Genomic DNA, 288,358 nt, shown 5'->3' with positions numbered 1-288,358 from the left:
TTTTGGCGCGGCTTAAACTTTTTAACTCACCCCAAATCAAGTCCCATTCTACAACTACGTCAATTTGCACGTTAGAAACCTATCCTTTGGTCCCATGACAGCTTACCCATGTGTCCCCATGGACACCAAGTTTCAAGGCAATCCCATCATCCCCTGATGTTAGGGGAACTTTTGAAATTTGAACACTCCAGTATGTCAGGGATTTAAAGTTGCAATTGCAGACAGCTCAATGGGGCCAGTTCCAAGGCAATCCCAACATGCCACGAGATAACCCTAAATCTTCTGGCACATTTGAAAAAGGGATTATTGAATTTGATAAAGTCTAAGTGAGCGCAGGAAGGACTTCTCCCCTGAGTCAAAGCAAGACACATACACCATCGCTGCAAGGCGGGAAGGGGAGAATTATTATTATTATTATTATTTATTTATATAGCACCATCAATGGAAAGCAGGCAGGCAGCATGCATTGTAGTGCCGCAAGGATGGCTTGAGCACTAACGCATAGCAAACCAACCCATAAGTGGGCGCAAAGTGAGGCAAAGATGGCTGGTTGTTTCTTTCTAAGCCAGCAGTTACGCCTTGAGGGGCACAGAGGAGGACGATTGGGAGCAAACCAGGCACCAGGCGGGCAGAGAGGCAGGCAGAGTAGGCGAGGAGTCAGTCCTGGCAGATGCCCCACCACAGCAGCACCCCGGGGGAGGCGGGCAGGCAGGCAGGCAGGCTGCGGGCATTTCTGGGGGCACAAGGAAGTGATGGCTGGTTTCTAAGCCAGCATTGCAGTTAGTCACGCATTGCAAACGCAAACCATCCCAGCGAGTCGGTCACCGAGGAGGACAGGCTAGCAGAGGGGCAGGCAGAGTGACATGTCATAGATCTAGTATTGGGGAGGAGTCAGTCCCGGCAGATGCCCCAACACAGTAGCACCCTGGGTGGGCATTGGAAAACGCCATCTTGTGGGTCAATACTTCCCCCACCCCATGTCCTGCAGGGTTGCCTGCCTAACCCTTGTGGGGATGGGAGATGGAGAGCTTAGAGTGGCAGTGCCAGCAGCAGCCTTCGGCTTTCCCCTGGAACCAGTCGCCTTGCCCGCCTCTTTCCCCAGCAAGATCGCCTGGTGCTGCCTATGAAGATGCATCTTCATGCTGCTGGTTCCATAATGCCCTGTCGATGAACCCCTGCTTAGGCTGAGTTTGCAGTGGCGACAGACAGCAAAGCGGGGATCCGCTCCCAACTCAAAGTGGTCCCACACGATGCTTGTCTTTCGTTTCTGTGGTGACACCACCAATTGCCCGCCTGAGCTCTCTGGTGTTGCCACAGAAACAGGGGTGTGGGATGAGACTGGGGAGAGAGCCTCGGCCTGCTGCTGCTCCTCCTCAGCCCCCACATCCTGGAGGCCCACCGCCTCCTCCTCCTCCCCCCCCTCCACTGTGCTGAGGACCTCGTCTAGGTCCATCAGCGGGCTCGTGGGCTGAAAGGAGAATGAAGGAGTTGGGGATACTCCTCCTCCTCTAATGGCACTGCTGCCACGTGCCTCTTGCAAACGGGCACTTTTCCCATTCCCACCCTCAAAAAGAGAACGCCGGGCACAAGTTGCAGAAGAGAGTGGCTCTGCCTGCTGCTTGTCCTGCTTCTGTTTTGGAGCAGTCAGCCAAGGAGTTGCCCGTTTGAGTTTCACAGGAGGAGAGGAAGCCCTGCTGGCAGACTGAGCCTTGCTGCTTTCAGCACGCCTGCTTTCTCTTTTCATGATGACTAACAAAATATTAATACTACTAATACTATGTATAAGGTACTACTAAGAATATGTATAAGAAGAATATAATATGTTTAAATGTAGGGAAATGGGACAAGAACAATAAAATATACTACTACTAATATGTATGAGAATATACTACTAAGAATATCTACAAGAATATAATAATATGTTTTAGAATATTACTAATAAATGTAGGGAAATGGGACAAGAAATGGGACAACCACTACTATAAGAAGAACAAAATATGAATACTACTACTAATATGTATGAGAATGTATACTAATAGACTACTAAGACTATGTCAAAGAATATAATAATAATATGTTTAAGAATAGGGAAATGGTGTGCGTATGCTTTCCCCAAAATGCTCAATCTGTGGCTGCCTGTTGAACTTGACAAAAGCAGCCCACTCCGTCGAAGTTACACAGAGAAGAAAAAGAGAATCCAATTTTTTTGGTATATTTGGTATATAGAAGATAGAAGGAAACACAATCAGGATTTAAGAGAGGGGAGGGGGAAAAAGAACCAACCACTACTATAAGAAGAACAAAATATGAATACTAATATAATATGTATGAGAATATATACTAATGGACTATGTGAAAGAATATAATAAAATATGTTTAAGAATATAAATGTAGGGAAATGGGACAAAAAGTGTGTGTATGCTTTCAAAAGAAAGCTTTCACAAAAGCAGAACAGTCAGGCTTTAATACAGGGAAGGGGGGGGCAACCAACCCAACCACACACTCCAAAATTCAAAAATAAAGTTTATATTAAATCAAAGTAAGGGGAAAACACAGGGCAAACTAAGCTACAAGTCAGAAAGAAGCAAACAAACACACACACGCGCCAAACTAAACCTATATTAAATTAATCTATCTCCAAAGCAGGAGCACTAGCTAAGTAAGTGTTCCCTCCACGAACGCCAACCCACAAAGAGACACAAAACAGAAAGTTCTCAGGGTGGGTCTGCCTTAGTCCCCCCTCCAACGCTGGGATTGGAGGAGGATGCTTTCTGAGGAGATGAATTCTCATCAGGATTGGGAGTTGAATGTGCCTGTCATCGCTTCCAAAATAATAATAATAATAAAAAAAAAAAACCCAAACCCCGATTTTTAAAAAAATATTGCACGTGAACCACAGCACGCAGAAAGTTGAGAGTGGTCTCAAAATGACCCCCATCCACGACTCTCTGTGCACAAGAATTTTCAGAACGATAGCTTAAACCCCCCCCCAGTTATCCCCGATTCTTTCCCTCAATGCAATCCTATGGGCGAAAAGCCGAAACGCCGTTTGAGCCCTGCGGTTGACCCGATTTTTAAAAAAATATTGCACGTGAACCACAGCACGCAGAAAGTTGAGAGTGGTCTCAAAATGACCCCCATCCACGACTCTCTGTGCACAAGAATTTTCAGAACGATAGCTTAAACCCCCCCCAGTTATCCCCGATTCTTTCCCTCAATGCAATCCTATGGGCGAAAAGCCGAAACGCAGTTTGAGCCCCGCGGTTGACCCGATTTTTAAAAAAATATTGCACGTGAACCACAGCACGCAGAGAGGTGAGAGTGGTCTCAAAATGACCCCCATCCACGACTCTCTGTGCACAAGAATTTCCAGAACGATAGCTTCAAAAACAACGTAGTTATGCGCGATTATTTGCCGCAATGCAATCCTATGGCGAAATGTTTTCAAGATGGCGACCGGAGCGCTCCGACTGAACTCGGAGCTCCGAAAAATGGTCGCTTCTCTTCGCCTTGCTTCTAGGGGGTCCGCGGTCCGCTCCTACTCCGCCTCTGGGTAAGGCGGAGCAGGCCAATCCGCTACTGCTTCTACGCTCCTAATCGGAGCGGAGCACATCCCTAGTTTAAATTGTTTTAAATTTTTTACATTAATTTTTTTTAGACTGCTTTATCATAATGTTGTCATTATATAATGTTGTATAATGTTGTTTGTGAATCGCTCAAAGAGCTTTGGTTATTGGGCGGTATGGAAAAGAAAGGAAAGGAAATAAATAATAAGCAGGGAAACATCACAGACAAGAAGCAGAGTTGTTGTAAGAGTAAGCACTTAGCTCCACCGGCTGCAAGGGAAACAGATGAATCTGCTTTATCCTGAATCATCCCATTGGTCCATCTAACCCAGTAGTGTTGACGCTAACAGTGGCTTTCCAGCATTTCAAGCTGGATTCCTTTCTGGACCTACCTGGAGATGCAGGGGATTGAACCTGGGAACTTCTCATGCAAAACAAGTGCTCTACCACTAAGCTCTGCCCACACCCATTTCCCTCCAATGTGAGCAAGCATCTTAGAACCAGAAAGTGGAGTCCCATTACTAACAGAAGAGGTCAGCATAACTACTTGTACCTGCACTGAAACTTAGCTCCCCCACAAAGGCAGGTCCAAGAGTGTCCATCAGCATTAGTGTGGCACTGCAGCCTAATAGAAATATAGACAAATCTGGAGATGATTTTTTTCCCCACTGTCAATAGAGCTGCAAGCAATTTGTCCGGGCAGGGATGCAGGAATTTAAATCAATGGTAAAGGATATACTGTAACACCTTGCACCCCAATTCCCCAAGCAGTGAGAACTCCACTGTGCAAACATTTGGTTTCCCAAGGGTTCAGTTTCCTTTGAATGGGACCATCGGAGACTTAGGCCATTTTGAACTGTTTGCATTTCTTTACAAATATGCATGTTCGCATCTGTGGAGGCTCATGGCATTAGCACTCCGACAAATACTGCTGCCCCATCAAGCTTCATGGGGAAGGTTTTGCACCCTAAAGATACTTCCAGCCTGATCTGGTATGGGTCTTCCCCTTGCTGCAACTTTACCCACCTCAAAAACCAAACTTACCACCTCATCACAAAAGTCTTGATGACATCATCTCGCAAAGAGATAGTGCGGGGAGCTGATTCCCAAGACTCCCTCCTTTCAGAAGAGTCCAGCTATATAAAGAAATCTGCTTAACGAAAAGAAAGGTTCTTGATCATTATTTTACCTGACAAGATTGACATGTTTTGTAGGTTGGACCACTTAAGGAGTCCATCTATTGTCCAGACTCCAACCATTCAACCATAGACTCATGAGTTGGAAAGGACCTTGAGGTCATCCATCCAGCTCAACCCACCACCACCCTTGGCCTGCATTTCATTACAATAATTTGCATGTGGCTTTCATTGAGCAATCAGCCTGGCCCAACCATGGGGTTTTACAGGGGAAGGCCAGACAACGTCTTCTACTTGTAGCTCTTCCATTTTTTTCCACCACTCCTCCCATCTCTTTTTCTTACCAGAAAAAAATATCCATTAAGGAGGAAATGATGTAATATGTATGGCTGCACAATGTCTTTTGATTAGTAGTGCTTTGTCCTCCATCTGGAAGCACCAAGGTTGCAGATTCAACCCTGGCAACTCCAACTGAAGGACATATATGGTTCTCAGTAGGAAAGACCAGTGCCATGGATCCTTGGAGAGCCAAGAACCAGGTGAGACACATTAAAGGTGTGGCTCATTATAATTAACTCCATTATGGGGAGGAGGGTCAAGGACTCTTGTACAAAATCCTAAGCAGGGCCAGCATCAAGAACATAAGAAGGGCCCTGCTGGATCAGACCAAGGGTCCATTTAGTCCAGCACTCTGTTCGCACAGTGGCCAACCAGCCATCGGCCAGGGATGAACAAGCAGGACATGGTGCAACAGCACCCTCCCGCCCATATTCCCCAGCAACAGAATCAGCATGGTTGGACACCTGCCAAGAGCCCCACACCCCAGCAGAGGGCCACTTACAGGAACCCCCAGGCCTGCTCTTCCTCATCACCATTGCAACCTGCTTGTTCACCTGCCTCTTGTTCTAGCCCAGAAAACAGTGGTGGTGTGAAGGAAAAGCAGTAGATGCCACTGCCAACTTTCTCATTGGCTCTCTGACTAGCAAGCAAGCAGGTGGTAGCAATGAGGAGGAGGAGGAGGAGGAGAAGCTGACAATGCTGGTGGGAAGGCAGACTCATGGAGGGAGAGGGCCCAGGGTGTCCTACCCATGTGCCCATCAAACCTGGAGCCAGCACTGATTCATAGGGCCAAACATCCTCCCCACCCCACAGAGTGGCAGTGCTGCTACTCTGAGAATTTATGAGAGGAAGAACAAGTCAGCTTCCATAGCCGTTTTCAATAGCAAACAGGGCAGAACTGAATGGCGCTGCTCCATTTTCTTCTTGCTGGGGATGCTGCTTTAGCTGCCCTGATGCTCCACGAGTCTAAATTTGTCCGATGTAAACTTCTCAATGAATACTTAGTTCAGTTCTATCCAACACACATCAGTCCAGAGTGACAATTCTCCCATTATTTCAGAGCTGGATTTCTGTCAGCTGCGGACTTCCTACAAACTGTTCTGCCTAGAGAGCGTCCTAAAGCAAACTCCTCCGCTCCAAGATCTCCCGTGTGCGATGAAAGAATTGTGCTGTGCTTTTGTGATACATAGCCAAATCTAGGCATTCGTGTTTCTTTCAGAACATCAAATATTACTCTAGACGAGGCCGGGAACAGAAGGGTGTGACTTTGGCAAGCACAGGAACCAGTCCTTCTTCACCAGCCATTGGGGGTGTATCCAATGTTAGTCTAACTTCAGTCCCATTCATTTCAGTGGGCCTGTTCTAAGTAGAACCGACATTGAATGCATATGCCCCTTTAAAATATTGTACAGTTCTGTTCTCCTAAGTGGCATAAGCAAACCATATTTGCAATGACTTGGGTGTCAGAGCTCTTCAGCAACAAGAAGCTACCAGAGGAGGCATCCACTCCAGCACTGAAGAGAGGGAGAACACAGCCTCCAGTGTGTGTGTGTGTGTGTGTGTGTGTGTGTGTGTGTGTGTGTGTGTGTGTGTGTGCTTAAGTGAAAAGGAAAAAGAATAGAAAAAGGATAACAGAGAACAGGAGCTGTTTGAGTGCTTGCCATTTGAAGGCTTAGCCCAGGTGTGCGGAATCTCTTTCAGCCCAAAAGCCCAACTCCATTTGGCTCTCAGGGGCTGCATTCTGGTGGTGGGTGGGCCAAAACCCAAAACTAAAAAAAAAAAAAAAACACCATCATACTTTAGCTTAAAGCTAAAGCTAATACTTAAGGTTACAATCCTACATACACACTTACCTCGGTACAAGTCCCGTGGAACTCGATGAAGCTTACTTCTGAGTAGACATGTATAGATTTCCACTGTAATGGTCACGAAATGGCATTGAGGGCCTTGTGGCCTTCATCACTGTGATGTCACAGGCATTGTATCCAATGGGTGCCTGTGATGCATACCAGACTGCAGGCCAGACACAATATTTACTTTCATTCAATTGCTGGAAGAGGGAAAGGTAAATGTTGGTCAAATGCGCTGAAGCACTAACTTGCCAAAAGGTGTTTGGATTTCCAAAAGATGAATGCTGGAAGGGGTGACCCAAGTGTTGCCCACAGGATGCAAACTGATGTGGCATTGAATTTCACGCTTATCGTCTGTGTTTGTTTTTGTTTCGGTTGGATGTGCATTGGGTACCCAAGTCATTAGAGGACATTCCCCCTATTCCACGTAGCCTTTAGTTCCAGAAAACAGTCCGGATGGCTCTCTTTATCCTGTGATGACGGAGGAGGAAAAACACCCTAGCTAGGGCAAAGGTACTCTGGGACACTTGTGACTCACCATGCTGAGAAAGGGAACCTCGGTGCAGCTGGCATGCCACCGCACACTTCTCCTGACCTTTCCACTACAACTGCTCATGAGAGCGATGACATAACTGTCAACAGAAATAGCAACTTTTATTGGGGTGATGCAATGGATTGTGCTATTTGTCTAGTGTGTTTGCGAGCTGCTGGGATTCCCCACACCCCCTGCCCCCACCCTGCTTCTCATACGTGCTGCCAACTCATTCTAAATTGCAGTGGGAGGAGTCCTCTAACCCTAGCAGGGCTGACTTTATCGCTATAGGTTGTTTTGTAATCCCAACCCAGTTGGGAGTACAAAGCCAGGTCGGCCCTACATGAAGACTTCAGGGGAGCTTGCGTTTGCCCCACTAAGCCTGCAATTTATATAGCACAGGCAGTGAGCAACACATCACGAGGGGTGCGGTCATCTTCCCCAGCTCAAATGGACCTTGTCATCAAGCTCCAGAAAAGCCTCTTCCGTTCTGTACTGAAATCATTTGTTATTTACCACTGGAAACTGAAACCCTGTCTAAAAAATATCCATTTTCACAGGCTCTGCATAGCTGTTCTCCTTGTGGGAGAGCACAAAGGTCACAGAGAAAGGCACACATGTTTCATCTTTGCACTAGTTCAGGAAAAGCTAACCACAGCTATTAAATACAATGTAGACAGCTTTCTCCAATCAGCTTACCTGTGACAGGCAAATCATATTTTTCTTAGCAGGCTTGCTGAATGACTGGCTTAGTAGGAAAATGTCAACTCTTCTCTTCTGTGCTTACAGGTAGGTTTTGATAGTGGTTGGGCTGGTAGGCACCTCTTGGATGTGGCCTATGACATAACTGGGCCCTCACGTTGCTGAGAAATGTTAATTCTTACCTACTGCCCTACAACAGTGGTATTGTTTGGATAGCAGTTATGTGACTGTCACATTGCCTGTGGCATTATTACAATGGGGGACCCAAGCCTCTCCCTTCTGTCCTTAGGATGGCCACTTACACATCACCCAAAAAAATGGAGGGTGTCACCAAAAGAGAGAACAACAGAAGCAGAGCTGGCCCTCCCATTAAGCAAAGTGAAGCAACCACCTCAGGCAGCTAATGCTGTGTGGTGTGGAGGGGGCAGAGCTTTATGTTCCAGGCTGCCTGCCTTGCATCCCTTAAGCTAGCCTACTGCTCTCAGGTGAAGTGGAGGATGCTGAGTGATGGGACAGCAAGATTCACCTGTCATTGCAGTTAGCTTCTCTGGGGGGAATGGGGGTGGCACCATTTTGTCCTTCACCTCAGGCAGCAAAGTCTTTTCAGCAGCCCTGAGCTGACAACATAGATTTGCATAGTTTGAATGTGTTCTATACATATAAAAGAAAAATTAGAAATAAGGACTGGAATGGTGGGCTGGGATAATGCTCCAGACTTGCACACTGAAGCTGGAGAATGTCCTTAGAAACGGCAGGTGCTGTTTTCCCTTCTTGGATGGACACACAAACAAGAGCAAGAAGCTACTTTCACACTTACAGCCCACAGCTGTCATGTTGAGCTGTGTAGACCAATACCAGGGCCAGTTTAAGATGAAGGACAAGGCCGTCCCATGAAGTTTTGCTGCCTGAGTCAAAGGACAAGATCCCACATAAAGAAATGAAATGGACTTGCAGTTGAATTTTACTTCAATACTGGTGATGGGATTGTGTCCTCCACCACACCTGAAGGTAGCAGGTTCAGGGGTTGTAGGACAGGCCTTGTGGCACACACACAACTTGGTCCTCCTACAGAGGAGAATGATCAGGGGGCTCAAGAGGAATGACCAAGGGGTTACCTCTGCTGCCCAACAGCATCTGCTACCTGAAGCAGTCATCTCACTCTGCCTAATGGTAGGCCCAAGCCTCTAAGCCACGTTGAACATATTGTATATGGAAAGTCGGTATCTAAATTCATTGTCTGTGCTCGATGGGGTGGGCTATAGGCATGCATGGGATGCTGGTCTGCAGCATAACCAGTCCCTCTGGGCTCCAGGACACATTTGTTTGTCCTGCAGAGCTATTGCTGTCATCTGGACTGTGTCCTGAGGACTCACAGTGATTAGAGTGTTGTGAAAGGTCTCCTGCCAGGAAAAGGCACTTCAAGGAAACTGGGTGTGCCTTGTATTGTCACAACTAGGTGTGGGACATCAGGTGGCTTTCTCACCTCTAGGCACTGTGGGAGAGTGAAGTGTGTCTTCAGAGTTTATGAAGTCAGGAGACGGAGAGAATGAGGAAAAGGGGCATCATGAATTCCAGTCTTAAGGCAAGCTTGGGAGAAATAAAGTCTTGGAAGCGATGGAAGCCTGAAAGTCAATGCTCATCCAGAAAAGCCAGTACACTTTATACTTTAACTTTATGCTTGCTAAAGGTCCAATTGACCTGGATTGCACTATCAACACAGCTTTAAAAAGCCGCAATGGTTTGATTAAGCCATAGCACATGCCTAATTATCTGCCCAGGCATAGCTCATTGTGTCATCCAAATGTGGGCGCTAACAGCCCTCAAATAACCATGGGCTGCTGTTGGGTTATTAAAGGGTTGTTTCATTTTTGGGCAACATGACAAGCTGCACCCAAGTGGTTAATTAGACAAAAGGCACCTGGCACATGTTGGCATGCACCGCAGCTTAAACAAGCCACTGTTTAAGCCACAGTGATGGTGCAAACCAGGCCATTGTCTTCAGCATGATACTGAAGGGGAAAGAAGATGGATTCCGTGTCTACAACATTTTATTTCATATAATGCCAACTGATTGGAGGGGTGAGGGAACCCACCTGGTCTGCTGCTGTGCTTCTAATCACTTTTCACAGCATGAAGATAAAACCTTATAATCCACTAATGACTGCAATCAAATCACTATTAGAGGCAGCACTAGAAAGGCCACTACAATGTCAGCAACTACGTATTCTTTGAGGGGTTTTCAGTTTTATGTCTTTCTTCAAAAGTAAAAAAAAAAGCTGGTCAGACAGTAAAGATTAATGATCCTGGGTGATGACCAGTAGAGCCTGGTGGCTCCGATGTCAGTGGGGTGTTGAATCCACTCCTGGTTTCAGTCGGAACCAGTCAGATAGCTCCTTTAGAGTTATGACTGGTTCTGACTGAAACCTAGAGAGGCTTCACCACCCTACTGAGATCAGAGCCACTCACCTCCACTGCGTGTGACCTCTCTAGTTGCTCTTCCCCCATATCAAACATATTAAACTGGTAAATCCCTTAGCCTTATTTCCATTTTTGTTTCTTTCTTCCCTTGAGTATAGAGCTATTTACTTCCATCTTTGTTGATCTTTCTCCTCTTCCTCCTCCATCCTTTTAGAATTGCTTTCTTTCAGAGAAAGGGTTTGTAAAAATATGAAGACATGTGAAAAGTTGGGATGGCCAGGTGTTTATACCGGCCCTGCACCTGCAACTTCAGCAGTAGCCTAACATGCAAGCATGAATTGGAAGTTTTTCCTTCTGATAGGAAGCTTCCCTCCCCTGCTTAATTTCTGCATGTTCGCACTGCTATTCAAAGTCGAGCAGGTTATGAAGTTGGCAACCCTAGATGTAGTTCAGCTGCTGCCGATGAGTGGATCTCAGTCCTGTGAGTGCCTGGATTAGAGGCCACCTGGGAACCATATGAAGCCCATTCTCAACTCTTTTCCAGAAGAGTTGGATACAAGAGTAACAAACAAACAAGACAAAACAGAAATTATACACTGTGAAGTTAGGAGGGTGGAATTGTGAGGTTGGGAAAACAGAATGGGAAATTGCCAAGGCAGGAGCGGGAAGTCTTAACGGTTTGGAAATCAGAGTCTAGCAGCAATACACATCCTATAATGGAAGCATCTTAAGATGCATGTCTGTAGAGAGCTTGAGTTATTAGGCTGATCCGGCATGGCCAGGGTACCAGAGAGCACGGGTGAGATGCCCAGTTCAGAGCGGAATAGGACCAGCCATCTCGGAAAAGAAAAGCATTGATTATAAATGAAAGCCTGACTCATTTGCTCATCTTCAATTAAAGTCCATGATGCAATTTTTTTAAAAAAAACTTCTTAAATTAGGAGGCTGTTTCAACCCTTTGGGGGAGACAAAAGCTGACGTGCCCAAGGGAGTCAGGATGCTGGCAACGCCTTGCGGGGGCGAGGGGGTGTTGGTGAGGCCCTGCCAATGCAAATTACTACAAGCAGCTGGGGAAGCCAGGAGCGTTTCCATTGGGTTCCCACAAGAGCCATGCCTGGAATCACGTCTGCCCACACACGACAATGTTTGTATAAGGCTAGAATAATGGATACTCAGTCACAGCGGAAGATGCCAACTCCTGGATCTTCTGTCTACGTGCTTGCGTACAGGGTGCATCGTTATGCAGCTGTAGGTTCAGTAGGAAACAGGCAGACTAGAAGTGATTCACATTAGGAGAGCTATAGTTACGCACTAAAAATTTGAGCATTTTGGACTCTTGTTCAGCTGGTTTGTGTTGTCCTATGAATGGGCAGTGGTGGTGCTTGTCCTTGTTGCTTTAAAAATTAAAAAAAGCTTGAAGATCCATCTGTGTCTTCTGATCTGGGAACCTTTTCATTTAATTTCTCCTGGATGTACAAGGACCTGTGATTACTTGGAAGTGAGAAGAAAACACTCTGCACATGCCCAGGTGCTCCCTTCAGCTCTGTTGGTGACACCAAGGTAGGTAGTGCTTGCATCCTGAGGGATATCTAGGTAGAGTTTCTAAGTCCTTGGCTGGCAATGGTAGGGGCTTCCAGACAAGGCTTTTATCGTGCCATTGCCCTGCCTCATCCCTGGAATCTTACCGGTGGGGTCCATGTGGCATCCAGCCATGTTTCTCCACTGATCTCCTCACCCACCATCCCCCACTCTGCCTGATATAGCAAGCAGGACCAGGGCCGGCCCTACCAATAGGCAGAATGAGGGGGAAGTCTGAGCAGCTTCAGGACCAAGCAGGGTGGGGAGGGGAAGTTTAACTCGTTCTCTCTCCCTCCCAACAGATGTCCTCTCTGAAGCTGCTTCAGCAGAACCTCCCCTTAGCACCAATGGAGGCTTCCCTTGAAAAGCAAATAGCAGCTGTGGAGATTTGCGTACATTCACAAGCATATTGGGATGAGATCAGGGCTGGCCCTACCTTAAGGCTTAGTGAGGCAGCTGCCTCAAGTGGCAGATGTTGAGGAGTGAGGAGCAGTGGCAAAGTGTGGGGGGAACAGAGTTTTGTGTGACATTGCATCTAGTTTGTCCCTCTGCAAGCTCATTCCTCACATGTGAAGAACCTGGAACCCTCCAGTGATTGTTGGACTACAGTTCCCATCCTCCCCAGCATTGCCTGTGCTGGCTGGGCCTGTTGGGAGTTGAAGTCTAAACTATCCTGTGCTGGGGAAGGCTGTATTGTACCTTTTAGATTTATCCAGATGTTGCATTACTATGACTGCAATGCAGCAGTTTTTCCTCCACCCCCACCCCCACCATAAAGTTCTTCCCTGCAGATGTAATGTGCAATCTGGACCAATTAGTGTTCTGCTATGAAGCCTTAGACCCTCCATCTACACCAGAAACATAAAGGAATCCAGCAACATCTGGAAGTCCACAGGTGTCCTACCCCTGTCTTGAGCGCAGTGTATCCTTTGTGGTGAGGAATTAACTGTTCTAATAACCAGAACGTCTGTGTTTGAAGGGAATCTACTTCTCCACTCCAGATGTCCTCAAAAGTCCAGGCGGGGGCTCTTTCTCACGCAACATAATGTCAAAGTCTACTTCTTATATTTGTCCAAAGTCCCGATTTGAACACTATGCTTTTGAGGCAATGTGCATATTGGGCTCATGATCCAGACCAGCCCTAAGCACACCTCACAGCCACCTCAGGCAACTAATGCTGAGGTGTGGAGAGCAGTGCCAAGGTGTGTTGGAGGATATAGTTTTGTGTTGCCTCCATTGGCCATTGGCCCATCTCCAATATTCAAGTAAGATGCAACTGCCACTCCAGTCATAGGTGCCATCTTGGCCTATGCCTCAGGCAAAATGTCTTGGGCCAGCTCTGCTTGTGATGACGACAAAAAGGGGACCTGCTAGCTAATGCAATAGTCAAATGCCTCCTCCAGATAATAGCAGTCAAAACCTGACCCACTTTCCCTTGCCAGGCCCAGCAGGGTGGGGTCTTCAGCTGGGGCTTATTAAGGAGCAGCCAGCCAGCCTACCACAAGGCGGGAGGAGGCATTTTCTCCCACACTGATCATAACACGTGTGCCCTGAAGTCAAGGAACCAGGTTGAAATGTTTTGTTTACTCCCTTCTGTGAGAACATAGAGATTTCACAGGGCTATTTTCCCTGCCATGGAAGAGCCGGCCTGGTGAGCATATCTTGGCAAAGTGGCTCTTGTTTATTTATCCCTCTGAGGCAAGGAAAACATCTGATTACCTCCCTGAGACTTTGGTTTGCCTGGTCTGATGAAGACAAAGGGGGACCCTTAGCTTAGACTGTTCCCAATGATCCCTGGAGATTAGTGGGAATTGTTGCTTGTAAATCCTGGAGCGCACGGAAGGGGGGGAGGCACATGACTGGGTTTCTTCAAGTGTGCTCCCCCCTCTCCAGCAACCTTACTTTCCACCCAGTACAGACTGGTGTTCCTCAATGTATACAAACAAACTTTGAGGCACAATATAAGTAATATCCTGCTGCAACCGTAGGATGGCCACTTATGCATCACCAAATAATAATTTAAAAAAGACATGCAAGAGGGCGTAGATTGGCTTAACGTTTGCATATGCACATATAGAAATAATGTCTGTGATTTCAGTAGCAAGACAATGCATGTCACCATAGTGGGGGAGATGGGGACCCATGTGGTTCTCATTGTGCTGTCCAGGTGTTCACTGTTGATGGGCAATTTCTTTATTTTACTCTTTATTTTATTTTATTACATTTCTATACCACCCAAAAGCTGAAGCTCTCTGGGCAGTTCAACAGCAATTAAAACCACAAAATGCAATGTAAGATTGGGGTTTTTGTAAAATCTGTTCCATCGGCATTTTGTGGGTGTTCAGGTGCCTTTAGTTCCATCGTCCACTCATTAATGGAATGGAATTGTTTCTAATTTCCTGTGCAAATTCACACTTGCAAAAATACACAAATCCCCCCAAAATGTGCATTTCCATGCTTTAGCCTAGAGGGGAAATGTGCATTTTCAGCTGTGTGTTGTTGTTGTATTTTTTAATTTTACGCATTTTTCTATGCCTAAATTTTCGTAAAATTTTGGAAAGTAAAAAACTGGTTGGCAAGTCTGCAGAATATGTGCTACTCAGAAAAAGCTGGTCTGCTGTGGGATCCTGAGGGTCAGATTCATGGAAATCCAAACTGATTTGATTTTCTTGCAGATTTCTCCAACATCTCTACATAAGATGCAATATAAATGTTTAGACGTTTAAAACTACAGTATAAAATAAAAAATAACGCCTGCTTATGGTTCTTTTTTTTAAAAAAAAAACAAATTTGGAATGGACAGTCCTTCAAATAGTAGACACCTTAAACAGCCCTTTAAACAGTGGATAGTCAGTCCTCTGTAAAGTAGGACACGTGGCCACTCTAAGGCAGAAACAGCCACAGGGTGGTGAATTTCTGCCTGCTGTTGTGTAGCTGTTAAATCTGTGCAGTCTCTAAGCTCCATCACACCTTGGAAGAAACGCTGGCTAACGCTGGCTACCGTTGTTTCTCCGTGGACACTCAGTGACGTCAGTCCCTTGTTGTGAAAACACTGCTTCTCCCACACACAGCAGGAGAGAGCAGCAACTTCGGTTTAAAAAATGTTTCTGAGCTTTTCTGGTTTTTCTTGCAGCGCAAGGAAGACCAGAAGGGGCGGAAGGCGTGCGAGAGGCAAACGGCGTCATGTGAGCTGCCTCAAGGAATCCATGAGTGCCCAGTAATGAGCGTGCAATAAAATGCTCGTCAGATGGAGCTTTCTGTCTATGAGACAGAATGCTCCCGGTTTCAGTCAGAGCCCGTCAGAATTCTAAAGAAGCAATCCAAGGCCATAGCTAGACCTAAGGTTTATCCCTGGATCGTCCAGGGGTCAAACCTGTTCATCTAGGTGACACACAGGGGATCCAGTGCTCAGGCAGGGGTGAACCCTGGATGATTCCAGGGTAAACCTTAGGTCTAGCTGTGGCCCAAGTTGCTCCACACCTTTAGAGTTCTGACTGGCTCTGACTGAGAGCTTCATCCCACGTGCCTGCTTCCCTCGGATAATCCCCGTAGTGCTACTCTTTCGCAATTGTTGTTGTTTTTGCTACCAGGCGACAGTGATCCTTTGCATACCAGGAAGTGAGTTTAAGGGGGGAAATGTAAAAAATCATTAAAAAATCAACGGATGACCCAATTCAATTCAAATTTGGTAAAGCTCTCCCTAATATGTATTACTGTGCCAGTTTTGGTGTCTTTATCTTTAAAGTTTACGCAGATGTAATCATTTGTTTAAAATCCTGCTCCTGCACCACAGCAGTGTCTCAGAAGATATGCTAAAAAAGTAGGGGCTAAATATGGCGAATCTTTTTGCATTATTACACAATTAAGGCAGGATGCATGGGAGTACTTCACAATCAAAGCAGATTATAAGGTGGAAAACTTCTGAGTCCTTTGCATGCAATTCACAGTGATTGCACAGTATAACGCTGGTGTGATAAAGATTTGAAAACCAGCGCAGATTCACCACCCCACTGACATCGGAGCCACCAGCCTCCAATGAGAATGCACACATCTCTGACCTGAAAAACATCTACATTGGAGTGATGTTATTGTCTGCCAGAGATCTGTGGGTCTCATCCCTCCTTTTCCCTCTGCTAATTCCAGTCTCTGGCAATAATTCTAAAATCTGCCAGAGCAAAACTTCAAAACCAAACTAAAACTTTCCAAATCACAAAATGAAGATCTGGCCCCATATGACAGAATATATTCCCACCACAGAAGTTGGGTTTTCTGATTGCATCAGTAGGAGGGGGAAGAGGAAGGGTTAGTTCAGAATTCGAGACCTCTGTCTACTCTTTTCTGCTTACAGTGCTGGGTCAGATAAATCATACGGTGTATTTCCTGTCCTCCTTAGATTGGTGACTTGATGTCATTCTTCCCATTCGGTAGACCTCATTCTTAATCACCATATCTTATAACCACATTATTTGACGTCTACCAGCAATTGAACAAGATAAATCACTGTAGAAAAGGCACTAGTTAGTACTTAGAGAACAGCTGATGCACAAAAGCCATGCTCATTCTTGGCTAGGTCATTTAGGATGCAATCCTGTGCATGTTTAGACAGAAATATCCTACAATTTCCAGCACACACTAGCCAGCATAGCTGGCTGGAAGATGCTGAAAATTGTAGGATGCTTTTCTTTTTAAACATGCATAAGATTGCACTCTTAGGGCTCATCTACACCAAGCAGGGTATTGCACTATGAAAATGGTATGAAAGCGGTATATAAAAGGCAAGAGCCACACTACAGCTTTATAGTGGTATTGAAGTGCACTGCAGGATCTACACTACTGCTTTATAGTGGTAATGAAGTGCACTGCAGAATCTACACTACTGTGTTATAGTGGTAATGAAGTGCACTGATGACTGGTGGGGCCCTTGAGACATCTACACCAAGCAGGACATAACACTATGAAAGTGATATGAAAGCAGTATATGGTATGTGTCATGGGTCCTAACAGTTGTCAGTGCACTTCAATACCACTATAAAGCAGTAGTGTGGCTCCTGCATTTTATATACCACTTTCATACCACTTTCATAGTGGAATATCTGCTTGGTGTAGATGAGCCCTTAGTTGCTACCTGGGTTATACACATTTCTGTTCAATGCACACAGGATTGCAAAGGTATTTACGCATTTGCCCCTTCCCTTCTCTGATTTCTAATGTATTCTTTGCCTTGCATTTAATCACCTCAGTTTTTCAGCCTCCCCTTAAGATATATCTGCATGTTGCTTATCTTTCACCCTTCTAGCCTGACTTTCTTATTTATGTTAAACCAGCAGAACACCCATCATTATGGGACACAGTGTTTGGATACGTGAAGGGCCTAGCCCTGGACGGCACCTGGAGTGGGTTTAGTTTGGTGCCTCATCACTCAGATGGGGCCCTCTATACACAAACCCTCCAGATTGACCTATATCATCTAGCAAGATAGAATGGCAGTGGTTGTAGGACAAAGAATCAGTTTACAAAAACAAACCTACATGGCTGAAGCAAATGAGCCATGCCACATATTTCAAGAGAAGGGTTTTTTCTTTTTCTTTTGGTGTGGGTGTGTGCGCGCGCGTGTGTGCATGTGCGTGTGTGTTTAAGGAGAGGTCACCAAACGGGGTCACAAGGCTTTTGACCTGGGATAAAATCCAACCATAAATATCAGCATGAGAAGAAAACATGTTTGTTGAGCTTCCCCAAGTGAAAATGTCCTTAGGGATTTCGAATGGGACAACATCTAGAACAATAACATGGAAGGTGGATCAGAGATGTGGCCTGAAGGACAAGGGAGTGGTTGTGTCTGTCTTCCGAGATGCACTGTTTGGGTTTTGAAACATGGTGGGAGTCTGGCTTCTATATAAAACCGTGGTATGTAGTGAAATATTGGCCATATGGTATTTAATGGAATATTTGTGTCTGGCTCAGAATGCCATAGTTTAAGAAAGATATTGACAAACAGGGCAATGTCCAGAGCAGGATGTCAAAGATGGGGGCTGGAGACCCACAAGGAAAGGTAGAAGGAACTGGGTATGTTTATCTTGGAGAACAGATGGCGAAGAGGTGATATGATAGCTTCTTCAAATATATGAATGAAGTAAATTCATCATATAGATGATGAAGTAAATTTGCTCCAGAGGGAAGGACCTGAACAAAGGGATTCAAATTACAAGAAAAGGGATTTCGACTAAATGTTAGGAAGAAATTCCTGATGTTATGAGCTGTGGATAACAGTTGAACAGACTGCTTCAGAAGCTGGTGGACTCTCCTTCATTTGAGGTTTTTCAGCAGAGGCTGCATGGCCACCAATTAGAGAGGAAGTAATAGTGGATTTCCTGCATTGGCAGAGGGCTAGACTAGATGATCCTTGAGGTCCTTCCAAGTAGATTCTATGATTCTATTTCATTCAAATACTTTTATCTATTCAGAAAACATAAAAGATTCAGAAATTACACTTACAAAGATTTCAGATGAAGAACTTGGGAAGTGGGGGAGTAACGAAGAGAAGCCCAAAGAAATCAAGAGTCCATAGTGGCCTTCCCAGCCCTTTGTTCTTCTAAAGCTACATGTGCACAAACCCAAAGACACCATAACTAAGAAGGACTAGTGGGTTTTTTACCCGCCTCTAATCATGTATACACTTTCAGATGAGTAAGCAGAGGACTCTGAACTCCACCAGTTGCACTGGAGTAAACTGTCCACTAGTGACACTTGTGGACTCTCCCCAATACCAGCTGTGCTGATGGTATTGTTCGCTTGGTTGTGTGTTATTCCCATATATTATCGTAGTTGTATTTACAAACATTTCCCCATATATTACTGCAGTTGTATTTACTGTTACTATCTACCATCATGCTTGGTTTTATGTACACTCCTAGTGAGAATTTGATGGTACTAATGAAATATCATGTTCCATAGCTCAACAGCAGAGCACATACTTTGCATGACTACACTCCCATGCTCCATCTCTTGTTAAAAGAGTCTAAGGGGAAAAGGGAAGACTGAGAGTCACTGCCTGTCTGCTTCAGTGGAAGTGGCCAATGTACCACTTGTCTAATGTGGTCTCACTTTTCAGCAGCCACAGAGCTTGTAGCACTCAACAGGTGAGTCAGAGATGTGTCACCTTGCCCCACTTTCCGTTTCACTTCTCCATTACAGGAGACAACAGAACAGGACTGAACCAAAGCTGACTTGTAAGGGAGGGGCAAGCTGGGAGGAGTGAAAGATACCTTCCTGCCCCTCCCCTCAAGTGAACTTTGTGCTGTTGTCCCCTGTAATTAGGGGACAACAGTTGAATAGAAAAGGGAATTTCAGCAGGTAATATTTGTATGCATACAGCACCTGGTGAAATTCCCTCTTCATCATGACAGTTAAACCTGCAGGAGCCCTGCCCTCTTTTGTATCTGGTCAAGAGGGCAGGTCTCCTCCACTTTTAACTGAGGAAGAGGGAATTGCACCAGGTGCTGCATGCATACAAATGACACCTTCTGAAATTCCCTTTTCATACAACTGTTAAAGATATAGGAGCTCTGTCCTCCTTTCCATGTGGTTACCGTAATTACAGGGGACAGCAGCACAAGAATCAACCAAAGTTCACTTGAGGGAGGGGCAAGCAGGCATCTTTCACTGTCCTCCTTTCCATATGGTCACCCTACTTGTAATGAAGAAGTGAAATGGTGAGTGGGGCAAGGTGACACATCTCTGACCCACCTGCTGAGTACCATATGTTTGTTCTGTGGAAGGCTATCTTAATTTCCCACAATGCCCCAAAGGCATTGTGGGAAATCACAATGGTCACCCACTGCCACCAGGTAAACCCACAGCTGAGGGCCCATCAACATTGGGGGCCGATCAACACTTTGCCTCAGGCCCCCTCCAGTCTGTAGCTGGTCCTGAAGACATGGACCACTCAAACAGAGCACTGCAGAGTTGTCTGCCTAGATAACTCATATAAGCCACACCCAAATACATTTGTTAAGTTACCTTCCAACTGTGTTACCTTCACAGTTAAGTTACCTTCACAGTGCTCCCCACAAGGCTGGCCCAAAACATTTTGCTGCCTGAGGCAAAGGACAAGATGGCACACACACCCATTCCAGAGACAGAAGCAAAACGAACTGTCAACTAAATGTTACTTTAACACTGTCAATGGGACAACCACACCTGAGGGCAGTAGGCTAGTTTAGGGAGCGCAAGATAGGCCGTATGGCGCACGCAGATCTGTCTCCAACAGAGGAGGCTCAGGAGAAATAGCCACAGGGCTGCCACCTCTGCCTTTCAGCATTTGCTGCCTCTCTCTGTTTCATGGCTCTTCAGGAATAGGACTGTGCCAGCGCTGTTGTGCCAGGGCCTGAGTTGGGGTTCGTTCACACATTGTCCCTGAACAAATGTCCCAACTTGTGCCTTTTGCCTGATCTCAGTGCTACCTCACCACTGAGATACAGTGACTTGGCCTGCAAGTAGACTAGGAGTCTGGATTCTGTTTTCAATCACGCCATGGTCACACAGGTTCATAAGGATCGCTTACTGGGGCCCGTTTTGGCTCATTCACTTCATCTGTGGTTGCCTGACTAAGAGCTTCCCAAATTGCTCTTCCTGCAGCGATATTTCCCCCAAAGAGCCTGGAAAATATCTCCACAGCTAATTTGGCCCTTGGGTGTTGTTCCAATATGCAACACAGACTTTTAATCCAGGGTGGGTGTGGAGAGAGGCAGTGAAAATGTGATACTTTTGCTAGGAGCTTCTATTGATTACCATGTGGTCTATATACATACCAGTGACCTTCACTAACCATAGGAGGGTGGCCAGCAAGAGAGGATTTACAGTTGCTTCAGCTGAACGCAAAAGTAAAGAGAGTCTTGCAAGCAGGCACTCTTGCCAGCTGCACAATGAAGCACTTTACTGGGACATTCCTGAAATCCAAACAGATGAATATGGATGCCATAGCAGAGGGCAGAGAGCCCATCTGAATAACCAAAGTGGCTGAAGGCTCAGGATACAGTATTTTAGCAGCGAACCCGCTGAGGAAGCACACCCATGGCATTTTGGTCAGATGTACAATCTTCTCCCCTGGATTGAGTTCAAGAGAAACCTGTTCTTGCTGTCTGCAGATGAGGAGGCTGATTGCCTTGCCCTGGTTGGCTGGCCGTGCTCCACCACCGTCACCACAATCACTTCCTCTGCCCAGTTTTTCAAGGTATTAAAAAAAGCACACATGATTGGCACCTCCACATGAATACCGCTCAGCCACAACCACTGTGGCAGTCTTGAGGCACTCACTGGGGACCACCATCATGAGTGAATTCACCCATACTTACTTACCAATGGCTCGCCAAAACCTTCAAGTCCTAGAATGGCACCATGACACCAGGCTAGCTTTTTTTTACAATGCTCAAAGAGCAAGGTGAAAATTAAACCGGATGTTGGGCAGTGAATGGAAGAGGAAAAAGAGCAAGGAGCTGATATAGTTTGCATCCTTGTGAACAGGTTGGGCTCTTCTGTGTCATGCCATCTTTGTACCTTATGTGAGTTCTTTGTTTTCTTGTCATCCTCCCCTTCTCTCTCTCTCTCTCTCTCTCTCTCTGTTTTAAGGAGAGGCCGTGGCTCAACAAAGTACACATATCACAACCACAGTCTTGGCTGGCAGCAATAACCCACTAGAGCATGGGTTATTGCAGTTTGAGGAAGGCAGCAGGTATTCTGAAAGTCGCTATAACAGACTCACGTTCCCTTAGGTTAGTCACAGGAAGAGGCATGTGAATCATAGAATAGCAGAGTTGGAAGGGTCCTACAAGGCCATCTAGTCCAACCCCCTGCTCAATGCAGGAATCCACCCTAAAGCATCCCTGACAGAATAGAATCATTGAATAGCAGAGTTGGAAGGGTTGGAAAGTTTCCAGAGTTGGAAACTGACACAGGGTCTACACAAACCAGACCAATATTCAAACTTTTGACTTGCTAATAGAGCAGAAATAAATGTTATATGTGCTCTCCTATCCATATCCTATTGATTCTACAGAATGGCCATTTTCTCCTTTGGTTACACCTGAGCCATTTCTTTGTCCCCGATAGCATCGCCCCTGAATTATACCAGGCATGTTAAACCAAACTAAAAGGGAAGGAGCATGAGAGTGGGTGTGTTTGCATTAAGGGGAAATCACATTGCATACCCGGGGCGTTTGTGCTTCCAGCTTTGGGGCATGATTTTTATCTGCTTAATTACATGGATAGAAAAGGGCGACCACGTGGTTTGAATTGAATACTTCCCTTCCATTCAGTTCTAGTCAGTTCCATTGAGACAGCGCCATCTAGTGGTGGACAATCCTGCTTTTTTCAGATGTTACTACTTTAAAAGTGGTTCTTTTCATGGCGGAATTTCCAACAGAACCTGCAGGAAACATCCTGGTCATTCATGACAGCATTTAAAAGACCAACAAACTTTCATGAGTGGCCAATCACGAGCGTGCAATAAATAGCTTGTTCAGGGATGCCTAGTATCTACACCATCCTAATTCTCATTGCCTTAATTCTCTCAGTTTCACTTCTTTTTTGGCCACATTAACTTGTCTTCATCATGAATGCTGCACCATGTATAAATGCAGCTCTATGAACATGGCTTCCTATCCTGCAACAAGTGTGTAACCCATGACCATTTGGTGGCATCTTTGTTTCTGCCGGAATGGCAAATGATGTTACAGACTTCATACAAATACAACCATGTGCAAATACAAAAATGCATACTTTGTGCCTGCCTGTCCCTTCCAGATGTTTTTGCACTAAGGTGTCAGTCACACATCTCCTTACCACATGTGCATTTCCTCCAAGATCCAATACCTCCTGGCTCTCAGGCTGGAGTTTTCGTGCTAGCTGTTACCCTCACAGAGCATTACGAGATTATTTTTTCATAAGCCTTGCGTTGTGACAAGTGGCCAATTCACACTTTACTTGTGTTCTAGCATGGATACCCAAGCACATTCATCTCGAGCTGCCAGAACATGAACTTGCCATAGGATGGCTAATTCAATTGTTTGGTGCATTATTCAGGGCTGCAACATGCAATGCAATTTGCATCTAAAATGTTTGCAGCTTTGTTTCCCTTTAGATGATGACTGGGAGTTGCAAAGAACTAGACCTTGGTTCAGGGAAATTGACAATGGTCTTGTTGTTTTTTGCTGAAAGGGCTACAAAAATCCTGCTCCTCCACCACATCAAATATAAGCTACTCAACTTAATTTGCAAGGGGTTTGACCAGTGATCCCTTCCCCTATCTGATGAAACCACCCACCAATATCGGGTATGACAAATCTTCAAAAGAACCATAATGGTTTCTTCAGATCTGTTCAGTTCCTGGCAGTAGCCACAAACTCCATATATTATTCTGTTTTAGAAAACAACACAAATACACACACACAAAACCCCACTCTTCCAGATACTTAGGATGTGTCATGAGGGGAAGTGGGCAGTGAGCTGTAAAATATAACCTTAAATTTCCCTGTCATTCAACAAAGGAAAGTTGGAGATATCAGTTCCTGGCTGATTTATTGCTTTTTTGTTTTATGACAGCTAAACAGCGGGAGGAATTAAGGAAACAGCCATTTTGCTGGATACAAGCCTGCTTTGCTGAATACTTCCTTTCTGTGGGATTGTGCTCTCGTCTTCCACTTTGTATAGATAAAAAGTAGCGTACTCATCAAGCAATCCCAAGACGGCAGCCTACGGCTATTCCCACAGTTAAAGGAATGTAGAATCACTCCATAGGTATGATTGTAACTTTCAGACCTGTGTAATCACGCATAGGATGACTGAGTTGGCTGACACCTATATAGTGTCAGGGGTGGTATGATGCAACGTCACCTGACACCATACTACTCTTGGTTAAAGTTCAGTGGTTCTTGTTTGTCTATAACTGGCACGAAATTATAGTTCTTCATTTTGAGGGGAGAAAATGCTTTTCTCCCGTCCTCACATTTTAGAACATTGTTGCTTCTGAAAAGATTTTCAGCAAAATATCGCATCAGGTTGTTTTTGGTTTTTTTGTCTTTTATGTTTTGTTTTTGTTTGTTTGTTGTTTGTTTTCATCACAGAAAATCAATCCGATATAATAATTTATTATTTTCTGGAAAGGAGGATCTGTCCTCCAGTTTTAGAATGCTAGTTGCTTTTTGATGGATTTTCACCCAAATATGCATGAAGAGTCCTTCACCAAAAACAAGGGTCTCTCCTTCCCTTGCTCGGCTTCATCCATTTTCTTCGGCTGCCCCTTACGCCTGGAACGCTCTTCCAGAACATTTGAGAACTACAAGTTCAATCGCACCTTTTAAAGCTCAGCTAAAAACTTTTCTTTTTCCTAAAGCTTTTAAAACTTGATTTTGCTCTGACTTTTATACTGCCTGTTTGGTGCATTCTCTTCCCCTCCTTATTGTTTTATTATGATTTTATTAGAATGTAAGCCTATGCGGCAGGGTCTTGCTATTTATTGTTTTACTCTGTACAGCACCATGTACATTGATGGTGCTATATAAATAATAATAATAATAATAATAATAATAATAATAATAATAATAATAATATATGCCAGAATGGCAAAGCTGAGTTTTATGTTGAAAAACCTCAACTGGAATTGTTAAGAAACTTCACTCAGGATCTCAGGAGAGTTCTCAGGATCTCTCTCCTAAAGCTCCATAAAAATCATTTCCTCATCTATCTGATATGAAGGAAACCTTTCTTTTGGGGGGATATGAGAACAATATGATTAATGAGGCTATTTCATGAAATAAAAAAAAACCCAGTGATCTCTGACAGGAAGAAGAATTGGAGTCAGAGGATGACTTTGACCAGAAGAATTCTATCATGCGTATGACAGTAATAGGCTGTAATAACTGTTTTAATATGCTATGGTTAGTTTTATATTTGGATAATGGTTTTATATAGTTTCTGAAGAATCGTTTCATGTTTTATTTATTTTCTGTGAGCTGCATTTTGGGAGGGTTTGCCCTGAATGTTGACATACTTACAAATATTGGAATGAGTGAATCAATGAATAATCTCTAGACATTTTTTTTTTACTTTCACCATAATTCAAAACTGGGAGACGGAATCAAGGGGAAATAAATGCAATGGGAATACTTTCTGCCTCAAATATCCCAAACATAAAAGAGACTCAGAAGACCGACCCTGGCAATGGACACAACCCAAAGCCCTCTTACTACACCAGCTTGGATGCTTGAATGCTGCTGACAACATTTTAACTACCACACCCTGGTCCCTGCTTTTTTTTTTCCACAGCAGGTGTGGAAAATGCCCTGGCCCCACCCCCTTTCCCGTGACTATTTGTTGTTTTGCCAGTGTTGGGGCAGCTGTACCCTCTGCTTTAAGGTTGAAATGCCTCTCCTAAAGCTCACGTATTGGCAATAAGAGCTTTAAGCTGAAATATGCTGGTATTTCGGGTATTTCGGCCCTGCCCCATCTGCCTTCAGCTCTGCCTCTTTCGTCTTTGGGATGTGGCCCCCAAGAATTTCTCCAAAATGAAATCACCACCACCACCGCACTCTTGGACAGAAAGATGAGCAACCATCTTGCACTATAGCGTAGTTCTTCAGCAACTGCATTGAGAGATGTGGGAGCCATTGTGTGCTCTTGCCTATGGCTCAAAAACATCAGAACCTGCACAAACCTGGCCAAATAAAATAAATGTGAATAACAATCAGATTAAGCATTATAATAATGTTATATATAATAATACATGTAATAATAATTCCCTTTACTTTGTCTCTCCTATCTATTCTTGAAATCTTCTCATTCTTTATAAAGTGCATGAATATAGATGGTGCATTATTATTATTATTATTATTATTATTATTATTATTATTATTATTATTATTATTATTACACCATCTATATGCAATAATAAGATATATGTGATGCTAAGGGCACCCCAAGAGCTAGCAGATACACACAGGTCAGGAACAACACACAAAAAGCAGGGCCAGCCCTATCACAAGGCAGAGTGAGTTAGCCACCTCAGGCAGCTGATTTTGGATGTCATAAGAGAGCAGTAAAACGTTAGTTATTTCATTTTTATTATGTTTTACTGCCAGGGATTTGTCAGATTTTTCTAAGGCAGAAAATCCCACAAATGCTTCTCTCCTCTCCGTCATAGCAAAAACATAATAGTAACCAAATGGTGCTCCCTGCCCTCCCTCCCCACTATTTGCTGCTCTGCCTCAGGCAGCAGAATGCCTTTGGCTGGCCTGTCAAGTACAATGTTCATTTATTCAGTGAAGGCTAGTGGCTCCGATGTCCGTGGGGCAGAGAATCCTCTCCAGGTTTGTCAGAAGCAGTCAGAACTCTAAAGGAGCTATCCAAGGTGCTGAACCCAGTCCTCAACATACATTCAGTTCCTTGGATAGCTCCTTTCCAGTTCTGACTGGCTCTGGCTGAAAACCGGAATGGATTCACTGCCCCATTGACATCAAAACCACTAGCCTCCACAGCTTCCTTCATTCTTCTCACAGTCCTGCAGTTCAACCTGCACATACAATAAAGAAGAGTGAAACTGGAATGTGATGAGGTGCTAGTGATTCTTCTTGCTGATATTGCCTGCCCACTCCATACCTCTTGGCTCCAAGCTGGGTATGTGTCTCAGCTTGCTGCATGTACATGAAAAACACAGTATAATGTCAGTTTTAGCACCCCTGGTTGTTGCCAGTTAACATGCTGTTGCAATTTCAGCCTCCCTGATGTGATTGTGGAGAACGCAGACAGCAAATATTAATAGGGGCAACGTCTTCTTGCAATGTTCCTCCAGAGGACATCCCTCCCACTGGACCGCTTTCCCCTCCTGTCAGATGAGCAGGGATGCAAGTGAACACAATACATTCCCAGACAGAGATCCATCAGACAAGTGTTTTATTGCACACTTGTTACTGGGCATTCATGGATTTCCGCGAGTCCCTCTAATGATGTCTGCCTCCTGCCCCTTCTAGTCTTCATTGCACGACAAAAAAACACCCCAGTAAGTCCGACTTATTTTTAAAGACAGAAGTTGCTGCTATCTCCTGCTGTGTGCAGGAGAAACAGCGCAATCAAAACGCCCCCATGAATGAGCCATGTGCACGTTGTTTTCTTCCTCTTTCAAAAGAGGAAGTTATGAAGGACAAACATGTGGGCAGAGAAATTACGGTAAGCAAATGCGATTTTCCTCCATGTGATGGTGCTCATACTTTCCTTCCCGGGGGCCGTTGGGGGCAGAAGACGGAAGGAGGTACTGTGTGTATGCCCTGCACAATTAACTGGAATTCAGTTCTGCAAGATGTTAGAGTTGCCTCTTAGAGCCCAATGCAGGCATGTAGACCTATAGTGTGTAAGGGGATGTGGCCACACACATAAGCCCCGCCTCCAGCCTCCCCATGCATCCAGGATCCCATTAGTCCTGAGCACATTCAGCTGAATGCATTATCAAGGTTTCCATTTGCAAGAACTCTGTAAGCTCGTCACACCTTCACACTGAACAGGTGAGGGTCTAACCAGAAGCCAGGTATGTGGGGATGAGCTTGTGTGTGCAGACACATTCCCCAACACACTTTAGCCAAACATGTGAGCAGCCAAACACTTGCATAGGATTGCGATTACAGGTCTTTTTTAAAAGTTAGCATATAAAGCTAATTTATATAGCAGGGGTGGGCAACCAGTGGCCTTCCAGATGTTTGGGCCTATAACTCCCATCATCCCTCATCACTGACTATATTGGCTAGGGCTGATGGGAATTGTAGGCCAACACATATGAAAGGCTGCAAGTTGCCCATCCCTGTTATATAGCAATGGCAAGTCAGACAATTGATCACCTGGCCTAGTACTACTCACTCCAGTCCTCCCTAACAATTCCCATTGTTCCCAGGCAGCTGGGAATGATGGGAGTTGAAATCCAACACATCTGGAGGACACCTGGTTGGGGAAAGCTGCACTATTCCAACTGGCAGGAGCTCTCCAAGGGTTCTGCTAGCGGAGAACCTTCCCAGGGATGGAACTTGGGGTTTTCAGCCTGCAAACCCTACAAAGCTTTCTCACTGTGCTGCAGCCTTTCCCTTATATATCTGGTGCCCTCCAGATGCTTTATGCTTCAACTCCCATCAGCCCCAGCTAACATGGCCAATGGTCAGAGATGCTGGGGGTTGTAGGTCAAAACATCTGGAAGGCACCAGATTGGTGGAAACTGCTACATACAAATAGTGAACTTGTTTTCTGAATGCTGATCCTTAAGTAGCCAGCACAATCCACACATCAGAGGAGAGAGATAACACTCCACATTACAACATTTTGTTGCAGGTCCCACCTGTGACATCTAGGAACAAACAGGGCAGAGTTATCCTCATAGTGTCCGGCTGGGGAGTTTCCGAGGCTTATTTGTCTGGCCATTGATGGAGACGGAGTGCTGGATTCAATGGAACTTCAGTCTGATCCAGTAAGGCAGTTCCTAAGTTGACATTGTGGAAAGAGTGCTTGCCTTTCACCAACTGATCAGTGGTCACATATCTGTGTCAGATACAGGATTTGGAAAGCCTCCAGACAAAGCACTTCAGTGAATCCCTTGAACATGCAAGAGGCAAGGCATGCAAACAGAGAACTCACTCAAATTGTCTCCAGTGCCCCCATGCAATGGAATTGGGAGTGAGCCTTTTGCCCATCTTGGGACCCCTGCAACATGCCCGACCCTGATTCTCATCCAGTAGGCAAGTTATGACTGTCTGAACACTCCATATACAGCTTTCATGACACAGGTGCTCCAACACTAGTTAATCGCAGACAGGGGTGTGAAAGGTGTTGAGCACAGCGGGGAATGAGCTATTAGTAACATCCAAGGAGAAGCGAGGACTCCATCTCTGCTTCCTTGGCATCGGCTGGTTCAACTTTTCAAAATCTTCCTGTGACTCTGATCGGCACATTATTGCTTGAAGCTATCAAGATCCTGACACGTCAGCTCATTCTCAGGGTCAAAAAACTATTTAATGTGTGTTGTGGGGCAGGAAGGAGAGATAACTTAAATCAGCCACTTATGGGATATTATGTAGGCTAGTTCTCTGCACATTAGCAGCACCTCCCACAGGCAGCCTAACAGCGTGTGTGGGGCTGCCAGAATAGGGCCAGGGCTTGAGGGCACTCCTCCTCCTTCTCATGGCTTTGTGTGTGATCACTCCACATTTCTCTGGTACGTCATTGGCCACTGGGAGCTGATACCATTGCAGTGTCATTCAGATCTGTTCACTTGCAGGTTGCTAGAGTATAATGTGTAATGCTGTGCCTGAGCGTCTGGGCTGCTCATAAAATGTGCTGCTTCCCCCACACACACACCCCATCCCCACCCCTTTTCCTTTTCATCCGTTGTCCAAGCTTGCCAGAAGATCTTGGATCACAGAGCCAAGTAAGCTGTTTCACAGAGGATTCTGAAGAATTTAAACCAGCGAATAAAAGCAAAGTATATTTCTCTGTGGCATTCTTGGTTTATGCGCGCGAACACAGAGATAAAATTTTAGACATGATACAGAATTCAAAGATAGTAACAATCAAGAGGAGAGATTACTGAGTGCAAATAATACATCTCGTGTATCACTTTCAAGTCTTGTCTAAAAATGTGGATTTTTGGTGCCAGTAGAGAGGCTTGCCTGGCACCTATGCTGTGCCCTTTCCAGCACCACGTGAAGACTTTATTTTCCCAATCAATTTTAGCATTTTAGCATTCCAGTTTTTAGATCTGCTGTTTTAAATCTGCTGTTGCATTTTAAATCTCTGTACTGCTGCTAGGTTTTACTCTGGATGCACATTATATTTGATATATCGGGGGCCACATACAAGCAGTGGCCCAAGCCAGAAACAAAAATGAGTGGAGCAATCCCTTCTCTCTCTCATCACCTAGCAGGCTGCCAGGAGAGAGAAAGAGATTACTCTTGCCAGAAGTCCGAAGTGATCACTTGCAGAGGGCTTTTGAAATTAGGCAGAAGATCACATGCAACTCTAGGGCTGCAGGTTACACACACACCCCGTGAAGTGACTCATCATCAGTGATATCAACGACATTGGTTAGAGCCCCTAAGACTTATGGAAACAAATTCCACACAGAACCACGCAGAATAAATGCAGTAACCAATGGAAGGAAAACAAAAGAAAATAGTGACAAAATATGCCTTCGATAGTGGGAAAATACAATCTTCCCACAACAGATGCCCTTGGGAAGAGAGAAAGGTTCAGAACCCTGGAAAATTGTACAATAAAAATGAAAGTTGTATCATAACCACAGAGTTGGCGGTTAAGAGTGTGAGCTGTGAGCCAGGAAGTCCATAGTTCAAACTCAGCCATATGGCTGGCTAGAGAATGCTGGGAGATTTAGGACTTTAGGACAATTCTCTCTCTGCTTCAACTTCTCAACTGCAATATGAATATAATACTGCCCTTATTGTAGGTACCTGTGAGATAATGTATGTGCAGTGCTTTAAACACTATCTGAAGTGTGCTGTATAAACAACACTAAGTGCTAACTAGTAGTGATCATTTGTAAAGGCCATTGATATTGGGCTTTTCTACATGAGGCATTAATCATACTCTTGTCATTCTCTCCTCAAGGTTATTTATGGGGGTTTTAGATGTCATGACCCTCCACTTTCATTTCTATGTCCAACCAGCACATTCAGCAAGTTTTTTTTAGAGAAGGGAAAATGTAGCACTTAATTATGAAAGCAAAAGAAAGCACAATTTCCTCATGTGTATTTGCACTGTTCTGCTATGCCACAGTGCCACCTACAGGTTATGCAATGGGAAAGCAGGAAAGGAAATGCTCCTTGTATAGTGCTCAGATCTCAATTCTGCAACAAAATCAAAAATAGATACAGCCGATAAACAGCCTCATGCGGAACAGCTCTAAAAGACTTCTAAACACATTTACTTGGAATACACATTCCATACAGACTTCAAATACACATTCTATATAAATTAGTGGGACTTACTTCCAAGTAAACCTGTTTAGGATTAGGGCTGTAAGTCACAAACCACTTATGAACTACCTAAACAATTGGTTCACTTTTGCAAACCCACAGTAACACAACATTTGACACACTTGCTAATTTCTCATGATAGTTGGGATCCATTTGCCTACGTGGGAAATGCGTATGTACAAACATGTTTTACAAAGAGTGAAAGCAGCAATACAAAGCAGTAAAACAGGTACAGCAGTCCTGCTATCCCATCACCACAAAGTCCACAAATGTTTGTATCAGTGTGTAAACTAAATCTTGTCGTAGAACATCTGACCATAATGATGTACTGCCAGGTTTCCAAAATTGCATGTTTCTGATTAACAATATAAGACATGCGGTTAAATATACTACAGATACAGCCCAGGATCAAAACATGTTGTTGGTGTCACGGGTTACATTCCATTGTCTTGCAGAATGGGGACATTGAGGTTTACCTCTTGACTCCAAAGGAGTTCCCCGTGCCTTGCTTTTCCTGGCTATTATAAAAACTGTCTTGCTGGAAGAAGAAATTCGTGAGCTCATAAAGATTTTTCAGAGCGGAAACATTTCCCTTTTGGAGCAGATCGGATCACACCAGATATCAAGTGTTTCAAAGAGAGAAACCCCAGGAGTTGCCTAGAAAGATCCTACATCCCCCATCTCAAATGGCAATGGGTCACGCCAGCAATTTCCTCCAGTTCAGCAGCTAACTCAAATGTCGTTTAAAGCAATTTATTAATTTGCAGCATGACTCTTTAGCTTCAGGGATGGTTTTCTTTTTCCTCCACTGGAAAAATGTATTCAGCTCAATTCTTTAGTCTATCCCGTCACGCTACTGTTTAGATTGTCTCTAAGAAAACAGTCGGAAGGACAAAATCATATCATAACCATCTAACTATTATTCCATTTTCAGTCCTACAAATCGAGTTTTATGTTCATTCAAAGGGGCGGGTCTACAAAAAATGATCACATTTATATTCTACACCAGAGGTGAGCACCTGTTTCGAGGAGGAGCGGTGCAACTAGTTGGCAGGTTTAGAGTCTAGGTTCATGTAATTAATATAATTTGCATGACATATTGAACTTAGCCAGTGGACCTATGACACTGGCTAAGTTCATAGTGGACCTATTCCTAAAGTATTTGTCTGAGATTTATATGAAGATTACAGAACAGTGCTTGGAAGAGGGGATGTACATATAGCCATGGGGTGCGTCCCAGAACCACTAAAATCGTTGAAGATGTGCAGTTGACTTCAATAAAATGTAGCTCATACCTTCAGCAGGACTGTGATATTTGGGGTCAGTGACTGGCACACTGGGCCAAATCCAACCATCTCAGGGGTGTCACCTGATCCTCCAGGTCCCAACCCAGAGATGAAAGAGGGGCACGGAAGGAGAAAGTAGCAGTATGACAACAGTTTTGTTCGGAGCCAAATGACACTGCCATAGTACTTTTGATGCATCACCATTTCTACCGTTACTTCCTCAAACATCACTCCACTTATGATATGATTTTAAACCAAAGTTGCTATCATTAGGAGGCTCTGCACACTTCACAGAAAATGATCACAGAGTCCCTCCTCACCCCCTTTGTTCTACACAGATATATGTGGTATAGTAGTTACAATACCAGACTAGGAACAGGGAAACCCAGGTCCAAATCCCAGTTCAGAAGTTCTCTGGGTGACCTTGGGCCAGTCACTAGCTGTTAGCCTAACCTACCCCATAAGGTTGTTGTAAGAATAAAAAGGATGGGGGAGAACCTATGGATTTTACTGTCGCCCTGAGAGCACTTTTGCTGATGGGCAGGATAAAAATAGCTTTAATAAATAAGCAGCTTGCCATAACCATTTTTAAGCTCAAAAGAATCAAGGTATTTCCCCCAATTTTTTATTTTACTTTTTATTTTTTTGTTCTTTGAAGTAGCCCTAAAGCTGTCTAGTACCAGATTTTTTTTTTAAGTGTCCCTCCAGTTGCCAGATCATAAATCTCAAAAATGTGCCATTTTGGAGCTGCAGTCTGAGTATATTGTATGAAATTCTATGCTGATGTCATATCCTGAAATAACATTTTAAAATCAGAGCCATCTGGTAACTCTGGTAAGAAGACTTTCCAGTTCCCGCAAATTGAATGCCATGCTATACCCAGAATCATTCCCTACAGTATATTTATTTAGTGTCATTGTTAAAACATTTCCAGCAGATGTGATCGTTGCCGCTTTAGCCTCTTTAAGTGCCCCATGTACATTGAAAAATGCTACAGAAATGATGTTACACATCTGATGAGGTGGACTCTAGTACATAACATATTAGCCTTTAAGGTGCCACAATGGGGTTCAGAGAAATGATGGGCCCGTTCAGAAGACACCTTAAACCATGGCTTTAACCATGGTAAATAAGGCTTTTTGTTTTATTCACCGTGTTTAAAGCCATGGTTTAACACATCTTCTGAACACATCCTGGCTTTCTGGCTTAACCACCATGGTTAAAGCCATGGTTTAAGGTGCCTTCTGAACGGGGCCAGTATGTCTCTGAATATCAGCTGCTGAGGGGCAATAGTAGTAGCGGGGCTATTGCTTTCATGGCTCACTTGTTGGTTTCCCATAAACATTGAGGATAGGCATGCTTGGGCATTTGCCAAGGGCCCCCACCCCAAGAACAGCCCATTGACAAGAACTTCCTGGAGTTGCAACCTGCTTGTTCACCTGCCTCTTGCTCTGGCCCAGACAAGGGTAGTGGTGAGATGGGGAAGTAGATGCCACTGTCTACTTGCTCACTGACTCTCTGCCTGTTAAGAAAGCAAATGGCAACAATGATGAGAAAGAGGATGAGGAGCAATAGCAGAAGGTGACAATGGCAGTGAGAAGGTAAGACTCACTGAAGGGGGGGCATTGAGGGTATCTTGCTCAAGGTCCCTCCAAAATTTAGAACCAGCCCTGCATCTGGGCTTACCACTGTGGGAAACCGGAGACTGGAATTGATGGGTCATTGGTTTAATTAGCAAGGTTCTCCTGATATAGATACAGGGAGGGAAGAGAGGGAAGCCACACTCTTGCCTTCCTGACTGCAAGATATCAGCACAATTTTAGGCATGTCCCAGGGCCGACCCTACCGTTAGGCAGTCTGGGGTGGCCAGCTCAGGCAGCTGTTTTGGAGTGTCATGGAAAGGATACTGGAAGTTGTAAGGGGGGGTTCTATCTAAACATGCATAGGATTGCACCCTTAATTCCATTTTTAATTGCCAGGGAAAGTAAGACATGTTTGTGGGATTTTCTGCCTCAGATTGCCAAAATAATTTGACTGGCCTTGGATACTATGAACACCTTGGCTTGGGATGAAGGGATGGTGGGAGCCCTGGCACATCTATTCAGAAGTAAACCCCACTGAGTTTAATGGAATTTACTTCCAAGTATGGATTGCAGCCTAAACGGCATTATTAAGGAAAGACTAACAATCCACTCAGCAGCAGGGGTGGGGAGAAAGTAGATCTCCAGATGTTTCTAGACTTTAACTCCCAGCATTCCTGACCACTGGCCATACTGGCAGGGGCTTCTGGGAGTTGAAGTCCCAGACATCTGGAGATCTACCTTCTGTCCATCTCTGCTCTAGAGATGGACAGACAGACCGTTTCTTAAGAAATAAAGCGATAAGAGTGCAAGCCTAGACAGAGGGGGGGAAAGTCCGACAACTCCTGGCTGGGGCATGCTGGGAGATGTGGGACTTTTTTTCTGTCTAAACATGCATACACATAAGCCAGCCTTCTCCAACCAGGCGCCCTCCAGATGTGCTGCCCTCGACTCCCCAACACATCTGGAGGCCGCCGGGTTGGAGAAGAAGGCTGCACTGCGCCAAGGCTCCTTTGTGTCGCTCCGTCTCGCCCCACCTGCGACGCCTCTTCGTTCTTGCACCGCGAGAAGGAAAGGAGAGAAAAGGCGAATGACCGCCAAAGTCTGGAGGTCACCTCCCCCGTCAATGGTCGCCTGATGAAGCCGCTCAATGCACCGCCGAGGAACAGAGAGACCAAGGGCAGATACCGGGGGGCGGGGAGGAGCCGCGGCTGCTTGGAGCGTCACGCAGCCCTTGACGGCGCGTCGGCAGTTGAGAAAGGGGAGAGGGGGGGAAACCCACCACCACACGCGGCGCAGTAGTTTCCATGCGCGGCTGAGAGGAGGAGGAGGAAGAGGAGGGGGAGAGGACCGCCTCCATTCGCTACGTGCAGAGTGGAGAGTCCGCACTAAGCAGCCGGCGGAGTCGAGGAGAGAGGGAGTCTGTCTGTCTCCCAAGTGGGCGGGAGGAGGAGGGAGGGGCAACTCGGGCGGAAAGCAGCTGCTGCGGCTGCGGGAAGGTGCCGCCGCCGCTCCACCACACAAGCCGGGCTCGGAGGGATGGGAAGGCAGGTGGCGAGCGCGACTCGCAGCCTCTGGCCGGAACCAGAACGCCGCTCAGGGCTGCCAAACCTCCTGCGTTTTCACAGAGGCGCGACACGCGGGGCGGGTGGGGGGGGGGCGCGTTTCTTGGCCCTGACTGCCGCATACAATATTATATACGTTAAGCATTGGGGGGGGGGGAAGGATGAAGCAGGGCTTTCTTGGCTTATTATTATCTCTCCCTCCCCGAACCCGTCTCCGGTACTTGTGGCAGTTCCTCCAGAGGAATCACACATGTCTCATTCAGCTCCAGCAACAGAAAGAGGATTTCTGGTCTTAAGTTCCCCCTGACACACCCGCACGCAAGTGGGGGCTGGTGGGTGGCTCTGGTTTCGGTGGGGCTGTGAATCCATTCTGGGTGTCAGTCAGAACCAGACAGAAGTCCAAAAGAGCTATCCAAGGTGCTGAACCACATCTCTAAAATAGGTTCAGCGCCTTGGATAGCTCCTTTAAGGTTCTGGCTGGTTCTGACTGAAACCCAGAATGGATTCACAACCCCACCGAAATCGGAGCCCCCAGCCGCCACTGCACTCACACAAGCCCATATTATCCCTTGATCGGAAAGCCGCGTCCACAGAGCAGCTTGAGGGAGGGGGAGATTTTATCAATCAAAACAGTTGCTTCAAAATTCAACACACACACCGATCCTATCGCGGGTCTCACCACTGCATCTCACCTGTTTCGGGCCCCAGGAGAGGAAACTGCAGTGCTGCACAGTGAACATGCCAGACAAATTTTGAACATGCATCTTTTATTGCAGACTTCCCCTGGTGCTCTTCAGATACGTTGGGCTACAGCTCCCATTATCCTGGCTGGGGATGATGGGAGTTGAAGTCTTAACACACCTGGAAGGCACGCTGAGGAAGGTTGCACCAAAGTATCTTGGCCTGTGTGGTCATTTTAAGAAATGCTGATGACGGAAGGAGGAGGCACTGTCTAGATTGCAACCATAGCACTGGGCAAGGCCAGTTAAGTCTTTTCTCCTATGCTTTTCCTGGTTAAAACAGTACTCCTCTAACCCCCACCCTGCCAAATTCTTACTTGTCCAGAGGAGCAAAACCTACAGGTGCCATACAGATAGAAAGGGTTAAGATTGTAAGCCTATGCGGCAGGGTCTTGCTATTTACTGTGTATAATCTGTACAGCACCATGTACATTGATGGTGCTATATAAATAAATAATAATAATAATAAATCCCTCCCTTCTGCCCCATCCCCCACCCATGATTGCTCTGCAGTCTGGGAGATCTTTCCTACATCATTTCTTTTTTGGCCCTGCGGCAGTGCAGAATGATTCTTTGGCCCTTTTCACATAAGGCTTTTATCGTGTACATTCACAGATGTTTGCGGGTCCTTTTCATGGCAACGTCAACCTCTGGTACTTCTGTTGTTTTTAACCTTTATTCTGACCTTTTTTAAAAAAAAGTCTCCAAAAATGCAGTAATAAATCTAAACTGCCGTCAAAGAGGTGGTGTATTTCTGGAATTGTGCAATATTGCAGCGCCATCTACTGGCTGTATAAATGAAACATATGAAACTTGCTAAAGGAAACAGCCACAAAAAAAAGGGGGGGAGAGCACATTTATTGTACTGATTGTAATCCCACAAAGACTCCAGAAGAAGAAACCCCAGTAAGGATGTGGGAATTTCACTTCAATGCTGAGAAGACCTTAGTTCTGACCATTTATCAGATGGCTCTGATTTTAAAATATGCTGAAATCCTTCCTTACATCAGGTTATGACAATACATTCAAAATATATACACCAAATTTCAAGTCTTGTCTCAGCCATTTCACAGAACAGTTTGCTATGCTGGTCTTTCCTGCAGTAAACACCTATAAGGTATGAAGAGGAGGTACTTGCTCCTAAAACTCAGGAACAGTCACTAGAGCTTCAGCTATTGGGCGGTATAAAAATGCAATAAATAATAGATTCTCTGGAGTGCCTCTGGATAGTGGGCTCCTATGGTAATGTGCAGCTTTTCCATCTTCTCCCTAACAGATTCTTTTCTCATTAGAAAAAGATGGAAGAAGTGGTGGGAAAATACAGGAGGGTTACAAATTGAAGACGACATCCTGACCTCCAGTAAATGTTCCATGAATGAGGCAGGATGATTGTACAATAAAAGTATCAGCTGGAAGCCCCCCTGATTGGATTCAGCTCCCCAATGCTTGTTCACAGTGACTTTAGGAATGTGTGTTTTTCCATTTGCATTTTATGTGTTTATTCCAGGTCAGTAGCAGTGTAGTTGTAGCAAACAAAATTGCCATAGAAAGTGCAGCATTTCTGAGCTGTTAGGGCTGGGCGTAGAAACCCTTCCATAAGGGAAACAGAATTAGACAAATGAGTTGTTTGTCATGTGTGACTATCATATATGCATCTCTCCGTGGATGTATGTAAAGTATGCAAAATGTATTCAGTCATGGCTTCCCAACACATAGGCCCTGTTCAGACGACACCATTAACCATGCTGGTTAAGTGTTTTTGGTTAAGCAGCAGGGTTAATGGTGTCGTCTGGCATGCATTTTCCTTAACCAGCTGCTTCCGCTAACCACATTGTGTGGCATCACCTGTTCTGCAGCAGGTTAGTGGCACTAACTTTGGCTTAAGGTGTTGTCTGACCCGCACCTGTGGTTAAGGGACCAAAATCATAGAGCTAGCAGTACAGAGCAGTCTAAATAGCCTGAATCGCACAACTGCCGGCTCTCTTAGCACAAGGGCTGATGGGATATGGAGCGGACATTTGGAGGACTCATGCGTTTATCTAACTACTTTGTGGTTAGCATGTGATTAAGGAAACTGGGAACTGAACAGGGTTAACGGTGTCATGTGCAAGCGTACCGCTTGTGGTTAGTGCTAACCACAGAGAAGCATAGTTAAGCTAACCATAGAACCTTCAGTATCATCTGAACGGGCCCAATAATTCACAGTGGAATACACAAGTGCAATCATGTACACATTGGTAAAAGTGCTTTCATTACAGAGATTGCATAAAATCACTTTCACTGCACCTTTTATAAATGCCATAACCTTGCACTAAATGTGTGGGTGTGGGTGTGGGTGTGTACGCTTTCCCTAAACCATCTCAAAAACATTTTTAAAGAGGAGCATCCTACCCAGGGCCAGCCCAAGACATTTTGCTGCCTGAGGAGAAGCAGTACATTATTATTATTATTATTATTATTTATTATTATTTATTTATATAGCACCATCAATGTACATGGTGCTGTACAGAGTAAAACAGTAAATAGCAAGACCCTGCCGCATAGGCTTACATTCTAATAAAATCATAGTAAAACAATAAGGAGGGGAAGAGAATGCAAACAGGCACAGGGTAGGGTAAAACTAACAGTATAGAGTCCAAACAACATCAGGTTTTAAAAGCTTTAGGAAAAAGAAAAGTTTTTAGCTGAGCTTTAAAAGCTGCGATTTTTACATGGTGCCCTTCCCCTGCCTCCATGCAATGTATTTTGGCACCAGAGGCAGAAAATCCCATAAGCTGTTCTTTCCATCCCTGGTGGTAAAAATACAAAGGGTTGGATCCAGTCTCAGTCGTACTTAGAGTAGACCCATGGGATTTAAGTTAGGAATGGATCCAACCCAGCAATAATTAACTAACAATTTGCTACCTTTTCATGACACCAAAATCTGCTTTCTGAGGCTGCTACTTCACTCCCCCTAATGAGAGGGCCAGCCCTAATCTTTCTTGATTAGAATGTCAGCATCTGGTGTGCCTAACACAGGACTGCCATATTAGATGGAATTTTAATCAGGAAAGATTTCTCTTTTTAAAATGATTTTGGGAGTACGTAGGGAAAGCACAGGTGCTTAGCAGAAGCTTAGTGCAGCTCTGGAACAGACAGTGAAAGTTATAAATTTCATTAATTTGGTGGGACAACTATGAGATCAAGCCATTGGAAGGACAGCCTTTTTATTGTGTCCAAAGTGTATCCTGGCTTGAAAAAGGGGAATAAATGCTATCTTCATTTTGAGGGAGCTAGTATGTGTGCATTTCCTCAAGAGGTTGATGCTGTAAAATGTCCAGGAACTAAAATCTCCTCTTTAGTCCTAAATGCTTCTCCAGCTGTGATGAGGACAAGAAGGAAGGCTAGGAAAATGTCTTTAGAAGTACATAGCTTTTGTCTGGCTTGCAAAACTTACAAGAATCTTCAGGGCCATATGGGGACCATTAAAGAGCAGAATGTCGTATTATTACAATATAATAATATGTATAACATGTTCCATTTGGATCTTCTGCCTCTGGTGGTAAAATGCTTTGGGCCTGTCCTTTGAATCTGGTGGTCCTCTGCTCTAAACTGCTAAAATACAACACCAGACTCCTATAGCCCCTTTCCCACGATATTTATATGCAGCTCACAGCTGTTAAGCTACTGATCTCTATACCGGCCAGTCCCTGTCCTGATACGACCCTGATTTTGAAACAAAATCCTGGGGGGGATCTACACTACTGCTTTTAAAGCGCTTTAAAGCACTTTGAAAACGTTTTGAAACCTGTATATGCAGTGTGTCCTGGGCCCCAACAGTTGTCAAAACTGTTATAAAGCGCTTTAAAGTGCTTTAAAGCAGTAGTGTAGATCCCCCCCGATTTCGTTTGCACTACTTTGATTTTTCTTGACATCGCCAGAGTTGGTGTTACTTGCAAAATCAAAATCAGACTCTTGGATCATAATATTAGCTTAGAATTAATAAACGTGTGTGCATGTATCCTTTCTTGACTCCCATGATATATTCATTCTTAATAGTTCGTTAAGAGAGGCAGAAAGTACCTTCTAGAAATCAGCTCATGGTTAGACCTTTTGAAATATTGTTGAAAGAGCAAGCAAAGCCATCTCTTATGACTTGTAAATATTCTGTCAAGATTATTTTATTTGGTCTGTGCTGAATTTCCCCTGCTGCATTGATTGTGGTTTTAATGAGCTGTTTTTAATGGCTCTGTTTTTGTGTGCTCAGACTTTCATTGTATTATTTCTCAAATGATTAATTATTACTTGAAGGGCTATCTACTGCACTCATATGAACTTTCCTAAGCATTAAAGAACTGCCTCAAAAGCCCACCTGTAAAATCTGCTAGGTTGGCGGACCTGAGGGACAGGACGTTTTCAGTGGTGTCACCAGATTGTGGAATTTCTTCTCCACTGAGATACATACAGCTTCAATGAAACCAGGGTTGAAAACCTACTTTAAAAAAACATTTATTCCAGGTTGCTTTCTTGTATTCAATTAATGAGCTGCTTAAAGGACTGGGCATTCTCATTCGTTTAAGAATGCTGTTGTTGTTTTTAACTGACCTACATTTTATCATTGGATTTTGTGCTTCTATATGGTTTGGTTGAATTTTGTTTTATTGCGTTGTACATTTCTATTTATTGTTGTGAGCCTATGAATACTCTTAAAAATAGAGAAGATAAAAAATGTAAGCCACCTTTGGTGGTCAAAAAGTGGTATATAAATGGTTTTATTTTATTTATTTATTTATTTATTTCTCCTCCAAGGATCCCAAGGCGGCATACATAATCCTCCTCTCTGTTTTATCCTCACATCAACAACCCTGTGAGGGAGTCTGTCACTGGCCCAAAGTCACCCAGTGGGTTTCCATGGCCGAGTGGGGACTAGAACCTGGATCTCCCAGTCCAACACTCTTGCCACTACACCACACTAGCTATATTATTATTAATAATAATATTAATTTATATAGCACCAACAATGTGCTGTATAATTGATTGATTAAAGGAGAATATTGGGTGAGACCAGTAGTCCATCTAGTTCTGTAATGTGCCTTCCAACAGTGGCCATAACCAAGACTCCAGTCAATTTTAAGACTTCCAGATAACTCTGTCTTGAGAGGAGGACTCAGTTCCCTGCCATTCACATCCTTTGGATGACTAAGGTATTAGTGATAATTGCATAAGCATTAGGAAGGATGCTCTGAATATCTTACCACATAGTTGTTAATTAATTTTTTTTTTAATGTTCTGGTCTCCTCTTGAGAGCAGTTCCTTAGGCATGTGTGGGCTGTTAGAAGATGAGGAGATTTGATGGCAGTATTGAAAGAGGCCAAGTTCAAATTGTGCTGCCAGCACACAGACCAGTGATACCTTTAGCCGGAATAATGGTTTATGTCCTTTTTCCTTCTCTCTCATGTGCATACAATATAGGCAAGGCCATGTCTTTTCATGGATCAAATTCTGCTATGATTGGAATACTCATACAATACCCATTGCCATGCAGAATGAAAAGAACGCTATGAATTCAGACCATTATTTTCATGGTGGATCCTTTATATGAATTGTTCTCCAAATCTCAGGTAAATGTAGATTAGTTACATACTCCCATGGTAGCAAATACAAACAGAAAACAGATTTAATATATTTGGGGGGGAATCAATCAAACATTAACAAATCAGCAGCACCTTCAGAATAAAAACAACAGTGCCAGGGAGCCAACTAAAACAACTCAAACCAGTGTTTTTAATGGCCTGGGGAAAGAATTTTAAAAAGTCTTCATCTGGCATGAAAAAAAGGATGAGCTTCTTTGGAAAGAGTGTCAGTGGATTGCACTGCTGAAAAGGCCCTTTCCACAGCTGGCACCCACTTAAATGCAGAAGGCAGGGACACTTGAAGAAGGACCTCCAACAAAGTTCTTAGTTCACAGGCAGGTTGATGTGAGGAAAGATAGTTCTTGAGGTTCCTGAGTCCTAAACTGTAAAGGGCCTTAAATGGTGTCACCAGCACTTTGAACAGTGTGTAGGGAAACAGACCAGCAGCCAGTGGCATCTGTTTCAGAACTGGCATAATAGGACACCACCACCCCCAGGGCTGGTCCCAGTTGGAAACCTAGCAGCGGTTTCTTTCCATTAGTCCAGTTATTTAAATAACATATTTAGCTTCCTTTCCATTCTGCCTAAGTAATGATTTGATATATTTGATATTATCTCAGATCCTAGTGATATAGGGCGGGATACTAGTAATAATAATACTAATACTACTAATAATAATAATAATAATAATAATAATCCAGTATGATTTCTCTCTATGTCCCTTGCACAAACACAGACTGCTGTACAACAAACACAATGGCAGAGTTGTATAGAGTAATGGTTATGATACAGTCCATTGCGAGGGGCCTGCCATTCTCTTTTACACTTATCAGGTGAGAACTGAACTTACCTCTTCCAATTGCCTTCAGCTGCCTCTGACCTTTCTTCAAGTCATTGCTTCATGGTGTTAAACGTTCTTACACAAAGACAGAGAAACACTAGATGAACAGGAGGGTATGTAAAGCCTAAATAGTCAAATGTTGGTTCCTATTAGTCACCTGAATTAGTTATTGCCAACCAGCAGTATCCATTCCACAAACAAGAAGTTGCAAAATGGAAGGGAATATATTGTGTCCTTAACAATAGCAGTGGCAGCTGACTCGGAAGCTAATAGAGAATGTCTTATCAGCTCCTACGTCCCTTTTTAACTTGCACCTCAACTGTTCGCTTTGGTCCAGTCTTTGTTTTGCTTCCATCTGCCCTCTTCTCATTGAAACTTCCACCGGTTCCTTCTGAGGTCATTCTAAATCTCTGTGAAGCATTAAGATCTAATATTCATACCTCCCCTGACTGTGCAAGAAACTCCGTATTTCCTATAGCAGCTGATTCATAAGGACCTCATACTCCATTCGGCGTCTCTGTTGAAAATCGTTTCTTGACGCATCCAATCTCTCAGTGTGTGAGCAAAAACGACCCAGGGACTTGATGAAATATCTGCCATATTCCGAAGACCAGTGGTCCAACATTTTGATAAGGAAACAGTGCTGCAAAGTTCTTCTGGACAACTGCCTAATGTCTGGATGAGCCAAGAATCGTTGTTGGAGTGAAGGAAGATTAGCAACAGAGTCAGTGGTCCTCAGCTAGTAAGTGGCAAATACAACAGGAAGAAGATGACATAACAATATACTTACAAGAGGAAAATGACAGCGCTTAAGATATAGAATGCTCCTCCCACTAAGCAGCACTCCTCCCTTACAGGCCTTTGTATCTTCCCTCCCTTACCCCTTCCACCAAGAACAAGCGTCTAATGCAAGAAGAGGAAAGGAAGTTAAGCACAGCTGCAAATCCAATCAACACTACCCTGGCAGGCCGGCCTGCACAGCTGGGAGCTGGAAATGCTCTTTTCCAGGCACAAATTGATACCAAATGGAGCAGATGGAATAAGGCCAGTTATGGCTCATGATTCATGTAGCCAGATTGCAACGAGGAGCTTAAGAGCTAGAAGCTTTACCAGATGACCGAGCATTGCTGGGCAGTTTCAGATTGTGTGTGTGCGGGCTAATTCACATGAGATGCTTTCTAACTTGTTTTTAAACTGGGCTAAAGGAAGCAGTGGACCCACTTTGCATTGAGAAAGGGGGATCTGGTTATCTTAGAACTGACAGTAAGCCCACAAGGAGCTACATGGACCCAGAAGGCCAGTTCACCTGTTGTGAATTCAAATAGTTGACTTGTCTCATCGATCCTAAAGACAAGATAAATCATTTGCCCAAATTGTAGTCTAAGGACCAATACACATGGCCCTTTGGATATATGGATAATTATTTTCAGTCTAGGCTGATGTCTCTTACATGCTTGAATTCTGGTCTATTCATGGCAAAGCTGTCTGAATGGTCAGGCAGAAGCCACAGTTTGTTGAGCTGCCATTCAGCCCACAGTAGGGTTTTTGTAGTGGTGAGCTGAATAGTCATCTTTGTGCCCATGCATTGGCAGCCACATCCCATAGAAAACATCAGCCTGAAGATAAAATATGTGGCCAGCCATACGCCCACGTAGACACCTGTACAATTTAGGGATATCCATGTATGCCTTTTTTTTTCAGTTTCCATGCCAGTAGAATGATGATGCTATATGTGTCAGACACTTTGTGTGTTTTGAATAGCATTTTAAAATGGAAAACTTTATAAAATGCAGTATGACCCTTCTGAGAGCCTTCTTGGGATACGAAAGGGCCATGTATATTGTCTTACACCAATTTACAGAGTAACCAGAGGTGTTTAACTTTCCACATTTATCTACATGATTTTTTTTTCATTAGCAAATTGGGAACCCGGGGGAAATAGATACATAACAGTGTGTTCAAAGTCACATAAAACGTCTGGGGCAAAACCTGAATCTTGAATCACCAGTGTAAGACAGGCTGCTGCTAAACACATACCATAAACCACTTTCATTCTACTTTCATAGTGCTATATCCTGCTTGGTGTAGGTTAGACCATAGTTTCCTTTTCCTCCATTGAATTCATCATGGAGGTATCAGATGTTTTAAATTCTTGTGAGGTACTACTGAGTTCCCCAATATGCTCCCCAGTATGACTAGATACAAATTCCCTCTGTGAAAAATACAGAAAGACACGCATTGGTTTTTTGTGTTGTGGCCAATAACTAAAAGCTGTTTTTAAAAATGGCACCAAACTCTGGAACTAGCTACCCACCCTAGTCTCCAGTTGCTTGAGATCTGAGGAAGGAGGCAAAGAGAGGAAATGTCACAAAGACCCTCTCTTCTTTCTTTAGTCTTTGGGTTGGAGTGGAGAGACATGGAATCATGCTTTTGGCACACAAAGTTAGCAGAACAGGGGGGAAACTAATAATAATAAACCCTAACACATCAAAATGCCCAAATAATAGTGTAATGCATTGAGCAATGAGCTGCCTATGATGTACGAGCTTCAGACTCATTGACTTTCAGCACAACCCAGATCAGTTTTATGTTGAGGGGGGGGGGTTGCGGAATTACCCTAGATGGCTACAGATTAAGGGCCAGATACTTAGCTGATGCAAATAAGCACTGCTCTATTGACTTCAAAGAGAGCAACATTCCATATTCTGAATACCCAACAAACCACTTGTTAAGAGATCAAACAGTCAATGAAAATGTGGTGAAGTTTGAAGAAATTGCCTGTCTGGTGCAATTTTAAAAAAAAAATTCTTGGATGAGTTCTGAGATTTAAAATTAGCTATGGCAAATTGTGGATAGAGAGCAGATTCTTAATCTCCAAGATGCAACTTATTTATTCCTGTAAGTAGCACTGAAATAACACTGGCCATGAATCCTCCAATTTATTGTGTAGATCAAGGCACTACAGATGGCTTGGACAATGTCCAGGTAAATCTCTTCCACTGCGGATATGCTACATTCGTTGTAAAGCCCAGCTCAAAGGCCCTTGCCAAGGAGATTAGGTAGTCTTTCTTTTTTAATAATAATTCAGAACAAGGCCCAAGACAACTTTGGGGGGGGGGGAGGAATCAAGTGTGAAAAATCTTCCAACAATATAACCACCAAGCATCCTTTTGATGACGTTGGCATCAGCCAGGATGTCTCCTGCAGTCCCCCCGCCCTTATTCCATTAGAAAATAGATCAAAGAAAAGATGGGAAATACCCCAATGTTGCAAAATTGGCAGTGTGTAAGGCTGGAATTGCACTATGAATTTGCCAAGGAAGGACTTTCCCGTGAGGAGAAGAAAGTAAAATGCCTCCCTGCAACAAAGGGAGACATATCTGATTCCCCAACCCAGTAAGAGCACCCCTTCAAGTTCAATGGGGCTTTCTCCCAAGTAAGTGTGCAGAGAGTCTTATGTCTACCCAGAAGTAAGTCCTGGCTTTTCTGGAGCTGTGAGAAAACAGTACAGCAGGCTTCCCCTCCCCTCCTTTGCACACATGCCAGGGAGGGAGGAGGTCCCTCAATTCAAACCTTTAAAGGAGCCCCAGGAAACAGCAGGATTTTTCACCTTGTCAACCCTCTCCTCTGGTGTAATCAGCTCATATCAATCGTGCCAAGCACAACAGCCCCAGGTAAACAATGCAATTTCCCTTAGCATAGAGATGCTCTAGGCAATTTATGCAATCCATTGCTATAACTTGGGTGAGGTATTACAGAGAGAGAGAAAGCTTTTAAATTTAAGGAAGGCACTTAAACCCAGGGCAGGCACTAAATGACACCAGAGCACTGTGAAAATTGAAAAAGGTTAAGTGATAACCACTGTGATTTTTAAACATAGCAATTACTATTTTGGCACTGTGTGCTTGAAGAGCCATTTCTCATGGGCAATCACAGTTTCGCCTGCAATTGGATGCCCAGAACTGAACAGATGTGACACTGCAATGACAGCACTCTGGAATTGTGGCTTTCTATATGATTATTGGCATCCTGTGCTCTATTGGTATGGGATCCCATCGCATGGTGCCCTGTCAGTCCCAATCTGGGGCATAGAAGAGTGGTTTTCTGATGCCTATTTTCCTGTCCGTGTAAGAATCACTGTGCAGTGCAAACAATTCTGCAGCACTTGGCAGTTCACATGGCGTGCAAAAAGCTAGACCTACTTGAGCTTTCAGCTTTGTCCTGGGAGTTGAGACACCATCTTACCTGGACCGTGCCCAATGCTCTCTTGTTACTGCATATCATCATCATATATTTATCACTTTTAACCATAGGCCATTGCAGAACAACAAAACTCAACCTCAGTAATTTGACTGTCAACAATTTTAGTAAGATTCAAGGCATCCCCAAAATGCAAAGGTTTCAAAGTGTATTTTTAAATCTGAATGTTTTTAAATGAAATGTGTAAATTTTCCTCCTTCTGTTCTTATTTGGCTTTACCCTGATGAATGTCTTTGCGTTATTGCATATTGCAGAGGGAGACCAGTAATGAGAACATTACCCAAGCGGTCTTTCAGGGAAACTTGCCTGCTTGTATCAGTCTCTTGAAGAAAGAATCTCTTAAGAAGGTAAGGATGTTGGAGAAATCTGCCATGGATTTAAAGGAGTTGGAATTTCAATTAATCCAACCTGCGAATTCCACAGCAGACTGGCTTTTTTCGTGTCATGCAGATTCTGCAGACTGGTAGAGGGATTTGTACAATTAACGCATTTTTGTTGTTAATGTGAAGACAGCAGGAATATTTGTATTTACCTGTGTTCACCACACACTCACACACGCATGCAAAGAGGGGGAGGAAAACACACTTCTCCTAAAATAGGAGGACAAGAAAACAGCTAAGCCATGGGGCTTCTGGGACAAATGCTTTGCACTGATGAAGGTGGAGGCATCATGTCATAAACACCCAATTGGCAAGGAAGAACTCCACGGGAGAAATCAGCAGCAACACAATAATATTAATGCAACATCTGGATAAATTGGAAGGTGTAATCTGCATCCCCTAACATGGTGTTTTGAACTTGAACTCCAATCAGCCCTTGCCAGCACACACAATTGTCAGGAACGATGGAAATAGTAGTCCAACAACATTAGGAGGGGCCCAAGTTCCCTGTCCCTGCTTTAAGAGTTGCACAGCTATGGGACAAACTAGAAGTGATGTTAATTGTGTGGATGCCGCCTTCCCCCCGCCCTGAAAAACCCACAGCCCTCTGAAGCTGCTACTTGAATTTGATTTGTAGTATTTAATGTTTCTTTTATCTGTAGAACACTCTCCAGACAGCATACAAAGAGTAACCTTTGCTGAGTAAGTCACGATACATACTAACTGCCCTCCAATACCAGGTGAATACCTTTATACAAATCATTGTAACACTCAATCAAATTAATTGATACAATTAACACACAATCATTACATCTTCCCTTTTTTCAATTTTTTCAATTTTCATACCCAAATCTTAGAGGTTTTCTCACTATTCTTTCTCTAGAAGTGATTACTGGTTTCTCCTCCAGCTCCACCATTTTTTCTTCATTCTGTTCCATATTTATACTTCCACCACCTTCTTTCTCAGTCTCCCTATCATGACTTTCCTCACACATCCTTTCCTCAAAGCTTTGTAAGTCCTTTCTACTTCTCCTAAACTGCATCCTGATTTTCCACCACATATGATCTAGGATTTTGATGAAGCACAATTACTTTTGCTGGTTGCCATATTCCTTCTTTTTTTATAGTAACTCTTTCTCCCACATTCAGTGGTGGCAATAGCTTAGCCCCGCGATTTTTCTGTCCTTTTTTAAAAAAAACTGTTCTTGCACACTACTATGTGAAACACCTTCTAGTTGCAGCAGTGCTTTTGCTATAGGTAACCTTGTTCTCAACCTTTTTCCCATTAGTAACTGTGCTGGAGACTGCTTATCTAACTTAAGTGTATTTCTAAGATCTAACAGGCAACGATATATATCTGTATTATCCAAGCTACTCTTCTTTAAGATCTTCTTAACTGTTTGAATAGTTCTTTCAGCCATTTTGTTTGATCTTGCACAATATGAAGTGATATGCACAAGATTCCATTCTTTTGCAAACATTCTAAATTCTAGGGGTGTGCACGGACCCCTCGCTCCGCTTCTCTTCCAGATCTGCGATTTGCTGATCGGGCCGCTCCGCCTCACCCCCGCTCCACCTATGTCCGCTCCGCTCCACTGCGGAGCTCCGGATCCGGATCGGAGCTCCGTTTCCCCCCCCCCCCCATAGGCTTGCATTAAGCTAAAAAAGTATACATCTTTTTTTTGGTTAAAGTTAGAAACCTCAAGTTTGGCACCATGACACCTCATGGATGTATACACACGCACACCAAGACTCAAGGCAATTCCATCATCCCCTGATTTTTGGGGAATTTATGAAAATCGGGCACCCCATTCACACTCCTTTCGATAGTTCCGTCAATTTGCATGTTAAAAACCTCAAACTCACCACCATGATAGCTTAACCAGGGATACACACGCACGCCAAGACTCAAGGCAGTCCCATCATCCCCTGATTTTGGGGGAATGTATGAAAATCGGGCACCCCATTCACACCCCTTTCGATAGCTCCTTCAATTTGCACGTTAGAAACCTCAAACTCAGCACCATGATAGCTTATCCAGGGATACACATGCACGCCAAAGTACAAGCCGACGGCGACGGTGGCAGAGCCCGGTAAGGGACCAAGGGGGAGGGGGGCCTTACCTGCGTCCGTCCGCGGTCCGTCGGCTTCTTCAATTGAGCCCACGGTTCAACCAGGAAGTCTGGGCCGCTAGTTGAACTGCAGGCTCAATTGAAGAAGCCGACGGACCGTGGACGGAGGCAGGTAAGGGAGAGGAGAGCGGTGGGGGTACAGGGCCCTGCCGCCGTCCCTGCATGGGCGACAGTGACAGCAGCAGGGCCTGGTAAACCCCACTTACCTTTCCAGCGGAGCTCCAGATCGTGGCGAAGGATCCGCCTTCACCTCGATCCTCTTCGCCACGCTCCGCTGGCCCCCCAATCCTCTTCGCCTCCACCTTAAGGGCAGGCGAAGCCCCCCGCTCTGCTTCTAATTCGCCGGTCCGATTAGAAGCGGAGCACATCCCTACTAAATTCCTTAGAGTTAAATTGAGGACCATTATCAGTTATATAGTTTCAGGTATACCATGTCTAGCAAATACAGATTTACAATGCATAGCCACACATTTACTAGTTAACATTTCCAATACACAAACTTTGAAAAATTTTGAATAATAATCTACTATTAAAAGATATTCTTTCCCATGAAACTCAAATAAATCTACTCCCAGTTTCTGCCAGGGTCTTTCTGGTACTTCATGAGGCAACATTGATTCCTTTCGATTATTGTTTCTGAAAGTTTGACATATCTTACAACATTGTATTAATTCTTTTATTTGCATGCACATTCCCAGCCAAAACATCACGTCTCGAGCTCTTCTCTTACATAACTCAATTCCCAAATGACTTTCATGAATTAATTGCAACATTTCTTTCCTTAACTTTTGAGGCACAATCAGCCTATCATTTTTAAATAATAACCCCATCACACATACTTAATTCCTCTCTATAATTCCAATATGGTTTAAGACCTTCAGATACTTGTGCTTTCTTTTCTGGATATCCTGACAAAATAACTGCTTTTAACTTGCAGGATGTTATCTTCTGTTATTAATTTAAATTCCTTATATTTTGAATCAGAAATAGGTAAACAAGACATTAGCAAATTCACAGCAACCTCAACTTCTTTAGAATTAAAATTTTCTCCTGACATATAAGCTCTTGATAATGCATTAGCTATTCTCAACTCTTTACCAGGTTTATATTTTACATTTAAATGATATTTCTGTAATATTAACAACCATCTCTGAATTCTTAGAGGAGGAGTATAGAATTTTTTTTAAAAAAAATAACTTCCAATGGTTCATGGTTTAATTTGTTTTTAACTGTGCATATTTATTGTTTTATACTGTATGCTTTTATCTGTACACCACCCTGAGATCTTAATGAGATAGGGCAGGATACAAATGTTTAAAATAAAATAAATAAATGTTCAGTTTCAACAGTAATTTCTCTACTATAGTACACCCAAATACAATAGCTAACATTTCTTTTTCAATTTGTGCATGATTGCTGACATTCATTCACTGCCTTAGAAGCATATGCCACTGGTAAACCTCTTTGCAACAAAACTGCACCACTAGCATCTATTGATACAACCACAGGTTCATTAACACTATAATATCTTAACATAGGAGCTTTTGCTAATATCTGTTTTAATTCATTATATGTTTCATGACTCTTGGTCCACTCAGACTCTACCTCTGGAGTTATAAATTCTCTCAAATTAGTTTTCAATGTAGCAAGATTTGGAATAAATTTAGCCAAATAATTGACCATACCTAAAAAATCTCTGTGACTCCCCTTTATTTTGAGGACTTGGCATTTCAACTATCACTTCAATTTTACCTCTATCAGGGTTTTTTCCTTCTATAGTCAAAATGTGTCCCAAATATTTTGTTTCATACATAGAACATTTACATTTATCTTTATTCAATTTCAAATTCCTTAATCTACATCTTTCCAGAACTTGCCTAACTCTTTCATCATATTCTTGTTGTGTCTTTCCCCATATCTATATATCATCAATATAGCACAAAACTCCTTCTAACACTTCAAGCACTTGTTGTATGGCTCTTTGGTATATTTCAGGAACAGATGAAATACCAAAAGGCATTCTAGTAAATCTATATCGGCCAAAAGGTGTATTAAAAGTACATAATCTGGAGCGCCTTTCATCCAGTTTGATCTGCCAGAATCCATTACTAGCATCCAACACAGAAAACAAATTTGCACCTGACAACTCACTCATAATTTCATCTATTGTTGGAAACTGGAAGTATTCTCTCCAGATAGCTTTATTCATATCCCTTGAATCCAAACAAATTCTTATTTGATCTTTACCAGGTTTATCCACAATTGCTATTGAATTTACCCATTCAGTAGGTTCTTCTCTTTAACAATTACATCCATTTGCTCCATTCTTCTTCTTTAGCCACCTTCTCCCTGAACTTAACTGGAATTTTACAAGAAGAATGCACCACTGGTGTTATCTGTGGATCCATTTTATTTGCATATTGACCTGGCAAGCATCCTAAACCCTGAAACACATCTTCATATTGTTTATATATTTCTTTTCCTTCCTTACCTTCTAACAAATTTACTCTTTTCCCTAGGTCTAATTCAATAACTGCTTTTAGACCCAAAATTGATTGTGCTTCAAAAATCTATTACTTGAAACTAACTCAAATTCTTTCCCTTTATATGTAAACTTCATTACACACTTCCCAAAAACTTCCAACCTTGTACCTGAATAGGTAACTAATCTTATGTTTGGTTTCTGTAAACATTCATTCTGAAATTTCTTATAAGTTTTTAAGGATATAACATTAGCCTGTGCCCCAGTATTAATCTTAAACTTTACAATTTATTCTTTATTTTAAGATCCATAGTACACTCTTCTTCCCATTTATTAAATGTTAAATTTCCAATAAACTTATCTTGCAAATCTTCCTCCAACAAATGCATATTCTTGTTAACAAACTTGACATCCTTGGTTTTACACATTTTCTCAAAATGGTTAAATTTTCCGCATCTCCTGAAATCTTTTCCAAATGCAGATGTCTTATCTTATTATTGTTTCCACATCAAGAACAAAACTTTAAATTGAACCAAAACTTGAAATAGGTTTCACGGTCGGCTCTTCATGCAGCTTAATGTTCCTTTTAACACTGCCTTTGTTTTTCAAAATATCCATTTCTTTCTCTGCTAATCCCAATCCTTTTAATTGCTTCATAATCACTTCCTCTGCTCTGCAAATATCTACAGTGTTTTCCAAAATCAAAGTCGACTTCTCTCAGTAGCCTTGATCTGCAATTATCTGATCTTATTCCGCAAACAATTCTGTCAACGACTGCGCCAATAGCTTCAATTCAGTCACATAGGAATCAATAGGTTCTTCCTCATTTTGAACTCTTGGGAAAAATGTGTCTCTCATACGTAACATTTATTTTAGGAGCACAGTATAATTCAAACTTACGTAGCAAAATTTGTAATTTGTGCCTATCTGCTTCATCATCAAAATGGAAGGTATTGTATACTTCTCTTGCTTCTTCTCCTGTAACATGCAAAAGTAAAGCAGCTTGAAGCATCTTGCTTTTCTTATCAGCTCCACTTGCAATACAATACAGTTCAAATCCTTGCTTCCACTTCCTCCACTTTTCAGCCACATTGCCTTCAAATAAAAGTTTTTCTGGAGGCTTCAGCTGATCCATTTGATCCCCTCTAACACCATATAGTATGTAATGTTTCTTTTATCTGTAGAACACTCTCCAGACAGCATACAAAGAGCAACCTTTACTGAGTAAATCACAATACATACTAACTGCCCTCCCATAACAGGTGAATGCCTTTATACAAATCACTGTAACACTCAGTTAAGTTAATTGATCGGCCAATTCAAAGTGCTGGTATTAACATTTAAAGCCCTAAACGGCTTGAGGCCAGGCTATCTGAAAGAATGCCTCCTCCCATATGTACCTGCTCGGACCCTAAGGTCATCTTCAGGAGTTCTTTGGCAGGAGCCCCTGCCAAAGGAAGTGAGGCAGGTGGCTACCAGGAGGAGGGCCTTCTCTGCTGTGGCACCCAGGCTGTGGAATGAGCTCCCTAGTTTGCTTGGCACCTACATTATATTCTTTTAGACACCAGGTGAAGACCTTTTTATTCTCCCAGGATTTTAACAGTCTATAGATTAATTTTAACTTTGCTGTTTTACATTTGTATTATAAATTTGTATTTTTGCATTGCTGCTGTTTTTATCTTGGTTGTGTTTTTATACTGTATTTTTTTATATATTATGGTTTTATACTGTTGTTTTATACTTTAAATTGTCTTAATTTTGTAAACCGCCCAGAGAGCTTCAGCTATTGGGCGATATAGGAATGCAATAAATAAATAAATAAAATACAATCATTACAAAAGGAAGCCTCCATTGGTGCCACTTTCAACTTCCCTTGAAATGCAAGTAGCAGCTTCAGAAGGGACATTGAGCTGGGTCAGTGGCAGGGAGAGAAAGAATTAAACTCCCCCTACCCACCTTGCCTGGTCTCAAGGCTGCTCAGGGGGGAAATGCAAGACAGTAACACTAATGCAACATCTGGATAAACCTGAAAGGTATGCTCTAGCCTCCCCCAGCATAGCACCTTCGAGAAGGTTTGGATTTTAACTCCCATCAGCCTCAGCCAGTTTGGCTAATGGTCAGGAATGCTGGGTGTTGTAATCTAAAACATGAGGAGGAGGATATCCACGTGGGGAAGGCTGGCATTATCTAAGCAAAGGTAAGTATAGTACGTGAGAAGAAGTTCTTTTCTTCAGCGCTACGCTTAGTCAAATGATAACTTTAATTCCCATCCATACCAAGATTGCCTGAGGTTCATTTCAGCAGTTCCAGATATAATTCTTTCCAGTTGGGTGCTCATAACTCTAGACCATTAAGCACAGTGACGCTGCCAGATTTTGTTATGATTAAATGCACATACTTAAGCAATATAGTATAATTAACCAGGTTAAGGTGACACTGGAGGCCTAGAGCTGAATCATTTCCCAGGGAATCCCTCTATGTTTGTGTCCATTCCGTGAACAAGGAGGCACCTGTAGTTATATCAGGTGGAAATTCAGGCCAAGTATCCATCAAGAACCTAGAGCACAAACAAAGGATGCACACTCTCCTGGTAAAGGAAAGAAGCTAGAGAAGCCTGGTGTCCTCCAGCTGTGTTGGAATAGAGCTCCTATCATCTGTGGCCATACTGGCTGGAGTGATGATTGTTATAGGCCAACATATCTGGAGGGCTCACATTTTCCCTTTGGATATCATTTTAATCTTGCTTGCTATTCTATGCTGCTTTTGTGACCTTGCGGGCTTTAGATTTTCTTAGGTTATGTTTGCATTTATACTTTGATTGTTTTATGCTTCCTTGCAAACAGCCCTGGGGATATGGTTGAAGTGCTATCTAAAATTAATTAATAATAGCAAAATAAGTAGCTGTTTGTGACCTTATTTCCATGGGAACTGGCTGTGATGTCACAAACCAGGTATTGGAAGAAAGAACAAGTAAAATAAGTTGATCTGTCTGGAATGGGAGATCAAGAAAAAGCTACTTGTGTATAATCTTGGGTTTCGTGGATAAAAAAATATATATGTGGTTTTGCCTGGCATTGATAGGGACAAGAAAATTGGTTTAAGACAACTCTTCCCTTCTTTGGAAAGAATGCAAATTTACATTGGGGGTGGAGGGAATCGTATTTGTTTTTCAAGAAGCCTGTTTAATATTTCTTCAGTTCTTGTTAATTCATACAATTTTCCAGGAACTTTCACCTGAACTGAGTATTAGACTACTGTGGGAAAGAAACAGGACTTTGTAACAAAGCATTTTTTGATTTGCAATGTAAGGTGAAACAGTGCCAAGAGCTATGACTTACAATCTTGGCAAGCTACAGTTTGAATGTCAGTTGGAGTGATCAGTTTTATGCTTTATTTTCCGTAGTCTGATTGTATAGTTTCTTTCCTGGGCTGACCCTACCATCAGGCAGCGGAAGCTGGGGACTGGGGCAGTGGCAGTATATAAATCCCTCCCCTCACCATTTCCCCCAGAGCCACCTAAGCCTGACTGCTGCCCTCAAGTGTAGTAGGGTCATAGAATAGTAGAGTTGGAAGGGGCCTATAAGGCCATTGAGTCCAATCCCTGCTCAATGCAGAAATCCACCTTAAAGCATACCTGACAGATGTGCTCTGACTGATGCTGTCCTGTTACCAGTGTTGATGTAAGATTTAACTGCCAATCTGGTCAGATTGTTTATGGAAAATGGAACATTTTGCCCTTCACCTCAGTCTGCAAAATGTCATGGACATGCTTTTGTTTTAAGTTAATAGGCTTTGCCTGGGGATTCATCTGACAACACCTTCTTCACAACGGAGATCACAAGAACATGTTCGGTTTCATACTTAAGTAGGCACAATCCTGGATGGGAGATGATGGGAGTTGTAGGACTTCTTCTGTCCAAACCTGCATACGATTGTGCCCTAATACATTGAAACATTGGTCTCCCCTAAAATGCCACCATTCCATTCACTTCTTTCTTTCTTTCAGAGGGGGACAAAGCTGTGATGACAGTGGCAATACAAAAGAAGGGGCATTTAAACAGATAGACTATTCTGAAAAATGCACATCCAGCCCGACACATTCTTATGCATAGGTAGGATGATGCCACAGTAATCAAGAAGAACACATTTTGAGCAACCCACAAATGCCTGCAACGAATCAGCCTGTGCTTTCGCTGTTGTATTAGATTCTTTTCACCAGCAGTCAGGGAAGGCTTAGCATGGAAATGTGGAAATGTCAATGATGTCAGTCCCAGGGCCGTCAATGCCTGATTCTCTGCATGCAGCTCAAACAGAGGGGGGGATCGGCTGAATGAAGCCATGTATAAGTTCATATGCAATGTAAAAAGACTTCTTGTTCTGGGCACACACTGCCTGCTCAATCTACTTCTGTTTAAATGCCCATTCTTTTGCATTGGCATCCCCTCCCCTCCTCTTTTCTCTGAATGAAAGGGGGATGCAATAAGGGCATAATTATTAAAACAAAAACAAAAAAACAGAGAGAGAGAGAGAGAGAGAGAGAACCTTCAGACCCAGCTGCAGCACAGAAATGACTGAAGGGAAATGCAGGCGCACATGGCTCTTTGTTAAGGTTGCCTTGGCTATAGAATATGGCAGATAAAACATTTTGCTTTGTGGGTGTCTCCTGGTCATATGGATGGAAGCTCTTTTAAGGTGGTTCCCGTCCCTATAGTCTTCTGGCTCTTCGACTGAGCAGTGATTCCAATTGGTGGGACCTTCTCCTTACTTGCCCCCCTGGGTTCTCTAATCCCTCCTCACGCTAGGCTAGGGCGCTCAGTCAGAGCACATGAGCTGTGCAAGGCTTTTGGAAGAACGACATGCAATCTTCCCTTTTGAGTTAATGGAGACTTTAATTTTAGCACACCTCTTTGAACAGCAATTCAAATTTGCATCAGTTTTTAGGAAACAGATACGCTTTCATTTTCATAGGACCTGCCTCTTTCCTTTTCCTGCCTTCAACTCTTCACTGGGTATATTCCACACAAGAGGCTATTGTTCCTCCTCACAGCGCAAAGGACACACATATATCATATGGATATTCATCCGTATACACATGCGCCTCATATATTGTATCACACTTGTGGCAGTAAAGCCTAGCTGCGGGGTGTATCAGGGAGGTGGGAGAACAGAGGTACTGAAATCTGGGCCTAGTTCTGAGGTGCTCAACCTATGTCCGGTTTGTGTCACTTCAGACTGTGGAGGAAGGGGGGTGATTGAACATGTCTCCATATTAAAAAGAAAGAAAAGAAAAAGAAAGACAAACCTGGTCTCCATGCCAGACCAATTAGAAAACTGAGGGCAAAACTACAAGTGACAGGGCTGGCCCAAGACGTTTTGCTGCCTGAGGCCAAGGGGAAGATGGCGCCCCTTCCCATTCCAAGTACAAAAGCTGGCTGGACAGGAAGTTGAATCTTTCTTCGACACAGGCACTGGAAAGTATTCTTCACTGCACCGGAACACAGCAGGATAGTGTAGGGGGTGCAGGACAGGCCATGTGTCCCACACCTCTTTCCACCAGCACCTTGCTACCACCTCCCAGCATCTGCTGCCTGAGATGACTCCCTTACTCTGCCTCACGGGAGGGCCAGTCCTGACAGGTGACACTAAACATGTCCCTCTAAGTTCCTTGAACACTTTTTAACTCTCATGAGGCACAGTGTGGGAAGTGGGGCTGATCAGGACCAAAGGGGAGAGGTTAATCCTCTTCTCCCCCACTGTGAGATGAAGCCAGATTCTATTAGTTTTGGGATAGAGTCATAGAATAGTAGAGTTGGAAGGGGCCTACAAGGCCATTGAGTCCAACCCCTGCTCATTTGACGGAATCTACCTTAAAGCATACCTGACAGATGACTCTAGTGTGGGAGAGGTAATTGGTTCCATTGTGTCTACTGGAACATTTGAAGTTTCTATTGGCACCAACAACAGCTTGAAAGGGAAACTCATGGGGACCACAATAGAGAGGGAAATGTTAACCTGTCCTTCCCCTCACACCACTGTCCTGATTCTAGGCACATGATGTACTCAGAGGGGGTCACATCCGAGTAAACATGCCTAGGATGGGGTTGGGAGCAAGGCCTACAGTGTTCTGTGGGGCAAACTTCCAGGTAAGTGTGCCTGGGATTGCAACCTAAATCTCTCTTGGGGCACACTCATACAAAAGGCATGAGGAGAGAAGGGAGGGGGAGAAAAAAGAGCAAGCAACAAAAGGAGCAGAGAAAAAGAGCAGATAGTCAGGACAGGATACCTTGGGGGGCAAACGATTGTGTGTGCATTGGAATTTACTAAAACATTAGCAGCAGGCCTCAAATATTGTGTACATTCTCTCACAGAAACAGTGGCTGAAGCAGCTCTCCCCATCCTGGTGCCTTCCACATGTATTGGATTACAACTCCCAGGCCCCCATTGCCACTGGCAGGCATTAGGTTGTGGGTGGCTGGACCAGAGTGATGGGTTTGGAAGTGAGAGCTCCGAAGTCCATGTTTATCTATGGCACTGCTCACACAGAAACCATGGACAAATCTTTCTCTCTCCCTCAACCTAACCTATTTCACATTGCAAAGGTGAATACAATAATGTCATGACATGCTTCATGGAAAGAATTCTGTGTTTAGAAAATCAGGCAGGAGTCTCTCTACATATTTACAGCTCTAATGTCGTGAGTCATTATAGCTGCTATTTCCTAATTCAAGCTCTGAGGAGGACATGCCCCAAAGTTATCCCTTCCAGTTCCCCATTAAGGTTATTATTCCTTCCAGTTACAAAGCACAAGTGCATTCAAGGGATGATCATTGGTTCGTTGAGTGTCATTTTCTTGCTAGAAAGGTGGGGTACAAATCAAGTAAATAAATAAGACTATATAGCAAGGGTGTGGTACCTCAGGCCCGAAATCCAAATCTCACCCTCCTGGGGTTCCAATCCAGCCCTTCAAGTTTCCCCAGATAGCCCCACCCCCTTTAGCCAAATGGTTGGGTGGTTTCCTGGCTCTCCAAAAGCTTGCTTACTTGCAGTAAGAGCTTTAAGTGCTCTTAAATGTGCTGGCATATTGGCCCCACCCCTTTTGCATTTGGCCACACCCCTTTTGCCTTCCATCCCTGTCCACCACTGGAACATGGCCCCTGGGAGCTTCTCCAAAATGGAATGCAGCCCTCACACTGAAAGCAGTTCTGTACCCCTACTATTTAGGCACACTGGTTAAGAGCGAGAACTGTGCAGGTAGCTGGCTTGATTCTCAAAAGCTGCCATTAAGGCTAGATCTACACTACTGCTTTACAGCAGAACTGAAGTGTACTGATAACTGTTGGGACACCTTACACATTCCATATACTGCTTTCAAGGTGATATTTCCTGCTTTTTATTCCACATTACCCAAAATACCGCAACAAATGTCATTGTGTGTCCTATGAGGTACAAATGCGCAAGAGGGATATAGCATCGCCATGATGGGATCATAATATCTGGTCTAAGTCCCAGGATTGTTACATTATTTGTTTTTCAAGGCCAGATAAAGCGGGGGGGGGAGGGGAGCTGCTGATCTTTGAGTGAAAGGACAATGACCATTTAGGGCACTGCAGTTTTTCCCTTAGGTCAGGACCAGCCCAAGACATTTTGGACAAAATGGCACCCACTCCCATTCCATATATGAAAACTAACCAGACTGGCAGCTGAATCTTATTTCAACACTGGCAACGGAGACAGTATCCTCCACCGCACCAGAGGGCAGCAGGCTAGGTTAGGGGGTACAGGGCAGGTTGCATGGCACGCACCGCTCTATCGCCCAACAACTCACCACTGCGGCCTACCTCCCTGCATCTACCACCTCAAGCAGCTGCATCACTCTGCCTAATGGTAGGGCTGGCACTGCTTAGGCTAAAGGTAGACATTCTTAAGTCTGATGGACATTGTTTGAAGATAGGTTACCTCACCTACCCTGAGGTCAATTGCCTCAGAATGCAGCAAGTGTGTATTCAAACACTTGTCCCTCTTCACCCACAGGAAGGCTGTTTCTAAACCAGCCCAAAAATCCAGGTTTGTCACGGCCAAGTCCCTGTGCATCCAAATAACACACAGGGACTCCCAGGGGCAGGGGGGGACAAGCCTGCGTTTTCCCAGGGACAGATAATCCCTGAGAAAACCCGATTCCTCCCACAGTCTCAGGATCATCCCAAGTCCACAGGAGGTGTGTGGCCGCCCGTCCTGGCTTCTTTACTCCTCCCTGCGAGTCACGGGATCAGTAGAAGGAAGGAGCTGGGCCAAGAGGAATTGGTGATGAGTGGCAGAGCAGGAGCAGGTTTGGTTTTGGTTTTGTACGTACCTTTTGCTGTAACTTTTTTTAAAAATGGCCGCCTCAACTCGTGCGACATCCCTCCTCCCATCCCGGACGTCGCGCTGGCCATTTGGACATGTGGGATGATCCCGGAAGGAGGTAAGTCCATGATTGCCCTCCCTCCCTCCCTCCACACCTCTATGGGTTGGAAAGGGCCTCCAGCTGTGGCACTGAATCAGAAGTACCATATATAGCCAGAGTTTTCTTCTGCTATAATCACAGCACAGGTTGGATAGTCTGGTTGCTGTACACTAACTGGAAACTGTTCCACAGAGAAATGTGCTGCTCCTGCTCAGTCAGGGGAACTCTGTTCTCTGAGGAATCCTCCAGCCTATGGACCACCCATTAGACAAGGAAAACCAAACATCCAATTCAAAACTGCCAAGTCAGCCAGATGTCTTCTGTGCACGTTTTATTATTCCTGCATGGCCTGGAGAATTGAATTAGAGGAAACCCAGCGACCGGAGATTTACAGCTTGTTGGGAGAGGTGATAACTGACCATTTAAGTACTAAAGGCCCAGCAAAGGCAACTGAACAGAGCCTGAAAATCAGTTTTCCAGAGCCAGCAGAAATAGGAAAGTTTGGTTCACCTTCCCACTCTGTACCATGAAGTCATTCTGTGGCAGCGGGCAAACCTCTCAGCTTTAGTTCCCCATTGGAATAAAGGAACAATAACAATCAGCATGAATACATTGAAAATGATGTGAAGCATTTTAACACCTTTTTTAAATTATTTGCAGTAATATGCAAAGTCCTTCCCAAAACTCTGTGAACCAATGTCTTCATCCTGTTGCCCTCAGATGTTGGACTACAACTCCCATACCCCCTGGGGGTGATGAAGGTTGTAGTCCAACAAACCTGGAGGGCATCAGGTTTGGGGAGCCTGTCTAAATCAATCCCAAGTCACACCTGGTCTGATTCTATGATGAGGGGAACTTGTTAAAACTGACCCAGAATGCTGACATCTCCTGCAGACCATAAGAGAACTCAGGTGATGTGACACGTTCCCCTCTTTTTAAACTCCAGGGAGAAACCTTCCAGTCTTTTATGATCAAAGACCTCTGAGGTTAGGACATGAAGGCTTCTAAAAATCTAAAGGAAATATGTGCATTCTGGTACAAGGGATCTTACAGTTGTCTCCCAACAAACACACCAAAAGGTGCACGGACCATTAATGTACAAACAGTGCTAACGTGGAAAGTCTGCAAGGCAAGACAAAACCAATAAAATCTATTTTACTAGATGTTAGTCAGTGCCCACATATGAACTAAACATTTGGGCGCCTGAGGCAGAAGAGCCAAATGGTGCCCACATCTGCTAGAATCAATGAAACTTTGGATGGCACCCTGGATAGTGTTGCAACTAGGTCATTTTAGATCCCGGATTTAATGGGACTTTAGATAATCATGTGTATTACTTCAGCTGTGAGGCGCACAACTAACATTTCACTTCTCCCGACGAGCACAATTCCATGCTCTACAATTGGTTCTACATCCACAGTATGTTAAAACAAAAATGAAAAACAACTAAAAAAACTGTTTGCAAACTATTTTTAGTTTTGGGTGTTGTTGTTTTTAATAAAGGCAATACTTTTGAGCATGTGCAACTTCACATTTTATTTGCCTACGGCACAATCTTATGCATGTTTAGACAAAAAAAAAAAGTCCTACAACTCTCAGCCTTCCCAGCCAGCTGCAAAATGCTGGGAGTTGTTGGACTTTTTCCCCCTATATAAGCCTGCATAGGATTGCACCCTAAATAACTAATAATTATTAGTTCATCTTCAGTAGCCTTGTTCTGCACCCCTCTGCCTTCAGAGGTTCAACCTGCTGGGAAACGTAACAGGGCCTTCTTGGTAGCCCTCCTTTGGTTGGCTTGTTCGTTCTGGGCCATCAGGCAAGTAGTGAAGGCATTCCTGTTTTGCCAGGCATTGGGTTGGTTTTAAATTACTCTCTGACAGGTGGGTGTTGCTTTATGGTTGTTCCTGGGTTGTTGGGTGTGTGTGGGTGTTTAGTTCTTCATTATTAATGATATTTTATTTTAAATAAATAAAATCTACCAGATGGTTCCTGTCTTGCAACCATCCATAAATGTGTAATAAAAGAGGCCAACTATCCTTCAATTGCCCTTCAATCCATGCACAAAACAACAGCTAGCATATGTAAAAGGGCAACGTAATCACTATGAAGTGCTCCTAAAGGTGTGCGTATGAGAGATAGAGGGGGCTGTACACACAGAAGGAAGGAAGGAACAGATGTGGCTGCAAAAAAGCAGATGCAATTTTAGGTCTCATCCACAGAAGTATTGTTTCAAAATCATGACAAGTCAGAATTCCACTCTATTCTGCGCTGCACCTGACCTCACCTTGAATACGGTGTCCAGTTTCAGACACATTTTAAGAAGGATTCAGATAAATTGGAACAAGTGCCGAGAAGGGCAACAAAGATAATCAGGAGGCTAGAAACTAAGTCCTACAAGCAAAGACTGAATGAACTGGGTACGTTTAAAAGAGAAGACTGAGAGGCGATATGCTAGCACTTTTCAAGTACCTAAAGGGTTGTCACATGGAAGAAGGCCACAATCTGTTCTCTCTCATCCAGGACTGTAGGACATTAAATGACAGGCTTCGGTTTCAGGAAGGCAGATTTCAGCTGAACATCAGGAAAGACTTCCTAATGGTCAGAGCAGTCAGACAGGGGAGCCCACTGCTTAGGGAGGTGGTGGACACTGCGTCGCTGATGCTGGAAGTATTCAAGCAAAGACTGGGCAGCCATCTGTCAGGGATGCTTTAAACTGGACTCATCCTGAAAAGCCACAAAGGAGAACCAGGGGTCAGGTCCCTAATGTCTTCACTGTTATGATCAATATACATAATTTTTTAACAAGCCAATGGTATAATTATAATAAAAATAATACCAGGGTTACACATTCTGCACACCTGCTGTATTGGCGGGGGCATTTTAATGGAACCACTCCTTTACCTTGAATAGTTATGGAACAGATAGAGGTTTAACACATGTAGCTTTCTTAAACTCAAATTTCAGCAGGAAAAACGTAACCTGATGAAATTTTACCTGTTACTGTGCTGTTAAAAGATATTGATGGAGCCTATTGGGGGTACTTGCTTATCAGCCAAGGCTTCGCGAGGCAGATTTGCTACATTTCTTGAGAATATGCAGTCACAGTTGGTGTATATATAAATAGTTGCTTTAAAACACACACACACACACACACACACACACACGGTCCCAAAAAAGCAGGATTTCACAGCAGAAGAAAATGGTATCCCACCGGGCTATGAAGAAACGAGAAATGAGAGGGCAGCGAGAAGAGCGCGGGGGTGGGGGTGGAGGGGGGGTTGTAATTTGGCAACCTGAAGTGCAAAATCAAAACTATCCGTTTCAGGCAGCGACTTCGGCTCTAACCACTGGGCCACTATGCCTCTCCTGTCCCACGATGTCAGAACTGGCCGTTGCGCCACCTACAGCTCCTGCTCAGGGACGCCGGCCGAGCGGCAGGGACACCTTAAAACCGGCGGCTCCGGCTCCACTCCGCGTCTCAGCCCGGCCTCCTTCGCCGCTCGGAAGCAGCTGACTCGCTGGCCGCCTGCCAAGGCTCACTGCGAAAGGCAACGTGCAGAATGACATGTAAACCTCCTCCGCCCTTATGCTAATGTCAGGGGGAGGGGCCGCCTCGCCCCCCACCCGACGGAGCAGGGACGCGGGTTGGGGAGAAAAGCTCACGCGCAAAGCTCCTCCCACCGCCGCCGCCGCCGCCGTTTCATTCATAAAAATTGGGTAGCCACTGCCACCTAGTTTAGAGAAGGCGAAGCTGCCTCCCGAGGCTTTCGCTCTCTGGGATGCAGCCTGAGCTTCTGGACGGAGCAGGGAGAGGCCCAGAAGAGCTCCTGCAAAACAGGAAGGGAAGTTATGGGGAGCAGAGAGGGGAGGGGGCGTGGCTCAGGGCTAGGCGGCCTGCTTTGCATGTCGACGGTCCCGGGTTTCGCCCGCCACAGCTCCAGGGAGGGCTAGAGAGCCTCTGACACTCCGTGTTGACAATACTAGGACCCATGGCCAGACTCTGAAAAAGCCAGCTTCCTATGCGCCATTGGGCATCTCTTCTTCTCTAGGCTAGACTTCCACCAACCTGACTGCTCTAGATGGCGCGGTAGGGTGTGGAAAGGAGGGCTACACCTGCTGAACTATGGCAGGGTTTGCTCAATCACTGCAGCTTAAAAAGTCATGGTGGCTTATAAAACAAGTCACAGTGGTGTGCGCCAGTGCCAATTGGCCAATTATCACTTAGTGCACAGTTCCCGTGCCATCCGAACCCAGGTGGCACAACTTCTTGGCTTGTCGGAGGGCAAAACAACCCTCAAATAACCCATGGGTTGTTTGGGGGTTATTTGAGGGTTGTTTCACCCCACCCCAACAAGCCATGCTGCCCTGCAATGAGGAAAATCTGCTGCAGCTTAAACAAGACTTAAGCCACAGTGATCACCCCAACCAGGTCATTGTGTCTCACCCACCCACCCATTCTCAGGGCTTGAGTCTGGAATCCATTTTTCACTGCCTCAGAACACTTAGAACAACCATCCAAGTATAACACTCTTAAAGGCCATTTTAAACCTGCTCCCCTTTTTTGTCACACTTTGCCCCATCTAAAAACGTGGAGGAGTATCGCGTCTTTGGGCTTAACTTTGCTGCATATCTAACTTTGCTGAACACCCAAGCAATCCCCTTGAGGGCTGATTACTTTGTGGGCAGTCCCTTGGCAGCTTTGGGTCACATCTATGCTTGACTTAACCACCGGCAGACACATGTGCAGGCACAGCATTAAGTACAGATGCTTAAAAATCAGTGGCATCTGGCAACCCCAGCTGGAGGCAATAATATCCCAAAGCCAAGGGAAAGCATCACTCATGCAGCTCCCCCTTCCCATTTCCTTTCCCCCAGACCCACCTTCCTCCTACACCCTCCCTTCTCTCTTTACACCCTTGCCCTAAAGATGCCCCTTTATGGCCCATGGGCAAATCTTTTTCTACCCTCTCTGATATTCTCTATACACAAACCATTTTCCTTTGCAGTCTTCTCAAACATCCCTCTCTTCCCTTGACTGGCCTTCCTTCCCTTTCCCCTGTCTTTGTGACTCCATTACTCTGAGGAAATGTTGGCTCCCACACACTGCCAACAGATAGAGCCAGCCCTACCATTAGGTAGAGTGAGGCAGTCACCTTCGGCAGCTGAGGCTAGAAGGTGGCAGCATGGTATTGCAGGAGAGGTATGAGAGCTACGTGGACGGCTTTGCAGCCCCTAAGCTAGCCTGCTGCCTTCTGGTGTAGTGGAGGATGCTATCCCATTGCCAGCAATAAAGAAAGATTCAATGGTCAGTCCAGTTAGTTTTTGTACATGGAATGGGAGGGGGCGCCCTCTTGTCTCAGGCAGCAAAATGTCTTGGGCTGGCCCTGCCAACGGAGCCTGAGGCTAGGCAGAGCTGGGCATGCCTAAGAAGTCCATTAGGCTAAGATGTGGGCAACTGTAGAAAGGATCAAGATGCTAGATAGACACTAAAAGTAGTAACCAGTGTTAGTCTATGTAGAGTAGACCCATTGAAATGAATGTGACTTAAGTTAGTTGTGACTTATTATCATTCATTTCAGTGGGTCTCCTTAATTTAAGACTAACATTGGATAAGAACCTCAGAAGAGCCCTTCTGGATCCGACCAAGGGTCCATCTAGTCCACCACTAGTGGTGGCTCTTGACCAGGAACCCACAAGCAGAGCATGGGTGCAACAGCACCTTCCCGCCCATGTTCCCCAGCAACTAGTGCATATAGGCTTATTGCCTTCATACTATCCAATGATAAGTATGTATGACCACGAATATTTCAACCCTAGGCTCACTTTTCACTGACGCATTTCCCCCACTCCATTATGACTAGCCACGGCCATCACCTCATTTGAAAAAGAACAGCACATCTGGCAGATGTAAACTTTTCTCTTGATTTATATAGCCCACTTTATCCCTGGAGTTCAAGGTGATCCATACCGTTTCCTTATCTCATTCGTCACCGCATCTAGGTCACTGCTGTTTCCGTGTTCCGAATGGAGTCGAGGGAGGGTGGCGGTTCCAAGGCCACCCTGTGAGGTAAGCCATGAGCTATTACCAAAACTGAGCCAATGTTGGCAGGTCAGTATGTGGAGGGGAGACCATGTGGGAACCTCGAGAGCTCCATGCAAGAAGCACACAGCTAGGGAGGGAGTGGAAGAGCACCTGCTTTGCATGCAGAAGGCCCCAGGTTCAATCCCCGGCATCTCCAGGTAGGGAAAGGCTCAGCTCCAGGTTTTTGAGGGCCATTAGGAAAGACACCCTCAAAGGCCCCTTCTCACCACTGTGGTCCCCAGCTGCTATTGCTCTTCCTCCTCGCCATTGCTGCCACTTGCTTGCTTGACCGGCAGAGAGCCAGTGAGCAAGCAGGCTGCGGCATCTCCTGCTCCTCCTTCCCACCTCCTCCATTGTCTGGGCCAGAGTGAGAGGCAGGTGAATTAGCAGGTCGCAAGGAGTGCGACCCTGTTGATTTTCTTGGACCTCTCAGTGGCTTTTGATACCATCAACCATGGTATCCTAGGGAGGTTGTGGGCTCTCCCACACTAGAGGCCTTCAAGAGGCAGCTGGACAAGCATCTGTCGGGGATGCTTTAGGGTGGATTCCTGCATGGAGCAGGGGGACGGACTTGATGGCCTTATAGGCCCCTTCCAACTCTGCTATTCTATGAATCTATCTGGGCTGGGAGTTGGGCACTGTGTTGCAGTGGTTCCGCTCCTACTTGGATGGCCCATTCCAGAAGGTGGTGCTGGGGGGATATTGCTCTTTGCCATGGCATCTAGGCCAAGGGGTTCTCACAGGGCTCTATTTTATCCCCTATGCTGTTCAACATCTACATGAAACTGCTGGGAGAGGTTATTCGGAGATGTGAACGTAAGTGACATCCATATGCAGTTGACACCTAGCTTTACCACTCCTTTTCATCAAACCTAGATGAGGCAGTAGCTGTTCTGAATCAGTGCCTGGGCATGGTAATAGACTGGATGAGGGCCAACAAACTGAGACTTTTCCCATATGTACCTGCCCAGACCCTAAGATCATCTTCAGGGGTCCTCCGCAAGCCCATGCCAGTGAGGCAGGTGGCTACCAGGAGGAGGGCCTTCTCAGCTGTGGCACTCCAGCTGTGGAATGAGCTCCCTAGAGAGATTTGCCTGTCATCTACGTTATACTCTTTTTTGATGCCAGGTGAAGACCTTTTTATTTCCCCAGTATTTTAACAGTTTATCTTCTTAGTCTTTTAACCCAGGTTGTGCTTTTATAGTGTGCTTTTTATATTGTGCTTTGTTTTATACTGTGAATTGTATTTGTGGTTTTAATTTTCATAGAATCATAGAATAGTAGAGTTGGAGGGAGTCCTATAAGGCTATCAAGTCCAACCCCTTGCTCAATGGCTGATCAGCTGGCTCTTGAATGCCTGTAGTGTAGGAGAGCCCACAACCTCCCTTTTTGTGAAATGCCCAGAGAGCTTCAGCTATTGGGTGGTATAGAAATGCAGTAAATAAATAAATGAAGGGAAGAGCAGGGCCGTGTCTTTCATTGGTCCTTTAGCCATTGCCCAACCCTTGACGCCAGCCCTAGTTGCCAGTCAGTACTGAGCTAGAGAGTTTGTCTCAGCCTCCTTTGATCCTAACCGCTTCTTGGCCTCCTAAGCAACACACACAAAAAACAAAACATGTTGGATTTGGCCTCATGCTCTTGTACCCTTTCTTTTCCCACAGGGGTTGTGCCAGTTCCTGCCTGAAGACAAGGAGCTATAAATTCAGGTGCTATCTTTTTATCCTGACAGGTGAATAATCCACAAAGCCTCCGGGTGTCATCACTGTAATCCACCTCAGCCCTCTCCTGGAGAACACTCCAAAGTCCCCGTTCCTCCCCTTCCTTCAGATTTCCAAATATTCACACAGACACTGAAACTGCAAGGGAAGGGGTGGGTGGCAGCCAGGGCCGCTGAGCTTTCCCCGGTCAGAGCACAGGTTTACATATTGTGCTCGGTGACAGAATCACCTCAGGCCGGCCACTGGCCTCCAGGCCTCAGTTTCTCCCTCTCTGCAAAACAAGCCCTCCTGCACAGCCATGACAATGCTGCACCTGCACAGAAGCGGTTGGCACGCCTACAAAAGGCACACAAGCAGGTGCCAGTGTGTTAATAAGACCGGAACTTGCTGTCTGCCTCCGCATCTCTGCCAGGGGGGAAGAAAGAAACAAGCCCCTCTGTGAATGGACTGGCAGGGAGCAGAATAGCTGGAGGATAGACCGCATCCCTGTACGTGAGGCAGAGCACGCAGCCCTGCACCTGAGCTCAGCATCACAGGACGAGGCATCATTGGCTGAGCCGTCGGCCTACCAGAGCAGGAGAGACACTAATGCTAAAATAGAGTTTCCTCCCCCTGCACACACACACACACACACACACACACACACACACACACACACACACACACACGTACGCACACACACACACACACACACACCCCTAGGGCTGGAGACAAAGAGATGACGGAGGGCGTGTGGCAGAATTTGCTTCAAAGTCTGGTTTAGGCAGAACAGTTGAAGGCTGGCAATTTTACCCTAAGGCACCTATACCTCCAGTCCATACACCTGACTTGCTTTCATCCTGGATTTCCCACATATTTCTGTGCAGAGCCTGGCCTGTTTGGGGCTTGCCTGTTGCACCATCACCCTCTTCCTAATGTGAAAGAGACTTGAGAGACACTCCTGATGATCTCTAAGTGACTACAGAGTATTTCCTCCTTCCCAGCAGAGACTAAGGCTAAAGGATTGCACTAGCAGCTACCAGATTGCTGGCTTCATGGTGGCCCCATTGCAGAACAATGGACAAATGTCCACTCCGCCCAATGGGTGAGCCTGCTTTGAATTGTTGCCTTTCCAGGACCACTTCATAGGAGTAATACCCTGCAATTGCAAGTCGCTGTGTTAAAGCCCCTGTATTTGCACAGCATAATAGAACATTATTATGCATGGTATGGAGAATGTGGATAGGGAAACATCCCCCGCCCCCCGCGCTCTCAAAACACTAGAACTCAGTGGGGTCATCCCATGAAGTTGATTGGTGGGAGACTCAGGACAGATAAAAGGATGTACCTCTTCTATGGAATTCAATACCACCAGATGTGGTGATGGCCACCCATTTGGATAGCTTTAGAAGGGAACTGAATAAATTCCTGGGGAAGACTATCAATGCCTACTAGTCATAATGGCTATGTGCTACGTTCAATATCAGAAGCACTAAGTACACCAGTTGCTGGGGAACATGGGTGGGAGGGTGTTGTTGCACTGTGTCCTGCTTGTGGGTTTGCCATGGGTAGCTGATTGGCCAATGTGTGAACAGAGTGCTGGACTAGATGGACCTTTGGTGTGATCATGCATGGCTATTCTGATTTAACAGCAACACTGTCTTGTAACCTGGAGAACTGTTGGGGCCTTTCACAATTCATGCCATCCTGGGATAGATCCACCAATCATTGCAGAACCAAAAAACTTCTGTTTATTTATTTTAAAATCTCTTCACTAGCTGCCGATTAGTTTCTGGGCGAAGTATAAAGTGTTTGTTATCACCTTTAAAGCCCTGTATGGTTTGGGTCTAGGCTACTTGCGGGATCACCTTCTCCCATACAATCCACCCTGCACACTCAGGTCCTCTGGGAAGAACTTCCTTCAGCCAGCCAAAACTAGGCTGACAGGTATTACCCAGAGGACCTTTTCCTCTGCTGCTCCCAGACTGTGGAATGGGCTGCCGGAGGAGATTCATCAACTTAACAGTCTTTTAGCATTTAAGAAAGCTATAAACACTGATCTCTTCTGGCAGGCCTATCCAGTGGAATTTTAAGATGCTTTTAGTATGTTTTTAGGAAGTTTTAACAATGTATATTGTGTTTTGATTAATATTTTATGTATTTTATACTTGTTGTTGTTCCCCGCCTTGATCTGGATGGAGAGGTGGGTTAGAAATTATTATTATTATTATTATTATTATTATTATTATTATTATTATTATTATTATCCAATGTGACATTTCTCCCACTTGCTCCAAATTCCCGGGGAATCCTGAGGGGGGAAATGCTGTTTCCTTCTACTTACTCTCAAATCCAGCACTCCCCTCCCAACAGTTTATCAACCCAATCCTTCACTGAGGGTGGCTGATTCCAGGTGGAGTGCTCCTAGCATTACCAAGCGACAGGCATTGCACAGCTATTCCATCTTGTCTTCTTTAATAGAGGGGTGGGGAGGGTAAGAAAGAAAACAGGTCATGAGAAAACATGAAAGGGCTGCAAGTGGAAGACATCAGTTTCTGGACCCCCTGTAAAATTCAGTGAATGAGACAGGGCAACGACATGATAAAAGCCTCATCCAGAAGCATTCTTTGATGCACCTGAGCCCAATTGTCTTGATGGTTTAGGCCAAGGATGTTGAGCCTCTTTCAGCTCAAAGGCTGGATTCCATTTTGGAGAAGCTCTTGGGTGCTACATTCTCCTCAGGCAAAAGGGGTGGAGCCCCAAATACCAAAAGTATTGGTATATTGCAGATTAAAGCTCTTACTCCCAGTACTGAAGCTGTAGGGGAGGCATTTCAACCTTTCAAAATGGATTTTGTGAACCACTAAAAGATTAGTAGATGGGCAAAAAGGAGGAGTGCCTGGGGAAGGGCGTGTGGCCTTCTGGAGACTCCCAAAGGGTCAGATTAGGACCCCAGGTGGAGTTGGTCCCCAGCCCTGAGATTCTGCACCCCTGGGTTGGGCATGTCTAACTGCATCAGACCGAGCTGTAACTGTTATGGTAAAAGCCTGCTCTAGAAAGTACTGCGTAGAGCTCTGTGCCTCCATTCTTTCAGGAGCCCCTTTATGTTTCGTGCTCTCTTGCCCTCTGGGACTTGTGGTTTTCCAACATCTTCACCCTCAGTTTTGGACCAGAAAGGCCTAGTGCCGGGGAACTGGTGTATACTGAGAATTCTGCAAAGTACATTATCCAAGAATGACTTGTGCCAGCCCATCAACAATTGCCTTGTTCAAAAGAAAACGAGAAGGGGGCGGCGTGGGGGGACGTGCCACAGCTGCCCACAGAGAACTGTGTCGAGGAGAGCTCACTGCTCAGCAGTTGCCCTGCAGGTGTAATATGTATTATAGCGCCGGGGGGGGGGGGGGGGAAGGTGGCTTGCCGGTGGCAACATATTAAATGCAACAGGTAGAGTGAGCCGGGAATTTGAAACATGAGTGCTGCAAGAGGAAAGACTTCACAAAGATGCTTTTGCAAAGTGGGAAATGGCCAAGTAACTTCTTTTAACCCTCTGTTCATGTCTGTCTCATACTTCTTTCAGATTTTCTCTTTCCATTTACTTTTATTATCTTTCTTCTCCAGCCCATCTTTTTTGACCAGCGATTGAGTAAACCTCCGGCAGAAACGCATCCCTGCAGCGACACCTAGTGGCTCTTTTGTGTTCTGACGTCATTTCTCCTGATCCCGATGGACCATTGCTATTTTCTGATGTCTTACAAGATTCTCTTTGTGCGTTTCATCTGGTGGTATTTATTAGAAAACTGCTAAATATTTGTTTGAAAAGCCCTCAAGTGTAATAACATGTATTACTAATAGAAATTACATGGATGGACTAACACACACACCAAATATTGGAAGAAAATTATTTTGTACAAACATACAAGCCATTTCACATGCAGCCTTGGCAATAGGCAGATGCTAATAGGCAGATGCCAGCACACTTTGTTAGGTGTGTTTGGGTTGGGAGACAAAGCAACATCCTTCTCAAATTAGTCCATCCAGACATGTTAGAATGCAGTTATTTGCTCTGGCAAGCAAATAACTGCATTATGGATACTGATGCCTGGAGAGACGGAGCCACGTTTATGTGGTTCAAGTGTTTGGTTCCTCCTTGCCTCTCAACAGTAGCCATCAACACGCAACAACTTGTTCCCAGAAAACAGAAGACTCCAATGCTGCATCCACCATTTGCCCTGGAGGGTGTTCTCTACAACTGGGCACAGGTGTGTTCCAGGCCAAGCAGGTTCCTTCCCAGGGGTGCACAACCTCTTTCAGCCCAAGGGAAGAACTCCATTTCAGAGAAGCTCTTGGCAGCTACATTCCAGTAGTGGGCAGGAATGAAAGGATGGGGCCAAAATACCAGCCTATTTGAGCTTAAAGCTCTGACTGCAAGCAACTCAGCCATCAGGGAGGCATTTCGACCTTTGGGGAAAGAACTGCACAGAAGCTGGGAACCCACCAAGGGATGGCTGGCTGGAGGAAAAGTGGGTGGGGGCAGGGGATGTGGCTCTCTGGGAACCCCCAGAGGATTGGATTTGGCCTGAGATTCTGCCCCTGAGTTTGATCCCCTACAAGCTTCCCCTGGGGTTGTTTTCTCCAATCCTCCAACTTTCCTTGCTCTTTCATTGCCTGAGTTTGGGTTCCGTCATTTCATTTCTTCCTACCAGCTGTTTAGCAGAGGACAACCTTGTCCACCGTTCCCTGCCCCAGGGAGATTTTATCCTGGTTGGGCTTTTATATTGTATTTTATATCATGTTTTTATACTTTGGATGGTTTTAATTTTTGTGAACCGCCCGGGGAGCTTCAGCTATTGGGTGGTATAAAAATGCAATAAATAAATAAATAAATAAATAAAGCAGCATGCATCTGTCCAGGCCATTGCTGGAGGGGCCTTTGGGGTGCAGCTCAGCAAATCCAGAAAGGGTGGAATTTTACTTAACTGAGGCCGGATTGTCTTATGGGCACCACAGCAGGTGCGGAGCATGCAGGCGCGCAAGGACCACCATGAGTAAACGCATCCTGTGAAAGGTCACCACAAGATGAAGGAATGGCTCCGAGGCAGGCACACGCAAGGCAGTCTTGCTTTGAGCCTGTAAAGGTGAACTAGGCAAAAAGAACAGCCCAAAAGGGAACTGGATAATAACAGAAGAAGAGCTGTGCCATATCACACGAAAGGCCTGTTTAGTCCAGCGTTCTGTTCCCAGGAGCCCAAGTGGCAAGCAGGCAGGAGGCACTGAGATAAGGACCAAATTACACCTTGCAAGAAACGCAGAGCTGCTGCTGAAAAAAGCAGGCCTGTTTCAACTTCTTCCTCCTCCTTTGTAATATGAAATATTCCCAGGGGCAGATCAAGACATTTTGCCACCTGAGATGAAGGCAAACAGGGTACCCCCAACCCACCCACCCACCAATTCCGTGTCCAGAAGCTAGACTGTCAATGGAATCTTACTTCAACATTGGTGATGGGATACTGACCTCCAACCCACCAGAGGCAGCAGGTTACTCTAAGAGGGCCGGAATAGGTTATGAGGGATACACAGTTCTGTCATCCAGCAAAGCACATCAGCCAGAGAGTCCAGGGGGAAAGAGCTAAGAGGCTGATATTGCTGCCCTCCAGCATCTGGTGCCTGTAGCAATTGCCCCCATCGACCTACAGTCATGTGAAAAAGAAAATACACCCTCTCGGAATTGTATGATTTTACATATCAGGACATAATAACAATCATCTGTTCCTTAGCAGGTCTAAAAATTAGGTAAATACAACCTCAAATGAACAACAACACATGACATATTACACCGTGTCATGATTTATTTAACAGAAATAAAGCCAAAATGGAGAAGCCATGTGTGAAAAAGTAAGTACACCTTATGATTCAATAGCTTGTAGAACCACCTTTAAAAGCAATAACTTGAAGTAATCGTTTTCTATATGACTTTATCAGTCTCTCACATTGTTCGGGAGGAATTTTGGCCAACTCTTCTTTACAACGTTGCTTCAGTTCATTGAGGCTTGAGGGCATTTGTTTATGCACAGCTCTCTTAAGGTCCCGCCACAGCATTTCAATTGGGTTGAGGTCTGGACTTTGACTGGGCCATTGCAACACTTTGATTCCTTTCTTTTTCAGCCATTCTGTTGTAGATCTGCTGGTGTGCTTGGGATCATTGTCCTGTTGCATGACCCAATTTCGTCCAAGCTTTAGCTGTTGGACAGATGGCCTCACATTTGACTCTAGAATACTTTGGTATACAGAGGGGTTCATGGTTGACTCAATGACTGCAGGGTTCCCAGGTCCTGTGGCTGCAAAAAAAGCCCAAATCATCATCTCTCCACCACCGTGCTTGACAGTTGGTGTGAGGTGTTTGTGCTGATATACTGTGTTTGGTTTTCGCCAAACGTGGCGCTGTGCATTATGGCCAAACATCTCCACTTTGGTCTCATCTGTCCAAAGGACATTGTTCCAGAAGTCTTGTGGTTTGTTCAGATGCAACTTTGCAAACCTAAGCCATGCTGCCATGTTCTTTTTAGAGAGAAGAGGCTTTCTCCTGGCAACCCTTCCAAACAAACCATACTTGTTCAGTCTTTTTCTAATTGTACTGTCATGAACTTTAACATTTAACATGCTCACTGAGGCCTGTAGAGTCTGAGATGTAACTCTTGGGTGTTTTGCAATTTCTCTGAGCATTGCACGGTCTGACCTTGGGGTGATTTTGCTGGGACGGCCTCTCCTGGGAAGATTGGCAACAGTCTTGAATGTTTTCCACTTTTGAATCATCTTTCTCACTGTAGAATGATGGATTAGATTGTTTGGAAATGGCCTTATAACCCTTCCCAGATTGATGGGCAGCAGCAATTGCTTCTCTAAGATCATTGCTGATGTCTTTCCTCCTTGGCATTGTGTTAACACACACCTGAATGCTCCAGACCAGCAAACTGAAAAAAACTTCGACTTTTATAGAGGTGGTGGTCATACTTGCTGATGATCAATTAATCACAGGCATTTGATTAGCAGCACCTGTCTGCTACTTAGCATCTTAATTCCTATGGAAGCAGTAAGGGTGTACTTACTTTTTCACACATGGCTTCTCCATTTTGGCTTTATTTCTGTTAAATAAATCATGACACGGTGTGATATGTCATGTGTTGTTGTTCAACTGAGGTTGTATTTACCTAATTTTTAGACCTGCTAGGGAACAGCTGATTGTTATTATGTCCTGATATGTAAAATCATACAATTCCGAGAGGGTGTACTTTCTTTTTCACAGGACTGTAATGGTACGGCCATTCCTGGCCATTACACTGCACATCTCCCCAGCAAGGGCAGCCAAGGCCGGGGCAACAACCGGCGTCATGGCATCAGGACACAGGGTAGTTTGTACCACATGTTACAGAGGGAACGAAGAAACTCTGCACAGGGCGGCATTTTGAGTCATAGACCTCTGCATCTTGCAACATTTCCTTCATTCTGACTTAAGGGTTCTGGCTGTGCCAGGCCTGAAGTGATTTCGTACCAAAAGTGATGTTTGTTTTGTTCTTGGTTTGTTCTCACACCCATCCTCCTTCCTCCCCAGATATATGCACCGCAGGGTCAGCTGGATGAGAATCAAACAGGTGTTGCAGAGGCGAACAGCCTTTGTTTTGCATCCCATTCCCATGTTCAATCACAATTTATTTCCACGTCCAATCAACGCGTATTGCTCGAGCAGTGTGGGTAGCATTCTCTCAAGCCACCTGTGGAATCTTGGCAGCCAGCCATGACCGAGATGCACAGCCAATCACAGTAAAGGAGGCAGGAAGGGGCGAGGGGAAGCATTATCTACAGAGAAGCAGCCTGGTGCTTTCCAGTTGGCTTGGACTACAACTCCCACAATCCCACAGCCAGTGTATACCATGGCATCTCTTCAGATGATTTTAAGGATCCCAGGCCAAAAGGCCTAAGTTTAGGTTTCCATCTGTTATTCCTGATAATGACACAGTGCTTTGAATAGCATGAAGTTGGCAAGGGGGTTGCATCTCTAAAGTGGGGTAGGGAAGCTACACCAATGGAATTCCTGCCTGTCGTGCAGCTATTTGTTTGATTGATTACATTTATATACCACCCCATAGCCGAAGCTCTCTGGATGGTTTACAAAAGTTAAAAACAGTGAACATTAAAAAGTGAGGACAAATGATGGTGAGTCTAGCAAGGTCTGATCACAGACTTCAAGTAGTGGAGGCTGGTGGTTCTGGTGTCAGTGGGTCAGTGAAAGTTGGCGAGCTCCTTTAGGGTTCAGACTGGTTCAGACTGAAACCCGGAGCAGATTCACCACTCCACCCCACCAGCCTCCACTGGCTTCAAGGACATAGCTGTACTAGAGGATGATTTGTTTTCCCTCCAGTGTTTTCTGCATTACTGGATAAACAGGCAAAAAATAAAATAAAAAATAGACTAGATCTCCACAATCAGAGATAGTAGTAGCATTTCCCCAGCTGGGCCCCTCCAGATTAATAATAATAATAATAATAATAATAATAATAATAATAATAATAATAATATATTTCTTACCCGCCTCTCCACTTGGATCGAGGCAGGGAACAACAGTGAATATAAAACACATAAAAACTTATTTAAAACATAGCATACATGATTAAAACTTCCTTAAAACATCCTAAAAACATATTGTGGATGACAATTCCCATAGGCCACAGCCAGCATGGCCAATGGCCAGGGATTATGGGAATTTTAGTCCCAAACAGTTGGAGGGATCTAGCTTGGCCCAGAGAAGATATTAAAAAATGCGTAGAGTTGGGGAAAGTGCAGAAAAGGGTGACGAAAATTATCAAGGGACTGGAGCAACTCCCCAATGAGGGAAGGTTACAACAGCTGGGATTGTTTAGCTTGGAAAAAAAGAGGCTAAAGGGAGACACGATAGAGGTGTACAAAATTAGGCATGGGGTAGAGAATGTGGATAGAGAGACATTTTTCTCCTTCTCTCATGATACCAGAACCCAATGGCCTCATCCCATGAAGCTGATTAGTGAGTGACTCAGGACAGATAAAAGGAAGTACTTCTTCCCACAGTGCATAGTTAAACTATGGAATTCGCTACCACAAGATGATTTTTTGGCATACAAAGAGAGGCAAATTTAGGCATTATTCTTACAATTTAAATAGAAATACAGTGCATTTTGCCATAGTCTGGAAGACTATGACCAGGAGTTCTGTGTGTCTTACTTCTGAGTAAACGTATCTGCCTAGGATTACATTGTTACAGATCGTTTCTCCCCTCCAGTTTATCTCTAGGATGAAGTTACTACAGTTCAGCCTTCCACCAAGCTGGTGCCCTCTGGACCAATTGAACTACAACTCCCAGCATCCCACAGTGGAAAGCTGCTGAAGCTTTTCTCCTAGCAATAAGAAACCCAAGCTGGAAGCACTGGACCTAGTTTAGTGAAATGAAGTTCTTCCATAATCTTGAAAGGACTTGATCACTTTTAAAACTGTTCTGTTTGTTTGTTTTTTGCTTTAGCGTGCTAATTTAGTAGGCAATCTTCTCCTGTTCTTAGTAAGGAAACCTCCCCCCCATTCTTATGTACTCAAAATAATGGGAAAGAAAATATTAAACTTGACAGGAATTAGATGTTATCTCACATGTGATAGAAATTCTGCATGTCCTTATATCCTTAAGTTATAGCTATATGCAAACTGTGAAGGTTTGAGACCTACAGAGTCAAGATAACAGAGTCAGGCTTAGAGACCTGGAGTTTTTCTGTTGAGAGGAGTAGTCTTATTTCTCAGGTTAAGATTTATTCCCTGGTTAAGTTTCATTACTTCAGGCTTGAAATGGTACTTTTGGTTTTGGAGGGAAGAGGGGATAAAAGGAAAGAGTCAACCAAAGAGGCAGAGCCAGAAAAGACCCGAGTATGAGGAAGAAGCAGCCTAAAGAAGTCTAGGTGCAGCTTAGGGTAAAAGAACTTGCATTTTTGCAACTTTTATTTTCTTTTAATACCTTTTATATTACTCAACTCTATTGAATAAATCCCTTTAATTGTATTTTGCTTGTTTTAATATAAACTTTTGTGTTAAACCTCAAGTGTCAGGTGTGTCAATCACCCCATGTCTACAGCCTAAACCCCATATTACCGGGAAGAGGAAGGTAAAAAGAAGAAAGATAGGACTCTTAAGGTGACAGAGATCCTTAAGAAGTTGATCAGGGGTCCAGGATATAGAAGGAACCCTGACACAAACATACTTGGATTTAATTACATTAAAGGTAGAGTCATCAGATAACCACAGGAATGGGTGAGGGGAAGCCCATCCCTCTTGTGGGTCTAACAACACCTTGCTCTACAGAAATGGGCAGACAAGGCTTTCAGTACACAATACTGAGATAGGGAGCGAAATCCTATAATCACTGGGAGAACATCCCAGGGACCATTGGATTCTTCGGAGTCCCCCTTCCGAGGCCATAGACACTGCTATGACCTCAGAAGGGGGACTCTGGATCCGATCTTTCCCCCGGTACCTCATAGCTGCCTCAGAAAGAACTTTGGAGGACCTTGGAGAGGTCTATAAGGGGGTGTTCTGGTGGCGGGGAGAGGATATGATGTTTCCTGTGGCATTTCCACTAGGGCTGTGCACCACCACCCCGAACCACTTTGAGACCCGATCCAACCCTCCCCCGATCCACTCCGGAACTGGATACGGAGTGAGATCCGGAGGACCGGATCAAGATTCGGCCCCCATTTTGCCCCCTCCTTCCCCACTTACTTGCCTCCGCGGCAGAGGCAGGTAAGTGGGGAAGAGGGGACAAAATGGGGGGCAAATAGGTCCCCCTCCCCCCTTACCTGGCTTCACCATCTGCCACCACATGGACCGTGGCAGCGGCAGGCAGGCTGCGGAGCCAGGTAAGCCTCCCCTCCCCCACTTACCTGGCAGCACCGTCGCTGCATGGACAGTGGCGGCGGCGGAGCCAAGTAAGCCCCCTTCCCCCCCCACTTACCTGCATCCATCATGGTCCGGGCAGCGGCTTCAACTGCGGCCCAGGCCTCCGGCTTGAGGCCTGGGCCGCAGTTGAAGCCGCCGCCCAGACCGCAATGGACGCAGGTAAGCCCCCCTGCCCCCTTAACTGGCTCCAACGCCGACACCGCACAGACTGCAGCGGCGGCACCAGGTAAGCTCCCCTCCCCCCCCCACTTATATGCGTCCAGAGCTTTGGAACGGTCCAAATCGCTTCGGACCGTTCCGAACCGCTCCATGCCAATCTGGATCTCCCCCAATCTGCTTCGGAACCGAGCTTCAGAGGTCTGGATTGGCCCGCTCTGGTTTGGATTCGGGGATCCGAAAGGGAGCAGAGCACAGCCCTAATTTCCACTCTGCACCAGTGTGTCCACTACAGACAAGCACAGAGGCCTGCCTACATCAAAAACAAAACAACGGAAGCACAGACAGGCAAAAATCACCTCTGCCATACCTCCCACCCCACCAGCAGCACTGGTTACACTGAAGCAACCATCTAATGAGGACACAACCCATAGGATTGGCCCATTCATTGGTTGCTCATGTCTGCACCTCAAGCCACTGTCAAACATACAGCTACAGAAGTTGGCAACTCACATCAAAAGCTAGAATTAACTTTTTTCCCCATGGAAGAGAAATGCTGGGCTAATTATTAATCAGCTAACAAGTCCACATTTATAAAAGGCCTAATTTTCCTAGCACTGAAGACTTTGCTCCAAGCTCTTCAGTGGTCACTTGGGCTCTAAAGGTAACCAATCAGGCTACAGCCATGGCAACCAAGCCAAACTGGGACATGGCTGCCTCAGCCTCACCACTTGCCAGCTGCTGGGCTTGAGGCGAGGAAGTTCTCTCTTTGCAAAGTTTCGGCACACCTGTTTATATAGAAAACCTCCAGGCAAGGGCCAGGATCCTAACATTGTGCCCCCACTACCTCTCCCCCCCCCCAACAACAAAACCCCTAAGAGTAGCAGCCAGGAAAAGGGTGGAAAGGAGCTACGTGAGCTTTTTCAATCTTATTAATAAAAGCTGCTGCTTCCCAAGGCCTTGATAATTCTCCTGCTACAGATTATTTACAGCTGTGGAATTTAATACCCCAACGAACAAAGCTTCCCAAAGGCATGCTGGTGAAAGAGAGTGAGAACGTGAGAGGTCTGGAGGGGAGTTAACCCTTCTAAACACTTTAGGCCGAATCTCAACAGCCTTTTAGCTCAGTTCACACCATGTTGGGTAGGGTTGCCGGATCTCATGATGCAATGTAGAGCCCCTAGGCCTGTAAATGTGTCCATATGAATAACTTTGTAGGGAAAGGAGCACCTCCTCAGATCCTTCCTTCCAGCCACATACTCTCCATCCTATATGGATTCTGGCATAATAACATTGAGTTCTGAGTCCATGAGAACAAGATGTAGGAGAGGAAACCATCTCATACATTCTAAACGAGAGCTAAAACATTATTGTTTTCAAAGGCCTTTGTCCAATGCTGCCTACACACATACACACACACACATTTATTTTGTAGCTCTTCACAAGTGTGCTTAACCCTCAGTCTTTTATACCAAGAAGGTGATGGTTGTCATATTTTCTGACTGGGTCCCATGCCTTCAAAAGCTGCATGACCTCGCCTGTTGAGTTCAGGAGATCAATTCATGTTGATTTCTTGTTTAGGCCTTTAACCCATGGATGGTGTGCAACAGTGGTAGTTTTCTTGGGGCGGAGGGAAGGGCTGGTAGGGTGGCCACTTAGTCATGTCTAAAAAAGAGGCCATGCATCACCCCAAAAATGCATAACATATGCAGATGCTAATTTGGCCAGGATTTGAAATGTAGGAAGCTTTGGCAATGGCTATATTACTACTCCTTAATGGTTAAACCCACAGGCAGAGTGGTTGGAAGTACCAGATCTCTGAGCAAATGTGGCCACTAACCCTTCCTGTCTCCCACACTGTAGCTAGTACCAGATTATTTTGACAGCCATCCAATAAACAAGAACCAGGTAGAGATACTATGGTCACGTTATCAGCAGATTTAATTTTTCTTCAGCCTGCTTACCCGTCTCCCACGTAAAACAATGAACATCTTCCCCCTGGACTCAGGAGGCCTCCCAATCTAAGACTTCCCCACATAGGCTTTGGCTGTTTTTGTCCTCTCATAGTTGCCTGTGGCTTGGGAACGCGCTGACAGAGGTAGATTTGGGCTATTTAATGTCAATCAGGCTTAGTACAATCTCTTAGAAGCCTCTTTGCCGCTCTCCTGCAGAGCTGTTATTCCTACACCAAAGCTGCCCCCTAGTGGTCCTAGGGTGCCTTTATTACACTATTTCGATGCAGAAGCGATGCTTTGCTTTCATGTGGGAAAGGGGCACTGATTTTTTTGTTTTTTGTGTTTTTTTTAATAAGTGACACTAAAGCTGTAAATGCATTTTTAATATTTATCTGGAATGACTTTCCTACTGTGACATTAGCCCCAGCTCAAGGCTAACAGGAGTGAAGAGCTAGAAAACTCCCTAAACCAAAATCTGTTTTTGCTCAATTGTTCAGACTCCTAATGTCAGCTGCCCTCCCCCACTCCAGTTTCATAAAACCTAAAGGAGATGCAGGCATGATTGGAGCCTTCGTTGTTGTTTTTAAGCCATTGATGTCTGTGTTCTCCTTTGCTGTGTAAAACTGGCAAGGTTGAATTTCTCTCACATGCCCTGCCCCAGCACTTTATGACATGGATGCATGCCGAGACCTGGGAAGGGGGTTTCCAAGCCAAGAAGAGCATCCTTCATGCATCAAGCAGGACATCCAGGAAAGGTGGAAGTAAGCAACACCTTCTCAAGCTGCCTTTCACCATACCAGAGGAGAGGCAGGGCAGGCCCTGCCATTAGGCAGAATGATGTGGCCACCTCAGGCAGCAGATGTTGGGGAAGAAAGAGCAGCAGCAATGGGTTGGAGGTCAGAGCTGTATGTGCTACAGATCCTGGTCTGCATCTCTCAGCTAGCCCATTGCCTTCAGGTGCAATGAAGGATGCCATCTTGTCACTAGTGTTTAAATAAAATTCAACTGCCAATCCAGTCAGCTTTCATACTTGGAATGGGTGGTGGGGTCACCATCTTGTCCTTCATCTCAGGTAGTAAAATATCCTGGGCAGGCCCTGTAACCAGCATCCTGTGCAAAGTGAAAGATCTTACTCACCCACAGACCTCTTTAACTGATGGAGGACCCTGAGGCAATACAAAGATGGAGGACAGGGGAAGAATAGGGATGGTCTAACCATTAGGCGGAGCAACCCACCTTGAACAGTAAATGGGCGGGTACTTCTAGGGAAGCAAATTGAGGGTTTCTTTTTTATTACTAGGGTGAAGCAGGGAGTGTCTGGATTTTTTCTGTCTCAGGCTCCAAAATATCTCTTGGGGAGTAACAGAGGGTGGGTTTCTCCTGAAGTGAAAGCCCACCACACAAAATCTTGGGGCACTGTCTCAGTTCATATGCCCATCCCAATCAATCTGTCACTGTTTAAGGAGGCCCGTATAGAGGAACCCCACATCCCACAACCAGCCCTATTAAAACAAAAAAACAAATTTCAAACAGCAGCATAGTCCCTACACACACATTACAGTTAAATCCAGCCACCTATAAACCTTTAGAGGAGGACAAAATATCACATGAATGGCTCTGCAGGAATCAAATTATGTATAAAGTCATTCCAAGGCAGATGGTTTTGAGAAATCAGATAATACCATGGGAATAGTCTTCACTTGACACATCAACCAGAAACAAGTGGGTTGTATCCGATGTTAATCCTACTTAGAGTAGACCCATTGAAATGACTGGGACTTAAATTAGACTCACATTGGATACAACCCAGCAAGTCTTGGCTATAGAAAAACCATCTCCTGTACTCTACCAACACACTGCCATTGCAATGATGGAAACTTTCAATTTTCTGTTCTTCTTAGGAGGTTATTTATTTATTTTTAAACATTCCCAACCATCATACCCCTTTCCGAAGCAATACTGCTGAAAACTGTAGGTGGCCCCCCTAACAGGAAAATATTTGCTGAGCTGTCTGAGCTGTCTGCTTATATTAAGCTCCAAAGGATTTGTTCAAAACTTTACAAATAAAATATTTTTCTGTGCTAGGATTAAAGTATGCTCCATTGTCTTGTCTGATTTCCCTGCTCACCAGCCCTATAGGAGAGATATAAGTTTTCATTTCAACATTTAATATGTCAACAGCAGGAGCTATTCAGCGCCAAAGAAATTCATAACCCAAATGTTTAATGATGAAGTAGGCAACTTAAACAGACCTCTTCTAATCCCCAATGGTGGGCCAACCTGAGTTTTCCTGGGTTAGAAACAGAAATGGAAGTCTTCAAAGGGTTATTTTCTTTTTTAAAAAAAGCATGTCAAGATTTTTAGTAGCCCAAACAGTATATTTTTATAGTACCAAAAACCAATTGCTCCAGAAATCAAGGGAATTTTGAAATGTTATTTTCATTGCTGTATTTGGCAGTTGGTTTTAAGAAAATGGAGCTTCAGAAGTTAGAGAAGCAAAAAGACAGGAAAAGAGGTGGATGAAGTCACCTTTCACATTAAAAAAATCTGATCCTAAATACAAAATCTCACAAGAGTCAAAGTCACTTCCAGGTACTGAATTCCAAACTGCCGCATCATCCTGAAAGACGATTTCTGCCTAGAGTACTACGGTGTTGTTTACATTTACAAAGAAGTGATGCTGCAATCATCAAGGTGTGCTACTGTGAATTACCTTAAGAGGAACCAAACCTTCAAAGAGAAACTGTGTGAAGAAACAAGCGGGGACAATGCCAGGATTGAAGGGTCCCTGGGTGAGCTGCATTCCCAGTGCTGCTCCAGCCACCTGGTTCTCCTACACCCCAGCACTGTGAAGAGAAGCACAGGGCCAGGCAAACACAGCTACTGCCATCTTCATTACTTCCAAAGCCTCTAGGCCCACCCCAGTGCAGGCTGATGGCTCCGATGTCAAGTGGAGCAGTGAATCCGCTCAGTGTTTCAGCCAGAACTCTAAAAGAGCTATCCAAGGTGTGAAGCAATTAATGCTTTAATATGGTTTGTACATTGTATAGCTCCTTTAGAGTTCTGACCGGCTGTGACTGAAATCCCCCTGACACTGCAGCCAGCCGCCTCCACTGGCCCAGCCCTTGACATCCTGCCTGTCGTGAACAGGGCCCAGAGGCATCAGGGATAATAAAGATGGTGATGGTGATAGCAATAAACACATGGCCCATTCATTCATTAAAACATTTGTATCCTGCCCTATGATCACTGGTTTCTCCAGGCGGCGCACAGACAAAATCAAAACAATATAAACATAAACAATTTACACGGCTAAAAATGTATAAAATCGTTAATTAATTCCCTTCACCGCACTGAGCCATAACTGTTCTTTTTTTAGAAGGGAGGCTATTCCTACCCATAATGCATGTGGGTCACTAAAAGGAGCATTGGACCTCCAATTAATATGGGGTGGGGGTTAATATACATCCAAGCTAGCCTTCCCCAAAGAGGTGCTCTCCAGATGTGTTGGACTGGTGTGTTAAATTCCCAGCACAGCTGGAGATTCCTAACAATGCATTCCTCAAAACGAAGTCACCCTGACCCAATTGGGACTTATTCTATAGCAGGGGTGGGTGGTTTGTGGCCCTCCAGATGCTTTGGCCTACAATTCCCAGAAGCCCTTGCCAGCATAGCCAATGGTGAGGGATGATAACATCAGAAGAGCCATGCTGCATCAGACCAAGGGTCCATCTATCCCAGCATCCTGTTCACACAGTGCCCAACCAGCTGCCCAGCAGGACACAGATGCAACAGCCCCTTCCCACCCATGTTGTGAACTGCCCAGAGAGCTTCAGCTATTGGGCGGCATAAAATGCAATAAATAAATAAATGTTCCCCAGCAACTAGTGTATGTAGGCATACTGCTTTTGAAACTGATGGGGGCTGTGGCCCTCCAGATGTTTTGACCAACAAGTTGCACACCTCTGCTCTATAGAAACCATGCATTGTAAATCCTACAATGACCCAACATGTTGAAATTTCACATTAACAACGAAATCCCATACACATCTACTCAGATGTAAGTCCCATAGTCTCACTGAGTTCCATGGGACACACCCATGAAAATGTGTATAGGACTGCAGCTTTAACAACAGTATTTTATGTTGAATTATTTATTCATATCTCCAGGTGGTTTTGAGATGAAGGGAGGGGGAAGGATGCAAAGCCCATGATGAATAAACACTGAGGATGTTTAGAGCATGTAACATCCCTCTATAATTGTATCCCTGGTCTATAAACAATATAATTTCATATTCTTACATGGAATTGGAGGCAATGTTAATAAAATCTTATGCATGTCTAATGCAGCAGCAAGTCCAGTGGAGGCTGGTGGCTTCAATGCCAGGGCAGCAGTGATTCCGCTCTGGGTTTCGGTCAGAACCAATCAGAACTCTATAGGAGCTATCTGAGGTGCTTTGACATCAGAGTCATCAGCCTCCACTGAGTAAATCCCACCAAATGCAATGGGATTGCAGGCTCAGCTGGGGGTTATCAGATTTATAAGTGCTTTTCTTTTTTTAGTAAGTGCAGCAGAGTTCAGACTTTTGGCACAATCGAAAGAGCTTTCAGCTCTTAATGCACAGTTGATCAAAAAGATTTATCTTAAAAGAGATCATGCCTTCCGTGAATAAGCAAAAATGAGAGAGAGAGAGAGAGAGAGAGAGAGAGAGAGAGAGAGAGAGAGAGAGAGAGAGAGATATTTAAAGACAGAGAATCTGTCTTTAAGATGGAGCCTACCTTAGCTTAAAGGCAGGCTTCACCAGCTTAGTGCCCTCCAGGTGTGTTCGATATAACACCCATCATCCCCAGCCAGCATCACTGGCTGGGAATGATGGGAGTTGTTGTCCAACACATCTGGATGATCCCAATTTGGGGAAGGCTGTCTTAAAGCAAATAACGATGATAGAGCTGCGTTCCTCATTTTCCAAGGGTAGAAAAATCGAGGCCCAGTAGCCACCGGCATCTTAAAAAGTTGGCCGGTCAACAGGTACTGGCTTGCTGAGGAAAGCAGAATTCTCCTTCTCCTCCTCTCCGCCCCCACCCATGGATGCTGCTGTTTGTAGGACATGATCCAGATACCTTCTGTCCATCCCCTTTTGCCAGTGCTTCTCAGGAGCCAGGCCCAAAATAGTCCAACTGAGTTTTAGCTCCAGCACATCTCAATTAAGCATTGCCTTAAACAAATGGAGCATGGGCAGGGAAAAGAGGCCCAAATGCAAAGTGAGAATAAGACTCCTCTTCTTATTCTCAGGATCATGTCTCCACCTGCCTTTCCCATCAATCTGGCGCCTAATGTTTCACAGAAAATAGCAAACATTTCTGCTCAGTACTAGGGGATACTGTGAAGGTCAAGTATTGGGGCTGGGCTTAACTTGGGAAATAGGTAAATGGGTGTCAGGACAGCATTACCATGCAGTGGTACAGCTGGTGAAGGGCTGTATTCTAATATTCAGGCTGGCGGAAATGGATCATAAAGAACCAAGGGCTAAATGTATTCTATCAGTCTTGATCTGCTATCATATCTTCGCTCTAAACCAGGGGTGCCCTCAGCCTAATTTCAAAAGCCCTTTGCAAGTGATCAGTTCAGAACTCTGGCAAGAGGAACCGCCCCTCCTCTGGCAGCCTGCTGAGCAGGGAGGAAATGGGGGGGGGAGAAGGGGAAGAGAGGGAGCGGGTTCCTCACACCTCCTCTAAAACATTGGCTATAGATCTCAGATACAGGTTCCATAACTAGATGGCCTGTTAGTCCAACCCATCAATCCAGTTATTTATTTTCACAATTAGAGCAAACCAAATTTCAGCAGAAGTGAGTGACCAATGCCTTTATAAGCTGCACAAGGCTCTATAGTAAACCACACAGCATCAAAGCTCTGATTTCACAGCAAGAGAAGTCAGTTTAACCCAGCCTACCTCATAGGCTCTTTTATCATTTAGTAACAATAAACCATCTGGCTTTAAGATATGCTGTAATTCCAAGGAGCTATGTCAGCCTTTGCAATTGGCTTGAAATGGGAACAATAACGTTGGTTACAAGAAAAAAAAAGAAACACCTGAAAGGAGCATACAATAGTGCTTTTACGTAGAACTAAGCAAAAGGGAAATGTTGCCATTGTTTCATTAGGGGCGTTCACATGTTACATTCCACATATGCGATCTATGTACAGTGTGCACAGATTTCTGGTCTGTACACTCGAACAGCTAAGCCCTCTTCCAGTGTTCACAAAAGGGGCGTTGACGTGTTAACACTGAATGCATGCTCAGACTCTGTATACTTTTGCTCAGATGATTGTGAGAATCTGTCTGTTAAGATAATCCTTTGCCTCCGTGTTCACAGTGAGTGAAGAATGGGGGGAAGCATAGGCACATATATAATATGGAGGTGTTGCTCTCAACAGACAGATGCCGACATCTCACTATGGTTTTACATAGGCAGCATGCAGAACACAAACTAGCAACATGAATTTGTTTATATCCCAAAGGTCACCACCAGAGGGCACAATGAGGGAGGAAATCCCTAGGAACCACAGGACTTGTGGATTTTTCATCTTCCCTCAACAGCATCACTTCTAGAAGACGACTATCCCTCTTACTACCAATTTGTCTAATACTACGCACATTTTAATTCTCACATTCATGGTCTGAAGGCACATGAGGCAGCCAACTGGCTGAAGCTCATCTGGTCAGTGCTTGGAGAGGAGACACCTAGAAATCCCATGTGGTCACCTTGAGTTCCATGATGGAAGAAAGGTGGAATAAAAATGTAAAAATAAATAGTGTCTAGTACACAACCCAGAACACCAGTACTGCTAGGGAACACAGAATATAAGTACTGCAAGGTTTTAAATGTTATTTATCCATACAGGAACTTTGTTAATAGGTAGGGATAGACAGCCTCACCTGGGTCTGGAGCAGTGGGCACTCGTGGCCTCGCCACTGCCGTTCACCTGCCCGAATCCCTGGAGTGCTCAGCAGGTGGTCCATGAGCACCTGCAGCCGTCCACTTCCCCTGTGAGTTGGCTGTGACCTGGCATTTTCCGTAAAAGCTGGGCTTCCAAAAGTGCGCAGATCTGATCTTGCGCACAATGGTTGCTGTAAATGGCATTTCCACAAGATTAGTGGCATAAAGGCCCATTTTTATGTCTCTAATTTAACAGAAATGGCTATTTACAGCAACCATTGTGCGCAAGATCAGATCAGCGCACTTTCAGGAACTCAGCTTTTATGGGAAATGCTAGCTGCCAGCCGGCTCGCAGGGGGAAGGAAGCAGCTGTGGGCACTCGCAGATCGCACGACACTCAACAAGCGCGAATTCCCCATGGCTCGGTAAATGGGGTCCAAGGATCCAGATGGGGGCTGCCCACCAGATTCCCAGACCCAATTGGACACCCATGACATCCCTATTAATAGGGTGCACTAAATATACACTATATTGTCACAAGACACGATGCTGAAAACACTAAACACGTTTATATGGTACTGAGATCCATAGGACTTGTATTCTTAACTTTCTTTGGACTGGATCCATCAATGCACAGCATACAAAGCCAACTGCCAAGGTTTCATACATCTGCATATCCCCAAAGTTCCCAATTCTTCACGGAAGAGGCCCACTTTTTGCGCTCAGAAGTGAGCACACTGTATTTTCCAGCATTAGTTATTCCTAATTTATTCTGCTTTCTGTATTAAATATAGAACTATTTGGCAAGGACTGAAGATGGTAAAGGCATAAAAACATAAGAAGAGCTGTGCTGGATCAGACAAAAGCCCTACCTAGAAATGCATTCCATTCTCACAGGGGCCAACCAGATGCCCCAAAAGGAAGCTCTCAAGCAAAATAGGAATGTGCAGCTCTCTCCTGGTTGTGCTCCCCAGCAACTGCTATTGGGAAGTATAAAGACTTATTCTCCATGAATTTGAAGACAAACTACAAAACGGGGGAAATTATTAACACAATGGGGAAACTCATAGTTACTGAAGAGGTACCGGGTTTTTTGTGGCAAAGCCTGAAAGGGGAAACTGTTTGTGTTTTTGTTTTCTCTCCATTTAGGGGTTTATTGCCAGTCAAGAGTCTTGTAAACAATGTAAAAGGTTTTGACAAAAGTTTAAGAAAACAGAAAAATACAGAAGCAACTAATTGGAGATTAAAACAATACATCAGCATTCAAGCCCTTACATGATTGTCCTTGCTTACACCTTAGGTTGGATCATATCATATACTCTGCCCTTCTCTTTCTCCCTTTAACCTCACCCCACACTCCAAAAGCCATGAATCACACAAAACAAAACAGCAGATTAACACTCTGAGCTTTAATTATACAGTCAGAATAACTTGTCACAAAAAGAGCAACTTGTCCTTGGAAAAGAAGTTATAGTAAGAGGCATCCAATTATACGCAGATACAAAGATTTCCCCTTTTTATTTTTCATTCTTCTTCCTCAGTTCTTGGTAGAATAAACAGCACTACACGACAGGATGCTGCACGACGTTCCATTGCTTGTCAGACGAAGTTCTGGGCAATAGCCAACACTTTTGAGAATTCTTGCCGCTTCCTCAACATAGAAGGTATTGGCGTTTTAATTCTTGTCCCTACGGGGTTCCCATTATCTTCAATGAGCACCACATTGTTTGAATCAAACCTGGGCGTCATGCGAGAGCCGGGCATTTTGTGGCCAACGATGAAGGCCTTTTTCTTTTCCCCTTTGATAGCCAGGAGGATTTTGTCGCCTACTTTGCCCATACCGTTTTTGTTGTACACGTGGATGCATTTGGGGGGCCGATGATACGGTGTGTTTCCCAAGGCGCTGTTATCTACCACACGCACACGAGTCAGCTTCTGTATCGCATGGCACACTCCAGTGATACTGCCAAAAAGATAAGCAAGAAGCTAGACAGACCTCCAAGAGACACTCAAGGGCGACAGGCCCAGTTAAGAAACATATGGCACTACACAGACCTCCCTTGCCTCCACAACGTAATTGAAAGCTAAAAAGCAATGCTCTGCCACAAAGGAATTTCAGAGAATGCACATCAACAAGAGTGAAGGTGTCAAAGTGCAGTTTTTATCAAAGTGGCCAAATACAGCGCAATGACTTTCGAACTATTGCCCTTCAGGGACCTTTCCACATCAGTTTATCTGCTGAGGAACCCCAATTCACTGCAGGGGATTCTGGGATGTATTCTAGGATGACAGAAGGAGACCAGGTCACAAACAGGAAAAAAGGTATATAGTTAGCCATTTCTACTTTGAAGGATAATTCCTCACAGAAGGCTGATGCTGATTACATGCTACTCAGACAGGTTTTTCTGGCTCTTTTTCCCTCTTCCCCTAGAGTGAAAGAGTTATATAAAAGTAAACTGGCCAATGCGTATCAGATGCACATTTATGTAGAAATAAGTCTCACTGAATTCAGTGGGGCTTAGTTCTGAGTAGACATGTATAGGATTGCGCTGCTATCACCAAAAGATTTATGAGTTGTTACCAGGTGATTTTCACCATGGCTTACAACTAGTACATTAAATGTGAGCAAAGCTATATGATTGCTTGTTGTTTTTTTACATGGAGATAAAAGGCACCCTGGGAGATTTGTTAGTGACTTTCCTCATGTGCCCTCTTTCTCAGTCAGCCCCACGGGGGGGGGGGATTTGGAGAGGGGCGGTGGCAGCATCACAGAGCTAATGTGCATTTGTAGCAGGCTTCACAGGCAGCCTCTGAGGGCCAAAGACAGCCTGTGGAATAACTCACCCCAGTTTTAGTCAAACATTTTCTGAAATGCTATTTTTACATTAAATGACAGAGCCTTGTTGAAGTTGAACAAGATACTTAAACGACAATACTTGATACCTAGTGAAATTAATGAGGTTTTGGAACTGGCTTCTCTGCTAAAAGGTTAATAACTCCCCCAAAATGGCTGCTAATTAAATACTAGGCTGACAGGTTTTTCTGAGGGTGGGTTTTTTTGGTTCTTCCACTGAAGAGGTAATGATTGTTGAGGGGAAATCTGGCCACAAAGAATCTACAAGTAACTTGTAGCACTGATGGTACTGTGGCTATCAGCTCAGAAAGAAGAGGCAATAATTTGGAGTGAAAAATAGGGATTATATCAGCAAGATTAAATGGAACATATCTAGGTGAGATGTCAGGTTTCTCAAACGGACAACTCAATACTTTATATATTAAATAGAAGGTACACCTATTTTTGATTCCCACAAGTAAATATCATTGTTATGGTTTTTAGTAAATTCCTTCATTTTTCAATCTCTTAAAAGCAATTCATTTCGGACCCACTTTTTAAAGTGGCCATTCTTTACTTTCTTAAGGAAAGGAATAGTTCAAAATTCCTGTAGCTATAATGCAGGGCTGTTCAACCTTTTTCAGCTCAAGGGCTGAATTCCACTTCTGAGAATCTCTGGGAAGCCATATTCCAGTGGTAGGCGGGGCAAAAGGGGCGGGCCCAAAAAATACCAGCATCTTTAAATCAACATTCAGTGCTGGGCAAGACGGGCCCATGGTCTGACTTAGTATAGGACAGCTGGGAATTATGGGAGTTGCAGTCCAACACATCTGGAGGGCACCAGGCTAGGGAAGGCTGGTTTAGAGAATACTGTGCTAGATGGACCAATCAGTACGGCAGCTTTCTATGTCCTGAGATCTGGCTCTAAATAAAATAGAGAACAAATAGGCAAAGTGGCTATATAAAGATACACAGAGCATATGTGCGTGTGCATGTATAAATATAAAATACATATAAAATACCTGTGGAGGCTGGTGGCTTTGATGTCAGTGAGGCAGTAAATCCACTCTGGGTTTCAGTCAGAACTCACAAGGAGCTATCCAAGGTATTATGCACCTTGGATAGCTGCTGTAGGATTCTGACTGAAACCCAAAGCAAATTCACTGCCCCCTCCGGACTCTGGAGCCACCAGCTCCTACAGTATAATACACACAATTGTAACACATTAGCGAAGAGTAACATTTCTGAAGAAGATGCCAAGCAATATATATTTGCCCTGGAAAATACACTTGCTTTGTATGGAAGCTTGGGAAATGTCCACCTGTGCAAGCCAAGATGTGCAAAAGCGGCTTCCTGGACCTGAGCCCCCTCCGCTCCATTTGCCAAAGTGGGGCCTCAAGGCCGTTCTCCTTTCTGTTTACCAAGACCACTTAAGACATTCGTGAAGTGCCAGCTTTCCTCTCAGCACTGCTCTCGTTCCACAGAGCATTCGTTACACAATGGAGGAACCACAAATGTCAAGGGTCTTTGTTCCCTCTTGAACATGAAGCATTCGGCACGAATATTCTCCACACACTTGTAGAGCAGCATACTAGATGCCAAAAGCGGGAAGGGCACATTTATGAGCACATGAAGCTGACGTAGCAGCCCTGTTCAGGCGTTCAAGAGAACATGGCAGGCCTTAAAGTGCATACTGGGCTGGGGCCAGGCACACTGGCCCTGCCCCCTACATCTTCAGGAGTGCCAGCTCCACCCCCTGTATTGAACTGGAAAAGTCTAAACAGGCGCTCTACTTGTGCATGCTTGAATGTGGGTAGAATTCGTCGTGTGATCGCAGACCACGATAAGGCTGCTAAGACATGCTCGCACAGTCCAGTCCGTGCGTCCTGTTGAAAGCCTGAAGAGGGTTACAGAGTCAGACTATTGATCCAAGTAACCCAGAATGATCTCTTCCAAACAGCAGTAGCTCTACAAGTTCACAGGTAGAGGTGTTTCCTTGCTCTGCAACCCAATAGCCTATTAGCTGGAAATGCCAAGAATTGAACCTACCTGTTCTTTTTTCTGTTCTTTTTTAAAGAGCAGAATACGGAGAAGAAGGAAAAGAAACAGATTCAAGCCTTGGTCTTGCAGGGCTTAACGCCATGGGACAGATCTTCATATCTATCCCAAGCACTTCTGCATACATTGCAAGATTGCAATCCTGCGCAATGTAGTTATATGCTTACAAATCCCATTGATGTCAACGGACGTACAGGTATACCTGTGCTCAGTCACATGCCCTCAACAAAAAAGACATATGTATTTAGAAGATTCCTAGTTTTTAACCCTACCACTCCTAAAAGAGCCTTAAAACAACTTTCAGGAAAAGAGACACCGCACCACATGTTTGATTCCTGTTTCTCCTGTTAGCAATCATGGCCGTCATTTTGTCTCACACCTAGCTCAAATCTTGCCGGATGCTTTTGCTTTCTTTCCCCTTGGTCTGCACTTCAGTGGGAGAATGTGGCACCGCTCCAGGTTTACTACACAGAAACTAAGAGAATGTTTTGGTCTTTTGCAACACAGCAAAAAAGCATTAGACAACCTGCCCAGGGGAATGATTCGCTATGCTTCAATAAGTAAAAAGATGAAACCACAGAGTTCAGTCCTCCAGTTATATATGGACTGTGGGAGGAATTAAAATACATGCCTACAATATTCTCTAGCCTCTTTTCCTCACAAAGATATCTTTACTACAGAAGCAGACACCACATGAGCAGCCAGAAATATATACATATAAGGTTGCCAATGCTTTTGTTTTTTAGTGTTCCCGCTTCAATGCCTTTAACAGCAGCCTGAAGGTCAACTTGTACATTACATTAATTGGGAAGCATGTAACTGAGGCTTATCTCTCTTTTTTTTCTTTTTCTTTTACTCCAGAGTAAGCGTGCAATCTGTCTGCCCCTTCCTCTTTTCAGCATGGCTAAAGTAATCTGCAGCGGGATGGACTCAGTAAGGATGCCCTGCTGCAGGTTGCTGTAGCCACGCTGAAAGGAAGGCAAGATGTTTCTCCCAGCTTGACGATAAATGTCATACTGCAGGAAATATCTTTCCCCCACCCCACCCCGCCCTCCCTGTGCCATGATCTATTTGGAGATTGGGTCGAGGGGATGGATGCTCTCCTTCCATCCCCTCTAACTGATCTCCAAATAGATTGCTGAAGACTGTCTCCTGCAGCTTGACGTTTATCGTCATGCCAGGAGAAACAGCCTGCCTTCCTTTGTGGATCTTGGGATGAGGAAGGAGATGCCCTTCTCCTCCTGTCACATACAGGAAAATGAGCATATTCATCCGCCATGCCCCGAGATCCACAAGTAGAGGAAGGATATCTCTCATGGTTTGACAATATACTTCGGGCCTTGGGAGACAGTCTTCACCCTGCCCTGCAAAACATTTGGAGATTGGCACGAGGGGATGGAAGGAGCTCGGGGTCTCACCTGACAGCATCAAGTAAGCTCTTTCTATCCCCTCAAGCTCTTTCGATCCCCACATGGATCGAGGGGCAGGTGTGTGCGTGAAGGGACGTGGATGTCCCTGGGAACATGTGAGGAGCCCCCAATTGCTTCACCCCACCAAGGGCCAGGACTATCAGCACTTCTCGGGAGGGGATTATTTCCTATGCCAATAGAGGCGCACTGGGCAAGAGCAGCTGGGGTTTCTGCCACTCTTGCCTGGCAACTCTGTAGACATGGGGAAAACTCTACGGAGCCTGCCACATGACACACAACACAACGGTTCTGCAGGAACTCTCCTCTGCACAGCATTGATATTCTGCATGGAGTGTCTTCCAAAAACACTCTGCCATTGCGTGGAGTTTTCCCGCCAGACAACGCAGTTCTCACCGATGGTGTAAAAACTCCACTGTGGAGTCCTAAAACCACCATTGAGAAATGCGTTGTCTGAACTGAGCCATTTTCTTTGAGTGACTTGGAAAACCCATATCAAAAAGGCATTTAGACTGCAGCCCCTTACTTGGGAGTAAGACCCAGTGATCATAATGGGACATACTTCTGAGTGGACAAACATAGGATTGCGCTGTCACAGTGCATTGAGCTTACTCCCAATCTGCGAGTATAGGATTGCAGCCATAATGGCACTTATAAAACATCAAGGCCTTAATAATAATCAACTACCTGCTAATCTTAACGAACTGGGATTTATCAATGTGAATAGTTGAAGGCAAGTCTGAAATCAGCTGTAGATCTATTAGTTGCCATTTCAACAGAATTAAGCTCTAAGTCGGAATTAGTTTAGTGGTGCATGACTGGATTACTCAAGACTGCCATTACATGGGAATGGTTAAATCACATTAGGGCAAGAGAAGACAGACAGATACAGACCTCCTGATTTTCAGTTATTATTTTTCATATTCTTTTGGAATAATTATATTAATCAATAAGATGAACCTGGAGTATCCTCATGAATACTATACATTCATAAAATATGGTTCTAAAACATAACCATGTGATGTGGAATCTTATAATTTTGCTTATATAGAAAATGAGAGGAGAAATCTATATAAGAAGACTGTTTGCTTCACCCCATTGATTTATGTTCCTTTAAAAAATATACTAATGGGTAGAGCCAGCTTCTGCACTATACTGTGTTAGTCACGCTGGAATAAATACCTGAAATTTCGTTGTTTTGATGCTCTGCTTATTTGGGGTAGGAATAACCCCAGGGACTTTTTCAAGAGAGCCATCAGGATTCTCGTAATAAGCCCTGGACAAGAAACAAGAGATAATTATTGATGGCTACAGCTTTTATAAAGATAGTGCCAATTCAATTCCTACAGACACTCATGAGGTAGGGGATTCTGTGATATTGCCCCCATAAAGCCCTCAAAAGTAGGCATTGTATTGTCAGCAAAGTGCAGTAACATTCCTTCTGTGAACAGAGTCAACACAAATCAGTCACACATAACACAATGGTACTGTATTTAAAAAAGAAAACACTGCAGTGCAGCTTTCTTCTTCAAGGGCATAGATCTTCTCTGTATAAGCAGCCTCCTACACTAACAACTTTTAGTTGTGAACTATTCATATTTTTGAGAATACCTGTGCACGGAGAGAACGCAGCCCCCTAGCTATTAGTATGCTGTGCCGAACCATTTAGCAGCTATAAACTAGTTTCTGAAATATCCAATGGGCCAAAAAGAGATGTTATTTTCATTCAGTTATTTATATTTGCTGCTAGCTTTTGAGGGAGGATAGCCCAAATATCTTAAAAGATCTTGACTTACAGGATTTATTTTTAAAAAAACTACTGTTCGGTATTAAAATTGAGATCTAATGGCTTTTTATGTTTTATTTATAGATTGTTTGGGGTATATAAAAAAATCAGAAAGCAGTAAAAAAAATTAGAAGCAAGGGAGCTCAAATTTAAGATACTATCCAGTGATATTTCCAGATTAAGAATCACAAGAGTTCTCAGATTATATAGGTTAAAAATTATCTCTTTTAACGTATATAAGTTCTTATGACTACAGTACATGAAGCTTGCAGCGTCTTCCCTTTGCTTTAACCAGACAATCAAACCCTTCATTTTCCTTAAACAAGACACTGTTGTGCCATAAAAGCCCTCCCCAATCTGGTGCCCTCCAAACGTGTTGGACTACAACTCTCATAATCCCCAGACAGATGCTGGTTGGGGATGAGAGGAGTTGTAATCTAACATCCAAGGGACACCGAGTTGGGGAAGGCTTCCTTAGAAAGCCTTGCTTTGGATATTTTTTTTCCTAGTTACAAAAAAATACAACTTAAAGAAGTTACTGTAAACAAGATTCCCTGCTACTTAGTTTTCCAAACTTTTATTTTAAGGGCTAGAACAGTGGTCTTTAACTGGTCCAGACCTGAGACCCACCTTGGACTCCCATGGTGCAACATGGGACCCACTTTCACAATTTTCTCCATGCCTAACATGGTGACAACAGCTTTGCTGCAACCCTTCTGGACTGACCTGGTGACCCACTTTTGGGTCACAACCCACCAGATGAAAACAACAGGTTTTACATTGTGAATAAATTATGAAAGGTCATATTTTCATGCATCCACCTTTACTTGGGCTTTATATATGCATATATATATATAGCTGCACAGTTTAGGGGTTGGATAATAAAAGCTCAAGATACCACAGACCTCCGAACACCTCTCAGTTTCACGCAGCAAGATCTTCAGGTTCAAAGTGACCCACACAGGAGAAAAAAAGAGCTCTTGGCACAATCAGAACAGTAACCACAAAGTAACCACACTGCTAGAGCACCGACCGCTAAAAAGGACGTGAAGAAATTAAATGTTCCTTCTTAACTTTAAGTACAATTATCTGCATTCCAATGATGTGCAGGGGACAAATACTCTACTCTCTTGGCCAGGGTTATCCAGTAATTATGGATGATATTCTGGAGGTGACAGACTTGACCTTGGGGGAGCTGGGGGTGGCAACGGCCGACAGAAAGCTCTGGTGTGGGCTGGTCCATGAAGTCACGAAGAGTCGGAAACGACTGAACGAATAAACAACAACAATCCAGTAATTACTTGCAAGAGTTAGACTATAGATGCTTTAAAACCATCTTTTCCAATGAGCATCTAAGTGGTGGCTTTGGCCTGGGGGAAGGTCTTAGGCGGCAATCTATATAGCACCTCTGCAGTATTAACAGTAGACTGCATTGCATGGCTTCTGTAATCTATTCTTTCTCTCTCAGAACAGCCCTTCAACCTACACTACAGGGCCATTGTATACTACTGTCCAACAAGCAAACAATGGACAAAAAAGCAGGGTTGGTGTAAGCTACTCTCTATGTTTCAGCCCAACCCCAAATCTGAAATAGGGTCTCATAGCTTTGGACAACTTTGCAGGGTTGTTGTAAACTACTCAGAGCCTAACCTGCAGTATGCAGTGTGAACTGCAGTCACTCTCTCAACCACAGCTCCTTCCAACTTACAATATTGGTATATAAAGCCCTACCAATACATTGGTAGGGCTTTATATACCCAGTTAAAAAAAGCAGGATTTTTATTTTTATTTTTGCTGCTACCTCTTGGAACTTTATTTAGAAGGGAGTCACACTGGTGCCCAATCCCAGCTAGATTAAAATCTTTGGTTCTCCATTGATTTATATGGGCAGCTCTCACTATCCAGTGAAATTTTAGAATGTTTTTAGGTTGTTTTAATCATGCGTGCTATGTTTTTCATCAGTTTTTAATGTGTTTTATATTACTGTTGTTTCCTGCCTCGATCCAAGTGGAGAGGCGGATAAGAAATAAATTATGATGATGATGATGATGATGATGATGATGATGATGTCCCTGGGGATATTTAAAAATAGCTTGTTGGTGTGAACCAGGAAATGACCTAGCCAAACAATGAGATGTTTTTTGCTACTTTTTATATCTGTGTCTCTTTCCTCCATCCTCTTTTTGCAGCCCCAACAGTCAATTAGCATTCCTTGCCTACTGAGCATGGTCAGCCTTCATTGGGTTGTTCGCAGGAGGTGGGGAGGGAGCTCACATCTTATTGTTGTTGTTTTCTTAAAGATTTTTGTACTTCTGCAAACCTTGGAGCTCCCTGAATCTGCCAACATAATGCCTGCTTCAAAGGGGCTTAGAACATGAGCTCTGTAAAGTGGGAGGGGCATGGAATGGAGGCAGGAAACCTGAGAAGGAAAATCAGAGAAACCAGCAGTGGTCAAGAGGAGAAAGAAACAGATAAAGCAGACTCCAGCTAGAAGAAGAGTGAATTTCCACTACAGAGACTGGCAACAAAATACTAAAGGAACTGGGACAAGCAACTGTTGTTGGTCTAGCAACAGTAACTCTGCACTTTATAATAAACTCTGGCCTAATGCTAGAGTTGATCATATTTGGTTGATTGTTCTATTAATATTTTCTTAATATTGTTATTTGCCAAACTTTTTTAATAATGACATTTATTTTATTTCAAAATAAAGTTAACAAATTAAAGGCAAGAAAAAGAAGAACATACATAAGTCACTAAAGCAAAGCAATTCACTAATTGTAAATCTTAGTCTATAACTAATTATAAATCCGATATCTACAGCAAAACGGCCAAAATAGTTCAATACCTAATGAAAGTAAACATTCTAAAGTTAAGTAAATACTATTAAAGATCTCTATTATTTGTCTCTAGAATGATTGCAATCTGTTCCCACCCTCCCATCTAAGTTATAGAAACCTGAAACATTGCACCAACACCTCCCTCTTGTGTGTAGCAGTTGCAGGGACATTCTCCTCTGAAGATTAGAAATAGAATATAAGAGATGGAATACTCAAGATAGGCAAAGAAACTGGCATTCTTGTTTGAACTATGAGAATAATAGAAATAACAATCATCCACGATACACCATTTTCAGGCAGATGCTGGCATCTCACTCTTTTCCCTCAACCCTGCTAACTCAAGAAGTAATTCAGTTTTGGTGTGTACAGCTGGTGTGCTGAACAGTAGTTCCTGACACAGGCTTATTCATACAGAGCTGTAGTTGTAAACACACTTCCCCATAAGCAAGATCCTTTTAGTTGAAGGGGACGTACAGCCTAATCGTATAATTCCAGAAACAAGACCCAGAGTTCGATGGGACATTCTCCTAAGCAAACTGTACATAACACTACAGATTTAGGCCCCGTTGACATGGCCATGAAGCGAGGAAGGGCAAATTATCCATGGAGCTGGGGAGGGGTTGGAAAACCATGATACATGCACCCGACACCCGACCATTACCCACGGAGCACCATGGTTTACTTACCCCTCGCCATTCCATGGATAAATTTGCGGCCTCCCACTGCAGCACCTGTGTGTCCCTGCAGGTGCTGCAGCATGACTGAGGCCTCAGCAGCCTTCCCAGCTGTCAAAAGGGCCGCAGGACCAAAGAAAATGTCTGCGGTGGCAAGACTGTCTTGCCACCGTGGACTCTATGGTCACCACCATTCTTTTTGCTAGATAACACGGAAACCACCATGGATGCTAACCATCTTGAAGACAGGTAGCAGGCATGGACACTTGATCTACCGTGGAGGAGGGAAATCTCCCGCCACAAGATACACTAACCAACCATGCATCATGATTTTGACCAATCCAGTGGGGTAGCATATCATTTGAACAGGGCCTTAATTGTGAATAAAGCTGCAATCCTTACTAAAAAGTAAATCCACCTGAACTTAGAATAAACATGGACAGAACTGGATTGTAATCCATTTAAATTGGGGATATTGCTATGAGTCTACTTGGCCAACAACTGTCCTCTCAATGACAAATAAGTTGCCAGATCACATTTTCAATAAAGTCACTACAAATTGTTTGCCTATCGGAAGGGAGAATCTCACATTTTTCTAACCAAGCACTTTCTTCAGATTTTTTTTTTTTTTTTTTTTAAAGACCTTTAACCAGAAAAACACTAATCCTGGTGCTTTTCATTCTGTCTGGTGACAAAATGAACCCTGCTGTTCATTTTGTCCACCTGAGAATGTACTATGTTTTCTTGTCCCCGCTTGCTCCATCCTTATCTTTTCAGCCTCTTAAGCAGCATTTGCAGGACATCTAGGCAGATACAGGAAAAGCTATCAATGGCTACTGGGTATGATGACTGTATATTATCTGCAGTATCGGAGGCAGTGTGCCTCTCAATACCAGTTGCTGGAGAACACAGCATTATTGTGCTCATGTTTCTGGAATGTATTTCAGATGCTCCGAAATAAAGGATTTCAGGAAGTGGAGCTGTAATGGCACCGTACAATAAGGGAGATAACCTAGCAAGAACTATGAGGTCATTTCACGTACACCTGAATCATATGTACACTAACTTGGGAACAAAAAAGGAGAGGAGGAGAAACATGTAAGCCTCCTTGGGTCCCTTGCAAGAGGGTAAAAAGGCAGGATGTAAATGTAACAATAAAAAAATTAAATAAGCCCCATTGAACTTAGTATGGCTTACTTTTGAGTAAATAAAGGGGGACTTGCTCCCAAGGATTGTTGAAGCCCTGAGCACCACTGGTTTGACTTTAAGACTAAGCACATTTAGGGAGCAATCCTATGCCCCCCCCCCCGACAGCATTTGTTTGGTTTATGGGCTCAGAGGTTGAAAACAGGGCTCTGACCTCGGAGCCAAGAAACCGTACTCTCCTCCTCCCCCGACCCCTGGAGCTGGCATGGTCCTCTCTCAGAAATGGAACACAGAGGTGGGAAAAAGAGGCATTTCCAGGGTTGGAGAGGGGAAGAGACTAGGGCATTGGCCATACAACAAATCCTATGTCTGCCCCAGTCTCCTTCCCTAACTGTTCCCGAAGCCTCCGATTGCCAGGTGAAATCACCCATCTAGCTTAAATGCAGAGGATACTCATAAGCCTATCATATAAGACTGTGCCCATAATCAAAAGCAAGTCCTACTGAATTCAATGGGTTTATACAAGCCTGCATATAGGACTGCAGCCTTACTTTGAAATTGTGCAGAACTTAACTGCTGAGTAAATATCCACAGAACTGCACTGTTAATCGCCTTAGAACAGCCTTCTCCAACCTTGTGACCTCCAGATATTATAGACTACAACTCCCAGCATCCCTGACCACTGACCATGCTAGCCAGGGCTAAGGGAAGATGAAGTCCAAAGCATGTATTTATTTATTTAAAACATTTGTATCCCACCCTATATCATTAAGATCTCAGGGTGGCGTACAGATAAAAGCATACAGTATAAAACAATAAATATACACAGCTAAAAACAAACCATGAACTATGTTAAAACAATATATAATTTAAAAGCAGTAAAAATAATCAAAACAGTTAAAACAATGTGCCATCTTAGTGAATTTAACCACTAAAGGCTTTGTTAAGAAGCCATGTTTTCACTTGGCACCGGAATAAAATCAGCGTTGGCGCCAGGTTGGTGAAGGCTGCCTTAAAACGATTATGGGTGCAGTCCTACGCATGTTTAGACAGAAAAAAACCTCCTACAATTCCCAGCATTCCCCAGCCAGCCATGCTGAGGGGAGGGGGGTTGTAGGACTTTCCCCCCTTAAGGCCGCAATTCTAAACACACTTACATGGGAGGAAGTCCTATACAAATCAGGTAGCCTTGATTGTGAGTAAATCTGTTTAGGATTGTGCTGAAAGGCTTGCACAATCTTACGCACATTTAGTAAGGAATCAGTCGCGTGGAAAGCAGGAGAGCATTTCTGAGTAAACATAACGAAGACTGCGGGAAAGGCACAATCATCTCGGGATGAAGGCTGCAATCCCAAACACACGTACATGCGAGAAAAGCCCCACTGAACTCAGTGGGGCTTTTCCTTCCTTCCGATTCAGCTTGCGCAGCACGGCAACCACGCATGCGGCGGAGAGTCTCGCCGATGCCACCGGGGCTTCCTTCCGAGTCAACCTGCACAGAATCGGGCGGCACGTTGGCTTTAAGCTCGCCCGGCCTGGCCACCTTCTTGCAATTAGAGGATTTCCCTTCCCAATATTGGCTTTTCTCCCCCCCCCCCACGTGGTGGGCCGCAGCAGAACGTCACGCAGCGAGCTCGCCGCCCCCCGCCGCCGCCGCCCCCCCCCCCCCAGGAAAGCGAACCTCACCGAAAAAGAGACCCCCCCTCCTCGAGCTAGGCGCTTCCTCAAGTACGCAGGCGCACAACGCAGAGGCTTTGCATGGAAGGGCAAGGAAACCACCTCGGAGTGCGCGCATGCGTAGAGCGCGACAGAAAGAACCTCAGCTGTCTTTCTCCTTTTTCCCCCCCGGGCTCCTGCCTGCGCTGGGCAAGAGGCCACGCCTCTGCTCTCGCTCCTTATCCCTTCAGCTTAGAAGCCGGAGCTGGGAGGCGGCGGCGCGAGCTAAGCAGAAGAAGAAGAAGGGGAAATTCGGGTGCCTTCATTTTGGAAAAGGGGCGTCAGCGCGCGTCAAGAGAGAAGGGGGGAAAGAGAGTGAGCGAGGCTAGGAGCCTCTCTGCCTTTGACACCGAGGTAAGTCGCTGGATTGTTGCTATGAGTCCTATTGCAAAGCCTCGTTCGTTCCTCCTTTCTCCGCCCTCCCTCTTCCTTTTCCCTCCCACACCCCTCCTGCAGCAATAACAACAACTCCAGCGACCTGTTTCCAAGGGAGCCCCAGTGGATCCCTCAGGAAATGGCTCTCGGTGGCTCCTTTCTTCCCCTCCCTTCTTTCCCACCCACCTTCCTTCTTTCCTTCCTTCCTTCCTTGCGCGGTGTCTTTTACTCGCCCGCGACCTTAGGGCGCGCTTGTCGCTCGCTCCCTTCGCCTCGACCTGGAACGATGGCACGGGCGTCGCTCCTTGGCGCGCCGGCAGCCGCGGCCAGCGAAGGGAGCTAGGGCGCGTGAGCCCGGGACTTGCACTGCCCCTCTCGCTCCGTGCGTGCGCCCGTCCCTTTGCGGAGCCCTGCGGCAGGCGCAGGGGGGCTCGCGCGGCGTCTCGACCCGTCCCCGAAGGCTGCTTCTCTGGCTGGAGGCGGCCCTCTTTCCCCCCCACCCACCCTGGCTGAGCCGGGCATCCTGGCGTTCATTCCACCCCCACCCCAGTGGGCCCCGTGGCTGCGTTTCATTGCGGTCCTCTGAATTCTCCCGCACAATGTCAAAGGGGGGGAGGAGGAGGAGGGCGAAGATGCTTTCATTCACCATAGAGGCAGTCGCCGCGCTGGGTTTCCCGAATCCGATCGGGGCTGTGTGTGTGTGTATGTATAGTGTATGTACAGTATGTGTGTGTGCACATAGATATGCATCAAGATGACAAAGGGAGGCGGCGGCTGGGTGTTTCTTTGTTGCTGTCTCCCCTCTTGGTGATGTGATCGCGATGATCGTGATGATGTTGGTCCGCGATGCTGCAGTCACTCCCCCTCTATACCGTGTGCACAAGGTGCAGTAAGGAAGGAAAAGAGAGAGAGCGCGCGAGAGAGAGAGCCATTTCTGGGACCAAGTTTTCTCTTTCATGCGGCTTTTGTTTGGAAGATTCTACTGCAGCCTTTGTAGAAAATGCACCAAATGCTTCTGGGAAACGGGCCCGAAAGAGGTAGGCACAGAAGGAATCAAATCCATGTCGTCTACTCTCTCTCCCCCTCCTTCCCCCCGCCCGCCCCTAAGCCTCTGCCTTCTCCAGGAATCTTCCTTTGATCTTGTTCAGAAGATAATTGACAGCAATCGGTCCATCTAGAGAGCTTTCCCTAATTGCATTGAGACCAGCAGAGTAGTAGACCAGACGCCTTCTCCTAAAGGTTCCCCCTGTGTTGTGCCATTATAATACTTTGTCAATTGCCTTCCTTGCAACAACTAGAATCTACAGACCATTCTAAGCCTAAACCACAAGTGTATGCAAGGGTGACTTAAACTAGATTAGATCTGCTAAACTTTTCTTTTAATCTGCTTCTGTGCTGACTTGGTTCTCCTGATTCTCCATTCTCCCTTCCCCCCATCTTATTTATTCCCTCCTCCTTTCACAAATGTGTCATCCTCCACCTCCTTCCAGCATTCCCTCCAGGGTGCACCTCTTCCTGCTCTGATTATAAATAAAGAGTTGGCTTGAATGCAAAGGAAGGCGTGTTGGAAAAGGTGGAGGAAGGCTGGGGAGTGAATTTCCTAATGTTCTGTTCATTATGATTCTGCTGAATACTGGCCCATTCCCATAGGCTCCCAAGTACGACTCTGCTACTGTGGGTGTGACTGGATCTCAGTGTGTCAACATCTAATGATAACCACTGGAGGTCACTTGCTTAGCGTTGGTGCGGCAGACTGAACATTTGGAATGCTGAATGGATGCGGAATCATTTTTGTTGCTATCTCCAGCTGTGTTTGAATCTGGCACTCAAATCGGAAGGTACAGTTGTTTTACCTGTACAGATGCTGAAAGCCTGGATGCACAGCAAGCAGTAACTATTGTTGATACTGGCAAAGACCTAGGCCCTGTTATGCCTCCTCCAACTGCACCATAGTTTAAGTTCCGTTAGATGACATTTTAATCAATGATGGACCTGTTATATGTACAAATGTTTTATGGGCACATTTGGAAACAGAGAAAAATGTAAACAATGGGTATCCATACGTTAGTTGTCATTAATTACTGTGCTCCTTGTCATTTATATCATACATTTAATTAGCAAAATAATTTACACTTTTGCAGTGCTGACCTTCCCAAAAGCCTAGAAGGAAAGTCACTGTTGTTCCCATGTTACAGAAATGGAGTTCAGTGAGGGATACTGATCTGTCCAAGGTCACACAGTGAGTCCAAGCTGTTCATGGGATTTGAATGCAGATCTCCCAGATATGCATCCAAATCTCAATCCCTGAACCACACTGGGTCTTGGTTAGTCTTTCCAGATGGCAATTTCGCATGTGGAAGATGTACCACTGCAGTGCTAGACTCGAATTGTGTGGAGGGTTGGGCGATGGTCATGCACTGGTCACTGGTTTTGAATCATCCTAGTCATTGGTCTGTAATTTGAACTTGTGCTGATCTGGCTTGAAAATCAGCACAGTCCCTGTGTTGCTTGTGGTTTTTGGTCCATTACAAGTTGGGTGAACGCCAGTTTATACAGATGTTTGTCTGATGGGAAAGCAACAACAGTTTTGCTACACTTACATATATTGAATCCATTTTCCTAACTAATAGTAAGTGCTAAGGAGGACTGGATTGTTAACTATGTAAGCATTTTAGAAATGCACAAGCCCAAATCCACTTCATCAGGTGGTTCATAGCCAAAGATGGCAACACCGGAAGTACAAGCTGGAGACACCCCATCATTTTAACTAACATGGTTTCAAATAATTGACATGGAAGATACAAAGATCTAACTGATGGGTGATCTGTACCTCTTTTGTGTAATGCTATTTTATTTCTGCTGTAAAATGAGAAGTGTATTTCATTTTGTTTTCCCCTGGGAGGGTCTGGGGAAAGTCACTAATGTTTGACTTTGTACATTAGAATAAAACCATGCACATTTAAGTTGAATACTTCCATCAGATTTATTTCACATATATTTCCAAAGCCTGTCAGTATTCCAGGCATGAATACTCCCATCATGAAACACTGCAGCAATAAATTAAAAAAAAAACCATGTCACTCAGTAATACGAAGCTAAAATGGCAAACAATGAAAGATCTTAACAATAGTCCAAAATTTCATCTAATGTGAAGCATCTGTATCAATCAGATGTGCTATTATAATAACTCTATGACATCACTTCCTGCAAACAGTTTGTTCCTAATCTTAGGAATTGCTATGGCAAATGCAAGTACTCTATTACCTGAAGGTCATGGCAGGCAACCCCAAGCGTGTTTATTCAGGCATAAGTGTCAGTGAGTTCAGGCTAGGACTGTAGTCATAGTCTCCCAACACATAGGAGATGATTAAAGGAATGGGCAAAAAGATAAAGCCAGTCAAAATTGGGTCCAAAGGTGACTCTTCTTCTAGGTCAGTGGAACAATAAAGTAAATACTTTGTTTCTATTCATTACGCATGGATCCAAAAGTGTACTTTGTAGCTGGTTTTAAGGTAACAATCTCAAGAGAATTTTTTTTTCAAAACATCAATTTGAAACCTTCAGGTAGAGAAAATCTGTCTAAGAGCAGCATAAATCATATTTGATACTGTCATTCTAATGAGCATTGTAAAATATTTTGGGTTGTGGAGCATGTCTAAAAGAATTTACAGTGTACGTATCTTAAATCTCAATATCTTAATTAGTTAATTAGCCTGAAGAATTTCTGAAAATGTCAGATGCAGTAAACTAGGTGGTTAAACCTGTATTTCCCAAGAACTTTTCTAGGAAAAGGTATGTTGTTCTGTTCTTGTAAGGTGGAGAACAGATAATTTGCTGGTATTAAAAACACTGACCTTGTAAACTTTAAGTCAAAATGATCTTCTTTAACATTATGAAATGGGTTTAGCAATTATTGTAATTTTAAAATGTGGTGTATTGAGGAGGGGGGTGGTCTTTTAATTTCCTGTTTGTTTCTTTGCAATTTGAACCAACTGCTATGTGTTTTACTGTTTGGCCATGTGTCACATATGTAATAAGATGATGACCATGTGGGGAGACATGCTGTCTGCATTTGTGTTAGAACTTTGGGATACAGGTCCTATAAGATATTATAATAATAATAATAATAATAATAATAATAATAATAATAATAATTTCTATTTCTTACCCACCTCTCCATTTTGATCGAGGCAGGGAACAACAGTAAATGGTAAAATACATAAAACTGAATTAAAACATAATATACATTGTTAAAACATCCTAAAAAAAATTCTAAAAACATCTTAAAATTCCACTGGATAGGAATACAAATTCCACCTGTAGACCTAGAAAAGCTAGTAGTAGAGGATTCTGGTATGATATTTCCCTACTCTTTGGGGGAATCCACTTGGAGAACTATCACTGATCTGGAGATACGGTCTTCTTGTCTCAAGTGGTTGACTGTTATAGGATATGAGTGTGTTATAGGATATGAGGCAGCAGGTTGGCTCTTAGAGGGTTGGAGTTATTGGAGTTATTCTCCTGCCAGCATTTATACGTTGTGTGCATAACTGAGATGGGCCTGTCCCAATTCATATTTAGTCCCACACATTTGGCTGGTCTGGACAGGAAGGCAATGACTGTGGGTGGAGGTTTTCCATGTGGTCTCTGACAAATCATTCCCCAATGCTATTTAGGCTTAAAGCAGAAGTCCCCAACTGTTTTGGATCAGTGTATACATTTGGAATTTTGAAAATAGTTTCCATGGGGGGGTTCCCATAGATAAAATGGCTATCATGATGGGCATGGCAGTCACAAAATACTCATTTCCCAGAAGCCAAACTGGGGAAGCTAAAAAAAAAAAAAAGAAGTAACTTGTCCAGGAACCTTTGAACAAGGCAGCAGTGGGATCTGAGTTCCAGAATATTGAACCAGTCTTTTCAACCCAAATAAAAGATGATTCTAGAGGGTGGTACTTCACTTTGCAGCATGATACCCTCCCAGTTGAAAATGAAATAAAATTAATCTTAAATAAAATAAAAATCAGGGTGGGGGGGCAGGAAGCCTAGAAGGAGGTGTCCGTTGAAAGTACATGGAGATGTTAAGGTGTCCCTGGAACTCTTCAGGGAGAGGGATCCTTTTAGATGGGCCTTCCCCCAAAGCTGATGGATTGACTTGTTCTTTCAGTGTCTTTGAGGAATTTTCCTGCTGATAGAACTGGCTCCTTTTGATTCGCTGGCTGTTCTCTAGAATCATGAGATGACTCTGGTCTTATTGACACAGTTGTGCCTAGGCTCCCTCTCCTAAGACTCTTGGTTTACTGAGGACTGAAGGCTATGAAATGTTTGGGGTAACTTTGGATGGAAACAAGTGACAAATTTGACAAACATGAACTAGACTTCATTTAAGAGGCTCTTCTATAGTGGTAATAATGGCATACTTCTCAAGCACCATTACATCTGCACAGTGTCATCTGGGAGAGCTATTCTGAGTGGTTGGGAATTACTGCATTCTGGCCTGTTTGGGGAGGATGTGAAACTGTACTAGATCAGCAGTTTGAATTCAAAGACACTGTTGATGTATCACTGTAAATAAGTTAAAAGGGGAAAACATCTTCTCTTACCATCCTGATTAATCTTATCAGTAGCAATGTAAAATACCTAGCACAGTCTCTCATCTGCCAACAGTTAAATCTTCCCTGTGATGCAATCTCCAACTTTGATTAAACAATAGATGTTGACAGAAAATTCCATTAAGCCTTTTAGCAAGCAAAACCAGATACTTTTGGCTTAGGTCAAGGGATTCACAAATATTTTATAGCACTACCATCGGCATTGTTAGGAAAGCCCACCTGAGCATGGGCCCTAGAACTTCCAAGGTGTGCCTCAGATTTTCTGAGCAGCCCCAATTACCATCATCTCTATTAATATAAGTCCACTTCTTCCTACTAAGCTCAGTAGCCTTGCATTTACAAAGGAATCCTTAGGACTCACTCCCTTAACAAATCAGTAGGGAATGTAGTGTAAATCTATTATTATTTATTTATTTATTTATTTATATAGCACCATCAATGTACATGGTGCTTTTAAACCAAAGGGGATATTGCCGTCTTTCCTTCCATAATCTGCTCATTGTTTTTTCTCTCTCCCTCTACTTTTTTGCTCTTACCTGCCCGTTGCTGGGAGCTTGTTTGCAGTGACATTTTGAAGAGGGAGAGGGAAGAGCAGGAAGAGCTCCATGTGAAATTCTGGTATTTCACACAGTATTTGATTTTACTGCCCCAAACATGAACCTTTGGCTTCTGCAGAAATTTAGTAGCTTCAGCACAGAAGAAAATTCAATCAATCTTCACAAACATGTTTCTCTCCCATAACTTTAAGTTCTAAATAGCTGTTAGCCTCAAGATAATTCCAAAAGGGTGATTAGGAGTATGTAACATTATAATCAAGGAAGTGCTAGGGCTTTTAAATAGGTTATTACAGTTTTTTAAAAAGCGGGGGGGGGGGAGCTTGCAGCCACCTCACCTCATATAGTTGGATCATACCAAAGACCTATCTAGTCCAAACATTCTGTTTCCACCATATCCAACAAGGTGCCAGCTGGAAACCCACAAGTAGGACATGAACATAATTATAGCAAGCTCTCACTTGTGTTCCGCAGCAACTGGTATACTGGAAGCAATGTATAGCCATCATAACTAGTAACCATTGATAATCCTATTCTCCATGAATTTGTCTAATCCCCTTTTATACCCATCTAAATTGGTAGCTATCACCACATCTTGTAATATATGTGGTGTGGATAATTTTTTCCTTTTGTCTGTCCTGAATCTCCCACCGTTTAACTTCAGTGGGTGTCTTCAGGCTCTAATATTATGAGAAAAGGAGAAAAAATTCTCCATATTCACTTTCTGCACACCTAGATCTATAGATTTTTTTATTGAATATAGGAATTCTCATTTTCTAAACAGCTTGGTCCCTAATTATATCTAAGTAATCTACTAAACATGTAAATTTGGGGAAATGGAAAAAAATCCAATTCATCAACAAGTGGACAATAGAACGAAAGGAACCTGACAATCTGTGAAATGCAGACGGGATGGGTCTTATGAAATCCATACACCCCTAGCATTTAGTGGCATACCAATAGCATTATAGGCACTAGCAAGGAACGTGGGCATGGCTAAGTTTCATAAAGTGTTACAGAGACCCTGTGTGATCATCAATCACAAGCCTATGACATAACTTGCATGACACAACAGCCTGCCATGGTTTAATTTACTGGGTGCCATTTTTCATGTGGCTTTCAAGCAGCCGGCTGCTACAGCTTGCCATGTTGTGCAAACCCAGGCGGTACAGGTTAGACAGGCCTCCATTAAGCCAAAGGCAAGCCATGGGTTATTTGAGGGTTGTGTAACCTTCGAAAGACCCGGTGGTTGAGTTTGCATGACACAGTGAGACAAGTGCCTTGCTGACACCCATTGGCACCTGGCACAACACGTCAGTAAATTAAAACGTAGTGGGCTGTCATGTTATGCGAACCAGGTGATTGTGTGTATGTTTCTTGGGCTTGATGATCCACACCTAACTTGTGGATGTGGGGAGCAAGGCTGGAGAAAGCCAAGCTCGGGCTCTGGTTATTCCCTTCTTGTCTTTGATATTAAAGCCAGTCTTCTTTGGCATAATCAGTTCATATTTCAATGAGTGCATGTCACAGTCTGGTTTTGCCTACAAAGCCTAAGCATTCCAGCGTGCAATATGCCACATCAGCATCTTTCATCAAGTGGAAGCACTGCTTGCTGTAACACGCTGCCTTTACAGGTACATTGCCAACTCAAGATTTAAACCCACGCAGCTTGCTTAGTATTAATATTTCAGCTACCAATGGATCTGCTCTTGCATAACTAAATGTAGAAAACAGAAAAAATTCTCTTTTTATTGACACCACCAACAGCCAGAAGTGTAAGAAACTTCCCCAGCTTTGTTCACTCAAAAGGCTTCAGCAGGTAAAAAATTAAATACTTGTGTTATGGATTTGGTGATGTTCTATCTAAAAGCATTAGTAGTTTTATAGAAAATTTATACCAATAGCAGCAGCCTGAATTTCAGTCCCAATGAGAACAATATAGTGTTTGTATATAGAGCCAGTGTGGTGTAGTGGCTAAGGTGTTGGGCTGGCAGTCGGGAGATCCGGGTTCTAGTCCCCACTCAGCCATGGAAACCCACTGGGTGACTTTGGGCCAGTCACAGACTCTCAGCCCAACCTACCTCACAGGGTTGTTGTTGTGAGGATAACAGGGAGAGGAGGAGGAAAAAAGGCGGGATATAAATGTAATAAATAAAAAATAAATAGACACACACACCACTGGTCCTAGGCCCTGCAATGGAATTTGACTCTTCTTTCCTCCTCCCCCTCCACACCCAACCTTCATCTCAAATGAACCTAATACTTGCCGGCTGGACTTACTTTAACACAGTGTGTTTATGTTCTGAGAAACAATCCCTAATTTTAGGAAGCATTTGTCACTGTTTAGTGCTTGTGTTACACTAATCGTTGGATGGTCCATCCATTCATCTCATATGAAGAACTCTGGGAAGACATGCAGATATCAGGATTATGTTTGTTAAAGAGGAATTGGAAACTGGTTGGAAGAAAGGGGATGTAGGAAAATCTTTGGCCAGTTTCCCACCTTCCCTCCTGTGAGGCTGTAGGGAGGAAACTGTTTGTGCAGATGTGCTTCGAGCTCTTAGGAAACTTCATCAGAGGCAGGAAGCTGGTGCGTTCCTCACAGGTGTCCTGCAGACAGGATAGCTGCATTCAGCATAGCTTTCTGGCTTAGTGGCAAACACACCAACAAGTGGTGTGAAGGTACAAGTTTGTGTTAACACTATTCTCTCTATTTTTATGATTTTTTGTTTAGATTTCTAAGGGCTGGTGATCCTTAGTAAGTATCCTGGCCAGATAATTGAAGAAAAATGTTCAGCATCTTCCATTTATTTAGTTATTCAGTTAGTTATTTTATTTGTATCCCACCTTTCTATCAAGAACAATGGTACTCAAGGCAGCTTACAATTGTTCAGGTAACAGACTAAGCCAGAGTGCTGAAGTATTATGAGCTAAACGTTATGGTTTGCTGTGCCATGTGAACCATAACTTAGCATGTCATCTGAACCGTTCCTAACCATGGTGGCTACATAACCATGTTTTAAATACACTCTCTAACCATTTGCTGCAAAAGGGTTAGTGGTTTAACCATGGCTTAGCGTGTTGTCTGAACAGTCCCAATGTCATGGTTTATAACTGCACAATGGATGGGGTTGAACCTTGATGTAATGCAAGAGTGGGTAATATGTGGCCCTCCAGATGTTTTGGACTGCAGCTTCCATCAGCCCTAGCCAGCATAATCAGTGGTGAGAGATTATGAGAGTTGTAGGCCAAAAAATCTGGAGGGCTACGTGTTACCCACGTCTAATGTAATAGGATAGCTTTGGTGCAGGAAAAATATCTATACTTTGGATGGCCACTTCTTTAAGAGGAGGAGGGAGAATCATCAGGAAAATGAGCACTTTAGTTTTGGAGAATGTGGGAGCACACAGCCTTCAAAGAATTTTTAAAATGTGGGGTGGGGGAGAGAAAGAGAGAGAGATTGGAAAAGAAACAAATGATTCACCCAAACTGCAAGATATTTTTTTATAGGAAGGGTAGAAGCCTTGTATGTTATTAACCATTTTTTTGGAAAGGACCCTATGACTGTTCTCATGTTTGAGTACATTAAAGCAAAAGGAACTCTATTTGGCAATATATGTTGCAGGTGCAGGAGGTCCTGAATCTGGATTGGAACTGCAGTGTGGAGGAAAGGGTTAAAGTCTCTGCTAGAGTCCAAATCTGAATGAGAACACCTGTGCTTACTCCAGAGTAAAAAAGAAGACATAGCTGCTAGATATGACTCTAAAGAAATGTGTGCGTTGGTCCTGAGCATAAGGTTCTCCAAGGATCATGAGCATGCTGGTTGTGGCGGCCAGTCTTGGCTCTGTTGGGGGAGACAGGGAAAATCAACAATTCAAAAGAGAAGGGAGAGAATGAATCCCTCAGAAACTAAAAAAGAGATTATGAGCATAGATTGCAAGCAAACCTCCACTGGAAAATAGTTCCACTTCCCAGTCAATAAATATAGGCAGGAGGATACACTGAGCATGTTCACCTGACACCACGGCTTACCGTGGCTTAATTTATCTGTGCAGGTTGTTGTGTCATGCAAAACCAGGCAGCAGAGGTTGTTTGAGGGTTAGGCAGCCCTCAAACCATCCAGGACTAACCCTCAAACAACCCCTGCCACCTGTGTTTGCACTACATGGCAAACCACAGCAAGCTGGGCACCCAGGGGTGCCATATATAAATGGCGTCCACGAGTGCCCAGCACCATGCAACAGACCCATGGGTAAATTAAGCCATGGTGGACCCTCATAATGTGTGAACAGGCTCACTGTCGACGCAGCTGCCAATCTACAATACAATTAAAGGGAGTGCGTGGGGGAACCACTTCACATCTGGGACCAATCATGGTACCTAACGATTGGGAGCTGTAAAGGAAGAGCCCCCAGCAACCTGCTGGCTTCTTGACTGGATTTAGCACGGATCCCCAGGCACAGACACTCATGGCTCACAAAATGAGGTTTAAGACCATTTATTAGGAAAAGGGTAGGAATACATGGGATTTAGCAGAATAAAACCATAAAAGCATGCATAAATATGTAAGAACCCAGAGCAAGCAAGCTAAAAACTATAACTACAATTCATACGTCACCCCAGACCGATCCCAGCCGACGACCCCCTGTTCCTTTCACAGGGATGTCTTTATACTATTCCTTTCACTCCTTCCCCCCTCCCTTCAGCTTTGATGCGTGGAGTGTCTTCACACCTCTGCCCGGGATGGTTAATCACTCAAGGACAAGCGGACAGTTACAATCGACTTGGCTCCAGTCTTCTCCCCCATACAGCTGCCTGGTTCTTATCTCCCTTCCTATGGAACCATAAAATTCACAATTAAAAGACATGCCAGTCCCAAGGTTCAATTTAACCCTCACCTTACCCTTACAGGAGCAACATGCAAGGAGGAAGTTTGCAACTCTCAATGGCCTGATTCAGACAACACGCTAAACCATGCTGTTTAACCACAAAATGGTTAAGGGAACCATTTTGTGGTTAAGCAGCCTGGTTTAGCATGTTGTCTGAACCAGGCCAATGTTTCTTTAGGGAGGCCCTCCTTATGCAAGGAGGAGGGTTTCTGAGGCTATTTTAGCAAGCAGTCTTTGACTGAAGTGTACAAATATTGATTTCATGCCCCTGAAAATAGCCTTGAATCTGGGACTGATGTGGATCGGTATGGCAGTGAGATCGTGCCTGGGATGAGGTTGCAGACTTTCCCCCCTTGGATTTCCTGGACCCGTCCCGTCCACCCAGCGGCAAGCCTGGCATGGCTTCAAGAGGAAGTGTCACTTAAGCGGCAGTCAGCCAAATAAAACAGCACGCAACAAAAGCAAGGGAAAGATTTACACAAACCCACCATACTAATTAGGTATGGAGATCAGGGTGTGAAATGGTGATTCTCTCTGCTGTTAGCCATATGCATATAAGAAGAGCCTTTGCTGGATCAGAATAAAGGCCTAGCTAATCCACAGTTCTGTTCCCACAGTGGCCAACCAGATGTTTATGGGAAGCCCACAAGCAGGACATGAGTACAATAGGACCCTCCCAGTCATGTACCCTTGCAATTGGTATTGAGAGGCATACTGCTTCCGATACTGGAGGTGGTAGATAGCCATCATGATTATTAGCCATTGATAGCTTCCTTTTGCCTTTTTCTCTCCCTATGCTAGGCTAGAGCATCACAAGCAATAATTAGCTCATTTTTTTCAAGGAGTTAGAGGCGATCAGAAAGCAGAATCATATGTTCAATTTCTCTCACTGATATTTTATCCCCTCCTGGATTTTGCATGCTTCCAAAAGCCCACAAAACCTGTTTGACCAGAGGTGGCATTGGGAGGAAAGAAATGTTATGTACAATACACTCTCAAGCCAAGTTCAGCTTCCTTTTTTAAAAAAATATTTCCCAAATTAAGGCTGCTTATGCTCCAGGAATTGAAAATTCAGTCATGGGGTGGCAAAATGTCAATTGATTTGCCATCTTGGGAGCTGTGAAAGAACTTGTGACTGCCCATTAAATATGAAGAATAGCTTACCTTGGAAAGAAAAAACAGTGTTTAATGCAGAATAACTTCTGCTAAGCCTTAACAGTTAAGGGTACAGCAAGGTAAACATAATCCCTTACACTGGTCTCAACTTACACTCTTCTCAATAATTGTCCAAGCATCCTGTTGCGGAGGTTTAGTATAAATTGATACTGCAACTCGTGTCACTCGGAAGTCAGCCCTGCTGTCTGTTCCGGGGCTCTTGCTGTGCTCTTTTTCTCTTTCTTTCCCTGTGACCTTTCTATGACCCATTCTGACTGTTCCAGGGCTCCAAGTGAAACAAAATTCCTTTTGAATTTCCATTTGTTTAGAAGTGAACGCACACCCCTAATTTTTAAATGGGATACGTATTCCAGTCAGTGGAGTTTTTACTCCCAGATGCAGTAAATACAAACCACTTTTTAACCAATGCTTGTGAAAAAATGGTCTCCTTAAATTGAGAGTCTTTGAACAGAATGAGAATGCTTGCAATCGATATCCTGGAAGCATAGATTCAGAGTCAGTGCTGAGCCATGAATGAGGAGGATCTTGTCCTCGCTAGGCATGAGGCTCAGGAGAAGCGGACCGCACAATGGCACTCACTCTCTGTTCTGGGTCATGTTAAGCCAAGCAGTGGCCTGGTTCAGACAACACGCTAAACCATGCTGCTTAACCACAAAATGGTTAACGGAATGCCTTTAACCATTTTGTGATTAAGCTGCATGGTTTAGCATGTTGTCTGAACCAGGCCATTGTCTTCTTCCATACGGAGCTGTTGTCCCAGCAAAGGACTGCAGTCAACCGAGGCCTTAAGGAAGGCTGGTAAAGATTGCTTTTTCTGTGGCTCCTCCCCTCCTGGATGCTGACTGTGGTTCTTAAAGGGCCAGTGCTTGTTTCAACAGTCTCTTGCATGGCTGAGGGACAGGAGACAGGCTTGTCCCCCTAAATTTTCTTTGCCTCCCTTAAAAAAAAAGCGCATTTAAAAATTGCCTTTAAAATGCCTGAAAGCCAGATGAGCTGCGCCCTACTTTTTTCGAGCCCCCAAACTTTTAGGCTGGCTGCAGGACTGACAGGAGGAGCTGCAGGGGAGTCATTCTCAGAGACAGATGATGGGAGAGCTATGTCCTCTGGCTGGAAAGGTACTTAAGGGGATGCTGAGGTGGGATGTGGTTATTGTAGGAGTCCATAGTACTCTGACAGCTGCTAAACTGTTGCAGAAGATTCTGCCACTGCAAAATGGTGTGTTTCTTTGGACATCAAAGGCAAGGGAAGGTTCAGTATGTTTCATTTGTTGCGCTTCTCCAGCTTTGAGGAACTGCTAATTGAGTTTGTGCTGGATATCCATTTAAGCAGAAGGATGAGTCATGTGGCATTCCACCCTAGATTTGCTTGTTAATGACTGTCAATGATCACCATTTATCTCTTGAATCTCCCCAGTGACCTGTTTAAATATGTGCTTGATGAAAAGTCTCCAGAGTGTGTGCGTGCGTGCGTGCGTGCGTGTGTGTGTGTGTTTTGATTTGTTTATTTTCAAATGTGATCTTAAATAGGGAAGCTTAAAAGACCCAACTAAAATATTGTGCTGCAAATCAATAACAGTACAAACTGTTTTTTGCAAGCAAAGTGCAAATGAAAATGAGGAAATATTCCTGCATCTGGAGTCTGTTCTTGTTTTAGTGGTATGGTAGTTAAACAAAGAGGATCTTGAAAAAAGTTTCGCTGACACAAGAAAACCTAAGCTAAGTCTGTTTTCTTACATCTGTCTGTAGCATCTGAACCAAGGAAACATGGAGTATTCCCCATAGCTGTGTTGTTCCTTGACATAGAATTTGGAATTATTTATGTTTTTATTGTTTTACTGTATATTGTATTACGATTTTTAATTACATTTTGTATACTGCCCTGGTACAATAAGGTGAAAGCAGTATAAAAATATTTCTGATGAATGATTGTTAAGAGCTGCTAATATGTGAAATGCCTCTGTTTCACTGATCCCATTTTAAATAATTATCTGTAGCTGAGAGTTGGTGATTTGTCTAAACCTATCCAATGAATCCATGGCTGTTGGACAGAGGGATTGTTCACACTAATATGTTGCTCCATTTTTACTTCCCCCCCCCCTTCCTTTGCCATTTCTTTGTTACTTGTGTAAAGAGTTTAATGTTATTGGACACTTTATGCTAAGGGAAGACCTGATAGAGGTGTACAGACTTATGCATGGTGTGGAGAATGTGGACAGGGAGACTTCCCCCCCTCTCCCATAATACTGGAACCCAATGGGGTCATCCCATGAAGCTGATTGGTTGGCGATTCAGGACAGATGAAAAAAACTACTTCTTTACACAGCACATAGTCAAACTGTGGAATTCACTACCACAAGATGTGGTGATGGCCACCAGTTTGGATGGTTTTTAAAAGAAGGTTGGATAAATTGCTGAGGAGAAGGTTATCAATGGCTACTAGTCCTGATAGCCATGTGCTACCTCCAGTATCAGCGGCAGTAAACTCATGTATAACAGTTGCTGGGAAACATGGGTGGGAGGGTGCTGTTGCACCATGTCCTTCTTGTGAGCCCCTGGTCAACACCTGGTTGGCCACTGTGTGAATGGACTGCTGGACTAGATAGACCCAGTCTGATCCAATATGGCTCGTCTTATATTCTTATCTCTTCCAAAAAATGTAATGTAGGTGCTCTTCAATGCCCACTTACTGATATGTGGCCTCCATGAGGTCTTACCTTGTCAAGGGTACTGCCACAAATTCTACATGAATGGATCTTGACACTGCATTTTCTGCCACAATTCATGACACGAAAAACTGGATAATTTTGGATATCACTGCTACAAATAATTCTGTAATTACCTAACAATTCATACTACTGGTATAAGTGCAGTGACATATGGTACTCAAGTCAGTGGTAGGTGCCTACCCTATGGATGGATGAGAAATTAGTTTGCACATCAATGTGAACTTACTAGATTCCTACTTCCTGGACCTAAAGATAAACACAGTTTGCCATCAAAATCCATATATTCTGAAAGTTTGTGAAACTGTTCACAAAAAGAAGTACACAAAAAATGCATATATTTCCAAAAATGTGCACAGAAGTGCTTTACCTAATGAGGAAATCACTTGACAAAATGTTTACCGTTGAAAAAGTGCACACTTAAATTCATTTTTTAAAAAAGTGCATACAAATAATATGCACAAAAGTATGGACACATTTACATATGGATGTTAAAAAATCACACTCCAATGCAGAATCAGGACAGAATGAACTTATCTGGGAGGGGGGTTCTATGCAGCACAAAAATTAGACCGTTTCAGGTACTTTCATAGCATCATTACTTTTTGCTGTCATTAAGCAGCATTCTCCCATTAGTTCATTCCTTTATCTCATTTTCTCACTTTGTCTTTGCTCCCCTCTATGACTTTGTAACTACCAGTGTACAGAATATTCCTTTCAACATATCCATCAACTGGATGTATGGCTGGAAGGTGTAGGGAAAAGATGTTCTGCTTGCAAAAGAAGGCCCAGTATTGGGCAAAAGGCGGGATACAAATAAATATAATAATAATAATAATAATAATAATAATAATAATAATAATAATACAGCTTTCCCGTGTTCACCCCATCACATCAGCAGTTGTACCAACCCTGTATGGTGTTTTTCTGCAGTATGCCCAAACATGCACATCCATGCCTTGAATGACTCATAAGGATCACAGACTCCAGTCAGTGACTGAATACTGAGTCCCATCAGCAATTTTGAATAACCACACTTAAACAGAATTGTCTCTAGTAGTTAAAAAGACTGATGACCTTCTCCCAGTATTTTTTTTCCTGTTTGTGCAACAGCACATTTGAATCCAAGCTATAGTGTACATTTAAACATTTTTTTAAAGTTATGGTACATTGAAAAGATGAAGTGTGCCTCACAAATTCAAATATTTTGTCATTGCAAAACTTAGTAAAATCTAAAAGAATTTTTCTCCAAAGCGTTTGTTTTCTGTCCTTTGTGCAAAATATTGGAGAGCTGTGTAAACATCAAGTATAAAAGAGCAAGTTTGCAACATAGGCTAAATTGATTAGAGAGGGTTGAGAGAGTAAAGGGGAGGCAGAAGATGCACTACAGTGGGTCGTGCTGCCTGCAGGTTATACATTGCCCTCCTAGGATTCTCAGGTGCAATATCCAACAGAATTCAAAGGGACTTAACAGTTGCTTAGAAAGGATAATTTTGGCACATTCGGCTTCTATTGCGGCACAAAGACAGATAAATCTGCAGCTGCTGAAATTCTCCCTTCCATGTAGAGCCATTAAAGACATGAGAGTCAATCTGGTGAGTTTGTAATTGTCTCCCTCCTAGCCTCGGATCTCAAAGTATTCTTTAACGTTCACTGACTGTGGGTTGGAAAATGCCTCCTAGTGGGCCATGAGCAGTGAGCCCAGAGGCCTTTAGTAATTGTGCTGATGGAGAACTGCACTTTTCACTTGAGTATCTGCTCTTCTTAGGCATCCATTTAGCTGGTTTGCACCCAGGTAGTTCTCAGCATGGATCTCAGTCCATCTGGCAACTATTGACAATTTAGCCCCAGATAGGCAAAGAGTGTGTGTGTGCACGCACACACACACACACACACACCCCTAAGATCAACAACTCTTTGGGAAGAGTTGCAGGAGAGCCGGGGAGGGAGATGAGAATTACACCACACACTGCTTACTCTCCATGCTCCCAGGGCCATCTCACACCAACTGCCTTGTGGGAAGAAGCTGCTGCTGCTGCTTCTATATAAATAAATGGAAGTATTTATTTGTATGTTCTCAATGGACTTGAAAACCATACATCCGATTGTTATGAAACTTTTAAAGATTTGTTCTACCTCTATCTGGGATGGTTTTAGGCACAGCGAAAATTTCAAACACCATCTGGAACCAAAAAAGTTGGCAAATCAAAAAAATTTAAAGATGCAGTCCTTTGATACTATTTCAGTAATTTCAACCAACTTTGTATCATGATTCAGCATTGCAGCAAGCAGATTTTAACCACAAATATTCATGTTTTTATGTTGTTGTTGTTGGTTACTTAAAAAAAGAGAGCCGCAAATATTGGGGAAAAAATTAAACATGAAAAAAAGAATAAGCACAGTTTGAAGCCAGAAAAGATTAGTAGGCCAAGTTATAGGCCTTGCCCCTCTCCTATGCTGTGGGTCAGCTCCATCTAAGGGGGATGGAGTGGACAGACCCCTCCCTCAGGGGGTATAGGGGTGAACCATGGCAGGGGCCATGCCTACGGGTGCCAGCAGGCATGCCTTCATTCAGGTGGGGTGGGAACAAATTGTCAACTGTGAGAGCAGTGTAAGATTGTTCAAAGGCTTCTCTGTATCAACCTAATGACAATTCCTACTCATGTGAGAACAGGTCTGTTCGCTAGTTTGTTGATATTGTTTGGAAGTATTTGTATCCTGAAAGGTGGCATATAAATAGTTGTAATAAATAATAAATAGATACATTTATGTCCATAGAAGAGTTGTTGATCAGTAAATAGCCTGCCTTTGTGACTAATCTGAATGATGTGTCAGCTACAGCAAGTTGTGATTGTTTCATCTTAATTATATGTCACATGCACACAGTTAGTCTATAGCGAAACAAAGGCAACCCATTCTATTGCCCATTTGACCTTGTGGTTAGGAAGTTTTGGAAACCGTTTCATTGAACTCTTATCTTCCTGTGACTTCTTGATTGCACCTTAGCTGTATCAGCAGTGAATCACAGTTTGAGTCTGCCTTATGTTATGTCAGACTACTACATAGAATCCCAATACTGAAAGGAAGCCAATGCTTAGCCTAAACCGGTCTCCTTGTGTTTTTAAAGCAGCACTTCACTCTTATTCTCAGGCTGAGCAACAGTTTCCTCTTTATTCCTCCAACTGTCTTTATCTTGGATATTTCTAACCAGTTCATTTCCTCTGAGGTCTTTGTCACACAGAAGCCCCCAGGGGCACCAGAATCTAAGTTTAAAATTCATTGTAATGCTTTTAGCTCCGACCAGAAGTATCTGTTGAAGCACTAATGGACAATCCTTACTGCAAGGAACAATGTGTTATGTTGCTAATAGTGTATCTTGAGATTATCTAAAGTGGGGGCAGAATTCCAGGCCCAGAGTCCCAGTCCAGACTCAGGAGTCCCCCTTGCCCTTGATTGCCAATTGTTTGGTGGTTTCCCAGATTTATGCAGTCCGCCCCCCTATTCTATAAGGTTGAAATGTCTCTTCTAAAGCTTCGTTATTGGACATAAGAGCTTTAAGCTAAAAGAGGCTAGTATTTTGGCCCCACCCCTTTTGCCTATACTCTTCCCCCTTTCGTCTCACCCACCACTGGCATCTAGATGCCAAGAACACTTCTGAAATGGAAGTCGCTCATGGGCTGAAAATGGCTCTGATCTAAAGATCATCCCAAGTTCTTCGTTTTTCCACCCTATTTCTAGAGATGGAAAGATGGGCTTTCCATCTGAATTGTGGGAGATTCCAGACAGATAAAAGGAAGTATTTCTTCACGCAACACATAGTTAAACTACGAAATTTGCTACCACAAGATGCAGTGATGGCCACCTACTTGGATGAGCTTTAAAAGCTGATTAGTCAAATTCAACTATGGAGGATAAGGCTTCCAATGGCTGTTAGTCATGATAGCTGTATATTATCTCCAATATTGGAGGCACTATGTATACCAGTTGCTGGGGAACATGACCAGGAGGGAGTTATTGCACTTGTGCCCTACTTGCTTGTGGGCTGCCCACAGGAATCTCGTTGGGCACTGTGTAAACAGAATGAAGGTAGATAAGCCTTTGGTTTGACCCAGCAAGGTTCTTCTGCCAAAGGAGGTGAGGCAGGTGGCTACCAGGAGGAGGGCCTTCACTGCTGTGGCACCCCGGCTGTGGAATGAGCTCCCTAAGGAGGTTCGCTTGGCACCTACATTATACGCTTTTAGACGCCAGGTGAAGACCTTTTTATTCTCCCAGCATTTTAACAGTCTATAAATAAATGTTAACTTGGTGTTTTAAATTTGTAATTTTGCATTGCTGCTGTTTTTATCTGGTTGAGCTTTTATATTGTATTTTATATTATGGTTTTATACTGTTGTTTTATACTTTGAATGTTTTTAATTTTTGTGAACCGCCCAGAGAGCTTCGGCTATTGGGCGGTATAGAAATGTAATAAATAAATAAATAAATTCTTATATTCCAGCCCCTCAATCCTTTTTGTTGCCCTGTTCCCCATCTCCTCCAGCTCTGCAGTACCCATTTTGAGGTGCAGGGACCAGAGCGGTGCACAGTATTCCAAATGTGAATCTATATTGACTCATTATGATACTGGCAGTTTTATTTTTGATGCCCTTCCTGATGATCCCCAACATGGAATTTGCCTTTTTCAAAGAACATTTCATTGATCTATCCACCAAAAACCTAAGATCTTCTTCCTGGCCTCTCACCTCATCAATCTACTACTTTCCTGTTTATGTGGTATCTGTGGTAGGTTTTCGATGTTGTGAAGGCCATACCATGCACATGTTTTTCTGCTTCTTCACTGAGCAAATAAATTAAGCTATCTGTATCTATTTCATAAATCAGAGCAGGGTCTCTTTCCCACATAGCGGTGGTTATGATGGTTTGGCTCTGGGCAAGACTGTGTGGGATCCTCACCAACCAGGGAAGATCCCAGCCATAATTTTTCATTCTAACTTGTTAATTTCTGGTTAGCATTTTCTAAATGTGTCTTTATCCATTTTGTTGTGTTCTCTGAATCCTCTTTAGTAAAACATGGGATAAGTGAAATTCCAAAATTCATTTTAAGGCAATACCTTTCAAGTTCAAAAGCTTGCTCACTGTTTTGTGATCTTTAAGGTGACCTAATAAAACCATTGCCGTAATATGGATTTCGGGATTTTTTTCTTTTTTGGAATTAATGAGGTTGTTACCATGAATAACTGCTTTCTGCATCTTGGAAACATTGTTTTTCCTTATTGAATACAAAAGTGGCATTTGTTGTTGCAACAGTTTTGTGCTGCTGAGTTCAATCAATTTGTTCACTTTATCTTTCAGATCTGACTCAATTCGACCCTGTTCAGAATGTGGGTTTTGATAGATTATGGGGTCGGGGGGAGGAATCAGTTGCATGTCACAACAATACTTCTTCACTTTGCCTGTGACAATAAGATACGGAACTGTGCAATAGGAGTCTTAATAAAGTTCTAAAAAGCAACCAACCTGATAAAGAAACTAGGTTCATTCAGCAGGATCTGTGCTGGCTATCATACTTATATATAGAAGATCCCAGATTCAGCCCCTGATATTACCAGTTTTAAAAGACCAGGCAGCAGGTGATAAAAAGCTCTATCTGAGAACTGGAGAATCAGACATTCTGAACTAAATGGACAAATATCTGACCTGTTATAAGGCAGCTTCTGATGTAAAAATTATGTAAATTGTATCATCTCTTCCAAAATCACCCCAGTTAGGGCATTGTGCTTAAATAGGAATCTAAAGTCGTTCACACAACAGGATAATCAAGAGTATGAATTGTTGTTGAATCGTGGGTTATTATGATGTGTGAATCCAGCTGTGATAAGCAACCATTGTTTGTTAACCATGAACAGCCCAGAGTTCACAACCCAATAACAGACCATGAATTCACTTTGTGGGTTGTTCGTGATTAATAAACCATGGTTTGTTAGCACAACTGAGTTCAGTATTGGGCCACATTACAGGAGGGTTGTGGATTTTGAATATTCTGAAACACTATATTGGGTGCTTCTTTTCTTTTTTCTTTTTTACTCCCTGTTGTTTTAAATGCAGCACACACACACACCGGGGCAGTTTACAAACCACTAAAACTCTAATTCATGGCCGTGAAGCCAGTACAAGTAATGTAAATCAAAGCCTGAAGTTTTTATGTCTTTGGACATTCTGCACTGCAAGGTAAATGTGTTTTCTTTTTGGAGCATTGTTAACTTGTGGCTAAAAATACTCACTTGGACTTGGGTCACTTGTGGGTCACTTGTGGCCTTGAATTAGAAGTGCATCCCGTATCTATGTGTAGCTGATCTAATTCCAGGACAAGTAGACTTGCTCTCTCCTGTTTTCTGGGGATTCTTTGGTGTTTAATCTCTGGCAATTTTTTATGTAATTGCACATTCCTGTTTAGCAATCATGACTTGCCTTAGGCATTTTAGTAACCTGAATAGTAACTTGCAGTAGAAGAAATTGAGCAAAGAATTGCTGACACATATTTGCATGGAGGACACCAAATAAATAACAGCCTATTTGTATTATTATGTGGGTGGATTTGTGTGTGTGTTTATGTTTATGTCCTAGATCCAGAAGCCGATGTGCAATAGACACAGCTGCACTGCATCTAAATAATTGTATGCAGAGTGCCTACTTCTGAACATTTTCTAGCTTAATGCAGTGTACATGTGAACTACTTCCCCCCCCCCTGCAGAACTTTTGTGAGAAAATGTCTCTTCCTTGTTGGACATTTGATGAGTATCATAAGAAGACACCTTAAATTCATGTAATGGTTGTTTATATCAGATGAGCTGTCCTAAGTACTATCAGTTTCAGACTTTCGTGAGAATTATACAAAATGGTGCCATGGAAGAAAACTGAACCTTCCATCTCCCATATTAATTCAAATGGTTATGCATCATATAATCTTAACAAGCGTCTGACTAGATAGCTAACTCAGCTGGCATCCCTTCTTTCACATGACCCCAGCCTGGGTGGTTCTTCACCTAATGATTTCTGTGCCAAGCAGCCCTACCCTACTAAGGCAGAGTGATGGCATCCCGTATGTGAGAACATGGGCAGGGAACAGAAGAGAACCACATCTAAAAACGTCTTGGGCTATGAACACCTGTTTGAACAGCAGAGTAAGTGTGTAGCATAAATCAAGTGGACCATTTTCACTCTTGTATCCAGACAAATGGCACTTCCTCCCCAGGCTCTCCTCCTTCATTTAAAACAGGAGCAAGGGAATCTTTCAGCCCCCATTCCAGTGGCAGACAGGGCCAAAGGAAAAAGAGGTGAGGCTAGAATATCAAATTTAGTGTAAAACTAAGTCTTGGGAGAGGCATTTCCACCTTTTAGAATGGAGGAAAATTTACAAATGTTGGAAAACCACCAAATGATCTGGGAAAAGGGAATGTGGCCCAGAGGGCAAGATTTGGGCCCCAGAAGGGCCCTGAAATTCCCCACCCTGATTAAAACATTCTGCATTTGGTGCAACAATCTGGTGCAATTTACATTTTCCAGGTATCCCTTCATGCTGATTGAGGTTTTTGCTCTTGTTGCTATTGGCTGGGTTCAGATGACACAATGACCAACAGTGAGTTAAATAGTCAACAGTTGGTTATTGTGTTGTCTGTCAGGACTTTTTCACACCACAGTTGGTTATTTGGCTGAAACAACCAACACAAATAACCAACGCTGTGCAGAGTTGACTATTTGAACAATCGTTGGTTATCGTGTTGTGTGTTGGGCACCATTAAATATTTTGTTGCACACAGTTGGTAATTTTATGTGACTACAGAGCCCCTTGGCAAGAGCAACCAAAGTGGCGGCTGCCACTCTAGTCCAGCCAACAGAATTTGCAATGGCTGATGGGATACCAGCAGGAGGACTGAAGGGGAGAGAGGATGGGGGATGTGTCAAACACACAGTTGACTAATAGTCAACTCAACACTGGCCTTAATCCACACCACAGTTGGTTATAATCATGTCATGTAGGGAGTCCCCCCTCGATAATCAACTGTGGAGTTGACTATTAACCCACCATTGACTATTGTGTTGTCCGAACACAGTCATTCAGTCTATAAAATTGAATCTTAACTCTCTGGGAAGTTGATGAGGTGTGGAACCAGGTGGAGCAGATTTGGGGGGCAAGTCAATATTTTGATTTATGTTTTATAGGTGGAATAGTAGAGGTTCATTGTTCCACAAGGAACTAATTCCAGAAAACAGGGGAAGTTCTCTCATCCTATCCTTCTACTTTGCTGGTTTCTCAATTCAAATGATTGAAGACCTGTGCAAAATATATTCTGGAACACTTTCGTGACAACAGGACACTGTAATCATGAGTGCTACATATTTAAATGTGTAGGAGAATGCTATTCAAAGCAGGGAAATGAAATCCTGTGCAGGGTAGTGGCTTGTGAGCAAATCATCCTTCCTGTCCTTTTATCCAACATGGGATTTTAGGGCTTTGGTGTGGCAGACAGGGGAACATGTAAATGAGAGGTGAGGGAGTGAATCAGCAACAGATGGCTCAGTGGAAGAGTTCCATGAATCAACTCTTAGTCAGGATGAAAACATCTATGGTATGTAACAGACCTCAAGAGAACCCAAGGCCCTTGAAAGGTACATAGGAAGATAGGGCAATAGGACACTGCCTTCTACTGAGCCAAACCATTGCTCCATATAACCCAGTGTTGTGAACACTGGCTGGCAGCAGCTCACCATAGTCAGGACTTTTCCTTCTGTACTTAGAGATGCCAGCTATTGAACCTGGGACCTTCTGCATCAAAGCATGTGCTCTACCACTGTGCCACAAACCCTCTTGATAATGAAGGACATTGTGAGACTTTTGATTGATTGGTTTGATTTTGACTGATTGGTTGATGTGAATGTAATTTAATTTTTATCATGCACCACCACAAAGCAGGTTACAGGTATGAGACTGGTCCTATTTCTAGGGTTAAAGAGTACGCATTGAACTCAAGGGTTACATTTGCAGAGTCCAGTTCTGGTATAGCAGCAGTGTCTTCTCACAATTTTCCTTTCTCTGTTTCCAAACTGTGTCTAACCTCCTCTGCATGTTGTTGGCACAGAGAATGGAATTACAGCTCATGGTTAGTGTAACAAACTCAGATGTCTTCTATACGGTCTTTATCGCCACAGTCTTTGTGTCCTGTCTCTTTCTCGGCTGCCTTTTGCACATCAGTCATCCTAACTACACTTGAGTCCTTTCTTACATGGCTGCATTACAAAAAAAAAAAAAACCACATTTACTTATGATTAATCCTTTCCTACACCACCCAGAAGGTTTTCTGCTGCAGTTCATTGCGGTTTGTTTTTAACAGAGACGCAGAAAGCACAGGAGTTGATCTTGCCTGTTCATACTAGGCACATTCTCAAATATTCAAAGCTGAGCATTCAACTAACATGAGAAAAGTGATCCCAGCAAGCATGGGAAAGAAATTGAGCCAAAAGATACGTTATGAATGAATAAAAGACAGTCACTTTCCAGCTGTTTTGACACTGAGAAAGCAGTGGTGCTCTCGCTCGCTCGCTCTCTAACAAGGAGGGGATGTTACAGTTGTGAACCCATAGGGGAAGGCTGATTGGATTTTAGTATTTTTAAAAAGGTCACATTTAGTCTGATTGTAGCATAGTAAAAACTCTGAGTTGACTCCAACTTTCTTACTTAAAAATTTGAGTAGTTCTACATATCAGACTAATGTTTCATCTAGTGTATTGTTTATTATTTATTAATTTATTATTTTTAAATACAAAATTTACCAAGATGTATTCATAAGTCCAGTAACCTTTTCCAAGATTGATTAATGTTTTAATATATCCAAACAAGTAAAGTAATTAGTGCTTCCATATATCAATCCATGTATCGAACCCTTTTTTTAAAAAAAATGCAATAAATACTTTATAATTACTTTTAATACATACATTTAGTCCTGTTTTCACCATACATCTAATATTTAAATCTCACCATTCCTTAATTAATCTTATGTTTACCAATATCCAAATTGTATTTCTTATTTATATACTTAAAAAGGTTTTCCAGTTATTTTTAATTAGACTTTCTTCTTCCCTTTTGGCACATATTCTGTTAACGTTATCATTTTCACCATTTCCCATACTTTTAATAATAAGCTTTTAACAGTGGGTACCTCATTATTTTTCCATGTGGTGGCTATTAGTATTTTGACAGCTGTAAATAAATTCCCATCTGACTCCCAGTGTTTACTTAACACTCCCTCTTTTGCATATAATAATATATATGCAATAATAATAATATAACAACTGGATCTAATCTCATGACCTAACATAAATTTAATTATGCTTACTATTACCCACCCAAATTGTACCACTTTAGGACAACTCCACTGTGTATGGAAACAAATTACATTTCCTAATTGACAATACCAATATTGATCTGTTCCTTGCCCATAAATAGTCATGTAGGAGTAAGATATTGTGTACATATAATCTTATAGTGGTTCTCTAATGTTTGAGTATTGTGATAAAACTTGTAATTTAAAAGATACTTCATTTTCTGTCATCCCCCCCAAGTATTCATAAATTTGTTGCCCTTTAGGGATGCAATACTATGCATTTTTAGACAGAAAAATCTCCTAAAATCCCAGCATTCCCCAGCCAGCCATGCTGTCTAAACATGCATAGGATTGCATCCTGAATCATATATAGGCAGTAATGCTTTATAAACTCCAGGTAACAAGCCTTTTTTAATTGGATTCCATCACAATTCATTCTTCATAACAACTTAATGGCCTGGTTCAGACAACACGCTAAACCATGCTGCTTAACCACAAAATGGTTAGGGGAATTTTGGGGTTAAGCAGCATGGTTTTTAGTGTGTTGTCTGAACCAGGCCAGTGTGTTTCTCAGAAGCCCTGGATGCTTTTTCCTTTCTATGTAACTACAAAGTTGCAAATACTGAAACGAGTCTGGTGGTAGTTCATCCACTTTTAATCCTAATTCAAAGATACTTAAAGTCCAGTAGCCATCTCAACATGTTATATATTATATAAAAAATTACACTTTCCCACAGGATGCCACTCCTTTTGAATTCATCTTTATACATAAATGTCAATTGATGTGTTCATACTAATGTATGTGTTTTTATTATTATCCCATACATCAACTAGTGTTATAATACATGGATTGATTATTTTAATTAGCTTGATCATCCCATCCTGTATATGTTTAAGGCACTTTTCTCAATGGAATTGTTACATAACTTTGCTCAATTCTTTTTCATGGCTAATTACTAAGTTTAGCATACCATTTAGTAATTATCTCCAAATGTACTGCAAATAGTAATATATTTGCCAATTTAAGGCCTACTTTTCCATATGGTTTTTATATTTTTGCTAAATCAACTCTTGCGTTCCTCATACACACAACCATGTAAAATCTACCATCACTTCCCCCATCTTTAATGTCTATCCATTGAGATTCCAATTATTAACTTCTTATAACAAATAGTAATCTAGGCAGTGTATTCATTTTTAAAATTGCCACTCTACCCAGTTATGATATTGGTAAGTGCATCCAAGATTTAAAGTCTTTTTTTCATTCCCCACCCCCCTCATACCACTCTGGTATACCATAGAATAGTATGCTTTACACAGATCCTCCATGATTTTAGTTTTTTTAAAAAAGAAATCCTAGGTGTTTAATTGCCTATCCAGCCCAATTTATATACCCTTGTTGCTGCCTCTGATTCTTAGTTTCATTATATCCAAATTAATGGCTATAAACCCTGGGTTGTTAACATTTATTTTATAGCCTCCTCTTCAAAATCATTCAGTAAGACGATCTTTCCATTTCCCTGGGCATTTTGCTCCATGGCTCAGCCATTATTTTATGATAGGAGGAATTTCCTGGCATCTAATCTGGATCAGCCTCGCTTGCAATTGAAACTCATGACTGCCTTTCTCCCCTGCTCCAGAGGCCCTGATAAGCCACTGTGTTTCAGGGCAATTTTTACATAATGGAAAGCAAGAACCCGGTCCTCTGACCTCTAGTAACAGGAGCCTGGATTCCCTCCTTCTGCTTGCTCATTGGTGGAGCTGGAATCCCTAGAAATTTGGTGGAGCGTTTACATGCTCTTGTATATGCAGAGCACTGGTGTAAAAGAGGGCAGCCTGCCAGGTGTGAAATTCCACCCCTTCGGCTTGTCTGTAGGGCTGTGGCAAGATTAAAGTGACAGGAATAGACGGTAAACAAACTAGACCAGTTGGCAGTATCGAACTGAGAGGCCGCAGGGAGGGGAAGGCCAGATGAAGCTCCTCCCTTTGACTTGGATCCATGTATTTTTCCATCTCCCAAGTGCAGTCAGTCTTAATATAGCCGTGGTCTGTGTAGGTCTGGATTTTCTCTTCAGAGCCATGCCCCTCGTTACTCTCATGTTTCTCGCACAAGCTGGCCACTATCCCTACCGACTGTGCCAGTTAGCTCTGCTTGCTGCTTCCTTCTTCTCCTACAGAAGAAAACTAGGGAAGCTGTAGTGTCATTGTGGTGGCTGTCCAAGTTACAGCTTTACAGAATGTACCATTTCTAGTCACAGCACAGCTTCGCATTTAAGCAGTGGTGGAATCAGTAAACCACTGAACAGGTGAAGTTTATCTGTAAACAAGACAGCTTTGGAGATCTTATACACCTGGGATTCGCAACTCATATGACCCCCACACACACACACACACACCATTTCCTGCCCTTTTTTGCCATTGTGCATGCTGCTTCTGCCACTTCAAAACCATCCCTCCATCCCCAGGCGATTTCCACATACACCTTTTATCTAATTGTGGCTAATGGTTTCTGCAAAGATGATGAAGATGACAGCATGACTTGGCAAAGCCCATCATGTCCATCTAAAAAAACCACCATGACTGATAAAAGAGAGATAATAATGGTGTTCGCTAATAATCCGGGAAATACAAAATCACTTTGATTATACTTGTATCCTCCCCTTTCTCCCAAGGAGCTCAGGGTGAGTGGCGCCTATCACGGAGCTATTCCATTTTGTCATTATGACAGTCCTGTAATATAGGCTAGGGCTAGGCTGAGAGACTGTCACTTGCCCAAGGCTATCCAGTGAGCTGCTTGACTGGTTTGGGTTTGAACTCGGATCTTGCCAATTCATGTACTACACCACTAGTCTGCAACAGGTGAGTTCCAGCCCTGCTGCTGCATTGCAGCCTGACCAAGGATGGATCTCTTAAGAAGTGGTTCCCCAAATGCATGTTTGGATCCTAGGAATGAAGAGGTTGAAGATTATTGTGCTACATCACTCTCTCTCTCTCTCTCTCTCTCTCTCTCTCTCTCTCTCTCTCTCTCTCTAAGACTGGGAACAACAAGCACTTAGGAGTACACCTAACCTGCTGTCCCGCTTTTGCTTTTGTTTTTGTTTTTTAATTGCTAGCTCTGGCAATCCGCTGTGCAGTACAGGACCAGCCATTTCCTTTGTACTTCAAACTGCTCCATCTGCAAAATCAGGATACTCCTATGTCAGTAGGCAACGAGTTAGAAAATAATTGCCAGGCCAGTGAAGTGTGGATCCTTTTTACTAAGGCTGTATGATGGCTAAATCCTTTTAAAATCATTTCCTCATTATTGTAAATAAAGGTGATCATATCTCAGTTCAGGGGATGTTTAGATACCATGTTGCCTGAATAGTTGGCTGCAGGGCTATAAGCCTTGAAGAACATTTCATAGGAGGACAAGGGCCATATAAAAAAAAAAAAAATCCAAGCCAATTTTTTTCAGGGAACCTACATTACCACATGCTGCTAGTGCAGTCTTGTAGCACATAAGAAGGCACCAGAGAAGAGGGGATATTCTCCCCTGAAAAATACCGGCATGCTTTAATCAAAAGGTTGAAATGCCAGGAACTGAGCCTTGGGAGAAGCATTTCAACCTTTTAGAATGGGGAAGGGGGTCACAAAAGTTGGGAAAATACCAAGCAATTAGTGGTTTGGGGATAGGAGGTGGGGCCAAGGGAAGAGGGACCTGGGTGAAGTAGATTTGGCCTGGTATTCTGCACCCCTGCCTCAGAATGTGCTCATTGATATTGAATGTTTGTGGGATAAAGAACTACTGTGCAATTATTCTCTTGCAGAGAAAGGCTCTTAACTTCTGTGAACCACCCAGGGAACTTTGGCTATTGGGTGGTATAAAAATGAAATAAATAAATAAATAAGAATAAGTGGTCAGATAGTGCCAATTTTCTTGGCAAATCAATAGAAATAAAGAACAGAAGAAGTGCCCTGATGCTGGATCAGACCAAAGGTCCATCTAATCCAGCACTCTGTTCACACAGTGGCCAACCAGCTGTTCACCCAGAATCCACAAGCAGGACACCAGTGCAACAGAACCCTCCCACCCATGTTACCCAGCAACTGGTGTACGTAGACATACTGGAATTTATCCAAGCCATCCAAATTGGTGGCCATCACTACAACTTGTGGTAGTGAATTCCATAGTTTAGCTATGCGCCGTGTGAAGACATCCTTCCTTTTATTTGTCCTGAACCTCCCACCAAATAGCTTCATGGGATGACCCAGGGCTCTAGTATTATGAGAAAGGGAGAAAAATGTCTTTATCTATTCACTTTTTCCATACTATGTAAATTTTGTACACCTCCCCTTACTCACCCTTTTTCCAAGCTAAACAATCCCAACTGTTGTAACCTTCCCTTATAGTGGAGATGCTCCAGCGCCTTGATCGGTTTCCCTTTTCTGTACTTTTTCCAGTTCTACAATATCATTTTTTAGGTGCGGTGACCAGAATTGAATACAGTATTCTAAGTGTAGTTGTGCCATAGATTTGCATAAAGTCAGTATGATACTGGCAGTTGTATTCTCGATTCCTTTTCTAATAATGCCTAACATGGAGTTTGCCCTCTTTACAGAGGCTGCACATTGGGTTGACATTTTCATCAAGCTGTCCACCACAACCCCAAGATCTTTCTCACTGGTCAGAGCTAGTTCAGATCCCTCACTCCAAATAATGGAATGAACTCCCCAGCGAGGCCCAGCTGGCACCAATGTTGTTATCTTGTCAGTGCCTGCTTAAGACCTTCCTCTACTCCCAGGCATTTGACAGCATATGATAGGTTATGGGATATTATGTAGATGTGTGTCTGCTGTCTTTTATATGTTTGTAGCTAAACTGTTTTATATTATGCATAATATTGTATTTTTATATTATGCACAATACCAGTGTTTTTTAAAGGTTTTTAAACTGCCCAGAGAGCTTCGACTATTGGATGGTATAGAAATGTAATAATGTAATAAATACATTTGCAACTTGTTCCTCCCTAGACCTCTATCAAAGACTACAACATACTAAAATATTAATTTAATAAACTACATTCATCGAAAGTAGAATTTCTATTGATTTGTTTGCATCAGAGGTACTGGAATCAATTTATTTGATGCCTCTGGCTGGATGGATTGCACTAGGATCTAGATATTCTAAAAAGAAAGGAATAGTTCCGCTTGCAATTTTAGCAGCTAGAGAGACTTGGCATACAGCGTCTCATTAGCTGCAGTTTGATCCATATTCTCATTGGGAGAATGCAGTCTTGAGAGGTGGCCTTTTATGGGCTGATAGTGGAATTTATACTTTAGATCAGTTAGGCTTTGATATCACTTTCCATCTAGTCACCAGCGATGAGTGCTTTAGCACTTCCTATATTAGTGGAGGAATTAATTGGTTCTTCACAGAAAGCTAAGCTTACGATAACTGCTTATAAAAGTCTTTTGGAATGTAGTAAAGTAGATGTTCAGAATGCCCGAGAGGAATGGAATGGGAAATTTGAATGCTCAATACTGTCAAATCTATGGAAAGTTTCCCTAACTTTCATCTATACTATTTCTGTAGGTTTAAAATTGAGGTTGATTCAACAAAAATTGATGTTTCACATATATGGGACACAACAGAGGCTTGTTAAAAAGAAGCTGGCTATCTCTGCTAGATGCTGGTGATGTCATGTGGACAATGGCTCATTGAGGAATCTGATACGGGCCTGTCCTGTAATATATTCTTTGGGGTTGGAAGCCACGGCTTGTATAAATTCTGTTTTTGAAAAATCTGTGATAATGGCAAATATTTATATGCTTTAAAATTATGTTCCTATGATATGGAGATTAACTGTTGGACATCAAAAGTGGGCATTGAGAGCTCTTACAGTTGCAAAGAGATTTGTACTTCAAGTTGGGAGGATAAACACCTATCATTCAATGGTCTGGAGATCTTACTGCTCTTGCTACTTTTGGGTGTATCTTCTACAGTCGTCAATTTTATATGACTGCTTTATTTAAATATAAGGACAGTTTATATTAATATAATCGCCCCCAGATTGTGGAATGGCCTGCCGGAGGAGATTTGTAAAATTAACACTATGTGTGATTTTAAGGCAGCTTTAAAGACTAGCCTTTTCCGGCAGCCCTATCCAGATCAATGTAAAATCATGATTTTTTAACATGTATTGATTCCTGTTCTAATGTTGTTCCCCGCCTCGATCCAAAGGGAGAGGCGGGTAAGAAATATTATTATTATTATTATTATTATTATTATTATTATTATTATTATTATTATATTTGAAACAGATGTGTTAAATCCTTCCCCCACCCCTCTTTTTTCATTCTGGCTTTATTAATGGTGTTATAAATTATTGTTGTATATGGATATGTTTTATGTCATGTTCTTCTCTTTTTTCATAGCTTCCCATCTACTTTCTTTTGCTGCTGCTGCTGCTGCTGTTGTTGTTGTTGCTGCTGCTGTATTTGCAAATATCTAGAGAGAGAGAGAGAGAGCGGAAACTGACAAATCAATTCATATTAATCAGAATGGTGCACTTACTGGGGCAAGTCTTTCTTGATTTACCTGATGGAGGAAGCAGTCCTATGTCCCTACACAGCATTTGGGGGGATACTGTATATTTCAGTTTCTTGGCTGGGAGCCAGGAAACCATGCTCCCCCTTATAGCCCACATGGAGAGAACTGCACTTGCTGCTTCTCTGCACTTGTAAAACAGAGCATGGAGACGGGGGCATTTCAGGGGAGGAAGGGAGGTGACCAATCTTTGCTCTGGTCACCTCAGCCTCTTTCCCTCCCCCTCCCTGAAACCTCTGCTAGATGGGCAAAATTGTCCATCTAGCCAAAATGCAAAGAAGCAGGTAGTATCGTCTCTGCATAGGATACTTGTAAGTCTTCAAGTTCGGGGGTGTATGAATTACCCAGGGCACAACCCTATGCCTATTTCGACAGAAAAAGTCCCTACAACTCCCAAGTATTCCTGTCTACACATCCATAGGATTGTGCCCTAAGAGGATCAGCTAATGACTATTTCTGCTAATGACTATTGGGACTTGAGGGTGGTAGCTCATTTTTAGAGTAGTGTTGCAGTGAATTAGACACTTCTGCTTCTGGAAGAGGCAACTGCTGCAGCCAATCATCAAGTCGTCAAGCTTGTCTTCACACAGTGGAACTTAATATTAAGAGCAATTTTTTCCATATGGACTTTTGGGGGGGAAAAAACCCGCCCCAGATTTTACTGGCATTCTCTGCTTTGTCTACTTTACACGAAATTGCACTGTGCTTTTCTTGTTGTTTGCCAGTGCCAATAGTCTATGCCTCCTTGTCACTGCTGCAGCTTGAAAGACATGCTCTGTGCCCTCCATCATGTTCGTTATTGCCTGTTGATGTAGGACACCTCTCTTTTGACCTTCCAAGATTGGCTTGTTTGCTGCAATACTGGCCTTTTGACTTGACAGGTTTCTTCCCTGGTAACTTATCAGCATTTATTCCCTATCTTTCGTCTTCTGGCTAGTAGATCTTCTCTCCTAGAAATAATGGTGCTGAGTGTGTTTGATTCTTTTAAGTACAGTAAATGACTGCACTTAAATGATGTTTTCTTTGGACCATAATGCAGCTGGAGCTTGGGAGTGGGGGGGTGAAACTACGCCCAATGCATAAAGTCCAGCTGTACCCATTGGTCAGCAGACCTGCCTATTAGTAATATTCAGTATTACCATAAATCAGTATTCCATAAACAGAGGGATAGTTCCGCACCCTCAGTTATGTCACAATCTAAGATACCTGTATCTCCTGATCACTGATGTGATTTCCTATTCCTTATGAATATGAGCCTCTTTGGGAAGCACCATGAAGCCCTCCTTCCTGTTTGCACACAGTCCATAGTGAAAGTTTTCATTAGCGTACCAGATTTTAGATCAGCCACGAGTCCTTCTCCCTTGGGGTTAGGTGTTCCTCTAAGTGGCTTCACCTCCAACTGTTATAGGTTGGTCTGCGTGTTTATTGCTTTTGATATGCATCACAGTTGAAACAGGCTGCCTTTGGGTTGCTTCTTCTTTTTAATCCAGTTCCAGGCTTATCTGTATAGGTGTATACATTCTGATTACTAAATTCAGAGTCACATTATGGTGGTGGTGGTAGTGATGATGATGATAATGATGATACATCTCCTACTCTCCAGTTCCCTTGACCATTAACAGTATGCCTATGTATACCAATTGCTGGGAACATGGGCGGTAGAGTTGTGGAACATGGGCTGTTCCATTGTGTCCTGCTTGTAGGTCCCTAGTCAACAGCTGGTTGGCCACTGTGTGAACAGAGTGCTGGACTAGATGGACCCTTGGTCTGATTCAGCATGGTTCTTCTTATTAATGTTATTATCCATCAGTAAGCGTGTAATTATACCATGGTGTATATAAGAACACTATCACTGTATTTATTTATTTATTTATTTATTTATTACATTTCTATACTGCCCAATAGCCGAAGCTCTCTGGGCGGTTCACAAAAATTAAAATCATAGTAAAACAATCAACAGGTTAAAAGCACAAATACACAATACAATATAAAATTGTACAATACAACATAAAGCACTCTGTAACTCTTTATGATATTTTTGTACTATGTTGTTATATCTCAAACGGTTTTTAATGCTTTATGTGTGGATGTTCTGTGTTTTAGAATTTTAAATTTTGTATACTCGTTTTTATCTTAATTTTAGAATTTCTGTAAACCGCCCAGAGAGCCCTGGCTATGGGAGAGGTATATAAGTGTAATAAATAAATAAATAAATAAATAAATAAATAAATAAATAAATGCTCTGCCAGGTCTAGGAGCTTATATTGCACCTGACTCTTTCCCCTGCACACCGATAACGTCTTTATGTGATGTAAATCATTTGATGTTCCCACACAGCTTTCCTCAAAACACAAACCAAATGTTACAACTCACTTCAGGCTTATAGGGCCAATCTGCCACTTCATGTGTTTTATGCATTTACAGCCACACTTGTGTGTGTGTGTGTGTGGCGTGTGTTCTGCTGTACTGGTGTTGTTTTTGTCCAAGGTGCATATTGTGAACCATAATTGTTTCCAAATCTGTGTATTTAAAATAAACACAGATATAGCCATTCCTGCCTTATAGTAATGCCACAGAAGTGTGGAGCCTGCATGCAAAGAAACATAAATGTGTGAATTGGCCTTTGGGAAGGTCATGTGCAGTTCAGTGACCTTTCAAGAAATCAGTCACTTCTGCTTGTGTATGCCCACATCGGAGTGACTTATGCCTGAAATACATAGCCATGAAAATTGACCCTCAAAAGGGCTCTTGGTCGGGTGATTATTGCAGAGTACTACAAAGAATGTGCAATTAAGGTTTTATTCTACGCGAGACTGCAATTCTGATTTGCGTATTAACATAGCTCCATTTTCAGTAGCATCTATTGTGGAAGCTTCTACCTCTGCAGATACTCTGGTAGCTGAAATTCTGGGACAGCCATAAGCTAACATAGGTTAGCTAGGATCCTTGAGCTAAAGGAGGCACAGCGTGGAAGCAGTTACATGTTAACCCTTGAGAAACTAGCTAAAATTAAGATATCCTGTGCAAAAAAGTGCTAGTCAGGGAATGCAACTAGAGCTTTATATGGATGCAGAGGTACATAAAAAAATAGACTGTCAAAATGGGTTTATGGGCTCTAATAAATTGCAGACAGTTTACATAGGATGACTTTGAACAAGAATGGAAAGAAGCAAGTTAAAAGGAAGTAGAGAGAAAACAATATCTGTTTGGCTGAAGAGTATGCCAGGAAGAACATAATATTAGGGAATGACTTTATGTTCCAGCCCTTACTTATTTATTATTATTAATTCTTTTAATTAGGCTGCCTTTAAGGATAGAAGAACCTTAAGCTAGAGCAGTTATTTAAAAAGACTTTCAGAAATTTATAATTAAAATCAAACATCCTTAGTATATAGCCTTAGTAGGGGGGGAATGAAAATGTGGCTGGGTGTTACTGTTTAGGGTGAAAAGTAGGAATGATATGGGCTAGGTCATCTCTCACCATTTCAAGGCCTTCAAATATCCCATCATAACAAAGATTGTGAGAGGCTTAGGTGGTTTGAAAGAGGCCAGATGCAGAAGCTGCAGTGCATCTTCCTTCTTCTTGTTGCTCCTGTGCCCATCCTGCCAATTCCCTCCTCTAGAATCTGAGATGTGGGCTGTATTTGGTGCAGGTGGAGTCCGCAGGTGGACTTGCCTCAAATAGAAATTGGTTAAATTGACTGACAGGACGACAAACCATTCAGTCGACATCCTTCCCCCTTTTCCCCCAGCATGCCTCTGCCATTGCATGCGTTGCCTCTTTCAGCCCACATGTCAAGATGTAAAGTGGGAAGTTGACAATCCATCTTTGGCCTGGCTGGACTGAGTCCCTGCAGTCCTGGGTTTTTAAGATTCCAATATTGTACCATAGAATCTTAGAATTGTGGCGTTGGAAGGGACTAGTCCAAACCTCTGCAATGTGCAGGAAAACCCATTAAAGCATACATGAGAGGTGGCTATCCAGCCTCTTCTGAAAATCCTTCAGAGATGGAGAACCGACAACCTCCGTAGGTAGACTGTTCCACTGTTGTACAGATCTTACCATGAGGAAGTTTTTCCATGGACTACAAATCCCATAAGTCCCAGACAGCATGGCAAATGGTCAAGCATTGTGAGAGTTGTCATCTAGAACATCTGGATGGCATCTGGAGTCAATATGAATGAGATTGGGCCAGCCGGTCACCTTGAGTTTAAGCACAAAGAAAGGCATCGGCTGCTGTATTATTGCATGCCCCTGCTGTGTTCTGCCACAATGGTAGTTCAGTCTAAGGGTAAACCTGGCTTTTTGCTTAACAAAGCAGCTCATTGTCCACCAGGCTTGCATGGTCCAGTCTAGTCCCTGCCTGGTGTCAGCCCCTGCTGTGCAGAATGCAAATGGCTCCGCATGTATCTTGCTGAGCTTCTCTTCCCAGACAACTCTGTAAGTGTGTCTGCGCACAAGGCACAAAGCACAAGGGAAACCGCTTCACCCAAGTCATGGGCAGTGCCTGGTGAAATTTCAGAAGCCGTTTGCAGCAGCCGTTTATTTTAATTCAATGCATTTTATGCTATTCCGCTACTATGATAGCGCTCAAGGTGGCTTACAGTTTACGAACATTGCAAAACCTGGCATAACATTTTAAAGTGCAATTCAATAATAAAATCAGTAAAAAGAGGGACAGTCAGCAGATCAAAGCAACTTAACAGCAGGGATCAATATGCAAATATTCCATTGCCCCAGCAGGCCAAATGCCTGCCAGAACAAAAATATCTTCAGCTCATGGTAGAAGGCCAAGAGAGAGAGGACCAAATAGATCTCCTGAGATTGGGAGATACATAATCCAGGTTTCCTAGGCCCAACCAGTCAGGCCTCAGGCACTAGAGTCAGGACTGGCCCTATCATGAGGCACAGTGAGGCAGTTGCCTCAGGCAGCAGCTTTTTGGTGTCATAAAAGGGCTGCAAATTATTTACTTTGTCATTATTGCCAGGGAGAGCTGCTTGTGGGATTTTCTGCCTCATTTTCCAGACATACCTTGATTGGCTTTGGATACTATGTACCTTGACTTGGGTGGAGGGGTCCCATTTGCTGCTCTGCATCAGGCAGCAAAATGTCTTGGGTCAGCTCTGATGGAAGGGATGCAAAAGAAAGCCTCACTAAGGAGGAGGCAGGATTATATAGGAGGTGATTCAGGACAGATAGAAGGATGTACCTCTTCACACCATGCATAATTAAACTATGAAATTCACTACCAGAATTTGGCTTTAAAAGGGGGTTAGATAAATTCCTGGAGAAGAAAGCTATCAATGGCTATTAGTCCTGATCCCTCTATGCTATCTCCAGTATCAGAGGCAGTATATTGCTGCAGAACATGGGTGGGACGGTGCTATTGCACTCGTGTCCTGTTTGCCAGTTTCCTGTGAGCAGATGGTCTGATCCTGAATGGCTCTTCTTATGAGACAGTCCTTCAGGTATCATGGACACAAGCTATTTAGGACTTTAAGGGAAATCATCAGCACATTTAATTGTCCCTTGAATTAAGTGTGTGTAAGTCAGCAGCCTATGTACAAGATTCCTTCTTTTCCATTCAGAGCAAGCTTACGACAAGAATTTATAATTGGCATCTGCTAGGAGGTATCAGCCTTTTATCACCCTTTATCAGCCTTTTATCACGCTTTGCTCCATTGCAGCTAAGAGCCCATCTTTCCTTCGTCAGGGCTTTGTGGGTGCCCTTCCCTTTGATGGGTGCTGAATGTATTGGATGGTCACCAAGTAGAATGACTTACACACAATTTAAACTCCTTGCTTCTTATTCATTCTTCACTGGGTAAGGTGAGCAATTATTCCGCCTCTCTGAGACCTATTAAATATCTGGTAAATGTAAATAACCAAAACAGAGAAAACTTCAGTGAGAGATCATCCTATATCAGGAAAATGTAATGTAAATGTGAGAGAGATTGCCTTACCCCTCCTGTTCCAGGGATACAAAAGAAGAATAATGTATAATAAACGCAGAACGAATGGGGGCAGATCAGGTGAACTCCCAAGAAGAGACAAATGATTAAGTGAGAACGACAGCTTGGGGAACAATTTTGCATAGTCTGTCAGGATTGGATGAAATTGGACTAGAAAGAGACACTTTTCAAGAATCACAGCTAAGAGAGGGGAGATACGCTCTTCCTGGAATTGACTAATGACTGTCACAGGTTACCCCTTTTTATGTCTCTCACTGATCAGAGAGGCTATTCATCACCTAATTTCCACACCCTCTGCCACCCTGCTCTCTCCTGTCACAGGAACCTGACCTGGGGAGGATGGATCTTTCCCCCATGAACAGTTGCAAGTTGTGCCCATCCATTTTGTTTGATACTACCACTAGTCTGCATACCCCCCTTCCAATGTCAAAAGGGCAGCGGTGGGTGGGAAACCTCAGACCTGTGAGCCCAATCTGGGCCACACCTCCTTTCATTAAACCATGAATCTTTTGGTGTTTTTCAGCTTTGTCACATTTTTTCCCCTCGTTCTCAAAGGTTGAAAGGCCTCTCCTGAGGCTCTTGTTACTGGCAGTCAGAGCTTTAAGATAAAATATGCTGGTATTTTGGCCCCATCCATTTTACCTTGCTGCCCTGAGCTTCTCCAAGAATCCAACCCTTGGGCTGAAAGAGGTTCCCCAACTCCCAAAGTAGTGAAATACCTCATCTGCATTAGTAGGTGGAAGAATGGGCTTAAGGGGGGGGGGATAGCAATAGGAACCGTGGTTGCTTCAGTGCAGAAGTGTGGGATGGGATGCAGTCATTAAAAACGTTGAAAGATGGGTATTATTATTATTATTATTATTATTATTATTATTATTTACATTTATATACCACCCCATAGCTGAAGCTCTCTGGGCGGTTTACAAAAGTTAAAAACAATTAACATTAAAAACAAATATACAAAATTTGGACTTGTTGCTTTTTTGCAGCCTGGAAAAAAAAATACAACCAGATCACTCTCTTGCATGGAGTTTGCACAGTGTGCAGGCTCCAGGGAGTTTGGTGAGGGGTGGGGGTGGGGATTTATGAAAACATTTTAGAAAAGACATCCACAAAGTATTGGAGAGAGTTGAATTGCTCAGCACTAATTAAATCACAGGAAATATGTTATCACTGCCTGTGACACTGGTACCGCTACATTCCACCTCTGCATCCATGCCAGCCATAAGCACCTAGTTGAGGGATAAATATTTATTACATTTATATGCCGGCTCACAGCCGAAGCTCTCTGGGCGGTTTACAACAGTTAAAAATAGTAAACATTAAAAAGTATACAAGGTAAAGTGCACTTTTTCAGTGTTAAAACATTGCTCGTTAACCATGCAGTGTGGCTTGTTATCCACCCTGAACAACCCAACAGCAAACCATGGGTTCTCAAGGTGACTTGTTCGAGAAAAATAAACCACGCTGTACGATTAACAATCCACTGTGCAGAACACATGCTGCATTCGGACAGTAACCTCTGGTGGGTTAGGATGTTGTGTGAACCCAGCCTCCGTCATCCACCTCTTCTCCCACCTGCCAGTGCGAGAAGGATTTTAACTCTGTTCCAAAGCAGGAGGGGAGGGGGGTGCAGGACCCAGGAAGGAACAGAGCAGGAGATGCTGTAATAGCAATCTTCCCCTTGACATGTTTGTTGGGTTATTGTGCCAGAACTTTTCTCTCTCTGGAACTCTGTTTGTGCTCAGAAACAAACACACATCACGCAGGTCTTACACAGCAGAGCTGGTTTATTTCCTTCAGGCTTCTGTGCAGTTCAATTCAGATCAGTTCAGATCAGCACACTGAGGCATACACAGAGAGCAGTGATCATAGAGCAGTGATCAGTTCCATTTTACACAAGTGAGAAACTATATACAGATCTACACAATTCTTATCTACATTACATACAGCTGTGATGAGGCTAACTTAGAATCTTGGCAAGGTTCCCAGAACAGCCTCTATCTCAAGGTAATTGCCCACAGATAGACTTTCTCTGTTTAACCCTGAGATAGCCATACACACACAATTTTAATGACTAAGCAAGTATTTCTTTTCATATACTTAACAGTCCTCCTCTTGCGCATGTTGTTTAAATTGTGTTACAATCTGAGACCCAGCTTTAAAAGCATCTCTTTGTGTTTTACCATTGAACGTTCCACCTGTCCTTTCTCATTTTGTTTTATTTTGAATACCCATTTACAGGTAATGGCTTTACAACCTTCAGGTAAAGGTACTAGCTCCCACGTTTCATTTTTTTCCATTGCTCTGATTTCCTCTGACATTGCTTCATGCCAGCCCTGAGCTTCTGTAGGTTCCATTTCCTGAATTTCCTCAAATGAAGTAGGTTCATAGGCTATTAGTAAAGCTCTATGAGAAACCTGTTTGCTTTGGTATTCATCTGAGTAACGAATTGGAGCTTTGCGTTCCCTTTCTGATCGTCTTGGCATAGTTACAGGCATAGTTTCCTCCTCTACAGTTTCTTCCCCCTCCCTCTCTTGCTGAGATTGTTCAGGAATTTCTTCTGTTTCTACAGCTTTCTGTTCTACAGGCAAACTTACATACTGTTTTGTTTCCTGCATTTGTTCATGAAAAACTACATCTCTGCTTACAATTACACTTTTGTGATATGGAGACCACAAACGATAGCCTTTTGTTTGTGTATCATATCCCAACAGTTTACATTCCAAACCTCTCTGAGCTAGCTTTCCTGGTCTGTTTTCTTTCTGAATATGAGCAAAACATTTACTTCCAAAAACCCTTATATGTGACACTCTAGGTTTTCTTTTGTAAAACATTTCATATGGAGTTTTTTCATGTACAGAGTGGTAAAGCCTGTTTAACAAATAATTTGAGGTGGACAAAGCTTCTGCCCAGAACAGGTTAGACAATCCTGACTCTTTCAATAGAGCTCTTAACATGTTCTGCAAGGTTCTGTTTTTCCTTTCTGCAACTCCATTTTGAAATGGTGAATATGGAGCAGTAAGGTCATGTTGTATACCTTCATCACTGAGGAATTTTTTAAATTGGTTGCTAAGAAATTCACCTCCCCGGTCCGTTCTTAGATTAGCTATAGGTTCTTTAAATCTATTTTTACTCCACTTAACAAACGCTTTGAACTTTCCAAAAGTTTCACTCTTCTGTTTTAACACATACACAAATCCAAATCTACTGTAATCATCAACAATAGACAAGAAAAATCTGTTTCCTCCTTGACTTGTCTCAAAAGGACCTGCAAGATCTGCATGAATTAATTCAAAAATTCTTTTTGTTGTTCTCTCACTATGTTTTGGAATGTTTGACTTATGACACTTGGTTTCACTGCATACATTACATTCTACATAGTTAGAACATGGTTTGATTTTCACCCCTTCACACAATTCTGGAATCTTAGAAATTGTTTTATAGTTAGCATGACCAAACCTTTTATGAGTTAAATGGATACACTCTTGGTGTGGTTTGCAATTGGCTATTGTTTTTGTTGTGACTTTGCTGGCTACAACTTCATTTTCTGTACAAGTATTAATCACATACAAAGATTCTTTCATTATTCCCTGCACACACACCTTGTTTCCCTGTTTTATAGTACAATTTTCTTCAGTAAAACAAACCTCATACCCCATTTCTGTTAACTGAAACACACTTAGAAGGTTTGTTTCCAATTCTGGTACATATAAAACACTTTGTAGTTCAACTCCCAGACAATCAAAATATACATTACCCACACCACAAATCTGGATTTTTGTTCCATTTGCAAGGGTAACACACTTTTGCTCTGAAGTAGAAGTTTCCAAGGTTACAAATGAAAGTTTGTCTTTTGCCATACTTATTGAAGCCCCAGAGTCCAAAAACCAAGGATTCATTGTTTCTTTGACTCTTGCTAGAAGACACTTCTTTGTTGATTCAGCTTCATTCATGTTGTTTTCTTCTCTCCACTTTGCTGTCAACAGCTTTTTCTTCTTGTTGTTGCAATCCCGCCTTAAGTGTTCTGTGGAACCACAGTTAAAGCATTTCCTTGCCTTTAATGCAGCCACCACGTCAGAAGATTTATGGCTTTGTTGAAATTCAGCCACAGGAAGTTTAAGGCTCTGTTGTTTTGAAGCTTGTCTTCTTTCATAGGTTTCCAGTAGTTTTCCAGCTACATACTCGAGGGTTAAATTTTTCTCCTCTTGACTTTCCATCATGGTGACAACCGCGTCGTACGATGAATCAAGACTTGACAAAATCACATAGACTTGGTGTATAGTTGTAAACTCCATCCCTCGTGCCCTGAGTTGATTGAAGATTTCTCTCATGCTTTTCAAATGGTTTGACATAGACTCCCCTGGTTTCAGCTTCATTCCATACAGTTTCCGGGTTAGAATTACTTTACTGCCCGCTGTTTCTCTTTGATATACAGCTTGTAGCGCATTCCAGCACTCTTTTGATGTATTCAAAAACTGAATGAAGGAAATTTGAGAGTCTTCCACAGCTAATGCAATAACTGCCATTGCTTTTGCATCGTCCTTAAACCATTTAGCATTCTGTGGATCTGCTCTATCTGGTGGATCCTCTGTGACTACATACCACAGTTCAGCCTGAATCAGATACATTTGCATTTTGTAAGACCATAATGCATAGTTAGAGTCATTCAGCTTTTCCAACAATTGATGCAAACCAGACATATTAGCTCCTGCCATTTCCTCTGCTTTAGGAATTTGTATCTCACCGTCCTCCTGCTGAGAGTCCTCCTCAGAGTCAGCCGACTGAGATTCTTCCTCACTTTGCAGCACTGGCTTTAGCTTGATGTCTTCCTTCATCAACAGTTTTCTGTTTTAGCAGACTCCTGGTTCTGATACTGCACCGTTCCCATCAAGTTCTGGTTCTTCTGCCTGGGTTAGGCTGGCGTAGACTTGCCTGGACTGGACTGGACTGGGCTGGGCCCATAACCTTTGTTGGGTTATTGTGCCAGAACTTTTCTCTCTCTGGAACTCTGTTTGTGCTCAGAAACAAACACACATCACGCAGGTCTTACACAGCAGAGCTGGTTTATTTCCTTCAGGCTTCTGTGCAGTTCAATTCAGATCAGTTCAGATCAGCACACTGAGGCATACACAGAGAGCAGTGATCATAGAGCAGTGATCAGTTCCATTTTACACAAGTGAGAAACTATATACAGATCTACACAATTCTTATCTACATTACATACAGCTGTGATGAGGCTAACTTAGAATCTTGGCAAGGTTCCCAGAACAGCCTCTATCTCAAGGTAATTGCCCACAGATAGACTTTCTCTGTTTAACCCTGAGATAGCCATACACACACAATTTTAATGACTAAGCAAGTATTTCTTTTCATATACTTAACAATGTTGGCTGAACTAATTAGGCAGCGGTGGACTTGTTCCTCTGTGAAATCTGGACATAGTGGTAGGCTGCATTGACTTGGCACTGGGAAACACTGGGTGCCTTTAAAGTTCTGTGGAGAATGAAGGGTTGGGTTCATTGGTGGGTGGATTTTAGTTTAGGGGAGAATTAAAAGAATGTGTCCTAAAAAGAATGACGTCCTGAAATAACTCCTCTCAAAACAGTTATGGAACCAAAGGATGTCTTGTTAATTTTCAAGATCTTTACTTCCATTGCTACCCGATTCTCACACCTTTAGTCAGAATACATATATAAACACATAGTATGTAAAATGAATTCGGCCCTCATTTTGGTATGCTGTGTGAATTACAAGATGGCACAGGTCCCTTGCAGTTCCTAATCACTTGCTCTACAATCCTGCCCAGCATAAGGGAAAATTGGAGAGCAATCGTGGGGCTCCTAGACATTGACTGAGTAGCCATAGGATAGTGGGGATTTCCCCATCTGAGGTAGAGCTAGGACCTTGGGGAGGGAAATCTCTGCTTGGATTTCCCACCACACACCCTCCCTTCCAGCCACCGCGAGAAACTCCACACAGCAGTTCCCTCTCCTGAGGTCACTGTCAAACATTTTTTGTCAGTGAAAATGTGGTGCTTGAGAGAATCTGAAGTTGAGACTGGAAGATAAGTCCGGAGAAGGGCTGTAGCTCAGTGGTGGAGTAAATGCATGTAGAAGGCCCCAGGTTCAATCCCCAGCATCTCCAAGTAGGATGTCTGGGAAAGAATCCTGCCTGCAACTCTGGAAAGCTGCTGCCAGTCAGCGTTGGCAGTACTAGGCTAGATAGACCAATGGCCTGACTCAGAATAAGGCAGATTCCTAAGTTCCTAAGCTGCCTCTCAACAGCTATATACCTGTGCAGTTCATCCAGGAAGCTGGCTTCTCCTTAGCGTTTGAATAGACACTACTTCTGTGTACCTGTGCTTATCCAAGCAGGTGGCCTGGTGGTTCAGTAGAAAAGCAAGCAGGAAATCTGACAATGGGGGAATTTGATCTGCACGTGAGTAACAAGTTGCTTCTACTAAGAAGCCAGGTCAGATGTGATGCTGTTGGCTCCTTGTGTCACCTTATCTCTGGTGGGCTGGGCACCGCAGTACCACGCTCTGGCAATCTCAGCGGTTGCATCGCAGTGCAACAGAATGAAGCCAACAGTTCACTTAGCTTGCAGATGGTTGGAATGGCATAGGAAGCAAGGGTAAGGCACCTGGACTTTGCCACTTTAAGCCCCCTGGTGATTACAATGAAACCATAGCAACATGTATCTGATTGGAGCAACAATCCCCCTGCTGCATGATACTCCTCTTGCTTTTCAGCAATTGTGTAAGGAAGCTACACAAGGAAGCTCTAAACCAGTTTATGGGCTAGTGGCATCCATTTCATAGAAGCATCCTCTCTGCCTTTGGCTGGGAACATGGTTTTAGGGACCAGTACATTTCAAACGGCATTGATATTCAGTGCTAAATGTCAGTATGGGCACCAGACTCCCCAGCCAGAAAGCATAGGGTGGGGCGCAGCTGATGAGAACTGGGCTGTCCGAGTGTGTTGAGCCAGGGTGTTTTTCAGGGCAATGTACAGAGTGCCAAACCGAAGACAGGCTTGGGGAGTTGTGCCCTTGCAAACAATGTTGGAATCACAAAGTTATCTAATGCAATATTTCCTCCAGTGATGCAGAATCCTCCACACCCAGAAATGTGAATGTGCCTGCCCTGTGATGTGTTTAAATGTTGCCTGTTAGGACTAGAATGGGAACAGAGCCTAAATAGTTGAAAGGTCCCGTGTCTTCTGATCTAGCTATTGATCATTCTAGCTTTGAACCTCTGACTTATAGACAAAGATATGTGTAACAGAGCCAGAGAAATCAAGCTACGTGCAGAGTAAAATTATATTAATACAATATAGAAAGGCATGAGTGTATTATCCACCAGTGTAGCACGGTTGCTAAGACAGTGCGAGCTGGGAAGATAGGGAAAAAGTCATCTTAGCCATGAACTTGGTAGGTGGCCAAACGCAAGTTATGTTTGCTCAGCCTCAGTCCCCCTCCCACATCAGGTTACTGGGATATTGGATATTACTGGGCTAATAGGGATGGGCTACCTTACTGAGCGGTTACATGGCAGTTCAGTTCCTAAGCCCTGTTGCTACACTGATTGTGCACTTTTAATTCATAGGAAAATGTAATTTAAGAAGCAGCCCTTCTGCTAGCTTTTCTTCCTTACAAGCAACAAAGCCATTCCCCTTACAGCCATTATCTGACAAGCTGGTTTGGGACATGAGTCTGTCCAGACACACCACCTTGTGTTGATGGCTGCAGCTGCTGCCTGAGCCCAGCTGAGCAAAATGGGCCTGACCCAGGGGGATTTAAGCTTCAGCAGTGACACACTTAATATCCTCCTTGGCCCAGATATCTCTGTGCCCCTGGCTGTCATGCAGGGTTTCCCTTACACTCCTGATCTTCCTTGATCTGAAGACGCTTTAATAACTTCTGAGCTGAATCCAGTGGGCTGTAGTAACATGCCCTTCTATAGCTTGTGTTCCATTGGTCAAGTGTGTGAGCTAGGAATCGGTGTTCCCCCAGCCTGATGCTCCCCAGATGCTGGTTGGGGGTGATGGCAGTTGTAGTCTGACACAGCACGTTTGGGGTGGCTGCCTTAACCCAAATCTGAGCTCGGCTATGAATTTATTGGGCTGCCTTTAAGCCAGATAGTCTCTTTCTCCTCCTTCCTCAGCCCCTTGTCTGTACTGTGCAGCTGCTTGTTTGGATCTGCTTTATAGAACGGGGGTGCGGATGATTGGGAATGTAAGCAATATGCTTCAATGTAAGCAATATGCTTTGCAAGTGTATTAGAAATGCAAAGTTTTATCATTTTCTGGGAGGAAATTGTGGAAATTATTCCCATCCTAACCATTGAAGGTTAGGAAGGTAACCTCTTTTAAAATCCCCCACCCCTCAGAACGGAGTGGGTGTTTCGTATCTCAAGATGGGCAAGTGTGACTATATACCTAGGTGCAGAAAAACTACAGTGTGATAATGCTAAGAAATAGAAGGCAACCGTCTCCAGAGCAGAAGCTTTTTGGAGAAGAATGTAATGGGGCACAGAGGGCACAGCTGTAATACAGAATGTAATGGGGCACAGCTGATAAGCTAGGCATAAGGTGTGGATATGCTGGGACCCCGAAGCGCCAGCCCCAAACAATTTAAGGTCTGGGGTAGAAAATCCAGATGACAGTCTTCCCCTTGACACATGCATGTGCGCGCACATGCACATGGTGCACCGTCCACCATCCACCCTTGTGTACAGCTCCCATTCATTTCATTGAGGAGAGCCTTCCAGTGGATTGTGTCCCATAGGTCAAGACTCTCTGTCCCCACACTTAGCCCCCTAACTGAGTGCCCAATCCACTGCCTGTGGTGCTTGCCTCACCTCGTAGTTAAGACTGCATCTGGCCTCCAGGTTATAGTTCAGTATTTGGCTTTGGTGCATTTCAATTTGGCCCAGAAAGCATCACATGCGCCTGTTGCAGTGGAAAAGCTCTGCGGATTCCTGCTGTCCGCTTTCTCCTGCCTACCCCTCCCTGGTCGCTCACAGTTTCTCAGGTTTGCTTGGCTCCCACTGGTATCTGTCTAAGTACTTCCACTCCCCCTCCCCCCCCCCCCGCAAGGATCCTTGTTGAGTTTCCTCCCACTTACTTTCCCATTGGCTCAGTCCTGCTGCTCTGCTTGTTGTCTCTTCTTCCATCCTCAGCCTCGGCGGCATCTCCCTATCTTTTCATCCCATCTCCAAATTGAATTTAATGCATTACATGGCTCCCTTCCCAGATCTTTCATGCCGCCTATTAAGTAAGCGAAGCCCCAGCCTTGTGGTGATTCCCTGTATGCGCTGCTTGTCAATCAATACTCTGCGTGGCGGCTCATTGTTTACCATCCTTCCGCCAGCTTGAAGCCATGTGATCAGGCCCCATTCAAGCCAGCAGGAATTAATTTGGGAAAGCGAGGGGGAACGCCTGCGATAGGACAGGGCAAGTTTCAGAACCAAGTGTCTTTCATTACCAAGCACCACTGTATGTTTTTCCGAGCTAAATGCCACCGGGGCTGAGCCAAAACTCAACTGGGTGGCTTTTAATAATAGACTTCGTTCGCACTCACTGTTCACCGCCTGGTCATTGCTGGATTTGAGAAATGGGTGAAGCACTTTAGATTTGGGATTTGAATTAACACTGTTAACTAAACTTAAACAGCCTGCTAGTTTGAAGAGAGGCCTGTATTCCCTAGGTTTTCATTTTGTTTTGTTTGTTCCATTTCCTTGCTGCACAAGGCCCTGCAAAGCTGCCCTCGTGCCTCTTTGCAAATTGTGTTCTCTGCAGTTGGAGAGAAGGGGAGGCTGTGACCATGCACTTAATGACCAATTGGACAGAATAAATATACTCCAGTACACATTTTGCTAGTCCTGGATGTTCACCAAGTGCTTTAGAACAATTCCGGCTAGCCCTGGGGGCACATGCAAATTCCAAGATTAGGCACATCTCACAGTGCCAATCCAGTACTAAAGGGAATTTTTTAAAAGTCCCTAAAATTGTAGCCAAATATTCGCCACTATGTTTCCAAAATAGTGAGTCATGTTCCAAAAAGCTTTTTAAAATGACTGACTTAAAACACCCTGCAGTTTAATCAGAAACATGGTGTGTGGGGGGGGGGGGGGTGCATGTATTTTTATGGTATCTGATCCAATGAGGTATGATTTGTTTTCAGTCTTAAATATTCAAATAAGCTCATTTTCATGTGATCTTCCTCCCTTCCTCCCCCCTTTTAAACTATGAATCCTGCAAGGTAGCTGTCCACAGGAAGGGAACTGGGCTTAATAACATAGCAAAGGAAGGGCTTTCCAAGGCAGAATTGTACATACACCCAGCAGTGAGCATAACGGTATCTCAGAGCAAGATCTTTGCAATTGTTAATATAAATTTTAGCATACTTTGGAGTCCGTGTCACTTTTTGTCATGGGTTAATGCAATGGTGAAATGACATATTGAATGCAGCAGCATACCTTTGAATACCAGATGCTTGGGGCAAACAATGGAGGAATCTGCTATGCATAGGAGCACTGTTAGGGAAACAGAATGCTGGACTAGAAGGACCCTTGATCTGATCTGCCAGAACTCTTAGGCACATATGAATAATATGTCACTGGAATGGCTTTCCAAGAAATCATCTTAAATTCAGATTTATCCTACAAAGAGCCATGGGGACATAGCCATCAATACATCTGCTATTATCAGTATAGATTTTTCTTTGCACTTGGTTTACAGTCTCCAGGGACAAAATCAGTGGAGGGCATTGGCTCCAGTGTCAGTGGGATGGTGAATCCACTATCCAAGGTATGAAGCTCCTTTAGAGTTCTAACTGAAACCTGGAGTGGATTCACCGCCCCACTGACGTCGAAGCCACCAGCCCCCACAAGGCAATTGGTTGATGAGAAGGGCTGGAGCAAAGGTTGCCAGGCCTTCTCATCTGTCTCATATCTGGTCTCCATTTCCTCCTTTGTTCAGCTGGAGCTGGACGGTTCAAAAAATGTGCTCTCAATCTCTCTTGAGCCTGCTGCACAGAAGAGCCATGAAATAAAAGGGGGGGGGGGGGAACTGGTCCTCAGTTGCTTGCAGTGTTGGCTCTAGCATTAGGCAGAGTGAGGTGGCTGCCTGAGGCAGCAGATTTTGAATATCATGAAAAGGCAGCAAATTCTTAGTTATTTAATTTATTGTGATTGTATATTTACTGCCAGGGAGACAAACTTGTGAGATTTTCTGCCTCTGGTGCCAAAATAACTTGATAGCCTTAGGGTGCTTGTTGTTGTTAACATTTGTATATTAAATACTATGCACCTTGACTTTGTGTGTGTGGAGGGGTGTCATTTGCTGATCTGCCCTGGGCAGCAAAATATCTTAGGTCAGCCCTGGTGTATGATCAGAAGTGCCAGGTGGGTTGGCTTCCCCCAATCCCAAACATGCACACCTTGCTTCTAACCATGTCTTCCTCTTTCTTCCTCAGGTAAGACAATGAAGCAATAGAGATGCTTCCCTTTGTGATGACCGCCCTGGGCTCAGCAGGGACAACCTGCAGGTCCTCCAGCTGCAGCAACAACAGCACCAAGGATTATTGCTACAGTGCCCGCATCCGCAGCACCGTGCTGCAGGGCTTGCCTTTCGGAGGGGTGCCCACCGTCCTCGCCCTTGATTTCATGTGCTTTCTTGTAAGTACTGTGGTCGCCTGGTTTGGCACAAGGGGAAATTGTGGCATTACACCCCACAAGTCAGTTCCCAAATGTATGCTGGAGTTTGTAAGTCTGTGGTTTTTAGAATGTTGGCCTGAGTGGGTGGAGTTAGAATGTCTTGGGAGGGGTGAGGGGTGATATATAAGGGAATGACTGAGGGGTTTGAGGAGACATTTTAGGTACTCTTAGGGCTCTCTGTCTGTTAGCTCTTGGGGTTTAGAGTACTTGGGTCTGGAGAGTTTGAGGTTCAGTGTAGAGAGTGGTGTCTTTGGAGTGTGGTGTGCACATAGTTGATGTATATTAAGCAATATGGATAATAAAGAACGCTCAAAAGTGATTGTGTGAGAGAAAGGAAAGCGTGTATGTGAATGGGTGAAAGGATTGGATGAAAGGTTTCAAAAAGGTTTTTAAAATGTTTTAATTTGAAACAAAGCTTGTGAACTTTTTAAAATAAATTTTAATTATTTTGTTTTAACTACCACAAAAATCCCACGTGTCTGTTTGGCATTTATCATCTGAAGTTTATACATTTACCACCCACTACTGACAATAATTCACATCAGCACATATAACTCACAGCACATTATTTTATTATTGAAATCCTTCTCCATTTAACCCCTTTCTCCACAAAGTTTGGAGGAAGGTGGTTTTTATCCCTCGCCTCAGGCGTATCAAGCGGTGGTGCTTGGCTTGAGCAGGGAGTAGCCGCGGCCAGGCCTGTTGTCAGAGCCTGTGTTGTGGCAGAAACCACTTGTCCAAAGACAGCCCAACGAGACAGACCATCTATATGACATCCCTCATAGGGCAGGAATGTGATTTTCTTTAACTGGACATGTTAGGGATTCAACATGGAACTTTCCACCTACAAAGCAGGTGGAACTCCGCTATGGTCTCACACAATAAAAGGCAGCCTCGTGTGTGTGTATATATGCACACAGATGCTCCTAGCAGGACAAAGATGGTTCATCAGTTTGTGAGGACTGTGGAAAGGGGTATTGCAGACCTTGTTGGGGGTGCCTATGACAGCCATCTGGCCTTACCTTTGACATCCCTGAATTAGCTAGTGCTGACAACTCTGACTGGCAGTATGTTGTATCTTTTCCAGGTCTCTGGTAGAGATCCTTCACAGTCCTGCCACCTGGTGACCTTGAGTGACAGATGTTGGGAGATTTAAGTGGGACCTTACATGCAGAGTTTATTGTTTCGCCACTGAGCACATTACATGTACAGCTATGCATAATGTTAGCCTTGGGATGGGCGTCAAGAAGAGGCATGACTGGGCACCTGTTGAGGGCCCACACTTGAGCAGGTGCCTACAGTACCAGAGACATCATGAGGCCTAGAATCTTCATTCTTTTTGTACTGATAGCTGAGACACTGCAAGAATCTGTGCTAGATGCCAAATTCAGCTCCGGTGTCCCAACACCCTTAAGTAGAAGTATTTACTGCTACTAGAACTTTGCAGAATGGTTCACATCCTTTATTAGAGTTTATTATCTAATAAAGGTTCACATTCTTTATTTGGTTAGGCTGAGAGTCAGTGACTGGCCCAGAGTCACCAAGTGAGCTTTATGGCCAAGTGGGGACTAGAGCCCAGTTCTCTCAAATCCATTACTCTAACCACTATACCACACTCTCTCTTGTGCATTATACATTAAATATAATGTCCACAAATATATTATTATTATTTATTTATTTATTTATATAGCACCATCAGTGTACATGGTGCTGTACAGAGCAATATACATGAATTACTAGACCAATCAGCATTTGCATATTTTATTTAGTTTGCATTAATTATTTTTTGATGAACTTGAAAGATTTGGCTTTCCCAGGGGTGGAATTCTGGGTTTTGATATGCAGAAAGCTAACTTTCCTGTTTGTAATGTGTTGTGGGGAGGGGGGACTATGGTGACTCACACAGGATGGATGGAGAACCGAATGTCTGCCACACTCCATGGGAACTTTGCCTCACATTCCCTTATTTGCCTTTCCGCAGGCGCTGCTGTTTGTTTTTTCCATTTTACGTAAAGTAGCCTGGGATTATGGGCGTCTGGCACTGGTGACTGATGCTGACAGGCAAGTAAAACTATCTCTTTTTTTACTAGACAGTGGAGAAATGTCCTCTTGGGCCAAATAGCAGCTAGGGTGAAGTTCGAACCAGTTTCTGAAACAGAAGTTCTTGCAGACCAACAGCTCAGTTCTTTGCAGTTCATCAAGGGCCAAGATTCCAAAAGTGGCTTTAGCTGCACCCAAAGACTTGGGTGTGCCTAGTAAAATACTTGACTTTATTTTTCTTGAAATGGCAGCCCCTTGTGCCATATCACACACTTTTTAAAACTTTCCATCAGTTTCCAAAAGAGTTGCATTTTGGAAGGTTGCTGTTTTGATACACCCGTATCCAAAGCCCTCTTTGTTACGCAGAATCAGTTGTTCAACTCTTTGGTTCCCAGTTGATATGTCAAGACATAGTTGCTGTCAACATAAAAAGTGTCCCCTTCTCCAGCCCACTGGTGAAGTGGAGCCAGGGCTCGCTATTTTTTATTACCTGGGAAGCTGACATCATCTGTCACTTCCCTCAAAACGTCCCTTTTACCGCTGAGCTTAGCTGCAATCCTCACAGCGGCTGAGGAGGGGGAATTAATGTTTTCAGCAACAATATATTGTTATCTGTTGTAATGCAAAGGATTTGGGGGTGGCATGGACTTGGATGGGCAATTAAGGCCATGAACTTTACAAATGACCTGCTCCTGTTGGCAATGAAAACTGCTAGAATTGGTTTGTTGATGTGGAACAACACAGCTTCCTGAATGTTTGAATTCTCTGTGGAGGTGTGGCGCTGAGGACTTTCATGATGAGATCCTGCAATTCAAAGTTTATCACCGCAACACTGCTTCTACCCTAGTAGAAGGGGCAACTCTCCAGGGCACTTGTGCGGCCTGGTTCTGCACCCACCCACTAGTCTTTTTGCTCCTGGACTCCCAATGGCAAGGTAGGGGGAAGTGATTGCATAGCAACCACACTTGAAGCTCAGGTGTATGGAAGGAGGATGTTCAAGGTTATATGGCCAGACTTTTATAGGATCTAGAATGTTTATGGTTATATGGCTAGGTCTTATAGGATCTAGGGTGCTCATGGTGATGTGGGCAGACTTCTATAGGACCTAGGATATTCATGGCTATATGACCAGACTTTTATAGGATCTAGGATGTTCATGGTTATATGGCCAGCCCTTTCTAAAAAGTGTTGCTGGTATCATCAGGATCATATATACTGATAGCAAACTCATCATTTGAGTGTCGGTCTTTATATAGCTCAAACAACACCATCCATGCAAAAGAATGAGATAATAGCAGGCTTGGGGGAACCTCAGAGTTTGCAGAAGTACAAAATACCTTTGGGGGAGGAAGCCCCAAAACAGCCCAATGAGGACTGAGCATGCTCAGTGATTATGGAATGCTGGCTGGCTATTGGAGAGAGGAAAAACAGAAAACCTGGCTAGAGGAGGAATGGAATGGAAAATCTCGAAAGAAGGCCTGATTGGGTGGCTAGCTGGAACTATGAAGAAGCACATTTCACGCTGCAACATTTGTTGAAGATCCCATGCTGTAATTATTTTATATACTTCTATCCCACCTTTCCGCTAATGGTGCACAAGGTGGTAAAAATTCAATTGCTAAAAAATGTGTAACATTAAACAACAAGCAGTTGTTTTAAATTACATCCATTAAACATGATTAAAATTCTTATAGGAAAGCAGCAGTTAAAACCCATCAGCAAGAGAGACAATAGAATGTACAGGCCAAAGGCCTATAGAAACAGGAAGGTTTCGGCATGGCAGGGAGAAGTCAACAATGAGGGGCAAATCAAATCTCTCTTCCAAAATTTGGGTGCGGCCATCAAGAATTCCTTTCCCAGACACAGCTCTGATGTCGGGTGGATTTCAGCAGTATGTGGCTTGTAAAGAATTATCAGAAGCCTGGCTGTTCACAGTCCTAAAGAGACAGAGAGCCTGCTAACAAATGGTACACAAAGAACAGGAAAAACATTACAATGTATGTAAGACCATGGGAGCTGCTTTCTTAGCTTGCAAAATAGCTTGTTGAGGAATGCAAGACTTTGATTTTACTAACAACATTAACTTCCAATCGATTTGGAAGCAGCATGCTGTGCTCTTGAATTCTGCAGCTTTTATTTCTATAGGCGTTACAGCTTTCAGTCTGCAGAAATGAAAGCTGGCAAGAGTGGATGGTTCAGAAGTGGCAGGGTGTCTTGAGTCAGAAACGTTGGTGTAAGAAAAAAAGTTTGATTGAAAGGATGGTGAGTTATAACCTCCTGTAACTGAAGGGGAGAGCAGTAGTTGTTGTTACTGATGCCTCTTGCATATGTTGCTATAAACCTGCAAAGGAGAGCAGAGTTGCGTCTTGAAATAGAATGCTAGAATTGAAGGGATCTCAGAGGTCATCTAGTCCAACTCCTTGCCAATGCTGTTGATCTGCTGCTACAGCTTCCCTGATAGGTGGCCATCCAGCCTCTGCTTAAAAAACTCTAATGAAGGAAAGTCTGTCAACTTTCAAGGCAGTGTGCGCCACTGGTGAACAGCTTTTTACCAGTGGAGGTTGGTGGTTCCCATATCAGTGGCCGGTGAATATGTTCTGGGTTTCAGTCACAAGCAGTCAGAACTCTAAAGGAGTTCTCCAATGTGCAAAGCTGGTTCTCAGCAGAAACTACACCTGACTTAGATCTAAAGAGAGGGTGCCATCATTGAAAAAGATACACCATGCATCTATAAAAGAGGAAGCTTCTCTGTGGTGACACCCCAACTTTGGAATGCTCTTCCAAAGGAAAGATTATTGGTCCCACATTCCATATCCTTTCCAGCACCAAATTCAAACAGTCCTGCTTGCCCAGGCATTTTGAGGAGAATTTTAAAATGGTAAAATCAGGAATTTATTTCCATCGAAATTGATTTTAGATTGATTGATATTTTGTTTCTTTGCTTGTTTCATGGTGTTTGTGCCTGTATCTAATTTTACTATTATATTGCTTTTATAATTTTGTGTACAGCACCTTGGGATCGCCTTTGGTAATGAAGGAGTGGTATAGACATTGTAAAAATATAAATAAACAACCACAAAGAGTTCCACAGAGCAAATGAATATGAGAAAGTGCAGATATGTATGTAGCCTTCATTTGCATTACAATGTTCCTAAAGGGGCAATTCCAGAATATCAGCTGGTGTATTTTTGCAGTTGTGGTTTTCACCTGCAGCTGTTCCCCACATGTTGGATATGAAGAGTGTTTCTGCTGAAGAAGGGTACACAGAATCTAATTTCCTTGGGAGGACAACCACATTTGCTTTGCATTTAAGTCTGTCTGGGAAAGCACATGCAAGTCAGCTCTGATAGGCATGTAGAACTGATTCCAAAGTAAGCAGGGAAATCTTCAAGTGGGAAAGGACAGGTCCCAATCCTGAGCAAATGATGGCATTGTAAAACTGGTGAGCCATAAAACTAAGTTTTATTTTCTTCGTCTGGTCAAAACTGGTGAAAGTTTTCCACCTTAGGAAATATCAACAAGTGGGAGAGGTGGATCCTGGTACCTTGTTGAAAGTCCTAGCTTGTTTTTAACTCTCCTTTTCCCCCATTATTTCTCTTCTATCCCCAGGCAGCGGCGCTGGCAGCAGGAGCAAGAGGAGCGGGAATAGTACGTTGTGGGTTTTCAATGTGCTTCCCTCTTTCCTAGATTCTCTCTTCTGCTCCTTCTTTTGCAGTTCTCTCCTTTTGCTTCTGGACTAATCTTCACTCGGGGAAGCAGGGCTTTGCTTTTTGTCCAGTTTGATCATTGCACATTTACTCTCTTGTGCCCATCATGCTACACCCAAGTGTTGATGGGAGGGTGTTAATAAGCAAGAGGGAGGGTTAAGATGCAGAGGAATATTGTCAGATAGTGCCCCTGTTTGAATTCTGTGCATCACTATTAATTTGTTGGAAGTTTATAGAGGGGACAAAAAGGTGCAACTCGGAGATGGTTGGCAGCTTCTTGAGTTGGTCCTGGCTAAATTGTGCTTGTTGAGGTCCTCTACTCATTCTTCTTTCCTATAAACTTGAGAAGTCAACTTGGTCTGGATTGTTTATCACAAGCCTAGAATGATGGGGTATCTTTCTAGCGTGATCTCAAAGGGTGCTTGCCCTTTCATCCACCTTATAAATGACAGAAGATTCGGGACAAACAAAAGAAGTATTCCTTCCTGCAGCACATCTTTAAACTATGGAATTCACTTCCACAAGATGTCGTGACGGCCTCCACCTTAGATGGTTTTAAAGGGAGGATTAGACAAATCCATGGAGAAGAAGGCTGCCAGTGACTACTAGTGCTGATGGTGATATGCCACCTCCAGTGTCAGAGGCCCATATGCCTCTCAATACCAGTTGCTGAGGAACAGGAGCAAGAGAGCGCCATTGCTCTCATGTCTTGCTTGTGGGCTTTTCCTGGGCATCTAGTTGGCCACTGTAAGCCTTCAGTTTAATCCAACATGGTTGTCCTTATCTTCTTACATACTGCCCTCGGCCTTTGCACATATCTCAAATGTGAGCTGTGTATTAGAGAGCACAAGTAGCATGGTACAGGGCTTCCCTTTTGCCATGACACTAGCAGAGTATGTAATTTATTTACTGTGTGTTTAACCATAAATTTAAAAAATCCTATCCAACATCATGCTACAGAACTCTGAATGGCTCCTCTGCAGCCCTGCCATCATGCAACCTACATCTGCCAAGGAAAACCTACAGAAACAACAGCACAGCTCCACATTTTAGGCAGCAAGTGGGTTTGCTGTATGTATTACAGTAGTGCTAGTCTTTCCCACAGCCAACACACAAAGTATGTTCGACATCTTTATGTGTGTGCTCACCTCTGGAAACCTCCTTAAGCCAGGCTCCCCAGACATATTCACACAAGTCTTTTGTTCTCCACACTTTATTGGCAATATGGAAGTTTGCTGCATGCTGGTGGGACCCATCACTGGTGCCAGCACCCAGAAATGAACTGAAACACTTGTTTCCAGAACAGGTCAGGTCAGCAGAGCTTGTGAAAGAATCCTTGTTGTTTGTTATGCCTAAACTTTTCTAGGTGCTGTACAAAGCTTTTAAAATTATTTTTTAAAGAAAGATAGTCTTTTCCTACCGGCTACGGTATAGCCAGTCCGATACAAAAGGAAAAGGGGTTGGGAGAGAAAGAAAGCCAATTCAGGCACTAATTCTTCATAAGGATACAGAAATATTCACAAACTATACTCTCTTTAATGATGTGCTATTCACTATTCGTGGTGAGTGAAACTGACTCTGTCTGGCAGAGAGGAAAGAGCAGAAGCCCTTATATCAAGGGTGGGCAGAAGGTAGATCAGGATCTACTAGGAGATCTTTGGGTGACCTGCAGCAGATTGCCAAGGATTTCTGACTCCCTCCTTGTTTAACAATAGCAGCAAAAGAATGATGCCCTCTCATCCTAAATCAGACTGTTGAAATGAAGAGAGCTTGGGCTAACCAGGAATGGGGTTTTGTGTGGAAGGACTGTGAGATCCATTCAGCTCCAGTAATCAAAGCATTGGGGGTGGGGGGGCTCAAAGTTCTTCAGTTCTAAGCATCTGGCTTTTGCACCTGACTCCACTTGATGAATCTTGGAGTTCTAGGAAAAAATAGAGTAGATCATAGAAGCCTGAATTCTTTCCAGTCCTGCCTTGTAGCATCTTGCATCTTATTCTTGTATATGATGCCTTTTCTACTCAGTGTGATCTAGCTAGGAACTGCCCGTAACCTGCCTCCTGCAAAGTTCCCAACAACTAGCACTGTTGTGCTGAGGGCTTGTACTGGAAAGAGAATCTGCCTTCTTTCTTTTAGGCAGAAAGCAGCCTGGCTAAATGGGCCTTGGGGGGCACAGGAAAGCCCTGCAGTTGCTTTGCCTTCTGAGGCCTTGGTTTGCAGGAAGTGGAAGAGATGAGATAGCTCTTGGGAAATTCTGCTGCCCCTTTCACCAGATGGAAACATTTTTCACTTCTTCTTTAAACTTTCTTTTCCCTCTCTGCTGCCTCATACAAGAGTCCAAGTAGCTGATAAACTAGGCTCTTGGGATTGCTGTTCCCTTGAGGACACTTAATATTCAGGAACCTGTTCCTGGCCATACACGCCATGAAACTGGGAACAGTTTGCTGCCACTTATATCCCAGGCCTCATAGCTTTATTTTCTAAGCAGAAACAGATTGGGACACTTGGAGTTCAGGCTTATCAGGAGGCAGAGTGAGGGTTGGGTGCTGCTAAGAGTTGGTTATTTTATTTGTTTTACCTCAGGAAGGCAAAATTTGGATTTCCCAATGAAGGCACAAAATGTATGGCAAGTACAGGAAAACCCAGTACCTCCGAGTGATATTGCTACAGGTTAATTTCTTTAAAGAGAGGTGTTTGAGGCTCAAACCTGCCTGGAAGCTTGGCCCTTGGCTCCAGGTGGGGTGGGAATGTTGGGCATAGGGGGTTCAGTTTTGGACCCAGGAGCAGCACCTCCTGCTCATCTACATCGCAACAAGCTCCTCATTTGCCAGAGAGAGGCAGCGATGCAGGTAGGTCATTCTAGATCCTGGATTTTATGGTCTTATGATGGCCATGTGTATTACTTCAGTGGTAAAGCACACAATGAACATTTCTCTCCCCCACCCCGCAGCTGCCATGCCTTGCATTACAACTGCTTCTACATTCCTAATACGTTAGAGAGAGAGAAAAGAAAAAGAAAACTGCTCCCAACCTTGATTTATAAAAGAAAAGCTCTGAGCATGTGCCGTTCTGCATTTTAAACTCACTTCAGTCATTGTACCATCATGACTACAGCAATAAAATGGGATTGGCCTGGGCTGCAGGCCCCTGGATTTAGGCTCTAAGGTCCAGCCCTAGTTGCACCACTGGGGAGAGGGAGAGAGTGATCAACCAGTGATAGAATCTGCTTTTCCTCCTCACTGCAATAACAACTCATTTACTCACCTTCTCTGGGCCCAGAGGATGGCTGAGCAAGCAGGTGGTGAGTGCAGAAAAGTGGGAGAACTGCAGCGCCAAGCGGTTCCTGGCAATGGGCCACCTACCAGCCATACCCCCAGTCCCCAACATTTTGGAGCTGGTTGTATTTTCCTGGTGAGGAATGAGAGGCTTACTAAATAAGTGCAGAGGTGTTCATTGTCATAACTTATATATTCATGGAGTGAGTCCCAGAACTGGAAAAACAGATTCTGGTGCTGAACCCTGAGTCCTACATCAGTCAGTATTGTGTAGTGGTTAGAGTATTGGTCTGGGACTCGGGAGAACTGGGTCCAGCCATGAAAGCTCACTGGGTGACTTTGGACCAGTCACTGACTTTCAGCCTAACTTACCTCACAGGGTTGATGTGAGGATAAAATGGAGAGGAGGAGGACCGCATAAGCTGCCTCGGGTCCCTTGCATGAGGAAGAAGGTGGGACATAAATGAATTGGCCCGGCCTAGTAGCTGTGAAGCGGCCCGGCCTAGTAGCTGTCAGGCTCTGGCAGTGCCAATACTATTGTCCGTGACGATATTTCCCTACATAGTACTTCCTGCCTCTCCATTGGCACATTATGGAAGTTTCACCTCTCAGAAGCCTTTGGTTGCCTTAATGTTCTCTCGTGCGCACCTCTTCATCCGTTTCCATCTTACTGCCCATTACAACCCCTCTAGACCTATTTTCACACTTGTTTATGAATTTGATAGAAATGTAAAGTGGATACCAAGGTGAGCAGAGGAAATGAGAAAGGTCAGGTTCCAGTCACGAGCATTGCACAATTAATGAGCCATATAACTAAGTCTGTTTTCCTCCCCTTGTCAGATTTGGAGAAAGGTTTCCTTCCCAAGACCATGAAATACCAACCATTTATGATTTTTCTTCAGGAGTTGGGTGCTCGCACCTTCTTAGACAAGACTGGGGATTGTGTAGTCCCACTGTGACCCACACCCACATTACCACTTCTTACATCACATAGCACCAAACCCACTACTGAAATCTGCCTGGCAACATACTACCCTCTGACACCCCCTTGTGGCCTTTTCCCTCTTTCTAGGTTCACTTTTTGTGTACAAATGTTGCAGTTCTTTGTACTGTTAACTTCTAAGGTTCCCACTGTCTCCCTGTCAGGAGGCATTTTAAGTTTGCAGATTTTCACTTGCGCCTAGCTCCTCATCCAGAGTTATTAAAAGAGTTATTAATTACCTGGGCAAACCCCCTTTCCCTCAAACCATACCTATCGCCAATTCTGTCAATTCTTCCTCTTCCCCAAAGCAGTGTCCCAAAGGGCCTGGATTTTAAAAAAAATATTAATCCAACTTCAGCATAATGAAGCAGAAATCACAACCCAACTCAAACCTGAAATTTCTTTTGAGGGGTTACGATCATAGCCTGATGGAAATCCCTTACTTAACAGCGTGTTTTGTTACATTTGCTATTTTCTTTTTAGGGAAAGTAGATAACATAACAGATTACCACAACAAATCCATCTATTTAGGAATATTTTGATCTGGAGATGAAAGTATTAGGGTGTTCAGAGAGGAGTTTTAATTAATATTGGGAACAAGAATTTAACATAAAATACATCACAGGTCATAGCTGCATAAATCTGGACTAACCTGGTGTAGTGGTGAACAACTATCCATACTTCACTAACTACAGCCAAATACGCACTAACCATCCAGATTTATGAAGAGCCTTGCTTTAAAAACTGTCTTGCTAGCCTTCACACATCCTTCTTGAAGATCCAGATGGACTGATTAAAAATATTGTCATAGCCAGTGTGGCACAGTGGTTAGAGCGTTGGACTAAGACTCTGGTCCCCACTTGGGCCATGAAGCTCACTGACTCTCAACCTAACCTATCTCACAGGCTTGTTGTGAGGATAAAATGGAGAGGAGGAGGGCCATGTAAGCCACCATGTATCCTTGCAAGAGGAAAAAATCTGGAATATAAATGTAGCAGCCCCCCTCTAGTATGAGTCTTCGGCCAATTACAGAGTTATGCCTTTACAATCCTGCAGTACTCTTAAGGCTTTCTCCTTGCACAGAAAGTTGCAAGGAAAGGACAATATTTTCTCCCCCAGAACATCCCTGTGCTCAAAAGTATGAACTTCCTATAATGATCCCAGACTGATCTGTTGTCAGTCGAATGGACTGGCAAGACCCAACATGGTCTGCAAGCAGCCCACAAGCATCAAGAAGAGGGGTGGACAACTTGTGGTGTTCCAGAAGCTTTGGCCTACAACTCCCATCATACCCCTATGCTGACTAGGGTTGATAGGAGTTGTTGTATGCCAAAAGGTTGCCCACCCCTGTTCAAGGGCATTATTTTGGTGCTCTTGGTCTCCACAGCAAACACCATCCGGACAAGCCCTTTAAAAAGCTCCACTGTAAAGCGACCATTTCAGGTACACTGCAAATAATTTTGTTCATCTTCTGCTGTTTCTTTGTGTAAAATCTACTACCTAGCACAGTATCTTGAGAATTTCAGCTTTATAATAAAAATCCCATTTCTAATCCTCATGACTGAAATGTAGCTCTTTTCAAAGTAGGGCCTAATCTTAGTAACAATTGTTAGTAAAAAAGGTAGAAATCACTTTTTAATAATGCGCTGGATGCTGCATCCATAAGAAACCAGCATTATGCACACAGTAACTTAGTTAATGCTCACTAGCTGCATCGTCCAGAAAAGATGTACAAGCTGAATTTCCAACTCATAAATTTCTATAGATATGAAATAATAATCATCTGTGGATATTCTGGCTGGACCTCCATAGTTAATTGGATGGTTTTAAGTTCAGAATTCTAGTTTACTTTATACATATTCTTTCACTAACAGTTTCCTTTTCTTGACTCACATTAATTTGACATTCTATACTAGCCTGTGACATGAAGTTCCTTAGGTTAAATGTTTCTCCCTTGTATTTATGGGAGGCGGGGTTACTTTATTTTGTGTGTGTGTGTGTGCGTGTGTGCGTGTGCATGCAGGCCTGTGTGTGCCCATTGTCTTTGAATAATTTCATAGGAAGCTTCCCTGGTGTTGTGTCACAAGAAAGAAACTGCAGGCCCTCACAGCTGACCTGTTGTTAATTCGCATTCCTCTTGTTTCTTCATCTCCTTCTGAGGCAGACTTCACCTTCCTCGTCTTTTCTCCTTGTGTCTCCGTGCTGTCATGTGCAAGTTTGGCTATGGAGTAGGTGGCGGACACCCGTGGGTCAATTTTGTCCAATGCATGTAGCACATTGGTGGTGCCTGAATTCTTCTGGCATCGCGGATGAGGCTTTGTAGTCGCCAAACAATGTGGAGAATGGAAGCCCCTCTCTTTCTCTTAGTCACAAATGACTTGTTCTAAAGGTGTAATTGCTATTTATTTCAGCAGCCCTTACTGAGCTATAAAAGTGCTTTACAAGTTGCATCACTTTTTTTTTAGCCTAATAGCAAATGCATACAGTAGATTAGGCTGAAAGATGGTAACTTCCCTAAAGCCACTAGGAGCTTCTTCATAAGCTGCCTTTTCCCCTGAAAATTGTCATATCCTGAAATGTAGGAAATACAGGATGCCTTTTCTGCCACAAGCTCACAGATTGGGCAGTCGCTGCACAACTAATCTCCAGGTAGGAAATCGTAATTCGTAAACAAGGCTATGTGTGCAGCATATAAACTGTGGCATTGGACAAAGAAGTAGCTTCTTCAAAACATTTTAATTGAAAAAAAATGTTTCTAGTCCTTATGGCTGCTAAGAGATGCTCAAAAAACAACATGGGCAATGCCTGCTGAAATCTCAAGAGATCGCTGTATGAGATTCCAGTAGTTGAGGACAGTGCTTCTGTGCCTCCACACCTCTTTGCCCCACACCATGACTAGCAAAAAAAATGCCAAAAAAAAAAAAAAACAATTGCAAAATAAATCATGCAAAATTTTAAAAGTCATTTAATTTTATGCAAGTTTTACAAAAAATCTATGCCGTTTGTAGAATTCTGTTTTTCTGGTTGCAGAATTTTGATTGTTTAATGCAGTGTACACATGAAGCAGTTCTCAGCAAGCATCACAGTCATCCATGTTGAAATCCATGCTTCAATGGAGACCAGTTCCTGGGCTTTAAAATAAATAAGTTTGCATTGCATCAGAATGAAGGGAAAAAGAGGGGCACTCTCTCTTGATGGCTTTTTCTCTTACCTTTTTTCCCACTCTGGTCTCTCTGGAAGTTTCTCTTCATCTCACCTGGGGCAAACTGACTTGCGTTAACTACTCTGATCTTCTGGATTCTCCTCCGCCGCACTCTTCCGAGCATCTGATTAACTGTCTCTTCTGTAATTCCAGCGTGGCGTCCGCCCTACATTCTGACAGCCATGATCGCTATGAGCGCCTCACTTCTGTCTCCAGCTCTGTGGACTTCGACCAAAGAGACAACGTGAGTGGCAGCAGTACAGAACCCAGCTTTTCCAAACAGTGCTACATGGATCCCTTGCTTATAGGCTGGGAAGTGAAGCCATGGCGATGTCTCTTGAACCAAGCTCGGAGAGCACAGGGTGGTGAAATCTGGTAGCCAAAGCCATCTAACATTCATTTATTTTAAAAAAATTACATCCCTCCTTTCTGCGTCAGTATGAGGATATCAAGCCAGCTCACAATATGGTGGAAAAAGCAACAAATCAGTATAACAACCTAAACAATGGGGAAGAGAACTTCGGCTATTGGGCGGTATAAAAATGTAATAAATAAATAAATAAAATAAATAAACATAAACCAAAACAGGCAAAAACAAAAACCCAACCCTGCATCTAACACTCTAAAGGCCTGTTATTAGCCTAGCAGGAGCATCAGTGCCTCCAAACAATTGCACAGAGGAGAGATTTCAGATCTCATTCACTCTACCAAGCCATTCATTCCATATCTTCCCTTCGGTAACCTCCCCTCACCCAGCTCTTCCTACTTGCAGCCTTCCCATAAAAGCCGCTTTCTATCAGCCATGATACCTAAACAGAACTTCCATGTTACAGGGCTGGATATTTTGAATACCAGATGCAGGAGACTAACAACAGGACAATGCTGTTAGCCCCTAGCCTTGTCTGTCATCTTCACAGAGACAATGGCCTGGTTCACCTGTTATGACAACCCAGAGTTTGGCTTGTGTATGGGTTGTTGCTGAATCATCGGTTATTGTTGAATCGTGGGTTATTATATGCAAAGTCTGCACTATGGTTTAACTATGGGCTGTTAATCGTGAACAACCCAGAAATAGAACCCATGATTTCTTGTTGGGTTGTGAACTCTGATTAACCTGGGCTCTTTTTGCCTCTACACAGGGCTTCTGCTCCTGGTTGACAGCGATCTTCAGGATAAAGTAAGTTATCCCATCGCCATGCAATCAATCCCCCATTCTAGCACTTGAGATTTCACCAACAGCCAGAGGAGAAAAGATGGCAGACGTCGGATACTTTTACTATTTATAATCTATTGCAATTTGGGGACACTTTGATATAGACCAGCCTCCCCCAGCCAGACGTCCTATAGATGTATTGAACTACAACCCCCATCATCCTGAGATGATGGGGGTTGTAGTCTAACACATGTTCAGGGCATCAGATTGGGGGAACCTGGTATAGAGGTTCCCAGCCAAGATGAGGGCCCTCCATTGTTTGAGGGACAGTTCTCCTTAATGAAAAATGACAGTGTCCAAATCTCCACTGTACAAATTGACAAAGTCCTGATGCATTTTGTTTTGCTTTTCCCATACTTTAGCCAAAAAGGACCTGCTCTATGTTCAGTCTTAGGGAGGCCAGATGAGGAATTTCCTCACAATCAATTGAGGCCACTGTCAAAGAGTTGCATCCATACTTTTCAAACTATACAGAGCAATTTCTATCGCTCTGCTTTCCAAAAGTGGGGGAAGTTCAGGCCTGTGGAACTGAAAGTGGGAAATAGCTGAAAAAGCTGGGAAATGGAGCAGTAATTCTACAATGTCATGCATTCGTGATGGGGATGTCATGCATTCATAAGAGTAGCGCAGAGGAGCTGAAAGTGCTGGGGTGAAGATATAGGCTAGTGAACTTGGGCATACCTGGTGACATTTGAAAACCAAGAAGAATCTGATTTAGCTCACAACAATCACCAGTGCCTGATGTACTGTATATGAAGCCCAAAAAACTAAATTAGGGCTGTAATATTTTTATTTACTTGTCAATGACCAACTAAAAAAGAATCACAGGTAAATATATTAAATTGATATTCAGCTTTTAAAAAGTCTGGAAGTGAAAACTGCTTAAACCTTGTATTAGGGTTAAAGAGTACATTTTGCAATACAGAGGTCTTGTCTTGCAGAAGCTTAAAACCAATTTCTTTTTTAAAAAAAATACCTTCACAGTGGAATACATGCATGCTAATTCAGTCTGGGACTTATTTCTGGGCAGGTATACCCCGTGTTTCAGATAGCTGTTTCTTTACAGAGAACAAAACACATTAGATGATATATTTTACCTTCTGTTGATGCACAGGTATACAAGCTGGGAAGTTCCACAGAGGACTACCAGCCAATTTCCCTTTATTGAAGGGTTCTTCAAGTCGATGAACTCCCTGTAACTCAAAACCTCATGTGCTCCTATGCAAACTGAAGCTGGTACAATAAAATAGAAAACAATACCTTTTACCCCATATTATTTAACAGTCTCTACTGTTCCCAACAAACTGAAGCTGTTACAATAAAATAGAAAACAATACCTTTTACCCCATATTATTTAACAGTCTCTACTGTTCCCAACAAACTGAAGCTGGTACAATAAAATAGAAAACAATACCTTTTACCCCATATTATTTAACAGTCTCTACTGTTCCCAACATAGGAGGAACTTAACACTCAGAGCAAGTTTTAATTTGAGCCAGGGTTGAGCTCTAAAAGCTGTTTTAATTTTCAGGGCTCTGTCTAGAACTATATTACAGCCAACCGCCCTACATCTGAGATGCAGGATTCATTCCTATACTCCAGCCACCAAACAGAAAGGAAATGGAGACCCAGTGGAGATAACATTCTCTACCATGGTCTGCTCAACCCTCTTGTTCCAGCTTCATATGTTGCCATCATATGGAATTTGTCCTGTCTCCTGGGGGCAATCAATCTGATGGTGCTTCTTCTACCCTATCCTACCCAGAGAGAGAGGATAACTTTTGGGATTGGTTGCAAAATGAGAGATTAATTGCCTGTTCCAGAATGGACAAGGATCAAAGAAGGGAGCACCTGTTACTCATGGCAGCACCTTCAGTTTCCTGCTCTGACATTTGGATGTGTATTACAATTTCTCTAACTAGCCAGTGCCTCACCACCTTTCTGTTCCTTTCCAGGGACGATGAGATCCGAGACAAGTGTGGGGCTGATGCAGTCCATTACCTCTCCTTCCAGCGGCACATCATTGGACTGCTGGTGGCCGTGGGTGTCCTCTCTGTGGGCATCGTGCTGCCAGTGAACTTCTCAGGGGACCTGCTAGGTAAGTGGATAGCATTTTCTTACTAGCTGTGCTGGAAAAGAATTAGACAAGTGCGCTCAGTGCTGAAACCTACTCATCCTAGGGCTGGCTGAGGAGGCCAAAGAGAATAGAGGCTATTCTGGCCTTCCCCAACCTAGCCACCCTTCCAATGTTTTCAACTGCAACACCTTCAGATAGGTTGGACAGCAACTCCCATAATTCCCAGTCATCTGGGAATTATGGAATTATATAGTCATCTGGGAATTATGGAAATTGCAGTCAAACACATCTGGAAGATGCCAGGCTGGGGGAAAGCTGGGCTATTCAAGCACACAAGCACATCTTCCTGTCTCAAATAGCTTGTTGTTATGTAGCAGAGCAACTTGGGAGGGCTGTGTTAAAAGGAAGCCGTGAGCATGAAGAGAAATCATACATACTGGAGGGGGAATCTGTTGCTGGACCACCTCCCTTCAGCCCCAGCTAGCATGGGCAGTGGTAAAGTATAATGGGAGTTGTAGTCCAACAACCATAGGTCCCCCACCCCAGACATGTATTAATACCACTCTTAATTCTCCATTTGCCTATCCTAATGTAGCCCAGACTTGTATATCCCTGCACAAAAGGGAGATACCCACAGGCTTGGGGAAAACCCAGGGTTTGCAAAAGTACAAAAAATATTTAGGGAAACAGCCCAGTGAGGGCTGAGCATGTTCACTGCACACAGAATAATGACTGACAGGCTGGGTTTGCATGATCGCAGGGGTAAAAGAAGCCATTGTGGCTTCTCCGCCCACCCTCGCACATGCACCCTTCCCCACATATGCACCCAGCACACAGCGTGGCAGGGGCGGCTTCATGTCCACCCTACAACCCATGATGTGTGCAATAGGGGTGTAGGGTAGGTATGAAGTAACCCACGCCACGTTGTACGCTGGGTTCGGATGACACAGCAACCTGTGCTGTATCACAGGTAGTTATATAAACGGAGGGGGGGGCAGAGGGGAAAGCCACAATGGCTTCTTTTAATCCTGTAATTGTGCAAACCCAGTCACTGTTGTGGAGGTGGAATGGGAAATGGAGTGGAGGGGCATAAAATAGACTTTCTTGGAGGGGGCATGGCCGTCTGGCTGGAACCCTGAACAGGAGCAGTCTAACCTGCAACGTTTTGTTTTAACCTTCACTTGCAAGTGCTATAGCTTTGAGAGATGTGGATGGCTCCTCACAAGCCCCTTGTTCTTCACTGTGCAACCTTGGGTTGTAGGCCAGGGAGCAGCCCTGTGTCTTGGCTCAGCAAGACAGACAGAGTTTACAGAACAGAACCATTGATGTAATTGGGTTTTAAGGAATGTGCTGTCAGATTTTGCCAGCACTGTTCCTTCGTGTTGCAAGGATTCCTCTGTGCTGCCCTCAGCTTTGTTGTTGGTCTGTCCCTCTTCTTTCTTTCTTTTTTTAAATAGGGTTTTTATTATAGACAGTTAAATAAAGTATAATGTGGTTCAGAACATAGCCACATATAGGTACAGAGAAAGTTGTTCCAAGATCCATTTAGAAAATGTCTCTCCACAATTTACTCCCCCAGAGTCCTTATTAGCATATGCTATAAAAGGAAACCATGGCTACCCCAAGCAGGGTATTGCACTATGACAGCGCTATGAAAGCGGTATATAAGAGGTAGGAGCCAAACTACTGCTTTGTAGCTGTATTGAAGAGCACTGACAACTGTTGGGGCCAATAGACACATACCATATCCTGTTTTTATACCGCTGTATCCTCCTTGGTGTGGCTCCTGCCTTTTATATACCACTTTCATACTGCAATATCCTGCTTGGTGTAGGTAAGGCCCATGTCTCAATAAATTTGTTACAAGTTTCTTTCCCTCTTGTTCTCCTTTTTTCTTTTTCTTTTTTGATGCATTAATTTTTCTGGAACCCTGTAGGTGCACTTTCAGAGCCCAGTGGCTGAATAAGGGAGATGTCAGGCAGACTCTGCTCATCGGTCAGATATTCTACCTCTGTCCTCCTTCCCAGCAAGACAGACAGACAGACAGACAGACAGCTAGTCAAATACCATCTTAAACAAAGAGGTGCTTTGTGTGCAGTGACCTCCAGGCAGTGCCAGGTAGCATTAGTACTTATGGGGGCATTTGGGGCAAGATGTATTCATTCATCTTCTGCTAGTGTCCTGGAGCATTCAGTAATCGCACTGAAGTTTTTTTCTTGACATTGGTCTTCATTGGTAAACCATGATATAACTGAGATGAAATTGTCAAGGGTGGATCCGGAATCTTGGAGGAACTCAAGCAGAAGTAAACAAATAGCAACCAAATGAAGAAAGACAGAGCATCAGTGGGACAACGTGGAGAATTCCAAAGTATTCAGTAATAATAGATACCTGCTGTTTTGCCTTATGATCCATTATTTATTGCAAATAACTTTGGGATAAGAGTAGAATTTAAAAATTCTAAATAAATTCTTGGATTACATCTGGTTCATATTTCTCTTATCTGTTCTTTGCCAGAGAATAACCCCTACAGCTTCGGCAGAACAACTATTGCGAACTTGAATTCAGGGTGAGTAGGATATTGGATGCCGTTGAGAGTTTGAATTTGAAAAAAGGAAGGAATGATCCATATTATTGAAGGGAAGATAATTTGGGAGGATGCGGATTGGCATTTGGCCCAAATGGGCTGGCCGAAGTTGCAGCTGCAGACACGCTCCAGCAGAGGTCAGTGTCAAGTGTTATCCCTTATCTTGTGACAGGAATAACCTCTTGTGGCTGCACACATCCTTTGCCTTCTTGTACCTGTTGCTGACTGTGTACAGCATGCGCCGCCACACCTCCAAGATGCGCTACAAGGAGGATGACTTGGTAAGTCCAAAGCAGCATCTGCCTAGGCTTGACAGCCACCTCCTCCGTTTCCATCGTACAGCTCCCGCTTACCTGTATTTCACCCAGCCCAATCAGGATGGTAGCTGGGGCAAGCAAGAAGCATTTCTTTCCTTAGTTGAGTGATGTCCTGCACTAGGACACAGGCACTGCCAGCATGAGGTGTTCCGCTGCTGTGAATTTAAGCCTTCCAGAGTGACCGGGTGGCTTTTCACATTCTCTTTTGCATTTGTGAATGTTCTGGATTTTGCATTCAGAAATTTGGTCTTTAGAACTTCATATCATACCTTTTCAAACCGTTGTGATTGGTTTTAACCTTTTGATGTTATATTGTCCTGGCCTTTCTTTTTTTTAATTATTACTTCCCCATTATATGAGGCGTTGTGTCTCTGAAACTATAGGACCACAGCCTTGCCCTACACAGAAGGGCCTTTCCTACCTCCTTAGCACCAACCCAGGCATCATCACCATCATTATTATTCCTACTACTCCTTTTAGTTTAGTTTATTATTATTATTTATACATTGCCACCCAAGTGCCTGGTGTTTTACAAGAGGACAGGTCCCTATCTCCAAGGGACTTCAAATCTAACAATTTGTCACAGGGGAAACAGATAAAGGGGAAGCAAGGGTAAACATGCAATTATTTCAGTTACACGTACTTAGGCATAGTCTAAGTTTGGATAATCAGGGGAAACAGTGTAGCATTGGTTGTTTCCCCCACCCTTGCGTGTGCCGGTCACCCGACTGGGATTACTCTTATTACCTGTGCTATGTGGCAGGTGGCTCTGTCCTCCAAACCCCTTGTCTGGTGCGGGCGTAGTGCATTTTCACCCACCCTAAATCCATGTCTTGCAGTAGGGGTTATAGGGTGGGTGAAACTGCACTACACCCGCACCACATGTTGGGTTCAGCCAAAACAGCAACCTGCAATGTGGCCCAGGTAATTAAGTTGGCCGTGGTCACGCGACCATCACGCACGGGAGCAGGAGAAACAACCAATGCTGTGTTTTTTCCACCACTGATCATCCAGATGAGCCCTTAGTCTCCATCCTGTGTTGCATCTGTGAATGAGCTGAGGGAGGGTTCTGAGGCATCTTCATTGTTCCTTGCCTCTTGTCTCTTTCTAGGTGAAGAGAACGCTCTTCATCAACGGCATCTCAAAGTATGCTGAGCCTGAAAAGATCAAGAAGCATTTTGAGTGAGTCACACTGCCTGGATTCTTTCACTCCACACTCCAACCTCCTCTGACAGAGAGAAAATTCTCCACCAGTCTTTTCCATAGATATATCTCTGTGGCTCTCCAAATGTTGTTGGGACTCTAACTCCTATCAGCCCCAGGCAGCATGGCCAGTGGTCATGGATAATGAAGATTATAGTCCAACAATATCTAGAGTACCAGAGTTTCCCCTCTCCTGCAATAAATGGATGCCTTAAATGGAGATGCATCAGCAGCATTGTTGCTATCTTGACGAAGGGCATTTGTCCATCTTCTTCTCATTTTCCCCTTGTTCTGCCCCTTCAGGTACTTTCCAAAGGCAAAAGTGGAAGGTGCCTTCTTATCCAGGGACAAAGGGGCAACTTCCATGTAATTTTTTGTAAACCGCCCAGAGAGCTTCGGCTATGAGGTGGTATATAAATTAAATAAATAAATAAATTTCTTAATTGGGCCCTCAGCTAGCATCCCGGAGCTTTTGTTTATCCGGCCGGTTTCTAATGAGCTTCTGTTTTTGTTGTCTTTCCGGATTGCAGGGAGGCCTATGCAAATTGCACGGTGCTGGAGGCACGCCCCTGCTATGACGTGGCCAGGCTGATGTTCCTTGATGCAGAGAGGTAGAGGCTGGGACTTCGTGCGGGAGCAGGGAGGGGGCTCTTGCACAATGCAAGCAAGGCGAGCTGCAGAAGTAAAATCCCAGGGCTAGTTCCCTGTAAGGCTGTGTATGCAGCACTAAGCCACATCCGGTTCCAGCACCCTTGGTATGAGACCCAGGATCGGGATAAGGAGGTGGTATTTTTCTACAACTAAATTTGCGTTAAAAAAAAAAAAGGGGGTTGCAAGTTGGCAGAATCCGTGCGACTCCGGAAAAGCCGTTCCGCTGCAGAATCTGTGGGTTGGATTCATAGAAGTCCAAACTCATTTGATTCCGTTGCGGATTTCTCATTCATCCCTACTGGAGGCTGTATCTTCTGAATCCTATCCAGTCCCCCAAATGTGTTTTCCCATGTCCAGAGACATCCTGAATCTTATCTTTCTGACACTGATGTTTTCAGGAGGGGTGAAGCCATTAAAGGTGCAAGCCATTAAGGGAAGCCCTTAAGCCAGCTTCTTCTATTGACTGTCTGGAAACACTGTGGATTGTTTTCACGAATCCACTACAAGAGACACATGCACAGACACACAGACGACCTGCTGTGTGCTCCCTTCCATGTCCTAAACAGCTTCCTCAGTCTTGTGATTGCTGGTGCTATCTTTTCTGAGCTTCCACGTCTCTTATGTTCCTCTGTTTCAGAAAAAAGGCAGAGCGTGGGAAGATCTACTTTACCAACCTGCAGACCAAGGAGAACACCCCGTCCATGATCAACCCCAAGCCCTGTGGTCATCTCTGCTGTTGTGCTATCAAAGGCTGCGAAGAGGTGCAGAGGAGGGACCCGGGACTGACCAGGACTGAGGGATGCTGCTTAGAAGGAGCACAGGGGCTGGGAAAACCTTGGCCCTCCCAGATGTTGCTAGACTGCAACTCCCATTGGCCATCTGGATTGTCACTGGTCTCCCTCCCCTGAAGCAGCAGAAATTAGGGGGATTTTGGAAAGCTAGAGTTACATCCTCAGGCCTGATTACACCGTATCTCTTTCATAGTATCTTTGATAACCCCCTGGAGAATAGGTGCATCATATTCTGTTTCTCTTCCTTGGATAGCTGCTTTAGAGTTCTGGTTGAAACAGGGGGCAGATTCACCACCCCACTGACATTGAAGCCACCAGCCTCCACCATATATGCCTTAATAATCAAAGTAGTCCTTTAGTTGTTAAAGGAGTTAGCATCTACTTGTGCCATATTATACTCACAACAGCCCGAAGTCCAACACCTTTCCCATACTAACTCTTCAGCACTCAGTAGACTGAGAAATCAAAACATCAAGAGGCTCATTCCGATGACCAGGGTTTGTTCACATTTGCTGGGCAGTTGCAGATCCTGAAAAAGTGTGAAATTGCTGTATGTTGGGCTATGATCATAGGGTGCCCAATAGTTTGAAATGATCATGGGGCTATCAGACTCACGTTCTGACTCTGTGTGTGTTTGGCTAGGTGGAAGCCATGGAGTACTACACCAAACTGGAGGAAAAGCTGAAAGAGGACTACAAGAAGGAAAAGGAGAAGGTGAACGAGAAGCCGTTGGGCATGGCCTTTGTCACCTTCCATAACGAGGCCATTACAGCCATGTGAGTGCCGGGGGTTCGGGTGGGGGGGACATGCGGTTTAGTTGGTAGGAAGGGATGGCAGAGAGAGAACATACAAGCAGATGATTTGCCTTGCTGGATCAGATCAAGGCCTGCCTAGTCCAGCAGTGGTCAGCCCAGTGTCCCAGTCCACAATCCAGGAAGGACTGGTAATTACCAGCAGCAGATAATTGAAGTGTTACTGCCTCGGAAAGGAGAGGTTTTATTATTTATTTATTTGTTTATTTAGCACCAACAATGTACTTGGTGCTGTACAGAATATACAAATAAAACAGCAATACCCTGCCTGGAGGCTTAGCAGCCATAGAAAATAGCCATTGATGTGTCTGTCCTCCCTGGAATTCTCTAATTGTTCTTCAAAGCCATCTGTGCTGCCGCATCTTATGATAGGAAGTTCCATGCATCAGTTATGCACAATTGGGCCAGATGGCTTCTAAGCTCACTTCCAACTCTATTCTTCTTCTTCTTGCTGTCTTGCCTGATCCTGCTGCCAATCAATTTCTTCTTCTTAGGGTGCCTTCTCCTATCAGAGGTACAGCTATCACTACAGCTATTTTTGTTTCTGACGCTGCTGCTCTAAATAATTGTATATACCGTATTTCTTCTATTCTAAGACACACTTTTTCCCCATATAAACATCTCTAAAAATGGGGTGCGTCTTAGAATCGCGGGTGCATTTATTATTTCTTAGAATCAAAGCTTTTTTTCTGTTGGTGGTACTGAAATTAGTGTGCGTGTTACAATCGATGGCGTCTTACAATCGAAGAAATACGTAAGTACAGCTATACCATTCATCTTCTTCCAGGGCAGTCCTCATCTCTTCCCTCTTTTCTTCTTCTTCCTCCAGAATCCTTAAAGACTTCAATGCATGCAAGTGCCAAGGCTGCAAGTGCCGTGGGGAACCCCGAGCCTCCTCCTGCAGCGAGTCTCTCCACATCTCCAATTGGACAGTGTCTTATGCGCCTGACCCTCAGAACATTTACTGGTAAATTGAAATGCTGCCCATCTTTGGCCTAAAAGGGGACGTTGCCCACTGGGCATTGTGCTTCACAGAGGACTGTATCTGGAGTATGGGGGGGATGCTTCTCCTGCAGCGTTGGGCCAGTTATCTCTTCTATGCCTGGTTGACTGAAGAGCAGGAGAACGCTGCAGACCAGACCAGGCTGTAGGCTTGTTGGTGGAACAGTATTTGATTGATAGCAGGTTATATTAAAGGGAATTTAGCCGCAAAGAGGACTAGATTGAGCCCCAAGGACTTCCAAAGTGCAGAAATACTTCCAGAACAAGTATTGGGTACTACCGCACTTCCATTTGCTTCTTCATGCTCTCTTTCTTTCAGGGAACATCTGTCCATTCGTGGCTTCATCTGGTGGATCCGCTGCCTGATCATCAATGTGGTGCTCTTCCTCCTGCTCTTCTTCCTCACCACTCCTGCCATCATCATCACCACTATGGACAAGTTCAATGTCACCAAGCCTGTTGAATACTTGAACGTAAGACCTTGATCTGAAGGATTTCTAATGAGGGCCTCCCTTTCTTCCTTTAATCCCATGGCTCAGAATGGGAACAGCCTCTGGAACGTGGGTCTCTTACTCCCCATTCAGTAGGAATAAGCCTAGTCTCCCAAGCTCCCCCTCTGGGGTCTTTTGCATGAAGAACGAAACCAAGCAAGAGCAGTTGGCACTGCACCGTTTTTTGTGGTTGCATTCCCCATGCAGTCAGTGAGGTTGCAAGGATAAGTCTGGCTTGTATGCGAGTTGTTGAGGCTCTGATACTGTAGCCACATAATGGAGCTAAGGACAAGTACACCTTTTTCAATTTGTGGATAAAGTTTTAAAGTTCAGGGTAGTATGTTTGTTTTACAAGTATTTGAATTTATCTTCATTCCTTTGGTTACCTAAATAATGTAATATGCTACAATTAGGACAGTGGTTCCCATATGGTGTCATGTAGGAGAATTGGGACTCATCAAGGGCTCATCTACACCAAGCAGGATATTCCATTATGAAAGCGGTATATAAAAGGCAGGAGCCACACTACTGCTTTATAGCAGTATTGAAGTGCACTAACAACTGTTGGGACCCATTGACACGTGCCATATACTGCTTTCATACCACTTTCATACTGTTATATCCTGCTTGGTGTAGATGTGTCATGGGCCCCAACAGTTGTCAGTGCACATCAGTACCACTATAAAGCAGTAGTGTGGCTCCTGCCTTTTATATACTGCTTTAATACCACTTTCATAGTGGAATATCCTGCTTGGTGTAGATGAGCCCCAAGTTGCTGGTTGTGATCTGAGGACAATGTGTTACGTGACTGCAGGCCTATGTAACTCTTGGCGGAACCAATGGATTACAAATAAAGATGGAATTCCACTGGGGGTCAAAGTTTGGCAACTCAGTTTGTCTAACACAGTGGTCTTCAACTGGTCTAGACCTGAGACCCACCTTGGACTCCCAACCTGCAACATGGAACCCACTTTCATAATTTCGTCCATGCCCAACATGGTGGCAACAGCTTTGCTGTGACTCATCTCAACTGATCTTGTGACCCACTTTTGGATCACAACCCACTGGTTGAAGACCACTAGCTAACATTTGCAAAAATGAAGGAGAAATTTACTTAAACCAGCTTAGCATGACCAATGGTACTTAAATGGTGTGTGTGCATTTATGGGATGGTAACATATCAGAAAGTGGGTTGGTAACATATCAGAAAGGGATATGTTACCAACCAGTTGGAAGTTAAATAAGTTCATATAGCTGAACAAATTCAACAGTGTGTATACTCTAATAGCACTTCTCTGTGTAATGTTGCCAGTGATTTGTTGAAATTCAAATTAATTCAGCTGGCCTTGGGAATTCTGCCAACCAAATCCTCCAACTCAAATAAAACCTTGCATTGGCGTTATTTAGAACATAGAACCCCAAAAATACAGACTTCTCCCTGAGTAGTTTTCAGGATAGCGGAACTGACCAGGTTACTATAGGAAGTGTGCAAAAGTTTCAGATCTCTGAATTTTGCTTTAGACCATCCCAAAACCAAAGGCTCCTCCTGAATCCAGTCATTCTATTGGCATACTGATTCTCCAACTGTGAGATGGGCGCACTGTGGAAGAGCACGGTTCTAGTACCCAATGTACCTGCTTAGACCCTTAGGTCATTTTTAGAGGCCCATCTCCTGGGACCCCACAAAAGGAAGATAGGTGGGTGGCTAAAAGACAGAGGGCCTTCTCAGTGATGGCACCCCATTTATGGAATGCCCTCCCTAATGAGGCTTGCCTGGTGCCTCCATTATTATTGTTTCAGCATCAGGCAAAGACCTTTTGTTCCTACAAGACATTTTAGAGAATTGGTTTTTAGATTTTATGGCTGTTCTTCTATATCTTGTGCTTTTTACTATTTTTGTATTGTATTGTATCGTATTCTTTCATCCATTTGTAATCTGCCCAGGGAACATTTGTTATTGAGCAGATTAAAAATAGAATGAATGAATGAATGAATGAATGAATGAATGAATGAATGAATGAAGTAGGAAGTGCCTTCATCCTTGTCCTCTAGGCAAGTCCTTGGTAGAATGAATATCCCCGGCAGAGGACCCTCACTGATCCACATTGGATTTGTGAGGGAAAGTGCACCCCAGCTGTCCTATCCACCCAATGTAATTTGGGGAGAAGGGAGTTCGGAAAGAGCTGCCACTTTGTTCTTATCCTGTTTGCTTGTTCCTAGTCCTAGGAGGAGGTCAGAGGGCTCTTCTCCTATTGTGTGCGTTGATACCCATCCATTCCTGAAAATAACACACCTTTTGCAGTAGCAGGAGGCAACATGCACACGATTGCATGCAAAGATCTCTGCATGTTTCCCTGTGGAATAAATTCTTTGTAGTGGGTTGAGGCAGGCCCCCAAAAAGGAGAGTAAGTTTTGAAGGGGATGGCATGGACCTATACAGGCAGGCAGACCAACTGGCCAGAAAACCTGTGTGTTGTTGAGCAAACTGAGGCTAGTGAGGAACTCTGAAGAAAGGAACACCATGTTCCAATATTAAGCTTGGGCTTACAGATTTCATCTCCTCCTGCTAGTTTCTGATTTCATACAATAATGCAGTGTCTTACAAAGATACTGCGAGTGTTCCAATGCAGTCTTTTCAAGGAAGGGTGGGCAACTTTGGGTGGTACATGGGCCAATTTCTCCCTCCCTTCCTCCCCCCCCCCCGCTGCATCTTTTGCACTGGCCAAAAAAATTGGCTTGAAAACAAGCAAAATTTGTAGCTGCTTCGGAGGCTTACGAAAGACATTTTTCACTTGAAATCAAGCAAAAAGTTCCCTTAGTAAGCCTCTGTAGTGGTTTGCTATCGAGTTTCAGCAGCAAATGCTCCACCAACACCATTTCCCCCTGATTTTGTTAGGGGACAGAGTGGTGAGGGTTGTACCACCCTTTTTAAACCAGGGGAGGTCATTGTGTGGATATGAATCCTGTAGGGGAGCCCAGCTGAGATATTTTCTTGGGCTCTTACCATTGCATGCTTTGCATTTTGGGTTGTTTTATGTTCCCCACCCCCCACCCCACCCAAGTTATTTGAAATGAGGGATTTGTTTCTTTTTGTTTCTGCTACCAGAATCCCATCATCACCCAGTTCTTCCCCACATTGCTGCTGTGGTGTTTCTCTGCTCTGCTTCCTACCATTGTATATTATTCAGCCTTCTTCGAAGCTCACTGGACCAGGTAAGATGGGGCCTATCTGAGGATAGAATTACTCAGAATTGCTGCTTTGAATTCTTCTTTCTCCCTCCCAATGTCATACATCTGATTGCTCTTCTGGTTTCAAATGTGTTTTGTGGACTTTCTCCTTCTCCTTTTTACAAACTCAAAGTAAACCCTCACCCATAAAAGAAGAAAAGTATAAAATAATACAAACCCACAAGCATTTTCTGATATCTTGGGGGTGGGCAGTTTGCAACCTTTGTTCTTTCGTGACATAATATCTTAAGTTTTTATTGTTGGAGTAGGTTTTCATATTGTATTCATAAGATAAATATATTATTAACTACCCTGGGAACCATTTTAGATGGAAATATGATATATCTGTTGAGAAATAATAAATGACTTGGTACACACCATTATGTGTACCTTCACCTGTGCCTGCAAGCAGGAAACTGAGAAGAGATTTTCAGTATGATCTAGTAGTTCAAATACATAACCAGCAACATTGCCAGGTCTGCTATGGAAACTGAATTTTTACACATAGTGACTTTTCCCTGTAACCTTCCTGTGGTCACCCTTTCTCATGAAAGTACTCCTGCAATGTCAGATATTTAACAAGACCAGAGGAACAATTAACTTCCTACAAGAACAAAATAAATATAAATCTGATAACATGGATTTTAATTCACAAGGCAGCTTCAACGTGAACAAAAGGTTATTCATGTCATAAAATAATATAAATTGAATCCCAGGCCCTGTATGCTGGGCAAGTCTTAATTTACTATAAAATGGAAATGTTCCTTGGCACGGAAGAACAGTGAGGGAAACACTGTGTGAATTGCTGAACAGTATTATCACTCTTTCTGCCGTGCTTTCCCACTTGCCAGTGAAATCTATGCAATCTCTTGCCATAAGAACATAAGAATTGTACTGAATCAAACCATAGCCCCATCTAGTCAGCATTCTGCTCCCACCATGACCAACTAGCTGCCTTTGGGAAGACCACAAGTAGGACAAGAGTACAATAGCACCTTTCCATTTGTCTTATGTACAACTGGTGTACATAGGTGTGCTGCCTCTGACATTGGAGGTAGCACATAACCATCAGGACTAATAGCCATTGATAACCTTCTCCTCCAGGAATTTCTCCAATCCCCTTTTAAAGCCATCCAAATCGGCGGCCATCACTACATCTTGTTAAACGATGCGCTGTATGAAGAAGTCCCTTTGCCTGGAATCTCCCACCATTCAGCTTCATTGGATGACCCTGGGTTCTAGCATTATGGGAAAGGGAGAAAAACCTCTCTCTAGCCACTTTGTCTATGCTGGGCATAATTTTGGACACCTCTATCCAAAGAAGCTATTGGAAATGATTGCCCTTCTGTTCTCCTATTGCATACCTGCTAATACTCTCTGTGCCACTAGGTCTGGGGAAAACAGAACAACCATGCACAAGTGCTACACCTTCCTCATCTTCATGGTCTTGCTGCTGCCATCGCTGGGCCTGAGCAGGTAAAATCAGGAATGTTAAGTGGGGGAGAATATCTTGAACGTTACTTTTTCCTATTACCCAATATAACAAGTTTTTCACCCCTTTGAAGCAGATCTCACACACTTCCGAATATTTTGATCAGAAGGTAACTGAAAAAAGTAGTAAATAATGGCCCCGTTCAGACAACACACTAAACCATGCTGCTTAACCACAAAATGGTTAATGGAATGCCATTAACCATTTTGTGGTTAAGCAGCATGGTTTAGCATGTTGTCTGAACAGGGCCTCTATTTGATACTGTTGCATTCAGCAGTGTGTTTCCATATTTAGGGATAGGAATGGTTGCTATTCCAGATCAATGACTATTCCAGATCAAGTCAGTTTTTATGGCTAGTAACGTTCGAGGTGTGGCCATCCAGAGTCTATTCCTCTGAATCTTTTGTCAAGCTACTGCTGGTGGTTGTGAATTCATTCCAGTTTGGCATATGATATTTTTTCCATATTCAGTTATCTCAAGGTATACTCAGATGTCAAAAGAGTTCCTGAACAGTCTTTAGCAAGTATTACTCATTGTTCCTCTTTAAAAAAAAAAGAAAAGAAAAGAAAAGAAAAGGAAGTTCTACACCGGTGCTCTTATTACAAGTGAGAACACCGTGATGACATTACTTTAAATGATTTGCCTGGATTGTCTGGAATTCCATTTCTGCATGAAAGTTTTCCAGGAACCAAAAAGAACAAATGAGCAACAAAGATTTTTGGACTTGAAACAACTTACAGTGCAATCCTGTATACATTTCCTCAGAAGTAAGCCCCACTGAATTCAAGAGGACTTAGTCCAAGGGATGTATGCATAGGATTGCAGCCTTTTAGCACCTTTTTGAGGTTGACTAGATTCTAGATGAGGGGTGATGGATCTGTGACCCTTTAGATATTTTGGACTACAGCTCCCATCATCCCTAACTGTTGGCCATGCTGGCTAGGGCTGATAGGAGTTGGCATCCAATACCATCTGGAAGTCCACTATTTCCCCACCCTTGATCTAGGTTTTCAGCAAATGCAAGCTGATGAAGTCAGCAGAGAAGTCAGGACATCAACCAATGCACCTAAGGAACACAATGAGATATCCCCTGACTCTTTAGGGAGCTCGTTTCTGAATATTTTGTGTTAGTGTCCCATTTCCTTTCACTTTATTGTCTTCATAATCAGCTGAAAAAGAGAAATGGCACAGCAGGCCATCATAAGAACCTCCATTCAGCTTGTATGGGTTACAGATTTGGACCTGGGGGTCTTGGGTTCAGTCACCAGCACACCAAATTGCCTTCAGCAAGTCCCTACCTGTGAAATGGGATTTTGTTAGATGGGATTTTGAATTATTTAATTCAAGGTTGTTGTGAATATAAAAGAGAGAGAACCGGTAAAGCATATGCACACAATAATACGTAGTAGTAGTAGTAGTAGTAGTAGTAGTAATAATAATAATAATAATAATAATAATAATAATAATAATAATAATATAAAAATAATAATAATAAATTAGCAAAATGAGTTACAAAAAGATATGAAATTATTCCAATAATGCCCAAGAGTCATTTTAAAAAAAGGCAATTTAATTTTAAACAGCGCTGCAAAGCCAACAACAGATAACCCAAATTATCAACATCACTTAAAATATTGGTAGGGGCAGGGGGACTCCATTGACACACCTCCACTAGCTCTATTTTTCCATTGGTAAAAAGAGAAGTATCTTTTGAGCTGCTATTGATCTCATTTTAAGTCAGCAGTTTCGAAATGCAACCCTCTATATCAGCCCTGTGAAAATACCATGCCAACAGGGTCAAGGAGTTCTTTCAGAGGAGAGGGAAAGGAAGAAGAGGCCCAATAATAAACAAGGGCAAGTCCTTGGAACGTTTTCTTGGTCACTGCGTCAGTCAGTGTGCTGGACCTAAAGGGACTGTGACCTTGACCCAGCTTAGCACATAGGGTGTTGTGAGTTATGTGATGACAAAGCACACAGATCCCAAGTGCCTGATAACAATTGTGCCACAATCTTTGTTTTTATGTTTCTCTTTCTAGTCTGGATGTCTTTTTCCGCTGGCTGTTTGACAAAAAGTTCCTGGCTGAGGCAGCCGTGAGATTTGAGTAAGTGATACCTTAAAACAAGTGGGGGGAGGTTGCATTGTGAGTTATCCTGCCTGCTGTGGCGACAAACTGTGTACCTCCTAACCAGTGCTCCCTTCACTTCCTGCCTGCCTTGATTGGCAGCTTCCAGATGACATTAGGCCAATCAAGTATGTCCAGTCTACTGTCTAAGACCAGCCTCTTCCCCTCTCCTGCCCTGAATCTCTTTGGACCCACATTTTTCTTTAGCTTTCCAGTTGTGGTATATCCTAAGAATAAAACAAGCAAGCAAGCTGATTTGGGGGTGGGGGTAAGGCAGTGAACCATGCCAACAATCTATATAAAACCAATACTCCTGGATGCACCTTTGTTTTATATAGCTTGTTAGCATGGTTCTCTGCCCCATGCACAAAAATCAGCTTATTTTTTTGTTGTATTCTTCTCAGGACACACAGTAATTTAGCATGCAAGCCCATGCATGTTTAGACAGGAAAACGTCCTGCAATTTCCCACATTCCTCAGCCAGTGTGGGAGTTGTAGGACTTTTCCTGTCTAAACATACATAGGCATGCGCCCTTTAGGAAATACATCACCTGGGAGTGCCAAAGAAAGGTGTGTGGCAAAACACGTCAGCACACATGGATCTGGGAGCTAGAGATGTGCAAAACAGCTAATAGCCCTTAAAGAGTGGGTCAGACAATGGGGACAATCTACAGAACAAGTCAGTGAAGTAAAAAATGAAACAGTTCTCCTAGAAGGAGGCATGCATGAAGTAGTCTAGGGTAGGAATATAGCTAAGTCTGACTCCAAAATTATTAGCCGTCTTCCTTTCTGTTCATCTTCCTGCCACACTCTGTTATAGCGCTCTTTCACTCTCTCTTTCTTTTCCAGGTGTGTGTTCTTGCCAGACAATGGGGCCTTCTTTGTGAACTATGTAATTGCGTCGGCATTCATTGGGAATGCCATGGACTTGCTTCGTATCCCCGGCTTGCTGATGTACATGATCCGACTCTGCCTCGCCCGCTCAGCTGCTGAACGCAGGAATGTCAAACGGGTATGTCGGTCAGACCAGAGAAGAGCCATGGCAGTCACACAAGTCACAGCTAAGGACAGAACTAGATGTAAAGAGGGCGGGGGTGCAGGACCAATTTTAGGTAAGGGGCTGGATTGCCCCCTCTGGTCCCAACGAAGTAAGCTGTGGCCATACCCATGTATGTACGTCATTGCCCCACTCCCGGCCTGTTTTCACTTTCTCTGAATGGAGGAAGGGACTTGACTAGTACTGGGAGAAGCATCTGCAATTACATTTCTATAAGCTGTGATTAGGACCAATGGAGGCCTTTTAAAAGTCTGGTTGCAATGTAGGAGTTGTTTTTGAGAGTGGGGGGTTACAGCATTCAGAGAAGGGGAGAGTTAGGCCTTCTTTCCCCAGAAGCAAACCCCTATATACACATACACACTCAGATGTCCCCTGTGCAGCAATTTTAAAAAGATGCTATTGGCACCAGTAGAGGCTTTTTAAGAGCCTAAATGCAGGGAGGGAAAATCTCTGATCAGCAGCTGATTGGAGATTTTCCCTGCCTGAGATGAGGGCCTGTTTGAAGAAGTTGGCAGGCCAGATAGGTAATACCTGTGGATTGTATATTCCCCTTACACAAATCATTGCATTATCACCAAGTGTGTGTCCTTTGCCTATTTCCATAGCAACTAGGGAGCATAGCTTCTGCCATCTTGGCATGAGAATCATCAGCCAGCCAGCAATCATCCCAGAGTGCAGGACACGGAATAACGGGCTCAAGTTACAGGAAGCCAGATTCCGGCTGGACATCAGGAAAAACTTCCTGACTGTTAGAGCAGTACGACAATGGAACCAGTTACCTAGGGAGGTTGTGGGCTCTCCCACCCTAGAGGCATTCAAGAGGCAGCTGGACAACCATCTGTCAGGTATGCTTTAGGGTGGATTCCTGCATTGAGCAGGGGGTTGGACTTGATGGCCTTATAGACCCCTTCCAACTCTACTATTCTATGATTCTAAGAACTCCTAAGTGTAAGACCACCTGACCTCTGTGAGCACTTTTGGAATAGATGGGCAAATTAACCTCTGAACTGTGGTCTGTTTTTGACATACACCCAGAATATATTGCTTGAACCTCTCCCTGAGGCTTTTGTGTTCCTGGTAACAGGATCTCTGTTTTTCTTTCTCTGTCTTTCAGCATCAGGCCTATGAATTCCAGTTTGGGGCTGCTTATGCCTGGATGATGTGCGTCTTCACTGTGGTGATGACCTACAGTATCACCTGCCCCATCATTGTTCCTTTTGGTAGGCACTACACCTTGGCCTTCGTTTACCTGGCAGGGTTTGGATACCAAATACTTAAGCAGATGTAAATGTATTCGCAATAGGTTTCTTATTGGTCCCTTAAAATGAGTGGCTTAAGATGATACCCAAGTGATACAGGGCAATTGACTGTAAAACTGAAAACTGGACTCGAGGTTGAAGGAGTGCCTTCTCCCACTTGCTAAGATAATCTTCAGGGGCTCTTCTCTGGGTGCCGCTACCCACAACGGCCCGATGTTGGCTACCAGGAAAAGACCTTTCTCTGTAGTTGGCTCTTGTCTGTGGAATATCCTTCTCAAGGAGAGCTGGCTGGCACTTTCATTGCATACATTTAGATGTATTGTTAAGACCTTCTTTAAGCAGATATTTACTCTTTCATCTATTCTTCTGATTATTAATTTTCCAGCTGGCTCCTCAAGGTTGTTAATATTTTGTTTAATGTTTCTAATTTATTTTGATTCTGTGTTGTATTTTTTAATTATTATTATCATCTATTTATTTATTTATTGGTTATTTTGTTGTTGTTGTTATTGTTTGGTTCTATGACTGAAAACCTCTCGGGGGGCATTTGCCAGATCAGCAGTATACAAATCTATCAAATAAATGAAATAAATAAATTACAAGCCCCCCTAGTTCCTGGTTCTTTGCCTACTGGAAGCTGAAGAACTCATTTTAGTGACCTAGCAATGTTGGGGCTACGTAGGCAATTACTTCAGCTATGATCCTTCCAGAGAAGAGGAAGCTACCTAACCCCACAAACCTGTGCTTTGGCCCCTCACCTGCTGTTCAACCAAGATTCCAGCTGATTTTCCTCTCCTTTATCCCGTTAGGTCTGATGTACATGCTGCTGAAGCACCTGGTGGACAGGTACAACCTCTATTATGCTTACCTGCCAGCAAAGTTGGATAAGAAGATCCATTCGGGGGCTGTGAACCAGGTAGTGGCAGCACCTATCCTCTGCCTCTTTTGGCTCCTCTTCTTCTCTACCGTGCGCACAGGTGAGTCATGTGTACAGGGATCAGATTTCTGGCTGCTTCGTTAGTGCATTTTTACTTTTAATGCCCAGCCTGGTTTGTTCACATCTGTCTTTACAATGCATAACGGCTTTCACAGAGGCAGCCAATCGTCCAGGGTTTGAGCAACATGCTGAGCTCCTCCACGAGCAGGGTAGATTTGGGGAAACCCCTCTGAGCATTACGAAGTGCAGTTAAAGGAACTGATTAATGATGTTATTGTAGAGCAGCCTTCCCCCAAACCGGGGGTGATCTGAAGGCCCTGAAATCCTTCTTCTATTATTCTAGCACAGGGGTAGGCAATCTGGTGGACTCCAGCTTCCATAAGCCCCAGCCAACATGGCCAGTGGTCAGGGAAATATGGTAGTCCCAAACATTTTTTTTGTGTGGGGCACCAGCTGGCCTACCCCTGTTCTTGACCACAGGCCTTTGTGTAGCAAGCACAGGAAGGATGAGGGCAAAAGAGATCTGAGATCTGCTGCTACTGCCTGTTTGCCATCATCCATCCTCTTTTCTGGGGCTGCCGTGTCCATTTTGTTCCCATTTGTATAAGTTGATACAAAGCAATTTGCATACATCTACAAGCAGCTTCTGCCCATGAAACATCACTTCTGGTAGTGTAAGAGGACACCCAACAACCATGGTCCCTTCATTGCTGATGGAGTTAGTGTGAGAGTGTGAAGTTTGAATTAACGTTCAAAGCCCTAAACAGCTTGGGCCAGGTTATCTGAAGGATCGCCTCCTCCCATATGTACCTGCTCGGACCCTAAGATCATCTTCAGGGGTCCTTCTCCATGAGCCCCTGCCAATGGAAGTGAGGCAGGTGGCTACCAGGAGGAGGGCCTTTTCTGCAGTGGCACCCCGGCTGTGGAATAAGTGCCCTAGACAGCTTCACCTGGTGCATACTTTTTACTCCTTTCAGCACTAGGCTAAGACCTTTTTATTTTCCCAGTGTTTTAGCATCCTAGTCTTTTAGTTCTGCTGTTTTAAATCTGTATTTTCTGCTGTTTTAAATCTCTATTGTTACTGAGTTTTATTCTGGTTGAACTTCTATATTCCAGTTTTAAGCTTCCATATTTTATATTTTATGTTATGAACACCCAGAGATCTTTGGTTATTGAGCAGTAGAGAAATGAAATTAATATATATGAATGAATGAGGGGCAGAGGGGAAAGAGAGAGAGAGAGAGAAATACAACACCTCGCTGAGGGTGAGTACTATTTCAGGAGCAGAAAAGTGAGGTAGATCACCTTCAGGACAGCACCTAGAGTGACACAGTCTGAGGGCGAAAGTAGAGCCCTGGAGAGCAGAGGGAAAGGCAGATGAGGTATGGCTTGTTCACAGCCTTGACCGTGTCCTCTTGCCTTCCTCAGGGTTCCTGGCTCTCACATCCATGTTTACCTTTGTGGTTCTTGTCATCACCATCGTGATCTGCTTGTGTCATGTCTGCTTTGGACACTTCAAATACCTCAGTGCTCACAATTACAAGGTAATGCACTCAAATATATTTGAGGGATGGGGCATTTTAAGGTAGCCTTGGGATTAGGTTGAGATCACTACCCCTAAAAGCTGCTTCACATGCTTTCCTAGAGCAGGGGTGGGCAGCAGGTGGCCCTATAGATGTTGTTGGACTGCAACACCCATCTTCCCTCACCATTGGCTATGTTGGCTAGTCCAGCAACACCTGGAGTGGCACAAGTTGCCCACCCCACCCCAGAGAGATGGAGAAAAGTCCCATGTACACTTGTGTACACTCTTCATATATAAAGAATATGCACTTCTCTGGCCCTGTTCAGAAGACACCTTAAACCATAGCTTTAACCATGGTGAATAAAGCAAAAAAGCCTTATTCACTGTGGTTAAAGCCGTGGTTTAAGGGTGTCTTCTGAACGCGGCCTGGCTTTCTGGCTTAACCACCATGGTTAAAGCCGTGGTTTAAGGTGTCTTCTGAACAGGCCCATTGTCTTGCCATGTGGACGCACAACTGGAAAAGCATTGTGTACAAAGTGGACTCCATATTGGTCTTCCTGGGCCTGCCACCTGCAGTTGCTACAAAAGAGGGAGAGCTGCTTCCCCATGGCTTCCTCCCAGGCCACTTCAGTCATGCATGCACAAAGGAACAATCTTGGGAGGGCAAATGATAGATGGTACCTACCCACATGAAAGTTGCCCAGTCTCCATGGAGGACAATGTTACCATGAAAACCCACCTATGTGGTTCTTTCATTGTGTAAGAACATAAGAAGAGCCATGCTCGATCAGACCATTCTGTCCACATAGTGGCCAACCACAGTGCCTGTAGAAACCCAAACGTAGGACATAAGGGCAATAAGCACCACCCGGGTTGTTTTCCCCAACAACTGGTGTACATGGGCATGCTGCCTCTGACACTGGAAGTAGCATGTAGCCATAAGGACTAGTAGCCATTAATAGCCATATCCTCCATGAATTACAGAAGCTATGTAAGAAGAAGAAACTGGCTGGGTTCGCACAACACAGTACCCCACACTCAGTGAGTGTGGGTTGTTGTTGAACCATGGGTTGTTTGTTCAACAATGAGTTAGTGTGTTGTCTGAACCCAGGATATTTTCCACAGGGTGTCTTGTTAACCATGCAGTGTGGCTTATTTTCTTGAACAAGCCACCTTGAGAAGCCATGGTTTGTTGTTGGGTTGTTCAGCATGTTTAACAAACCATACTGCATGGCTTACAAGCCACCCTGCAGAAAATGTCCTGGCTTCAGACAACACACTAACCCACGGTTCAACAACAACCCACACTCAACCACTGAGTGTGAGTTAGTGTGTTGTGTGAAGAGCTCCAAAATGAACAAGTGGCTGCCACAGTGATGTAGTCATTTGGAAATCAGCCCTTGAGAATGTTCTTGTAGGGGAGGTTAAGAGCACATTGGAACTCCCATGCTACACACACACACACACACACACACACACACACAGATTTTGTCACCCTCACAATGAGGCTGAATTCTGCAGAAACGTTCCCGCAGAGTAGTCAGGGGTGGAACTAGCCATTGCTGCCACTGCTGTTTGTTTTCATGCGCTGCCTTTCTCTTCCAGATTGACCATGCAGAGGTGGATGCTGTGGACGGGAGGGAAAACGGGCGGCCTGCCGCCAACCACCCACCAGCTCCTAAATCAGCTGTGAGTCTCCAGCTCCTCCGCTTGCCTTCTGCCTCGCCAGATGTTCTGTGTCCTCTTATGTCCGAGTTTTGGGAGGAGGGAGAGGCCTTTGCAGATTTCTTGTCAGACTCCCACCCTTTTGGCTATACTCGGGCAGCATCCAAGGAGCCTGGACAGGAAACAGACTTCTCTGTCCCTGGCCCTACCTGAGATGATGGACCTGCAACCTCATTCCCCACCCCCAGCCCTTCCCAATGCTGTTTGTTCACGTTCTGCCTCTGTCTCTCAGCTGGACAGTGAAACCAGACTGGTCAGTGCCCCCCTTTCTCTTTCGCTTTCTAGCTCTAACGCATTGGCATGTGCTGCGAGGGCTGCAGAAAGAGCTGGGCCTGTCATCTCCCCCACGCCAATGAGTGTTTAGGTGGAAGGGGAATATGAATTCATTGGAGGCTTTGTGGTATGCGCCTTCCCTGCACCCCAAGCCCCTGGAGGTCCAAATTGCCCATGAACAGGCAGTGCAGTCATGCCATGGGGCGCACATGTTAACGGCAGCCGTCAGGCCATGGGGAGCACAATAGGGCTTCTCACATGGCTTCCAGAAGCTTGGCAAAATCCTAACTATATTGGCTTTTCTTTTCTTTTTTAAACTTGAACACAAGATTGGTTGATTTTGCAAAAAATATAGAAGATAGGTTATTGCCATCTGTTTACACAACATGTAGTTGTGCACGGTTCTTGACAGTCTTTTGCTCGGATCCAAAGGCCCACGTGCACAAACTGAGCTTCTGCATGAAATGGTTTCCCCATTTGCTGCCCAATGGAGGAAGAAGGTCCTCTTGCCCATTACTTTGCGTGCATGGGGCTGGATCTTCCGTTGAAGTGAATGGTGGTCTACTGGTACATCAGAGCTCTTTTCCCTGGAAAGGATCAGTGGACCGGAGTGTTTGTTTTTGTCTAGACAAACACATCTAGTTCGTTGTGATTCACATTGATAGATGAGGAGCCACCCCGGGAGAACTTGCTGGAGTAGACCTAGCGGTTGCAGATGAACCCAAGATTTTAATGGCTGCTAGAGTCCTACTGTGAGGGGGCATTTTATCGAGGGCCTCTTACAATGGTTTCTGAATAAGCAGGGGCCTATGGAACGGGAGGTCACAGTGGCTTCCTATGGGCTTGCTAAACAAGAACAGAACCAGGATTTCTGGTGCTAAGGCTCAAGGCAGAACAACAGAACCCAGCTGTGGAGCTCCTCAGTGCAGGCATTCCCCCGCCCCCCCACAACCTGCAGGAAGTGTGTTTCTCCTGCTGAATGCCTTGAGATTTCCATAAAGTTAGAGTTCTCCATTAGTATTAAACAAGAAGCCAAGGGCTATATCTCAATACTGTAAACAACGTTTCCCTTTAAACCTAAGCTCTGGAATCATACAACCCCCCCCCCTTTTTTTTCCTTCCCACATCATGCTGTAAGACAGCTATTCTACACAATCTTTATTTATGTATTTATTTTAAACTGGTTTTGGCCACCTTTAAGGGGTGCGACCTTTACAGACTTCCATTTCTGTGCCAGCATGACTGCTCTCAGGCTCCCAGCTGCATGGCAGTATCCCATCATGCTCTGCTGCCAGGGTTCCCACCCACCCAGATGGAGAGAGGACTAACCAGTCCATTATTATTATTATTTTTGTTTTATATATCCATTCCACAGCAGAAGTACATTGCCCAAGTGCTGCAAGATGCTTCACCGGAGGGCGACGCGGCCGAGTCCGAAGAACAGGGGTCCCAAGACGAGGAGCTCATCAACCCCAATGGCATTAACGATACGGATTTCCAGTCGTGCGAGGACAGCCTGATAGAGAACGAGATCCACCATTAGGGATGCGGGGAATGCCAGAGGGGGGCAAGGGAGTCCCGTGAGCTGCCGAGGCCGCCGCGCACTGTGTGTCTGTGTATGTGTGAGTGAGCGAGTGAGTGATAGAGAGCAAGACCAAGGAAGTGGACGAACGGGCAGGCACCAACCACCGCTCCTTCCCACCCACCTGGCTGCTGCATTTGTTGCTCATTCCAAGGTGGGGAGAGACCTATCCATCGGACCTCCATCCCCCGTCTTTCCTAACCCAGTTCTCTCTCTATCCTCCTCCCTCGGGACGGGAGGGGAATTTCTCTTACAAGCTACCTACCCTCCTGAAACCTTACAAGCCCAAGATGGAGTGGGGGGAAAGGACCTTGCCCCTCCATTGGGACAGGGCCGGAGGAGAAGCAAAGGACAACCGAAGCCTGGATGCTTCCTAGCGGCAAGAGTCTCCTCCTCCTCCTCCTCTAGGGAGCACGTCCTCCCCCGTTCTCCTGTCCCTTATCTAGGATCACGAACACTAATAACGTATTAGATTTAAAAGAGAACTGAGCTTTAATCAAGGTACTGGACTTCCAAACTAAGACTGGGTGGCTTTGAACCTGGCAGGAATCGGTGATTCTGGCCTAGCGGAGCTGTTTTTAAAAACCTGTGTATAAATCTTCGACATGCTTGTGCTTCGGCAAAACGTTTCATCTCCGGTGCCCGAGAGGCAGCCCTGCGACACCTGCGGTCGGCCGCTCTGTCTCTGCAGGGAAAGCTGCCTCTCTACACAGTGTAGAGCTAGAGGGATGGAATGGGAAAGGGCCCTGCTGCCGTCAACGCTGCCCCATCAAAGCTGCAACTGGAGAGTGCTCCCCGGCGACAGAGGCTGCCAGTGGCAACGCAGCTCCAGTGGAGGCAGAAAAGCCCCTTGCAGGGCGAGGGGAGTGCAGAGGATTAGCGGGATGATTGTCCTATCCAGGCTGGCAGTACTTCTCTCCCATTTGTCCCCTCCCACCCACCACCCACCCCAAACAAACCCTAGTAGCCCATGTTAAGCGACGTCAGGGGTCTCAAACCTGGGACGCGGTGCAATTTGGGCTCTGCAGCGCTTTTTGCACATTTGTTTTATCTTTAATACTGACTAAAACCCAAACACTCTCTTGTCCCGTCTGATTTCTAGAGAGGCGGTGGAGAAGAAAAGGGTTGGCTTTTCTAAAGTTTGCAACAGAAAGGGAGAGGCCACGGAAGCCCAGGTGCTGTGAAGCTTTCGGGCTCGCTCAGCTTTGCCTCCCAAGTCCAGCACGGGTCCTCCCGTGCATTTCGCAATGGGCAGCTCCGCGTGGGTTTTGCCAACCCTACTGCCTTGCGTGCGACACCAAGGAACGGCCTTTTGGCTCGAGGTGCCGCCATCTCCTGAGCTTTCCCTGGAAGGGGGGGGTGCAAACTCCCAGCGTCCCACCATTGCGTTGGCATCATTTGCACAGAAGCTTGGGGGCGGGGGAGGGGCGCCCCAGAGTTCAACTAATAAGTCCTTTTTATTTCTTTTTTTATTTCTTCCTTTTTTTCTTTTTGGGTTGTTTCTGTTAAGATCGGCAGGAGCCAGAGGTGGTCATAGAATCCATTCCTGTGGATTCAATGCATCCATTTGGGAAAGTACTTTCAGCCTCCCAGGGAAAGGGCCAACAGAAGGGGACACAGTTGAGGCTGGGGGTCTTGACGTCAATGCCCCACTCTTTGGCTTGGCTTTTAGGGGAGATGGGCAAGCGCTCATCCCTCTTTCACTTCTGGAGAGACCTTGGCTTCTGCTAAGGACCCCTGGGGTGAATGGACTCTTCTTGAGCTGAATGCCTTCTCTTACCCAGTCCCGAAAAGCCCTGCTGCTGCTGCTTCACCGTCCTAATTTTTGCATCCCCTCCCTCTCCGCTGCACTGTTCCTTGCCTGGCAGAAGCTGCCCTTGAAGGGGATGCCACAAGTGTGATGTAGAAGAAGCAGAGGACCACCTACCTCCAAGTGGTGGCATGTGTGGCTGTCATGAGCTGTCTTTGTCCTTCCAGCCAGGGGCTCGAAGCATTTTTGTGATGTCGATGAACCAAGCCTCAATCTTGAAAGCTGGGCAGGGCTGCGGAGCGGCCGACACACAGACACACACACACATGGTAAAAGCAGGGAAGCTGACGCACAGGATGATGAGGCTCAGTCAAGATGGACTGAGTTATGACCAGTCCGGAATACCACCCTATCGCTTGATGCTTCTTGACCAGGAACCCCAGAAAATGGGGAGAAGGAGCTGGACTTCACACTCCCTTCCAGGAGGAAACATGAAAGTTTGAAGAGCCCGATTCACCCTTGGGAGCCGGGCCACAGCTTGTGGTGGGCTTTCTTTTGTGGCGTTGTCTAGGAGTTGGTGGGAAGGGATGCTGGAGCCTGTATTTATAGCAGCCGTGCCCAACTGGGGACCCTCCAGACGCGTTGGACTGCCACTCCCATAATTCCCAGCCAATGGGAATTATGGGGGTGGCAATCCAATGCATCTGGAAGGTCCCAGTCTGGGCAAGCCTGGTTTAGAAGGTTCCTCATTCTTCTCCCAACATCATTGTCGCCACCACACTGCTGCTGAAATGCACGTGGATTTTATTTTAATTGTTTGTTCCGGGATGTCTCTCTGATACTGTCTAGAAATTGTGTGTGTCCCATGCCAGGGTTGCCTGTCCGTATCCGTACTGGTCCCCCTCGGCACCGGATTCCTAAGCCCAGCCACTACTGCCCTCCCTGCATCAGCCCCATGGCCTCAACTTGGGATGGCTCTGATCTCTCTGTACGTACAGCTGCAGTGCAGGGCTGGCCAACGCTGGCAGTGAATGGCTGCGTTGGGTGTGGACCATCGGTGCCCTCCCCATTCTTGCAGGGAGCTGTGTTCTAACTGGCACTGTGTCTGTGTAGAGATGTGTATAATACCCTGTACATATTTGTGTAAAAAAGACAAAAAAAGGAACTTATCATATTTCTAGTCTCTCCCATGTGTGCGTTGTGTGGGGGCAGTGTCATTGGGGGACGGGCAAGGGGGGACGGACAAGTCAGCCTGCTACTTGCAAAAATGGGTGTTAGCAGATAATAGGGCTGTTCATACAACACACTAACCCACACTTAGTGGTTGAGAGTGGATTGTTCTTGAACCATGGGTTAGTGTGTTGTCTGAACCCAAGACATTTTCTGCAGGGTGGCATGTTAACCATGCAATGTGGCTGATTTTCTCAAAGAAGCAATCTTGAAAACCCATCGTTTGTTGTTGGGTTGTTCAGGGTGATTAACAAGTTAGACTGCATAGTTAATGAGCTACCCTGCAGAAAATGTCCTGGGTTCAGACAACATGCTAGCCCACGGTTCAACAAACAATCCATGTTTCAACAACAACTCACACTCAAACACTGAATGTGTTGTGTGACAGCCCCAATGGCAAGGCTAGAATGTGCTCAGCTATATGTATAGTTCAAGGAAGACTGGGATAAGATCTTGCATACAAAGAACTATATTGGCAGATCCCTGGGAACCACTCCTCCCTTAATACCACTATTGTACTGGTCTTGATCCAACACTGAGAGCTTAATAACTGTACAGATGTAAAGGAGAACAGGGGGGACCTCATTGCAACATAGACATTTTTGCTAGCTCTCCATCATCACCAGAGTGATTATCTCAAGAGCCAGGGGTGTTGCTAGGCATTTAAGAAATTTGGGGCCCAGGCCCTACAGACAGCAATCTCCATATGCTAATTTACAGCTACATATGCAAACCTGGAAATAATTACTAAGATTTATTTAAATGTCCACTGAAGGCAAAGCAAGCCAGTTGATTTCTTATCCAAATAATCTCAAGTTCTTGAATTATTTAATTCGTCCTCAATTATGATTACTTTGCAATAGTTTGAAGAAACTGAGTGCATAGAAGGAGAAAAAAATGCCGTATGTAGCATTTAAGCTACAAAAAGCCTTCCATTGACATTAATAGTTATTTGGAGCTCTGGGAAATAGATTTGGGTCTGGGGCAGGTCAAGCAACACCCCTGTTCAGAGATGTCCATACAAAAGGCTATTTGAGGGTGTTTTTAAAAATATTTTTTAAGCACCAAAACAAAAACCAGGCACTGCACAATATTAAAAAAAGAATGAATAAGTACAATAAACACCTTTGATCTAAATTACAGACATTTAAGGAAACAGGAAGCTGATGGAGGAAGACAAACGCTATACTAAAACAATGCCATCAAGTGGAACAGACATGTGAAAATCTTGGGTGGGAAACATAGACTGGAAGAGACTAGATCAAATGAATATCTTCAGGTAATGAGCTCCAAAGATAAGATGCTGCCAAAACAAATGGAAGGAGGCGTGAAGAAACAGATATAATGTTTGGTCTAAGACAGCGGTTCTCAACCTGTGGGTCGGGACCCCTTTGGGGGTCGAATGACCCCTTCACAGGGGTCGCCTAAGACCATCGGAAAACACATATTTCTGATGGTTTAGAAACTGTATTGACTGAACTATGTCATGTATCATCTTTTGCATTATTAAAGCTATTGTTATGTATTATTTTCATTAGCAAACCATCCCATGACAATGGATCGTGTAGAGAAGAACGAAAATAATTTTATGGTTGGGGGTCACCACAACATGAGGAACTGTATTAAAGGGTCGCGGCATTAGGAAGGTTGAGAACCACTGGTCTAAGAGATTGGTAGCACAGGAATTGAATAGAAAAAGGTTACCAGGAAGGGAGGCGCCTGGGTCTACATGCCATAATCACAGAATGGATGGAAGCTCAATGGGAAGGAAATATGTTTAGTAAAATAGACACTCACACCCATGACTCCATGCAGGGAAGGAATCTGTGTGTCTGCTTAATATGAAATAGACATGGAACATCCACATGAAAGCCATCACCAGAGAGACAAATTTTGTTAATTTCAGTCCATCCTGCCTAAAATTCTCACTGTGTAGCCTGCACTGATGAACTGGTGAAAAGGAGAGCATCTAGGAAAGAGGTGTTATTTCCTCACTTTGCCAAAACAAGTTAAAATCCATGCCTCAGGATGCCTGTCCTTGCTTCATGTTTAAGACTACACAGCCTCTAATCCAACTGGAGAAGTGCCTGTATCATGCTTTTAAATCATCACAGCAGACAATGGACTGGGTTCCTGGGAGAAGCTTCACGAAGACTGAATTGGCTATAGAGGCAGAAAGTTTATCAGGCTCCAGACCTATATTAGCTGCGGAAACAGCACAATTTTCCTCCACTTGTGCCATTACTGTCGGTGTTTGTTGCTGTGTAATAAGGCTGCTCTGGTTGGATCTGAATGAGATGGCAATGAAATTGACCCTTCATTGAAACAAACAAAAACATTAAAAGGGGAGAAAGTTATAGTATGAAAAAATAGCTGTATGGGGGGGGGGAGAAGCATTTTGGATCTTTAATTCATTCCCATCTGTTCTACTTTAAAATTTCCTCCTTGCATTTTGAGCATACTATTTCAAGGTTAACATCAACAATTAAGAGCACAAGAAACTGAATTTATGGTTGACAACCCATTTTCAACAGGCCATTTTTAAAACTGAGCAAGAAACGAAGGACCAGCAATGCTGACACACTCCCGCATGGACTGAGATACACACAAAGGGCTCTTGCCTCCCAGTTCCCCAGCAGGAACAGCCATAGAGGCTTTGACGGACAGCTCCTCTTTTGCACCCTAGCACTTCCGATTTGCATGCATCTTGACTTGTGCACAGGAGTGAGCAGCTAAGGGCATTAAGAAAAGAATCTGTCTAAATCTCTGATCCTGTTGACACTGGATTGGAGACAGTCAACGAGCCCTGTGCTCTGGTTTGGGAAAAATTGATAAAGGAAGGCTTGCATTTAAGGGCCGACCTAACGGCTAGAAAGACATCCCTCAGAGGTTGTAGTCGTTCCTGGGCCACCAGTTGCCAGGACTGCCCTAGATCAAATGGGGTCTACCTTATTATTTACTAGCAGATATTCCCAGCGTTGCTTGGGCCCCCAAATAACATGAATCTGTTTCCCTCTGCTCTTTGCTGCTCTCTCAAGGAGTAACATCGCTGAGGAGTGGGGGGGAAATGTCTCAGTGGATGTGGGTAGCTCCGGGCAAGGCATGCTGGGATGTGTAGCCATTTCAGAGATCTTGGGCAATCGCCCATGTGGCCATGCATGATCCCCTGAGGTCTCTGAAATTCCTACACTTCCCAGCATGCCTTCAGCAGAGAGCAGGTGGCTCTGTCCTCTGAGAGGCAGTCCTTCAACAGTTGCTGGGAGTTGTAGGTGTCAGTGTAGGATTTGTTTTAAATTGTTTAAAAATAGTTAAGCCACAAAAAATTGGGGTTTAGGATTTTTTGGGTACATTGTACAGGGAGACCTATCAGCACCCCAAATTTCAAGTCTGTAGCTAATCTAGAAGTTGGTAAACATTTCTGGACATACAAACCCACACAGATACATTCAGCTTTATCTAGGCTAGTAGCCATCACATCTTGGAGAGCAGTGATGGAAAATAAACATTTAAACTAAGGATGGGTAGCTTGTAACCCTCTAGAAGTTTTAGCCCAAAACTGAATTGGCCCTTGTCTACTTAGTCAGTGGTGAAGAATGATGGTTGAGAGGGTGCTTTTGCACTCATGTCCTGCTTGTGGGCTCCTGGTCGACAGATGGTTGGCCACTGTGTGAACAGAGTGATGGAATAGATGGACCCTTGGTCTGATCTAGTATGGCTCTTCTTATGAGTTGTAAGCCAAAACATCTGGAAGGCCACAAATTGCCCACCCCTGATTTAAACAGACCTGACTCTCTAGTTTGTTGTTTATTCGTTCAGTCGCTTCCGACTCTTCGTGACTTCATGGACCAGCCCACACCAGAGCTTTCTGTCGGCCGTTGCCACCCCTAGCTTCCCCAAGGTCAAGTCTGTCACCTCCAGAATATCATCCATCCATCTTGCCCTTGGTCGGCCCCTCTTCCTTTTGCCTTCCACTTTCCCTAGCATCAGCATCTTCTCCAGGGTATCCTGTCTTCTCATTAGGTGGCCAGAGTACCATTTAATATGTTCACACTTGCGTCACCAGTGATACAGACAACTCTTTCTAATATTGGGGATATCCCCCCTGCCCCGCCCCAGTGTTGCAACTCCTATTATGATGGGTGCACAGAATGTCATTAGATGCACAGAATAGGGTTAAATGCTATCTTCTGTCGGCTAATTTGATAGTGGCAGGGGAGGGGCATGCTTTTAAAAGCTCCTTAAAAAACACCAACACTACAATCTTGTTAACCTAGCATGACAATCACTCTTTAAAGTGGAACAGTTGGTGCTCTCCAAATGATTAACCCGTTGCCCTGCCTTCTGAGCTGATGAGCATTAATATAAGGAAGAAGAGAATATTTCCATTTGTTCATTCTTGTGGGGGGAAATCCACATTAAAGAAGTCAATACGTTTCTTTCTTTGCTGATAAAAGGGGAGGAAGGGAGGAGAGGGATCCAGCCTCTTACTGTTATTTAGCTTTATGGTCTGTGCAGGCAAAAGAATTAAGCGGTAAAGTGATTCTGACTGGTAAAGAATTCTATGTAAATTGTCAAATTTGCATAACCTTTGGACAGCAGATCCAGCTGCAAATACAAGGTCTTCATCTATTTTGTATTTCTTAAGCAAAATATTCACAGCAAAGGAGCCCCATGAACAGGTATGAAAAGTTTTCTTCATGAGTCACATAGCAACTACAGAAAACAGTACAGGGTGAAGAAGGGGGGGCTCTCCTCTAGCACTGATCCAATTACATAGGAAGCTGCCATTCTGAGTTCTGACCATTGGTCCATCTAGCTCAGTACTGTCAACACTGACAGTATTTCCAACCTTACCTGGAGATCATAGGTTCATAGAATAGTAGAGTTGGAAGGGGCCTATAAGGCCATCGAGTCCAACCCCCTGCTCAATGCAGGAATCCATCTTAAGGCATCCCTGACAGATGGTTGTCCAGCTGCCTCTTGAATGCCTCTAGGGTGGGAGAGCCCACAACCTCCCTAGGTAACTGGTTCCATTGTCCTATTGCTCTAACAGTCAGGAAGTTTTTCCTGACATCCAGCTGGAATCTGGCTTCCTGTAACTTGAGCCCATTATTCTGTGTCCTGCGCTCTGGGAGGATCGAGAAGAGATCCTGGCCCTCCTCTGTGTCAACCTTTTAAGTATTTGAAGAGTGCTATCATGTCTCCCCTCAGTCTTCCCTTCTCCAGGCTAAACATGCCCAGTTCTTTCAGTCTCTCCTCATAGGGCTATGTTTCCAGACCCTGATTATCCTCACTGCCCTCCTTTGAAGGGCAAGTTGTGTATGTGTGGTGGGGGAATTAAGCACCAAACCTGGTCCAGTGTGCACTGACCTGCCTCTTCTTAACCCCGTCCTGGCTTTTACTTCTTTGTCTAGCCACAGTGTAACAGACGGGACCTCTGGAATATTATGAACACACATGTTGAACTGCAAAAATGCTTTAGAGTCTTATCTTTACAAAGCCGTGCGTATGATTATTTATTTATTTATTGCATTTTTATATCACCCAATAGCCAAAGCTCACTGGGTGGTTCACAAAAATTAAAACCATTCAAAGTATAAAACAACAGTATAAAAACATGATATAAAATACAATATAAAAGCACAACCAGGATAAAATCAGCAGCAGTGCAGAAATACAAATTTAAAACAGCAAAGTTAAAATTAATTTATAGACTGAAAGAATGTAGTGTAAGTGCCAGGCGAACCTCCTTAGGGAGCTCATTCCACAGCCGTGGTGCCACAGCAGAGAAGGCCCTCCTTCTTGTAGCCACCTTCCTCACTTCCTTTCCAGGGGTTCACGGAGAAGGACCCCCGAGGATGACCTTTAACTTCTAACAAACTCTGAAATTGACATCAGTATCTCTCCTCTGCCCAGATCAGAATGGGTGATGCAATGAAGCCACTGATCCCAAATGGGACGCTGTGGGTTAACAAATGTGGTCACTGAATTGATTTGAAATTGTTCTGACACATCCTCTGTTCATTTTGAATGTCTAATAATCTTTGCCATACAACATCCTACTGTGTTAGCTGTTTTCTTGTTCTGTCGTGTTACAAATGAATACAAATTAAATAAAAGTGATGCAGATGCAGGCAGAGACAGACATGGAGGAATGATCATAGATATACAGCTGCTGCCCTTCCCCTTCAAATAATTGTCAAAGAAGACCACTGCATATATGGCCACTTGTCATAATAAACCAACACAAAAGTCTCAAAAGTGCCACAGCCCTTACTAGCTTTTCCCCTGGTACTGCACCATCTACACTTGCTGAAATTCATTCCTTGTATTTATTTAATAGAAATTCTGTCTCCCCTTTCTCCATGGTGCAGACAAAGTGGCTAATGGCAGATGAAATAAAACAGTATAACAAAAACAATTTCAAAATAGTAAAAGATCAGATGATTTATTTATAATCAAAATAATGCAGAGCAGATGAAAGAACAAAGAGTTTTGTAGTACCTTGAAGATTAAGGGTGCTTCCAGGTGAGGCTTTTTTGCGCAATTGTCCTACCTTAAAAGAGCCTTGTGTGGCGCAGAGTGGTAAGCAGCAGTTACTGCAGCCGAAACTCTCCCCACCACCTGAGTTCGATCCCAGCGGAAGCTGGTTCTCAGGCAGCCGGCTCAGATCGACTCAGCCTTCCATCCTTCCGAAGTCGGTAAAATGAGTACCCAGCTAGCTGGGGGAAAGGAAACTGCGACTGGGGAAGGCAATGGCAAACCACCCCGCTACAAAGTCTGCCAAGAAAACGTCAGCGAAAGCAGGCATCCCTCTAGGAGTTAGCAATGACTCAAGTGCTCGCAGGAGAGGTTCCTTTCCTTTCCTTCCTACTTTAAAAACGGGGTTTTATTGGGGGTGGCAGTATCCTAACTTCACTGTTTTCCATTTGTAACCTTCTTGTGATAGCCCACCTTCATCCAAGTCCTAGCCCACAAAAGCTTGTGCATAATACGGGGTGGGAATCCTGTGGCCCTCCCAATGTTGTTTGACTACAATTCCCATAATCCCCAGCCATTGGCCATGTTGTTTGGGGCTGATATGGTTTGGGGTACAACATCGTCTAGAGGGCCAAGGGGTTCCCTGCCACTGCCATAAAGAATTTGTTACGTCCTCAAGGCGCTGAAAGGCCGCTGGTTTTCTGCGACAGAGGACCAGCAAAGCATCCCGTAGAGACTAATAAATTATGCCAAACGTTTTTCGTAAACTGGGACCCACGTCATCGCCTGCCAACAGCGCTATCCTTCTTGAAGTTTCAGAGCAGAAGGAAGCAACAAAAAAACAAACCCTTAAAGGTTTTAAAATAAAAATGCCGACGGTACACCTGTATTTCATTGCTTGCTTGAAAGCGTGTGTCAACAAGGGAGCCCAATTCTTACCTACTTTCAGTCCCAGGAGGGATTGTGCAACCGCGGGTCACAGAAACGCGCGGGGTCTGCCAGCAGCGGGCGCGCGGGAGTTGTGCACAACTGTGATTAGTTCTAGCAGCTGCTGGCGCTCCGGGCCCGTTTTCCCTGCACGCCCGCAGCTCGGGCAGGGCAGGGCGGCGCAGCACTTCTCTTTATTGGCCCAAGCAGAAGCTGGTTACGGACCAATCAAGGAAGCCCTGCGGAGTCACCGCTCTTGTTCGATTGCTGGCTGAGTCATCATCCATGACGAGGCTGCCCGGCGGTGCTCAGTTTCTAGAATTAAAGACGTCGGAGTAGAGCTCAAGCTTCCCTGTAAGTCAAGGCTCCTCCCACTAAACATGGAAGGCCTGTACCGGACTCCCCTAAACTGTTGCCCTCCAGATGGGGTTGGATTACAACTCCTATCATCCCCGGTATGAGATTGTTCAGAGCTAGTGTGGCATATTGCTTTAAACGTATCAGCCCCTATCCCAGTATTGTGGATAAAAAGAACAAAATCAGGTCCGGGGCTAAGTCCCAGGGGCATCTGAACCCGGAGCGACAACGACTTCCTCCGCCCCGTTACGCTCTCTAGGCAGTGAAGGCTGGTGGCTCCAATTTCGGTGGGGTTGTAAATCCATTCTGGGTTTCAATCAGAACCAGCCAGAACTCTGAAGGAGTTCCGGCCCTAGTTTAGAGCTAGGGTTCGGCACCTTGGATATCTCCTTTTGAGTTCTAGTTGGTTCTGACTGAAACCCAAAATGGATTCTCACACACCCGAAATCAGAGCCACCAGCCCCCACTGGATCAGGGTGTGGCAGCTGCCGGTCCGTCGCCGGCATAGCTGAAGCCTGACTCAGAGAAGGGGCTGAGATTCCAGGAAGACGCCATCGACTCTGCTTCTTGAATAAGGGGAGGCGGCGGCTGGGCTCTTAAAGGCGCAGAAGTTTCTTTTGCTTTTGGATTGAGCTCTCCCTTTTTCCTCAAAGCCTGCTCCTCACTGCCATCACCACCGCGGGAGATGCTAGTGGTGTGGTGGAGCTTGGTCAATTTAGACCCTGGGGTGCTTCTTTAAACGTCTGTGTGTATTATTTTAGTTGTGAAGCACACGACTAACTTTTATCTTTCCTGTCCCTATTCTGTGCTTTACAACCGTAGCTACTTTCCTAATATGTTGGGCTCTTGTAAAACAAACAAACAGAACACTGTTTGCCAGCTCTGAGTATGCGCAGTTTCGCATTTTAAACTCACTGAAAACTTAACACCAACATGGCCACAGGAATAAAATAGATTCTCCTTGTGCTGCCCTGACACTAAACACATTTACTTGGGAATAAGCACCATTTTGTTATAGAATAATAATATATTTTAAAAGTAAAAATAATAAAATGAGCATCTGTAAACCATGTACATGCCTGGCTGGCAGTCTTCCTGACAAAAAATTTTTTTAAAAAAAAAGACCAGAGGATGATGTGACAAGCAGAGTCAGCTCAGGTGTGGATGCTGGTCTTCTTTGCCACTGCCCCCCTATCACCTGCCACTTTCTGGGTGGTCATTCATGGAGGCCCTAGATTTCGGGTCCTCCCTTAGCTGCACAACTGATAGATAGCTCAATGTCACATCCATAATGTATCGAAGAGCTGTGTGAGTGCTCTTGATCTCTTTCATCCAGGCCAACACACTTTCATTTTTGCTGTTGAGCTCTGAATATCATTAAAGGCACAATCCTATGCATGTTTAGGCGGAAAAGGAGGGCTGCTGGGAGTTGTAGGCCTTTTTTTTTTTTTTTTTGTCTAAACATGCATAGGATTGTACCACCACTCAAAGTGAAATCTGTGCAGAGTTGTATGCAGTTAGTGTAACTGTCATGGATGGATACTATTGGGTAGTGCCCACCAATGACGACGATACATACACAATTATCTGGGAAAGTCACCCAGTGAGCTTCATGGCTAAAGAAGGATTTGACTCCAAGTCTATCTTTGGTCCTAGTCTGACATGCTGAACAATTATAGTATATACCAGCCTTCCCCAACCTGGCACCCTCCAGATGTGTTGAACTACAACTCCCATCATCCCCAATCAATTGCCACTGATGGGAGTTGCAGTCTGACTTGTCTGGATGCACCAGGTTGGGGAACGCTGGTATATACTGTGAACTCAAGTGTTGGATTATGGCAGCTATAAAGCAAAAATGAGGCTGCTGAAAAACAAAAGGAAGGTATCAGAATGCTTGGAGAATCCCCAAAGTTTGCAGAAGTAGGGAAAAAGAAATAACGGGGGAAACCTGAAGGAGTAACCCCATCCCCCACAAATCAGCCTAATGAGAATTGGCTGAAATGTCTGTTGAAGTGCAGAATGGAGTGGAAAGAAGACATGGGTAGTCAGCTGCCGCTACTACTTATATACCAACTCTCTCTCTGGCAAGCAAACAGGTGGTAGCAATGTTATTGAAGAGCATGAGGGCCCTCAGAAGAAGATGAGCCCACACTGAGAGCAGTGGCAGCTCTAGGTGGGGCAAGTGCCCCCCCCCCAAACAAGGAGCTTGCCACCCCAGTTTCTGGACTCCTGTTATAATTACTTGCATTCTGGGATGGCCAAGAAGGCAGCGGCAGTGGGGGTGAGGGTTTGATCCAGTTCCAGAGGTGCTTTCCCCACCGCTACCAACTGCGTCCCATTTAAATTAAGTATGTTTTGAAAGATTCTCCTTCTTTTTTTTAAGTTACTGATACCTTATTTCATTCCCTTAAGACAGTTATAAAAACACCTCCTAATATTGTTTATTAGGAAAATGCTCAACACACTATTCAAACCTTCTGCACTGAGGAACATTTTATTTACCCCACTTTTGCCTTTTTGTGAATTGAATCTAGTTTGTAGAATATTTCTGTGCTAGTTGCAAAAAGCTTTTTGGGGTTTTTAATGGTCAGCACACTGTCTTCCTTTATTTTGTTTTGGGTGGTGGGTTTTTTGTTTTGGTTTGGTTTTTGCATGTTGCTTTTTGGTATCAGCCTGTTTTCTCCAGTGTATAACAGTTCTGCTAAAGTTTTACTGTTTAACCTTTGTCTATCTGGCCAGCTCAGTCTGAACAGGGCCGGGGTGGAGTGAGGGCAGGCAGCTTCAAGAATATCACTATCATCTTCATCATAGTATGATCTTATTGCTATTTTTTAAAATGTTTCTTGCTGGTGGTGGTTGCTGATCTCCTTTGCTCATTTCTGGGCAGGTAGGAGATCATTTTCCTGCAGTGTTGGGGCATTTCCCTCAGCACAAATACTTTTGTTTTAACAAAACCCATTCCCATCAGAGCCCAATAGATTCATGGAAAAATCTTTTCATGGGGTTGTGACTGAATAGGGAATGCATTTAAGTCTGTTCTGCCATGTTGTGTAAAAATCTATTTGGGCTTGGTGGGTGGGTGATTTGCAGATTAAGAAATTCTTGTGTGTGTGTTTGGGCCTAGAATCCATTTTGTTTTGCTGTATAATTCAGCTCAATTATATTGTGAACATGTGCTTTTTTAAAAAAATCAGTTCTTTCGTTTTCGTGGTGCAAGTTAATACATATTCCTGGCTAAATCCCTCCTGTTTGATGGGGCACATTTTCCCCTTAAACATGTGATTATGTAACGCAAACTCTCTCATGTGCAGTGATTGACTCTTATTCGCCTGCTACCTCAGTTTGTCTATGCCTGAAATGAGTTTCCTGGTCTCCCATCTCCCTTTAATTTAAATGTTGGAGAAGTCAGCTTGTCTATAAATGCCTTTCTCTGTGTTGTGACATATCCTGGATAAATTATGTTTTTCTAAGACTCTTAAAAAAGCATGCTCTCTATTGGTTCTGGGAACATACTATGCTGCAGTTATGTAACCCAAACTCTGTGTGTGTGTGTGTGTGTGTGTGTGTGTGTGTGTGTGTGTGTCTTGTAGTAATTGACTCTTATTTGCCTGCTGCCTCAGTTTGCCTGTGTATGAAATGGGCTTCTTCCTTTCTCACCTTCCCTTGCTTCAATAAGTGGGCTCAGCTACAAACTGCTTTCTCTGTGTTATTCTGGAGAGGTTTCTGGGAGGGAAGTGATCCCCTTGGCTCTGCCTCCAGTGAACCCACTTTCTGCCCCACCAATTAGGGTCAGGTAACTGAGGTTTGGGGTGGGGGCACTCATAACTGCATCACACTTAAAACCCTTGATGCCTAAACTTATTCTTGGCAGTTCTCCAAACTATACTCCAGTACCAGCAGCCAGCCAGCTAGAAGAACACCCTTGGAAAAATTAATCTGCTTATTCCATGGATCTCTTCCTTTTTTCTCATTACAGTAGGCCAGGAAAAATGAGAGGGGGAGGAAAGAATTAATCTGTACCTTCTCCATATCTTCCTTTCTCCTCCTCAGAGAATTAGGACAGTAATGAGGGTTGGGGAGAATCTACTCACAGTGCAAGCCGACGAATGTTTACCTATCAGTTAATCCCACCATATTCAATGCCTCTCGGGGCCAGTGCCAGACTATTTTGCGCCCTAGGCAAGGTGAGCTACTTTCACCCACCCACCCCAAAAATGCCAACTTTGATTTTTAAGAACATATGTTCCTGGAAAAAATAAGAAGCACAGAACTTGAAACTGCTAAATTTATTTTAAAGTGCAAGAAAGAAGAAGAAAGAGCAAGGGGACAGGAGCAGGTAGAAGAAACATCATGGCCTGCTCCTGTTGGACTCTTCCCCCACCCCCACAGGGCAAACTGTCATCATGGCCCTGTGGGGAAGAAGAAAGAGCAAGGGGACAGGAGCAGGCAGAAGAAACACCATGGCCTGCTCCTGTTGGACTCTTCCCCCACCCCCCACAGGGCAAACTGTCATCATGGCCCTGTGGGGAAGAAGAAAGAGCAAGGGGACAGGAGCAGGCAGAAGAAACATCAGGGCCTGCTCCTGTTGCACTCTCTCTCTATCTCCTCCCCCCTCCCTCCCTCCTGAACTCCTGTTCCTTGTGTGTCATGTCTTTATTAGACTGTAAGCCTGAGGGCAGGGACTGTCTTTTTTGCTAAGTGTAAGCCGCTCTGAGAGCCTTTTTTGGCTGAGGAGCGGGGTATAAATATGATAAATAAATAAATAAAAATAAAAATACGTCCTGCCAATTATAGCAAATACATTGGAAAGGAACGTCTATGGGTCTAAAATGCATTATTTAATAGGAATATCACCTCCAAATCATCCCCCCCAACTCACACACGCGCACACACACACACTCAGCATCACTCACTCCAAACAAACACACGCATGAACACATGCATTCACTCAAAGACCCCATGCACCCCTACATTCTCTCTCTCTTCCAGGCGCATTCTGAAAGTCCAAACGTGGAGCTGCCCACCCCCACCCCAGCGTCCCTGGCTTCGCTTCGGCTGGGCGGGTGCGGGGCACCATCTTGCCCGCCCAGGCCCAGCTGAATCCTCGGGCCAGGCTGGCTCACAGCCAACGCGTGTGAGTGCTGCGCTGTGCCCGGCGCCCCTCTTAGCTTGGCGCTCTAGGCGGCTGCCTGAGTGGCCTCTATGGTAGCACCAGCCCTGATGCCTCTTATTTCTTTTATTACATATTACAAAGGCAATGAATTGTAATAAAAAAAACACTCAGCTTCATCAGGAGCATCATCTTCAAAAACATAGTCTTTTGGATCTTTAGACTACTATTTCACAAGCCAAGCAAAACTCAGGAAAAGTTCTGACGTCACAGAAGCTCAGGGTTCTTCAGAAAGACTAACTTGAACCAGAACTTGACTGGTCCAACGTCACAGAACCACAGGATTCTTCAGAAAGACTAACCAGAACTTCACTGGGAGGAGGAATTATCTGGCAATAGTAGTTAGTCTGATATTTCTGAAATAGGTACTTCTGAAGACGAAAGTGTTTCAGAGTTGCCAGATGCTGGTTTAGGGGTTGAGTTAATGCCTCCCTTTGAAGAAGAAAAAAGTTCCCTGGTCCAAGTGACATTGCACAGTCTCAAGAAGAAAGTCCAATTCAGCCAGTGCTAAAAAGTTATCCATCAACAAAATATGGCCAATTGTCGTGGAGACATTTCAACTCCAGACGCACGCAAGCGCCTTCGCAACGACGTGTAGATCTGGCCCAAGTCTGCCTGAAAAGGATGGATGGCAAGGCACCCCTCTAGACCACTGGGGTAGCATATATGCATGCCTCTGTCTCCGTCCGCCCCCACCCCGTCTCATCCCTAAAAGTATGCCAGCCTCCTTCCCTCCCTCCTTCTCCAAGTGAACTTTTTTATCTGATGGCTGCAAAAAAAAACCTGGGCTGGGTAAGGGCCCAAAATAGTCTGTATGCCTGGCCTGGCCACATCCTTTCTCAGGCAAAGAATGTAAATGGCTGGTAATTGGGGGCCCAACTGAGCAAGGGGCTCACCACCATGTGTTGCCTGCCAGGAGTGTTGGACTACAACTCCTATCATCCCCAGCCAGCATGGTTTGATACCACACGGCATATACCAAATCCTACCAAGCCAGCTCTGGAAGCATGACATGTAAACAAAACAGTCCCAGCTAAACCTGCCTCTGTGATGCCAGCGACCTTCTCTCCTTTCCTGCTGCTCCGCCCTCTCCTCTACTTTTGCCATCTCTATTGTGCCTGTAACCAGGCACTATGCATTCATCTGCTCAAATACAACAAGGAAAATAAATAAAAGGGGAGATTCAGGTGACTTTAAACAAACAGGGAGGGAGAGTTTCCAGGCCAGGCTCACCCAACCACATTTTTCAGTGTTTGCTTTCCCTGTGTGTGTGTAATACACACACACTGCAAATTGAACTGGGATGAGAACAGTGGAAAGACAATGGGACTGAATGACGTGCTCCTCTCCTAAACAGCAGTATGCAGCACAGGTGGCAATTCCATGCACACTTAGGGTGGTTCTCAAGATGGGGCTTTTATCATGCAATTTCCCTCCCTGATTTGCAGAATTTTACAGGGGTTCGTCTTTCACTCTAACCCTCCTGTGTTTCCTTACTGCTGCTTCTGTCTTTTTCTTTCCACAAAAAGCCCTTTAGGGGATGGAATAGCTGCACATGCCTTTTGACTGGTAACAATAGGAACCCTTCTGTCTGGAAGCACCCTACATTGTGAGTAGATCCCATTGAACTCAGTGGGACTTACTTCAAAATAAACATGTATAGAATTGCACTACATGACTATATATGGATGGATGATCATTTTAGAGAAGCATGGAAACATCCTGACCCGATCTTCCTATTGCTCAGCCATCAAGGCAAGCCCATGCTGGGGATTTAGGACTTTTTTCCTGTCTAAAAGTACATAGGATGGCGCCCTTAGAGGAGCAGCAACCAAAAGCATTCGCTCTCTCAAAATCAGATGGTTAAAAATTAATAAGAACATCATTTCACATTTCTGGGTAGGGGTGAAAGGAGGCATTTCTTGGCAAGGTTTAAATGCCCATTCTTGGGGCTCCATTACACCTTTTTTCCCTGCTTTGAGGCCTTGGTTTCCCCCTCCGTTTCCTTAGCGAGTCCAGTGCTGGGCATTTTCACATCTGTGCATTGTTGCGCTATTTCAGCTCATGTATCTTTTCACCTAAATCATTACTGTATTGGTGAAATCTCCCACCCCGCCCCCTACGTTCTCCTTCCCCTTGCAGTTAATTGTTTTTAATATATTCTACATATTTTTTTTTATTTCTGCGCAAATACAATAGTACGGCATCCTGAAACTGCGCAAAATAACACACTATGCTTTCTCCTAAGATCATATTTTTGTGAACCGCCCAGAGAGCTTCGGCTATTGGGCGGTATAAAAATGTAATAAATAAATAAAATAAATAATAAATGAAAATATTAAACAATATAAGAGAAGAGAAAGTATTAGAATTAGTTTTTGGAGAAGTTTGTGGTCAATGTTGGGATGGCAACAGGAAGCCGACATTGCTCTGGTCAGGAAACCTAGACATGCCTACTCAGGAGTAAGAACCATAGAGTTGAATGGGACTGAGTTCCGGGCATGGCCAGTGGCGGCCTCACTCTGCCTTCATGGTTGAGCAGTTGAGTGGAGAACCTCACTGTCCTCCTCTTTTGTCAGCAAGACCACCCTATGACACACATACCCCAACAAAAAATGGGATGGTCCTATATAGCGCAAGGACAGCAATACACGGGAGGAAGGAGTGGCTTTATTGCGCAATGGAGGGGAAACCCTAGACTTTCCCCACTCCAAAATAAGACAGAAAAGGGAGGGGAAGAGGCGAGATGAGCACAGGACAGGGACAACATCATGTGAGTACCGCGCTGCAAAAACACATACCAGGTATGGCGAGAGTGGCACATCACTGGTGTGATGGAGCTCTTGGTTGCATTCATTATTAAAATGGAAAGAAAAATCCTGTGTGCTTTAAGTGTATTTGTTGTTACATTTCAACCTTACAGGATGCTGTCAAAACAGATCAAACATTATTTATATTTAGTTTTTCTGTACAATATTCTGTATCAGTGTATATTTTATTTATTTAAAATTATTTTAGGCTACCTTTAAAAGGGTAAAACCCTCTCAAGACAGTGTTCCTTGGAAGGGGAAAAAGGTGGGATACAAATGCAGTGAATAAATAAATAAACAAACAGAGCAGGGGAACAGAACCGAGCCTCAGTATGTGTTAACAGAAACAATCATATATTCTTTGGTTGTTTACTCCTGCCCCCTCTACTTGACACTTTACAGAGTACAAGTATACAGGTCGCTGCTCTGTGGAGTTTATAATCTAAAATTTGATGCACAGGAAGGAGAGAGAAAGCAGAGGCAACAGGGAGTAAACCAAGAAAGAATATGTGATTATTTCCATTAACTCATACTTAGGCCTTAGCTAGATCTAGCGGTCTAGCAGGGTGGAGGGGTGACGATCCCGCACTATTTTTATTGTGAGATCTCCCCGTCAGTACACACACAGCGTGCAACGACCTCAGAGGGAGAGGCGTCGCTCCCGCCATTTTCTTTTCTTTTTTCTTAAAGGGATAGCAGCACATGAATGCTTGTGCGCAAAAGTAAGTGATTTTTTAAAAAATAATTACTTCCCCTGCTCACCCCACCCCACCCCCCATGGGCGCAGTGCTCCTGAGGAGTGCTGTGCCCTATGCGCGGGTCCAGGTTCCTCGCGAGGAATCACAAGGAGCCGGGACAAACCTTGGCGCCCGGCCACATGTTCCGTGGTCTCAGGCTCAGCCTGAGACCATGGAAAAAGCGGGCCTAAAGAGGAGGGTGATATTCCGGGGCAAGGGTGGGATCGCCCTGGGATAAAGCCCCGTCTAGGTATGGCCTTAACCTTGGTTACAGGTTTAGTTGCAGTAGGGAATGGGAACATGACATGCACTATCTTATACTAAAATGGCCATCCTGACCATATATTTAAAAATAAATCATATTTCGATTAATTTAGGTTTGTTTTGTTTTAAATAGAGCATGTAGTAGCCAAATTCAAATTACCATAAGGAAAAAGTCTTTCAAACAAGGTAGAGTCACTACACAAGCATTTCCTGGACATACAGATTAGACTGACAGAACACTTTCTTTAGAAAACAGTTACTTTTGAACCAGTGCAGGCAGAAACAGGAAGGTAGACTCTTAGTTCAAGGAAAGTAAGAGGAAACTGAGACACCTGGGCCATGTACACCTAGGAAACCCAATGCACGCTACTGTGTATCTAAATTATAGCCATCTCCATCTGATTAGATTGTCACTCACTACTAGAGCATCTTAGCATTGAAATAATGCACATTGTGATACAAGTGTGAAATTTGGCATCATCGTATTTATTACCATGTAGATTAAAATTAGATATAGGGGTGTCTTGGGAAATCATCATAATGACAGCCATCTTGGAAAATGGCACCCAAAATTCTGTTTTCTCACAATAACTATTATTTTAATCTCACAGAAAAGTTGTCTCAGTACAAAATTAAAAAGTATAGAATTTGCTACAAAATAGGTCCGTATCAATCTTTTCTTGGAGCAACCTTTGTCAAGATATTAAGGTTTTATTCCTACCAATTTGTCTGAGAAGTCAACAAGATGCACTATGTCACTCTCATTTCAAACTTGCACTTTAAGTTGCAGTGCTAAAACTTTCAGAGGTGATATTTTACAACCTTTTGAACAAGAATATGTATTGAGGCATCAATTTAGGAGCAGGGGGAGTTAGTGAAAATAATGCAAAATTTCCATAAGAGGCTGCTTGTTACTTGAGATTGATCTCAAGTATAATATTATTTATTCTTATTTTTAACTTTTCTTTTTGTTTCAGTTTAGATCACAATGAAGAAGTTTACAATGGAAAAAACGTGTGAACAGGTTACTATTAGAAGGTACATCCACAGCAGGCCTGCAACCCAACAGAAGTGAAATGGATTGGACGAAATATGTATTTTCCCAAGAAGACAGTTCTGGGCCAGTCTCCCTCCAATTGGACCTTGTACTCTTTTTAACCCCTAGTCTTCATGGCTGGTAGCAGATCTGGGTGGGATCTAGCTGATGTACAGCCCTCTGGAGGAGGGTGGACAGTGTCAAAACATGAACTAGTGGGAACTGCCCTGGGGTAGAAGGGGAAGGTGGATTTCTTAAGAAATTGTGAAATCTGGAGAAGACTGCTTAAAGGCCAGCCTGCCGTAACACCCAGGGGTGACTCTGCCTTCTGCAGTGAGATTGTGGGTGAGATGCCCTGCTAGGAGGACAAAAGAACAGAAAGACCAGCATTGTTTTCCTGCTTTCCTCTTCATTATTTGCTAGGCTACTTGGCAGCTGTCCGTGCTGTTTTCAGGTGATGCGGGTTGTGATCCTAAGGCAGTTTGGGGAGGGCAAGGGAAGATAAGGCCTCTCTCTGGGACCCTCTTTCTTTGCTACATATAAGGGCACCCATTTTCCTCCTGTATTGATGGGTTAACATGGCCTTCTCCAACCTGGAAAACCTCCAGATGTGTTGGACTGCAACTCCCATCATTCCCAGCCAGCATAGCTAATAGTCAGGGATTGTGGGGACTGTAGTCTGGAACATCTGGAGGTTGCCAGGTTGGGGAAAGTTGGGCTAACCAGTTACAATTCTTGGTTTGTTTTGCAAACTTACTTCTTTTTGCAGAGAAACCTCCATTTCTTTGGCCAAGCACAAGTTTGCATGAGATATATGTCATAGCCATTGTTCTTCTGTAGAGACAGCCAAGTAGACTTTGGAGGTATCAGTGGAAAAATCTCACTTGGGGGATCTTAATACCCAAAACTGCTCACCTTTTATGGACTTAATGGAGCAGTGTTTGGTGACTAATAGTTTCTGTTTAGCCTCTTCTGATGTAATGTGTGCATTTATCCTTCTAATAATTTGTATTCTGATGGGTCTGGAGCAGCTTTCCCTGACATGATGACCCCCATGAGTGTTTGACTGCAACTCCCATCATTCCCAGCTGGCATGTGATGCCTTTGAATTACTGGATGCAATTCATGGGTGTTTGCTATCCTTTCTGGATTTGTTGTGGCAATTTGTGGCTTTTACTTCACAAATCTAGGACGAAAACACATGGGACTTCTCTGCATTGATGTGATGCATACAGACATAACATTGACATTGGGTTGCAGTGGATGTCTGCAAGAGTGAGCCCAGCTTCTTCCTGTCTTGCCGGTGTAAACGGCAGATATATGTACCACTTCTCATTCTCTCCCTCTCCATCATGTTTCAGATGGGATTTCTACTCTTTTCTAATTTTTAAAGGGTCACAAATGGTTGTTCATTGTATAGATCTGTTTGTTACATTGATTTAAAGAAATGAAGGGAGTTTGCAAGAATGGTTCTGGGGATGTAGGTGGGGTGGAGTGGGGGGAGGATTGTTTTACTCGGTTACCAACGTCAGCCAAGCAGTGCTGTGCGCAGTGTGCTGCTGTTGCAAACTCATTGAACTGGATTTTCCTGAGCTTGACCCTGGAGAGAAAACAATTTGAACAGAATGGGTTGAGTGTGCTTGCAGAGCAGGCCATGGCTCATATAATGTTATATCTGGTTGCACCTGTGGAATGTTGTGAGGGGGACAGGTGCATTATGGGAGTGTCACTTCAGTTGGGAACGTTTATCAAGGCAAGTCCTGATTTCATCTGTCGGGTATCTTCCTGATTTAAATGGAAGCAATACACTCCAAAGAGCACAGGCTGGGTGCTCCAGATGTATGCATTCCAAACTGATGAAGGGCCATGCTGGCTGGGGGTAATGGGAGTTATAGTCCATTGGAGGGCACAAGCTTGAGGAAGACTACCTTAAACACCAGAGAATTGCACAGACCACTTCATGCAAAGTGATGTCTGCACATATTGCCAAATTTATTCTGCTTCCAAAATTCAGGTTACTTGTCCACTTGACTTCTTTTCTTTCCCCCCCCCCTTTTTATTGTGAATATCGAGAAACAAAACAGAAAATACGTCGTGAAAATAGGGGGGTGACACACACCATACATTGTGTATATCTCCATCGTATGAACTGATCCAAAAAAAGGGGGGGAGAGTTATACAAAGGTTTCAAGAAAAGCAAACCAAATATCTGTATATTTATCCACCTGCAAGTTGCGTCTATATAACACTCGTTCAAAAATTGATCATGTTATTAGGTCCTCAATCCATTGCATTATGGAAGGTGTGAATTTGTCCTTCCAATGTAGTCTTTTGGCTGTCATAAGGGCTCTGAAGAACCATCTGCACTGACCAGGTGTTAACTTCCAAGAAGCCGGTAAGTGATTTAGGAGGAGATGTACATTGTTCCATATTATAGATTGTTCCAGTACAAAGTTACTTGCAGCACTAGACTTCTTTTCCTTCTTTCTATATTTATTTATTTATTGTGGTGATGGTGGCGGTGGGGAGAATTGGGTTGACCAAAGGTATGGATAGCAGACATGGAGAACACGGGACAGGTGCTAACCCAAGCTTTCCTTCTTTTCTCTGCCAGATATTGCATTTTAAAACACTGACCTTGTTTGGATGACGTGACAGTCCAGTTAATTAACCCTTGGGGTGTTGTTGCACATGGGAAAAACGTGTGTGTGCAGGGGTATTGCCTCCGGTTGTTAGTGCCTGGAGATTTTCTCCATTGTAGGGTAAGGATTTGGGCTAAAAACATTTTTTTTGGGGGGGGGTAATTTCCCCCTCCCCATTCCCCCCACCTTTTACAATAACTTGCCTGAAGAAGAGTTTTTAGGATCTCAAAAGCTTCCCCTTTTTCCCCCAAATGCAGTGATCTTCTGGTTGGCCTAATAAAGTAACATGGATTTTGGAAATATTCTTACAGTCAACATGGATACTTTTGCTCTCCCCCTTCTCTCTCTTAAAGGCTGTGTCTGTAAAATGTGCTCAAGTGTGTTGTGTGGATGAGGGACAGTCTCTCTCCCATCAGGCATTGTACTCTCTTTCACCCCTAGTTTGCTTGGCTGGAAGTGGATCTTGGTGGGTACCAGCTGATGTATGAGGCGCTGAAGGAGAGTGGGCAAGCGCTTAAGCCGGAACCTGTGGGAGTTACCCTGGGCTGGAAGAACAAGGTGGATTTCTTAGGAAATGGTGAAATCTAGAGAGAATTGCTTCAAGGCCAGCCTGCTGTAACACCCAGGAATGCCCTGGAAATGACTCTGCCTTCTGCAGTAAGATTTTGAATGAGATGCCCTGCTAGGAGGACACAAAACCAGAGAGGTCAAGATTGTTTTCCTGCTTACCACTACCATTATGATTATGCAAGCCCCAGCTTTTCATGTTGTCCGAACCTGGCATCAGGGGTTATTTGAGGGTTAAACAAGAACCTATGGTCTTTTGTAGGATTATTCTAGGGTTGTTTAACCCTCAAATAACCCCCACTCATCGTGGTTCAGAGTAGACGACAAGCTATGGCAACCCCCTATCCAGGGCTTGCATATTCATAACAGTGTATGGCACACACTGCAGCTCCTTGTGAGTAAATTAACCCACGATGAGCTGTTGTGTCATGTGAACTGGCCTATTGTCTTGCATGAGCTATCCAGGGCCAGCCCAAAATACTTCACTGTCTGAGACAACAGATAAGTTGGGTACCTCCATCCCACTTCATGTATAAAAGCCACCCATAAAGGCAATAGGGTGGCTTAGGGGACCCAAGTGCTGGGGGACAATAATGGCAGTCCCTCAGCCATTACTCCTGAGCCCTGCCCTTCTATCCCCTTTCTTATGAGACATCCTGTCCTGCATCCCCTCAGCTAGCCTGCTGCCTTCACGTGGATGCTGTCCTGTTACCAGTGTTGAAGCAAGATTCAACTGCCAGTCCACTCAGCTTTTGTACCAGGAATGCAGGGTGTCAGCATTTTATCTTTTGCTTCAGGTAGCAAATTGTTTTGGGCTGGCCCTGCCAGACCTCTCTGGGGAATAACCACATATGATCTGACATACACACGGAGAGGTCATGGTCTCTTCCCTAATTGTGACTCTAGGGAGTGATGCAAAAGTTTTGAGGGCCTGTAGTTGCCCATGTATATTGGCAAATATTTAGTCATCCTGTCCTGCCACTGGGAATAAATATATAGTTCAAAAATCAATGGTCATTGGGTGCAGGTTTATGGTGTGCATGGGAGGGGCAGGAGTGAGGGTGACCACTTGCTGATTGCCACGAGAGGCCAAAACTGGTTATGGGATTTCATGTGCATATTTATACAGAGAGGTGCAAATTTAGAAAGAATTCCTATAATTTAAATAGTAATACATCTCACCATAGTCAGGAAGAGTTGACTAGGTGAACTGCTCAGCCTACACTTCGGGTGTTAACTCTTGAGGGGCGACTTCAAGGCCCACCTCTTCCTTCGGATGGCTTTTCTTTTAAACTGGATTAATTAATTGATTGATTACATTTGTACACCGCCCAATAGGCTTGGACGGGAAAGGCCTTCAAAAAGAAGGCATGTTCAAAATAGCGGACCGCCTTCGGACAGTCCTTCAAAGAGGACTGTACAATGGGACACAGGGCTACTCTACAGGGGGGTCGTTTTTGTCGCCCGAGGAGGGTGGTTGATTGTGAGCGGGGGACCAAAGTTCGGTCATTTTTCTGCCTGTGTGTGTAACTTTATTTAGTTTGGCCAGTTGGGTCTTCCTTCTGCCCGTGAGTAAAACTGGGCGGGTCGCCAAAGAGAGAGCAGAAAGCTCCGTGGCGACAGGCAAGGAGGGCGTTCTCCGCAGAGGCAGCCCCAGCGGCGGCGCCTTTAATTCTCCCGCTCCTCCCCCTCGGCTCAATCTGAGCCGCCGCATGTACAGCCTGCCAGGCCCAGCCCCACCTTCGCCGCGCGGAGCTTGGGAGGGCAGCTGCTGTCGAGCGCCGACTTTGCGGCGATGAGCAGGACGTAGGGAGGTGCCCGCGGAGAGAGCGAGAGAAGCGGAACTCTGGCCTTGTAGGAGCGCGCACGGCGGGTAAATCGGTCTGTGTTACAATCCGATTAAGCGCTCACCGCAAGGAGTGGCTAATTTCGGCGCGTCCCTCCCAGCCCCCTGCGTTCGCTTGGGCTGCTGGTGGTGGAGCAGGGCCTTGGGACTCCGGTTGTGCCAAGTGCCCTGCCCCAATCTGGGCTTCTCGCTTCGGTCAAGGTAAGCCGCGACACGGGCAACCGGCCAGCCCAGAGCAGAGGTGTGGGAAATCCTCTTCTCCTTAACCACTACCACCCGGAGAAACTTGGGAAACGAAATTGTGTGGGTGGGGGGGTTGCCTCAGGCTGTTAGTATATGGGGGTGGTTCTTCACTGTTGGACATTGGAACTAAAATCGTGTAGGGGGGCATGGAATCAATTTTCCTCTCCCCATTTCTCTCTCCGCTCCCCCCCCTTTAATAATGTCTTGTCTGAAGAAGAGATCTGGGGATCGCGAAAACTTATACATTTTTGCCGGGGGGGGGGATCTTCTGGTTGGCCTAATAAAGCACCATGGATTTTGAAAACTTTCTTCGGGTTAAAAGGGCTAGCTTTGCTTCCTCCCAACCCCTCTCTCAGGCCTTCCCCAACATGAAAAACCTCCAGATGTTGGACTACAAACTCCCATCATTCCCAGCCAGCAAAGCTAATAGGGATTGTGGGAACTGTAGTCTGGAACATCTGGAGAGTTCCAGGTTGAGGAAAGTTGGGCTAACCAGTTACAATTCTTGGTTTGTTTTGCAAACTTCTTTTTGCAGAGAAACCTCAATTTCTTTGGCCAAGCACAAGTTTGCATGAGATATATGTCATAGCCATTGCTCTTCTGTAGAGACAGCCAAGTAGACTTTGGAGGTATCAGTGGAAAAATCTCACTTGGGGGATCTTAACATCCAAAACTGCTCACATTTTATGGACTTAACGGAGCAGTGTTTAGTGACTAATAGTTTCTGTTTAGCCTCTTCTGATGCTGTGTGTGTATTCATCCTTCTAATCATTTTTATTCTGATGGGGTTGGAGCAGCTTTCCCTGACATGATGCCCTACAGGTGTGTTTGACTGCAACTCCCATCATTCCCAGCTGTCATGAGATGCCTTTGAATGACTGGATGCCATTCATTGGTGTTTGCTTTTCCTTTTCACAAAAGTAGGACAAAAACACATGGGACTTCTCTGCACTGATATGACGCATACAGACATAACATTGATGTTGGGTTCACTTGCAGTGGACATCTGCAAGAGTGAGCCGAGCTTCTTCCTACCTTGCCAGTGTAAATGAAAGACATATCTACTAGTTGGTTCACTTATCACTCATCTCCCCTCCCTGCCATGTTTCAGTCTTTCCTTTTTCTAATTTTTAAAGGGTCACAAATGGTTGTTCATTGTATAGAATTGTTTGTTACATTGTTTAAAAAAAATGAAGTAATGAAGGGAGTTGCAAGAATGGTTCTGGGGATGTGGGTGGGGGAGGATTGTTTTACTTGGTTATTGATGCCAGCCAAGCAGTGCTGTGCGCAGTGTGCTGCTGTTGCAAACTCATTGAATTGGATTTTCCTGAGCTTGACCCTGGAGAGGAAACAATTTGAACAGAATGGGTTGAGTGTGCTTGCAGAGCAGGCCATGGCTCACATAATGGATGCACCCATGGGATGTTGTGAGGGGGACAGGTGCATTATGGGAGTGTTGCTTCAGTTGGGAACGTTGATCAAGGCATGTCCTGATTTTATCTGTCAGGAGTCCGGGCATCTTCCTGATTTATATGGAAGCAATGCAGTCCAAAGAGCACAGGGTGGGGGCTCCAGATGTATGCGTTCCAACCTGATGAATAGCCATGCTGGCTGGGGGTAATGGGAGTTGTAGTCCACTGGAGGGCACCGGCTTAGGGAAGCCTGCCTTAAACACTGGAGAATTGCATAGACCAATTCATGCAAAGTGATACCTGCATATATTGCCAAATTTATTCTGCTTCTAACATTCAGGTTACTTGTCCACTTGACTTCTTTTCTTTTTTCTTTCTTGTGGTGATGGTGGTGCGGAGGATTGGGTTGAGGTATGCTTTAAGGTGGATTCCTGCATTGAGCAGGGAGTTGGACTCGATGGCCTTATAGGCCCCTTCCAACTCTACTATTCTATGATTCTTTGGATAGCAGACATGGAGAACACGGAACAGGTGCTAACTCAAGTTTCCCTTATTTTCTCTGCCAGATATTGCATTTTAAAACACTGACCTTGTTTGGATGACGTGACAGCCTAATTAATTAACCCTCGGGGTGTTGTTGCACATGGAAAAACTGGGGGGGGGGGCTATTGCCTGGGATTTTCTCCATTGTAGGATAAGGATTTGGGCTAAAAACATTTGGGGGGTTAATTTCCCCCTCTCCATTTCCCCCACCTTTTATAATAACTTGCCTGAAGAAGAGAACTTGGGATCTCGAAAGCGTCCCCTTTTTTCTGAAGGGGTAGTGATCTCCCAGTTGGCCTAATAAAGTAACATGGATTTTGGAAATATTCTTACAGTCAACATGGATACTTTTGCTCTCCCCCATCTCCCTCTTAAAGGCTGTGTCTGTAAAAGGTGCTCAGGTGTGTTGTGTGGATGAGGGACAGTCTCCCTCCCATCAGGCATTGTACTCTCTTTCACCCCTAGTTTGCTTGGCTGGAAGTGGATCTTGGTGGGTACCAGCTGATGTATGAGGCGCTGAAGGAGGGTGGGCAAGCGCTTAAGCAGGAACCTGTGGGAGTTACCCTGGGCTGGGAGGGGCTTGCATATTCATAATGGTGCACGGCACGCACTGCAGCTCCTTGTGGGTAAATTAACCCATGATGGGCTGTTGTGTCATATGAACTGGCCTATTGTCTTGCATGAGCTATCCAGGGCCAGCCCAAAATACTTCACCGTCTGAGGCAACAGACAAGATGGTTACCTCCATCCCATTTCATGTATGAAGTCCACCTGTAAGGACAGTAGGGTGGCTTAGGGGACACATAGCAGGCATACATACATAGCACATACAGCTCTGTCCTCCAACACCTTTCTGTTGTTCCCTTCTTGCTCTCACAGCATCTGTTACCTGAGGAGGCTTCCTCACTTTGCCTAAGGGTAGGGCCTGCCCTGTTTTCCAACTTGAATTTCGTCATGCCTCCCAGTTGTGTGAAATAGTCTGGATTGAGCCCTTGGAACTCCCTGTGTAAATTTCCTTTTTCCCTTGTTGGGAAAAGGATCTATAGGATGCTCTGGTTGCTTTTTAATCCCTCTGTCCTTTGGGCTATTACATCGAGACCTCAGCCCGGGTGTTCTCTCTGCAAAGGAGCTGTAGCGATTGTAAGCATAAAGTGCTTGTTGCATTGCAGCAGGCACAATCCTGAGGGAAGGCACAGAGCCAGGAACTTTCCAAATACAGCAGAGTAGTGACTAAAGGATCAGAGGCACCTCCCATATTCAGCTGGAGGAGCAGGAATCGGAGGACAGACACAAGAGATTCCTTCAGGCAGGGTGTATTGTAGCAGGCAGTTCCTATTTGTTCAATGCACTCCACAACAGTGATGCTAGATCACCTGGGAGCCTTACAGCTGTGTGTTTTTCTACCTAAGGTTATATGAAAGGAGACTTGGCTTCCTTCTTGGAAGAGGTGGGTATGAAGTGGGAGCTTCCCACTCCTATAATTCTGTCCATGTTTTTCTCCAGTAGATTCTGCAGATAACGTTTAACTACAGATTATTTCAGATTTTGTACTTGCAATCACTAAATGCCCATTTATGCAATTGAGAGATTCAAGTGATATAAACTATTCCTGAACCGGGCAGCTGCATGTCAAACTCCTCCCCTGTGTGAGAAACAATCCTTGCAGATGCAAAGTGAATATGTAAGGGAGAAAAATGTGCCAAGCACTTTTTTCCTGACATGCTAGCTTTCCCAAGGTGGGAAGTATTTGATCCTAAGGATGATACAAGCATATAAAAACTTCCCTGGAAGTGGTACAATCCAAGAAAAGCTTTACCACTGGTTTTTATTGATTGTCCATGTTGACCCTCAGTTTAGAATCTCTGGCTCAGTTCAGACAACTCATTAGTCAACGCAGTGTGAAAACTCCACTCAACGGTTGAGTTTTTAGGGGGTACTCCCCACACATCATGTTCTAACTCCACCATTGTGTGACTGTGGGCTACTGTGGAGTTGAGTAAAATCCATCGTGATGTTTGATTTACAGTTCTTCTGCCCTTCTCTCCTCCCCCAGTCCTCCCGATGATATTCCATGAACCATTGCTGCAAATAAACCAATCCCGGCGGCTCTCCTAGAACGGCGCTTGCTCCTTTCACTGCTCTCGCCAGGGAACTCTGTAGCCAGTGGGAAAAGTCAACTTAATGAAATGGAAAACTCCACGGGACCCGCCACACAACAGTTGTGCAGGAACTCTCCTCTGCACAGTGAGGATATTTTGTGTGGCGTGTTTTCCCAAAAAAATTCACTGTTGCGTGGAGTTTTTCCGCCAGACAACATATTTCTCAACGGTGCTATAAAAACTCCACCATGGTGTTCTAAAACCACCATTGAGAAGTGTGTTGTCTGAACTGAGCCTCTCTACTTGGTTCCTACACTGTGATAAGCCATGATGCTTTATAAGCGACTCACAGTAGCTTATAAACCACCATAGCTTACTGTTTCATCTGGGAGCACTTTTCCCCAAGTAGTGTGGCTTTCTAAACCAAAACAAGTCATAATAAGCCATAGTCTACAGTGAGGTTTATTTAGACCATAGTGACTTATCATGTCATCTGGTATTCCATAGTGGCTTAAGAGCGCCTACAGAGTCGCTCTGCTCCAGCGGTTACAGATAGCCAATGAGAAAAGCTCTAAACCACCCCTGAAACACAGAAGTATTGCAAAGCAAAAATAAAAGGTAGCATTCTATAGTGGGCAATTGCCCATTTTCTACAATTTGCCACAGTGAAGCAATTAAATAGCACTACTGTGCTGCAGTGGAAAGCAAAAATAATGAGCAGCAGACAGCGCCACAGCCCAAAGTGTACAATAGTGATTCAGTGGTACTTTGTTACTACACATAGTGGAAAGCGAAAAATAAAAAGCGGCAGGGAGTGCCAGTTGCCTGAAGCCCAAAGTGTGCAATTGTGATTTTGCACTACTGCAAATTAGCAGGATTTTGATGGATAATGGGTTTCCTCCCACCCACTCACCCAGGGGAAGCTGTGTATCAAGTTTTGTCTTGATCTTGCAAACTTCCAAGGGCTTATTTGTGCAACCGGCTTTTTGGTGCACTCGTTTTTTGCTCCTCTGAGTGTAATCACGCAGGGCAGTGACGGATCATCTGGAGGGGTGAGAGCAACCTTCTGTAGAAGGAGAAGGGATGTAGAGGGAGGAGGGGTGAGGGCAACTGATAAACAACCTTCATTTTACCACTCTTGGACTGGCCTAATAATGAGTGAAAGGGATGGTTAAAACACTTAAGGAACTACTAATGGAAAGGATCTTGAATATGCTCCTCTGGATTAAATCCAGATAGAATCTGCATCTGGTGAGGCTCTGTGTATCTGGAGTGAAGAATGTCCAGTGGGCTTGAATGTCACAAACAGGCCTGCAATTCAGAATTCTGCAGCCCAGCTCAACAGTTCTTACCCACTAGAGTTCTGATAGTTGCTTGTTTTTCCTTTGCACAAGGGAGAGAACTTCTGGAAAATGCAGGACTTGACCCCAATGCCAGCATTGCAGAGGAAGAGTGCCTTGCAGCTGGGTGGTGGGGTGCAGCACGCAACTCTTTTCCCCACTGGGAATGTAGAAGTACCATTTTAGTGTGCATTTAAAATGGCAGGAAATGGAAGTATCAGGAAATGTTTGCAAAAATCAAATGGTCGTGCTTACTGTGTGCAATAACCCTTTTCAAAGCTGCAGGGGCCAGAGTGTGTGCTGGAAGAGTGAAAGTGGCAGGAACAAAGGCATCCTCTCAATTTGCAAATGTTTAAATGCTGATCCAGCATGGGCAGGCATGGTGCCAGATTGGGGGTTGTGGGGTAAGGTAAAACTAAATGAGAAAATGAATGGGAAAGTGATTGTGAATGAAATGATCCAAAAGGGCAGCGACATGTTAGGACTTTGGAGTCAAGGAAGCAGCATGGCTGTTCTGGATATAGCCTGGAGACTTCTATGGAATATGGGGTACCAACTTCTCATGTAAACTTATGGAAAGATCTGGTGTATTAACAATTATCTCCATCTATATATTACTGTTTAATAGAACATTGAGAAGAATAAGGGTACAAGCTTTATGCAAGGAAAGTTGCCCACCTTTCAAAAGTATTTTGCATATACAGTTTGGTTACCTTTTCACTGTCCATCTGAAGATGTCCTTTTTGTCTGTTTTTGTGGATTTTAGTGTGTGTGAGAGAGAGGGAGGGAGGGAGGGAGAATATATATAAAAGAATTTAGCCTGCAAACATTGTGCACTTGCTCTCTGGAGACGGCTTGAGTCTCTGGATATAATGGACAGCCCACATGTGTGTTCTCCCTGTAGTAGTTTCATTGCTGTTTCCTAACAGTTGTAGTGTTAGATGTTGAACCCTAGAAAATCAGGGTGAGATACTGTATTCCAAAGATGGAGTGTGTGTGTGTGCTTGGAGCAATCCCCAATTGATAGCTATAGGAGTAGCTTGAGTTTAATGTTCTTTATTCCCCCAGTTAGAAGCTCTGGAATACTTATTTTGTGAGTCAGCCAGCTTCAAGCCTTTATTGCCCTTGATACTGGGCTTCAAGTGTAGTAGGAGTGACCAGCTGGCAGCCATAACCCAGGAAAAGGGAGGCATAGGCCTTAGCCAATTTGCCCTTCCTCTCCCTCCTCCTCGTGGGTTCACACAGTTTTCACAAGTGCTTGGAAAGAGATTGGTGTTCATTTCTCTCTCTCTCACACACACACACACTTGTTTAGTAGCACTTTTGGAAACAAAACCACCTGAGCTGTCCTCAAGAATGCAAATGTGTGGCTGTGCTGAGAGACTCAAGGACGAGAATCCATTCTCTTGTCTGACTGCAGTATAAATGGAAGCGCTCTAGAGCTGCATACTATATATTCAAAGTAGTGTGTCATTTAGCTCCCAGTGTATTTGGGGAGTTCCACCAGTGTATCTGACATGGTGCAACTCTCGATTACTTTGAGAGTTTCCTCAGAGTCTCCTTTATTGCACTGAGAGTCTCTTTATAGAGAGTTTTCCTAATGAATCTCTGGTTTAGTTTTCTTAGACACAAAGCACATGCTACTTTAAAGATGGAGCTAGCAGCTGTGTCTTTAAAAACACACACAACTAAAATAAGTGCAGGGCCACTCATCTGGAACAGGACCTGTGTGTGGTGGGGTGGTGGAGGTTCAGTCCTTCCCCCTGCTTTGGTAGTCCTGATCCAGATCAGGCTCCCTTTGTTTAGAGTAAAACGGGGAAGATGTAGCTGCTACCTATGTCTTTAAAAGAAACTTTTGCTTTGGCCCACATTTGCTGACTTTTCAAGGTTTCTGTGACACTAGGCATAAACTTCCAGCTTCTCTTCGACATTCTTACCACCTGGAATCTCCCTCTTCCCTAGACAGTCCAATTAACTTAGAACCCTTTCACCCTTTGGTCCCCTCTCCCCATTACAGAAATACTGTGTTTGGGAAAAGCACATCTGTCGTAGATTTTCCAGTCCAGGTGCATGCTTTAGGAAGTTATTGTATATACTGGCTTTGCATCACTTGCACCTGGACTGAGAGATGCAACACTATTTTCATAGCAGCAATCTGTGTATCCAAGGAAATGGATTCTAAGTCTGGATATGCAAAACCATAACATTCAAATTATTTTATCTGCTTTATTTATTATGTTTCCATACTGCCCAATAGCTGAAGGTTGGTGGAGTTGATACTGTGTTATATTGTACCTGTGTGGGTTTTTCCCTGTGAAGTTAACAGAAGCTTGTAGAGATTATTTTCATCAGAGAAATGGCATGGGGCAAAGGCACTAACTCACCCCCCTGCACTTCTAATTCATTTCATTTGCTTTTGAATTTTTTAAAACAATGCCCCCATTTTTCTCCATGGCTTGCCGGTTTTGCTCCCTCACTGTCCAGGCATGCAGAGGGGAATCTGAATAGGGCTAAAATTGGGAGATGACCCAGTGGCGGATCTCCCTCGTCCTGTGTCTCCCATGCCACAGATCGAGAAACACCCACATCCCTATCAGAATGGTTCAAGCTTGCCTTTTGTTAGTGGGCCAGCTCATACAGAGCGAAGAAACCACAAATCAGGAAGCAGTTGCCATGGTGTGGATGAATGTGCACAGGGTTTCTGTTTCACTCTGCCTTGCCTAATGAGTCAGAGGCATAAGGGGGTGGTCTGGATGTGGGATGAGAGTTTGTATGAATGTGTGCTTGTGTGACTTTTTACCCCGAAGTAAACTAGTTTTATCGCGTAATAGTTGCCACCGGACCTAACATTATGCTAGAGGAGGTTGTGCTTTGGTAGATACCTGTTTACCTATAGTGCATTACCTCTAAGAAGAATTCAAAAGTAAACTTAGTTGTTGGGTTTCAGTATAACAGCTGAGCAGTGTATGGAATGTTCCAACTCCATTTGGGGGAACGTAATAAAAGAAAATGGATGCTTTTTAAGTGTGGACGACTTTGGGTTTCGGAGGGATGGACATACTTGCACACAATGAAATGGGTACATTTGCATGCAATGCACATGGTAGTGGATATCTATCATATACACTGTTTCAGAGATAGGCAACCTAGTGCCCTCCAGATCTTTTGGACGACAATTCCCCTAAACCAAAACCAGCATGGCCAGTGGTCACAGAATATGGGGTTTGTAGTTCAGATAATCTGGAGGGCACCAGGTTACATACCCCAGTGCTTCCTGCATGGATGTCATATCTATGTAGGATATCATCTGTGAAGCAACCCTTCGTGGGCTGCAGAATGAGACATGAAAACTGACCCATTTCTAGAAAGGAGAGGAGTAGAGTTTATAGTTCTAGGGTTGCAGTGAGAAAGAAGTCTTACAGTTTCTAAGAGCAGACTTCATTTTCAAAACACAGATTTTTAGCCCCCCCTTCCCCCCCCCCCCCATTTCTTAAGTTCATTAGTGAACAATGAATAAAGAATGGATGCCAACTGCAAATACACTGCTAGGTAAACTTAGCTGTTTCACAGTTGTAATGAAGGTTTTTCAGGGAATTATCCCTAGCAATTATGTGAGAGTACCTAAATGTCATTGACTTGTAACGGGAGTTGGGGGAATAAAAGCAGCAAACAGTTCATCAGGAATGATGATGGTATTGTATTGGTTTGTAATTATTGTACAAGTTGTAAAAATTGAAACAGATGAATTGTCCATCAGCATATCATGCACAGTTCTTTAGATTGCTAAAAATTATTAGTGTTTCAACAGTTTTAAGTACCTTCTGTCTTTTTCTTATATTTAAACAATGTAACAGAAGTACATGCTATTGTTTTTAATTTTTCACAAGTATTACAATACAGTATCAACGTAACATTTAAATCATATTAAGTATACTTTAATTCCTTCTCTCAAATATTTTAGATCAAGTACCTGTGGTGTATTAGGACAAAAAAATGGGGTGCTTTGTTTACTATATAAAAGAAAAATAAAGATGCTAAATTAGAACACTCTCTAGGGCCTTAGAAAAAAAGTCAATGCAAATTGAAAAATTTATGATGCAAATTACCCTAATTTGCTTAGGAAAATTTTCTGATTCAAAGGTTCTGAGAAATCATAGCCTGGCAAAATTTCTTTTTAAAGGTTCAGGTATCTGAAGTTCTGGATCTGGTTTTAAGTGATTGGAGTGGGTGGAGTTTCTTCATCTCAAGACACTTCTACATCCAATCTGTCCTGTTTTTCCCCTCAAAGGTGTCATCCTTCCAGAGTGTCCACAAAACACAGCCCACCAAATGTAGAAGTCTTTATTGACTTTATCAAGTAGATATATGCAAATATGTACAAATGCATGCATTTTGCATGATATTTCACAAAATTTGGCATATCTTGTTTACCAGTGTTTCCTTTTCTCAGAAATAGACTTTTAAGGCTTCTGATACATCTGTCAGAGGATGGTGTGAGCTGCTGGCATGCTCCCAAAAGTTTTCCTCATGTCAGCTGAGCTGTGTTTGATTCACTTCCTGCTGCCAGAGGTGGTGCTTTACAGAGTTCTCTTCGCTGGGCCTGCAGGCATTGCTATGGTTAGGAGCTGGAAGTCACCTTCTCATGGGCTATCCAGAATGTTTTGCCCTTATATGCCTTCAGCCAAGGGTATATCCAAGCTGTGAGGACTACTTTCAGTGCTGCATGGCCAGGAAGCTACTAGAGCTCAGTGGGTTTTGCATGCAGGGAGTCCCATTTCAAATCCCTTAAAGCTCATTTTACTCCTCAGCAAAATTAATCTCTCTCAGCCTGATTATTAGGACTGCTGTGAGTAGAAAAGGAGAAGACCTTATGTTGTGTGCCGCCCTCAGCTCCTGGGACAATCAGTGAGATATAAATGGCTGGGAATATCTTTGGCAAATGCACCCATGGCTTCCCATTCCCACCTACCCCCACGACTGCTCCTGGGAATCTTGTGGAAGAGGACGTCTCCCCGTTCACCTGCTGCCACTGCTGCATCACCGCTGCCACCGCAACCACAAAAACACGGCATCCTCCTGAGAGCCAGGGCATGATTTCAAGATGTCATGGGTTCTCTGGGCTGCAAACTATGGCGGCCTTAAAGGGGAAAAGGCCCTTTGCGGCCACCATAGTTTGTGGCTGTGGATGTACTAAAATAGAGCCCCTGCAATATCTTGAAATATTGGCCAGGCTCTCAGGAGGATGCCACATTTCCTGCTCATGGGGGCAATGGTGGAAGTGAGGGGATGATGCAGCAGCGGCACAGTTATTATTATTATTATTATTATTATTATTATTTATTTATTTATATAGCACCATCAATGTACATGGTGCTGTACAGATTACACAGTGCCAGCAGCTCTGGGTAGGGGGGGTGGCAAGGGAGAGAGCACGGAGTCAGGAGTACAATGGACTTTCACCCAGATTTGCTCCCGGCTTTCCTGGGTGCTGGCTGCATGGCTGGCACCCAGGGACCTGCAAGGCCGAGTTGCCTTGGGGTGGGGGATGAATCTCACCTTGGCTTCAGTTCCGAGGCAAGGCGGGCAACCCCCCAAACACCCCAAGGTGAATTGGGGCCATTTCGGGGTCTCTGAAATGACCTCCGAGGTGAATCGGGGGGGGACGACCATGCACAGCCCTAGTAATTTTTTTACCACTGAAAGCCCAGTGTTTATTTCACACAGCACCTTCAGGGGCAAATAGCAACCATGTAGGGGGAAATTTCAAACTGGCTCCTTTTTCTGCAAAATAAGAACATGAGACCCATGATGGATCCTATCAGAGGCCTATCTAGCATCCAGAGTGGCCAGCCAGAGGCCTCTGGGAAGCATGCAAGCAGGACTTGAGTGCAACAGCACCCTCCTGCTCATGTTCCCCAGCAACTGGTACTGAGAGGCCTACTTCCTCTGATGCTGAAGCTAATATAGAGCCATTGTGAGTAGTATCCATTGCTAGCCCCATCCTCCGTGGATAGGCACACTTGTTTAAACATGTGACTGACGTCCCGTGTTGCTTGGCGCTTGGAAATAAGGATTCCTTTCTGCAAACATTCGGCAGCTGCTTGGGCTGCCCATCGCTCCCGCATTCCACCCCCACCCCACCCTGTGCTTCAGAGGCAGCCCCTATTAGTTAGGCTTGGTCCTATTGTGAGAAGAAGCATGCTGTGTCAGGCCGGCTGCCAGGCTTTAGCAAAGCCTTCGCTGTTTGTTCTCCGAAGCCAGGTGCAGGAACAGCCAAATTGTGCAGCCAGTCCAGCGATAAGTGATTTTCTTCCCGTGAGACTTGATCCCCTCAAAATAGGGTGGTCGCCTTCTTTCTTCAGGGCTTCTGTGCCTTTAGCAGATGCATGTGGATAGAAATCCAGACTGTGTTGCTTGGGAGAAAAAGTTTTGCCAGTTGAATGTCTGCCTTTCATGCAAAAGTTGGGCATGGGAACCTGCTAAAAAACAGGGGGAGGCAGCCCAAAGTGAGATGGTTAATTATTGGAAAGTACTTTCTGTCAAAATAAGACTGAAATGTTGGCTGGAACTTTAACCAGAATAATGGAAATTGGGTGCTTTGCAGTCTCTTCGTTGCATTCAAATCTTGATATGGATTTGCTGCCATGTTTCCACTTCTGCATCTCCTGTGAGATCTCAGGGCTTGTTTACAGAAATAACAATCTCTAAATCTATATCTCAGGGCAGTAACTCATTAGGCTGTTCTTTTGCAGTATCAGGATTTACTCCTAGAAGGACATAGATTAGCCTTTTCCTACCTGGAGCTGTCCAGATGTGTTGGACTTTAACTCCCATCAACCCCAGCCAGCATGGTCATGGCTGGGCATGATAGGTGCTACCTTGAGTGCTATTTTCTTGGTAGAAAGACAAGGTATAAATAAATCCGAACATTTGGCAGGTACCCAGCTGGAAAAGACTGACATAGATGTTTTAGCAGTGTTTTATCATCATGGAAGAGACCAGTCAGAAAGTTAATACAGATTAGGAGAATCTGGTGTAAGCTAGAAATTGTGTTTATATTATGGCTTTCTGTGTAAACCGTACGCCATTTTGTTCCATATTCCTTGTATCTTCTTAGCTATCTCAGTAGTTCAGTACAAAGGTGGGTATTGTTTTTATCATTTTATAGTATTTTATTGAATATTTATTGCCTTTTTGTATAGTTTTGTATGGTTATTATTCTGTGCATTGCCTTGAGAGGGGTTTACCCTTGAAGTTGGCCTAAAATTAATTGTAAATAGGTAAAATAATTCTCCTGCATTCTTGGAGGGGCCAAGAGTGTTCTCTGTATGATGGTCTAAGACAGGGGTGTTGAGCCTCTTTCAGCACAAAGGCCGGGTTCCATTTTGGGGAAGCTCTGAGGGACCACTTTCCAGCAGTGGACAGGGCCAAAATACCAAAAAATACCAGCTTATTTCAGCTTAAAGCTCTTAGTGACAGTAACTCAACTTCTGGAAAAGCATTTATCCCTTTTCAGAGTTTTGGGGTGGGGGGAACTGCAAAAATCAGGAAACCACCAAAAGGTTGTTGGGGGAAAGGGGGAGCATAGGGAAGGGGGTGTGGCCATTTGGGGAGCCTTGGAGAGCCAGATTGTAACCCCTGGTTCAACAGTCCTGCTCTAGGGTATGAGCCCCTCACAATTGGTCACAATATTGACACTAGTGGGCAGCACTGGAACCATCTTTTGTTTGTTTGATGAAAACATTTTCTTGCCTCCTGCCCCATCCAATAAAATGTCCTTGCGGACCACATGGACATAGGCACCTGCACATATGAACATTACATAACTGGTAGGACCACTCTAGTGCACTATCCTTGAACATAATGTTGTGTGCATTGGGCTGCTAGATCCACTGAGCTAGCAATCCCATGCTCTAATTCTTCTGATATAGGTGTTGAATTCAGGGCAGATGCTGCCAGAGTTGCCCAGGGAATAGAGGCAAGGCTGCTAAAAGTTCGGGAGGGGTTTACTTGAAGCTCATAGTGACCCTGTTCAGACAGCATACTAAGCCACAGTGGTTAAGTATTTTGAGCTAAACACTGTGGCTTAGCATGTCATGTGAACCATTCCTAACCATGATGGCTACATAACCATGATTTAAACATGCTCACCATTTACTGCAAAAGGTTTAGTGGCCTAACCATGGCTTAGCGTGTTGTCTGAACAGGCCCAGTGACTCCTGGTGTCAGGGTCTCGATGCCTAGGTAGCTGGGGTCTTGTGTTCGCTTTGGGAGCAGCATGGTTAGCCAGAATCCGGTGCACAAGAGGGATGTATAACATTGAACAAAAACTTCCAGGGTGGCCTAGCCAGTGGACTGGGTCATTCTCAAGTCACTGTATTTCTCCATTCAAGCAAATTGCAAATCCCAATGTGATGTCACTTATCTGAGGACAGCCTTCCACAACCTGATGGCCATGCTGGTTAGGAATAATAGGACATGCACTCCAATACATTTGGGGAAGTCTGTACTAGGATGAAAAAGAGGCAAAGTGAGAGTGCTGTGGTGACCATCTTGCCAGCGGCTGTTGATTGCAGATCAGAAATTGACATGAACTCAGACGTTCTTGACCTAGGACAGCTGGGCCCTTAGTCTAAGCCATCTCAATGTCCTCTGGGATTCCTCATGCAAGTCTGTATTAATGCTCCTCGGTTCTGTCTTCTGTTGTTCAGATATCCTCCACAAGTCACTTCAGCCTTATCACTTCCCCCCAAATATATGTTCGATCTTTCTCAGCTTAGACTTCTCTGTGCTGAAATAGAGTCAGCAAGGTGTATACAGCACTAAGCAATAGCATATATGTGAAATGTTGACGGTAAGTTACAACAGGAGCAGTGTTTGAGATTCACCAGGGTCTAGTTTATCTTTAAATCACCTGGAATATATCATAGACATCTCAGGTTTGCACCTGATGTGAGAGCTATGTGTTTTAGAAACACTGTGTATAAGTACCTCAGATAAAAGAATTATTGCCTGTCTTAGAGTTAAGAAATTGAATGGCTATACGCAGGTTTGTGGGGAGGACAATGGTTTATGTAAGGAGTGAATTTGGCTTAGCATGTCGTGTGAACCATTCCTAACCAACTTAACAGTCTACTAGCATTCAAGAAAGTCATAAAAACTGATCTCTTCCGGCAGGCCTATCCAGTAGAATTTTGAGATGTTTTTAGAATGTTTTTTAGGATATTTTAACGTATATTATATTTTAATTCAGTTTTATGTATTTTACCATTTACTGTTGTTCCCCGCCTTGATCAAAATGGAGAGGCGGGTAAGAAATATTTTTTTTTAATTATTATTATTGGTCAGTAAAAGTAAAATGATACTGTTTTTACTATTGTCTGGTTAGAAGTGAGAATATAGGGAAATTGATTTTTAAAGTTGTTTTAGAACATGAAACATAGATGTGCCTTGAACTTTATGATAAGGAACAGGGTGTTGTCTATGAGATACTATTCTTATTTTTATTTTTATTTGTTTGATAGCTCCTGAAGAAGGAAGCATCTCCAAAACGCATAAAGCACAATAAATTTTCTTTTTCCGAGCACCTGAGTGCACCTCCTTTTTGTATCCAGTCCACGGAAACAATCTCACGGTGCTCTTATTTTGGATTCTAGGAGAATTGCTGAGGCATCTGTTGCCTGTACCCGGCTGGCTGTGCCATGATGCCTTTTGGAGGAATTGCTGCCAAGCTGGAACGAGACCGTCTGCGGGCAGAAGGCGTGGGAGATCACCACAATGCTGTGAAGTACCTCGGTCAAGATTATGAAACCCTCAAGCAGCAATGTTTGGAGAGTGGCACACTGTTTGAGGACTCCCAGTTTCCTGCTGTCCCGGCAGTCCTTGGCTTCAAGGAACTGGGGCCCGGTTCTGGCAAAACCCGTGGAGTGCGCTGGATGCGTCCAACAGTGAGTACCTGGCCCCTACTTGAAGGGGACCCTCAGAGGACCACTCTGACTTGCTGTTCTACGTTGCAATAAGTCACATTAACAGCTTTCATTAAAAGCCTCTTCACTCATTGATCCAACACTAGCATTTTTCTAATACTTCACCTAGGGTTATATCAATTACGCTGATGGCCTCTTTCCATCTTCTAATTAGCCCCTCTTTCCCATTTGAACCTCTTGTTTTGCACTCCAATAAATTTTAGTTGGCTATGGAATCTAGCCAAATTTGAAAAGCATCCAAGCTTGCAGAAGACTTTTTTGCCCACAAAGTGGGGGAGAGATGCCACCCATTATTATTTTTACTTGAACGTTAATTACAATAGCATTTTATAGAATAGTGCCCAGCAGCTTCTACGTACCAACAGCATAAGCCCAAGCCTTGGAAGCATTATTTACTTAAGTCCAGTTATACATTTACCTTCAGGTTTCAGATTGTGAAGCAACATCTATACGCATGATTGCCTTTTAAGTTTTGGTATGCCCTTATTATTGACGGGAGACAAAAAGAAGCTGGACATAGCAAGCAGCCCTTTGATGCAAGCATATGGGATCTATGTGCAGTGGTGTCGTGATTCAGAGAATATGAGCTGGGAAGCCCCTGTTTCTAGTCTCAGCTCTTCTCTCCCTCATCCTCCATCTATAATATGGGAATAAAAATACTGGCCTACAGATTATTGTAAGCATTACTGATACCATGTATCTGAGGCATCCTAAGCACCTCAGAACAAGTGATATGTACTGTAAATACTAAGTATTATTTATTATTGGTCCTTCAGTGACCAATAATAAATTGTTATTTCAGTCTGTCAGAGACTAGTTTGGTGTGATTCTGACAGAATAGTGAAGTAGTTTTGGGGGTGGGGAAAGTTGCTGAGGGGTAGGCTTGTTATTATGCTCCCATAATGCCTGCTCCATTATTCCATTTATAAATAAACATATTTTCATGAAACCTCTACAACTCTACCATAGATTAGCAGTACATGAATGAGTCTCTGTAATCCCTGGCCTCTTATGTGCGCTCCCTCCCTCTCTTCTCTGGTGCCTGCCAGGCCCATTGTAATGGTAAAACGATTTGCCAGGCAGAAGCAAGCACACTGCTTCTGATGTGCTTCTCCCTTCCACGTTCTCTAAACAACATACAATCAGCCCATTTGTAGGTTGTGAGTGCCAACATGAGATCTCAGAGTCCTGGGTTCTTTAACAGCTGAACAACTGAGCAGTTAACCCATGATTTGTTATAGCATTAACAGCTTCATTAACCCACTATTTGCTATGTGTGAGTTGGACCATCCACTCTTAAACGAACTAGAATTCCCCATTACATCCGAAGTTAGGGAACTCTGGGAAGTTTAAACAAACCAGGATTGAACCCTGGTTTATGAACCGGGCTTGTTTAAACTAATCAGGCCTTAAACTACTTAGACCCTGACAGTATGTTCAGACAACATACTAAGCCACGGTAGCTAAGTATTTTGAGCTAAACATTATGGCTTAGCGTGTTGTGTGAAACATTCCTAGCCATGGTGGCTACATAACCAGGGTTTAAACATGCTCACTAACCATTTGCTGCAAAAGGATTGGCAGCTTAACCCTGGCTTAGCATGTTGTCTGAACAGGCCCACTATTAACATGTTTTGAGAAACCTTTAAACAAGGGTGTGTGCCTTAGAGGAACAATAGTGTGTGGCTGTTAGAATCATTATGACTCACTAAAATAGTCACATAGTTAACTGAATTATCATTGTTATAATTTTCTAATGGTATAGGGTCTTTTGTACCACTAGTTCTTCCTGTTCTGGCCTACAGCAATTCACTATTTATTATTATTATTATTATTATTATTATTATTATTATTATTTATATAGCACCATCAATGTACATGGTGCTGTACAGAGTAAAACAGTAAATAGCAAGGCCCTGCCGCATAGGCTTACAATCTAATAAAATCATAGTAAGAGAATGCCAACAGGCACAGGGTAGGGTAAGCAGGCACAGGGTAGGGTAAAACTAACAGTATAAAGTCCGTACAACATCAAGTTTTAAAAGCTTTAGGAAAAAGAAAAGTTTTTAGTTGAGCTTTAAAAGCTGCGATTGAACTTGTAGTTCTCAAATGTTCTGGAAGAGCGTTCCAGGCGTAAGGGGCAGCAGAAGAAAATGGACGAAGGCGAGCAAGGGAAGTAGAGGCCCTTGGGCAGGTGAGAAACATGGCATCAGAGGAGCGAAGAGCACAAGCGGGGCAATAGTGTGAGATGAGAGAGGAGAGATAGGAAGGAGCTAGACTGTGAAAAGCTTTGAAGGTTAACAGGAGAAGTTTATATTGGATTCTGAAGTGAATTGGAAGCCAATGAAGAGATTTCAGAAGCGGAGTAACATGGTCAGAGCGGCGAGCCAAGAAGATGATCTTTGCGGCAGAGTGGTGAACAGAAACCAACGGACTGATGTGAGAAGAAGGAAGGCCAGAGAGAAGAAGGTTGCAGTAGTCCAACCGTGAAATAACCAGCGCATGAACAAGCGTCTTGGCAGAAGAGACAGACAAAAATGATCGAATCCTGGCAATATTATACAGGAAAAAACGACAAGATTTAGCTACTGCCTCAATATGAGGAATAAAGGAGAGCGAGGAGTCAAATATAAAGCCAAGGCTACGAGCTTCCTTGACCGGAGTAAGCATAACATCATTGACAGTAAGAGAGAATGAGAGATGAGGAGAAGGTTTAGGAGGAAAAACAAGCAATTCAGTCTTTGCCATATTAAGTTTCAAACGACGATGAAGCAGCCAACCTGAGATATCTGAAAGACATGCCGAGATACGATCGTGAACATCAGGAGAAAGTTCCGGAGATGACAGATATAGTTGTGTATCATCGGCGTACAGATGATATTGGAGGCCATGAGATTGAATAAGTTTGCCCAAGGGCAACATGTATAAGGAAAACAACAATGGGCCAAGCACTGAGCCTTGCGGAACCCCTACTGAAAGGGGAAAGGAGGAAGACGAGCTGCCATTAGCCAACACGCTGAAAGAGCGACCCGCTAGATAGGAGGCAAACCAGTTATAGACAGAGCCACAAAATCCAAGGTCATGAAGGGAATCTAAGAGAAGATCATGATCAACCGTGTCAAAGGCTGCAGTTAGATCAAGGAGAATAAGAACGGAATAATGGCCTTTAGACTTGGCAGTAAGGAGATCATTGGTGATCTTAGTAAGGGCTGTTTCGGTGGAATGCAGAGGACGGAATCCAGATTGAAAAGGATCCAAAGCAGAGTTACTAGAAAGAAAGTCAAGACAGCGAGAGTAGACCGCACGCTCCAGGATCTTTGAAACAAACGGCAACAAAGAGACAGGTCGGTAGTTAGACAGAGATAGCCTATCAAGAGTAGGTTTCTTGAGAATGGCAGAGACTGTAGCATGTTTAAAAGCAGAAGGAAATGAACCAGAGGACAGAGAAAAATATTTATTTAATATTTTTAAAAATATTAAAAATATTTATTTTTAATTTATTTTATTACATTTATATACCACCCCATAGCTGAAGCTCTCTGGGCAGTTTACAGAAGTTGAAAACAGTGAACATTAAAAGCAATTATACAAAATTTAAAACCATCAAGAACATAAAAACAATATCCTTTTAAAATTACTATTAATTACAAACAACTCATCATATGTTAACTTCCTTGGAAAAGAGAAATCTTGCTATGAATGTCTGTTTTTTATTTATTCATATTTAAAAGACTTTTAGGCTGCCCTTCAACTATCCAAGTATAATACAAACAAAATAGTACATAAAATCGCTACTAAAATAAACACCAAACAGGATGACAGTAAAAATTCAGCAGACCAGCTGAAACGCTATTCAGGCAGTTCATTTGCATTTTCTGCTAGAATGCCTTGGCAAAAAATCTGTCTTCACTGGCACCAAAACCACAATGCAGTTGGCACCAGGGGAGCCTTATTGGGGACAGCATTCAATAAATGGGGCGCTGCAACTGAAAAGGCCCTTGTTTCTTACGGGCTTCTCTTCTACTAAGGCTCTTCCATCAATCTGCATTGTAAGTAAAGCCTGCAAAAAGAAAGTGTATCCATCTTTTGTTCCCGGTGTCTGCTGCCTTTGTGTATGGGTTCCTTTCTCACAGATGCAGAGTCAATATGCTGAAATATGCTGACATGATTCAGTTGATTATTATTTAGTTTCTGTCCCTGTTGGGCAAAGGCCAGTCAGTGACAAAACCAAAAAAGGGTGTTGTGGCAGTGTAGAAAGTATGTTTGCCCATTGCACTCTTCCTCCCTTAATGAATGGGAATGTGAAATTCATATCTAGATTGTCTCATGTGCTGGTGACTGCACACATGTTTTTTGCTGCATATACCCTTGATATACCCTCGCCAGTTGGAAGTGTAGCCAGTATTCTCATGGGAGATCACACATAATGATCTATAGTTGAGCTTCATTTGTTTTTCCTTGTGGGAAGACAGTACTTTGTGAAGTGGTCCCAAGGGCGAATCCACACCCATCTTTTACGGCAATCCGTGAGTAGCTAATGCTTGTCTCCCATTTGCATGCATGATAATAAGGCGGCCAAACCAGGACCCTTGTGAACTGCACGTTCCGTATAATGCAAACATGTGGTAGTAGCTCAGGGTTTATTCATGTCGAAATGGGTATTCAGAAGAACGCCACTCACATAAGACAGATGTGGGATTCAGCAACCATGTGGGATTCTGCAACCATGATTCCTCACCAGCACATACATGAGCTGTATGTGAAAAAGAGCCCTACACATACACCAATGTACGTGTGTCAAGCTCCTGTGCTTGAGAGAGAATCCTGAGCCAAACAGAATCCAATCCCCTTGTGTGGTGGAGCTCTCTGTTGGTATGTGTGGACCGGGAGCAAGCCTGGCCCAGGTGGCTCCACAACCCCTTCACACCTTCTTTGAGCATTCTGAAGCTATCTGACACCTTAGGAAGGAACTGTGACTGACCAAGGGATTAACAGATGGAGGTATGGCTCATGTGGGTGCAAACTAACCATTTGTGGCTTTGCAAGGAATTCTGGAGTAAACTCTTATTTGGCAAATCGCTCAGGAGGAGGGTGGGTGTTTTTTAAAGGGGCTAGACCACAGCACCTGCAGGACTCCACTGAGGTTTGATGCCAACTATATTGCTGTGCTTCAGTACCAAACCCAATACAAGAGATGTTCTAATGTAGACTCTTACTATGCCAAGGGTTTTTACAAGGGCATGCTGGGAATCGTAGGTCTTCTTTCTATCTAAACATGCAATAGGATTGCACCCTGAATATGTTAAATATGATTCCCAACCTCAGCTGGCTTAAAAGAAAAATCTGTTTCTGTGTGTCAGGACTAATTATCCTTTTACGTTAGGATTGTAAAAATAGACTCTGAATAAAGGACTTCTATACTGTATTCAAAAATATAATTCAGGCAGCCCCTTGCACAAGCAAAGAGAACCAAAAAAAAATGGAAGGACGGGAAGAAGAAGAGAGATTATATATAACACACACACAGAGAGGGGGGGGAGTATATATAGAGAGAAGTAGGGAATATATCAGTTTGAGCAATGGCAGTCATTATTGTCACCCATTAATTATGTTTCATTCATGTTGCATTTAATGCTCCAGCAACTAAGATTTTCCATTATGCTTGTAAGAGAATGCTGCAGATCCCACCAACAACTTGTATCGTTTTTTATCCTCTTCTGCAGGAAATTATCAGTGACCCTCAGTTTATTGTTGGCGGTGCTACAAGGACAGATATCTGCCAAGGGGCTCTGGGTGAGTAATGGACGTTTATCCCTTGGACTGGAGGAAGGAGGAGAGGGTAGTAAGTAATATGTGGCTGGGTAAAAACAGAATTAGGGTGCTTGATAGTTTTGTGGTACGTCCTCAACGGTCAGGGAGAGGAAGCCATAAACTTTGTTGCTGAACACCTTGTGGGACGTAAACCCAAACTTTGCTACTTGCTTCTTCATGCGTTTAGGGCTGGCCTAACCCGTTAGGCAGTACCAGTGGCTGCTTTGGGTAGCAACATCCTAGGGGCTTCAAACTAATCAGGAAAATTCCTAATGGGGAATTCAGTTGCCTATTTTCTACAGAGAAATTATGACAATTCTGTCTTTCCACCACCACCACCACCCATCCTTAATATTTCCTGGCTGCAGCTTTTTCCCTCTTGCTTCATAAATGTACAGAGCAGTGAAAAGGGGGCAACTGGGGAAATACTTGAGGAGGAAATGCAGTTCTGTCTGCCTGCGCAACATCTTGGGGCAGGCTACAAAATTATTGTTCCTTCCAGGGAGACAACAAAGCACAAGCTCTGCATTTTTAGGTGGGTATGATGGGCTTCCACCCACAAATAAAAGATGGCAGCCCTATCTAGAGATATTGGATGTGTAAGAGGGCCACATGGAACTCACAAAGATCCTACTGTCACAGATGCAGTGAATAGGAGGCTGTTCTCCTCGGTCAGTCTCTCTCTCTCTCTCTCTCTCTCTCTCTCTCTCTCTCACACACACACACACACACACACACACACACACACTTCCCCCACTCCATCTTTCGCTCATGTAGTTAGGGCTATGGTGTATTCTGCACCATAAAACCCAGATCTGTGCCAAGGAAGTTTACGATTTGTACATACCTGGTTCTACTGCCAGGAAGAAACGAGGGTGCAAGGTGGGTGAGCAACCAAGATGTGCACAAAGAGAGAGAGAGAACTCTCACGATGCTGACATGTTTCGGCCTCTTCATTTTTTAGGCCTTCAGGGTGCTGTAAAAGTAGATATATATTAAAAAAGAATGAGACAACACAGAATTTAAAACTTTTTACAATTATATGAGCACACTACAAGTATAATTGTAAAAGGTTTTAAATTCTGTGTTGTCTCATTCTTTTTCTTTATATGTACTTTTACAGCCCCCTGAAGAAGGCCTAAAAACACAAGAGGCCGAAACACATCGGGTTTTTGTATAATAAACCTTTCTATAATATCTTGAGACTTATCTACCTTTTTGTGCACTGGTTTTACTCCAAACTTTATTCAGCTTTTAATACCCAGGTTTTTACCGAATTTTGATTTCTGCCCCTCCTCGCATCTGCCCATTAAATTATTGGATTAGATTGGATTAGTGCAGGGGTGAAGAACAGTGCATCCCCAGGGCCCATATTCCTGTTTGGCTCATCCCCCAGGGAGCCCAATGAAGTCAGGAGGCGAACCTTCCCTCCCAAAGCCCTTCTGCCTGATGTCATAGGCAAATTTATCTGCGCAGAGAGAAGCAGGGAATCACCACTGCCTCTCTCTGTGGGAACCTGCTTTGGTCCTCCCTTGCATTCTCCATGGAGTAAAAAAGAGCAGCAACTCTGACCTGGCTCAGCCCCCTTTCCTCCTCCGTTGCCTTCCTACAGAGGAATGAAGGGGACTGAGCTGCAGCTCGGTTGCTCTCATGGTCCTCTCCCTTCTGGGTGGGAGGAGCTTCAGGGAGGGGGAGGAGCTCACCTGTGTTAGATGCAGTTTTTATTCTGTTGTTGTTTTTAATTGTGTTGAATGCATTCATTTTTATTATTGTTTTAATCAAGTTTTATTTGTGATTGTAAGCTGCTTTGATTGCCATTTTTCTTGGTAGAAAGGTGGGGTACAAATCAAATAAATCTCTTTTTTAAAATCCATAATTATTAATCCTGCTGGCTAAGTGCTTCCTCCAGGATGAGGGAGTATACCTATGTACACTAGTTATTGGGAAACATGGGCTGGGGGCAGGGGTGCTGTCCTGCTTGTGAGTTTCCTGTAGGCAGCTGGTTGGCCACTGTGTGAACAGAAGGCTGGACTGGATGGACCCTTGGTCTAATCCAAAATGGCGCTCCTTATGTTCTTAAAATCTAATGTGCAGCTGCAAGGAAAGGGAGAAGCAGATCAGAACCATGGCATCTGGCTAGGAAGGAATTAACCTGTCCCTCCCTTGCTGTGGTCTTGATGAAAAGTGGTCCCCAAAGCTGCTATTCACCCCAGGAAGGAAGCTCCCATTGGCCCTTCCCATAGCATAGGGGGAAGGGTTAACTCCTGCCTCCCCATACTCCATGATCTTGTTATTCTGCTATTCCCACTCCCCTTCTGGAGTTTTTTGCAGGCAGTATCCAACTGTGTCATTCCACTAGTGCAAATAACCTTGCACTAGCAGAAACTAGGTTCCGAACTATGCGCAAGAGAAGAATCCAACTAAAATTGGTGTTGCACATTGCACGTGCACCATCGGTTACACAAGTGTAATGTACAACTGCTTGCACCATGGAAAAATTCAGCTGACCTCCATTAGCACTATTTGGGCTTGTGGCATGAACCATCAGATACTGGCTGTAGAATTTTAAAAATAGACATGCTAATTGTATTCTTGTTACAAGATAAGTTAGCCCTGTATCTTGTCAACCTAAGCCTACTTCCTTAGGTTTTGCCTCCCTGGCACTCCCATACTTCTGTCTAAAGGTTTGACTCATTGTGGAAAGCCACTTTTCCCCCTTTCTTTCCCTAATCCTCCCTCAAGGGCTACCAATCTGGGCAGGGCTTCTGTACCATTCATCACTGTGTTGCATGGAGAAGTTCAACAGCTGTGGACTTCTCTTCACTACAGCCCTGTGAAGGGAGAAATGGCACCTGTGGAGCTCTTAATGGAACCAGACTTCTATCCAAGATGGAAAGTGATAGCCCTGTACCTGCTGATGTTTCCATTTGCTCCCCTCAACTGCCTAGTATATGCTAAGGAGTGGGGAGGGAAGCAAGTTTTCCTGATTAACAGGAGCTTGTGGGGCTGTGCTGCAAGCTGGCTGGCATCCCTCTTCCCACGTCTCTCAGGTATCCTAAGGGCCTTTAGTTGCAATGGCAAGATGCTAGGCCTCACTGAGCCTCAGTTGATTTTGAGATTAAATTGTATGTACATTCACTTCTCCAGACCATAGGGACACTGGCTTTTATCTGTGTAGGCTGACACCTTTTATCAGCTTAGGTTGATATACCAACCATGTCCTTATCTGGACAGAGATAGCCTAGCTACAGTTATCAATGTTTTGATAACCTCTCATCTGGATTACTGCTATGTGTTTATATGTGGGGCTGCCTTTCAAAATGGTCTGGAAACTTCAGCTGATCCGAATCAGGGCAGCGAGACTATTTACTGGGACTGTACAATGTAATCATACTATGGCAGCTCTTTTCCCTCTGCACTGGCTGCCCGTCCATTTTTGGACCTGATTCAAAGTGCTGCTATTAACATTCAAAGCCCTGAATAGCTTGGGGACAGCTTATCTGAAGGATTATCTCCTTCCTTATGTACTTGCCCGGACCTTATGATCGTCTTCAGTAGGCCTTCTTTGGGAGGCCCTGTCAATTGAGGTGAGGCGGGTGGCTACCAAGAAGAGGGCCTTTTCTGTTGTGGCACTCCGGCTGTGGAATGAGCTTCCCAGAGAGGCTTGTTTAGCACCTACATTGTGCTCTATCTGGTGACAGGTGAAGACTCCCCCCCCCCCAGACATTTAAGTTTTTTAGCTTTGTTGCTTTAAAACTGTTATTTTATTTTAAAACTCTGCATTAATGCTAGGTTTTGTTTTGGTTTGTACTTTCATGTTGTAGTTTTAGGCCTTTACATTTCATATTGTATTTTATAATCCATTTTGTGATTTTAATTGCTGTGAACAACCCTGAGAGCTTCAGCTATTGGATGGTATAGAAATGTCATGAATAAGTAAATAAACTGGCTGAGCAAGCATTTCTCTTTGAGGCAGATCAAAAATTCATTGGATAGAGACAGCATTTTAAATTGTTGTTTTTGGCTTGCACCATACAAAAGTACACTTTAAAACAGAGACCTAATGTGCAGGGGCGGGGGGGGGGGGATCAGCTAAATTGAAAACTGTCTTAATGCCAGTTGTTGGATGCTGTCTAAATGGAAATGGTCTTATAATGCTTTCAAAAACGTTTGTGCTTTTATGGAGCAGTCATCAAAAATTCTCCTTACTTGCTTTTGTTTTGTGGATACATAGTAGACAGATTCTGTTAAAAGAGCTACTTTCAGTTATTTTAGCACTGACGATGGTGTATAGGAGAGGAGATTATATTTCCTTGTTTATAGATTCTGTAGGTTTCACCAGAAAACTGGGTGGAATCTTCTTTAATGCCGATGATCTACAGATATTCATCTGTCTTAAAGTGAGAAAAGATATTCTAAGTAGTATGGTAAGAAGGGATGATATCAATCAGTGCTAGGCAACTTGGAGCCCTCCAGATATTTTGGACTCCAACTCCCATAAGCCCTAGTTAGCATGGCCAAAAGTCAGACATTATGGGAGTTGTAGTCCAAAACATCTGCAGGGCACAAGTTTGACTTCCCTTGAATGCAGCAAGGAATGTACTGATATTGAAAAGCTAGAGTAGAAATGAGGATATTCGAACCCGATTTACTGGGAAATGGAGTGACATCTGTTTCCCTGCCTTTCAGGTGACTGCTGGTTGCTGGCTGCCATTGGCTCCTTGACTCTCAATGAGGAACTTTTGCACAGGGTTGTACCCCATGGACAGAGCTTCCAGGAGGACTATGCGGGCATCTTCCACTTCCAGGTAAGGTCAAGGAAAAGGTGGGTCACCTTTCCTACAGGAAGTGCTTCACATTGAATCCTTTCTCACTGATAGTTGAGACACCCTGAGATCTTCGTGATATAGGGCGGGATATAAATATTTTAAATAAAATAAAATAAATAAATCCACAAACAAAAGATCTTGATTGAGAAATAGGTTTATTGTTCAAGGGACGGATACTCAAACCTAATGTCTCACTTTCCTTTCCCCCAACCCCATTCACAAGGCTTACTATCTTCCTGTTTCTTATCCCCCAGATCTGGCAATTTGGTGAATGGGTGGATGTGGTGATAGATGACCGGCTACCAGTCAAAGATGGAGAGCTGGTATTTGTGCACTCGGCAGAGTGTCAAGAGTTTTGGAGCGCTCTGCTGGAGAAAGCGTACGCCAAGTGAGTGCTGCATTGATTCGGGTTATGCAGGGTGCTGTTGGGGAGGCGGGTCCCTACCTCAAGGGTGTTGCACCTCAAGCCTGCAAACCAAATCCATCCCTTTGGGGTCTCCCAGATGGCCACATCTTCTCCCAACCGCTGATCATTTGATCGGTTCCTGGCTTTTCCATAATTCCCCCAACCCATTCTAAAAGTTTGAAATGCCCCCTCCTAAGGCTTAGTTATTACCGATAAGAGCTTTAAGCTAAAATATGCTGACATTTTTGCTCCACCCGCCACTGGAATGTGCCCCCCCCCGAGTTTCTCATAAATTAATTTCAGCCCTCGGGCTGAAAGAGTTTCTGCAGCCTGCTTTTGTTTCTCCAGCAAGCCCTTTTCTGGCTTTGTTTCTACCCTTCTTTAACTCCCTATCCCCACCCCACTATCTGGGCCTTCTGCAGATCAGCTGGCAGGGTTCAAAGCTATCCTATTAACCCACCCCCACCCCAATTCTGTCTGGCATACAGGTTGAATGGCTCTTATGAGGCCCTGTCCGGGGGCAGCACCACAGAGGGCTTTGAGGACTTCACAGGCGGTGTGTCGGAAATGTATGATCTCAAGAAGGCGCCTCGTGACCTATCCAGGATCATTTGCAAAGCTCTTGAGAGGGGCTCCCTGCTTGGCTGCTCCATTGACGTAAGGAGTAGAGGGGCTCGCGAAACGCTTCAGATTTGGAGTCTTGAGGGGAGCACATTGCTTCCCTCATTTGGCTCTGATAATTGGAAACCTGTCATGAGGCCTAGCGTAGACACAACAGGGATTCATTCAATGGACGTTGGGCCCAAACATTAACTGGAGTCAGGGCGTTGGGGGTGGCACAGAAAGTGTTAGGCCGCAGTTCCTTGTCCTATGATAGGTTGGTTGGTGCCCCCTTGTGGTTGGAAAGTGCACTGAAAACATTCCCTCAGGCAAATATAGGTGAAGCTTCCACTTTTGCTTTAACTTTTTAATTGGGTTCTTAAAGTAAGAAAATATTGTTGCCCTCAGACATGAAAAAATGGGGAAAGGTGTGCAGCTTTATTGTGTACAAATAGCCCTTTGAGTGCTAGTTTGACATCCAAGCTTGAGTAATTATGTTCTAAGTTGCTTGCCAGATATACATCTTGAAGCCTCTGATTTGATTAACTGCACATTACAAAGCCTTCTGTCATTTCTTGACTGCTTCTTTGTTATGTATATGCTTTTAAAAATATGAGTGGGGGAAAATACCATTAAGGATCACACACAAGCGTGCACCGGTCAAAGCAAGAGAAATACAGTGGCTTGAAGTTGTAAGGGAAGAATGCCTCAAACCCAAGTATCCCACCAATTACTTTTCCTTCCCCACACTCGTTTCTCTGCATGCCTCCTCACGCGTTGTTTAGAGTGTGACCTTGTATACACTTATTTGTGAGTTGAAATTCATTGCAGAGTAGGCCAGGTAAATGGATGAGGGCCACATACTAAATATATTGTGTGCTGGAGAGCCAGAGCTCACCTTTGAATTGTCAGCACATTTACTTTGCACAGTTTGCATATTCTAAATATGACAATCATTTAATGTTGGTGAATATTATGATCCAGAGAATTCTTAATTGTAGAATGGCCTTGTTTTATAGAACGTTGACTTCAACTGGGAAAAAGTTAGTTTTCCTTCTGTGGGGTTTAAAAAAGAAAAATAGAGCTGGGTTCCATCAGTGTTACTATTGGCATTCATCTAGAGCTCTCTGTCAGTTTTGCATATAATAGTACAGCTATCCAGAAGCAAAAGGCTACACCCAACATAGGACTGTCTGCAGGCCTTTCCTGAATTGAGGACTGAGCAGATACTCAAGAATGTTTGCAGCCTCTTCAATGTTCTGAAAAGGCATTTCATCAAGCATCTCGAATGCATTAATAGGGCCAAGTTGTGGTCTGCTGCTAGTGTATTATGTTAGAAGCCATTTTGTTTTGCTTTCTTTCTTTGATGGATAGCCTGACAATGGGGAGAGGGAACCTGCAACCTGTTGACCAATGCCACATATCCTTTCTCCTCAGATCACAAGTGCATTTGACATGGAAGCTGTTACCTTCAAGAAGCTAGTGAAAGGTCATGCCTATTCCGTCACAGGATTTAAGAATGTGAGTTTCTCTTCATGGGTTTGTGGAAATCAGTTCAAGGGCTTAGCCAGGTGTATAGGTTGTCTGATGTCTCAACTCTTGACAGGTGGAATATCGTGGTCGACAAGAACAGCTCATTCGCATAAGGAATCCCTGGGGTCAGGTGGAGTGGACTGGAGCCTGGAGTGATAGGTGAGTTTGACATGGTATTGCAGCAGCACTGGGTGTGACATCTGAGAAGGACCCCATCTAGTATGGGCCCTAGGTGGCACTTAAAGCGATTCACCAATGCAAGCTCATCCCTCAGTGGCCTGGGAGATCAGGCAGTGGTTTGTATGTGCAAATGAGCCATCGCCGATAGAACTTCCATATCACTTAAATCACAATGTTTTTAATGGAATTGATTCACACTGGTAGCTATGAGCCATCAAGGAATGGTAAATCAAGTAAGGAATTTTATATCGAGTCAGACCATTGATTCACCTAATTTGACAATGGCTCTCGAGGATTTCAAGCAAGAATCTTTCCCAGTCCTACCTGGAAATTCCATGGATTGAATCTGGTACATTCTTGCATGCAAAGCATGTGCTCTACCACTGAGCTACAGTGCTACGAGCCAGCCTTTAGCTACTCCTGTATTCCTGAATAAAATCTGAAATGACAGCATGGGGGAAGCACAGCGTAACTGCCTTTCTGCTGCTATCTTAGCTCTTCTGAATGGAACGATGTGGATCCTGATCAGAGGGAGGACCTGCAACTGAAAATGGAAGATGGTGAATTCTGGTAAGTTCCAGAACTCATGGTAGTCATATGCATGCATGTGCCGCAATGGTTCCTAACTCTGTGGCAATATATTCAGGAGTATTTATTGTCATTTCTGTTCAAATGGTCTCCTTTTGTGTTTGTACCTCAAAAATGGTTCAAGAGTAGCCATTGCATTTTCTTTTGGTATTTCTGCTCTTGTCCTGGCTCTATGGCCTCACCCTGCCTTTTGTCCCTGCAGGATGTCTTTTCGAGACTTCATGCGTGAATTTTCCAGGCTGGAGATCTGTAACCTCTCTCCAGATGCTTTGACCAAGGATGAGCTGAGCAAATGGCACACCACCCTGTTTGAGGGCAGCTGGCGCCGGGGCAGTACAGCTGGAGGCTGCAGGAACAGTCCAGGTAATCACAGCTTTCTATCCTTCCTCTACCTGCTTCTCTCTTTCAATGCTGAAGGACTAGTAAACTGAGTTCCAGGATCTGTAAATATGTCAATTGAAAAAATTGGGGACTATCATGGTGCACTCTACCTCCTGCCCCAACTTGAACCAGTGGAAATCTGAAGGTCAGTTTTTGTAGTGCATTGTATTCATAACCTAGTGTGGCTTCTCTCTGAATATTTTGGAAGTTGTGGAAAACCAAGCTCTTCCTTGTTTCTGGAACTTGGTGTTGGGGAATACCACAGCATCATTACAGTAATCTTTATTGTATTATAACCAAAGGCCATATCATTGGAATAAGATTCTATAAAATAAAATTCTATATAACTAATATATAAAGATTCAATAGTGAAACAAAGGATAATATCATTAAACAGAGTACAGGCCGTGCTGCCATAATCAATGTTCTCAGAGAGGGCATAAAAGGGAGACCTAAACTTATAAATTAGAGCTATTGACATTTTTTTATAAAGCTGAAACTTATCTTCTTGGCTGCCACAGCAAATAGGACTGCTGTATAGGTGATAGATGGTTGATTGTCAGACAATAATTCCACCACCAAATCATGGAGAGTTGGATAAATGTATTGCTGAAGAATAAATGACAAGATTATTTCCCTTGGGTCCAGATCCAATGGCCCGAGCAACAAATAATGTACTAAATCTTCAATCTGATTACAAGCAAAACTTCATTTCTGTTCTGCCAATGGCATCACTACAGTCTTCCCTCTCCTCTTGCAGCGACGTTCTGGATTAATCCACAGTTCAAGATCAAGCTCTTAGAAGAAGATGATGACCCAGAGGATGATGAAGTGGCTTGCAGCTTCTTAGTGGCCTTGATGCAAAAACACCGGCGAAGGGAGCGCCGAGTTGGAGGAGATATGCACACCATTGGCTTTGCAGTCTATGAGGTAACCTCACGTGGCCTCCTGGTATCCCTCCTTTCAGCAGCAGAGTTTAGCAGGCCCTGATTCCTATCCCTTCCCTGAATATGGCAGCCTAGTTGCAGCGATCCGTGCACTGCTAATCTCATGATGAGACTACTGTAATGCAATCTATGGGGCTGCCCTTGCACCTGGTTTGGAAGCTGCCAGTAGTGCAGAATGCAACAGCGAGGATGCTCAGTGAAGCACCTAGCGACGCACATATTGCACCTGTATTAAAAGAACTGCACTGGCTGCCTATTAGCTACTGAGCCATGTTCAAAAATTTGTTGTTGACATTCAGAGTCCTAAACAATTTGGGACCAGAATATCTAGTCCACCATCTTCCTGTATATACACCAAATCACCCCCTGAGATCTTTCAAAGAGGCCTTGTTGGTTGACCCACATCAACTTATGGCATGTGAGCAGGCCTTTTCTGGGAGATTCTCCCACGAGAGGTCTGAGAGATGGAAATTATGACAAACTTTAAATGACTTTTGAAGACACACCTGTTTGCTCAGGCGTTCCCTGACATATTATTGCACTGCTCTGTTTGACTATTTTATATTGGCTTTTATATTGCATCTTATGTATTTCTTATGTAAACCGCTTAGAGATCTCATGATATTAAGTTGTATATAAGTAGCTTAATTAAATAATATTCCCCTCCTCTCTTTCTCCCTCTGCAGGTTCCTGAGGAGGTATGCTCTGAGTCATGAAAAACCATTAATGATTGAATTGTGCATGAGGATGGAAACCCCAGAGCTGGCGGAATTCTCTTTGCCTAATTATTCTGGAAGGATTCTGAAAAGTGTGCTTTCCTCTTGCTTGACATCAATAGTCCCAATATATGTGCAGCTCCTTGTGTACCCAGCTCTTCAGGGCTGAAGGATTACTCAGGATTAACCAAGATAGACAAGGCTATATGTGTTATGACCAAATTAAAAAAGATCTAAATTAGGTACCAGACACTCTCATGTTCTATAATCTGGACCAATTAATCAAAACATTAAATACACAAAATAAGGAAATATTTGGCGTAACTCCGAATCCAAGATTCTGGCTGCAAATGTGTTTTCCTTTTGTTACTGCTGTGACTATTTCTTGTTCAAGTAGGGTTTTTTGATTCCCAAGACTTACCCATCTCCTTTGTGCTCTTGCCTTTGGGGGGCGGGTGTACTGGGGTATATCCATCCAATGCATAGGCCCCTTGTCGTCTGGATAGACCTGCCCATTTGTATGGCTGTATAGTACACTTGAGCTGCTGCTTCTCTCTTAGAACCAGGGCTGCCAGAGTGTTCACCTGAAGAAGGATTTCTTTCTGAGGAACCAGTCCAGGGCACGTTCTGAGACCTTTATCAACTTGCGGGAGGTGAGCAACCACATCCGCCTGCCCCCTGGCGAATACATCATAGTGCCCTCTACCTTTGAGCCCAACAAGGAAGCAGATTTCATCCTGCGCGTCTTCACAGAGAAGCAATCAGACACAGAGTGAGTCCATGCTCTGTGTGAGCTACTCTAATATTATAGTTCTTTGCTAATGGGTTTAGGAGCATCCCTCAGGCCTGCTGTAGAGTGGTTTCTGTGCCTCTGCTCTGTAGGACTAGCATCCTATTGTGCACATGTGCCCTCATGCAACAGGGCTTTCGTGCTTTAAAAAATAAACCAAAGTGAGCAGAAACGAGGCAGCTCGGCAGAGCTTGCAGAAGGGAGCTTTGCTGGCCTGTCCTGATCTGGAAACTAGCATTCCGTCTCATTTCTGGTGTTACTTTTAGAAGTGCCAAAGCCCCATTGCACAAACAGTTGCTCCCGTGAGTGCGCTGGAACCAATGGAGGTGGAGCGGCCCTCTTGGTTATTGACCAAACTCTCCTTGGGTATCAATAATATCCTTGCAGGGGCAAGAAGAAGTGCTGGGAGATGGGGAAAATTAATTTTGGGCAAGAGATTCAAAAGCTAATTTAATGTCTGTGTGCCTCTTGGTGCCATGATCCTTACAGTGATGCTGCATGTGTAGTGAATAGTGCAACAAACTTCCAATAGTACTGCTCATCCTCAGACTCTTGAGTGGGAGGCAGCTATAGTGGAGCTCTTTCCCCCCAATTTCCTCGACTTCTTCCAGACTGTCCTCCCCTTTCTACAAGTTCACCTGCCCTAGGGTCCTTTGTAACCGTGTTTTTGCTTCTCCAGGGAGCTGGATGAGGAGATCTCTGCAGATCTGCCAGATGAGGTAAGGGACCCATCCCAGGAGGGGTGTTTCTAAACTCTCTCACTTCTTTTCTTCTCTCTACACTGCTTTTGATAGCTGTAGAGTGACCAGACGTGTTAAAGGAGCCTGGTGCCAATTTGCTGCCACCTTTAAAGCTGCATTTTGAATAGGCCTTGTTGGCTAAAATAGGCTGGGGTGCAAGATGGAGAAGGGAACAGAATTGGGGGAAGGAGGAGAGCCAGCTGCTGGAGAGAAAGGGGAAGGTTTCCAGAGGAGACTAAATGGCGGTGGTGAAGAGGACAGGAGGAGCTCGCCGTTCCAGTCTGGGTTTGTTTTAGTGGGTGGAAGAATGTCTTAACCTGCTCCCTCCTGGTTTGTGTTTCATCAGGAAGATATCTCTGAGGATGACGTGGACGAGGGCTTCAAGAACATGTTCCGGCAGCTTGCAGGCGAGGTAGGTTCTGTGACTCAGCATTCCTGTGAATTCCTCCCCTTTCTATTGTTGTGTTGAGTAGGCAAAGTAGCAGCTGATGGCTTTGATCACCAGTATGGCCAGTGGACAGGAATGCTGGGAGTTGTAGTCCAGAACATGGGGGTGGGGACCAAGTTGGGGAAGGCTGATGTAGTGGATAGAGCACTAGTGTTGGGCCAGGGACCTCTCTGTGGGGTGCCCCCAAGGTCACCTACCTCACAGGGCTGTTGTGCAGATAAAATAAGAGGAGCAAAACCCATGTACATCACCTAGAGGTTGGAGAGCAGAGGAAGGGTTCGATTAAATGCCATAAATACATCTCATGGGATGGAAGCGCCCCATCAGTAGAAATCTTCTGTTCTCTGAAAGAGGATATCAGTGGCCAATCAGAATGAGGCCTTCAGGCTGGAGTGTTCCTTCATCAGAGAAAATTTCTGTGACTGTACATCAGTGATATGATCATCCTCAGTGTTGTCCAGAGCCATCCCTTCACTCACATTTGCAGGCTGCCCAAGATGGGGTCAGTGCCTGAGAAGTTACATACTTCCTGCTCTTGCAAGAGGATGTGATCCAGTTAGAAGTGCCAGTGACTAATGTTCTGCTCTCCCATCCTCCAGGACATGGAAATTAGTGTCTTTGAACTGAGGACTATCCTGAACAGAGTCATTGCCAGACGTAAGTGCTTTTTTATTCAACCCTCTGGCCTGCTCTGGGAAATTGCAATGTCTGCACCTTCCTTCTCCTCCCCCCCCCACCACTATGCAAGCGTCACTTTGGAAAGGGCTTCATGAATAACCATGCCCCCCTTTCTCCTCCCTCTGCCAGACAAAGACCTGAAGACTGACGGGTTCAGCATGGATTCTTGCCGCAGCATGGTCAACCTGATGGACGTATCCTCCCTGCTGTGGGTGGATTCCTGCAGAAATGGGGAGGGTTTTCCTGGTCAAGAGAAAGCAGAGGGGTGTAAATCTATTCAAAGGATGGTGTCCTCACACTGCGACCTTTTGTAGTGTGTTTGCTCATAATTTATGAAAGCAAGGTGGGGAATCCCTTGAGGTATCTGCATGTTTCTGAGTTTTAGATAGTTATAGAGTCCGGTCTTTGGCAATTGTTTGTTATTTTACAGACTCTGTGTGTGATGTAGATGTAGGTGTAGATGTCAATATAATCCTGGCTCCAACGCAGACCATAAATGTTGTGGCATTTGAGATTGTTCGGATAATAGGTGAGCCAGTCCATAACAGATTATGCATATTCCTTACCCCTGACCCCACCTGCCTGCAAAAGCCACTGTTACTTTGTGGTGATGGCTATGTGTCTCTGTGTGAGACCTGCCTAGTTCTATCCTGACCCCCTTTCCATTTTCAGAGAAATCACGTTTTTACCCTGAACCCTTTTGTAATGTTGCTGTAGTGTTACAGGGATATGTGACTGTGGAAAGACCCAGGCAAAATGGGCAGAACATGTTGCCACCAGGAGTGAGGCTCTGCTGAGGTTATGGGTGCAGAGAGATGGGACAGGAGGTGGTGACAAAGCCCAGTGAACCAAATATTCTGGTTGCTACTTAGTTTTGTCCCCTTCTATTTCCAGAAAAGTACTGCTGTAGCACAGAGAAGTCAAGACTGATCGTTTGGGAGCAGAGAGCTCTGTATACAGGGGAATGGAATTGAGTCGTGAGTTGAGGCCAGTCATGTAACTATTCTCACATGAGACATTTCAAAGCTTACGTTCAGGAAGTGTCAAGGTCTTGACAACACTGAAGTAGTCTCATGTCGAAACATGCCATAACTGTGCAAGGTACCTCTTTGTTGTCTTGCTTAAGAGTAGCCGCTATCCCACGCATCCCTCAGACTGTGGAGAATTTGTTGGAGACACTGTGAATTCAGCACAACTCTTAAGAGTTTCACTCATTTGTCACGTTGGCGTGGCTGTGCTTCTGGGCTTCCCTATGCAAGCACAGAACTTTTATTAGCTAGACGAAGGCATTGTGCTGTGTTGCATCCAGCTATTGCTGCTGGGAGGGAGATATAGGTGGGATAAACTTGGTACACCTGGAATCCAGCTGACACTACTGCATCTCCCACATTCCTCATCATTGGCGATGATGGCAGGGGCTGATGGGAGTTGGAAGTCAAAAACATCTGGAGGGTGCCATGTTGAGGAATGCTAGAACACCTGCTGTGGCACCTTCAGCAGTTTGAGGAGCTGGAGCCTCTGCCTTCCTCCTCCTCCTCCATCTACCAGTTTTCCTCTGGGCTTTGGGATTGTAGGTCTCCTTTTTTGTGTTTCTCTCCTTGACTCATCTGCTCTTCAGAAAGATGGCAGCGCTCGCCTGGGCCTTGTGGAGTTTCAGATATTGTGGAACAAGATCAGGATCTGGCTGGTAAGTGGGGCAAACTTGGGCAGGTGTCTGTGTGTCTGTGTTCAACACCACTCTTTTGGATGGGGGTACTTCAGGGAAACAATAAAGCTGTAGGGAAAAGAAACAAAATCTCACAGTCTTCTTTTTCTTTCATTGTGGCAGAATGTCTTTCGTCAGTTTGACCTGGATAAATCAGGCACTATGAGTGCTTATGAGATGCGTCTGGCTTTGGAATCAGTTGGTAAGTCTGGAAGGAGAAGTTACAGAATGGCATGGTAGTGGAGGGTTGTTGGAGTCCTTATCAGCTGAAGTGGCTCATGCATCTACTGTACTATGTACTTTGAATCCACACTTGTCTAATATAATGGCATTATTCCCTAATCTCCATCCAGGGTTTGGGGTAGGGTAGTCTATGAGTTGGCTGAAGCCCCACTCATAGAATCTGAAGGCAGAGCCAGTCCATAATGTCATCTGAGGGAGCAATGGTCCTGCCCCCCAGGTGGGCCGTATGAGAAAGTAGGGTTGCTTCTAATCTCTCGTTCCAATTTCACCTCCACCTTGACTGGAGCATCTTTGAACTTGAGAGAAATCATGGGAGCTGCAGTCCATGGTGTGGGTAGAAAATGTATTCCCTATATTTGCCGTCATCCAGTGGTCCAGAGACTGGGAGTGATCTCTGCCCCACCCAGTAGGAGGCAGGATCTGTTTTAACTGAAGACGACTGACTAGGAGCTCCTTCCCCCTTCTTAAAGCCAGTTTTTCTCCTGCCTCCATGCTGCATGGAAGCACGTTGTTTGCTGGATCTGCGCATTAGAGCAAATCTGAACGAAAGCAAAATGAAGAAACAAAAAAAGTGCGTTAGCATGTCTCTTGACCTGAGCTCCACAACAACCATCTCTAGGACTAGTGTCTCCTGTAAATAAGTCACAGGAAATTGCAGTGAGCTGATTGGAAGGGGGTATGTAGATCTTTGAGCTTGAAGGGTGAAAGGAATTTACCCAGAGCTGCAGCCAGGAAGATGGGAGTTAAGAATCTCCATCTTGAAGTGGCAGACTCTTAAAGAAATCTCTCATCTAAAGGTCTGCAGGCAACCCTGGCAGCATAAAGAATAGCTGACAAGCCTGCCAAATGAAAAGCCTCCAGACACTGAAGTCTGACAGTGCATTTATTTATTCTTTTGTAAATGGGAGGACCTTCCTTTTCATCCGATCTTCTGCCTCCACAAAGGCTTTGTCCATATACTTGCTGAAGTGCTAGGCTGTAAAGATAGCTTTGGTTGCTGCAGGTTCATTATAGTTGCACAGCCAAAGAGATCTCCACACTTGTGCTACTGACTGCTGGGGTCTTACTAGTGTGGCAGACAGCATAAAGAGGTCCATCAGACAGAGGGATTTATTGACATCATTCATTACCTTTCTGTACTGCCCAATAGCCAAAGCTCTCCGGATGGTTAACAACATGACAAAACATAATACAAAAGCTTTAACGAACAAAATTTTTAAAACAGATTGAATTAGTTAAAAACAATTATCAGTTGTTTTTAACAGTAGTTTTTGTCCTTAAGGTAGAAGTGGGAAATGCCTGCTAGTCCATCTCTTGAGTCTAGTCCAGTTTAAAAAGAACCTGCCTTCTCCTGAGTGTCTGCATTAAGAGAGCACTCTTAATGTTTTGATGATTGTCTGATGAACAGGTGGAAGGAAGATTTACAGTTTTTTAAAAAAACTATTCAGTGACTTGGGCTGATGTCCCTTAATGGAATTGTCTTAATGTGGGTTGAGGGTTTTAATGGAATTTTTTTATATATTATTGTAAAGCGTCTCGATGCCAGAAATAGTGAGGTGGCGCTATAAAAATGCTTTAAATAAATAATAAAATAAATAACATCCCTTTTTCAATCCAGACAGGAGATTTAGCAACATCTGCCTTCTGTCTGGTAAACATAGGCCCCAATTCCAAGCATTTTATAACATTAGGCTGTTACCAAAGAGGTAGCATCTAATGATCTTGTAACCCTACTCTCCTGTGTTCCTCCATGCGGAACTCAGTTGTTTTCTGGGAATACTGGCCTATTCCGCCCCCAGCGGCTGTCCTGAATTGTATTAAGGTTCTGTACTCCTTCTGTACTCCTGGTTTACATTCTGGTGGGCTTAATGTGCGTGTGTCTATCCATTCCTACCTTTTAGGCTTCAAACTGGACAACAAGTTGCATCAGGTGGTGGTGGCACGCTATGCTGATGATTCACTGGGTGTGGACTTTGATAACTTCGTCTGCTGCTTAGTCAAGTTGGAGACGATGTTCAGTAAGTGCTTTGGTAGCTGGGCCTGGGGAGGCAGCCAATTCCAGGGTGGTTAATGAGTCCCACAGCACGTAGGAATGCACCTCCGGACCTAATGTGGTCATGCCTGTATTTCTCTCAATGATTGCAGCTGGCAGGCACATGTTAGCTTGGTTGTGCGGAATAGCTATCCTGAATAAACTACAGTGGAGGTATAGATAAGTTTGATAACCAGTTGAATTCCATTCAGCTGAATCATTGGTTTCTCCACAAGAGAAAAAGGAAGGAAATATCCCTCTCCTGCTAGGCTTCTGCTTGAGGTGGGCTTAGATATACCAGTCTTTAAGTTTCATCCAAAAGTTGTCACAATACTGAGATGGGCCCTAAGAGGAGATAATTTCCCTACTTGATTGGCCATTGTTTCCATAGCGACTGTCTTAAAGGGCATCTGACAACAGAGAGAATCACCTTGACCCTTGCTTAACTCTTTTAAGTTAACCACACCTAAAAAAAGGATAGTGTAGTGATGGAAAAGGTGCAGAAAAGGGCAACCAAAATAATCTAGGGACTGGAGCAGCTCCCTATGAGGGAAGGTTACAACATCTGGAGCTGTTTAGCTTAGAAAAAAAGGCCAAGTGAGAGGAGACATGGTAGAAGTGTATAAAATTCTATGTAGTGTGGAGAAAGTATTTCAGTATCTGAAGTAGTTGCTATCTATGGCAACTAGTCCTGATGGCTATATGCTCCCTCACAGGCAGCTGGTTGGCTACTGTGTAAATAGAATGTTGGATTAGATAGGCCTTCTGCCTGATTCATTATGGCTGCTCTTATGTTCTTAAATGTGTTGCTATTTCAACTAAAATTCTATCATTTTCTGGTTGGGAGCCATCTTGCATTTAGTTCAGAAATTATTGGCTGGAGGGATTCCCCAGCTCTCACCTAGTGAAGGCTTCTTGATTATCCCTGGTAAATGGATCAAGTGAATACAAGTCTGCAATCCTATGTACACTTTCCTGGGTGTAAGCTGTACTGAACATGGTGGGATTTACTCTTCTGAGCAAATGTGCTATGGTCAGCAGGCTGCAAACTATCAAATATCAGCATGAAGGGAATTACTTTGAGGAGGGGTTTGGGGGGAGATAATGCTCTTAATTACTCATAATTAAGCTTAGGTCAGTGCTTACAATTCAGCTTCTCAGCTGAGGCCCTACACCAGGCGCTACTACTTCTGGAAGCAAGGTAGCTACCAAGGACAGACCATATTTGTGGCAATCTAGCTGTGCTACTCCTTCCCCAAATGTAAGAACAGAAGAAGAGCCCTGCTGAATCAGACCAAAGATCTATCTAGTCCAGTATTCTGTTCACATAGCGGCCAACCAGATGCCCAGGAGAAGCCTACAAGTAGGACATACCTACTTTATTATCTTTTACACATCAACTAAAAAGAATCATGTTTACCCAAGCTTGAATGTGTATGCTGCTTTAGGGATCAAATTGATAGGAAATGGTGGAATAAAAATCCTCTGAGTGACTAAATGGATCTCTTGTCTGTTCTTGAAACTATGTAGGATTCTTCCGTAGCATGGATACTGAAGGTACAGGGAGTGCTGTGATGAATCTCAGTGAGGTAAGAAAGTTAAGACAAGACCTGAAGGAATGGTAAAAGGTATATCTGGTAGGGCTGTGCTCCGCTCCGATTCGGATCGCGAATCTGGAGCGGAGCGACCCGATCCGCCTCCGCCAAAGGTGGATCCGAATTGGGTCGGGGGAGCTGCATGTCGAGGCGAAGCGGTTCACCTCCAACCAGAGCTCCAAATGCAGGTAAGTGGGGGGGAGGGGGGCTCACCTGGCGTCAGCACCCCAGTCCGTGCGGCGATGGCGGTGGAGCCAGGTAAGGGGGGAGGGGGGCTTATTCAACCCCCATTTTGTCCCCCCTTCCCCGCTTACCTGCCTCCACCATCCGCCGCGGAGGCAAGTAAGTAGGGAGGGGGGGGCAAAATCTCAATCCGCCCCTCCGGATCTCGCTCCGCAGAGTGGAGCATGGGAAGGTCAGATTGACCCGAAGCAGTTCGGGCCTGATCCGAAAGTTCTGGATCAGGCCACGAAGCGGTTTGGGGGGTCTGTGCACAGCCCTAATATTTGGATTAAAAGCCTCTTTTCACCCCTGACCCAGAAGACAACAAGTAGATGAAAAGGGACAAACCTTTTTTCTTCTGCCAGAGTCTCTTCATGAGACTGTCCCCTGTGATAGATCCCATAAAAAGCTATTACCGTATTTCTTCAATTGTAAGATGCCATCAATTGTGAGACGCACACTAATTTCAGTACCACCAACAGAAGAAAAAACCCTAAGACACACCCACGATTCTAAGATGCACCCCGTTTTTAGAGATGTTTATATGGGGGGAAAAGTGTGTCTTACAATTGAAGAAATACGGTAATAGACATGGATCCTTCTTTGACAAGTTTGTTATCCTAGTCTCATGGGAACAATGCAGATGATGAGGTAGTCTTAGCCCCACAGTTTTTCAAAGCTGTGGATCAGAATATTCGTTCTGAGTTAGCTGGGTGAGTTGATAAGACCAACAGTTGGTAAGACAGTATGGATCTGAGGGGACTACTTTGTATATCACACAAAGTGGAGGCTCCTCCAACTTTCAGGCTGTTTATTAATCCTAAACATTAATCCAAACATGGGGCGAGTAACTACTTACTCAAATTACAGTAACTAAAAGTATAATCAAGATAGTAGCAAGAATATTGTTAACACAGATTGAGAAGAACCTAGATTTTACTCTCAAGATCAGAATTTCGTATTTACCAAAATGGAAGGCATGTGGGCAAAGGGTTGCTCATTCTCTTGGAATCTCTCAAAAAGGTCAAATCCTGGTTTTTTATAACCCTCATGATGCCAATGAGCTCATCCTTATTTTCAGACCTCACCATTCTCATTTTTTTCAATGTAACCAGGTCTGCCACTGATACCAGTAACACCCAGATGAAGGTATCACTGCTAAGTTAAGCCACGTGCTGCTTCCAGCACTTGATCAACCCATTTTCAAGGATATATTCCATTACTCATAGTTATCTCACAACACATACATACAGAACATAAACGAAACTAGCTGCACCTTCAAGATACAATAAATTCTTACCAGTTCTACACACTACCGTGCATATTCCGCTACAAGCAGAACTGCATTTGGAGATGCAGGGATGGATGTAGGGGGAATTTCCAGGATAGCAAGACAGAGCTGGGTGTCTGTGTAGAGGTGATAATGAAAGCTACTCGGGGGCAGCATGTAGAGGGAGAATTGCAATAGGCTGATCCCTATGGGACCCCAACAAAGGACAGGGTGGGAAGGACGAAGAGCTTCCCCTGTGGAAACACTGACTTCTCAGATAAGAAAAGAACTAGCTAAGGGTAGTGTCACCTTGTGGGCCTTTTGTTTGTCCTCTAATAGTACTAAGCTTCCTGCAAAGAACACAGAAGAGGAACCCTACACGGCACTTGTTCTCTGGATGAGAAGCAAATTCGATTTGCAGCATGTTCTAGACCAGGGTTGGAGAATGTGTGGCTCTCCAGATGTTGGTGGACTGCAAGTCCCATCATCCCTCACTATTGGGTAGGACTTATGGGAGTTGCAATCCAACAACAACTGGAGGGACACATGTGCCCCACCCCTGTTCTAGAAAATAGCTGGCGTAAACAAACCCTTGATGACAAGATGACTTACAAACCTTGGCGTATCTCAAGAAACTAAGAGTGGGCTGTGCCACACCCTGTGAAGCACTTAAGACTAGAGTCAGACAATGTTTGTTGATTTTTAAGAGAGCTGAAAGTGGTTTGAGAGAGGCCTTGTGCTACACTGGGTGGGTGTATGTATGTATACTACTTTGGTCTCAATGTTGTTTCTGGTCACATAGGCTTTACAGCTTTTTTAAAGTATGTTTTTATTACGTTTTAAATCTAACAATAAGCACAATGAATATGATGAGTACAATGAGCTGACGATTCTCAATAAGATGCTTTTTATTCATGAGAACATTTGCTTTAATCTACTAAGGAAAGCTCCGCTAAGTGCCTAGTGCTACCATATGGAGACAGACCTGTCTCTTCAAAAACAAGCTTGTGACATTGGTGGATTAAAGTCACAAACCACACACCCTCAGTTCACATATGTTAAAAACAGAAATCAGAATTCCATAAATTGGTTGTGCTTTTAAAGTCCTCTGGCCAAGTTGCTATGGTGAGTCAGTTTTTCTGACAGGCTATTTGTTAAATCCTGGCATGCCACCCCTGAAGGTTGGAGCGGGCTGTCTAATGTCTTGCAATCTTCATGCAAGCAGCAGCAGATGATGATGATGATGATGATGATAATAATAATAATAAGAAGAAGAAGAAGAAGAAGAAGAAGAAGAAGAAGAAGACTTCTTTGTAACCCTGTTTACCAAAGCAATCTCTCTTTCAAACCACCTTGAACTCTTTTTTTCAAGGGTAAAACCAAAACCACTCTATCTCTGCCCTCTGTGGATTGCTCCCATGCCAACATGTGGCAATTTGTCCTCATGTCCATTTGAGACCACATTCCTGGGCCAAACTGGGGACATGGGTGGGAGAGGGGGACAGTTTTTAGCCCGGTTCCTCACCTCCCTTTGCTCTTCCTTTCTTTCATCTGCAGTGGCTGGTGTTCACGATGTGCGGCTAAAGCAGAGGTGGAACTTCGCTGAGACGAGCCTATTGGACTGGGCTGCCTCAAGTGCCTCCCTTACGTCCGGCTGACAGACCTAGGGTGGCCCCTCCTCCCCCTCCCTTCCTCACCACCCCATTGCTGAGCCCCAAGCCCGCTTCCTTTCCCCACCTGACCACAGACACGATGACGGTCCCCCGTGATTGAAGCTCCCTTGCATCACTTACTGGGGATCAAAGCTCCTGCGGGGAGCAGGGCAGAGGGGGAAGGCAGCTCTTTCCTGCTGTGAGTGTAGCTTGTGATGCCACTTTGAGGAACTGGGATAACCCAGGGAGGGGCATGGGTGCATGTTGGATCACTGCATGCAGCCTTTAGCATAGTTGCCCTTGTCGGAGCGGCCTGCCTTCAGAGCTACCCAATGGGCAAGGGGGTAGGGTAGTGTCGCTTCCTCTGAAAGGTTGGCCTGTTCTCTTTTCCCTGGCTGCAGCCGCTGCTGCTTTCATCCTTCCAAAACATCTTCACCTGCTCTCTCCTTTGAGCACTGGGGCAGCTACTTCTTTGCTTTTTCTCCTGTAAATTCAGTGTGCCCTTCATTCAACTCCTAAAGGAATGGGCTTACAAAGCGGGTGATGTCAAGCATTTGCGATGACCACTAAATGAGCTCCGTGCCCAATGGTGGAAGCATCCAAGGAGGATGCAGGAAGCATCCAAGAGGCAGCGTGAGAGAGTTCATTATTTGCAAACCCAGCATTTCTCACATTATGGGGCTGCTCTGAGAGGTCCTCATGGAAGTCCGTTCCCGCCCCAGTTCTTGGAGGCAGAGCTGATGACCCTGGCACCAAGAACGGGATGCTGTGCGTCTGGACTGCTGTGCTCTCCTCTTAGAGCAGGAAAGGGTAGTCCTGCAGGCTCAGCTAAAGAGAGAAGACCGAGGTTGTCTCATTAGGTTTGTGTGAAATCTCAGGTAGAAATGAGCAACCTGCTCCATACTAGAAGATACAGTGGCCAAAAAAATACTGCTTCAGACATCTAAAGTAAGAGAGTTCTAGCATCATTAGCACCAAATACTTACAGTAATTTAGGGTGCAATCCGGTGCATGTTTAGACAGAAGTAAGTCCTACAAATCCCCCCATTCCCCAGCCAGCATGACTGGCTAGACAATGCTGGGAATAGTTGTACTTTTTTCTGTTTAAACATGCATAGGATTGTGCCTTTAGCCACTTAAACACTTTTAAACGTAAGAAAAACAGGGAAGCATGACAACTGTGGGATGCTTTCTTATAGTTGCATGTTTACCTCCACAAGAGTTTGGGCAAAAACCCTGTTCTATTTTTTTATTTTATTTTTTAAAGTAAAATTGGTCACTGAAAAAAAAAATAGCAGCACTAAAACTTTCAAGATTCAAACAGGGTCCTGTGGGGACTGCCTAAAGTTCTCACAAATGGTAAGCAGCACACAGAGTGGATCTAGACCCCTAGATTCTAGGTGTTAAGCTTGAAGCCTGTTGGTTTTTGCTCTTTTCTGCCTCCTTGCCCTTTCTGTAGGGCTCAGTGGATAACCTGGGAGCACCAGATGCTGCAGCATCTCTGACGTTGTAAGGAACTGATCGCTGCAGGTCTTGTGGAAAGCTCTCTTGGAGCTTTCTTTAGAAGAGCAGGATACATGCACAGTAAATGAGCAGGCTAGCACAACCAAAGGGTAAAGCCCCTTTTGGGGTACTGTTCACAGCCCTGCCTCTCACTTGTGCTGAGGCCTTGGCTAAATCTTTTTTCTGCATTTAGCTTTTTCATTCTGGGGGACTTCTGAATATAATTAGGGGAGTGGATTGTTTTTGGAGCACTTCTTAATGCTAAGCAGCTACAGTGTTGTTGAATGGAGTCCTAAATCTTTCTTTCATGCTTTGCCTCTGCATCCTGGTCATAGGTCTAATAGGGTCAGGGCAATTTCAGCCTTCTGCAAGCATCCCACCTTGCACAGTAGGCAGCTTGTGCAGACTCGGCTTTCTCTTAAGATAGAAATCTTGAACACAACCTCATCTTTGATTAATTAACTTAGAATAACAACTTTGCCAAACTTTGATGCTACTCTGGCAGGATCTCCACTCTATGTTCTAAATTTGGGTTGGGAAAAGGGAGTGGGGGGAGCCCCATGCCTCTAGCCAAGCTAAATTCAGGACAACAGGGAGATTTACAGTGCAATCCTATACATCTCTACTCAGAAGTAAATCCCATTGTGTTTAATGGGACTTACTCCAGGTAAGTGGTTATAGGATTGCAGGCTTCAGGCCTGTTGAGTTCCTAGACAATGTATGGAAACTGCAATTGCCCCCTCTAGTTTCAGTGGTAATGTCTGGCACCATTGGTTGGGAGGTGGTTCATTTCATTAGCTGTTAATAGGTGCTGTATAATCACAGCTCTATAATCCATCGCTTAAAAAGAAAAAAAGGAGGGATGATTTCCATGCTCAAACGAAACCATACAAACTAAGAAAATGTGTTCCTGTTTTGCATAAACTGTTTTGAAGATTTGGGTTTTCAGCGGCTTCCATGTGAGCTAGGGTGACAAAAGAAAGTGGGAGTCCAACGCTCTCAGAAGGACCATGGATGTAAGGTTTGAGTAGTCAGTCAGGGCTCTGGGCAGGGGTGGCGGGGAGGGAAATACCTCCAAGAGCAGGAAACAGAAGGATGCAGTGCGCTAAAGCCTTTGTCTCTGACCTTTGGATGGCCTACCACCTTCTTGATCTGCTGCCAACGCATTTCCAGGCTTACCTATCCCATATGAATATTTCTAAAAGGAAATTAAAGAGTGTCAGGATGCCAAATGCCCTTCCACAAATCTAGACTTATGCAGCCACTTTGTGGATGGAGAGGGTACACACAACCTTAGTCAAGCGGCTTAATCCTTCATCCACTTGAAGGCGGGGAGTCCGCAACATACAGGCTAGGATGCTGCGCTTAATGGAAAGGAGGTGCTTGGATTAGCTGTAGCAGAATTGGATTTGCAAAAGGGAACTGCAATGAAGTAGTTGCTGCTACTGTTCTTTCTCTCCCTCCTGTCCCTCATTCTCTTCTATGAGGACATTCCAAGGCCTGGATAAATCTTCACCCCTTTCTTCACTGCTCTCCTTCTGTAGCTGCAGCAGCAATGGGATGTTCCCCTGCCCAACATCATCCCCATTGCCTTCATGCCCCCTGTCTATATCCCAGCTGGCAGTGGCCTTAGTGCTTTGTTACAGGGATCCGCACCCTCCTGCTGCCTTAGAACTCCTGCAAAACATGGTTGCAATCATAACCACTTCAGCTCAGAGAGCCGAGCTGCCTCCTCAGCCCAACTTGCAACGTATGTGAAATAATAAATACAGATATATCTAATTCTGTCTCTGCAGTACGTGTGTCTGTATATACATGCTTATTTTGCTGGTATAGTTAACTATGGTGGCAAATTCACTTATTAGGAACTATCCGTTTGTTAAAGCAGCCTTTAAATATCTTGTACAGAATATTTTAACAACTATATATAGTATGGAACAGCTGAAATATACATCACCAATGAAAATGGGTTAAAATGGCTGCAGGGTTAAAAAAAATGGTAATGGATATTTTGGTTTGATAAGGTAGAAGTAAGAGAAATATAAACCAAAAGTTGTAATTGTGACCAAAACAGACTTCATTGGATTAAAACACTCCTAAGATGCTACACAGGTTATACCTAAGGATGCTGGGCCTGAAACACAGGTCTTTGAAAACGTAAAAACCTGCAGTTGCCCAAATCTGGCTCCAGATTTTATCTGGAATCAAGTTTCTGCATAAGCTTTTCTTTCTTTTTTTATCCAGAAACCACTAGGTGGCAGAATGGTTCTTTTCCAGCAGATTGCTGGGCTCTCCCATCTTGACTGCTACCTGGCAGTTGTGCCATGTCCCTGAAGTGCCAACGGGCTGAATTCCAGCAAAGTTGTCCTGTTGGCTTAAACTCTGGAAGAAGCCTGTATTGGAGCTAGTGGAGGAGGAGGAGGAGGAGGAGGCTGACTTAAGAAGGCAGGGAAACATCAAACCAATCACAGCCTTAATGCCATACAGTTTGGTCATCCGTAGAGTTCCCAAGAGTACCTGGAGGAGAGGGGGGTTTGAGAAAAAGGGAATTAAACAAGCACAAAGGCCTTGTTTAATTTTCCTCCTTGCTTCTCAAAGAGGTTGGAGGCTAAATTTATTATACTGGCCTAGTAGAAAAGAGGATGCTAGAGAGTTACCCAAGCCAAGTGTGTCCTAGTCTTCTGCCTTGGAGGTCTACTACTTGATAGAGGCTGAAAGAAGTGGATGCAAAACCCAAGCACTTCAAAAGGCTTGAGGCCCCCTCATTTTTAAGGGATTGTGTCTTGTTTTAGGCAGCTCCATTAATGCCTTTTTTTAAAGTACAATTCTGTACTGGCAAATGGAGACAGGAACAGCATAACAGGACATTTTCTTCCTTAGCATTGCTACAACACTACCCCTGATTCAGTGAGGATGTGGGGGAGAAATCACACTATGAGTTCACAAGATCAGCAGCAGCTAAGACACTGGGGTACGAATCAGAAATGTCCCTGTTTGACTCCTACCTTGCTTGCCTCTCAGCCTCAGTTTCCTCATCTACAATACATGAGATAGAACCATAGAATAGCAGAGTTGGAAGGGGCCTACAAGGCCATCGAGTCCAACCCCCTGCTCAATGCAGGAATCCACCCTAAAGCATCCCTGACAGATGGTTGTCCAGCTGCCTCTTGAATGCCTCTAGTGTAGGAGAGCCCACAACCTCCCTAGGTAGCTGATTCCATTGTCGCACTGCTCTAACAGTCAGGAAGTTTTTCCTGATGTCCAGCCGGAATCTGGCTTCCTTTAACTTGAGCCCGTTATTCCGTGTCCTGCACTCTGGGAGGATCAAGAAGAGATCCTGGCCCTCCTCTGTGTGACAACCTTTTAAGTATTTGAAGAGTGCTATCATGTCTCCCCTCAATCTTCTCTTCTCCAGGCTAAACATGCCCAGTTCTTTCAGTCTCTCTTCATAGGGCTTTGTTTCCAGACCCCTGATCACCCTGGTTGCCCTCCTCTGAACACGCTCCAGCTTGTCTGCATCCTTCTTGAATTGTGGAGCCCAGAACTGGACACAATACTCTAGATGAGGCCTAACCAGGGCCGAATAGAGAGGAACCAGTACCTCCCGTGATTTGGAAGCTATACTTCTATTAATGCAGCCCAAAATAGCATTTGCCTTTCTTGCAGCCATATCGCACTGTTGGCTCATATTCAGCTTGCGATCTACAACAATTCCAAGATCTTTCTCGTTTGTAGTATTGCTGAGCCAAGTGTCCCCCATCTTGTAACTGTGCATTTGGTTTCTATTCCCTAAATGTAGAACTTGGCACTTATCCCTATTAAATTTAATTCTGTTGTTTTCAGCCCAGCACTCCAGCCTATCAAGATCTCTTTGAAGTTTGTTTCTGTCTTCCAGGGTATTAGCTATCCCACCCAATTTTGTGTCATCTGCAAATTTGATCAGCGTTCCCTGCACCTCCTCGTCCAAATCATTAATAAAAATGTTGAAGAGCACTGGGCCCAGGACTGAGCCCTGCGGCACCCCACTCGTTGCCTCTCCCCAGTTTGAGAAGGTTCCATTGATAAGTACTCTTTGAGTCCGATTCTGTAGCCAACTGTGGATCCACCTAATAGTTGTTCCATCTAGCCCACTTTTAGCTAGTTTGTTAATCAGAATGTCATGTGGTACTTTGTCAAAAGCTTTGCTGAAGTCAAGATCTATAACGTCCACAGCATTCCCACAGTAATACTAACTTACCTTGCAGGGTTGTAGTAAGGCTTACAGCTGCATCATGCAACCCTCCCTAACCTGGTGCCCTCCAAATTGGCTATGCTGGCTGGAAATGATGGGGAGTGGCAGTCGAGCCCACCTGGAAGGCACCAAGTTAGGACAGGCTGAGATAATGCATGTAAAGTGCTTTGGAAGCTTGAAAGTGCTATACAAAAGTTAAGTAGTTTTTAATTGCACCATCCCCTCTAGTCCCTTGCAAAGTCAATGGAACGATGACTCACTTGCAAGGGGAGGTACCTTCACTCCAATGACCAAACTTTTTGTAAAAGGCAAAGTTCCCAAATTGGGGAGGGTGAGGGTTCACTTTTCTTCTTTCTAAAAGGGGATGTCTTGATAGCGTTGCCTTGCTGCTCCCACAGTATTGCAGCTGTGTCATGGGAGCGGCAAATCCCCACAGCAGGAGGGAGTGTGGGCTTTCCGGGCAGTGCAGGTGGCCATTCAGCTCATTGAGCCAGCCCCCTGCCCGGCCTTTCCACACATCGCCCCACAACATTGTCCCACAATCAGCTCCCAGAGTGCCCACAGCTTCAATGCAAATCAGGGTAACCACCGGGTGACCTCAAGAGTAAATGAAAAAGTCGCTGTAAGTTAGCAACTTAAGTGCACAGGGTTTTTTTTGGGGGGGGGGGGAAGCCCATGGTGGCTGTGGTGTATAAACAATGCAGTGCCACTGTGCAGCCACCATGGGGTATACAAGGCAAATAGAAAGCCCCAAAATGAATCTTTTATTTATTTGTTGTTCTAATGAAATGTATACCATGTCTTTCCATCCAAAGCAGCTTATAAGGCCAAAACAATATGAAGCACAATTTAGAAAACAACACTGAAAGGCAAGCTAAGAAGTATCCAGAGCAGCAGATAAAATATGAAACAACTCAGCCAGACAGAATTAAGATGGCAAGATCGCATTAAAAACGGTGCCTCTCCTGGGCACAGCCCCAGATGTGTAGACTTGCACCTCACTTGTCCATACCCTAAATAAAAAATTTATGAACAGTTCTAAAATTGTCCTGAACGTAGAATCCGTCCCAGGATCAGTGCATTACTCATTGGGGCAGTACCCTAAAGCATGGTCAAGGAATCTATTCCCTGAGAGCCAGATCCATCCTTTTGCTTAATTTCATCTGGCCCTTCAAAGCTCTCAGGAAGGAAGGAAGGAGGCCGGTGTTGGGCAGCCTCCTTCTTGAGAAGAGCTTGTGGATTAGGCTGGCTGGCAGCCAAGTTTATCCATGCATTCAAGGGCATCCATCCCAGGGCAGGAGGCTGCCCAGCACTAGTTGAGATCCCTGCTGGGGAGAGTTTTAAAGGTGTGGATTGGGCCAGATGACACCCAGCCTGATCCACTCTTTCAAAGGTATCCCATCTTTTTACTTGTGTCCCCTATATTTTTTTACTTGTGTACCCCCTTGTATTCCCCCTCCCTCATAGCTCAATGGACTGTGATCAGGTGTGTGTGTATGTTAAGTTGCCTATCCATGCTTTATAGGCACTTGAGGCAACCACGCTGAAACATACATCTGTGTGTTGCAGCTGTGGTGGACACATTTCCAGGGGGTAATTTTGGCTTTTCTAGCTTAGTGTGAACCACAATTTTGGTTTGAGTAGGGACACCACAAGATCACACACACACAAACACACACATGCAAATAAGTGTGTATGTTGTGGGCAATACCACCTCCAAGTCTCTGAGGGTTCAATCATATGCATGTTTACACAGAAATAAGTGCTATAACTCCCAGCATTCCCCAGCGGGAATGCTGGGAATTGAAAGGCCTTTTTCCTGTCTAAATGTGTATAGGGTTGCACCCTGAAAGGTTTTTGTCTGAAAATGCAGTCCAGAATACTTGGTGGTGCCTGGCCCAGAGGACGGCTTCCAGCAGGAGAACTAGAGGCGAGACGTCGCTCTCTTGTATGTCAGGAACTGACTGGTGTGCGTTGGTGCTGGTCCAGAAATGTGACTTAAAAATTCAGTACGAAACTCTTGGCTTCAACCATTGCAGGAAATTAGCTGTTAATATTCACCCCAAGCATGTCTTTTCATGGAGAAAGATCTCGCAGGGAATGTCATTCAGCTTGTAATGTCTATAAGCCCTTGTGCGCCACCAGCAGACACTTTCTGTGTTCCTTTGGCAGTGAACACTGATCTCACTAGACAGGCCCAAGCAAGAAAGCCCGTGCCAAAGTTCCAACAAGAGTAGATTTTGTTCTCTTCCACCTGGCTGTCGCCTCCGTTTGGTTCTGCAGTCAGGGTGCTGTTTGATGAAGGCTAGTGGAAGCTCTGGGAAAATCAAGCCTTCTCAGAAACCGCAAGATTAGCAAGAAGGGAGCAGGGGGGAAACCTCTATTTCAGGCACACTGGCCATGAGAGACTAGACCACACAAGGCACTTGCCCTTGGCTAGGCCTTGGAAGAGGGCAAAGTTCTTTTCCTGTGTTTTTAGGCTGGCTGCGTCTCACAGCTGGATAGAAAAAGCTTCCGGGAAACTTACAGAACAGTCCAAACGAAGACAGTGGAGCTTTGCAAGGCTCACCAAACCCAATTCTGAATTTGGGTGCATCACATTATTCTGTACCTGGTTTCTTGCCCCCAGGCCTCTTAAACACGCCACATGTGAGCTTTTGGGGGGGGAGGGAAGGAGGGTCAATAAGGGGCAGTTCTACGGTCAGGGCTGGATTGGGGGGCAAAATTCAAGGGGCCCCAACAACAGAATGAGAAGGAGGAGGGCCCCAAGCATAGCAGAGCTGGCTTGCCACATTTTGAAGTAAGTGAAGTAGTATGCATGACCATCTGAAGAGTCCAAAATAACCAAACTCCACCACTGCTGGCAGTGGCAGCTGAGACAATGTTCCAGAAGCCATATGTGTAAAGCAGTTCCCTGATAAAAGAAAGCTGGGTGGTGAAAATGCCTGTGACTATGTGGGAAGACCATTCATATGAAAAACTTGTCACATGGAGCTGCATTTTATGTACCCCCCAGTGCTAGTTACATGAATAAATCGGGGGGCCCAGAAGAATATCTTGCTTAGCTTTTATTGTTTGCATAGCACCTAGCAATTTGGGGCACTTTATAAATAACAAAGAGGAATAGAAAATATAAGGTTTTTCATTTGTGAAAAGTAGAGGGGAAGGCCCATCCCATCTTTTTCAGAGCTCATGAGCTTTTCTACATGAGGGTCATGACATCATTTGACAAACCCGTAAAGAGAATGCCTCGTGTAGAAAAGCTCCAGTTTAGCTTCTGTTTTTAAAGAGAAATTTTGGCAAGTTTTTTTTAGAGCAGGGATTATTTGTGAAAGTGAAAGAAAACAGCTTCCAATTATGTAATGCACTATTCCACTATACCACAGTGCCACCAAGAGGTTATGCATCAGGAAAGAAAATGCTTTTTATGTGGTGCTCCGATCTCACTTCTGCAACAAAACTGCAAGCAGATTCAGTAGATTAACAGCCTTGTGTAGAAAAGACCCATATGATTATTACTCAAGTGCACCAATATTTAATACAATTCATTTAATACATGGTGTGACTATTGGTATAAAAGTTAAATGAGCCAATGTACAGGTTAAAGGCACAGATATCTTTGCTGAGGAAAAAAAGAAAAAGACAAGAAGCAGGAATGGGTGATTTATTCTGATAACCTTGCTATGGTTATTATGGGGCCATAACTACAATTACTCTTTAAAATACATAGCATTTTGCAATTGAACTTTAAAGAGCATGCCTTTGATCTTTGCTGTGAATTTTGCCCCACTCTGTAAAAGAGCCAAAATTGTGGCTCTGGAAATATGATCAATGTTCTGTATTGCAGCTTTCTCCAACCTGGTGCCTTTCAAATGTTTTTGGCTACAACTCCCACCATCCCCAGCCAGAATGGCCACTGGCCATGCTGACTGGAGATTTGGGAGTTGTAGCCCAATACATCTGAAGGGCACCAAGTTGTATAAGGCTAATTTGTGACATTTATAATGGTTCCCAAGACAATAAAAACAATTCAAGCCAAATTAATTAATGAAAGGGGTGGGGAAATCTTGCTACGCTATTGAAAGTACAAATTAGCTCACCTTAAATACCTTGTTCTTGCTTCAACTCTTCTTCCTTCAAATACTGGATGAGTTCTTCCTTCATATAGCTTGTATATGTGACTATGAAAATAGTTCAACCCAGGCAGGGTGGAGGAGATGGGGCAGACTAACAATATAGCTGACTGAGTAAACCAAGAGGTTGTAGGTCAATGGCCAGGCTTCCTTTGAGACAGGATTGCTTGGCGGGAGTCATCCGTCAACAGCAGCGCTGAGCTGTGAGGTAAATGGACCCAGTTGAACTTAACCCCCAGGCAAAGGTTGATGAGCAAGAAGGAAAACTAGGTTGGTTCCATTTGAAGCTCTCATAATTTGATCCTGATTGGCCAACTTTTGTTGTTGTTATTGTTGTAATTGCTAAATCAGACACGAAGTGTGGGACAATTAGCGGGCAGGGGACAGATGTAAACTAGCTATTTTTTTAGCAGATCCATCTCTATGGAAACAGCCTTGACCTAATTCGCCTCATGCACCTTGAGAAGCTCCATGTTTGGGACATGCACCGCTTCTGTTCCTCAGAGAACACCAGCAGGTTGGCAAAAACCTGGAAACGAACTTGTTTGAAGCAAACAGCAGCTGGAGTCCAAGCCCAGATACCCAAGAGAGAGGAACTAGGAGCCCACACAACACTGACTGGGGGTGCGTGGGTGGGGGTGGGGGGTGCAGCAAGGCAGACCTGAAGCTGTGTGTATTTATTTATTACATTTCTATACTGCCCCATAGCCAAAGCTCTCTGGGCAGTTTACAACAATTTAAACCACAAAATACATCATAAAATACCATATGAAATGTAAAAGCTTAAAGCTACAGTATAGAAATACAAATCAAAATAAAACCTAGCAGCAATGCATTGATTTAAAATACAATAACAGATCTAAAACAACAAAACTAAAAGACTAATATGTCTGGGAAAATAAAAAGGTCCTGTCACCAGAAAGACTACAATGTAGGTGCCAGGTGAGCCTTTCTGAAAGGCTCACTCCACAACTGGGGTGCCACAGCAGAAAAGTCCCTCTTATATTCTTTAAAGAATACAATTTGGCATCACTGCATGGGTGAATAATGCAGTCAAACAGTTTAGCATGATAGACTGTGGGGAAACTGCCACACAGTAGAATGCATAGCAAGATAAAATCATACATTTTCATTAGTATCTGCAACCAAGTACAACCATGGTAGGAAGTCTCACCACAGCTGTGGACCACGTGCAGCCCACATGCAGCACATGGCCTTCCAGAGTGGCCCCACAGCCTTCCACTGCTGCCAAAATATGCAGCAGTGGTGGGAAACAAAATGTCAGCAATCTGCTACGGGTTGCTACAATGGCCAAATTTAGCCTGTTTTCAATCTAAATTTAGCCACTGTAGCATTCCCTAGCAGTTTGCGGCTGAAAATTGACAGTGAATTGTGGGAGGAGGGTACCACTTCCAGAGGGTACCACTGTGGGTGGGTGGGGACTAAGGGAGCAAAAAATGCTCCCTAGACCTCCCAATGTTGCCCACCCCTCTTGATAACTTGTTCGTCTCCACTGGACTCATGTTAAAGTATAATCGAAGCAATGGCATTGGGTGGCCAGATCAGAAGGGGACCGTGCTTCTGCACCTTTAGTAGAAGGAATGTCAGATAGGAAGTCTCTGCTTTTTTATTTGTTTTTGTTGAGTTTGGGTTTTATTATCAGAGAATGCTGAATTTTTAAAAATCCATGTTAGAATTATGAGTTTTTTTCTACCTACGGATATTCCACCCATTCGATAGTTTGGGTACAATCCTGTGAAAGTTTAGAACATTTTCAAATCTCACTAATTTCAAGAAAACAAACACATACTTACATCAGCCCCATTGAAATCAGTGGGATTTAAAAGTGCTTGTTGAATCATACCTTATAAAATCATTATGATGGAAAAAGAAATCCACAATCTCATTTTTCAGGCAAATGTTGTATTGTTCCATCTGCCGTTAAATATACATTTTGGTCAAATAGGCCAAAATATATTACTACCGTAGATGGGAAGTGGACCTTTGTGTAAGCAAACATCTAACAATTTGCATGGAGATGTTTCATGATTTGGACCTGTTTTCTGATTGTGTAAGTAAGTATTAACGTGAAATAAAATGGTTTTCAGAATTCTATGCCCAGGACATTGAATGCCCTAAAACCCCTTCTTCCTTGCCATTTGGTTTCCTGTGGGCCACTAGCCGCCTCCCTTCCCAGTTCAATCAAATCATGTTTCTGGCCTTCAAAAACCGGCTGCTTTGCTAGATCCCCTACCATTTGCTTCCCCTCCCAAGCAACTGCTTGCATAACTCCCAAGCTTCTGTGGGTCCAGTCAGTAGCATCTGAGCACAGAGGGAGGATATGGTGGGGGGAGAACCCGCACTGCCTGGGCCCACCTGTTCATGCCAGCTGCTGCTGCTCATTGCACGCAAGCCTGCTGACATGCCCCCTACCCATCAGATGTGGGTTTTTCCTTCTCCTCCCAATCGTACTGCTGAAGGAATTCAAGATTTGCTGGCACAAAAGGCCTTTTGTATGGGGTAAGGTTGGGCAGGGATGGGGTGAGACACCCAGGACTCTCCAGCTGCCACGTCTGTCCATGGGATGGCTTCAGGTTTGGGAATCTTGTAAGAAGATTCTGGCTGCTCGGACTGGGTGAAGAGCCAAGAGGAAAACCACGGCAGGAACAGCCTGGCTGTAGCAGAAAGCTAAGCTACGTTGATCCCTGTGCCTTGGCTATCCTTCGAGGGAAACTGAGCCTTGCCGTCCAACTCCAATTTGTGTGCCATTCTTTACTGAGGATATACTTATCACATTTCTGATCTCTCTGACATTTCCCCATCACAAACACGAGCTACAGTAGGTTAAATAGTTGTATTATATGTCAGGCAGTGGGACAGGAGGACTCAGGTGCTTTGCGCAGGAAAGGAGAAGGTGCAGTGAAGTGGTAGAACTTAGGAGGCCCCCCACTTCAGAAGTGTTTTGAATGCACGGTTCAGACTTCCCCTACCTGGGGGTCTTCCAGAGGTGTTGGACAACAACTCCTATCATCCACAGCCAGCATGACCATGTGGGCTAGGTGTGGTGGGAGTTGTACTCTGACACTTCTCAGGTGCCCTGGGTTGGGGAAGGTTGGCAAAACCAGACCTGCTTTAAGTCATTATATAAGGACTTCAGTGTCCACCAATGTCAACTATAATGGAAAGGAATTCCTGGCAAAATGCAAGAGCCACTCCAGGTTTGGAAAACTCCGCATTTCGTACATCTCGAAGTGCCTCATTCTACTTTATCGGATTCCTGCTGAGCAGATTTAGTGTTAGGCTAAAGCTATCTCATGTCGGTGGCCTTGCTATTAAAGGATTGCTTAGATCCCCCTGGACAGTCTGCCATCCGCCTTTTAGGAATATTTCTAATATGTAAACAACTCTTTTAGTGCATACTGACTCATTGCCTGTTGAAAGCACTTGCAGCTTTCTTGAAAACAAACATAAAAACGAAAATAAATAAAAGCTGTCTTTGTTCTCTTCCTGTAACGCTTGCATTAAAATAGTGAATATCTCACCCTCAGGTTAGAACTGGTCATTAACCATATGGGTTTCTCATTATTTGATCAAAGTTCGGACAGCTATGCTTCATTTTTGACAGCTCTTTTCCCCTTTCTTTCAGTGGGCATCTTTACATTAAGGGGAAATTGTGTTGCTTACTCGGGGCGTTTGTGCTTCCTGCTTTTTGGTGCGATTGTTATGGGCTGCATTACAGAGATGGAGAAGGGCGACCACGTGGTTTGAATTAAATACTTCCCCTCTGTTCACTTCCATTGAGACAGTGCCATCTAGTGACAGAAGATCCCACTTTCCCCTGGCTATTACCACTTTAAAAGTAGTTCTTTTCATGGCAGAATTTCTAAAGGATACCACGGGAGATGTCCTGGTTATTCACGATGTCATTTAAATGACCAGCAAACTTCCATGAGTGGCCAAACATGAGAGTACAATAAATTAGTCATGTAAAGAAGCTCTCTGTCACTATACAGCCATTAGCAAATTCAAATTCTGTGTCCCAAATCATGAGTCACTTTGTGCAAAGTAATACTACCTTGTGCAACAGTTCTGCTCATTTTTCTAATTGTGGATATTGGAGATTCCCAACCTTTTTGGACTCATGGGCACTTTCGAAAATTTGAAAAACTGCTGTGGCAACCACCTCAAAATGGCTCCTATGGAGGATGTGGCTATTTACATAATAGCTGCTGCAGGGACCTGGCTAGTGAAAAGGCAAGTAATTCACTCAAGAAACTGAATGCAAGCAGAGGAAGAGTCAACACCAAAGCCAATCCACATAATTGGCCCATAGAAGCATAAAAAATACCCATTTAAAGTCGCACTCCTATGCATGCTTACATGGAACCCAATGGGAATTATTTCTGAGTCATTCACCATTTTTGGCAGAAAGACCGGATATAAATAAAACAGCAGCTGGTCTAGAAAGGTGTGGTTGGAGAAAAATGGATCTAGGACACATTGAACCCACATGCAGATATGGGAACAGGCATGAAGACTTTTGAGACACTTTCTCTTCTTTCTGCCTTCCAAAAATAGCTTGAGGACAAGAAAGGAGGTTGGGAGAAGAAGATCTCTGTGTAACCTCTTGCCCAACACAGTGCTACTCCGTGTCTGAATTCTTTTGCTAAATGTCAATGTTAAGCCAACACATCTCAGGACCATTTTGGTGATCTACACAATCTGAAGCATTCACCCCTACCACCATTTATATATCTTGCCATCTATAAATTTTTTGGCACAATTGGTGAATACCCAGAGAATGTAAACAGTTGTTTTCTTCAACAAAGGTTGATTTTTGTGGTTACCAAATGAGGGCAACTCAATAGAACTAGATTTTCTGAAGACTTTAAAAAGAGTGATCTCTGTAGAAGCCATCACTTGCAGTTATTGCACGTCTAATTGGATTTTATCTGAAAGGCAGTAAGCCACTTTGGAAGCCAATTTTTTTGACTGATGCAAAGTTCAGCAATGTATACACACACACACAACACACACACACCCTTCAAACCATTCTATTCCATTTGGTTTCCATTACTCAATCCGAGCAAAAGTCATCACTTGAAGGGGAGGGGGGCAATAATTGTATGAATGCATCTATTGCTTCTATTCACCACCTGTTCCATTCCAGAGACCCAAGAGTGTTATCTGGCTAGTTTCCTGAGTAATAGCGTACTAGCAATTGTCTGTCAGACTTAAATTTGAGTGTGCTTTTAATCAGTTTAAAGAGATCACAGATTCGTTCTATTCTGATGTTTCCAATAGAACCAAATAATGTGCAAATGGACAGTTTTCAGGAGGTGCTTTGGAGTGGCACGTATGGCGCATGGTGGTGGAAAAGAAAGGGGCAGTGAGCCTAAGCAACACACTAGCCTCGATCCATGGCATACAGGTTGATGGCATGGTCATGAACAAGAGCCAGAGGAACAAGAAAAGAAGACATGCTCCTCACTGGCTCATTCCAGGCCTTCAAAGGGGAGCACCATTTCCTGCTTTGAGGAGGACATTAGGCAACCCACAGATTCTTGGGAAGACAAGATGGAAGACAGCTGGCCTGCAATCCTCACCTGCCTCAAACAACTGCTGTTTCAGAACTGGCAAAGCCAGCAAAGAACCAGGACTTATTTATCCAGGCTATTTATAGTCTCTTAGTGAATAATGGACCTTATTGTCCCTTCACAGGCATGGAGTGGAGGGGCAGCTTCATTGGTCATTAGCCTGCTGTACGTATGTCTCCCACCCCATCCACAAAGCTATGGGACGTCTGCTAGGCAGCTGCTCTCAATCATGCTGCTCAAGGCGCTCCTCCTGTCAGAAGGGGAAGTTTGGATACTTTCAGGCAGCTGGTTGGCCACTGTGTGAACAGAATGTTGGACTAGATGGGCCTTTGGTCTGATCCAGCACACTCCTCTTATGCTCGTCTGTCTGGGCACCCCAGGTTCCTGGCCTTTCTCAGGTTCTGGTCCTATATGCCCTGGTTTTTCTGGCTGTGTCCATTGGTTCTCATTCCCCTTTGTTCATTTGCACATGTCAGTTCATTCACATATAGGAAAATCTATGCTGTCTGTTAGGTATAATTGTGATTAAACTTGGGGTTCGGGGATGGGTGAACTAAGCACTTAGCCAAAAAGAAGTCATTGGCCGTGGTGTTTTCAAACTAACAATCCAGGTTTTCCCTGACTGCTTTATCCCTGGCTGCCTCTGGCCTGCATTTATATGATCAGGAATGCTCTGTCTGCATTATGTCAAACCTCTTGGAGTGATTCTTATCAAGGGCTCATGAAGTTAGGTCATTAATCTTACCGTTTACACGGCTGTCTCTCTACCATTCCTGCTCTCTCAGCACATGTTTCAACAACACCATTTGGGCATCTGTCTGCAAATGCAGTGATGTCATGGGGCAAAAGCCGCTGGGCTCCCTTCAACCCTCTCTCTCTCCTCCCTTCTTTTCTGCACCCCATCTTATGCGAGACTCTCTAGCTCCACCCTAGACTGCATAATAGGTTACAGCTCATTTTGGTCCCTTGGAGGGGAGGCATTGTGGAAGGGGGACAGGAGAGAAGGGTTTCCATGTCACAGGCCTAAATCACAGCCTATAAGTGTAGCCTAGCCTTCCCCAAACTGGTGCCCTCCAGATGTGGTGGACTACAACTCCCAGCAATCCTAACCCAGCATGGACAATCACCAGGAATTCTGGGAGTTGTAATCCAACACACCTGGTTGAGGGAGGCTGGTGCAACTGATCACACTGTGTAGGATCTAGAAAAAGGTTCCTATGGACAAATGGGCTCCTTCCGTCAGCAGGAGGCTTTTCACCCAGTGGAGCTTTTCCATTGTCTGAATGAATAAAGATATCTTTGCTGATATAGTGGAGAGACTGGTGGCTCCAATGACAGTAGGGCAGTGAATCCACTCTGGGTTTTTATCAGAACTTGAAGCACCTTGGGAAGTTCCTTTAGAGTTCTGACTGAAATCTGGATAAAATTTACCACCTCACTGATATTGGGGCCACCAGTTTCCACCGCCATGTAGTCTCCTACATTCCCCCCAAATTCTCCTCAGGAGGGCCGGGGGACTCTCCAGAACAGTGGTGGTGGTGATGCTGTGGGATGCAGGAGGAGGCAGAATCTGTGAAAACCGTCCCCTTTCCACCAGTGGGAGTGTTCTGCATGGAACTCAGCTAGGTGATGCTCCTGCCAGCAGAATAAAACTCTGTGTCCATCCCATAGTCTCAAGAGCCCCTTTCCTAAACTTGTTTTCCTTGTGTTTGCAGTAGAACTGAACCTGATTAGCCATTTGACTTAAACAAATGTGCATGATACCTAACCTCAAATAAAATACATTCCAGAGAAATTGACACGTTTCTAAGGTCCATTTGAGGATACTGAATGAAGATGACAGTATTTCTTATCCATTACTACATGTTGTGACAGCAAATTCCATAGTTTAACTCTGCACTGTGCAAAGAAGTCCTTCCTTTTATCTGTCCTGAACCTCCAACCAATCAGCTTCATGGGATGACTCCATGGGGTTCTAGTATTATAAGAGAGGGGGGAAATATCTCCCTATCACTTTCTCCATAATTTTGTACGCCTATATCATGTCTTCCCCTTACTCGCCTTTTCTCCAAGCTAAACAGTGAAATATTTGAACTAACACTTTGCCCCACACTGTGATCCCGATCTGGATCAGAGGGAATATGACTGCAGCTTACATTGTCAAAAAGTGATCCCTGGCACCAGAAGTGACTTTGGTGAGACAGGTGGTGACTTAGGAGAGGGCATTCTTGGCTGTGGTGCCCCATCCACGGAACTGACTCCCCAGAGGGAAGCTCACCTGGTGCCTCTGTTTTTATCTTTCAGGTGCCAGGTTAAGATCTTTTAAAAATTAAATTCTCCCAGTGATTTTAAGAACTACTTCTCCTTTCTTGAACTTAGGTTGTTTTCTTTTCTGTTATTTTAAAGCACACCTTTATTGTTATATTTATTGTGTATAGAATCATAGAATAGTGGAAGGGGCCTATAAGGCCATTGAGTCCAACCCTCTGCCCAATGCAGGAATCCACCTCAAAGCATCCCCGACAGATGGTTGTCCAGCTGCCTCTTGAATGCCTCTAGTGTGGGAGAGCCCACAAACTCCCTAGATAACTGCTTCCATTGTCGTACTGCTCTAACAGTCAGGAAGTTTTTCCTGTTCTTTTTTCTTTTCAGCATTTTTCATAAAGTGTCCTGGAATCCCTGTTGGAGAATGGTTTAAAAAATGCACCCTTAAATAAATAAAGATAAAATAAGCAGCAGTTGTATAATGTAGCTAACCCAAACTATTCCTTTGCTTGCCATTGTGCACTGAATTTTGAGGTTCTGAGAATGTCAATAATCCAGATGCATGATATTAAAAAATGTATAAAACAAATTTGTGACATCTAGCAAAATAATTCTTTCGTTGACATCAGGAAATGTATTTTTTCAAGATGATATGGAAGGCCTGTATGGTATGTCTATTTATCTTGCCTCATTATATTTATGAAAGCAATTTTAAAAAATCTTGAAATACATCACACAGAAGTGGCTCATTTGGCTCACTCACTGTCCCATTAAGAATAAGAACTCTTTATTTACTGCAGTATATTTCAGTTTCTTTATCCAAACACTGGATTGATCCAATATCCCCAGGTGGGAAAAGTAATGTATGAAGGATCTGAGCTGAGCCAAATAAATTTGAGCACTAAGGATTGGGTTTTGTTGTTTCAACTTCTCCGGTAAATATATCTCTGACATCTTTCCTTAAACATTTTCCCTCTAGGCTGCACACACCCTCCTCCTTCAGCCTTTCCCAACATGTTTTTTTTCCTTCTAGAATGTAGATGCTTTATCATCTGCACAGTTCTCCTTCAAATAATTCTGATTTCTCAGCCTCTTTTTATCATGGTTATCTCAGATTATTCACTATAATCTCTTACATTCTTCTGCACAGTACAACTGCTGATGCACCTCCCCCACACCCTTCTTTTCTACATTAAAACATTTTGCATTTGTTCTTGTAGAATTCCACTTGTTACCACCTCAACTCTCCAGTTTATTTGAACTATTTTGAATGTTTAGTTTATGCTCTCCAAAAGTTTGCAATACTTCTCAAGTTTTGCCTAAGCTGCAATTCTGATAAATGTATTACTCAACGCTTTCTCTAAGTAGTTCGTGAAAATATTGAACAGCACCAGTCTCAAAAATGGCTTGTACAATATGCAAAACAATACTTCTTTCAACTTTGATGTCAATCTATTATCCTCCTTGATATAATATATACTATTGGGAAGATCTTTCTATTCTACTTTTCTCAATCTTCCTAAGGGGGATTTCTCATAGGTCCTGTTCAAAATAAGTGCTAAAGTTGGAATAGTTTCTGTTGACTGCATATTCTAGGCCTCCTGAAGCAATCGCTTTATCCAGGAAGAAAGTTACATTTGGAGAGGGCATGGGTGGAACCAACAGCTACTTGGCTTGACTCCTCTCCCTTCCCAGAACGTCTCCTACAATGACCATACGTCTAGAGATCACTATGTAACTATTATGTAAACACTGATATCCGACTTTCCTTCTTTTCCTCTTCCAACATCATCCCTTTCCCCTTTCAAATCGTGTCTATTACTCTGTAAACTAGGGGTGGGCAATATGGGGCCCGCCAGATGTTTTGGCCTACAACTCCCCTCAGCCCTGGCCAACATAGCTAATCATGCAAATGATGGGAGTTGTCAGTCAAAACATCTGGAGAGCCACAAGTTGCCCATCCCTTGTGTAAGTCATTATGGCAGAGTCCCTTCTCTTCAGCAAAAAGAATTTTGGAGTATTTTGACAGTACTACTACTACTGCTAGATTTGTTCCTAATGATGACTGCTGTCAAGGAATTCAGCTGTTGCATGGGGGCTCTCTCATGTAGACTAGAATCTTGACTGATTCATAATGTCGGTGCAGCACTAACCTCGGAAGAGCACCTTGGATAACTCCCTTAGCGTTCTGACTGAAACCTGGAGCGGATTCAGCGCCCCACTGACCTCGGAACCCCCAGTCTCCAATGACATCTGCATGATCTAAATGACACTCAGCGCACCATAAGTGTGCAGAAAGAAAAGGAGGGAACTGTGAGTTCTCCAGCAGCTTAAAAGAATCAAGTAAGGTGGGGGGGGGCAACATGGAGACAAACCCCAAGAGCCTTACATCACCGTTGACCCTTGTTGCTCTCCTGCTAATAACTGAGCTGCTGAGTGAATGTTTCTGGTTTTGGAGCACGATGCTGCTGTGCTCAAGCCAGGCTGGTCCCCTGGGTGGATCTCTGCCTCCCCGTGAGAAAGCTGCGAGGGCTGGGAAAGGTCATCCTGGCTGAGCTCATTGCAGCAGCCTTCAAAGGGCAAAGGATGGGTCACATCATCAAGATCAGTCTGGGAGATGGAAAGAAGAGGGAACGAATGATCTTTGATCTCCCACACAACCCCCCCTCCACACAGAACCAAATGAAGTGAACTGCTTACACGTTCCCAGTCTTTCTTCCCCTTTTCTCTTTGTGCTACAGTTTCCCACCTCCATAATTATTCTCTAGTGAAATCTTGTGTGAGCTAACAGCAAAGCATTGTCAGAAGGATCCGTTTCCCAGCTCTGGGAATGTAGGTATGGCCTTGACTCATACTGACATAAATAATATCTAATATATGAGATTAACTGCCGATTTTTCTTTATATTAACCCTATCTTCCATGCAGTTAAGGCAAGGTATTTGGATTTAAGGCGGATGAATCCCACTGGCTTCAAGAAAGCTAATTCCATTTAAATCCAATTGTATGTAAACTGATTAGAAGGGGCCCAGGATGATGCACTTGACTGCATGTTAGGTTTGGATGCAGGGAGACAAGTCACCTAGGCTCAAATCCGTGGTCATCCATAAATCACACTAGGCGACTTTTGTCAAACTTCTCTCTCTCTCTCTCTCTCTCTCTCAGCACAATTTGCGTCCCAGGGCTCTTGCGCAGTAAGTCCTGTAAAGCATTTCGTAGTCTGAAAATGCTACTACAATGATCAATAAAACACCAAGGATGATTATGGTTTGGAGTCAGTCGGATCAAGTGAAAAAAACCTCTGGTATTCACCCCATTTACTCTTCATAGGCAAAAACCATAGATAAGATTTAGGCTGAATTCACACAGGATCCCCTTGTTGGCACAGTTACTTCTTTCCCCCCTGATCAGCTCCCACATTGCCAGTGGGAGCAGGTTTACTCCAGTCTGGTAAGTCCCATGGGGTACAATGGAGCTTAAGCCCTAAGTGTGCTTACAGTGGCAGCCTTCATCAGCAAAACATGATGTCAGTCTTCTGGATCACTTAGGCAACAGGGATTTCGGGAAACACTTGGAAGTACCTCAAAGACCCCTCCCTTTTCATGCCTAAAATGTCCATTTGCAAATATTTGATGCAGCCCTAGGCGCCCTTGGCATGGAATGAATGGGTTGCATTCTTTTGTCATTGCTCAGCCAACTTGCAATGCGGTTCATATTTCCTGCGCCAACCTGCTTTCAGTGGCATTGCAATGCTTAGATCAGCCATCCCCAACCTGGCATCATCCAGATGTGTTGGACTAGAAACCCCATTATCCCTCACCTAGGGACTGCTGGGAGTTGCAGTCCAACACATGTGGAGGTTGGTGAAGGCATAGATAAATGAATTGCTTTACAGCTAGGGACATGGTGAAGCCATCATATTTGATGGCTTTCTTGTATGCCAAACTCAACCTGGATCCATTTGAACTATCTACTGTGCCACTTTCCCCCGCCCCCATGGCCTTCCAGTTCCAGAGATTGATCCATCATAGACAGGTAAATAATTTTGAAGGCCTCTTTCCATCAAAGGTTGTCTATCTGCTTGTCAAACGTGGAGTCCTGTAAAAAGCTGAATTTACAGGGGGGGAAAGATTTACTGGGGAATAGGAACATAGGTTTCCTTAAATCAGATGCTTCTTCCATCTAGCCCAGAAGTCTCTATGTAGACAGACTGGAGCTCTCCAAGGTCTCAAGCACTGAGATTTCCCTGTCACCTCCTACCCGATCTTTTGAACTGGAGATGCCAGGATTGAACTTCCATATGCAAATCAGATGAGTTTGGTCCCTTCCCTAAATAACACAAGAGTACCTTTAGTGGATAGACTTTGATTGAATTTATTTACAGTATTTATAAGCCACCTTTCCCAATAAAATTGCCCAGTGGCTCTCAGACTTGCTGCATACCCAGATGGACTAAAGTATAGTGCCTCCTAGAGGCCAAGGGCCTTTTCACACATTAATTTGATTCGCACTGGGTTCCAAACTGTGTGCAAGAGGAGAATCAAGCTAAAGTCATGTTTTCCTAAAATGGGTGTGCAAGCAGTTGTGCAACTGCTTGCACAAGGACAGTGCACGATGACTTGAGCAATTGAAATATTGAAATAGCTCCGTTAGCACTATTTAAGTTTGCGGAATGACACCATTGGATACTACCTTTTGGGTTTAGACATCATGATATACAACCCTGGGATGGAAGATCCCTGGGTTGTTTAACTCGGTGGGAGTGAATGGGCAGAAGCTCACACTCACTCACAGTTATCCAGGATTTGTTTAAAATCTGGATAGCTGTGATGCACGAACCGGGTTATTATGTTGAGATAAGCATGGATTTACCATCAGATGCACACTGAAGAGGGAGCTGCAACCAATCATAGCTTCCTGTGGCATATACCTGAATCATGTACATATTTAAAAATGTTTGTCACATCCACACACCACATGTTTAAATCATCATAGGTGTGAACTTAAAAAATGGGATGTGTGAATTGGCCTGGAGAGACTCACTTCTTTGATTCTTAGCCCCCAATATCCCACTGCTGGCATTCCCTTCTAAAAGTGGTAGAGCACCGAATGCTAAGTGGATAGTGTACAACCCCATCCCTTTCCTCCAGCAATGCAATGGCATGTATGTGCCTGCACTGTTCAGTTCCTCGAGGGAAACAAGTGTCAGTCATTAGCAGAGCAGGGATAACAGGCGTGGGGCTGTCTTTTGAAGCTGGCTGCCTGTTCATGGTTTCAATGGGGCTTTCAACAGATTGTGCCAGATTGTGGAATTGTGTAGCACAGATGCTGTGGTCCCTTACCCCCCCCTTTTCTCCAATTAATTCCATCCGCGTGTTCCAGAAGCCATCCTAACAGACAGGGTCATGAGTTATCACTTACGCTCAGCATGTGTCTCCCCCCGCCCTTGTTTGGAGCGGAGGGAGAGACAGAGCTGGCTGTGGGTATAGAGCTTAAAGGGCAGCTGACAAGGAGGAGTCTTTCTTGTCTTTTTTTAAAAAATTATTCCTCATTGTCTGAGCATGTTTCAGTTAGTGCTGGAGGCCAGTTGTTTTGTCCAAGGTGGCACAGAGAAGGGAGCGCTGCTGCTCTTAGAAACACAGGACCTTTCTGCAATTTTGGAAGAGGAGCACAAGGAAGGAGCCCAAAGACAGTAAGAGCTGTTCTGGTAACACACTTGTAAGGCTATCTTTTGGGATCTGCACCAGTCAGGGACATGTTCCATGGCAGAGATGACCTCTGGGAGTCATGTCCTATGTTCCTATTCTGTCCTATGCTCTGGTGGAATACATAGAAATAGAAGACTAGTCACACAGCCCTTCACTTTGAAACCAGTCTCAAACAGAAATGGGTTTCTTTTCTAACTTCCAAAGTCAAGTATATATAAAAGGTTGGATATAGTTCGAGTAGATCTACTGAAATCAGGACTAATGTAAGTCTGTTTGATTTTAATGGGTCTACTCTTAGTATGACTAAGTCTAGATCCAGCCCAAAGTTTTCAGCTCTGAGATGCCAAGAGAGCATGCGTACAATGCAGCATGTGTACAATGCTACTGTGCATCCAGAACCATGGCCAGTAGTCAGTTTTTAACCTGAATTTCAGGCTGTCTGTGACTTGTCTTCTTCTATCTTTATGATGAAATATCTCATGATGATACTGTAGTTTGAGAAGAAGAAAATGACAGGGAGGATAAGTAAAGGTGTACAATTTTTGTTTCTTTCTTTCAAATTTACCTTTCTCTTAAGGTGCATTCTGAAACTTTATATTTTCCTTCTGCTTTGATAAAGCCTTTTATAAAGAATGAAGGAAACAACAGGGGAAAAGTGAAGGATGGGGTATTAAAATATACTTACGGCTACTACTAGAATAAAGTGCTTGCTTAAAGTGTATTGCTGTGTACAAAATGTAGACATTAAAGCATTCATAAACAGTATGATTCTTCTCCAATATAGCATGTATAGATTAAAATGGTAGTTTTTAATCATATTTATTTCAAACAGGGCTCTGCAAAAAGGGTAATTGGTGTTGATGTCGTTGCTGTAAACTATTTATGAGCATATTTTGATTCAGGAATGCCTTTAAGATAATTTACCAGTGTTGTTTCATCAAGGAAAACAATAATTATTTCCATTATTGAATGTTCATAAATTATCTGTATGATTATAGAGGAGGATCTAACAGTGCTCTAGCACTACTGACATTGCAGTAATGCAAACCAATACTTGTGAAGTATCAGTAACACTTGCTAAAATAGGTATCCCTGGAAACCCATCACATTAGCAAGTTCTATTGATATTGCACAAATGGCGATTTCCACTAGTGCATTGTCAATAGTGCTAGCAGTAGCACACTACTGGATCCTTACCATAATATTTTAAAAGGTTTATTAATTTATTAACAGCTAAAAGACAAACCACAAATTCATCTTTAGGCAAGACATTTAAAATGCCAGCATCCCATTTCTGAGATGACTCTCCCGGCTGCAGTTTGGTGATGGATGAAAAAGTTTATTAAAAGCCTTTCGGAGCCTCTGGTGGCAATGAATGATGCTGACAGGTTGGCAGAAATTTACATTTGACCTTTGCCCAATTATAACTGTAATGAGGCCCATTGGTGATAATTCAGGCCCTAGATTTCCAACTGATATCGATGCCAATTTATACCCTACCATCTGTATTGGCAGATGTTTTATGAGATTTCCTCCATCCCCCTTGTTTTCCTAGATTTCATAGTTGCCAAATCAAGAAGGACAACACTTCCTGTCTAAGTAGAAAACAGCTACTAGGCTTCTGGTAAGATTATATGTGATATATCCTGTCCCACAGAATCACCCATTTGTTACAGTCAATTAACCAGGGCAGAGGGGAATTGCTGCTTCAAGTGAACAAGCTCTTAGAGAAAAATCCTAGTGTGTAAACAAACAGAGGTCTTTAGAATACAATTCTATGCATGTCTACTCAGAAGTGAAATCCCTGTGAGTTCAATGGAGCTTTACTCCTAGGTATGTGACTACAGGATTGTAGCCTCTGTTATGTCAAGCTGAACCTGAATTGTGGAACCTCACCCTCCAAAAGAGGGAGCTCTTATACTATGCCATTTTCATGTTGTTATTTGCATAATCTGGATGGCAAAGGATGCATTGCCCTTGGTTATTTTAGCATTGTGCTTATGGCATGCTATAAGAAAGTGGGGGGGATAGAGAATCCTTCTTAGTGTAAAATATTACTTTCAGATCCATTCCATTCGAAGGACATGTACTCAAGATTTCTGAAAATTTGTTTACCATCACACAATTTGGTCACCTTTTGTACTCCCAATCAGTGATTAAAGCATGGTGAAAGAATTGTATTTACTCATTCAGTACATAGCTATGCATAGAGTTTGTAAGAATGAAACGCAAAGATAGAAACATCAGGAGATTACTGCCTAGTTCTTCTTTTTCAATCCAGGTGATTCTGAAAATCTAAGAGGCAGGCAGTGAGTAAAGCTTAGCTCAAAGATGACCTAATTATGCTTCAGGGTCCCCTTTATCAATCCAAGGGCATTTGACTAGATGGCTCTTTGTTGAGCATTAAGCTTAACTAAAGTATATTTAAAAAGAAGAAAGAAAAGTCATAACAAAGAAAATTATTTTCCCCCCCCCCCAACATTTCTAGCTACTAGTTAGTCCTATTCAGCAAAAGTTTCTGGCAGTGGGAAGCTCCCTCCTTGTGGCTTCTGCCTCTAATTGCTTCCTGTTCAGCACCCTCAAGGAATCGCTTATGAATTTTCCCTTAATTAGCCCTTAAATAGTCCAACTCCCATTCCTTATTTGGAGTAGGTAAATTAAAGGTTTTCTCTCATTATCTTATTTTTTCTTTTATTGCAAAAAAACCCAGTGCTTTTTCACAATAAAAAGGGAGAAAAAGAATGAGTGGAAACCAGTAATTAAAGTTCATTTATCCCCATCCTCTCCCCCACTCCACAGAAAACAGGAATTAAATAGTTAAAGAGCCAGTAAAGATCAAAAATAGCCAGCCACACTGGACAGGAACCAAACAGAGGCAGAAGCCACAGGTTGTCTAATTACACACGCAGTAGCCCTGAAAAGTCTCAAAAGTAGTTTGTCAACCCATACTAGATAAATGCAGTTGTATTTATTATTAATACAATTTTAATAATATATTTTAACCTGCCTTTCAGGGTGCACAAGGCATCTTGTAAAACATGAACATGAACTTACAATTACTATTAAACACGCACACAACAGCAGCAAAAGATTTTTTTAAAGCAGCTAATGAAGACTGGAATATATGTATCTTCAGGGTTGTTTGTGTTTTTTTTAAATCCAGCAGTGATGAAGCCATGTATAATTCTCTGGGGAGGATGTTCCAATGGTATAGCACCACTGGAAAACAAATTGCCATAAATCAGGTCTGAATAAAGATGGGTAGACACCATGGAAAACACTGGAATACAATATGTTGGGAACAATGTCATCTGGATTCTTTGTAAATAGTGGGTGAACAATTCTAGACTAGTTTGGAAGCAACTATAGTCTTTTTGTCCTGAAAGAATACATTTTTTTATTAGGGGGTGACTGTGTTGTATAAAAAATTAATTTAAAGTCCAGTTTGCACACATAGAAACTTCATCTTGCTACCAATATGTCCTTGAACAGGTTTAGGATTGCACTGGTATTACATCATGTCTACTGGCTTTCATAATATTCCAAAAAGACAACACAGAAAAATGGTCCATCCCTAAGGAAACCCGTGTGGCTTATTGGAAACCTAATGGTTTCAAAATAACTTCATTACATTCCACCATAATTATTATGGTCTAATACAACACATACAAGAAAAAACAGGAGTTATGTCTTTTGTTTAACCATAACCAGGATATCAGTCAGAGTATTTATACAACTCTCTACTAAGTAACTTCCGTATTCACAGTCAATTTCTAAAAATCTTACTCTATAAACTGGATATTCAGATGCCAAAGAGTTGAAAATGTAGAGTGTAATCCATAGTCCTT

General features: G+C 44.0%; 3 protein-coding genes across 7 annotated transcripts; 2 read left to right on the top strand and 1 right to left on the bottom strand.

Annotated features, from left to right (window-relative positions):
• Positions 1-89,635: 89,635 nt before the first annotated feature.
• Positions 89,636-103,367, bottom strand: MRPL14 (mitochondrial ribosomal protein L14). 2 transcript variants are annotated; one of them, XM_063124219.1, is made up of 3 exons: positions 103,288-103,367; positions 95,747-95,840; positions 89,636-90,209 (listed from the first exon to the last, which is right to left on the bottom strand). In XM_063124219.1, the coding sequence occupies exons 2-3, from the start codon at positions 95,818-95,820 to the stop codon at positions 89,846-89,848; spliced, it is 438 nt and encodes a 145-aa protein (XP_062980289.1). In that variant the 5' UTR covers positions 95,821-95,840; positions 103,288-103,367; the 3' UTR covers positions 89,636-89,845. The 2 variants fall into 2 exon arrangements, with proteins under 2 accessions (XP_062980289.1, XP_062980290.1); XM_063124220.1 differs by lacking the exon at positions 103,288-103,367 and adding an exon at positions 102,697-102,797.
• Positions 102,890-193,210, top strand: TMEM63B (transmembrane protein 63B). 2 transcript variants are annotated; one of them, XM_063124218.1, is made up of 24 exons: positions 102,890-103,080; positions 152,477-152,678; positions 154,699-154,782; positions 158,371-158,405; positions 166,074-166,164; positions 167,060-167,097; positions 169,089-169,231; positions 171,728-171,779; positions 171,970-172,078; positions 173,226-173,296; positions 173,848-173,928; positions 174,606-174,729; positions 175,402-175,535; positions 176,401-176,538; positions 176,893-177,046; positions 180,171-180,277; positions 181,682-181,768; positions 183,822-183,887; positions 184,758-184,920; positions 186,080-186,185; positions 187,034-187,201; positions 188,590-188,705; positions 190,292-190,375; positions 192,063-193,210. In XM_063124218.1, the coding sequence occupies exons 2-24, from the start codon at positions 152,499-152,501 to the stop codon at positions 192,225-192,227; spliced, it is 2,496 nt and encodes an 831-aa protein (XP_062980288.1). In that variant the 5' UTR covers positions 102,890-103,080; positions 152,477-152,498; the 3' UTR covers positions 192,228-193,210. The 2 variants fall into 2 exon arrangements, with proteins under 2 accessions (XP_062980288.1, XP_062980287.1); XM_063124217.1 differs by having other exon boundaries at positions 102,892-103,080; positions 192,060-193,210.
• Positions 193,211-203,090: 9,880 nt separating this feature from the next.
• CAPN11 (calpain 11) lies at positions 203,091-264,359 on the top strand. Of its 3 annotated transcripts, none has more exons than XM_063124216.1 (21): positions 203,091-203,108; positions 233,379-233,669; positions 239,432-239,501; positions 244,209-244,327; positions 244,603-244,736; positions 245,243-245,411; positions 246,792-246,875; positions 246,961-247,046; positions 247,563-247,637; positions 247,858-248,018; positions 248,797-248,981; positions 250,263-250,471; positions 251,169-251,208; positions 251,576-251,641; positions 252,277-252,334; positions 252,485-252,549; positions 253,974-254,042; positions 254,184-254,262; positions 256,205-256,321; positions 257,866-257,924; positions 260,980-264,359. In XM_063124216.1, exons 2-21 carry the CDS (start codon positions 233,424-233,426, stop codon positions 261,004-261,006), a joined length of 2,118 nt encoding a protein of 705 aa, XP_062980286.1. In that variant the 5' UTR covers positions 203,091-203,108; positions 233,379-233,423; the 3' UTR covers positions 261,007-264,359. The 3 variants fall into 3 exon arrangements, with proteins under 3 accessions (XP_062980286.1, XP_062980284.1, XP_062980285.1); XM_063124214.1 differs by lacking the exon at positions 203,091-203,108 and adding an exon at positions 217,959-218,112; XM_063124215.1 differs by lacking the exon at positions 203,091-203,108 and adding an exon at positions 218,186-218,286.
• The last annotated feature ends 23,999 nt before the right edge of the window (positions 264,360-288,358 follow it).

The sequence above is a fragment of the Elgaria multicarinata genome, chromosome 4 (assembly GCF_023053635.1).
Source record: "Elgaria multicarinata webbii isolate HBS135686 ecotype San Diego chromosome 4, rElgMul1.1.pri, whole genome shotgun sequence".
Classification (NCBI taxonomy): Eukaryota; Metazoa; Chordata; class Lepidosauria; order Squamata; family Anguidae; genus Elgaria; species Elgaria multicarinata.
The sequence above is the reverse complement of the archived record's forward strand: the minus strand, read 5'-3'. Positions and strand labels throughout refer to the sequence as shown.

What these genes read in the sequence shown, in the direction of transcription:
- MRPL14 (XM_063124219.1), bottom strand. Translation starts at nt 95,820, where the DNA reads ATGGCTCTCTTGAAAAAGTCCCTGGGGTTATTCCTACCCCAAATAAGC. An exon ending in TCAAAACAACGAAATTTCAG is followed by an intron (nt 90,210 to 95,746) that starts GTATTTATTCCA and finishes TCTTTTTGGCAG; the next exon opens with TATCACTGGAGTGTGCCATG.
- CAPN11 (XM_063124216.1), top strand. Translation starts at nt 233,424, where the DNA reads ATGATGCCTTTTGGAGGAATTGCTGCCAAGCTGGAACGAGACCGTCTG. An exon ending in TCTGGCTTTGGAATCAGTTG is followed by an intron (nt 254,263 to 256,204) that starts GTAAGTCTGGAA and finishes CCTACCTTTTAG; the next exon opens with GCTTCAAACTGGACAACAAG. An exon ending in CAAGTTGGAGACGATGTTCA is followed by an intron (nt 256,322 to 257,865) that starts GTAAGTGCTTTG and finishes GAAACTATGTAG; the next exon opens with GATTCTTCCGTAGCATGGAT.
- TMEM63B (XM_063124217.1), top strand. Translation starts at nt 152,499, where the DNA reads ATGCTTCCCTTTGTGATGACCGCCCTGGGCTCAGCAGGGACAACCTGC. An exon ending in GACCCTCAGAACATTTACTG is followed by an intron (nt 176,539 to 176,892) that starts GTAAATTGAAAT and finishes TCTTTCTTTCAG; the next exon opens with GGAACATCTGTCCATTCGTG. An exon ending in CTTCTCTACCGTGCGCACAG is followed by an intron (nt 187,202 to 188,589) that starts GTGAGTCATGTG and finishes TGCCTTCCTCAG; the next exon opens with GGTTCCTGGCTCTCACATCC.